Below are 252,573 nucleotides of genomic sequence, written 5' to 3'. Positions count from 1 at the left end.
GATAGACCTTAAAAGAGCAGTGCGTGACAGACAGCCCAGAAATCTCAAAGAACTGGAAGACTTTTGTAAGGAAGAATGGGCAAAGATACCTCAAACAAGAATTGAAAGACTCTTGGCTGGCTACAAAAAGCGTTTACAAGCTGTGATACTTGCCAAAGGGGGCAGTACAAGATATTAACTCTGCAGGGTGCCCAAACTTTTGCAGACGCCATTTTTTTGTTTTCTGTTATTTTGAAAGTGTAAATGATGAAAATAAAATCTAACTTTTGTTGACATATTATAAGAATGTCTAATCTGTAATTTGATGTCTTTTGGAGATTTTTCCATCTTTCCTTGGCTTCTTTATGCACATTAATACAAATTTTTAGCTGGGGTGCCCAAACTTTCGATCCCCACTGTAGGTGCTTCTACACACGTGCAGTAAATGGCATACTGGGAAATGATTTCCTGGTTGCATTCATTAAAAGCAGTGGAGAACGTAATACTACTTTAGCCTGTGATAATAGAAAAACTCTAGCAAATTCATCAGAGCCAGTCTTTTATTTTTCACACAAAACATGGAATCTGAATTGTTGACATCAGCTGTCAAAAAAAAAGAGATAGCAGACACCTTAATATATATATTCTTAGAAGTAAGAAAAGTGACCATGGAAAGATCTTTTGTATTATAAGGAAAACATTCTGAAGCAGAATAAGAAATGGAAATCTCCTCTTGACAAATTCTGCTCTGGGGTATCTAGGAAATAATTGTTCACGATAAAAACATGGGTATGCTTAAGTTCCATTACAGAACAAATCTAGTCCCCCCTTCCAGTTTTAAAGTCACCTGTCCTTTTTGATCATGATTAATATGGTAATATTTTCAAAAGTTGGTGGAAAAATAAAATACTTTCAGCCAAGTACTGAATTGTTACTGTTCAATAATCTGTTGTGTAAATATCTAAAATGTATTTGAAGACACAAATATGACAGTCCACAGCCACCCCGCTACTATATAATGAGCATGTGCAGCAATTTCATGCAATGTTTCTGTGTTTTATTCCATTATTATTTCATATACGTTGCTTTAGTATTTTGCCATATATTACCCTCTTAGATATTTAAGCAACACATATATTTGTGTATTTGTTTACAACTGGATGAGAGTTGTGCTTTGGCATATGTTGAGCTTGTGCTGTGACTTTGTACGATTCAGTATTACTGCTTTTTAATAATGCCAAACTCTGATTTGTCATTTACACCTATCTGACAACCTGTATTGTGGTAGTTTCTTTCTCAGGAACTCAGTTTATCTGTTATTTATTGATATATCAACGCCTTTAAAAAGCTTTTACTGGCACAGATTATTATGAAATAATAAAAATGTAACAAAACCTCTTGTGTGTATTCTTTTGTGCCTGCAATTAGATTTTTTTTTTAATTCTTTACTTAGACATTGTGCATGTACAAAACAAGTACCCTCACACCAATATACAATAGCACATAAGGGCACTTCTTACCAATACATTGCCAGTATCCAGTAACACTGGACTAGGTACATAATGTCTTTATCCAAGATAGGTAAAATGCCATATATACTGAAAATCAGGGATATAGAGCCTAAAGTACACAATGCCTGAGGCAAAATATTTTACTATATAAAATATCTTTGTTCCCTTAAATCATGGGAACAGAAAAATAATGTGAATAAGAATGCTCAGGGAGGAAAAAAAGGGGGGGGAATAGGTGGGGAACCCTGAGCCGTTCCTCTACAAGAACCGTTGACACAAAAAAGGGGAGGGTAGGAAGGGGGAGGTGAAAGACAGGGCCAGAAGTGGTTTCGGGGAGCAGGGAGACATGACACCTCCCTCCTTCATCTACTTCCCCAACCCCCCCAAGAACCCATTCACATCTTAGAGCCAGGAGCAGGCATTAACACCCTCAAGCCCATACCAAACTGGGCTCAAGTGGGCCCAGGGGTAGCAGTCATTAGATCCAGGTATTGCGCTGAGCGTACATTGTCCAAGGCCGCCATGTCTCCTGAAACACGTCTTCCTTATTATTAAGGGAGGCGGATAGACTTTCCATCGATCAACCTTGCAAACAAGTGACTCATATTTGGGGGGGGTTTGCTTCCATAATTTTTGGGTGCATGCACGCACTGCATTTAATAGGTGAACTGTCAAGGAATGTTTATAGCAACGTAAGGGCACAGAGTTGAGATGTAATAGGTAGGCCCCAGGTCCGCTGAGGTCAGCTGCGAGACTGGGATCCTCGCTCCCGTCCAGAACTGGGTCAGCAGAGGGCAGTGCCAAATAATGTGTAACAGTGTGCCCTGTGTTCCTTCTGGCGTCGCCAACACAACCTGGAGACTGGGGGGTAGAATTTGTTCAGAAGCATGGTAGGCCAACCATGAACTTAATGGGGGTTGTACTAGAGCGCTGATTGTTTGGAGAGATCCAACCCTCCTCCTGCCTGTTGTCAGTTCCAGGAGAAAGGTGGGGTTGGAAAGCAGAGAGATAGAAAGCAGCAGGTCTGCTTAGTAAAACATCACACAGTACAAAATAAAAACACTCCATAACACACAGTTAACCCTTTGATTGCCCAAGATTTTAACTCCTTCCTGCCCAGTGTCATTAGTACAGTCTCAGTGCTTTTTATTAGCATTGATCACTCTATTAGTGTTACTGGAAATGTCAGTGGCAGTTAGTCAGTTCCCACGCAGTGTCAGAATACTCGCCACAGTCCCGGTCACTGATAGCCGCCATTACTAGCATAAAAAAATAAATAAAAATTCCAGTACATATACTGCCATTTGTAGACGCTATAACTTTCACGTAAACCAATTATCATACACTTATTTGGATTTTTTTTTAGCAAAGACGTAGCAGAATACATTTTGGCCTAAATCTATGATGACATTTTATTTTTAAATTTTTTTTATTGAATATGTTTTATAACAAAAAGTCCAAAAAATTTTTTTTTCAAAATTATCAGTCTTTTTTTTGTTTATAGCGAAAAAAAAAAAAAAGCACAGGTGGTCAAATACCACTGAAAGAAAGCTCTATTTGTGATAAAAAAAATTACATCAATTTATGTACAGCTTTGCATGACCGTGCAATTGTCAGTTAAAGTAATGCAGCGCCATAACGCAAAAAATGGCCTGGTCAGGAAGCGGGGTAAATCTTCTGGAGGGCATGTGGTTAAGAGAACAGTAATGTTTCACCTGTAACCAGGGCAGAGCCAAAAATGCCACCTGTGCAGATTGTTGTTCAATTTGGGCCCACAACTTGGATCTCGGTGACGTGCACCATGTCACCACCCTGGAAAGGTGCAGTACGTTGTAGTGTGATGACAGGTCTGGCAGACCAACTCCGCCACTCTGCTTGGGAAGGTGAGCAAGGTGAATCTCGTCTGAGCCACTTTTCCACCCCAAACACAATTACGTTGCATAGCCCGCAGGGAAGCAAAGAATGATTGGGGAATATGTATGAGCAATGCCTGAATGAGGTACAGAATCTGGGGTAGTGTCATTTTAAAGGCATTACAGCGTCCAAACCATGTGAGAGTTAAGCCTTGCCATTTTCGAAGGTCTGACCGAATTGTGGACAACAGAAGGCTAAAATTTACCTTGTACAAAGCAGAGACATCAGAGGTGATGTTAATGCCAAGATAGCACATAGAGGACAAGGCCCATCAAAACGGGTATAAGTGCTGTAAGTGTTCCAGACTCATATTGAGAGCTGCTGATTTAGAAAAATTGATAAGAGAATTTGTAAAACTCCCCATACTGCGCGAACAGGGGGAGCAGTTCAGGTATCGAGGCCTCTGGATTGGTAAGGCTGAACAAAAGATCGTCAACATAGGCCGCAATCTTGTATTTGTTAGGGGAGAGCTTTAACCCTTTAATGGCTGGGTTCTTATTATTATACAGGATTTATATAGCGCCAACAGTTTGCTCCGCGCTTTACAATATAACTGGAGACAATACAGTTCAATACAAGAGGGATTTGAGGGCCCTGCTCCTTGGAGCATACAATCTACGGTTGGATCTCATCTTGCAGAAGAAAGGTTCAAGAGTTATGTAAATCAATGGAGAGGGCAATCCTGTCGGGTTCCATTGGTCTGTGGAAAGTAGTCCGAACAAGCATCATTCAATTTCACTGTGGCTGTGGGGTGGGAGTACAAGGCAGAGATCCACGATGCCATATGGGAGCCCAATCCTATATGATCCAGAGTGGCTCTCAAAAAGTATCAAGCCACTCGATCGAAGGCCTTCTCAGTGTCAGTGAACAACAGCATGAGAGGTTGGGCCCTTGATCGAGCGGTTTAAGTTGATGGCCTTTGTCGTGTTATCCCTCGTCTTTCTCTCTGCAAGACGAATCCCACTTGATCGGCATGAATAAGCTCAGGCATGTGGGGGAGCAGCCTATTTGCTATGATCTCTGAAAACAGTTTAAGGTCAATATTTAAAACGGCACTGGGTCTATAATTGCTACATAAGGTGTGGTCCTTGTCCTTTTTTGGAAGGACTGTGATGTGAGCCTTCAACATGTCTGCTGGGGTGGCCATCCGAAAATGAATTGTATGCCCATAGGAAATGAGGAGAGAGGGTCTCTCTCTAAATGTTTTATAATAGTTTAGGGTCAAGCCATCTGGACCAGGACCCTTGTTTGCTTTGGTCGAGGATAATGCAAGGTCCAGCTGTTCTGTAGTGATTGGACTCTCCATCTCCTCGCAGGTCTTCAAAGGGAGGGAGGGCATGCCAGAGGATTCCAAGAAGGAGACTATTTGATCCTGCTGATGAGGAAGGAGCTGTGGGGCACGGTTATTTATTTTATAAAGGTTGTGGTAAAATCTCTGAAACTCCTTGAGGATGAGTCCATAACTCAGTCCCCTGTATGAGTAGTAATCTGAGCTACCATTGATTTCAATTGAGAGTCGCGAAGGGCATTTGCTAAAACCCTGGACTCATCTCCATGCAGGAGAACAAAGTAATCTAGGCACGAATAAGTTCTATGGATAGGAGAGAAGAAGGTATAGTCTCGGTCATTTGGGTGACCTAGGCGCCATGCATCCACTAGATTCAGAAGATGTAGTTTAGTTTTTAGCCGTTTCAAATAGGAGTAAGAGAGGTGTAAGGACCCCCTAAACACATTCAATAAGGGATCATAAGCGAAGTTATAGTTGCCCCCCACTATCAACACCCCCTCGCTATGTTCCAAGATGAACAGTACCAGTCTTTTAAGGAATAGGAGATGGTCAGTGTTTGGGAGATATATATGTTAATCAGCGTTACCTTTGTTGTCCCTATTGTGCCTTTTGACTATGAGGTATCTGCCTTCATCATCAGTTAATAGCATGCACAGTTGCCAGGGAAGAAATTGGGGTATCAAAATGCTCACTCCCTTGGCCTTGGGTATAGGGGATGGGCAGTGATATGTCACTGGGTATGTATGATTAAACAACTTAGGCACCTTCTCCCCATGAAAATGAGTCTCTGTAAGAAGATTACCTGGCTACGCATCTTAGCTAGGTTACGCAGTAGTCTAGTTATTCTTTTTGGGTACGTTCAGGCCTCGGACATTATAAGAGGTAAATTTAACAGGGCACCTCCTCGGCTTCTCCTTTCCATCCACCAGTCCTGGCCCCATCTTCAAGGAGGGATGGGAAGAAGGAAAAAAAAAAAAGGGGGGGGGGGTGAAGGACTATGCTGACGTTTAACCACTTCCCATGCAGGGTCGGGTGGCTGTTTATAAACAGCCTCCCCGCAGTTTCCCTGGAAACAGTGGAACACCAACCGTCGGACGGAACCTCTGTGCGAGGTCCCGATCATGTGATCACTGATTGGCCAATCAGTGATCACATGCAGAGTAGTAAGCAAGATGTTACTTCTGACATCATTGCTTACTACTTGTGAAATCTGTGAATGATCACAGAGGTCACATGGTACATGGCTATTCACAACAGCCTTGTACCATGTGACAAGCTGTGACCAATCACAGCTCACACAGTAGTTCGCAATGGCTGCAAGAATGCAGCTAGAGAGAAAGAGAAATGAAAAAAAAAAACAAATAATATTAAAACATTTTTTAAAAATTATAATTTGTGGGTATAAACTAATTTTGGGTTATTTTTTTTTTTTTTTGCTAAAAAGATAACAGAATAAATTTTGGCCAGGATTTATGATGAAATACTATTTATTTGCAAAATTTTATAAGAAAAACACTTTTTTTCAAAATTTTTGGACTTTTTCATTTACATAGCAAAAAAAATAAAAATCCCAGTGGTGAATAAATACCACCAAAATAAAGCTTTATCTGTCTCAAAAAATGCTAAAAAATTCATATGGGTACTGTAGCAATCATGCCCACAGAGATGGACGAGGTTCAACCATTTTGGCTCTCACCTCCATCTTGGCAAAGGATCATCCATCTTTACAAACATATATCCCCTCATTCTCCCCCTCCCTCTCTGAGAGTCACAGTGACATTTGGTCGGTGTGTGTGTGTTGGAAGTGTCACAGGCCGGCCAGGGCACAGCAGCGAGCTTTGAGCTATAAACCATCTCTGAGCTGGGTGCCGGGCTGGCTGGGAAGCTGAGCAATCTGGCACCTCGTAAAAAGATAACCCAAGCCTTCCCCTGAGTTCAAAGACATTCCAGAGGAGTAAGGAACTAGATAACACTTTTAAAATCCATTTTCCCCTATGTCTCATATCTTGGAATATGAGAGACTTACATAAAAACCCGGCCCATCTTCAGATTGCTCACGATCAGACAAATCGTTTGATAGGTCACACCCCCTGACTGAAATACCTAGGAAAGCAGAAAATTACATCTCTGGAACCCTTCAAGTATGTATTTCATATTTCATATCTAACCATTCCTCGGATGCATCTGCATATTAATCTACCTGCGGGTGGAATGTTACTTGTGCCTAGGAAAAGTTATGAGCCAAAATATGAGCTATAAGAGATTTTGGTTCTAGTTTGGGTCTCCGCCCAGAGAATCCCTCCCCAAATGAGGCATTGGTCCTTGGCTTCAGAGACAACCCCTGCTGGGGAACTACAAAATAGGCTGTCAGGCCTAAGAGTGGAAGTTGAAGAATTTTCCCGTTTAACATCAGAACCAACTTGGGAGATGTGCCCTTTTGCTCTGCTTAACCCAAGGCTGATTGGCAAGTACTTTAACCTCCTTTCTGTTACCTCTTTGCTGTGCTGTTCTCTGTATATTTATATATCTATTGGTTACATCTTTTTTCTGTAAATATTTTTATTGCACCCTTTTGACCTTTTAGTAATAAATCTTTCTTTCTGAAAGTGTTGAACTGTTTCTATAGCTCGTTAATGCAACTTACGAATTCCTGCCTCTAAAAGAGCGCTATTGTGTATGTTTAACCCTCTGTATAACCTGTCTGCGGTGACCGTGCTATACAGACGATTATCTCAACCATCATAGTGTTATTGCTGATATTGCCGAGTTTCCTCTTTCTCTGTACAAAAAGGAGGTGGTGGCAGTGTGAAGGGATAGTTGCGTAATTAACCTGACCCAGTAACAATCGCATTCAGGATGCCGGTACATCGATTTGGGGTGCATTAGCTGGAAAATCGTTGTGCAGGGTGCAGCTGGGCGTGGCATTGTTACGCACGTGGCATCGCAGTTTTAGATTGGCTAGTCCTTCGGTCACGAGTTTGGTGAGAAGGGCTGGGGTCTGACGCTGCGATCGTCACAGGTACAGTGTTGCATGACCGCGCAATTGTAATTCAAAGTGTGATAGCACTGAAAGCTGAAAATTGGCCTGGACAGGAAGGAGGTAAAAGTGATCGGACTCGAAGTAGTTCAACACTAGCAGACAGATATGTCTGTTTCCTCAGTGTCTACAAGTATAAGTATACTCTCCCTGTCTAACCCAAAGGGAGCGGGAGGGTCCTATCTGGGAGGTGGCTATTAAAAGGAAAATAATATGAGAAAGAAAAGAGTAGTGTAGAGGCCGTGTCCCCCTGTAGGCCACCTGAGAGCAATAAAAAAGTTAAAAGAACACTTTACAGGACAACACACAGCAATAAACCCAGTAAATGTTAAACCTGCATCCACAGTCTCTGCAAAGAGAAACAACCACATGCGGAGCGAGGAAGAAAGGTCACTCTCAGGGTTGCCAAATTCCCCCACTTGCCCTCTGTCCTGCCACAACCCATTGCATTCTACATTCCTTCACTGTCAATCTCAACAGTGTATGATAGGAGGTAGCACTCTGGCATTGCATAACCCACTCAAAGCTGTATGAGGATTCCCAGCTGACTGGCATATTCCCACAAGTAGGACCCAGACCCCCCGACCCACCCACACTTAAGATGAGAGAGAGGGATAATGTGGAGGGGAGCAGGCACAGCTGGGCTCATGAACTCCAGCCAGTCTTACCAGGAAAGACCATGCATAATAGGGCCATGTATTGTGTAAAGATTCTCACATCATGGAGAAGACAGATGGGCAGCAGGGACCCTGAATAAACGTTAACCAAGGTCTAACATGGTGGGCCCCAGTGGACTTTTTTCTCAGACAATAGGTGCAGAAACTCAACCACGCCCCCCCTTTTCCCTGGGCAGGGGGCGGGAGAGCACTGTGGCAAATGCTGGGTGTGGCATTAAATCCCAGGAGTGTACTACACACAGAATGCAGAGTTCAGGAGTGTGCTACTTTCAGAGTGCACAGTTCAGGAATGGACTTACAGAGTATAGGATTCAGGAGTGTGCTATGTACACAGTGCAGGGTTCCACATTGTGCTACGTACACAGTGCAGGGTTCAAGAGTGCATTACATACAGAGTTCAGTAGTGTGCTATGTACAGAGCTCAGGAGTGCACTACATACAGAGTGCAAAGCTCAGGCTTGTGTTATGCACAGAGAGTAGGGTTCAGGAGTGCGCTATGTACAGCGTGCAGAATTTAGCAGTGTGTTACGTATAGAGTGCAGAATTCAGGAGTGTGCTACACACAGTATGCTGAGTTCAGGAGTGTGCTACGTACAGAGTGTAGAGTTCAGGAGTGTGCTACATATAGAGTGCAGGGTTCAGTAGTGCACTATGTACAGAGTGCAGGGTTCAGGAGTGTGGAGAGTTAAGGAGCATGCTATGTACAGGAGGCAGGTTTCAGGTCTGCATATCTCACTGGCCACTTTAAACTAAAAATTACTCCACCCTTTTCCCCCCAAATTTCCCTCCTCCCCCAGTACCGAGTTTTCCCTCCCCATCATTAAGCCTTAAAGACCCGTATTTGTAAAGTTTTTTGTCTAGTCTGTCACCTTACATGAGTGCCTAGCACAGACACGAAATGTACAGTACTGTGTAAAAGTATGGAGCAGGTGTGAATTAATGCTGTAAAGTAAGAATGCTTTCAAAAAAAATATTTTAATTCTTTTTATCAATTTGCAAAATAAAAAATGAGCAAACATTAGAAAAATCTAAATCAAATCAATATTTGGTGTGACTACCCTTTTAGTCCCATCTAGCATCAATTCTTACACTTGCACACTTTGCATACTTGTCCAAAGGCAGGGATTTTGTAGGATTAGAGTCAGGTGTATGATTAATCAATTAAACCAAGCGGGTGCTAATGATAATCAGTTTCATATGTTGGTTGAAATGCTTGAAACTGGGTGAAGAACTGCCAAGCTCTGCTACTAAGGTGAGGTTGCAGAAGACAGTTTCATGTTACAGGTTATACGCCATGACAAGACTGAGCACAGCAAGTTAGTTCTAATGCATCAAGGTATTTCAAAGCAGATTGGGGTTTCAAGATGTACTGTTCAAGCTCTTTTGAAGAAGCACAAAGAAACAGGCAACGCTGAGGGTCGTAGACGCAGTGGTCGGTTAAATTAAACTTGATGCAGTAGATTAAAGAAGCATCATGTTTACTTCCCTTCTAAATCGGAAGGTGCCCAGCAATGCCATCAGCACAGAACTGGTAGAAACCAGTGGAACCCAGGTACACCCATATACTGTCCAGAGAATTCTGGCCAGAAGTTGTCTTCGTAGGTGAATTACAACCAAAAAGCTATACCTCCAGCATGGAAACAGACTAAGCGACCCAACTATGCACAAAAACATAGGAAATGGAGTGCAGAATAATGACAGCAGGTGCTCTGGACAGATGAATCAAAATTTTTAATATTTGGTTGTAGCAGGAGGCAGGTTGTTCACTGAAGGGCTGGAAAGCAGTACAATAATGTGTATCTGCAGACAACAGTAAAGCATGGAGGTTCAAGTGTTTTTGCAATTTGAGTTGGAAATTTGGTCAGGATCAATTGTGTCATCAATGTTGAGAAATACAGGCAGATACTTATCCATTATGCCTTTCCATTAGAGAGGCATGTGATTGGCCCCAAATTTATTCTGCAGCACGACAACAACCCCAAACACACAGTCAATGCCATTAAGAACTATCTTCAGAGTAAAGAAGAACAAGGAGCCATCATTGCAGAATTCCAAAAAATGCCAGTTGACCAACTCATTCATACACAATATGAGAAATGCTGTTGTTACTTGATGTCGTTATTCAATATTCTGTCCACATTTGTGTGTATATGTCTTTAAAACAGATGTATTTTGTCTTGGTGTGATGCGTGCCTAAAGTACCACATCCCTAAATTGCCATATTAAAATCAAATCCTTTCACTGTAGTATTGAGACCTTTAATGTGACAATTAATACATAAAATCATATATAAAATTACAATTGTACTTTATTTCATAGACAAATAATAGAATTTGCAATTTATACTATATAATATACACTAATAGTTTATTTTAATCTATATTTACCAGATTACCCTTTGCCTCTAAATAACCACCTCTATGCAACGTATTCTCACAGACCATGCCCACATACTTATAAGAAGGTCAATAGTATGTCATTCATTTGCTTAGTTCATTTCACACAAGCGTACAAGAGGTAGCTGCATTCTCAACACATTTCACTATATGCTTCTTCTGGGGAATGAGGTGATTATATCCTGCAAATAGTAATTTCCAATCAGACAATCATATGGCAGCAAAGCAACGCATAAAATCATGCAGATATAGGTTACAAATGTGATCTCATTGATTTTAAGTGTGAGTTAAATGTTGGGGCCAGATGGCTGATCTGAGTACCTCTGTAACTGCTGATCTGGGATTTTGACACACAACGGACTTTAGAATTTAGAGAGGGGGTCAGCAACCCATAGATCGCCATCTACCAGTAGATCATGGCCCGGTGACTGGTAGATCACGGTCTGAGCTTGCTGACCCACCTACCCAGAGCATCATAAACTGCAATGCAGAGGGACTACTTGTAAAGTTGGAGCGGTGGTAGGAAGCAAGATTCGCATAAGCCAATGCCTCCTCTGTAGTGTTGCCCCCTGTCCCATACGGAGTGTTACCAACTGCACTCCTCTTATCCTGGCTAGAGGGCTCCAGAGTGGTGCTAGCAGCAGGAAAGAAGAGATCTTCAGGTCAGTGTGAAGCAGTACACTGAGCATAATAGGTATAAGGCTGCTTTCACACTGATGTGCTGCGGTTTACCCACATCACGGGTGCAGTGCAGTGTACCTGCAGCTTACCTGTGGGTTTGCTGTGCTTAGCCATAGACTTCTATTATATTCTGCAAGTGTGATGCACTTTCTGAAAGTGCACCTAAACTCCTGAATGCAGGATATAATAGAAGTCTATGGCAAAACGCTAGCTAACCCAGGAAAGTTGCAGGTGCTCTGCGCTACATCCATGGTGCAGGTAAAACTGCAGCACATCAGTGTGAAAGCAGTCTTATAGGGGGCTCAGAACAGTAAGGGTTAATGGTGGTAAAACCAATAGTTAGGATGTGTTTTTACCAGGGGTATACACGTTGCAGCTGCAGAAGAAAAAAAAAAGACATTCAGGAAGCGGCAGGATCACCTCCTAAACACCTGGAAGCTGCTGCTTCACTGCCCTCTAAAAAGCGATCTACTGCTGCTCATCTAAGTCAGGACTGTGGTAGAAAGGGAGCTGTTGAACATAAATATGCAGCTGACAAATCTGCACAAATTGTGTGATGTAATCATGTCAACATGGACCATATTTTCAAAGAATTCTTTGTGGAATCTGGAAGCCTTGCCACAAAGACTTGAGGCCATTGTAAAAGCAAAGTGAGGCCCTGCCTAGTAGCGGTATAGTATTCTTAATGAATTGCTCAGTGAGTGTGTATTTGTTCTGGGTTAGGAAGTATTGAAGCCAGAGGCCAGATTTAGACCTGGGGGACCTTATACACAGAGTTGGTGTACATTCTCAGTGACAGTCGCACATCTTTAAAATGCATGACACAACATCATTCTGAGGTACATGTACACACACATGCAGTCATAGTGTTCTATATGTAGTTTGCTTGAGCTGCCAAACTTCGTGTTTAAAAATGATACAATATACCAGTCCAGAGTAAAAACGTTTACAGATGATAGCTGGCAAAATATTACTTCCCACGATACATTTCTTAAAAGAAAGAAAGTAATTTTTTTATTATACATTTTATATTATTATGTATTTTTGTATTATTGTATATGATTTTTTAAATATATGTTTTATATAATTTTTTATAGAGGGCGGCTCTTCTGTCTGGGGGGCCAGGGCAGTTGTCCCTTTTTTCCCTTTACAAATCTGTCACCCCTCTGTATGACAGCCAGCTAGGCAGCCCCTGCATTTCTCTTATAATAGGCTGGCTATAGAGATCTCGTTGCTGGATTCCCAAAAAGAAAACAAAAATGTAATATCGCTGGCAGCTATCCACACATAGCTGTCCTTTTAGGAACACTGTTCTTAGGTAAAGATCCATCTATTTCAAATAATGTAACCTTACATTTTTCTTTGGCTGGCACCACTTATCTCCGAGTCCTCTGCGGCTTATAGACTTAGAGGAAAATCTCAGTACATATATTTTCTGTTTCTTTTCATCACAACACGTAATACTTGTAATGCATGCTGGATGGCTGCAGATTTACAGAAAAGAACATTTTGGCCAGCTTTATGGCTCAAAATAAACAAAACATTCCATAGTATAAATCTATATTGCCATCTAGTGGTGTTTTTAGGGTAAGGTGTACAAGTAAAATAGGTGTCAAAAATCTACTGTGTATGTACAGTTGTGCTCAAAAGTTTGCATACCCGGGGAGAAATCGTGAAATGTTCGTATTGTTATTGAAAATATGACTGATCATGCCAAAAAGCTATCTTTTATTAAAGGATAGTAATCATATGAAGCCATTTATTATCACATAGTTGTTTAGCTCTTTTTTAAAACATAATAACTTAAATCAACCAAATGGCCTTGATAAAAAAGTTTACATACCCTGGAATGTTTGGCCTTGGTACAGACACACAAGGTGACACACACGGGTTAAATTGGCTAATAAGGGTTAATTTCCCACATCTGTGGCTTTTTAAATTGCAATTAGTGTCTGTGTATAAATAGTCAATGAGTTTGTTAGTTCTCACGTAGATGCACTGAGCAGGTTAGATACTGAACCAGGGGGAGCAGAAAAGAACTGTTGAAAGACCTGCATAACAAGGTAATGGAACTTTATAAAGATGGAAAAGGATATAAAAAGATATCCAAAGCCTTGAATATGCCAGTCAGTACTGTTCAATCAGTCAATCAGTTATTACCAAGTGGAAAATTCACGGATCTCTTGATACCAAACTAAGGTCAGGTAGACCAAGAAATATCGCAGCCACAACTGCCAGAAGAATTGTTTGGGATAAAAAGAAAAACCTACAGGTAACATGAAAAATACAGGCTGCTTTCCAAAAAGACAGTGTGGTTGTTTTGAAGGAGCACAATATGACTATACTTGAACAAAAATGAACTGAATAGTTGAATTGCCATAAAGAAGACTTTACAGCTCCAAAGCCACAAAAAAAACCCGGTGAGTCATGCCAAGATGTTGTCGGACATATTGCAACTGGGCTTTTTTTGTGGCATTGGCACAGTAAAGGCTTATTTCTGGCCACCTGACCATGCAGCTAATTTTTGTTCAAGTATGGATGTATTGTACTCCTTCAAAACAACCACATGGTCTTTTTTCCAGAGCAGCCTGTATTTCTCCTGAGGTTACCTGTGGGTTTTCTTTGCATCCTGAACAATTCATCTGACGTTTGTGGCTGCAATCTTTTTTGGACTATCTGACATTGGCTTGGTCTCAGGAGATCCCCACATTTTCCACTGCTTTTTTGAAAACGTGCCTTAGCACGAAACATGTCAGAAAGCTGCCCTCAGTGACCTTTCTACCACGTAGACTTCATTTTTGGCCATCAGGCCACTTGCACTTTTACATGTGAGTTACATTCTTGTTAATACTTTGCACCTAATAAAACAGTGTTGCACTAAGATACTCCTTTTGTGCTTGGGCTCATTTCCTTTGAGCCTGTCCTCTCTAAGGGAATCGTCAGATGCATTTCAAGGCGCAGTCTTCTTCTGGTGGTCCTTTCTGAGCATACTACACTCTTTTGGATACCTGGTTAAAAGAAGGTTTGATGACATCCTGGTTGTTGGCTCCCTCTGGTGGTCTTCGATCAGAATTCGGTCATTCAGAAGCCTGGCTGACATGCTGTGATTCCTGTCACTGCTCGTCAGAAAACCCGGGTCCAGATGTCCATATCCAGATGATTTCATCATTCACATGCGCATAATATAGTGCTATCTGGTTAGTGCAACTCACTCTCACACTTACCACCAGTGTCTCGATTATTGTCTTTCGTCAGACACAGAGGGGTTTATTTACTAAAGCTGGAGAGTCCAAAATCAGACTCCCTTCTGCATAGAAACCAATCAGCTTCCAGGTTTCATTGCCAAAGCTTCATTGAACAAGCTGAGGTTAGAAGCTGATTGGTTTCTATGCAGAAGGGAGTCTGATTTTGGACTCTCCAGCTTTAGTAAATAAACCCCAGACTGTCACCGTTTATCACCAATTTATCTATGAACCATTGAATTAATGAACTACTCATTTATAAGATCTTATATACTTTATTTATTGCATTCTCATGTATTCAGGTATATTATTTTCATCTTATCGCTGCATGTTATGTTTCATAAGTGTATTTGAATGGCATAGGAGGTTTAAGGAGGGATGTCCACGATGACACAAAAGTGGGCAGCCAAAAACACATGCAAATGTGGACAGAGTGAACCCTTGTAGGCTCAAATCGAAGACTGAGTGCGCCAATGATGGCAAAAGAATTGAACATGAACAGGGAAACAGTGCAGCAGGTTCTAACATAGGATTGGAGAATGAGAAAGCTTTCCACAAAGATGGTGCCTTGAATCTTGACAGAAGATCAGAAAGAATGTCATCTTCAAATTTCATCTGTTCTTTTGAAGAATGAAAATTTGTTAAATTTTTAATTGCAGGAATTTTATTGTCACTCCTCAGATTTCACTTATTCTTTTTAGAAGTAGCAATGCTGACCCAACCTGCAATATACTGTTCTATTCATATATTACAAGAGACTGACAGAGACTGCTCTTCTGTTGCTAAAGACTGGTTACATACAACAAAGAAATGTTAGAAACTGCTCACATGTAACAAAAGATTGTTACAGGCTGCTCACAGGTAAAAAAAAAGAAAACAAAGAAACAACTTAACAACCATAACTGCCCTGCACAGCGGAATTGCTAGGATTGTAACCTGGCGTACCCTTGGGAAAATTAAAAACAAAAACGTTCTAGCACTCTAAGTAACAGCTCATTCATGTGCAGTAACCAGTGTTTTTAAGCTCTGGATTGACGAAGGTCACCACTAGGACACATAAAGATCATTTGTTTTCTATGGGCCCCGTTCACACCACAACACTGGTGCGATGAGTGGTGCACTGCAGATATGCTGCATTTTTCCACACCATAGGGTTCCTATTTTTTAATGTCGAACGATATTAACACAATGGTTTATCAAGTGCAAATTTTTAATTTTAGTGCATACAAACACAGTCCATTACCCTACTTTTTTGGTAAAATATAAAAGATGAGGTTGCACCAAGTAAATATATATTTGGCATGTCAAGCCTTAAAATTATAATAAAATAACATATAAGTGAATACAGTGCCAAAATAAATTAAAATAAAATTTAAATAATAAGCTGCCAAACCTCACCCTTTAAAAAAAGGTAACAGTATAAATCAACAAAAAGGTTGTGCTTTTATCATAATTAAATAAATCAAAACCTTATATTGTGAAATTAATAAATAATTAAAATAAAAGTGCTAAAAAAAATGTCTCTGATTTCTTTCAAATGATGTGAAAAAAGTCCATCACCAAAAAGTGTACCAATCCACCACCAGTAGATATGAGTAAACTTACCAGAGCGTATTGCTAGTAATATTATAAATGATCAATTTGCTCTGGGAGCAATGATCTGCAGACAGGTACCACAGCAACAAGACTCTCCAATATATCCAACTCTTAGCTTTGGGAGCAATGCTCTGCAGACAGGAAACCCCTGGCAATAAGACTCTCCAATATATCCAACTCCAATTAGCTTTGGGAACAATGCTCTGCAGGCATGAAACCCCTGCAACAAGACTCTCCAATAAATCCAACTCCTCTTACATAGGCTCAAAGGGGAAGCGAAAACAAAGCAGGCAATAGTGTAATACTGTATAGCAGGTTTATTTGTATTTAAAACATATCCAACTACACATGGTAGTGTCACAGCCGACACTAGCATGAACCGCATAACATTAAAATCATCTCAAAAGCCGGAGACGCCGGCTGCTTACGGAACGTAGTGACGTCAGTCCGAAGCTCCACCCTACGCATTTCGTCACTTAATGTCTTCCGCTCCTTTGCTGTGATACCTGTCTGCATATCATTGCTCCCAGAGCAAATGTGCAAATTGCTAGTTTATAATATTACTAGCAATATGCTCTGGTGAGTTTATTCATTTCTACTGGTGGTGGATTGGTACACTTTTTGGTGAAGGACTTTTTTCACATTGCTTGAAAGAAATCAGAGACATTTTTTGAGCACTTTTATTTTATTTAATTATTTGATTATTTATTAATTTCACATTATAAGGTTATTATTTATTTAATTATGATAAAAGCACAATCTTTTTGTTGATTTATACAAGCCATAAAATTGCCCAAGCCAATGAAAAGGTAAAAAATTTTGTTACCCAAAATTTTCCATAGGCAACAATTTAAGATGCCCCCACAGGTTAACGGTTTAGAGTTAAAGGGATTCTAAAGGCTTAAATGTTTAAAAAAAAATATGTCATACTTACTTGCTGTGCAGTGGTATTGCACAGAGCAACCCTGATCCTCCTCATCTCGGGTCCCCTGCCGAGTGCCCCCACAGCAAACTGCTTGCTATGGGGGCACCCAAGCATGTGCACTCCCCAGCCGCTGCTCCGTGTGTCAGCCCTGCTCCCTCTATCTTCTCATTGGCTTACTGGCTGTGATTGACAGCAGCCAATGTCTCCCGCTACTGTCTCAGCCAATGAGGAGAGGGAGTTCTGGGATAGCCGAGACTCCAGTGCACACTGCTGGATTGAGAGGGGGCTTAGGTGAGTATTATGAGGGGACTGTGGGGGATGCTGCACAGAGAAGGTTTTTTACCTTCATGCATAGAATGCATGAAGGTAAAAAACCTTGAGCTCTTTCAGCGACTTTAATTGTGAATTATGACCCTAAACTTATTGTTCTAACTGCATTGTGCACAGTAATATGTATAGCACAGATGACATTTTTGTGTGCAGGCCCACCACATGTGAGAATATTTACATACAGTATGTACATTTAAGAAGGGGTAGAGGGTGGCTTATCTTTTTTTGGTGGCTCTTTCTATCTGCTTGGATGTACCTTTACTTTTTTAATGCTATCACATAGGGGGCCAATAGCTGTCCTAAGTGATAGCATGCTCATAGAGATAGGTTCACTTTAATGAGATATCACGGGTCTAATGAAACCCTGATGTGTCACTTGCACTCCATTAAAAGTAAAGGATTGCAGATTAGTGTGCAGTGTAATTACCAAAGTTAATGTAGTTCAATTACTCTATTATCATCTTCCCCAGCCACAGAAGCCAGGGAGAGGGACAGCAGAAACCGTAAGTGACAACATTTTCATGGCTTCTGGGGTCTTACTAGCTAGGGGAGATCAGTGAATGGATGCTGGTTTCCTTCACCTCTACCTGGCAACATCTGTCATGACCCACAAGCAGTGGTGTCACTATGGGGGTGCAGAGGGGTGACACCATCAGGGCCACAAGGGGCCTAGGCACCCAGGAGTCCCGAGAGGGCCCGGCCGCCCCAAGCTGCCCGCTCCACTGTATTTTATTTCAGTAATGAGAGGAGGGGGGAACTTAGCTCAATGAACAGGTTCCTCCTGAGCCTCCCCTCCTGGGACTATAGGGAGGGGCTACATGTGTGGAAGTGGGCCTGTGCTGCCAGCCTGCCTGTGGCTGTCTGTTTGCTGGATTGGGATGTCTCTTTGCTATATGCAGCTGTCTCTTCGCTGGATTTTGCCATCTCTTTGCTGGATTGGCCATATCTCTGCTGGATTGAGATGTCTCTGCTATATGGAGCTGTCTCCTTGCTGGATTGGGGTATCTCTTTGCTGGATTGGGCTGTCTCTTTGCTGGATTTGGATGTCCCTTTGCTATATGGAGCTGTCTCTTTGCTGCACTGGACCATCTCTTTGCTAGATTGGCCTGTTTCTTTGCTGGATTGAGCTGTCTCTTTGCTGAATATATGAAGATGCCTCTTTGCTGAATTGGAATGTCTCTATGCTTAATATTTTGTGCTGTCTCTGCTGGATTCAGCTCTTTGCTTGATTGGGCCGTCTCTTTGCTGGATTGGGCTGTATCATTGCTGGACTGGGCTGTCTCTTTGATAAATATATGGGGATGTATCTTTGCTAGATTGGGCCTTCTCTTTGCTGAATATATGAAGCTGTCTCTTTGCTGGAGTGGGCTGCCTCTTTGCTGAATATATGGGGATGTCTCTTTGATTAATTGATATGTGTCTTTGCTTAATATTTTGGGTTGTCTCTTTGCTGGATCGGGCTGCCTCTTTGCTGGATCGGGCAGTCTCTTTGCTAGATTGGGTTGTTTCTTTGCTAGATTGGGCCGTCTCTTTGCTGGATTGGGGTGTCTCATTGATGAATATATGGGGATGTCTCTTTGCTAGATTGGGCCTTCTCTTCTTCTGTTTCTTTGCTGCTCTTTGGCCAAAATATAATTTAAATCTTGAAAGCACTTCACAGAATGGCATTAAAATAGTTGGGGACTACTTAGCAATCAGCAACATTTTTGTACATAAAGGTCAAATATGTTTAGATATTTTCTTCCATTCAATGACAAAGAGCTCAGTCAGTAGAGGCAAGTAACAGGCAGAGCTCCCTAGGTGGGTTAATATGTGGGCATGGAGATGCAGCAGCCTCACATCTACCCAGATCTGATGATTCTGAGTGCATAGTTGTCTGGTTAGTTGGATCACATGTTGTCCTTTGATATCTTTGCAGAAGTCAGTGGCTACCTAAGCAGACCTTAACCCTCCTATCCTTTACAGCCAAGGAAGCTGCCACCTTAAACAGGCCATAGATGAAGCGTTTTGTTTTTTCCTGCAACCACAGGAATCCTTCCCATGGAGCTATTGTGTTCTCACGGTGGGGGGCTGGGAAGTCGTCCCTGCCAGGAGAACACAATGATTACTGTTAGCGGTTACAGCTACTGGCAATAATCGCATCCTAAAAATCCGGCATGCTGGTGGTACCCAAGTCGCTCAATGGATAGACTTGGGTACAATTAGCCTGACCATACATGGATTAAATCTTGGTCAGTCCATGCTGAACCAGCTGAGATTTGAACTATCTATGGGCGGCTTTAGCCTCAGCTTGATCTGTAGCTGCCATGGTGCTGCACAAGTGATCAGTTATGACTCCAGCCATTTGATGGTTTGACATTGTGCTTAAGAGCACAAGAAACTGTAACAGTTATCATGAACAGCATGCCTTGAATTTTACTATTTTGGGAACCATTAAATTGATAAGTTTAGCTTCACTTTAACGATTTCTGGTCCTACCTAACTGCAATGGGCATTACAAATGCAAATGATGTTGTCACACATTCTCCACAATAGACATGTGAAAAAATGTTTTCATTTTGGATCAGTTTGTTGGGTTACCAAATTCATTTTGTTGCATTTGTAATGAAATTTGTTTAGTTTCTTTTTTTTTAATTCATTTTCAACCAGATTAAAATTTTTCCAATGGATTCAAAGTATTCTAAGCAAATTTGAATTGAAAATATCAAATTGATCCAAATTCATTGTGAAGAATAGCTGATTATATTTTATTTGAAAATTGGAGGTCGGAAGATGTCTATATTCTTTCTATTCTATTCTGATTGAAATTCGAATTTTGAATTTCGGAAGACGACTATATTCTATTTAATTCTATTATATTCGAAATTTTAATTTCAGAAGATGGCTATATTCTTTCTATTTTATTGTATTGTATTCTATTCAACTTTCAGAAAACGGCAATACTCATTCTATTCTATTCTATTTTTCTGTGCTATTTTTTATTCTATTCTATTATGTTCCTTTATTTTCTATTCTATTCTTTTATTTTCTATTTTTTTATATTCCATTCTGTTTTATTTTATTCTTTCTGAAATTCTAATTTTGGAAGATGGCTACATTTTAACACTAAAACACATAGTCTTTGAAGGACAGCAGCAATCATCAGCAAAATGTTTTCGAATTCAAATAATTTGATAATTTGGATGAAATCTCGTTTCGTTCTTTCGGATTCGTTTAAATTCACTACTATTGTAATTTGGAAATTCGGATACATCTGAATCTCTGAATAACAAAAATTTTGTCCAGATTTAATTTGAAACGAACCACACGTCTACTCCACATTTTAGAATTATGGTCATCATGATGAACTGGCTTCAGTACTTTAAGACTCGATGACCTGAACCAAGAATAAAATAAAAAAAATTTACTTTTTCTCTCACAACTACATGCTTGTTCCAGGTCTGCAACCAGATAAAACCAGATATAACTGGGCAACTAGAATTTTCAAGAGAAGATTAGCAGCCATAACTTTTCTCTCATTAGCTTCCCCTTAAAGCGAAATACCAGGCAAACAGCTAAATACACAGTTGAAATACACATATAGGAGCTGTTACAACTGTCAAAGGGTTTGCATTTCTGGTGAAGTCAGCCTCCTCTTCTTCTGCATTCCTTGGGCAAGTGCTAGGAGCTGGAGCCAGGCACTCACTAGCAAAGTAATTGTTTCCTTGCTAGCTATGATGTCATCACAGCTAATGTTAGAAGGCACCTAGGAAGATGAGACAAAGCACTACATGTACTTTGTCCCATCTAGAACTGAATACTGCAAAAAAAAAGTGTTACTTCTTCTTCAAGGGGGCATGATGGCAGCAACAGGCATACTATGCATTGGATTATGTATAAAGGGTTTTATTTCTCAAATATGGCAGCCAGACAAGTGGCTACCATCTCTGTGCTGCTTCACACCTCACTGACTTCCTTTTCACCTTGCCATGGAGGAGGTGACACGTATAAATCAATGTGCAGTCTGGTTCCCTTTAAAAAGCCTTCTATAATGTGGGTATGAACTGAACACAGCAAGGTCAAACAGAATGCTAAGAATGTAATGTTAAACAGACACTTTATCTCTTGCACAAGCGAAGGTTACTGTTATTAAGGAAGTCGCAAATTGTAATACGAGATGTGATTTTAAAGTGTTACTAAACCCACAACAGTAAAATCAGTTGTATATGCAGTATAGCATGCTTGTTATACTCACTGTGGAACCTAAGGGGTTAATCCTCTGCATTGTGTAAAAAGGGTTGATCCTGTTTCCTCTGCCCCTCCTCTTGTTCAAATGTCCACCTGATAAGACAAACTGAACCTATAGCCACATGCACATGCTCAGTTTAGTGTGTATTGCTAAAGAGGTTGTTTTTTTTTTTGTTTTAGGAGAGTGCATGTGATCATCACAGGGCCAGTCAGCACTGTCCAGACAGAGGGCAATGGGGTTTGCATCCTCCTAGAGCAGAAAGAAAACTCCTCCTACAAGCTTTAACCAGTGCTCTGCTGAAGTCACAAGACTGATCTAACTGCTGATGAGAAAAGGTATTTAGCAGTTTATATTTACTAAAATAACTGCACTTCCATGTCCTGTGTACTGTGGGAGACCAGATATAGTGAATGCAGGGTCCTAGGTTTACTAACACTTTAATGTGTGACACACAATTCACAATACTGAGCTGGTGCTGAAACTACAGGAGAAAATGAAAAATGTGCAAGGCGTTGCATGCCAACATAATGTGCACTGATGCACGTGCATTAATGTATCACAAAAATGTAAAAGGAGCTTAAAGGATCAGTTTACTAGGGGGTCTTTGTATAAAAACATTTGCCATAAGCATGTCATAAGCATATGCACAGACACAACACATGAACATTGTATTTTCTGCAATAGGATTATCTCCGGCAATTGTCAGCTCCATCTAGTGGCAATAATGCACTATTTTTTTTCATTGAGGTATTTCATCATGGCCATTAGGTGGAGCTGATGATCACAGGAAATAATCATATTACAAACAATACAGCAGTCATTTGTGGAGCCTATGTGAATGTTTAAGAAATCCACATGGCAATTTTTTTTATATAATGGCCCCAAATTTTTTTTGCATTAACTAGTTATGTGACTACTGCAAGTCTTTTTTTTTTGCCATGAATTGGTATTTGTGCCCCCAAGTGTTATCTTATCATCACTTTAAATTGCTCTATTTTCTGCTCTCAAAGCACACCTCATAGAAACTTAAAGTTGCGCTCCAGTCAAAATCTAAAAAAAAAAAAGTCAGCAGTTACAAAAACTGTAGCTGCCGACTTTTAAAGAACAGACACTCACCTGTCCCTCGATCGCAGCCAGTTTCACCAGCCATCCACTCTCACCGGCGCTGGCATCTTAAGTGTGGGTGCCCAGCTGTGACAGCTTGCTGCTTCACAGCCGGGTGCCCACTGCGCATGCATGAGTAGCGCTGTGAATTGTGAATGGTCCTGTAGTCTTCTGGGATCTGTCATATGTCACAGAAGTCTATGGGGAGGGAGGACAACTTCCGCTTCTGATCGCCTAGGCGATCGTAGTGTTAATCTTTAACAGGAAGCAGGGGACGAGACCTTAAAACGGAACTTCCCCTTTTGGGTGGAGCTCCGTTTTAAGCAGTCCATACATTAACCACTTGCGCACCTGAAGATTTTCCCCCCTTCATGAGCAGGCCATGTCTTGCTATATGGTTCTGCGCTACTTTAACTGACAATTGCATGGTCATGCAACACTGTACACAAATGAAATAGATATTTTTCACACATATAGAGCTTTTCTTTGGTACAAAAAAATTCCAATAAGTGTATATTATTTAGTTTACATGAAAATTATACCATCTGCAAATACCGTTACATATACTGGAATTTTTTTTTATACTAGTACTGGCGGAGATCAGTGACTTATAGCAAGATTGTGATAGTACGCCAGATAATCTGGCACTGGCTATTTGACACTGACTTTACCAGTGACACTAATACAGTGATCAGTGCTAATAAATTGCACTGTTACTGTACTAATGACACTGGGTAGGAAGGGGTTAACATTTGAGGCAATCAAAGGGTTAAAGAGGAGTCCACCCCCAAAAAAAGAAAAATTTAAAGTCAGCAGCTTCAAATACTGTAGCTGCTGACTTTAAATATTAGGGCACTTACCTGTCCAGGCACTTATCTGTCCAGGCATCCATATACTGTACATGCAGTTGTGTTCAAAATAATAGCAGTGTGTTGAAAAAAGTGAAAAAAGCTCAAAATCCTTCTAATAGCTTTTATTTCCATACACACAAATGCATTGGGAACACTACACATTCTATTCCAAATCAAAACATGAAGAAAAATATATCAAATTTGTGTTGTTCCACTAAAAAAAATGAAGAAAAGTGAATATTAGACTGTTCAAAAAAATAGCAGTGTTTGTATTCTTCTTTACAAACTCAAACATTCACTATATAAATTGAAAAATGTTTGAAGATTTTGCTTTCCTTTGAATCACTTAATTAATATTTAGTTGTATAAGCACTGTTTCTGAGAACTGCTGTACATCTGTGTTGCATGGAGTCAACCAACTGGCACCTGTGAACAGGTATTCCAGCCCAGGATGATTGGACTACATTCCACAGTTCTTCTCTATTTCTTGGTTTTGCCTCAGAAACTGCATTTTTGCTGTCACCCCACAGGTTTTCTATTGGATTAAGATCCGGGGATTAGACTGGCCACTCCATAACATCAATCTTGTTGGTCTGGAACCAAGATGTTGCACGTTTACTGATGTGTTTGGGGTCGCCATCTTGTTGGAACACCCATTTCAAGGGCATTTTCTCTTCACCATAAGGCAGCATGACCTCTTCAAGTATTCTGATGTATTCAAACTGATCCATGATCCCTGGTATGCAATAAATAGGCCCAACACCGTAGTATGAGAAACAACCCCATATCATGATGCTTGCGCAACCATGCTTCACTGTCTTCACAGTGTACTGTGGCTTGAAGTCAGTGTTTGGGGGTCGTCTGACAAACTCTCTCCGGCCACTAGACCCAAAAAGAACAATCTTACTTTCATTAGTCCACAAAATGTTGCGCCATTTCTCTTTAGGCCTCCACCATCAAACCCGCCCTGCAGGCCAGAGTACTGGGTGTCATTCTGGACTCCAACCTATCCTTCCAGCCCCAAGTCCAATCTTTAACAAACTCGTGCAGACTCCACCTCCGCAACATCGCCAAAATCCGCACGTTCCTAACCCCAGAAACCACTAAACAGCTCATCCACTCCCTCATCATATCACGACTCGACTACTGCAACTCCCTCCTCACTGGCCTGCCTCGCCGCTGGCTATCCCCGCTTCAGTCGATCCTGAATACGGCTGCCAGACTCATTCACCTTTCCAACCGCTCTATCTCCGCCACCCCCCTCTGCCAATCCCTCCACTGGCTTCCGATTGCGCAACGTATCAAATTCAAAATCCTAACGCTGACGTACAAAGCTGTCCACCATACTGCCCCGTACTACATCTCTGACCTAATATCCAAGTACCGCCCAGCACGCACACTCCGCTCCTCACAAGACCTCCTTCTCTCTAGTTCCCTGGTCTCCTCCTCCCATGCCCGCCTCCAGGACTTCTCCAGGGTGTCACCCATCCTCTGGAACTCCCTGCCCCAACCCATCAGATTATCACCTACTCTCCTCTCCTTTAGGCGCACCCTGAAAACCCATCTCTTCAGGGAAGCCTACCCCACCCCCTGCTAACTTGCCGACCTCCTCCACTCTTCCTACCACTCCATCCCCCACAGCTATCTCCTCCTGTGCCACCACCCCCTCCCTCCTAGATTGTAAGCTCGAAAGAGCAGGGCCCTTGATCCCCTCATGTTTTGCATTGTATTGGTATTGTTCTGTCACATGTTCTGTCCCCCTTTGTAATGTACAGCGCTGAGCGAACTATTGGCGCTTTATAAATACTGTATAATAATAATAATAATAGGCCAGTCAATGTGCTCTTTGGCAAATTGTAACCTCTTCAGCACATGTCTTTTTTTCAACAGTGGGACTTTGCGGGGGCCTCTTGCAGATAGCTTGGCTTCACATAGGCATCTTCTAATTGTAACAGTACTCACAGGTAACTTTAGACCTTCTTTGATCTTCCTGGAGCTGATTGTTGGCTGAGTCCTTGCCATTTTGGCTATTCTTCTATCCATTTGAATGGTAATTTTTTGCTTTCTTCCACGTCTTTCAGGTTTTGGTTGCCATTTTAAAGCATTTGCGATCATTTTAGCTGAGCAACCTATCATTTTCTGCACTTCTTTATATGTTTTCCCCTCTCCAATCAACTTTTTAATCAAGGTATGCTGTTCTTCTGAACAATGTCTGGAACGACCCATTTTCCTCAGAATTTAGGAGAGAAATGCACTGTAACCAGCATGTACAACATTTGCTGTCTTCCTTCCTTAAATAAGGGCAATAATTGCCACCTGTTTTTCAAAGAATGAATGACCTCACTAATAGAACTCCACACTGCCATTATTTTGAACATGCCCCTTTCAATTAGTGATACAATTACACAGAATCAGCAGCATGCATGTCATGACTGTTGGGTCTGTTGGATTTCTATTACTCTACTACACCTGCTAGTAAATTATTTGCCATGTAGAAATATCATTTCTACCAAAAACAGTTATTGATCAGGTTAGTGATGTCTGACTACTATTATTTTGAACACAATTGTGTATATATATATATATATACAGTGGGGCAAAAAAGTATTTAGTCAGCCACCAATTGTGCAAGTTCTCCCACTTAAAAAGATGAGAGAGGCCTGTAATTGGCATCATAGGTAGACCTCAACTATGAGAGACAAAATGAGAAAAAAAATCCAGACAATCACATTGGCTGATTGGAAAGAATTTATTTGCAAATTATGGTGGAAAATAAGTATTTGGTCAATATCAAAAGTTCATCTCAATACTTTGTTATATATCCTTTGTTGGCAATGACAGAGGTCAAACGTTTCCTGTAAGTCTTCAAAAGGTTGGCACACACTGTTGCTGGTATGTTGGCCCATTCCTCCATACAGATCTCCTCTAGAGCAGTGATGTTTTGGGGCTGTCGCTGGGCAACACGGACTTTCAACTCCCTCCAAAGGTTTTCTATGGGGTTGAGATCTGGAGACTGGCTAGGCCACTCCAGGACCTTGAAATGCTTCTTACGAAGCCACTCCTTCATTGCCCGGGTGGTATGTTTGGGATCATTGTCATGTTGAATGACCCAGCCACGTTTCATCTTCAATGCCCTTGCTGATGGAAGGAGGTTTGCACTCAAAATTTCATGATACATGGAACCATTCATTCTGTCCTGTACATGGATCAGTCGTCCTGGTCCCTTTGCGGAGAAACAACCCCAAAGCATGATGTTGCCATCCCCATGCTTCACAGTAGGTATGGTGTTCTTTGGATGCAACTCAGCATTCTCTCTCCTCCAAACACGACGAGTTGTGTTTCTACCAAACAGTTCTATTTTGGTTCCATCTGACCATATGACATTATCCCAATCTTCTGGATCATCCAAATGCTCTCTAGCAAACTTCAGACGGGCCTGGACATGTACTGGCTTAAGCAGGGGGACACGTCTGGCACTGCAGGATCTGAGTCCCTGGTGGCGTAGTGTGTTACTGATGGTCGCCTTTGTTACGTTGGTCCCAGCTCTCTGCAGGTCATTCACTAGCTCCCCCCCGTGGTCCTGGGATTTTTGCTCACTGTTCTTGTGATCATTTTGACCCCACGGGGTGAGATCTTGCGTGGAGCCCCAGATCGAGGGAGATTATCAGTGGTCTTGTATGTCTTCCATTTTCTAATTATTGCTCCCACAGTTGATTTGTTCACACCAAGTTGCTTGCCTATTGCAGATTCAGTCTTCCCGGCCTGGTGCAGGTCTACATTTTTGTTTCTGGTGTCCTTTGACAGCTGTTTGGTCTTCACCATAGTGGAGCTTGGAGTGTGACTGTTTGAGGTTGTGGACAGGTGTCTTTTATACTGATAACAAGTTCAAACAGGTGCCATTGATACAGGTAATGAGTGCAGGACAGAGGAGCCTCTTAAAGAAGAAGGTACAGGTCTGTGAGAGCCAGAAATCTTGCTTGTTTGTAGGTGACCAAATACTTATTTTCCACCATAATTTGCAAATAAATTCTTTCCAAATCAGCCAATGTGATTGTCTGGATTTTTTTTCTCATTTTGTCTCTCATAGTTGAGGTCTGCCTATGATGCCAATTACAGGCCTCTCTCATCTTTTTAAGTGGGAGACCTTGCACAATTGGTGGCTGACTAAATACTTTTTTGCCCCACTGTATACACACACAGTATACATATATAGTATAGTCTTAGGTAGGTATGAAAAAATGCTGTAAATGAATTAATGAAGAATCCTTTCAGAAATAGAAGTGATAAGTTTATTATTATCAAATAACAAAATGGAAAGTAACTGAGCAGAAGAGAAATTAAAATCAGATATTAGTTTGGTTTGACCACCCTTAGCCTTTAAAACAGCATCAATTCTTCTAGGTATACTTGCACATAGTTTTTGAAGGAACTAGGCAGGTAGGTTGTGTGACGATTGCGGCGTCAGACCCCCAGCCCTTCTCACCAGCTCGTGACCGAAGGACTAGCCAATGTAAAACCGCTCTGTCACGAGCGTAACATTACCACGCTCAGCTGCACCCTGCACAAAGATTTTCCAGCTAATGGACCACAACCTATGTGCCGCAGCCTGAAAGCAATTGTTACTGGGTCAGGTTAATTACTCAATTAACCCTTCACACTGCCACCACCACCTTTTTGTACAGAGTAGGAGGAAACTTGCCAATATTAGCAATAACTCTATGATGTTTGAATAATTGTCTGTATACCACTGTCACCGAAGGCAGAGATATATAGAGGTTTTAAAACACACAGTAGCGTTTTTCAGAGACAAGGATCCTTAGTTTGCATTAAAGAGCTTTAGAAACAGTTCAACACTTTTCAGATAATAGGATTTATTACTAAAAAGGTCAAAAGGGCGCAATAACAATATTTACCGAAAAAGATGTAGCCAATATATATATAAATACAGAGAGCAATAACACAGCAAAGAGATAACAGAAAGAGGTTTTAGAGCGGTAGAGTACTTGCCAACAGTCCTTGGTTAAGCAGATCAAGTTTCAGAGCAAAAGGGGTGTTATCTCCCAAGTTGGTTCCGATGTTAAAAGGGAGATTTCTTCAACTTCAACCTAACTGCTCCCAGCATAACAGCCTTTTTCTAGGAACTCAGCAAGGTGTCTCCTTAAAGCAGAGAACCAATTGCCTCATTTGGGGAGGGGTGTTTAGGCGGAGACCCAAGCTAGAACCAAAATCCCTCCCAGTTTATATCATGATCAATAACCTACCCTATGTGCATGTAGCAGCCTAGCCACTAGTAGATTAATAAGCAGAATCACCTGCTGAAGTCTAGATATTAAATATGACATACCTGCTTGGGATGGTTAAGGAGATATTATTTTCTGTTCTCCTGTAGATTTCAACTAGGGGGTGTAAGATATCAGATGACTTGCATTAAACTGAGCTAACCGAATATATGCTTAGTTTTTATGTAATTATTTCCCAGCTCCAGATGTAAACATAAATGGAAAAGTGGGTTTTTAAATGTGTCTAGCTGGAATGTCTTTGAAGCCCAGTGAAGGACTGGTTTATGGTTTTACGATTCTCTCAGATTGAGAAGCTAACAGACACCCGGGCACCAGCTAATTTGGGATTTATACCCATGAGCTGTCCTCATGTGCCTGATTGCCTATGCACTTCTGAACCCTAGAGCACAGGGACCATGTGTCACTCAACAGAGAGGGAGGGGGGAATTGCAGGGGGAGAGATACAAGATGGAGGATCCTTAGCAAGATGGATGACCGCGTCCATCTCTGTGTGCACAATTGCTATAGGTTGTTCCAAACATCTTGGAAAACTAACCACAGATCTTTTGCGGATGTAGGCTGCCTCAAATCCTTCTGTCTCTTCATGTAATCCCAGACAGACTTGATGATGTTACAAATAGATATGAAGAGCTGGAAACTCGGACATCCGTGTTCAGATCTTTATTAGCTACATATTAGCTACATAGCGGAGACTTGATGATGTTGAGTTTAGGGCTCTGTGGGAGTCAAACCATCACTTGCAGGACTCCTTGTTCTTCTATACACTGAAGATAATTCTTTTTTGTTTACAAACGGTTTTATTGTATATGAGTAGACTGTAAAACAACAGTACATTTTCAAGTGATACTTTCAGCAAAAACAAGGCACTTTTGAAAAGTACAATACAGAAAAGTATATTAACATAAAAAAGAGAAGAAATAGAAAAGAGTAAATTACGAGTACATGAAATTCGTAAATGATAAGGTAATCTGAGTGATAAATCTGTCAACAGTATATGTCAGTCAACTTTCACTGAGAATGTTGTTAATCATGCAATAAATGTCTACAATCTCTCCATGACTCCCATTTTTTATCATATAAGTGCATCTTATCCAGTAGGGTATAATGAATGCATTCCATGAGCATTACGGCATCAATTCTGTGTAAAACGGAGGCTAAGGGTACAGCATTGGACCTCCAATGTAAGACAATAGACCATAAAGTGGCAATACATATAGTATGTATCAATCTCAGATTGGCATCAGAGACCCCTGGGATACGGGCGCCCAATAGACAGGTCTGTATGGACAATCATACCGGGGTACCTGACAGTGAGGTAGCCACCTCAGATATCTTGCACCAAATCAAAGATATGGTCGGGCAATCCCAGAATATATGAATCAAAGTACCTGTGAGGCCACAGCTCCGGAAACATAAAGGGGACGTTTGTGGAAACAATACATGTAGTCACTGAAGATAATTCTTGATAAATGATATTGGTTGTATGTTTGGGGTTGTTGTTCTGCTACAGAATAAATTTGGGGCCAATCACACGCCTCCATGATGGTATGACATGATGGATAAGTATCTGCCTGTATATTTCAGCATTGAGGACACCATTAATCCTGACCAAATTTCCAACTCCATTTCCATAAAAGCAGCCCGAAACCTGCACGTTAGCTCCACCATGCTTCACTCTTGCCTGCAGAAACTCATTATTCTACTGCTGTCCAGCCCCTCAGTGAACAAACTAAGTTTTGCTATAGCCAAATATTTCATATTTTTAAAATGGTCTGCTGTCCTAGAAGACTCCTGGAAAAAGGAGTTACCAGGGAAATAATGTGTTTTCCCAAGTCAGCTTTCAGGACAGTATAGGAGAGGGACAAGCAAAAAAATACCTACTAGGGTGGGATGATAGCCTGTAGAAGCTTCTTGTCAAAGGCCTGTTCCTGGCTAGAGAGGAATTTGATTGGGTCTTGACAGACAATAGTTTGTAAATGCATACAGGTTGTTGCTTTGCATATTTGTTCTGCTGATGCACCAGCTTTTTTGGTCAAAAGAGGCCAAAGCCCTGGTATTAAATGCATTAACACCTTTAGAAGGGGTTAGGTGTTATGCTTTGTAGTTTTCTCTAATGGCCATTTGAATCCATCTAGTGATTGTACTTTTAGAAGCCATTCATCCCTTTTTCAAACTTGTGAATACAACAAATATGTTGTTTGATCTTCTCCAGGTATTCATGAGCTGTACATACTGGAGAATTAATTTCCTAACATCCAAGCAGTGGAATGCTGCTTCTTTGTCATTGGGAGGATTGGCACAAAAGGATGGCTGTCGCAAACGCGTGCATCTGAGATGGAAGCGGTTCAACCATTTTGGTTTCAGACTCCATCTTGCTAAGAGTATCCATTTCTCCCTCATCCTTCTCCTTCCCCCCGCCCTTCCGGAGAGGCACAATGCCAGATGTGTGTGAAATGGTTATGGGTCAATGGCAGGCCAAAACATCCCCAGTTTGGTGCCGAGCGGTCTGTGGAAGTTGTAGCCTTTCTCACCTAAGCCAAGATAAGGGCAGCTTTTCCCAGAGAGCCAGAGTCTCTCTGTCCAAGAACCTGTGTAATTTCACACCTCGTAAGGAGCTAAGGCAGCTCTCCCAGGAATTGAAAGAATTGTAACCTCATAAAACCTAGCTCAGCGTAGGTGACAGGATCAGATAACTTCTGGTAAAATCAGTTTTTCCCCTATGTCTCATATCTTGGAATATGGAAGACTTACATAAAAACCGGGCACCTCGTCAGATGGCCAGTGAGCAGATGAACATTTTGATGGGTCACTTGTCCACCTCAGACCATCAGGGGAGCCAAAACATAGAACTCGTACACCGTGTAACGTACAATTTCATAATTCATATCTATATGATCCTCAAGCTTATCTCCATAATAAAATACCCGCGGGTGGACTGTAGCTTGTGCAGATAGGAAATTATGGAACAGAATATGAATTTTGAAAAGATGCTGGCTCCAGTTTAGGGTCCCGCCTGGCGACCCCTCCACAGTGGATTGGTTTGTTACTTCAGAACCACCCCCTGCCGGGAAACTTTAAAACAGGCTGTCAGCCAAAGTAAGGAGAATTAAAGACATCTCCCATTTTTTCCATCGTAACAGCGGGAGATCAAAGCACCATTCTGCTCTAAAAAACTTGGATCTGCTTACATCAAAGGCTTAAATGGCAAGTAACTTAACCCTTTAACTTCTCCGTTATCTCTTTGCTGTGCTGTTTTCTATGTATATATATATCTTAGATACACCTTCTCTGTAAATATTTTTATTGCACCTGTTTGACCCTTTTAGTAATAAATCTTCCTTTCTGAAAGTGTTGAACTGTTTCTATAGCCCTTAATTGCAATTTACGAATTCCTGCCTTTTGAAGAGACGCTACTGTTGGTTTAAACCTCTGTATAACCGGCCTGCGGACCGTTTTATACAGATGATTATTTCAATCATTATAGCGTTATTGTCAGGGCTCCAGGGTGTGACCAGAGGTATGTGACTGACGCAGGGAAACGCAGGCTTCAGATATGTTATAAATATAATTTATTAACACTAACAATACATAAACGCAGTGCAATACTAAAACATAACACAGTGCAAACGAACCTAACCAAACCACCCACAGAAACAGTACATACAATGCAAGCGTCGTCGGGCAGGCCGGGATTATCAACAGGAGGTCAGAACGTATGGGGTTAAGCAGGAGAATGGTCAGACAAAGACAGGGATCAGGAGCAGGAGAATGGTCAGACAAAGCCAGGGATCAGGAGCAGGAGAATGGTCAGACAAAGCCAGGGATCAGGAGCAGGAGAATGGTCAGACAAAGCCAGGGATCAGAGCAGGGTCAGCAACGAATCAGACAGGAACAGGAACAGGGAGCAGGAACAGGATACAGGGCCCAGGAGAAACACACACCAAGGCAGAGTCTGCAGGTCTGGCCATCCCTTAAATACACCAGCATAAGCAGTTTCAGGTGTTTGGCTGGCTGCAAGGTTGAGTCTCTGATTGCTGGGAGCACCCGCTGGCCAGCCCTGGTACTGCAGCCCATAAGGCAGGTGAGTCCCACCATTGCTGGCCAGTCCATTCCTGACAGTACCCCCCCCTCAAGGAGCGGCCTCAGGACGCTCCAAACAGTCCTAGCTGGGCAAAATGTTCCACCGCCCGGGTCTGGTAACTGGCGGGATATCAGAGACTGGCAAACCGGGCAGGACTCCGGGCAGCGGCACACTGGGCAGGACTCCGGGCAGAGGCCCATCGGGCAGCGGCACACCGGGCAGAGGCACATCGGGCTGGACTCCGGGCAGAGGCACATCGGGCTGGACTCCGGGCAGAGGCACATCGGGCTGGACTCCGGGCAGAGGCACATCGGGCTGGACTCCGGGCAGAGGCACATCGGGCTGGACTCCGGGCAGAAGCACATCGGGCTGGACTCCGGGCAGAGGCACATCGGGCTGGACTCCGGGCAGAGGCACATCGGATCACCAGGCGAAGCAGCAGGCACCGGGCCACCAGGCGGAGCAGCAGGCAGCGGGCCACAGGCGGAGCAGCAGGCAGCGGGCCACCAGGCGGAGCAGCAGGCACCGGGCCACCAGGCGGAGCAGCAGGCACCGGGCCCCTAGGCGGGGCGACAGGCACCGGGCCCCCAGACGGGGCGACAGGCATCGGGCCCCCAGGCGGGGCGACAGGCATCAGGCCCCCAGGCGGAGCGGCGGGCGCTGGGCCCCCAGGAGGAGCGACAGGCATCGGGCCCCCAGGCGGAGAGGCGGGCGCCGGGCCCCCAGGCAGAGCGGCGGGTGCCGGGCCCCCAGGAGGGGCGACAGGCATCGGGCCCCCAGGCGGAGCGGCGGGCGCCGGACCCCCAGGCGGAGCGACGGGTCTTGGGCCCCCAGGCGGAGCGGCGGGCGCCGAACCCCCAGGCGGAGCGACGGGTCTCGGGCCCCGAGGCGGAGCGGCGGGCGCTGGACCCCCAGGCGGAGCGACGGGTCTTGGGCCCCCAGGCAGAGCGGCGGGCGCCGGACCCCCAGGCGGAGCGACGGGTCTCGGACCCCCAGGCGGAGCGGTGGGCGCCGGACCCCCAGGCGGAGCGACCGGTCTCGGGCCCCCAGGCGGAGCGGCGGGCGCCGGACCCCCAGGCGGAGCGACAGGCACCAAGTCACCAGGCACAACAGTGGGCTCCGAGTCAACTGGCATGACCGCTGGCACTGGGTCAGACATTGGATCGTCTGGCTGGACAGCGGGCATCGGGTCACCAGGCATCAGGTCATTTGGCTCGACAGCGGGCACCGCGTCATCTGGCAAGGCAGTGGGCTCCGAGTCAACTGGCATGACTGCGGGCACTGAGTCAGACATTGGATCGTCTGGCTGGACAGCGGGCATCGGGTTACCAGGCATCAGGTCATTTGGCTCGACAGCGAGCACCGCGTCATCTGGCAAGGCAGTGGGCTCCGAGTCAACTGGCATGACCGTGGGCACTGGGTCAGACATTGGATCGTCTGGCTGGACAGCGGGCATCGGGTCACCAGGCATCAGGTCATTTGGCTCGACAGCGGGCACCGCGTCATCTGGCAAGGCAGTGGGCTCCGAGTCAACTGGCATGACTGCGGGCACTGGGTCAGACCTTGGATCGTCTGGCTGGACAGCGGGCATCGGGTCACCATGCATCAGGTCATTTGGCTCGACAGCGAGCACCGCGTCATCTGGCAAGGCAGTGGGCTCCGAGTCAACTGGCATGACCGCGGGCACTGGGTCAGACATTGGATCGTCTGGCTGGACAGCGGGCATCGGGTCACCAGGCATCAGGTAATTTGGCTCGACAGCGGGCACTGCGTCATCTGGCAAGGCAGTGGGCACCACGTCACCAGGCACGACAGTGGGCTCTGAGTCAATTGGCACGACAGCGGGCACCGGGTCATCAGGTACCGGATTGTCTGGCTCGACAGCGGGTATCGGGTCACCAGGTATGACAGCGGGCACTGGGTCACCAGGCATCAGGTCATTTGGCTCGCCAGCGGGCAACGCGTCATCTGGCAAGGCAGTGGGCACCGAGTCACCAGGCACGACAGCGGGCTCAGAGTCAATTGGCATGACAACGGGCACCGGATCAGGTACCGGATCATCTGGATCAACAGCGGGCATCGAGTCAACTGGCCTAATAGGATCATCAGGCTGGATCAGTTCATCATGCTGGGTAGAGGCATCAGGCTGAGTAGAGGCATCAGGCTGACGAGAGGCATCAGGCTGACGAGAGGCATCAGGCTGAAGAGAGGCATCAGGCTGGGTACAGGCATCAGGCTGGGTACAGGCATCAGGCTGGGTACAGACCTCAGGCTGAAGTGCGGGTGCCGAGGCACCAGGCTGAACCACGGAAGGCAGGTTCTCAGACGGCAGGCTCACCGGTTTGGATACTGGCAGGATGGTATTGGTTGGAAAGAATTTTCACTTTTTTCTGGTTTTAACCACTGGAGCACTGCAAGTAAACGCAGGTCTGCAAACGAATGGAGCAGCTGGAGACAGAGAAGAGCTGGAGGACGGAACAGAGGAGGGAGCAGTTGCTACAGAGGGCTTTTTTACAGGGTTAAAGGCAGGATAGGTGCAGCGAGTGGGAACAGGGTACTGACATGCGGTAGATAGCAGGGCAGGAGGAGCTGTTGGGAATGCAGGAATAGAGCTTTGAGGAAATAGATTAGAAGCAGGACTGGGTTTTTGTAGGCTGACTGAGGCTGGGTGCAACAAATCTGTCCACGTCTGCAGTATGGGTTGAACAAAGCTGAGCTTACACAAAGCCTGTCTGACCAAAGACTGCACTGCGTTTATACAATCTCTTAGTATCTGTGGTGAACATGCAGCATAATGCTCCAAGAAGCAATCCACATCATCCTCTAATAACCATACCAGGGACTCTACCTGGTCGGCACTAAATGGCGGCAAACATTCATCCCTGCATTCGGGGGTACCAGATGAAACCAACTCCGCACAAATCTGAATCAATGGCTGCACCTCAGAGAATTCTGTGCCCTGATCTACTAGAACATGAGAGAGCCGTATACATTCTAGCAGTTCATCCCGGGGATACTCCTTCAGAGTTTGATAAGCATACTCTCTGTCATCAAACACTAGCAGATATAAATACACAACCTCATCAAGATCCATCCTTCCCATCAACAAACCAAGATGGCTTCCCTGTGCAGCCACTTCTGGTCAGGATTGGCCTTGGTGTAATGTCAGGGCTCCAGGGTGTGACCAGAGGTATGTGACTGACGCAGGGAAACGCTGGCTTCAGATATGTTATAAATATAATTTATTAACACTAACAATACATAAACGCAGTGCAATACTAAAACATAACACAGTGCAAACTAACCTAACCACCCACAGATAACAGTACATACAATGCAAGCGTCGTCGGGCAGGCCGGGATTATCAACAGGAGGTCAGAACGTATGGGGTTAAGCAGGAGAATGGTCAGACAAAGACAGGGATCAGGAGCAGGAGAATGGTCAGACAAAGCCAGGGATCAGGAGCAGGAGAATGGTCAGACAAAGCCAGGGATCAGGAGCAGGAGAATGGTCAGACAAAGCCAGGGATCAGGAGCAGGAGAATGGTCAGACAAAGCCAGGGATCAGAGCAGGGTCAGCAACGAATCAGACAGGAACAGGGAGCAGGAACAGGATACAGGGCCCAGGAGAAACACACACCAAGGCAGAGTCTGCAGGTCTGGCCATCCCTTAAATACACCAGTATAAGCAGTTTCAGGTGTTTGGCTGGCTGCAAGGTTGAGTCTCTGATTGCTGGGAGCACCCGCTGGCCAGCCCTGGTACTGCAGCCCATAAGGCAGGTGAGTCCCACCATTGCTGGCCAGTCCATTCCTGACAGTTATAACTGATAATGCAAGTTTCCTCTTTCTCTGTACAAAAAGGAGGTGGTGGCAGTGTAAAAGGGGTTAATTGCGTAATTAGCCTGACCCAGTAACAACCGCTCAGGTCGCAGGTACATAGATTGTAGTCCATTAGCTGGAAAATCTTTGTGCATGGTGCAGCTGGGCGTGGTATTGTTACGCACATCACATCGCGGTTTGGATCGGCCAGTCCTTCGGTCACGAGCTTGGTAAGAAGGTCTGGGGTCTGACGTCGCGATCGTGACAATGGAATCCTCAAATCCTGAGTCCTATAGAAAGAAGTTACAACCTTTAGTAAGAAGGCTGGATCAAGATTTAAAATCAATTTATCCTACAAAACGACACAGTATGAGCCTATAATGGAAAGTGTATGAACTGTACTGACCATCTTCCATGTGACTAAGGCTACCATAAGGACTGTCTTAAGCGATAAGGTCTTTTCAGAACATTGGCCAATGGGTTCGAAAGTGGCACGGATGACCCCTTGTGATACTGTAGTAAAGTCCCAAGTAGGAAACTTTTTGTGTGCTAAGAGACTGGTTCCTGATTATGGATTTGAAGACTCACTTCCTTTTTCCCGAAGGGGTCGGAATGACTTTATCTGACAGCTTTCTTTTTTTAAATCTTAGGTTTAGATACATTGCAGTGAGCGAAAGCTTTTGGATCTGAGAGAGCTCCACTGTCCCTTGATGAAAAAGATCGCTATTAAGGGGTAGTGCAGACAAATTGTGGAAAAGGACAAACCACATCCTTCTTAGACTGCAAAGAGCTATTAGAATGACCTTGGCCTTTTCTGATATGATCTTCTGAAGTACCCTGGGAATAAGGTGCAAGGGGGGGAGCACATGCCAGGGTGTGAGGTCTCACATTGGTCATCCAATTCTTGACTGACTTAATTTTTCTCCAGTAAAAAGAACCTCTGGAAATTCCTTTTGTGTTTTGAAGTAAAGTAAATCAGTCTGGAGCCCCCCATTTGGCTTCCATGAGATTGAAGGTCTCTTGGTTGAGGGACCATTTTGACTGTTTGAGCTCCTGTATGCTCAAAAAACATCTGCCAAACAGTTCAGCTTATCTTTGAGCAGAATTCCTTCTGCTAGTACCATCGACCTGTCTGACCTTGTGTCCCCTTGGTGGTTGATTTATGATTCTGCTGTGACATTGTCCAACAATATTAAAACATGATGATCTTTGAGTTGGGGCTTAAAGTATTAGTCAGATCCCTCTAATGCTTATCTATCTTTTGTGCCTAAAGAAGTTTTGGCCAAAGAAGGGGGCCATGTCCCCTGTGCCACCAGCTGATGCAGTTGGGCTCCCCAGCTAAAGGTGCTGGCATCTGTTGTTGCCACAGTAAACCCTGGTTGAGGCTCTCTCTTCTCAACCACCCGATTAACAATCATTTTACTGTTTGCAACAGTTTGGTGGCCATATCCAACAATCTCTGATCTCCATCCCAGCGAGGTAGAAGAAAATTCTGGAGGGATCTTGTGTGAAATTGTGCAAAAAACACTGCTGGAATTGAAGTCATAATCCCTAGAACCCTTATAATTTCCCTTAAGGTTGTGTCTTGAGGCAGCTAGAGGGCGAGAATCTCTCAACTTATTTTCTGGATCTTCTGTTCCACAAGGAGAATTCAGCATGCCACTGAATCTATATGGTATCCCAAGAATGTCACTCTCTGGGACGGATGTAGATGTGACTTCTCTTGAATGATAAACCAACCAAAACTCTTGATTTCGGTCATGTCCATTTGGAGGTTGCCTTGAAGCACAGCTGCTGAATATGCTAAAAATAGTATGTCATCCAAATATGAATTTACTCTAATTACCAAGGCCCCACCACCAATCCCCTGTGCTGTTCTGGAATATTACTTGGGAAAAAAAAACTGATTCCATGCAATTAAAAAGCATTTATACCCACCTGTCCACCAGCCTCTTTTTCCTCATTTCCCTATGCTTCATAAGTAAGAGTACCACCAATTGTATCACTCTATTTCGACACCTAAACTCCTTGCTTCAAACCTGAACTCTTCATCACCTCTCCTGGTTTGGGATCATATCCTCAGTCAAAATGACAGACTATAATATTTTAAACCCGATTCAAGAGTGATTCCCTCAAACCTTACAATCTGTTCAAAGAAAAAGCTTACAATTACTTGGTTAAACACCAAGATTCCCTAAAGAGATGCTTTATAGTTTCATTGAAGGTATAGGCATACCAAATATAAATATTATCATGCATCACAACTCCTGCCATTGATAAACTTAGAGTTATAACTGAAGATGTAGACATTACTAAAAATCCCAAATTGCCATCCAGAGACTGTAGAATTTCTCGCAGCCTCAAACATAGCCCTTGATCCTAATCTCTGTGGGTTGGTGCCTGATGCGTAGGGGTGGTGGTTTGTATCATTACACAAGGCACAGTTTACCTTTCTTTAAAGCTGAACTCCATGTATGGATTTTATTGCATAGTTACACAGACCCAGCTTAAACTAATGTTCCATATCTGAGGAACCCCTGTGGAAGTGGGAAAGCACTGTAGCCACTACTAGTGCAGCGATCACTATGGTCCTGTGCTGAGTGGCTGCCATTCTGCATAGTGAACACAGGGGGTTCCTGCTCGACATGGGTGCTGTACTTGTATTTTTCATAATGAATGCAAGTCTTTCTCTGATTGTACAAGGTGGAGATCATGATATCACTGCCCCGCCTCTCTACCTCATCCAATCAGATATATCTTGCAGCGGTTGAGAATAAAACAAAGTGTTCTGTGATTGTTGCCTGTGCCAAGCGAGCAGCCCCGTGTTCATTATGCAGTAGGACTGCTGCTTGGCACGGGACCCAGAAGACCTCGGGAATCACGGTAGTAAAGGTGACTGCTATGGTGATTCTCTACTTCCACGGCTTCTTGTCCCTTTGTTAAGTGTATTATGTGTTCTTTGCAGTTTTCAGAAACAGAATGCCAATTCCTATTCCCAGTTGGGGGCACCGGTTAGACATTCCTGATGTATTAATGTGGGTGCAGTGGGAGGATTCTTTTCCTTCCAGCTTGGTCCTAGCCTGGTTTACCAGACCTGTCCTTGGTTGAAGGTAGAGCTCTTCCTATGTAATAATGCCTCTGTGGTCAGAATGGAGCTACAATTGTCCGGCCAGGGTCTAGGTTGAGAAGAGCCTGAGGTGCTTGTGCTCCTGGAGTAACAGTTAAGGTGGTGGCAGAATATCTCACTTTGGGGCCACACAATGTTTTTAGTCCGGCTTCGTGGTCACAGCACTTCAGCATGCACTTCACCTGCCTCCTGAGCTGGGCTTTTTGGCTGGGACTGAACAAAACTTTATACCAGCTGGAAGGCCTGTCATGGGCATGTTGGAACCCTTAGCATTTCATGATCTCTTTTTGCACAGCACTTTCCACACTCCCAATTAGTAGGGTATATGTCCTTGGACTTGCCCTAAAAGTCTTGGAGGGGAGGCATGTGGCCTTATGGTCAGGGTCTTCACCTCCCATGTGGTCTCCCTACCTAGCACTAAGAGTGTAGACATGTGCATGCTGGAAATTTTTGTTTAATTTCGGATGCATTCTTTCATAAAAGAATTTAGTTTCATCATATTTGTCATGTTGAACTGATATGTTTTCAGAATTTGTTTTGCATATTTGTTGATATAGGTAGATTCAAAAATGTTGCCGTTATTCAGGGAGATTGATATCTATTCGATATATTTTTGAATTGGAAAGATTCAAATCAGAGAGATTTGACATTTTCGGATGCTAGTCCAACCCACCATGAAAAATGGCATGGACAAGATTGTCTGTGCATTCGTTATCTGAATTATGGAACATATTTGAAAATTTAATTAATTTTTCCATTGGCCCCAAACTACTAATGCATGTAATGTCATTGGAATGAAACAAATGCATGAGTTAATTTCATTATAACTTTTTGTGTGCATTGTATGGATTCAAAGACTCGGATACATCCAAATCTACGAAAATTACATTTTTGTCTGGAAAACGAATCAAAACAAAATTAATTGCACGTCTACATGGGTGGCCTTGCCTTGTCAGGTCCCTTGAAGAATGGGGTCTGCCTAGCTTCAGCCAGGTGGACCAGGAATACCCCAGTCCCATTCAGGGAGTCTTGTGGCCCAGAGGAGAAGGGTTAGTTTCCGTTCTCTTTAGAGGACCATCTGTACACCCTCAGCAAATTTTGTGTGCTTACTTTTTGGTGTTTAAATTCAAGTGTGCACACTGCACCGTGGAGCTTAGAAAATAATATGTACACCAACATTAGTCTAAACTGGGTCAGTGTCTCTATACTGGTGGCTGATACAACAGGGTGAGAGAATGTCACCAGCACACCGAGGATCACCAATATGGGTCCAAAAGTTTTAATAAACGATCCCATAGTTACAGCAAGGCAATGTTTCGGAGTCTCACAGGACCCCTTCATCAGGAATGTCACATGCCTAACGAACAGGTCCTGCGAGACTCCAAAACGTTGCCTTGCTGTAACCATGTGATCGATTGTTAAAACTTTTGAACCTATATTGGTGATCCTCAGTGTGCTGGTGACATCCTGCCTTGCCGATTCTGTTTGATTCCAGCCAACGGTCGCTGCAGCACCCACCTATACACAGCCATTTTTAATGCAAATGTGTGCGTTTGGATTGTACACTTGCATTGTGATAGGACAGGGTGTCGCAGTGAGGTGTACGCTCAGAATATTTAGGTAGCATAGTGCTGTAGTGTGAACTGAACCTGGTGCACACAGCATCTATTACAACTCCGCATAGTGACCAATCAGGTTCCAGATTTTATCGTCAAAGCTGAACAGTACAAGTGGAAGTTAGAAGCTGATTGGCTACTGTGCACAGCTGCACCAGGTTCTGGGTGCTCCAGTTTTAGTAAATCTCCCCCATATATGTCCTTGTGTTGACAACTGAAAGTAATGAGCCTGGACTGACTGTGCTCCTGAGATGATACATCCGGGTACAATGTCCCCTCATATTTCCTTGGCTGGTCACTGCCGGGCTTTACTCATCCCCCCTGCACACAACATGTCCTCCTCCCCGGTGACACTTTCCAGTGTCGTGTCAGGTGTGTGATCCCGGCGGTCCCCCTCCTCATCGCGGGGCCAGCTACTCCCCTCCACCAAACTTCTGCCGACTCGAAGTCCGGCTCCCTCCCCTCCCCCAGGACCGCCATTGGCTCGGCTCCCCGCTTTATCCCACACTGCACCGCGTGGCGCGTCATTGAACAGAGCCCATGATGGCGGCGCTGGGTGCGAGTGAAGTGATCGCCCAGCTGGAGAGCGCTGCCAAAGTTTTAATGGTGAGTGAGGGGAAGGAAGAGGGGCTGGGGGGAGCCCGCCATGACTGAGAGCTCACCTGCCCTGGGCTCTTCTCTGTGCCACCATCCGGGATTCAGCACATCGCCACAACACCCGGCACACTCTGCCATCAACCCACCACGGTGCACACCGTTCCACCACTTCACACCACCACCGTGCCACCGCCTCACCCCTCCGTCCTGCACACCGTGCCACCACTTCACACCACCACCATGCACACCGTTCCACCACTTCACACCACCACTGTGCCACCGCCTCACCCCTCCGTCCTGCACACCGTGCCACCACTTCACACCACCACCGTGCACACCGTGCCACCACTTCACCCCACCGCCCTGCACACCGTGCCACCACTTCACCCCACCGCCTTGCACACCGTGCCACCACTTCACCCCACCACCGTGCACACCGTTCCACCACTTCACCCCACCGCCCTGCACACCGTGCCACCACTTCACCCCACCGCCCTGCACACCGTGCCACCACTTCACCCCACCGCCCTGCACACCGTGCCACCGCCCTGCACACCGTGCCACCGCTTCACCCCACCGCCCTGCACACCGTGCCACCGCCTCACCCCACCGTTTCACCCCACCGTGCCACCGCCTCACCCCTTCACCCCACCGTGCCACCGCCTCACCCCTTCACCCCACCGTGCCACCGCCTCACCCCTTCACCCCACCGTGCCACCGCCTCACCCCTTCACCCCACCGTGCCACCGCCTCACCCCACCGCCATACACACCATACCACCGCCTCACCCCACCGCCCTGCACACCGTGCCACCACTTCACCCCACCGCCCTGCACACCGTGCCACCACTTCACCACACTGTGCCACCGCCTCACCCCACCGCCCTGCACACCGTACCACCACCTCACCCCACCGCCCTGCACACCGTACCACCATCTCACCGTCTCACCCCACCGCCCTGCACACCGTACCACCGCCTCACCCCACCGCCCTGTACACCGTACCACCAGCTCACCCCACCACACTGCACCACCACTTCTCCCCATCCTGTACACTGTACCACCACCTACCACATCGTACCACCACACTGTACATCTACCCAGCAGACTTTGCCATCACCCAGCACAACATATAATCTCTGACCGCTCTGCAAATCCTGTGATCATCCAGCACACTGCTCAACCACAGCGTATTGCTCAGTTGCCCCACACACCGTACTGGTATGTTGACCGTAAATCCGCCATGCTGCCCAATTATCCAGCAGCCCACCAGACGACTACCCAGCACATCAAGCCATCACCTTGCTCATCATAGCGTTTTCGTACAGATCATACAATCACCCAGCACATCATGGTGTCACCATTCACAAGGTACCATCACCCAGAACATCAACCGATCACCCAACACACCATAGCATCACCCCCCAGCAATGTTCCGTCACCCAGTACACTGTAGCGTCATCCAGCACAACATACTGTCACCCGGCACATCCCCAATCACGAAGCACATCATAGCATCACCTAGTACATTGCATGATCACCCAGGATGTTGTAGCGTCACCTGGCACATTGATCACCCAGAACGTTGTAGCATCGTTTGGCGCATTGCCTGATCACCCATGATGTAGCATCACCTGGCATGTTGTCTGATCACACAGAATGTTGTAGCGTCACCTGGCACATTGTCTGAACACCCATGATGATGTAGCGTCACCTGACACGTCTGATCACCCAGAATGTTGTAGCGTCACCTGGCACATTGTCTGATCACACAGAATGTTGTAGCGTCACCTGGCACATTGTCTGATCACACAGAATGTTGTAGCGTCACCTGGCACGTCTGATCACCCAGGAGGTTGTAGTGTCACCTGACACATTGCCTGATCACCCACAATATTGTAGCATCGCTTGGCACATTGTCTGATCACCCAGAATATTGTAGCATCACCAGGCACATTGCCTGATCACCCAGAAAGTTGGCGTGTCACCTGACACATTGCCTGATCACCCAGGACATTGAAATGTTACCTGGTACATTTCCTGATTACCCAGAACGTTGTACCGTCACCTTGAACATTGGCTGATCACCCAGCACATCATAGTGTCACCACTTGCAACGTACTGTCACCTAGCACATTGAAGCATCAGCCATCAAAATATACCATTACCCATCAAATAGCAACACGGGGTACATTTCCTGATCACCCAGCATGTTGTAGTATCACCCCTCACAACATACTGTCACCCAGCACATTGTTTTGCCATTTGGCACATTGCCTGATCATCCAGAATGCCATAGCATTATCTAGCACATTGCCTGATCGCCCAGTACTTTGTACTGTCACCTGGCACATTGCCCAATCACCCAGAACGTTTCAGCGTCACCTGGCACATTGACCACCCAGAGTGTTGTAGCGTCACCTGGCACATTGCCTGATGACCCAGAATGTTGTGGAATCACCTGGCACATTGCTTGATCACCCAGTACATCATAGTGTCACCACTCACAACTTACGGTCACCTAGCACATGGAAGCATTATCCATCAAAATATTTCATTACCCATCACATGATAGCATCACTCGGTACATTTTCTGATCACTCGGCACGTTATAGCGTCACTCCACACAACATACTGTCACCCAGCATATTGTTGCATCATCCAGAACAACATACGATCATCCAGCATATCATAGTGTCACCCAGTACATCACCTAATAATCCAGCACATAGTGACCACAACTAGTGCATCACAATGTCAGCTTGCGCATTGTAGCATCATTCAGCATAGCATATCGTCCACTCAGCATATCTTATCAGCTGGCACTTTGGCAGATTCCCCAGAACATTGTAGCGTCACAAATTACCATCACATAGAACATGGGAACACCACCCAGCCCAACATAGTGTCATCTAGCACAATGTACTGTCACCCAGAACATCATACCTGCACATTGCCCAATCACCCAGCAGGACATACAGTCACCCAGCACACCCTGTGGTCAGCCAGCACCAAGGTTGGCTCTGGCAGGGGTCTAGTGCTACCCTGACAGATGGCACAGGGGACTCTAATGGCATATAAAGATGGTGCTCATGTGGGGCTTTGGAAAGGTCCAGGGTACATGGGCAAATCTAGTCCCTCAGCTTTGTGATTTTTAAAAGAACACACTCACATAATTGCTTATGTATGGTGAGAAAGGATTCCAACCGAGCAAACTATGTGGTAAAAATCTGATAGCATACGTGTTTGGCATGGCATTATCATCCCAGGTTGATTGGAGACGGCAAATGCTAGATTGCACTATAGAGATCCGGATCTATGACCATTTCACCCACTGCACACGCTCTGCAGTTTTCCAGTCATTTTGGGCAGCTTTTGATGTAAAACAAAATGACAGCTGTACACTGCTGTATAGATGTCCCTGCTGTATAGATGTATGTGCTATTTTATGGAATGGTGGTAGCATTGTAATGGTGGTGGTAGGTTGCATTGTTCCATTGGATTTTTTTCTGATCAAGACATAATTAAAGTTATGTACATTATATGGCCAAAGTTAGAGATCTCTTACAGGAGCGACAAACATCGTCCATGCAGCACAGCCTTTCTCAGCCGCCTTAACTATTGAATAACTTTCCAGTCTCGGGGAACCCCTGCTAATAATTTCTGTATTTACAGTTCATTAGTGTGATGGTCAGTGGGAAGAATGTTGCTTACATTTATTGTCATTGGGAGGAATCCTCTCCTTACAGAGATCTACAGAGATCTAAAGAGATCAATGGTGTCAGTGGTTACTTCTCTGCGAGTCAGTAATTGTTCATTGCCTAAGGAACCCCTAGTAGCCCTTGGAAGAACCCTGGTTGTGAGGCTGATGTAGCATATAGCAAAATGGAACACGAGTGATCCATTCCAGTGACAGGATTGCTGTACAGGGCAGAGGGATACTAGCCAGCTTTCACCATGTCACTCCCTTGGTGACAGAAACATTGCTGAACCACGTATTCAAAGAGCATGGGAGTGACACCATGGATGCTGATCAGTATTTCTCTGCACTGTATAGCGAGCCTGAAGCTGCAGATTGCATTTATTGTATGGTACATTTTTTTTATGTGCTTTACTTGCAGTAATATTCATTAATATTAATGCTTTTGCTAGCAACTGCACTAAAAATGCTTCATGTAGTGTTTTTATTAAATTTTGTTTTGTGCAAAATAATGTTCAGCGCTAAAGCGAATAAATAAGTAAAACCGCCTTATGTGATGGTGATTATACACCAAAAATGAATAAATATTCACCAAAATTAACACATTCCAAAGGAAGTCAAAAAGCATACATAAACATTTATAACATAAATAAATGATATAAAATTCCGAGTGATTAAAGCGGTTCTAAAGGCTTAAGGTTTTATTTACCTTGCGCTCTATGATGTTCCTCAACGTTTTGGTGAAATTGTAGAATAACCTAAAGCTACATGTTGGATAATACTTGCATTAGAGCAGTGGTGGTCAACTTTCTTTAAATGGGAGCTGCAAGTGTGGTCCCCGACATCACCACAGAGCCACACATAAAAGTAAGTGAATATTGAACTCGTAGTTGACAGAATAGAGTCAGAGATCACTTCTATAACCAGGGCAATAGGGAAACAGATTATTGTCTTCAGAGACCACAAGTCCAGGTGTGTGGACATTCTTAAAAAAACTACTTGTCCAAGGGACTGAATTGGGGGCCCAATCTACTTGTCCATCATGACTTGTACTGATGAAAAAAAGGACATTTTTATCAAAATCATATTTGAATTTCATGTGCTTTTAGGAATGTGTGGGGCTTTTAACCACCTGCCTATCGGACACTTATACCCCCTTCCTGCCCAGGCCAATTTTCAGCTTTCTGTGCTGTCACACTTTGAATGACAATTGCGCGGTCATGCAACACTGTACCCATATGGCATTTTTATAATTTTTTTCACACAAATAGAGCTTTTTTTTTGGTAGTATTTTCTCGCCGATGGGTGTTTTATTTTTTGCGCTATAAACTAAAAAAGAGCAAAAAATTTGAAAAAAAAGTTTTTCTTTGTTTCTATTCTAAAATTTTGCAAACATGTCATTTTTTCTCCTTCACTGATGGGAGGCACTGCTGGGCACTGATGATCAGTGCCTATCCGTCCTCTGACAATTGCCGGTTATCGGCAGTACTTTCCTCACGTTGTGACAGCACGAGAAAAGTGCAGCCGATAACCGGCAGCTGCATTTACTGGTGATCTTTTGTGTCATTGGACACAGCTGATCACGTGGTAAAAGGCCGCTGTGATTGGCCTTTTACCACATCACGTGATCAGCTGTGTCCGTAGGACATGGAGATCGCCGGGGGTGTGTTCTGGGAGGATGTCATATGACGCCTGCCCAGGACAGGACAACCGCGCTGGAGCCGTCATTCGCGTGGTTGGCAAGTGGTTAAAGATGAAAGGGGCTTTATGAGAACTTAAGTATTACTAAACCCAGGAGCCTGCATTTACTCTATACGGTCTCCAACAGTACACAGAACATGGAATTGCAATTATTTTAGTAAATATAGACTGCTAAATACCTTTTCTCATCAGCAATTAGAGGGGTCTTGTGATTTCTATCAGTGTTCAGCAGAGCACTGGTTAAAGTTTGTAGGAGGAGTTTTTTTTTTTTTTTTTTTGCTCTAGGATGATGCAAAACCCCTGACCTCTGTCTGGACAGTGCTGATTGGCCCTGTGCTGATCACATGCACTCTCCCAAGAAAAAAAAAAACCTCTCCAGCAATGCACACTAAACTGAGCATGTGCAGAATGGCTATGGTTCAGTCTCTTATCAGGACATAAGACGTGCACATGTGAACAAGAGGGGGATCAGAGAAGACGGGATCAAACGGCCTTTTTACAGAATGCAGAGGATTAACCCCTCTATGTTCCACAGTGAGTACAATAAGCTTTACTGTGTATACAGACTGATTTTACTGTTGTGGGTTTAGTAACACTTTAATGTTTTTAATGTTGAGTTGTTTATCTCCTACTCACTTCCCTTCCTTCTCTTCAGCACCGCATCCGGGACTATCAGGGAGGGGAAAGACCTTGCAGTGTAATGAGCTCTGATTGGGTGATCGTCAAGAAAGGAGAGTGTCGGGCTCTTTTAACTTTCAGCAGTAACTCATCTGCTAGGCGAGTAAATAAGGCACCCTTAGCAATGAGCAATGAGAGAAAAAAACTTCCTTCAGGTTACCCTCTCACATAGAAGCACTTGGGTGCTCGGTACTAGCTACTAGCTTTTGCTGAGCAGCCAAATCAAGCCTCGGTGTCCGCACTGTTAGGTATCGCTGCAATTTTGCCATCAGTCTGAAAACTCAATACAACAGCTAAACACAGGTTCAGGTATCATTATTTACAGTAGCACCTAAAACGCGGTGCTGTTTTGTTCTGGTTGTTGTGATTTATTGTTCAACAATCTCAGCAAATCGCATTGCATGAAGCTTGTCGCCTAAAAAGGGCGACAAGCTTCACACGATGCGCTTTGTCACGCGGTAAACTCTACCACGGTTTAGGTGCCATTGAAAATAATAAAATCGCATCAATTCTGCCACGATCCCAAAATGCCCTGGTATGACTGGAACCCCCCTGGTTCACAAACATGCAATTCTGGATGTATTTTTAAACTCACAGATTCGCATGACAGGCTAGATATTATGTGTTCCTATTAAGGTGATTCAGATGGAAGTGATCCACACGCATTGTGTTTTGAGTGTCCTTATGGAAAAAAGGGGACTGTGCGAGTTTGTAGCGGTGCATTCCAGACTTGCAAGTGATAGTCAATGGGAGGCGTTTTTGCATTGAAGTCACAAATCCCATTGACTACAATACAAAATTGCGTCCCATTGACTACAATGCAAAATTGCTTCCCATTGACTTCAATGCCAAATTTCCATCCCATTGACTGCAATGCCAAATTGCGTCCCATTGACTGCAATGCCAAATTGCGTCCCATTGACTGCAATGCCAAATTGCATCCCATTGACTGCAATGCCAAATTGCGTCCCATTGACTGCAATGCCAAATTGCGTCCCATTGACTGCAATGCCAAATTGCGTCCCATTGACTGCAATGCCAAATTGCGTCCCATTGACTGCAATGCCAAATTGCGTCCCATTGACTGCAATGCAAAATTGCGTCCCATTGACCTCAATGAGGCTGCTTGTCCGCAGCAGGGCTGATGTAAATAAAAAAAAAAACTTGTCCGGCTCCTGGAACTGCCTGTCCTGGGCGTCGTTCAATATACATCATGCATCCCTTACAAGGGCCTCATAAAAAGTGCCGTAAGGCCACAAACTGGGCACCAGGGTATTCGAGACTATCTAAGTCCTTAAGCAGACTTTTTATTTGATGTCTGTTCTCTTGATTTCACTAAAACTGAAATTGCTATTGCAGAAGATGTCTAAAATTTGACTTGCATCTTAGTGCAGATTTCTGGGAAAATCAGTGGGTACCAATCACACAAGCAGAAAATGACAATCCTAGGGAAGTTCAATATATCAACTGTGTAGAACGCGTCCAGGTTGTCCTATGGCTTTGAATTTTACAGAATATCATAGCGAATGTAGACTGAAAAGGAAAGGTCATTTTTAGTCCTCATGCACACTGGACGTTTTTACAGCGGCTGTTTTGGGCATTTGGCATTTTTTTCTACAGCCAGTAAACTCCCCAGCATGTTATCCTATGTGTCCATGCACACACAGACTAACGTTTTTTGGCTGGAAAAAAAACCCAGGACTAGTGGGTTTCTGGAGGATTTTTTCAGCTGTAAAAACGCGGTAAAATGCTGCAAACCAGCATTTTTGTACTTTTTTTGTAAAGAAATAAAAGCGCTGCTAAACTCTAAAGCAAAAACGGTAAAAAAAAAGCTGAAAAACATGTTTTTAACGTGACTTTACACAGCTAACGTTACCAGCGTTATCAAAACGCTCCGTGTGCATGGAGCCTTAGTAACATTAATTTACAATGTTGCATGTGTATCAATTGTTCTTGCTATATCATCTTTTTTTTGGTTATTTTTTCTTATATTTAAGTTTAAATTGAATCTGTGTGTTCCCTATGCAGTTTCTCACTGCTTATACATGATGGAACCAAAATGTTGTAGACCCCCGAGCATTACATCTAGATGAGCTTGTCCCATATCCCATTCCAAGACCATGGGCATAAGGCCGCATGCACACAGGGTGTCTGTTCTGCCCATCTGAATGCCTTTTCGCCTGGAAGGAGAAAAGCTGTTTAACCACTTGCCGTCTGGCCGCTGTATATAAACGGCGGGACGGTGGCAGTCAAGCGGCGGGTTGCCATTCATAAACGGCGCCCGCCATTATGGACTGGGAGCGCGCAGCACCGCAATTTGGTGCCTGCTGTATCCTCCGATCGTCATACAGGACCTCTGTGCGAGGTCCTGATTATGTGATCACTGATTGGCCAATCCGTGATCATATGCAGAGTAGTAAGCAAGATGTCACTTCTGACATCATTGTTTACTATGTGTGAAATCTGTGAATGATTACAGAGATCACATGGTACAAGGCTATTCACAACAGCCTTGTACCATGTGACAAGTTGTGACCAATCACAGCTCACACAGTAGTTCTCAATGGCTGCAAGAATGCAGCCAGAGAGAAGGAGAAATGATTGCTTTTACAGCCTTTATGGCTGTAAAAGCAAACAGTGTAAAAAAAAATCACCCCCCACAAGTAGTACAGTGTCACCATGGTGACACTGTACTACTAGGGTGACAGTATGTAGAAAAAAAACTAATATAAAAAAAATAAATTTTTTAAAAAAAAATTATAATTTTTGGTTATAAATTAATTTAGGTTTTTTGTTTTTTTGTTTTTGTTTTTTACTAAAAAGATAACTGAATAAATTGTGGCCAAGATTTATGATGAAATACTATTTATTTGCAAAATTTTATAAGAAACACTTTTTTTCAAAATTTTTGGACTTTTTCATTTATATAGCAAAAAAATAAAATTCCCAGTGGTGAATAAATACCACCAAAATAAAGCTTTATCTGTCTCAAAAAATGCTAACAGATTCATATAGGTACAGTGTTTCATGACCGCACAATTGTCATTCAAAGTTTGATAGCGCTGAAAATTGGCCTGGACAGAAAGGGGGTAAAAGTGTCCGGACTTGAAGTGGTTAAAAAAATGCACCTATAGTCAGGTATTGCACATGCCTCATATAGAATTACAAATACTATGGCGGGTAAGACGGTGCACACATATTGGATATGTTACAAGGAAAGCTGCTGTATATATACTTTTTTTGTGCATACACAGTATAACAGTGGGCATATTAAAGCAGGAGTACTTACCTCTGCTCTCAGAGTGATGCCTGTGAGGTCTCTTGCCGGTGCAGGCATCTTCTCCCCACTTTCTCCGGGGTCCTGAAAATGTAAATCAGCAGAGGATTGTGAACAGGAAGGTAAGTTTATATTTATTGCAGAAGAGACATTGCACTTCTCTCCTGCGGTAGTCTTACTTTTTGTAAGCCTTTTTTCTTTTGCCTTTAGTTATGCTTTAATAGGGCAGCACAGTGGCTAAATGGTTAGCACTTCCGCCAGGCAGTACTAGGATCGCTGGTTCAAATGCCTACCACGGCACCACCTGCCTGGAGTTTGCATGTTCTCCCTGTGCCTACGTGGGTTTCCTCCGGGTACTCCGGTTTCCTCCCACACTCCAAAGACATGCTGGTAGGTTAATTGGCTCCTGTCTAAATTGTCCCTAGTATGTGTATGTATGGATGTGAGTTAGGGACCTTAGATTGTACACCCCTTGAGGGTTAGGAACTGATGTTATTGTACAATATATATGTAAAGCGCTGCGTAAATTGACGGCGCTATATAAGTACCTGAAATAAATAAATAGGGTTATAGTTTATAAATCAAATTTTCTTTGCTTTGGTTGTGGATTTCATGATCTGAGTTTCCTGAATGATGGTTGGACTAGGGCTAGGTTCACATCATTTAATGGGCTTCTGTATCTACGAAACAGGCAGGGAAAAGGTCCCTCCACCTTTTTCTGAAATTACAGCTGCAGGGAAACCTCACAGTGCTGTTTTTGTGCGTGTTGGAGGTGTCATTAAAGTGTACATTTACAGCGGGCGAGCAGCGCGTGTAGGCTGGATGATGTAAACTGTGATAAAAATTATTTAATTTCTTCATTTTAAAAAAAAAGTGGAAAAAAATTACAACCTCAAAAAACTCGCCTTGCCTCTTACTAAATACGTTAGACTGTGTACTGTCCTGGCATTTTAAGGGCCTCAAGAAATCAGTTTTCAAATATACTGTATGTACCATAGTTTGAAGACTCTAACTTTCACACAGACCAATCAATATACATTTATTGCAATTTTTATTTACCAAAGACATGTACCAGAATACATTTTGGTCTAAATTTATAAAGAAATTATATATATATATATATATATATATATATATATATATATATTTTTTTTTTTTTTAATAGGATATGTCTTATAACAGAAAGTGGAAAATATTTTTTCTCCGCTTCCAGGATGGCACACCTGAGAGATGACTACCTCCACCTGACAGGAAACACAATAAAAAAATTGACAGAGTTTAAATTCACCACCCTTTCCTCCCCTCCTCAGTTTTTTGTGTTTCCCTGCAGCAAAATGTTTTTTTTTGTTTTTTTTGCATATCTAAGGTCTGGGGCTGGAAGGTCCCCCCTGGGGGGGGGGGGGGGGGGTTTAACAGCCGAGCTGAAGAGGGCAGGCTGTAACCGGGGTCACTTACCCACTCCAGGGGTCCAAGTGCAATGGAGCTTACCAGGCACCCAGGAGGTGTGCCCTGGCATTCCAGGGACGAGCGTCCTTCCTCCTTCTTCCAGGGCAGTGGGGAAGCATATCTAGGAAAAGCGGGTATGAGACCACTGGCCGGCATGTGAATCGTGGGGCCGCCCCTGTAGGGTGAGCGGGGAGGCCGCGGTGGAGTCTGCTGCTAGTCCTACCAGAAGGCAGGTAGAGAGCACAGGGTCCGTGGGCGCAGGATCAGAAGTGGGAATGAGGCTGTGGACCAAGCCTCGCGCTTAGTAGACTTCCGATGAGGGTTGGACTTCCGCCCTAAAGATGGCGGCACTGGTCGGCATTTCTTTCCTCATGAGGCTGGGGAGGAGCCTCCAGGAATTACCCCTGGGAGCGTGGACCCAGGAGCCAAGCGAAGGCAACGAAGTCACAAAGGGCCCTGCTACGGATGAAAGAAAAGGCAGTGGCTGTAGCCAGTGAGAAGGCCACGGGTGGTGAATCTGACTCAGGTAATGGTGGAGAGAAGGGGGAGGTACAGGTGTGCCTAGAGGGGGAGGAATACCATTTTAATATGGGCCCCTTGTTTATCTTTCCCTAGAGCTGTGTGGAATTGCCCAGTATTCGCTATGTTTACGGAACAGGGAGTCAGTCATTGAGCAGTTCTGAGAATCTTCACCAAAGTCCTGGCCAAGGTAATGGCATATTTACACCTCCAGGGGATTTCACTCATCCCTTACCTAGACAACCTGTTGATCTACAGGTTCTCACAGCAACAAGTCCTGAGAGACCTGGAAAAAGTGATCCTCCCCTTGGAATTTTTGGGGTGAATCGTCAATCGGGAAAAGTACTAATTGACTCTCTCCCAGACCAAGGAGGTACATAGTGGAGTCCAGAGGCTTTTCTTACCCAAATAAAAGACCGCCAAGGTAGTGGGGGCTGCTTCTGGGTTTATAATGGCTCCAGGTTGCTCCCAGAGGCACGTCATGAGAATCCTAGGACTCATGACAGCCTTTGTACTGGCCGTGGAGTGGGCACAGCTACATTCCAGGGAGCTTCAGTTCTTCCTTCTATCCTGGACAGGGACAGGAAAACAGAATCTCTGGACGAGAGGGTGTCACTGCCGGAGAATGTAAAAGACCCGCTAAGATGGCGGATCAGGCCCCAGAATCTGGGCGTAAGAAGACCGTGGGCGCAGTGGGACTCAGTGCGGGTAGCCACGGACGCAGACAAGGGCTGGGGCGCTCATCTAGAGGACAGACAAGCCCAGGGCCCGTGGGAGCCACACCTACGAGGGACCTCCTCCAATTACTGGGAGTTGTTGGCAGTAGGTCAGGCCTTGAAGTCCTTCGAAGACCACGTTGGGGGGAAAAGAAGTCCAAATTCTGTCGGACAATATGTCGACAGTGGCATACCTGAATCATCAGGGGGCACCAGATCCCGGAAACTCCTGGACCTACCTCAAAATATTCTAGGATGGGTGGAGAGCGGGGTCCTTGCGGTGTCTGCTGCCCACATAAAAGGCTCAGCAAACACGAAAGCAAACTTTCTCAGCCGACAGTTAATCCACAAAGGAGAGTGGGAATTTATTTCTGAGGTCTTTTTGCAGCTAAGTGTGGTTTTTTGTAGCCCAGAAATATATCTTTTGGCCAGCAGGAAAAACAGGAAAGTGAGGTATTATTTCTCCAAGGCCTAAGAACTGGGGTCTGAGGGTCTGGACGCATTAGCACAGGAATGGGACTTTGAGCTGGCATATGCATTGATCCCGCGAGTGCTACAGAAGTTGAGCCGGTCAAGTTGCAGACTGATCCTGTTGCTCTGTGGTGGCCAAGAAGAGCCTGGTTTGCCACTTTGAAGAGGTGGTCCATGGTTTCCCCACAGCATCTCTAAGTCAGGAAGGATCTTCTCTTGCAGGGACCAACTCTGCACCCCAATCTGGATTTTTTCTGGTTAACGGCTTGGTTAACGGTCCTTGTGATCTTAGACTTTCTTCAGGCAGGGATGGATAAAGGTATAGAGGTAAACACCCTAAAGGTGCAAGTGGAGGCCTTATCGGTCAATTTGGACCAGAGACTTTCATCAGAGCCCCTAGTTAAGAAGTTTTTAGAGGCCAGGGAAAGAGTGACCCCCATTAAGATATAGTTTTCTGGCTTGGGATCAAACCTTGGTGTTAGAGGCATTAACCAAGCCCCCATTTGAGCCAGTAGCACAGATTTTGGTTAGGATGTTTTCTTTTAAGTTCGCCTTCCTGTTAGCCATCACAATGCCAAGGAGGATAGGTGACCTTCAGAGCCTGTTGATTGAGGAACCCTTTCTGGTGGTACAAGAGGACAGGGTAGTGCTTAGACAAGATCCTCTTTATTTGCCCAAAGTGACATCACAATTTCATAGGAGATAAGAGATTGTTTTACCATCCTTTTGTCAAAATCCTGAGAATGAGAGGGAAGAGAGTTTTCATTCTTTAGATGTCAGATGGTGTTTGTGGACATATTTGGATAGAGTAAGTCTCTTCAGGAAGTTGAGTCACCTTTTTGAATTTGCTTGCGGCCCTAGGAAGGGACATCAAGCATCTAAACTGACAATAGCTAGATGGATCAGACAAGCCATCTAATTAGATTATGAGCAGTCAGGGGTTTCAGTTCCTATACACCGGAGGACGGAGCATTGATTGAACAGATTTGCCAAGCAGTCACATGGAAAACCCAGGACACCTTCGTGAGACATTACAAGGTAGAGCTCTTCTCACCACAGGACCTGGCGTTCGGCAGGAAAGTATTACAGGCAGTTGTTCCACCCTAAGGTAGACCTGAGTTCCTTGCTTCTCGTCTCAGGTGTGCCGTCCTGGAAGATGACTAGAGAAAAGTACCAATTACATGTAATGGTGTTTCTGGGAAATCTTCCAGGAAGGCAGGCCTACTTCCCACCTGTGTCTGGTGTTGATTAATTTGAGGCAGAATACCTTTTGTGCACCAGGATGCAGGAATACTTTTGCATAAACTGAGGAGGGGAAGAAAGGGCAGGGAATTTAAACTGTCAATTTTTTATTGTGTTTCCTGTCAGGCAGAGCTAGTCATCTCTCAGGTGTGCTGTCCTGGAAGATTTCCTAGAAACACTGTTACCGGTAAGTGTAACTGGTACTTTGTCAAGATTTGTCTTTTTTTTTTTTTTTATGTAATAAAAATAAAAAACCTAGTAAAATTCCACCAAAAGAAAGCTTTATTATTAAAAAAATTACATAAATTTCATTTGTTTACTTGGTGCATGGCCGTGTAATTGCTGGTTAAAGTAGTGCAGTGTTGAATGGCAAAAAATGGCCTGGTCAGGAAGGGGGTACAGCTATCTGGAGGTCAAGTGATTAATGCATTCTATGTATTAGGTTAATAATCCTTCTACTAGCTGTTCTTCCTCCCCAAACACTTACCTGAGTCCTCTATCCATCCAGAGCTGTGCTCGTCTGCAGCTCTTCTCTTCCTCTGCTTATAAGCCTCACTGAAAGAAATGGAAGCAATTGGCTCCTGCTGCTGTCAGTCAAATCCAGTGAAGAGGGAGCAGAGCCGAGCCACACCGTGTGTCTGTCTCTACACACCTACAACTTGGCTCGGGAGTACACAGCTTGCTATGGTGGCACACAGAGAAGAGGTTCGGGGCTGCTCTGTGTAATACCATTGCACAGAGGAGGTAAGCATAAATCTACTTTTTTATTTTAATGAGAACTTTTGACTTAACCGCTTTAAGTTTAATGCCACCCCTGTACCTCTGCTACCAGCAGTGCGTTTTCGATGCGGATGTGGGAAAGTGTGAGATTACACATAGTCCTGCGTTGGCACATCGTGTGAAAGCTATAGATGGTTAGAATCTTGGACGATTTAGCAGGGATCAGCTGAGATTTGAACAATCTATGGACAGGCTGATTGCACCCAATTTGATTGTTGTGTGAATTGGGTACAACTAGCTTGTTGGATTTCTCATGCGATTATTGCCAGGGGCTATAGCCGCTAGCCTGGCAGGGAGAACACAATGGCTCTGTGGGAATACTTCCACCAGCAAGGTCTATGACTGGCTTTAGGCTGGCTACATGTGTTAAAATGTAATTAACCACTTCATCTCCAGGAGATTTTACACCTTCATGACCAGGCCATTTTTTGTTGTACCACTGGTAATTGCACGATCATGCAACACTGTACCCAAACTAAATTTATCTAATTATTTTCAAACAAATAGAACTTTCTTTTGATGGTATTTGATCACCACTTATTTGAGTTTTTGGGTTTTTTTTTCTTTTTTTGCAATATAAAGACTGAACATTTTGAAAAATAGAAATATTTTCTACTATAAAACCTATCCAATAAAGAAAAAAACAAAACAAAAAAACCCCACTAAATTCTTCATGAATTTAAGCCAAAATGTGTTCTGCTAGATGTCTTAAAAAAAAAAAAAAACCCTAATTAGCGTATATTAATTGGTTTGCATGAAAGTTATAGCACCTGCAAACTATGGGATATATACTGGCATTTAAAAAACTGTTTTGATACTACTAATGGCATCATGGGGCTGCAGCAGTGTGGTGGGCAATCGGATACTAACTGCCACTGATATCACCAGTGACATTACTACAATGACCAGTGCTAATACTGTACACTGTCACTGTGCTAATGACTGCCTGGGAACGATTAACATTTACGTTGATCAAGAGGTTAAATTTAAACCTAACTATGTTTAAAGTGTGCTGCTTTTTATGAAGAGATCTGTCAGAGTGTGCGCTGAAAATCCTGAAGTAGGCCGAGATGTACCTGTATGTTGCTTTTTCTATAGCGGCCACCCATCCGCAGTACAAGACAGGTGGCCATAAAGTGGCTAAACAATCTCCTTTACATTTACCAACAGCAATGTAATGTCAGGGCCTACCTACCTTATTACCCACTTGCCCTCCTGATGATTTCCCCCCCCTTCCTGACCAGGCCATTTTTTTGCAATACGGCACTGCGTTACTTTAGCTGACAATTGCGCGGTCATGCAACTCTGCACCCAAATGAAATTTACATCCTTTTTTTTTTCCCCACGAATTGAGCTTTCTGTTGGTGGTATTTGATCGCCTGTGTGTTTGTTTTTTACTTTTTGCGCTATAAAAAAAAAAAAAGACCGACAATTTTGAGAACAATATTTTTGACTTTTTGCTATTAAACATGTCCAGTTAAAAAATCAAATTTCATCATAAAGTTAGGCCAAAATGTATTCTGCTACATGACTTTGCTAAAAAATAATCCAAATACATGGAAATTAATTGGTTTACGTGAAAGTTATAGCGTTTAAAAATGGCGGTATAGATACTGTAATTTTTTTTACATTGTTACTAGTAATGGCAGAGATCAGCGACTTATAACGGGACTGCAGCGGGCATTTTGACACTGGGGGGAACTGACTGGATGTCTCTGACATCCCCAGTGACACCAATACAGTGATCTGTGCTATAAAAAAAAAAAAAAAAAGCACTGACGCTGTACTAATGGCACTGGGCAGAAAGGGGTTAACATGAGGGGCGATCAAAGGGTTAACTCTGTGCTGTTTCACTGTAAGCGGTGTCCATGTGCTTCACTGTAATCGCACTGCTTTGCGTGGCTGTGCCGTGCACAGCCATCCACAGCAGTGTGCACCAGCTGACAGGGAGAACTGTTTCCACAGACAACTTGGCTCCCTCATCACAGGATTTGACTGGCAGTCAATGGGTCCCACTGCCTCTGCAAAGCCTGTGAGTGCAGGGAGAACTGTGACAGACAGGCAAAGTGCTGCATCGAGTGAGGGCTCAGGTAAATAAAAAAGGAAGGGGGAGTGAGGAGTTATACTGCTACCTAATAATTTTTTATCTCGATGCAAGGAATTGGGTAAAAAAAAATTAAGGTAAAATATGCTTAGGCTTTGGAACCACTTTAAAGTGTTACTAAACCCACAACAGTAAAATCAGTCTGTATATGCAGTAAAGCATGCTTGTTATACTCACTGTGGAACCTAAGGGGTTAATGCATTGTTTAAAAAGGCTGTTTGATCCTTTCTTCACTGCCCCCCCTCTTGTTCAAATGTCTACGTTTTATCTCCTGATAAGACAGACTGAACCCATAGCCCTTCTGCACATGCTCAGTTTAATGTGTATTGCTAGAGAGGTTTTTTTTTTCTTGGGGGAGTGCATGTGATCAGCACAGGGCCAATCAACCCTGCCCAGATAGAGGTCAGGGGTTTTGCATCCTCTTAGAGCAGAAAGAAAACTCCTACAAGCTTTAACCAGTGCTCTGCTGAAGTCACAAGACTGCTCTAACTGCTGATGAGAAAAGATTTTTAGCAGTTTATATTTACTAAAATAATTGCATTTCCATGTTGTGTGTACTGTGGGAGACCAGATATAGTGAATGCAGGGTCCTGGGGTTAGTAACACTTTAAGGCCAGGTGCTCTGTACATCCTCCCATTGAGCTCAATGGCTGCATGTGGCTATACACCATTTCTTGAGTACAGATGTGTGCCCGCAAGTTTATGTAAGTACCAATGTATGCCCGCATACACAATAAAGATGATGATTTTTCATGGATTTTATTGGTACCTCATGGAGATATTTATTTTAGTTTAAAATCATATACATTTTGGCTCACTGGCTGTGAATTACAGCAGCGGGAGCCAATGGCTCCTCCTGCTGTCTCAGCCAATGGGGAGTGGGAGCCCCTGGAGAGCTGAGCGTCTTGTTTACATTTCTGGATTACTATGGGGCTCATGTAAGTACTGGGGGGGGGCTGGGAGGATGCACACGTTTTATTACTCTCATCCATAGAATGCATGAAGGTAAAAACATTAAACCTTTACAACTACTTTAAGGTTAACTATACTTTAAAGAGAAGTTCTAAAAAAAAAGAAAAATACATAAAAGTAGCTACAAATACTGTAGCTGCTCACTTTATTATTAGGCAACTAACCTATCCAGGCTTCCAGCGGTGTCCTCACCTGAGCCAATTCTTCAATCGGCTGTCGGGTGCTGGTGCCTCCATCTTGACTAAGGGAAACCGACAGTGAAGCCTTGCGTCTTCACAGCCAGTTTCCTACTACGCAAAGCGTTCTGTGCTTTGTGAATGGGCCACAGTCTTCTGGGACCAGTGACGTGTCCCAGAAGGCTGCGGGGGAAGGGGCAGAACTTCTAGATCAGTTTGCTGTGGCTGAATTGTGATTGGGCCCAGTTAGGCGGGGTGGAGGATCTGCTGCCCACAGGAGGTTTTTTACCTGCATGCATAGAATGCATGCAGGTAAAAAACCTTGAGCCTTTACAACCACTTTAAGCTTTGATACAGCATTGAAGCATCATTTAATATCTTCCCTTTTTAGATGTGTTTCACAGACTTGGTCCGCTTCCTCAGGACAGAATGGTATCTCACTAAACATAATGCAACAAAAAAATAATACAAAAAAAACAGAATAGATACATAGAATGTTAATAAAATACATATAAATCTTCAAGAGTAATAGGTGTCTCAGCAATGTAAGTATGTTCATACATGTCATATACTGTCCTTGTGTGCAAAAGCCTTACACTGCCTCATTTTATTTTACTTTAACCTCTTCCTGACGTGCTATAGTCAAAAGACGGCTACAACATGGTTGTCCAGTTCTGAGAGGGCATCTATAGATGTCCTCTGAGAACCAGAACTCCCGTATGCCCCCTGGGCATGCACCTGGCGCGCTCTGTGATCGCTGTGTCCATTAGACACAGCTGATCACAGATTGCAATAAAGGGCCAATCACGACGACCCTTTACCTTGTGTTACCTGTTGTGTACAATCATAGCTGATTACATTGTAAACAGACTTGCCGGTTATCGACAAGAGACACTTACACTAAAAATCAGGGCACTGATCATCAGTGCAGCCCATTAGTGCCCACGAGGGCAGCTTTGTCATCAGTGAAGGAGAAAAAAATACCTTTTTACATGTTATAACAGAAACTAAGAAAAAACTTTTTTTTTTTTGTGGAAATTTTCTAATCTTTTTTTTTTTTTTTTTTTTTTTTTTTAAGCAAAAAATAAAAACGCAGTGGTGATTAAATACCTTCAAAATAAAGCACTCTTGTAAAAAAAAAAAAAAAATTTTAATTTAGTGTGAGTACAGTGTTGCGTGACGGCTCAATTGTCATGCAAAGTGTGACAGCACTGAAAGTTGAAACTTGGGCTGGGCAGGAAGGGGTTGAAAGTGCTGATACTGAAGTGGTTAACTGGTGAAAGAGCAAATATAGGGGCACCTAGGACTAGAGTAAGCATTACATGTTCTACTTTCAGAAAACCCTATAATAATCTAAAATGCCTCTTTTTTTCCTATTTGTGTGCAGAGAACTCCCAATTTTTTATTACATTCATTTGCACTTAAGACCTGTACTAGAGAAATATTTGTGTGTAATTTTTTTATTCTGATTGTTGCTTTATGGATTTCTGCAGAGATTCAAGACTAGCCCGAGGACACATGTAGAGCACATGCAATGTTGACAAAGCTTAAGGAGTCGAATGTTTAACAGCAACATTATTATTTATAGATGGTTTAATTAGGTTTTTAGAGTAATGTGTTTGTATTTTTTGCCCTTGAAATGCCTTGTTGTACTCTTTATATCTGCAGTTATTGTAGCGTTTGAATTCTTAAACTGTAAATATGTTTGGCTGGCCTTGTTTTATAAACTGAATAAGCCAATTGCAATCCATTTTGTTACATTTCAGTAAAATGATTTTTGTTAGGTTACTGGATAGTGTACTTTACCTTTTTTCTACTAGCGCTGCTCAGTAAACAGACCTCTATAAACCATGTACTGTAGATATCTGTACAGTTGTGAGTTTATGTAGCACTTTGGATGGAGTGATATGTGTGGAAGCCTTATGACCTCTGGTCAGTTTTTCAGTACCTTAGGCTACGTTCACACCTGTGTGTCTACATTTTCATGTATTTTATGTGTTTTTCATTCTCTCCCTTTTGAAGCTTATGGGGCCATAAATGTTGCATGGCGTCACATTGCTCTGGTGTGAATAGACCCCATAGATAATAATGGGATTGCTCTTACTGGACATTTTTTGGGTGACAGCCGAAGTAATTGTAGAGGTGTGGCAATGTTTTGAAAATAATACACTTGTTCAGGGACTAAATCGGGGCCCCAATCTACTTGTCCTCATGACAATCTACTTGTCCAGATCATTTTTTTTTATTACCAAAACCGTATTTAAATCGGAGGTGATTTTAGGAATGTCTGGGGCTTTTAAAAACAAGAGGCTTTATTGCGACTTAAACATTTAATATTTTTAACATTGCGCTGTTTATCCCCTCCTGAACTCCCTGCCTGTCTCCAGCACTGCCCCCGGGGACTAGCAGGGAGGGGAGAGACCTTGCAGTGTGATAAACAATGATTGGCTGCTCGTCAGGCAAGGGTGGGTCAGGGCTTATACTTTATCCCTTTTTGCTGCCAGAGCTTTTTTTGAGGTTTCGCTGCCAGAGCCGTTTTTGTGTTTGTTTTTTTTGCACACGTTTTAAAAATCATTTTAGGCCTGAAGATTACACAACACTCCCAAACATTATATATTTACTGAAAACAGAGACCCTAGAGAATAAAATAGTGGTAGTTCCAATTTTTTATCTTACATTATTTTACCACATAATTTTACTAAATACAAGTAAGTTAATTTTAGGGCACAAAAAAGCAATACATTTCCCTATTTTTTTGTAAAATATAAAAGATGAGCTTGCAGCGAGTAAATAGATATCCAACTTGTCAAACCTTAAATTTGTGTGCGCTTGTGAAATGGTGATGCACTTCAGTACCCTATATTTTCTATAGGTCAACATTTTAAAGCTCCTCACCTGTTTAGCGTTACGGAGGAGGTCTGGTGCTAGAATTATTGCTCTCATTCTGGCGTGCGTGGTGATATGTGACATTTGTATGTGCGTATATATGTGTGGGTGGGGGCCTCTATATTTTTTTTGGGGGGGGATGGTATGTGCTTGAGTGTAACTTTCATTTTATACATTAAAAAAAAAGTTTTTTTTTTTACTTTTTTCATCACATATGGAACAAAGTCTCCTATGTGATGATTTTTGGTGACAGGTTCTCTTTGAGACATCTAGTGTCTAAAAGACCCTGCATGTCTCCCCTCTGCTCTACTGAATGTAATGCAGTGCACATCGCACCGCATTACAGACTTTCCCGGGGATTGCATTACAATCTTTCAACGGGGACCGGAAGTGACGTTACATCACGTCCGGGTCAGCACAAGGAGATGGGCCCGGGAAACCTCACGAGGTGGGAGGGGAGACAGGGGGCGGATAGGCTGGCACTGTGTGGAATTAATCGGCCACCGAATGCTTCCACCTGACAGGTGAACCTGCTGCTTGCCCACAGCAGGGCTACAGGTAGAGAAAAACTACCTGCCCGACGCCTGGAACTACATGTCCCAGGCGTCGGGTGATAGGAATCCCAACATCCCTGAATTGCACCAATGGCACAGGTTTGAATGGGGACTTGTTGGAGTTGATTTACTAATTGGAAAGTACAAAATCTAGTGCAGCTGTGCATGGTAGCTAATCCGCTTCTAACGTCAGTTTTTTTCAGTTAAGATTTGACAAAACCTGGAAGCTGATTGGTTTCTATGCAGAGCTGCACCAGATTTTACTCATTCCAGTTTTAGTAAATCAACTGTGTAATCCACAGTTTGTGAGTATTATTCACAAAAATACATATTAGTTGTGTTTCTAGACTTGTGTTAATAAGATGCTTTTTCTTCAGTGAGATGGTCAACAACTTTGCTTATACATTCACTAACGATTGTGCTCATTCTTGGATCTGATTGCCTTGGTTATGTTGTAAAATCTGTTTTATCCATTCTTGGTCTGATTTAAAGGGGGTTGTTTAAATATGGGGGGAAGCAAACTGCTTGTGTTGCCAGTAACAACCAATAGAATTGTTTTCAGTGCTGAGATGTGAAATTGGTGTAGTGGTACTGACCCATCTAGAGGAAAAAGCTTCAGCTCAGCTTCTGTAGTCGCCCTACCCTGCAGATATAAACACATTGAAGAGTGAGTTCATCTCTTTAAAGTCGAATGAAGTTCCAGTAGGTGGGTGCTTTTCATGATGTCCAAGTTGGCACAGCATACTTTACGTTTTCATTACGGCATACTTACCTCATAGTATGCCCATTTTCAGTGATAAAACCTCAAGACATAATAAAAGCCAATAGGAGCTGCGTTGCCCACCGTTCATCGTAAATATATTTCTAAAGGTGCTATTGACATGATGTTTTTACTACATGTCAGTAACAACCCATGCAATCCATACATACAAAGAAACCAAAACAAATAAGTTCAGAAATTGGTATGTGCAATAAAATGGAATGACACAGGGAAAAAGTATTGAACACATAAAAAAAGGAAGGTGCAAAAAGGCATGGAAATCCAAGACACCAGCTGAAATCTATTAGTAATTAGAAAGCAATCCTGCCCCTTGTCAGTGCATATTATTATGAGCTGGTTCAGTCTCAACTGATGGTCTATAAAAAAAAAATGTCTCATTACCAAGGTGTCACACAAGAAGCATCTCATGATGGGTAAAGGCAAAGAACTCTCTCAAGACCCTCGCAGCCTTATTGTTACAAAACATACCAATGGCATTGGTTACAGAAAGATTTCTAAACTACTGAAGCTCCAGTGTTGGGACCGTAATCCAGAAGTGGAAAGAACATAATTTCACCATAAACTGGCCACTACCAGGTGCTCTTCGCAAGATTTCTGACAGAGGAGTAAAAAAGAATTATCAGAAGAGTTGTCCAAGAGCCAAGGACCACTTGTGGAGAGCTTCAGAAAGACCCGGCATTCTCAGGTACAATTGTTTCAAAGAAAACAAGTAATACACTCAGCTGCCATGGCCTGTATGCACGCACACCATGCAAGACACATTGCTGAATAAAAAGCATGTTAGAGCTCATTGAGTAAAGTTTGCTGCACAACATTTAGACAAGCCTGTGAAATACTGGGAGAATATAGTCTGGTCAGATGAGACCACAATTGAACTCTTTTGATGCCATAATACACACCATGTTTGGAGGTCAAATGGCACTGCACATCACCCCAAAAACACCGTACCAACAGTGAAGTTTGGAGGTGGGAACATCATGGTGTGGGCTGTTTTTCAGCATATGGTACTGGCAAACTTCATGTCATTGAAGGAACGATGAATGGAAAAATGTACCAAGACATTCTTGATAAAAATCTGCTGCCATCTACCAGGATGATGAAGATGAAATGAGGATGGACATTTCAGCAAGACAATGATCCCAGACACACAGCCAAGGAAACTCTCAATTGGTTTCAGAGAGAAAATAAAGCTGCTTGCATGGCCCAGCCAATCACCTGAATTGAATCCAATAGAAAATATATGGAAAGAACTAAAGGTCAGAGTTCATAGAAGAGGCCCATGGAACCTTCAAGAATGGACCAAAATCACACCTGACCAATGCATGCGACTAGTTTCTCCATACAAGAGGCATCTTGAAGCTGTCATTACCAACAAATGATTTTGTATGAGGTATTAAATACATTTCAGTTACCATGTTCAATACTTTTTACCTGTGTCATTCCGTTTTATTACACATAACTTATTTTCTAAACCTATTTTGTTTTGGTATCTTTGTATGTATGGCTTGCATGGGTTGTTACCGATGTGGTGAAAATTTCATGTCAATAGCACCTTTTAGAAATCTATTTTCTGAGAAACATGGTGACGTGTTCAATACTTATTTTACCCGCTGTGTATTGATGCAGAGTGCTGATGACTTTTTTTTATCAGGTTGAGGCATACGTTGCATATGCTTGTCTCTTCTGCCAAAAAGCTGTTAACTCATTGTTTACTGCTGTTCAGGTCATTCTACAGTTTGAGAGTGCTTGACAATGGCTATGAATTGTGTGACGTCACCCATAGGCTCCCATGACCCAGTTGTTGTCCTCTCCCTATGCGAACTCCTGGACAGAAGTTATATTTCCCTACTATTTGGGTTGCAATTCTTTTTCTGGGGACTGTGAGGATAATCTGCTTTATAGAGGGGGGCGGGTAAGTATATTAGACTCCTTCGGAAATAAAGAAGCATCTGGAGAATTTGCTGTAACTGCACTACTAGAGCAGCCAGCTTTGGGCTCCATGCACATGGGGCGTTTTATTAACGCTGGTAACGTTAGCTGTGTAAAGTCACGTTAAAAACACGAGTTTTTAAGTCTTTTTGCATTAGTGTTTAGCTGCGTTTTGCCGCGTTTGCGGTTTTTACTGTTTTTTTTTTTTTTTAGAAAAAATGTTTTTTTGCTCAAAAATCTCCAAAAACGCTGATTTGCCACATTTTACCACATTTTGCTGCGTTTGTCAGTGTTAGAGCGTTTTTACAGCTAAAAAGCTCCTCTAGAAACCCACTAGTTCTGGGGTTTTTTTTCCAGCCAACAAATGCCCCTGCTAAAAAAACGTTGATTACAGTCTGTGTGCATGGACACATAGGATAACATGCTGGGGAGTTTACTGGCTGCAGAAAAAAACGCCAAAAACAGCAGCTATAAAAACGTCCAGTGTGCATGAGGACTTAAACAAGGATGGCTCTTGCTCTGTAACTGAGGGCACAGCTGAAATTTGTAGTTTTAATTAAGAGTTATGAAGATTTTAATTATACAGACTGAGATTTCAATTGGCCTGTCATGTATCTTTGAATCAATACAAGATGCCCACATTCGATTAAAAAGCCAACGTTCACACTAGCCTTGTTTGCAAGCGGCAGACAGGCGTTTGGGAAGCGTTTTTACCGTTTTCCAAACACCTTGGAAAATTCTTCACATTGCAGCACATGGTGCTGTTCAAACGGGAGCGTTAGCGTCGTGTCGCAGCAAAACGGATGCCTCTGGTTGAGTCAGGAGGAGTTGAAGCCTCCTATTCAAGCCTATGGTGCCGCTCCACAAACGCCCGGTTGGCGTTTGCGGTGCGGTAACACCATTCAAACTTCATTATAGGTGTTTGTGGGTCGTTTTTAACGCTTGGCAAATGCCTAGCAGCCCCCGCTAAACCGCGCATGTGGCGTTTGCGGAGCGTTAAAAACGCTCCGCAAACGCCGGACCAACGCTTGTCAAACGGGCATTTCACAAGAGTTGGAAAAACAAGTGTGAACGAGCCCTAAGGGTAAGTTCAACTTTTGTAACCTGTTATATGTTACACCCATATCCAGGGTGTAACATGTTACTAAATGAGCAGCCCCCGTTGTGACAGTGGGCCAGGATGTTTAAAAAAAAAAAAAAAAAAAAGCAGCTGTGCAGGGCTCCGCCCACCCAGCTACTTGATTTATTCAGAGTTCTGTGAATAGGAGAACTACAACTACTGTTGAGCCATTGTGACTGCAGGCTTGTAGTTCACAATGAACTACCAGGAAGCTGATGAGCGCTTTAGGTAGTTCATTGATTCTTCCGGTCATTCAGTAACTACCTGCTCATACGGGGAGACAACTACACTGACAGTCTGCAGGAGCCTGAGACTGCACCAAGATCTACTGATTGTAGGTGCAATGCTATACGGATTCTAATTAAAAAAAAAAAAAAACAAACATTTTTTTTACCTGCAAAAAAAGTGCATTCATTTTTACAAAAAGGTGAACTTTTAAGCCAGGCCATAATCGGTCGAACTTTGTTCTGTGGGTGGCCCTAATGGCACCACCTCACTCAGTGCCTGCATCCAGTCAGAGACAGGCACTGTTTGAGAAGTCTGACCAGCTTTAACTTATTAAGGGGCCCAGGACTAGACTTGACCACAAGGTCAGTTGACAAATTAACCACTTCAGTACTGGGCACTTTTATCTCCTTCCTGCCCAGGCCAATTTTCAGCTTTCAGCGCACTCATACTTTGAATGACAATTGCGTGGTCATGGAACGCTGTACCTAAACTAAATTTGTATCATTTTGTTCACACAACTAGAGCTTTCTTTTGGAGGTATTTAATTATCACTGGATTGTTTTTTTGCTAAATAACGAAAAAAGACAAAACATTTTTGAAGAAAAAAAAAAAGTTTTTCTTAGTTTGTTATAAAATTTTGCAAATAAATAATTGTTCATAAATTAAGGCCAAGATGTATTCTGCTACATGTCTTTGGTGAAATTAACCTAAATCGGTATTTATTAATTTAGTCTGTAGGAAAATTATAGTCCACAAACTGTGGTATATATCTGAAAATATACTGATGGCCAGTCTAATTTCTTGAGGCTCAAAAATGACAGTACAAAAAAAATATAATTTTTTTTTCTATTTCCTTTTTTTTTTTTTTTATTCCTTTTTTTTTTTTTTAATGATTTTTTCCCCTAACACACTGTGACCAGAGTAATATATTGTTACCATAGTAACATTGTACTACTCTGGGGAAGTGATCAGTAAATGTTTTATTTTTTTTTTTTATTACACGATTTCTTATAGCAAAGAATTTCTTTGTTAAAAGCAAGCATTTAACTGAATGAATGAAATCGATTCATTCAGGTTATTTTGTTGTGATTAACTGTGATTGGCGACAGCTAAGCACATGACACAGATGGGCTGTGATTGGCCCAGTCTGTACATGCCATCCATTGTTTACAATTGTCATGTCATGTGCTGTGATTGCTCACAGTGGTCACATGGTACTGGCAATGGGCCAGTTCACAGATCTGTCATCGGCTGTGTCTGAGGTACACAGCTGATAACAGATCTCGACACAGTGCCGTCCTGCAGGCACTCGCGAGGAAGAATCCAGAAGTTTTGTCTTTTTCCCATTATACTATACTATTTTACTAAGCTATACCTGCAAAAGGGGCCAGCCTGAAGTGGTCTAGCAGGACTTCATTGATTCAATTATCAGGCTAGTCTATGTTTCCACATGGCTTCCAATATTTCCAAGGTATTGACCTGGGAAAAGTATGCAGTTCTGACTTTCCTAACCTGCAGCGCTTGTTCCAGGTTAATCACTTAGAAATACTAAAGCCATAGACAGCTGATTTTAAATGATGGACATATCAACCAAAAATCCCAAAAAAACAGGATACAAATGTTATAAATTGAGTTGCAGTTCTGTGGGTAAAATAAATATTTGATCCCCAAGCAAAACATGACTTAGTACTTGGTGGAGAAACCCTTGTTGGCAAGCACAGAGGAAAGATGTTTCTTGTAGTTGGTTACCAGGTTTGTACACATCTCAGGAGGGATTTTGGTCCACTCTTCTTTACAGATCTTTCTAAATCCTTAAGGTTTCTTGGCTGTTGCTTGGGAACTTGAAGTTTCAGCTCCCTCCATAAATTTTCTATAGGATTAAGATCTGGAGACTGGCTAGGCCATAATCGCTCCAACTGTTGTCTCCTTCTCACCAAGCTTTTGCTGATGGTCTTGTAGCCCATTCCAGCCTTGTGCAGGTTTATCATCGTGTCCTTGACGTTCTTTGACAGCTCTTTGGTCTTGCACATGATGGTGAGGAAGAATGAGATTCTGTGGACAGTTGTCTTTTACACACATAACAAGTTGTCGTTAGGAGCACTTTATTAAATTGACAGGACTAATCTGTGCACCACATGAGCGCATAGCCAGTCTGTGGGAGCCTGTGTTTCCATATTCAACATCACCATTTACACCAACCAGCTGTAATATTATGACCATCCACCATAACCCATTGAGGCATGGACTCTGTTGGACCTTTGAAGGTATTTTGTGGTGTCTGACTCTAAGCTTTCAGTATCGGATCTTTTAAGTCCTGTAAGTTGCAGAGTGGGGCCTCCAAGGATTGGACTTGGTTTCCCAGCATCATGAATTCATCACACCAGGCCACCTTCTTCCATTGCTCTGTGGTCCAGTTCTGATGCTCCCATGCTGACTTGTAGGCTTTTTTTGGCTGTGGACATGAGTCACCATGGGCACCCTGACTGGTCTGTGGCTATGCAGCCCCATATGTGACAAACTGTGATGCACTGTATGTTTTGACACCTTTCTATCAGGACCAGTATTAAAAGATAAGTTCTCCTTTTAGACAAATGCATTTATTATTTACAGGTAAAAAAAAAAATTTGCTTTTATTATTGTCTACAGGAGCCTGGAAAGCATTTTACCAATGATCAGTAGATCACTGATGCCATGCAGGTCTCCTGCAGACCTGTCAGAATATCTGCTTGGTCGTATGGGATGTATGAGCAAACAGATATACTGACAGGATGAATCAATGAACTACCACAGCGCTCCATAGTGCTGTGGTAGTTCATTGAAAACCACAAGCTGACAACTGCTAAGGCTGTTGGGACTTGCAGTCCATTCATTCACGGAAGTCCGTGAATGAATGACTCAGCCGTGTGGACAGAGCCCTGCACTGGTTTCAAATCTGACATAGTACGGGGGAACTTCTCCCTGTTGTATCTGTCAGAGAGAGGGGGTACAGCAGCTGCAGTTATGGGAAAATGTTCCATCCTAAAAATGGGTGGTACATGTAACATGTTCCCAAAGGTGAACTAATCCTTTAACGTTTTCAGCAATTTGAGCTAAAGTAGCTCTTCTGTTGGATCGGACTACACAGGCCAGCCTTTACTATCCAAGTGCATCAATGAGCCTTGGCCGCCCACGACCCTTTTGCCATTTTCCTTCCTTGGACCACTTTTGGTAGGTCCTGACCTCTTCACACCAGGAACATCCTACAAGAGCTGCAGCTTTGACCCAGATGTCTAGTCATTACAATTTTGGATCTTGTCAGAGTTGCTCAAATCCTTACGCTTGTCCATTTTTTTTTTTTTTGCTTTTAACATATCATTGTAAGGGACGACATGTTCACTTGCTGCCTAATATATCCCACCCACTTTCAGATGCCATTCTAACCACTTGCCCTCCAGAAGATTTACCACCCTTCCTGATCATGCCATTTTATGCTATTTGGCGCTGTGCTATTTTAACTGGTAATTGCGTGATAATGCTGTACCCAAACTAAATTTATGTCCTTTTTTCACACAAATAGAGCTTTCTTTTGGTAGTATTTGATCACCTCTGGGTTTTTAATTGTTTGCGCTATACACAAAAAAAAAAAGACAAACTATTTTGTGAAAAAAACTGTATTTTCTAATTTCTGTTATAAAAAAAATCCAATAAACTAAAATTTCGTACAAAAATTTGGTACAAGTCTTTTGATAAAAAGAAATCCCAGTAAGTGTATATTAATTGGTTTGTATGAAAGTTATAGGGTTTACAAAATATGGTATAGATACAATTTACGAAATTTTTTGCTATTCGGCACTGCGCTAGTTTATGGCAATTGCGTTGTCATAAAATGCTGTAAATAAATGAAATTTATGTCATTTTTTTCCCCACAAATAGAGCTTTCTTTTGGTAGTATTTGATCGCCTCGGGTTTTCTATTTTTTGCATTATAAACATAAAAGACTAAACATTTTGAAAAAAAAAAACCCCCAATTAACTATAATGTCATCATTATTTTAGGCCAAAATGTATTTTGCTACATGTCTTTTGAAAAAAAAATCACAAGTGTCATTGGTTTGTGTGAAAGTTAGTGTCTACAAACTACGGTATAGACACTGGAATTTACAGTTTTTACTTTCTGACTGCCTATCACAGTACAAACACCCCTAAATGACCCCCTTTTGGAAAGTAGACATCCTAAGTTATTTTCTGAGAGGCATGTTGAGTCCATGGAAGAATTATTTTTTTCCACAAGTTTTTGGAAAATGACCCAAAACATTTTTTTATTTTTTATTTTTTTTTTACACAAAGTTGTCATTTAAATGGTATATTTCTTACACATGCCATTAGGTATTTTTGGAATTACACCACAAAATATATTCTGCTACTTCTGAGTATGGGGATATCACATGTTTGAGACTTTTTGGGAGCCTAGCCACTTACAGGAGCCGAAATCCAATGACCTCTTTTGAAAGCCTGATGGTGCATAAATCCTTCATTTCACTTCCTATCACAGTTTCAGAGGCCCTGAAATTCCAGGATAGCACCAAACCACCCCAAATGACCCCTTTTTGGAAAGTAGACATCCCAAGGAATTTAATAAGGGGCATGGTGAGTATTTTGCAGATCTCATTTTTTTTCCTCACAAGGTTTTGAAAGAAAAGAAAAAAGTTTTCGTTTTCTTTCTTCCATTTTCCAAAAACTTGTTGTGAAATGACTTGTGCAAGATTGTACGTCGGCTTTGAGTTACAGAGTGGTGTCCTCGTACCCCTTTCTCTGTCTACGCACATTTCGAAGGGTTGTTATAGCATGTCAGGACAACGTCATGTTGTGATCTGCAGAATTTATAACACAAAACACTCCAGTGTGTGAGAGAACTTCCAAATTATCACTGATTTACAGTGTCATTATTAAATTCTGTGCTCCATTTTAATGCTAGCTTCTGTATTCAAACCATGTGGCTTTGACTGTCTCTTAATAAATTAGAAATTGGGACACAGTCAAGCCCAATTTATATTGCATCAAATCTAGCATTTTAATATATTATGCTGCTTGATGAATCAGAATTTGGCTGCTTCTGTGGGAACTGATTAAATTGTGATCAGTGTATGGTCGCCTCTGCTTGACAAAAGTCCAATGTTTGATCATCATTTGTTGAAGTGACAAACTGGAAGACTTTTCTTGATCGGTGGCTGCAGCTGCTGATCATTGTATTCTGACAGCTGCAGGTGCCTCTGTCAGAATAAAATGTCACCGCTGGGGAAATTCCTCTATCCACTTTGTATGAATGGAGGAATCTGTGAGATTTTTTTTCCCCCTGCTATGGCCAGCTTTAGATGAGATGTAAATCCCATTAATTTCTTTTATTTGTATCCAGTGAACAGTGGATTGTGTTTATTGCCTGGGATATCCCCTTTCATGGCGTATAAAAGGGGAATGTAGGATACTTGCAGAATTGCCACAACTAAGGTTTTATGCATATTTATCTCAAGATAATGTGGTCATTACATCAGTTTTATTTGGTGGCACAGTAAACAGACGTGTGCACCGTGTTCATGGAGCGATACGAGAGGTATAACATGCAGAACTAAACATGTTATGTGCAATTAAACCATGGCAACATCTAATGTTTGTGTAGTATTATGTTCAGCAGACTGTGTTCTTCTATTGTTGTGACTTAGATGACGTTCAGAGTACATTTTATGCCCAATTCATGCAAAACTCCACGTAATCCCAAGGGATTCACATACTTTTTCTTGCAACTGTATATATCAATCAAACTTTTTATCAAAGATGCAGCCAACTTCCCTCTCCTGCAGAATCACCAAGCCCATTGTAGAGTGTAGCCAATGAAAGAAGTTGCCAGCTGAGGTTAGTAGTGTGCTGATATATTTGGGATGAGGTGGGGTTAGTTGCCGTCAACTTGATTGAAAGATTTATTTTTTTTTAAAAACTATTCATAAAGTTTTCAAAGTGTACCTGTATCTTTTCTGATATAGACTTTCTCTAGTTTTCGGTGTAGCACTGCTCAGCCTGGAAGAGGGAGGTGCAGCCCTATTGCTTTGCAGTGTTGTGTACAAAAACTGGGGACTTCTGAGAGGAGGAGACATCAGAGTGATGATCTTAGCAATGTGCTTGGTACTCATTCTTTGTCTAATTACAGGCCACTGCAAAGCATATCTAAGGTAAAATATCAAATCATATATTTATTTCCACATTGTATTTGTTATTTCTAGTCTGCACCTCTTGAAGTTTGGAAACTTTGTGAAGAATCCCATGCATTTATTATTTTGAATTCTGTGACACATACCGTATTTTTCGCCGTGTAAGACGCACTTTTTCTTCCCCAAAACTGGGGGGGAAATGTCAGTGCGTCTTATGGAGCGGCCGGTCCAGTATTTCCACCGCGGCCGTGTCAGAATACCGGGCCGGCCGCTCAGCTCTGCAGCGGGACCTTACCTGTTCCTCTATCCAGCGGCGTGCTGTCTTCCCGGCTTCTGTAGTGTGGGCACTGGGCATGATAGCCGGGTGCCAAGTGCGCATGCGCAAGAAGCGGTGCTTTTTGTGAATGGTAAGGCGGTACCTGGGACACATGACAGATCCCAGAAGCCGCCGGACCAATCACAAAGCGCAAGTGCTTCTCGCTCATGCGCACTGGGCACCTGGCTGTCATGCCGAGCGCCATTACAGAAGACGGGAAGACAGCGCGCGGCTGGATCGAGGAACAGGTAAGATCAAACAAAAACTCTGCGGAAATAAGAGCGGGTACCTGTCAAATTCAGATACCCGCTCCCCACCTCCCCAAAGGTCAGCAGTCATCTGTACTGTCCGCAGTCTCTGGTCATCCCTGTGCTGTCCGCAGTCTCTGGTCATCCCTGTGCTGTCCGCAGTCTCTGGTCATCCCTGTGCTGTCCGCAGTCTCTGGTCATCCCTGTGCTGTCCGCAGTCTCTGGTCATCCCTGTGCTGTCCGCAGTCTCTGGTCATCCCTGTGCTGTCCGCAGTCTCTGGTCATCCCTGTGCTGTCCGCAGTCTCTGGTCATCCCTGTGCTGTCCGCAGTCTCTGGTCATCCCTGTGCTGTCCGCAGTCTCTGGTCATTCCTGTGCTGTCCGCAGTCTCTGGTCATTCCTGTGCTGTCCGCAGTCTCTGGTCATCCCTGTGCTGTCCGCAGTCTCTGGTCATCCCTGTGCTGTCCGCAGTCTCTGGTCATCCCTGTGCTGTCCGCAGTCTCTGGTCATCCCTGTGCTGTCCGCAGTCTCTGGTCATCCCTGTGCTGTCCGCAGTCTCTGGTCATCCCTGTGCTGTCCGCAGTCTCTGGTCATCCCTGTGCTGTCCGCAGTCTCTGGTCATCCCTGTGCTGTCCGCAGTCTCTGGTCATCCCTGTGCTGTCCGCAGTCTCTGGTCATCCCTGTGCTGTCCGCAGTCTCTGGTCATCCCTGTGCTGTCCGCAGTCTCTGGTCATCCCTGTGCTGTCCGCAGTCTCTGGTCATCCCTGTGCTGTCCGCAGTCTCTGGTCATCCCTGTGCTGTCCGCAGTCTCTGGTCATCCCTGTGCTGTCCGCAGTCTCTGGTCATCCCTGTGCTGTCCGCAGTCTCTGGTCATCCCTGTGCTGTCCGCAGTCTCTGGTCATCCCTGTGCTGTCCGCAGTCTCTGGTCATCCCTGTGCTGTCCGCAGTCTCTGGTCATCCCTGTGCTGTCTGCAGTCCATTAGTTCAGAATTTTTTTTTTCCTGTTTTCTGCCTCTAAAACCTAGGTGCGTCTTATGGTCAGGTGCGTCTTATACGGCGAAAAATACGGTACTCACTATGCCCTGTGAGTAGGCACTGCTGTGCCACATAGATCACAGAGCCTGCCTTCTAAACTACAGAGGAGCTGAGAGGAGGAGTTTCAGGAGGCAGAGTCAACAGGAATCACTGTTTGTAGACAGCAAAGTACCATTGTCAGAAATAACTATTTGTATGACTATTACAGTGCTGATGAAAACCTACTTTAAAATCTGCTATGCTCTTACTTTTGAGGGTGGCTACACTTAGTCTACATGGTTCCACCGTATGTGGGAATGTAGCCTCCCTCAGCGGCTCACTCCCCATATGGACTACAGTGTTCTCTGCTTAAAGTGTTACTAAACCCACAACAGTAAAATCAGTCTGTATTTGCAGTAAAGCATGCTTGTTATACTCAACTGTGGAACCTAAGGGTTAATCCTCTGCATTGTGTAAAAAGGCTGTTTGATCCTGATGTCTCTGCCCCTCCTCTTGTTCAAATGCCCACACTCATAAGAAAGACTGAACCCATAACCCTTCTGCACATGCTCAGTTTAGTGTGTGTTGCTAGAGAGGTTTTTTTTTCTTGGCAGAGTGCATGTGATCAGCACAGGGCCAATCGGCACTCTCCAGACAGAGGTCAGGGGTTCTACATCCTCCTATAGCAGAAAGAACTCCGCCTACAAGCTTTAACCAGTGCTCAGCTGAAGTCACACGACTGCTCTAACTGCTGAGGGGAAAAGGTATTTAGCAGTTTATATTTACTAAAATAATTGCACTTTCATATTCTGTGTGCTGTGGGAGACCAAATATAGTGAATGCAGAGTCCTGGGTTTGGTATCACTTTAAGCAACCAGTGCCAGCAAGTAATAGAACAGGCAACATCCCCAATCATTCAATTCCAGCTCATGGGCTTCTACCAGCAGTAATTATTTACTATTATTATTATTATTTAATAAGTTCTCCTACTCAAAAAGTGAAAAAACTGCAGTGCGGAGTGTGCAGACATAACCAATGGCATTACAAAAAAATGGTATTTTAAATGAACTCTTTATTTTCAATCAAAGGCTGTGCATTATAACTCTGTGCAGCATAGGGAGGATATTTTCCTTATTTGGTGACATTTTGTAATGCAATGCTGGACTAAAACACCAAGAACAAGTTAAGTTCACCAGCATTTACACCATTATTCTAAGCATGTGAGAGACCCTCTACCAAATGAACACCTGCCCTGGCACATCATAGCATTCACTTGGCACGCCAAGAAATAACAGAATCCAACTGCAGTATTCTTTCACTGTCAAAACCTCCACTTTTATTATCACACGACACACAGGAGGATATATCTTATAGTCCTCGCAATCTGCATAATAACACACACCAGTAATAATGTGAGCATTACAGCATGAAATACACATCTTTTTTTCTAAAATATTAGCGCAGTGCTAAAAATGCATGTCATAAATTCCATAAACGCATGTGACTTAAACGCATATGTGAGTAAAGTGCTGAAAGTGCAATATTAATATAACTAGTTCAAGATGACATAAAATGCAATCAAATAAGTTCATCAGAGCATTTGTGAATTTAAAACATCTCATGTGCAAAGATATCAGCTGACGAAATGCCTATGATTGGCACGTGAAGTTATCAGTGAAGAGTAACTGTGCAAAAACTTGTAAAAGAAAATCCACCCTTGGTACGGATGTACACTCACCAAACCATAAATTATAATGCGCATTGATTATAATACATCGCACATCTGGGGGTGCAGCGTTATGCTGACAGCTACAAGGTCATCCGTCCATCGTTCAGGGTGGGTGCCTGGTGGTCCTGCTCAGCAGGGCGGTCATCCCGGCATCCGATAACATCACACATGTGCCCTACCCCTTGCAGCTCAGTGTTGCTCCTTCTCCCTGCCTGTCCACAAGCGCGTACCCCACCCCCTTTTGCAAGGATCCTGGCAAGCTCCTGCCTCCCACACCTGTCTGCCTTCAAGGTAGGGTGTGTTCTTTCTGGGGGACCTTGATGGGCACATTTATATTAAGGGGCACTCTGATGGGCACATTTAATGTTAGAGTAATGCTGATGAGCACATTTAATGTTAAGGGGCACTCTGATGGGCACAACATAGAATGTGCCCCTTTAACATAAAATGTGTCCATCAGCATGCTGCTTATTTTATGTTAAGGGGCACTCTGATGGGCAAATATGATGGAAAGGGGTACTTTGAGTGTAAGGGGGCACTCTGACACAGGTTGGATTTAATTTAAATTAATGAAAGGGCTCGTTTTAAATCTTAATTTTTGAAGAACTGGAAAAGGGAATATTTGCATATCTCAACTCATTTCTTTTTTGGCAACTGTATAAAAATGCAGTACCATGCAGTAACAATAGCAGACATATACATTTAGGTCCATATATATTTGGATACAGGCAAAATGTTTGTTTTTTTCAGGTATTCACAAAAACATATTCAAGCTATAGTTATCCAATGGATATGGACTGTAAGTTCACACTCAGTTTTAATTTGAGGGTATGTACATCCAAATTGGAGGACAGGTTTAGAAATTACAGCTCTTCAGAGTAGCCATCCCCCCTTTTTCAAGGGACCAAAAGTAATTGGACAATTTAATCAAAAGCTGTTTCATGGCCGGATGTGGGCTAATCCTTTCATTATTTTTTCAGCAGTTAAGCAGGTAAAAGGCCTGGAGTTGTTTCCAAGTATGGTATTTGCATTTGGAATCTATTGCTGTGAGCCTACATTATGCATCCAAAGGAACTGTCCATGCAAGTGAAACAGGCCATTGTAAGGCTTCAAAAGTTAAACAAATCCATCAGAGAGATAGCAGCAACATTAGGAGTGGCCAAATCAACAGTTTGGTACATTCTGAGGAAAGAAGAACGCACTGGTGAGCTCAGCAACATAAAAAGGCATGGACGTCCAAAGAAAGACAACAGTGGTGGATGATCGCAGGATCCTCTCTATGGTAAAGAAAAACCCATTCACAACATCCAGACAAGTGAAGGACACTCTCCAGGAGGTGGGCTTATCATTGTCAAAGTCTACAATCAAGAGAAGACTTCACGAGAGCAAATACAGAGGGTTCACCACAAGGTGCAAACCATTCATAAGCCTGAAGAATAGAAAAGCCAGATTAGACTTTGCCAAAAAACATCCATAAAAGCCAGACCCGTTCTTGAAAAGCATTCTTTGGACGGATGAAACTAAGATTAATCTGTACCAGAATGACAAGAAGAAAAAAGTGTGGAGAAGGCTTGGAACAGCTCATGATCCAAAGCACACAACGTCATCTGTAATACATGGTGAAGGCAGTGTGATGACATGGCCTTGCATGGCTTCCAGTGACACTGAGTCAATGGTGTTTATTGATGATGTGACAGAAGCAGCCAGATAAATTCTGCAGTTTTAGAGATATACTGTCAGCCCAGATTCAGCCAAATGCAGCAAAGTTGATTGGACAGCGCTTCACAGTACAGATGGACAATGATCCAAAACACACTGCAAAAGCAACCCAGGTGCTTTTGAAGGAAAAGAAGAGGAATTTTCTGCAATGGCCGAGTCAATCACCTGATCTCAACCCAATTGAGCATGCATTTCACTTGCTGAAGGCAAAATTAAAGGCAGAAAGACCCACAAACAAAGAACAACTAAAAACAGCTGCAGTTAGAGCCTGGCAAAGCATCATAAAGGAGGAAACCTAGTCTTTGGTAATGTCCATGGGTTCCAGACTTCAGGCAGTCATTGCCAATAAAGAATTCTCAACAAAATATTGAAAATTAACATTTTATTTATGATTATATTCATTTGTCCAATTACATTTGAGCCCCTGAAAATGGAGGGACTGTGTATAAAAATGGTTGTAGTTCCTAAAATTTGTACTAGATATTTATGTTCAACCCTTTGAATTAAAGCTGCAAGTCTGCATTTCAAATTCATTTGGATTGTTTAGTTTTAATTTATTCTGGTGGCTTACAGAGCTAAAAGTGTGAAAATTGTGCCTGTGTCCAAATATATATATAGACATAACTGTATTATTGCTTTAGGATAACAAAACCTCATGGCAGTCTAAAAAATGTGGTGAAATAAAAACAGTTTACCAACTTGAAGGTCCTGCCTCTCAAACATGGTCCTTTCATCAAAGCACTTCTCATGATTTTATTTCATTCTGGCCACCAGGCCTTGCATCTCTTTGTTGCTTTGCTTGCATTTTGCACGCATACCTGCTTTACTCATAGATACAGGAACTTCATTAAAATATTCCTAAACTGGGTCTCTTTTACAGCCTGCTCCTGCTGCCATTTTGCTCCTCAAGGGAAGAATAATGCACTTCAAGTTATGGTGTACGTTTATGACACAGAGAATAGCTGCGATTCCGAGGATCGCAGCTACTCTCTGGTCATTTACAGTTTGACACTCAGGAGATCAGTGAGGAGCGATGTCAGCCCTTCACTGTGGAGATCTGTGTTCTCCCTCCAGATTCTCCAGCCTAGAGCTGGAGAATCGGAGGAACCACAAACTAAGCAGTGATAATTTACCTCTGCTTAGTAAACTGATCTCTTACTGTAATCTCGCGAGAATATAGTAAAAGCAGCCGTTTTCCAGCGTTTGTAGATCGTTCTCCCTTCGTTCGGAGAACTGATCTACACCACTTCATAAAAGGCATTCGCAGGAGAACTGTGTTCTTCGAGAATACCGGAGAACTGAACAGCGATCCTTTACCGATGGTTCATAAACGGACACCTATGTGCATAAAGATCACAAGGTTTATAAGCTGCTTAGGTTTGTTTTACTGCTTGCCCTTCTTCACACTTAGAGCCTGCAACAGATGCATTTCTCTTCAAAAAATCAATCATACAGTTTGTAGTTTACATAATTTGCAAAATAATGGGATAAAGGAATATTCCTGAACTTTGTTTTATCTCATGGTTACTGTGAAATTGTGTGAATGCATCAATGCAGTGCATGTTATCTCAGCTTGCAGAGCTTGGATTCATTGAATGAGTTCACCAAAAATGTAAATATTGCAGAATATACAGCCTCGTGCTACATAACTAAGCTCCATTTCATGCTGAATAAATAAATTACTAATGTAACTTAAATAGAAAACTATCCTTAGATTTTTATACCAAAAGCATTTTATTAAAACTTAATAAAAATGAAAAAAATTAGATTTAAATTAAAAAAAGGAAATCTGTTTAAAAAATTTTTTTTTGGATTTTTATCAACCCTGCTCAGATAAGCACACCTGATGTGATGGGGATACATGATGTAAAGTTGCACTTTGATGGCGACACCTAATGTAGGGGGGGGCACACTGATGGGCACACCCTATGTAAGGTGTCACCGTAATGGGGGAACCTTATATAATGGGGCACTCTTATGGGGACAACTAATGTAAGGGTCACACTGATGGTAGACACCAAATGTAAGGGGGCCTTCTGATGCAGAAGCCTGATGTAAGGGGGAACTCTAATGGGAATGCCTGATGTAAGGGGGCACTCTGATGGGAATGCCTGATGTAAGGGGGCACTCTGATGGGAATGCCTGATGTAAGGGGGCACTCTGATGGGAATGCCTGATGTAAGGGGGCACTCTGATGGGAATGCCTGATGTAAGGGGGCACTCTGATGGGAATGCCTGATGTAAGGGGGCACTCTGATGGGAATGCCTGATGTAAGGGGGCACTCTGATGGGAATGCCTGATGTAAGGGGGCACTCTGATGGGAACGCCTGATATGGGGGGGAGGGGGGGGGTACTGTGACGGTGGCAACTGATTTATGGGGGAAGTCTGATGGTGGCAACCAATGTAATAAATTATCCTGGAGGGGAAACCTGATATAAGGGGGAACACTAATGGGTACTTTTATTTTTTTACCTCGACCAGAATAATGTTTTAGTGATCGGACCTCCTTGAGTTTTAATTCCACACCCCTGGTATATACTGTGTCTTTGAGCCTTATATTCTGTCAGCCTATCTCATTTATTGAGGCCCTAAAATGCTAGTGCAATGCAATTTACCCCTTTTTGGAAAGCCGACAAGAGTTATTTAGTAAGAGGCATAGTGAGTTTTTTGAAGTTGTAATTTTTTGTCACAATTTTTTTGAAAATTAAGACCATATTTAAAAATAATTTTTATTCAATTTTTTTAAACTTTTTTTTTTTTTTTTAATATACATACTTTCATTGCAGTATTTCAGTGTCTTCATGAATTCATTCACAAACAGCTTTGTTGCCATTGTGATCGCATAGCGATCACATGATCACTAGGCCCCTGAGTACCAGAATACGAATTCATGGTTGGACAGGAGGGCACTGCGTACTCCGTAGCCCAAGCAGGTACAGTGACGTACACGTATGTGATTTTTGCATGTAGGTGCCGATCTGCCGCAGTATATACAGTATAATGTGGCTACTCGGCAAACAAATATAATACAAAGACAAGTGTTAGCATTAAATTATAACCTCTAAAATGTTTGGCAACTGATTTTATTACTACCACACTAAAATGTTTTTGTTCCTTTTATTTCAGTTGTCTCCAAACTGCAACCTGGGGGCCAGATGAGGCCCTTTGCTTGCCTCTATCTTGCCCTTGGGGCAGTATTCCCTCCCACTGCCACCAATAATGGGGCGCTATTCCTCCTACTGATACCAACAATGGGGCAATGTTCATCTCCCAAACACCAATGATGGGACATGATTTTCTTCCTCTGATGTTGGGGCATGAGCTACTCCCACTGGCCAAAGTCCCCCCCAGAGTCTGAAGACCTTAAAGACCCTGCTTTATTTTATCAATATGTTATCGCTGAAATGTTCTGAATAGGAAGCAAGAATTTCTCTACTACTACTTTGACCTGTACAAGCTGTCCAGTGAAACATGAATTAAGGGGAAGAGGGACACAGATACGTCACTGTACTGCGTCTCACCTGCATAAATGTCGCAGGTAAAGTAGGTGAAATGCTTTTGGGGTTTTGTGCACAGATATTCATCCAGTCCACTCTTAAATGTCTTAAAAATGTAACCACAAATGAAATCAGATCCTTTCCTACTATCATTCTGCATTGGTAAATTCAAGTGTTGCAAAAAAAATGTGTACTCCTGTGGTTACACCTCCTTCATGTGTTGCATTAATGCCTAATGCGATTCAGTTAAAGTATAACTAAAGGTAAACCTATTTTTTTTTCTTCGTTTTGGATAGAGGAGAGAGGGATTAGAACACCTATAAGGTTTTTATAGCTGTCTGTGCCCCCATTAGGGAGATTCACTCTCTCTCTGTGTGCTGTTTACCATTATCATTGAAAGTAAAGAAAACATGTTTTGGGTTGTTCCCAGAAAAGTAATAGAGGGGCAATCTTCCAATGGGGACACAAGTTCTGTGACCTGGGAGTACCCAAGGAATTTTCTTACTTTGCATTTCCTGTTTTGACTGTGGGGCAAGAAGTGAAGGTATATCTCCCAAATAGGACACAAATGGCAAAAAAAACCATCCAAAATTTTTAAAAAGGTTTTGCCTATAGCTCAACTTTAAAAAAAGAAGAAAGGGGGGGCTGGGAGTGTGCGTGTGTGTGCGCGCGTATGTGTGTGTATATAGATATCTTCCAATTCAAAAGTTTCATCAGTAACTGAATATTCCAGAAACCATTGTACACCATTATATTGGAGACCTAGTTTAGACCATATTTCAGCAGCTCATGTCTAGGGACAATTGTCCCTAACTGAATCTTATTGCGCCCTGTGTGATTACTCCTGGACACATGTGGACAGCTGCGGCCACTGTCAGCCTATGTGATTACTTTGTATGTGCTCAGCATCCACAACAACCTGCAAATATTGGGGCTTCTGGTCACAGTTTCCAAGGCCTGTTTGGTGTGAATGAGGCCTTAATTGTCCCAGCAATTTAAATGTATGTAGAAGGGTAATATAGGCCCATCTCTTTTCTAAACTCTAAGTTCAATACATTTTCTTTTTTTCGGTCGGTGTGATGAAAATGTAAGCAGGCTGTAAAGCTGTCTTGGTTTCTCCCGTCATTGGTTGAGCTCGGGATGTAGATGTGTGCAGTGTCAGCGGATTGCAGTGGAACATTCCTGAGTCCTATGTGCTTACTGTACTCTATGAAGACATACAGCCCTGTCTGAGGAATGAATGAAATCTCTATTTCTAATTTTTGCTTTTGCTGGGACTGTGGAAAGTGATGTTGTGTGTTACTTCCTAACCCTTTCTGATAAGTCTGCAATTACTGAGCCTCCAAACAGCCTCCAAATAACATTGATGTCTCCTGGTGGGATGTATACAGATCTTTCTTGCTGTAGAGGGGTTTCTGACATAATTACATAATCATAGAAGTTTTAATGTAAATACAGAGCAAATGTTTAAAGATGCTTTCTAGTCAGACATCAAATAATGGTGTGCATACTTTGTGGACTGTCTATTGAGCGGCTCTGATTTTCTGGGTATTCTTCAAGTGTGGATAATTGTCCTGCTTGGTAGTTGCTGTTCTTAACTTCTCTTAAATGGAGCCTATCAAGATGAAAATAATGAAGCTGCCATTGCTAACAATCTCTTTGACTGCTGACAGGAAGTGAAGGAAAATCCTGCAACAGGGTCACAGACAGATACAAATCTTCCCCCCTACTCCACTAAAGAAAAAAATATTTTTATTAAAGGCTGTGTGGTGATTGGAGAGTTTCCTTCATTTCCTGTATGGTACACTATCAGAAGGATAGAAAGTTAGGGGGGAATCTCACTTTCCGTCGTCCCTATAGCAGCTTTACTGCTACAGTGCAGCCGTTGTATGCAGAATCACAAATATATACATGAATTCTGCATTTCTGGGTAGGGAGGGTGCGTTTACTTGTGCCATCATTGGCTGCTGTATATGTCAGGCATCGGGTCCCGGGCAGTGATTCATGGCTGGGACCTGATGATCGGCAGAGCAACTGGCAGGACAGAGATCTTTGAATGTAAACAACACAGATATTTCTCCTGTCAGTGAAGATGCACCAATTTTTGCCTTTCTGCACAGCAGGAGGGTAAAAACCAACACAGCACAGTACACACAGTAGAAGCAATTCTTGACACATTTAACCCTTTGATCACTCCAGATGTTAACCCCTACCTGCTCATTGTGTTTAGTACAATGACAGTGCTTTCTATTAGCACTGATCACTGTTTTGGTGTCACGGGAGATGTCAGTGGCACTTAGTTCCCTCCTAGTGTAAGAATGCCCACCGTACTATCACAGTCCTGCTATAAGTTGATGATTTCCGCCGTTACTAGTATAAAAAAAAAAAAATTCCAGTCTATACCATTGTTTGTAGGCGCTATATTTTTCCAATTAATATACACTTATTGTTTTTTTTTTTGTTTGTTTTGGGTTTTTTTTTACCAAAGACATGAATACATTTTGGCCTGAATTTATTTTATTTATTTTGTGTTTTATTTTTTTTATTGAATGTTTTCTAGCAAAAAGTAAAAAATAAAAAAAAAATTTACTTTTTTACTTTTCGGTCTTTTTCGTTTATAGCTCAAAAAATAAAAAACCCCAGCGGTGATCAAATACCACCAAAAAAACCCTCTATTTGTGTGAAAAAAAAATTATATAAATTTCATTTGTGTACAGTGTTGCATGACTGCACAATTGTCAAAGTAGCACAGTGCCGTATAGTAACAAAATGGCCCGGTCATGAAGGAGGGTAAATCTTACGGAGGGCAAGTGCTTAACAGAGCTCCAGCTTGCATTACGTATATGACAGGGGTTCTTAATCTTCCCCATTCTATTCAAAACGAAGAAAAAAGTTTTGGCTGGACTTTACAAGAAATCCCTGAAGTGCAAAAAGACATCACCCATTAAAATCTGTGTTTTCACTTGACCTGCGATTTTACATGTTGCTAGAAAACTAGGGCTAGGGCTCAATGCATAATAAAGTTACCAGTTAACCTATAGTATGGGATATTTTAGCCAGCCATAAATTTGTAAATTGATAGGTGCTCATGAGGTTTAGGCATCTGTGTTTCATGTCCAGTGAAATAGGAGAGACATAAACGTGAAGATGTGCACCCAGGAGATTTGTTCTCTTTATTATACTGCAGTACTGTGTGGATATCAGTCTGGGAGTTGGTGGCTGAGTAGAAGGGACAGTGGTGCTGCATGGTCGGGTGTGTGTGCATGATCTGCCTGGATGAGGACTCTTGGCCCGGCTTCTGCTCTGATCTGGAACACAATAGTCACATAGCATACCTAATATAATCTATTGTAGTTTACCATTCCTTACATATGATTGCTGCTTTCATTGACCTTTTTAGGCTTTTGTTTCCTTTATTTTCAGCTGATAATTCTGCCAGTAACACATTTCCTGTCCCTTCATGGCTACACATTTTTCCATTCAAAGGAGCTGTAGTTGTCACTCAGGCTGGTCTTCAAACATGTCTGCATTTGTTCAATGTCTATTGCATGGATTGATCAGATACTTTACCCAATAAAGACAAGGCTCTTTCTTTTAAGCTCACAGGAAGTGACAATGACACTGCATTTCTGGCAGGATCATCATTGGTTTTCTGTACTTCATGAAAATGTTCTTGGCCTAAAAAGTGAAACTGAATGCAGCCAACACATCTAAAGACTGGTATGCTGCCATATATCACATTGGGGGGATGGTGTTCAGAGTCCCTGACCTGGTTTATCTCAGGAGAACGGATGGTGATAAGGCAAGTCCTTCAGAAATGAATAGATCTACTAGGAGCATTTGGGTGCAGGGTGCATTCACAGTAGTAGACCTTGTCACTTTATATGAACAATGCTGGAAATGAGTCTTCAAGGATTGCAATGTTTGTTAATGAAGGCTGCTGGGTAAGTTTTTTTCCTTTTAACAGAGAAAACTACGCTTTTAGAAAAGTGTTTTTTTAATACTAATGTTTACTTCTGGAAGGCCAACTACAAACATTTTTTTTTTTTCTAATTTTGAATAGAATTACTTTTCACTTTCTGTCTTTGTATCCAAGAGAAAATCATCCCAACATGGTTTGAGACAGCAGTAAAAACATTTTCTCTAGCCACTTCAATACCGGGCACTTTTACCCCCTTTGTCCACAGGTCAATTTTCAACTTTCAGCGCTGTCGCACTTTTAATGGCAATTGTGCGGTCATGCAACATTGTACCCATGTGAGAGTTGTAGAATTTTTTTCACACAAATAGAGCTTTCTTTTTTGTGGTATTTAATCACTGCGAGTTTTTTTGCTAAATAAAACAAAAAAACCTGAAACTGGAAAAAAAATGCATTTTTCTTTGTTTCTATTATAAAATTTTGCATAAATAACATTTCTTCATTAATTTAGGTCAAAATGTATTCTGCTACATTTCCTTGGTGACAAAACCCCAAATTTAGTGTATATTATTTAGTCTGTAGGAAAGTTAGAGTCCACAAACCAAGGTATATATATCTGACAATTGATCAGTCCTGATGTGCTGACGGCCCATCTCATTTCCTGAGGCCCGAAAACGCCAGGATAGTACAAATGCCCCCCAAATTACAGTTTTTTGGAAAATAGACAGTTCAAGGTATTTTAGTAAGAGGCATGGTGAGTTTTTTTGGAGGTTGTAATTTGTTACAATTTTTGAAAAATGTAGGAATTAAAAAAGAAAAAAAAATCATAATTTTTTTTTTAATATTGTCACCAGTCCAGTACAGCGTTATTATGTAACTGGTGCCACACCGACACGGAGAACAGAGACACTGACTGGTGACAGTATGTAAAAATAATTTAATTTGTATTTTTGTTTTTAAATTTTTCTATTTTTTTTAATTACATTATTGGTTTTTTTTTTACTATTTTTTTTTTTTTCAACACACTATGACCAAAGCAATACAATGTTACCATAGTAACATTGAACTATGTGCAAGTGATCAGGAGTTTTTTTTTTTCTTTTTAACACATTGATTGCTAATATCAATGTATTTCATTGATATTTGCAATCATTGTTACTGAATGAAACTGATTCATTCAGTCTTTTGTTATGATTAGCTGTGATTGGGCAAAGCTCATCACATGATACAGATGGGCTGTGATTGGCCCTGTCTGTTTCATGAGACTGCTTTGACCAGTCACAGCTAAAAACATAATTGTATACAATGGATTGCATGACAGCAAGCCATCCATTGTATACAATTGACATGTAATCTGCTGTGATTGGTCACAGCGGTCACATGACACTGGTAACGGGCTGGTGTAGTGATGACACAGCCGGTGACAGATCATGGCCCCGCGGCCGCGTGAGAGGGGTGATTCTTTTCTATACCCACTGTATACCATAGTTCGTGGATTCTATAAGTTTAGCACAAACTAAACCCGAATTTGGGTTATTTTTACCAAAGAAATGTAGCCGAATAAATTTTGGCCTAAAAAGTATTTGTTTGCAGTGTTTTATAACAAACTAAATGAACGTGGTTTTTTTTTGTTTGTTTTGTTTTTTTGTTTTATATAGCAAGAAATGAAAAAAAAATGGTGATCGAATACCACAAAAGGAAAGCTCACTTTGTGTGAACAAAATGATATAAATTTCATTTGGGTACAGTGTTACATGAACAAGTGGTCGCCAGTTAGAGTAGCACAGTGCTGAATAGCAAAACAATGCCCTGGCCATGAAGAATGTAAAAGCTTTTGAAGGTCAAATGGTTAATACTCATTCTGCTAGCATTAGCCCTGGTTCATATGGCAACTTAATGCACAGATGTCAATGAAAGGCGCACTTGAAATCGCAGAAAATGGTGCAGGAACTGTTTTCAAAATTGGTGCGACTCTGACGGAACTTGGATTCCACATTTGTGTGCAATGGTTCCATCGCTGACAGTAGGGTGTGACTTGTCATGTGATTTGGAATGGTCAGGTCGCATGACACACCAGTGTGAACCAAGGATTAGTAAGTGGATAGAAAAGTATTTATATTTACATGTTTATAACTTTTTTTTTTTTTTTTACATTTCCTCAGTTGCTTCCTGGTTTCTATCCCAGGAGCATTTTTTTTTCTTTCATCTGGAGAAGGAGCTCTCTTTTCTAAGCATACCATCCTGCCTGCATGCCTGAGCTAAGGGCAGATGGATTTCAGGAAGTACATGCTACATGAATAATCTGCCCTTACTCAAAATGGTCATGGCTAGAAATGCTTGGGGAAGGTCAAATTGATTTCTCAACAAAATAAAGCTTAGAGAGATGGATGGGTGAGTTTGCTTTGAATAGTGGAAATGAATTAAATAGTATTTTTAGTTTGAGGGGCTCAAATACAGTCAAAGCGGAACTTCACCCACAAGGGGATGTTCTGCTTTTCCTCCTCCTCCCCCTTCCCTTCCCATAGTTGGAAATTTTTTTTTAATGGGGGGGGGGGGGGGGCGGCACCTCAGAAGTTTCATGAGGCCGTGAGACCATTCACAGGGCGCAGCGTGTCTTGCACATTGCTCAGTGGGCAGCGGGCTGCTAAGCTGCAAGGAGTCATGGTCAGCTGCCCACAGTTAAGATGCTGGCGCCTGGAACCAAAGACCAGCAAAGAGCCTTGTCAGGCAAGGACAGTGCTGGATTCTGGGACAGGTAAGTGTGTGTGTTTTTGTTTTTTTTTAAGTCAGCAGCTACAGTATTTGTAGTTGCTGACTTTTACATTTTTGTTTACAGGGTGAAGATCCTCTACATTCTGTTTTTAAAAAATAAAAGGTAACATAATTTAGGCTGGAAATTAATGCTTATAGGCTGCTGCTTCTATAATTCACGTCATTCTGTAAATGGCCATGGGAGATTTTGTCATTCATCCATCCCCTCTTTATTTACAGAACACCTTACATTCTGGCAAAAGGCGTTCTCTGGTTGGATGAGGTGGCAATCATGACATCACTGCCCTTCTCCCACTTGTCCTATTCATTGAAAGGAAATCCTATGGGTTATTTTTACCAAAGTAATGTAGCGAAAAAAATTTTGGACTAAAAATTAGTTGTTTGCAATGTTTTATAACTGAAACTAAGTGAACGTGCTTTTTTTTTTTTTTTTTTTTTTGTTCTGTTTTATATAGCAAGAAATAAAAAAAATTGGTGATCAAATACCACAAAAGGAAAGTTCTATTTGAACAAAATGATATGAATTTCATTTGGGTACAGTGTTGCATGAACAAGCAGTTGCCAGTGTGCAGTGATACCTCTTGCACAGGGCTTCGAAGATTGCAGCTGTAGTAGTAGTGCCAACTAATGCAGCGATTTCTGGCTTCCCCAGCGGCCTCTCTGGTATAAAATATGCATACTTTCATTGGTCCAGGGTTATACCTGAAGTTCAGCTTTAATTAACCCTTGCAGCAGAGAACTTGGATTCCTCATCTGTGCATTCCTAGTTCTCATGCCTAGTGTTGAGTAAAAAAATGATTCCTAGATTTGTCATGTTAAATAATGCTGCTGAACTTGGTGTGTGCATTGTAGGCATCGAAAAACACCTGGTTAGGGTTAGGTGTTTGTTCTGAAGCAAACATAACTGTGTCTGAAGCCTCCAACTACAACACAACCATCTGACTTCTCCAGGTCACATGCTAGTTTTACGCCAACGCAGGGCCGGAACAAGGGGTGGGCAGGAGGGGCGGCTGCCCTGGGCACTGTATCATGTAAGGTAGGGGGCACCACAAGGAGATTGGGAGGAGGGGATTTTCATTGAGAAGGGTAATTTGGGGGTTAGCGGGAGGTTAGAGTTGTTCTAGGAGGGGAAATTTGGGGAGGCATGACAGGAGTGGTGATTTGGAGAATGAGGAACGATTATTTGTACTGGGGGGGGGGTTGTGCTGTAAAAGTAATATGGGGGGGTTGTGGTGTAATATGGGGATTTGTGCTATGAGAATTTTTTTTCTGGCGGGAGGGGGTTGCAGAATTTGTGCTAATAAGGATGATTTGGGGTTATGTGTGCTAGGATGGAAAATGTGTTGGCATTTCAGCAAGGGGGTGGAATTGTACTGTGAAGAGGGGGAATTTATGCTTAGGGGGTAATCATGCAGATTAGTGCTCAGTTTTGTTTTTTTTTTTTTGGGGGGGGGGGGGGTTTAGCTGACACATTGTGCTCATACATCTTGAGGGAGTACAATTTAGCATGTTCGCTGGGCTCTAAATGACCATGTCCCGGCACTGCGGCAACGCGTCTCTTGCTGGAACTGAATAGGCTGTACTTCCATTTAGTTCTGTTTTTAGATGTTCACTTGTCTGATTATCTAAGATGACTACTTATTCCAACTTTCCATCCTTTTTACAGAAAGCAGGTTGCAAATGTTAGATTGTCAGCGGACAAGTGACCTGTCATTTTCTACTTATTTCAGATTGGCAAGAAAGCTGTTGGAGGTGCATTCTTTCAGGGTACTTTGCTGCCTTCCAGATGTCTTCACTTTCTGGCTAATAATAGTAAAAGCTACTCCAGTAAATTGTTGCAAAGGGAGGAAGAGGCAAAGTAAGCTGCTCTATTATTCCTTCTGACATTTTTAGGCCAAAATGAGCTGCATTAGTGGGAGTGAGTGTAGATCATGTATCACAGTCAGCAAGTATTGTTCTGAAGTCGAACATGAGCTTCTTCTATGAAGTTTTTTCTTTGTGCACTGTGATCGATTGTATATAGAAAATTACAGGTATCTAAACCAGAATGTGGGACTGGGGTGTTTATGGGGAAGAATGCTCACATACTGGAACACCAGGCATATAAGGCTTATGACGAAACCATCAGTTTGAGAGGCTCATCAGCTCATTCAGAACTCATTAACAGATGCAGTTGACCACCTCCTGACCTGCTTAAAGTGTGTTTTTCATCCCCACAGACCTTTGGGTAGCAAAAACCGCTTGCAGTGAACAAAAACCAGTGACAGAAGCCCCTACAGAAACTGAAGCTTTGCATTTGGCACAGTTATGGTGGAACACTGTAATTTACTTACTAGGGAGATCTGCCATAGTCTGTTTGGCCTATTACTAAGTGACATACTGTATCAAGCAGGCTAAAGGAGAATTTCTTTTAATGGCCACAGCAGACATGCAGATATGGGTACAGCTTTCAGCATTGGAGTCCCCTAGAGAAACCGTTATGTGATTTAAAGCAGATTCAGTATGATTTAAAGTATAATTAAAGGCTCCTTGCGCAACAGTCTATACAGGTCCCACATCCAGATACTATGCACAAACCTAATAAAGTATTCTGTTTATACTAGGTATTTATGTAGTAAGTACACTTTATGTACTGTACATTCACATCAGTCCCTGCCATTTAGGAGCTTGAAATTTGAGGTGCCTATCTCACATGCATTACACACACACTAGGGCCAATTTAGATTATTAACCTACTAGCATGTTTCTGGAGTGTGGGAAGAACCCAGAGTACCTGGAGGAAACCCACGTAAGCACAGGGAGAACATGTGGATAGTCTTCTGGCTGGGATTTGAACAGAGGAACGTAGGGCTGCAAGGCAGAAGAAAAAAATATCCCTCTCTTCTCTTAGTGAGCTAAATTCGCCTTCATTTGCATCTTCCATGCTCTCCCTCCCAGGCACTGCAGCTCACAGTAGGGGCGTTTCAGAGGTTGTTCTGTCTCTACCAAAACCAGTAAGCATGGCTATATCTGGACAGGTACTAATTAACAAGCTGTGTCGCACTCCACTATTAGTACAATTGAATATACATATAAATACAGTCAGGTCCATAAATATTGGGACAGCGACACAATTCTAACATTTTGGCTCTATACACCACCACAATGGATTTGAAATGAAACAAACAAGATGTGCTTTAATTGCAGACTGTCAGCTTTAATTTGAGGGTATTTACATCCAAATCAGGTGAACGGTGTAGGAATTACAACAGTGCATATGTGCCTCCCACTTGTTAAGGGACCAAAGGTAATGGGACAGAATAATAATCATAAATCAAACTTTCACTTTTTAATACTTGGTTGCAAATCCTTTGCAGTCAATTACAGCCTAAAGTCTGGAACGCATAGACATCACCAGACGCTGGGTTTCATCCCTGGTGATGCTCTGCCAGGCCTCTACTGCAACTGTCTTCAGTTCCTGCTTGTTCTTGGGGCATTTTCCCTTCAGTTTTGTCTTCAGCAAGTGAAATGCATGCTCAATCAGATTCAGGTCAAGTGATTGACTTGGCCATTGCATAACATTCCACTTCTTTCCCTTAAAAAACTCTTTGGTTGCTTTTGCAGTATGCTTTGGGTCATTGTCTATCTGCACTGTGAAGCGGCGTCCAATGAGTTCTGAAGCATTTGGCTGAATATGAGCAGATAATATTGCCGAAACACTTCAGAATTCATCCGGCTGCTTTTGTCAGCAGTCACATCATCAATAAATACAAGAGAAGCAGTTCCATTGGCAGCCATACATGCCCACGCCATGACACTACCACCACCATGCTTCACTGATGAGGTGGTATGCTTAGGATCATGAACAGTTCCTTTCCTTCTCCATACTCTTCTCTTCCCATCACTCTGGTACAAGTTGATCTTGGTCTCATCTGTCCATAGGATGTTGTTCCAGAACTGTGAAGGCTTTTTTACATGTCGTTTGGCAAACTCTAATCTGGCCTGTTTTTGAGGCTCACCAATGGTTTATATCTTGTGGTGAACCCCCGGTATTCACTCTGGTGAAGTCTTCTCTTGATTGTTGACTTTGACACACATACACCTACCTCCTGGAGAGTGTTCTTGATCTGGCCAACTGTTGTGAAGGGTGTTTTCTTCACCAGGGAAAGAATTCTTCGGTCATCCACCACAGTTGTTTTCCGTGGTCTTCCGGGTCTTTTGGTGTTGCTGAGCTCACCGGAGCGTTCCTTCTTTTTCAGAATGTTCCAAACAGTTGTTTTGGCCACGCCTCATGTTTTTGCTATCTCTCTGATGGGTTTGTTTTGTTTTTTTCAGCCTAATGATGGCTTGCTTCACTGATAGTGACAGCTCTTTGTAATTGGGATAATGAGGGAATAACACACACCTGGCCATGGAACAGCTGAGAAGCCAATTGTCCTATTACTTTTGGTCCCTTAACAAGTGGGACGCACATATGCAAACTGTTGTAATTCCTACACCGTTCACCTGATTTGGATGTAAATACCCTCAAATTAAAGCTGACAGTCTGCAGTTAAAGCACATCTTGTTCGTTTCATTTCAAATCTATTTTGGTGGTGTATAGAGCCAAAAATGTTAGAATTGTGTCGATGTCCCAATATTTATAGACCTGACTGTATATGAAAAATATCAGATGAATAAATTGCAACAAATTATATCAACTGACTGAGTCCTGATATATTTCCACAGCTTGATATAACAATCACGCTAGTGCTGCATGCATATATTTGAAAAAGTCTGTGATCCTATGGTGTCTTCTAATGGTGTATTACAAAACAAATATAGTTCACCAGTTCACATATAATGTGCTTCTTCGCCAGTTGTGCTTTCACCTGACATATATGACCAAACCGTTAAGTGAGGTCATACAAGCTTGTGTCCCTTTATTGGGCTCAGAGGTGGACAAATGGATAAATCCCAGATGGATGGATGAATGGAATTTTTCGTAAAGATAAAAACTGCTTTTTGTACAATTTAGCATGGTGGGAGGGGCTATGACATCACGACGCTTAAAGGAAACCACACAGCAAGTATATGGGAGTGTGGCAAACATAAAGGATCATGCAAAATTGTACAAAATCGTTTTTTATCTTTATACTACGTGAGTGCACTACATTTATTTAATAAATTTTTTAAAAAGAAGATAAGGCACTATATTCTCTTTTTAATTACATGGTATAAATATACTTGGAGGAAAACGTTTGAAAGGAATCGAGACCCCCTAGTGGGAAGAAGGATAACTCCATCCATCCACCTCCCGGAAAAAGATCTCTAGGAAAACGGTGAGACCCCTTGCTGGGAAAAAGTAAAAACTCCATTCATCCATCCGTCTGGGATACACGGATTTATCCATTTGTCCACCTCTTAGCCCAATTAAAGTACACAAGCTTGTATGACCTCACTTAACGGTTTGGTCATATATGTCAGGTGAGAGTACAGCTGGCGAAGAAGCACAATATATGTGAATTGGTGAACTAGATTTGTTTTGTAATACACCATAGGATCACGGACTTTTTCAAATATATGCATGCAGCACTAGCGTGATTGTTATATCAAGCTGTGGAACTATATCGGGACTTAGTCACTTGATATAATTTGTTGCAATTTATTCATCTTAAATTATTCATATATTTATATGTATATTCAATTGTACTGATAGTGGAGAGCAACACCACCGGTTTTGATTAGCTGGTAAGTGTGCTTGGATTTTTTTTTGTGATGTCTTTTGCTCTTTCATTTGCACCTTACTGCAAAGGCTAGTTATACATTGGGATGGTTGTCATCTTTTTCTATAGCTTGTTTTCTGATTTGGTATGGGGTCACATTTGATGTCTTCAGCTGCCATTGTGCACTTGCTGGATGTCCAGTGTGTCCCGGTGTCTTTCAGGAGGAGTGGGCCCTCTCCAGGCACATCTGCCCTTAGTCTGTCCACTGCTATGTATTCTCCAACTTTGTGGCTCTCAGAACTATAGTTAGGACTGTCTTATACAGAGGAACCTTGACGTGGGTACTGCAGCATCCACATATATGTGCAAACGAAACCCTCCGTTTTAATGTGAACTGTTAGACAAGGTCAATTTGGTTTGTTTGCAGGCTGGCTGCTACGTGAGACGTCACAAACAAAAAATCCCCAGCATACTTACCAGCTAGCCTACAAACAAACCACACTGACCCTGTTTAAAAATTGTTTGGTTTGTTTGCAGGCTGGCTGGTAAGTGTGCTGGGAAATGTTTGTTTGTGATGTGTGTTGCCCTTCCATGTGCACCTTACTGCAAAGGCTACTAAAATCTTTTTAGGTATAGGTTTTTGTGCGACTTTGCACAGGGACTCAGGAGAAAACTGACCATTTATAATGCTGCGACACTTCGCGTCCAGTTAAAAGAAGTATGGCCAAAGCTTTTTTGGCCATACTGCTGTTGTATTCTGTCTGTATTTACTTGTGCTGTACTAAGACCCAGAATCCTTCAACAGCACGGTAAAGTCTGATGTCTGCTGACATCACAGAGCCGCTCCAGGCTCTGGAAGGATCCCGATCATATTGTCAGGATTCAGTCAAACTGGTCGATCAGTGGTCATGTGACCACTCTTCGGCTTAGAGCTAGTGGCGGACAGCTGCAGCATGGAAGTGAGTATGCATGTATTTTTTGGGTTTTAATTTTTTTTTAACAAGCCCAAACAACTTTAAATTCTGGTTGTCGTTTTCATAGCACAGCTCAGAGAATGAAAGCTATGATTAACTGTTATGAGCAGCACCTATATGTTCTATTTGACAAACGACAATTTGGATTGATGGAAGAGTATTACAGCGTCTAGCTATCTAAGCATCTCGGCATGCTGTAATACAATGGCTAAATTATTCTTGGCTCAGTAGTGCTGCACTACTGCTCTGCTCAGAAGTAGCACAAAGCTCATTTCTTCTGCCTTGTTACTCAGCTTTTGTTCATTTCCCTTTGAAGCCCATAAAAAATGTCTGTGTCTGTATAAGCATTGTGACTAGGCAAGTAAAGCTAGGGAAAGAAGGCTGGAATGGATGATGACACTTAAAGTGGTACTCCAGGCAAAACACTATCCAGTATTAAAGATGTAGCGTGACTAGGGCTTTATCTGTGTCCTGTTTTTATCGTTTCCATGATTAAAGGTAAATATGGTACAATATCAACGCCTCTACTTTACCTTTTGTTTCTTTGAAAAAAACAAATTGTCATCTCACACATTGCAGTTGTTCCATCTTTGAATTCTGTATTTCCTCCTCAAGTGCACCAGAACAGACATTATGTAAGTCTGCTGGTCTTCTGACACACCTGAGAATCTTAAGACGATTGATTTTAGTCAATTTCAGTGTTCCCATTGAGACATCCAACTATTTATGCATCTGACTTTTTAAAATGTCATTTTTTTTTTTTAAAGTTCTTTTTTACATCTCCACTAGATGGCACTGCTTGACTGAGGTTCTTCAGTTGGTTTGACAACTATCTGCTAGAGGGGACTCTACTGGGTGCTAAAGAACTAAAGATTTGTTTACATATTGATTGACAGGAAGATTTGATCAGGTTAATCAGGCTTATCAACCTGCTTTGAGAAACCTGTATCTGTGTACATGGGAGGGGAGAAAGGGGGGGGGGGGGCAGCCTTTCTGGACCACTTAGTCTTACAGCATATTGCTGCTTATTGGAATAATGCGCTCTGCAGTTATGATTGGCAGCCAGAACAATGTGATATTTTTTTATTTATGGTAATAGAGGTTAAAAAGTAAGTGGGCTTAGTGAATGAGACACAGAGTAAGATGCAAAGTACAGTTAACTATACAGCTCTAGAAGTATTTTTCACCGAATTGGTTTGGGTATACTGAATATTGTTGCCATAGGTTACTGCACTTTGCCCATCACTATTCTGGCTTACGTTTCTGAATTGGCTGCACATGACCACTCCTGAATGGTCATGTCTGGTTCATGTCCGCTCAGCAGCCGATTTATAATTTGATATCCTCCATTGATTGTGGGTGAGAACAATGCTAAAACCTATAGCAGAAATCATATGTTGCTTTGATGGTTGCTGCCTTTTGTACTCTGGATTACCTTTTATGGTATGCCCATAAATGTTTCATAAAAGGGATTTTTGCTTTTCATCCAGACACTTTGCTGAACTTTATGTGTTGAAAATGTTTTTGTTTTATTTTTCAGGCTCCGCCATCCATGGTAAATAATGAACAACGGCAGCATGCAGAGCATATCTTCCTCTCCTTTAGAAAGTCTAAGTCACCTTTTGCTGTATGCAAACACATTCTAGGTATGTACATGTTACACCTGCCATGCAAGTGCATTAATTTATAGCAGGGTTGCCCTACCTTTTGAAGAGCAAGGGCCTCTAAAGTGATTTGGTAACTGGTCGCAGGCCACAGTGAAAGGAAATGGTTCAGAATTTCAAATCTTTTATTTTGAATAGCATAATCAACATTTTTCTCCTGTAGCTGCCAAATGTTGGTGGGAGGGAGAGGAGGAGAAGCCAGCTTTCAGCAGTTTCAGGAGGAAAACCGGATCAGTTCCTTTATATGCCACCCCTCCTATTCAAGTGGGCACGGGCCCCCTGGATCTTGGGGCAGGGTCGCCATTGACGCTACACCAGTGGTTGGAGGGGAAGAGGGGTGGTGGTAAAAACATGTCTTAAAGTGTTACTAAACCCAGGAGCCTGCATTCGGTATATCTTGTCTCCCACACAACACAGAACATGGAAATGTAGCTATTTTAATATAAAATGCTAAATACCTTTTCGTATCAGCAGTATATAGCAGTCTTGTGACTTCTATCCGTGTCCAGCAGAGCACTGGTTAAAGCTCGTAGAGGAGGTTTCCTTCTCCTCTGATTGTCTTATGAGGCTGCAGGACCCCCTGATCCTCTGTCAGGACAGTGCTGATTTAATCCTGTGCTGATCACATGTACTCTCCCAAGAAAGAACAAAATCTGTAGTACACACCAAACTGAGCATGTGCAGTTTGCCCCCGAGGCTCTGTTCTATCAGCAGATGGATTGTGGACAGTAGAAGGGGCTGATCAGAGAAGACAGGATCAAAAATTATTTTTACAGAATGCAGAGGATTAACCCCTTAGGTTCCACAGTGAGTATAACAAGCATGCTTTACTGCATATACAGACTGATTTTACTGTTGTGGGTTTAGTAACACTTTAAATTCGGCACCTGATCCCTCCGTGGTCGTTTTTGCTTCTTCCTCTGCCGATGCTGGCTCTATGCTTTCTGATGATCTGGGATGGCTGATTGGTAACCCGTGATCTGGGTTCGCTGACCTGCCTTCCCAGAGTATGAGGTCACGGGCCACATCAGAGGGCTACGGGTTGAGCACACCTGATTTATAAGAGTAATAAAGTCGCAAAGAAGCTCAGTTTGTTATACAGTTTCCATGCTGTGTTTTGTGATGCATTACTGGTTTAACATTTATGTTTTAATATTTTTACAGAAACTAGTAAAGTGGACTATGTACTGTTTCAAGCTGCCACAGCTATAATGGAAGCCGTTGTGCGAGAATGGATCCTCCTGGAAAAAAGTAGCATTGAATCACTCCGAACATTCCTATTAACTTATGTCTTACAGAGGCCTAAGTGAGTAAATATCTGTTGACGAAACTTTGTTGTTTGACAAAATCACAAATAAGAAATAGTCCAGCAAGGGAGGGGGGGTGTTAATAATTGTGTGCAGGATGATGCTCTATTTCTGTCTTTTTCCAGTGACTATACTAGCATGAGAATAGGTGGGAACATTTTTTCTTGCTACCACTAGAGGGTGCTACATGAGAAAAAGTCCCACATTGTTTCATGATTAGAATATCCTGAGAAGCTTCAGGGACACACAGGTGGATGAACGTCACATTTTGCTCCATTGATTTTAATTTATAGTAGGGTCCTAGTTAATGTAGAATTCAGGAGTCAGGTCAATTCTTACATTAAAGTTCAAGTTCACCTTTTCACAAAAAATGAAAAGATGGGACACCATTCCCACCTTCTGGTGAAGCAGCCCAGGGATTTGAAAGCCTCAGCTTTCCTTAGGGCTTTTGGGACAAATCAAAGGGGTCATACGCCAGCACATGACCAACCAGAAATCGCTCTGAGCCATCCCAAAAGCTGTAAGAAAAGAAGTGGAAGAGGAGCAGGACTTTTAGTCGTTGGATCGCTGCGCCGGCTGTCTTGGCAGCTAATCACCCACAGAGGTAAGTGCAGCAGGGTCCAAAGAACAAAGGTATACCGCTCAGGCAAACAATCCAGATCAATCCACAACAGGTGCAGGCTCTGGCTTGCCACTACACACAATGCAATAGGAAGAAGGGTCAGCCGCACATCGGAGAATAGATTAATATAGTGTGTATTTATTAATCCATAGGACACACAAAAAAGTGCAGCAGGGACCAGGAGAGTGTAGTGTTCTTTACCGTTTCATAAAAAATGACTTGCTTTAACAGATCATCAAAGTTACTTTTACACTTCCCAGCATTTTTTGCCTTCTTGCTTATATAAGGACTTTCACTGTTCAGGACCTTGCAGTTTTGAATAAGCTGGTTGCACATGTATTTGTGATTGTACCAACTTTTTCAGATCTGCTAATGGTTACATCGCAGGAGTACCTACTTCATTTGATACGTATTGAATATATTATTTAGGTTGGCCTTTCAGTCAGATCATAATATGTGGCCAGCTCTGGTCATATCGGTAAGCTGTAGAAATTGAGAACTGAGGGGCACTGCATTTAATGAATGGGGTCATGAGGCACTCTTATCAAAATAAAACTCATCCCAAAATTACAGGCAAACCAATGACATGCTTTTTAGCTCTACAACCTTTTATGTTCTCAAAAGAAATATGAAGGCACTTAAATATGGTGTTTTTGATGACAGGTTGACTTTAAATGAGTCTGCTGGCTCATGATTTTAACTGACTGGGCCTTGAGTTATTTAAAGAAAAATAGTAATGGTTTTAAAACTTTGCAAGGTTATAATCTAATTTTTATACTTTTCATTTCTATAAAAACTTTGTTTTATAACATTAAAGATGAACAATGAACATCTCTTATTCGCTCCCTTTTGATCTGTTAAATATAACTTTGTAAAAATGTCCTATCTGTTTTGATTTGTGCAAAAAGTACAGATCATGTCAGAAATTCAGAGCTTTGGTGTGTCCTGTGCACTCTTCCTATGTTATATCAAGAAGTCTAAGTACCCCTCCTAGTTCATATCTTGGACTTCAGAATAATTAGAGTCTGCATTGTAGACATGAGGAGAGTGTAAGGATTTGATTAGTCTAACAAAAGACAACTGGACAGGGCTGTCACCACTCCATGCACAACAATGCTGCATTGTCATCCCACAACAGTGTATTTCTGGCACATCAAAGAATATGTTTTACCAGTAGCAGGTTTTAATTTTTTTTTTTTTTTAGGCTAAAAGCATTTTCAGCAAGTACAGAAAGTACCTGTTGATCTTGCAAGAAATGCAGTGCCTTTGTCACTTTCTGTAAGATGAAGTCTAGCCTGTGTGACTTTGTATCTATGGGTGCCCTAACCATTTGCCTACCGGCACTTTTACCCTCTTTGTGCCCAGGCCAATGTTCAGCTTTCAGCGCTCACACTTTGAATGACAATTGCGCAGTCATGCAACACTACCGGTATGAACTTTTTATCTTTTTTTTTTACGCAAATATAGCTTTCTTTTGGTGGTATTTAATCGCCACTGGGTGTTTTATTTTTTGCACTATAAACAAAAAAAGATCAAAAATTTGGAAAAAAAAGTTTTTCTTTCTATTATAAAATTTTGTAAACAGGTATTTTTTCTCCTTCACTGATGTGTGTTGATGAGGCCGCACCGATAGGCAGCACTGATGGGCATTGATAGGCAGCACTGATGGGGTGCACTGATGAGGTGGCATTGATGAGGAGGCACTGCTGGGCACTGATCATCAGTGCAGATGTCCTCGGTGACATTTGCTGGTTATCAGCAGTACTTTCCGCATGCTGTGACAGCATGAGGAAAATGCTGCTGATAACCTGCAACTGTATTTAATTGGTGATCTGCTGTGTCATTAGACACAGCTGATCACATGGTGAAAGGTCACTGTGATTGGCCTTTTACCTCATCATGTGATCCGTAGGACACAGAGCTCACAGACAGCGCTGGGTGCACGGCGCTGTAACGATTGTGAGCAATAGAGACATGGAACCTGTACATAACAGCCATTTTTGTTTTTTCATGAGCAGTGATCTTCCTCCCCTCCCTCCTCCTGAAAACTGGAATTTGTAGCTGTAAGTTTTAACAAACTTCAAAAGAGCCTCTTATCTTAATTAAAACACAGTAGACACCAGAGCCTAGGCCTGGATGGCAGCTGTAAATGGCTAATTAGTCTTGGTAGGATGTCTGTTTTGATGAACCATGGAAAACACTTTCCTCTGCCCTGTCGTAAAACAATAACTCAGTCAAGCAGTCACACATGACCTGTAAGGCCATTAAGGCTCTAGGAATGCAGAGCATGCCATAAAACATCTATTCCACATGTAACCATTCCACATACAATTCATAGAATTCAGCAGGAACAGGGCACATTAATATTAGGTATATATTTGAATAGGGAATATCATACCAAACAAATCATGGTCACACAGGACTATGTTGGCACATAGGAAAGGGGAGAAAGCAGTATCTTCCCTCCTGGGTGACAAAGGTACGCTGTGATTGGTATCCCTGGGTTCAGAATATAATTCTGAATAATAATCTGCCAGTTGCTAGAATACCACCTGTACGCATTGAAAGTTTTTAATATTAGCATGAAACTGTAGTTGGTCATAAATTTGGTGACCTCTTAGCACCCATCCCCTAAGCCAGATGATTGGTCTGTTCTCTGTCCACATCCCCTTGATATCATAGAAAAGGGACTGACAGGACTTGCTAAAATTGAGCCCTCGTTTATCATCAACCAAGGAACATCTTAACGGACTTGAGAGCCAAGGCAACGTTTTTGCTTGGACAATTGGACTCTGCTAAAAACCAAGGACTTTGCATGTATTCTGCCTTCTCAACTCCTTTCTTTTATTTCTCTGTTGCATTATTGCTCTCTTTATGTCTTTGTAACATCCCTTTCTGTAAATATATTGCGCAATTTGACCATGTTATTAATAAAACCTATTTTGAAAAGTGTTAAAATTATCTCTAAGGCTTTTAATGCAAACTAACGAATCCCTGTCTCTTGAAGAGTGTGACTGTATATAATAATCTTCTGAATATACATGTCTGTGGTGACAGTGTGTGTTACAGACATTTATTCACATTTGTTCTTGCTAACATTGTGAAGGGTTGATAGTCCCAAAGCTATCTGGTGGCAGTTTGGAGTTTGAAGGTTTAATTTCATAATTAATTAACCCAATGACGTTCGCTCTTAGGCTTCTGGCACATAGATTGTGGTCCTGCGAGCTGGAAAATCTCTGCAGGGTGCAGCTGAGAGTGTCATTGTTACACAAGTGAGATTGCTGTGTAAGATTGGCTGTCACGAGTTTGTGAGAAGGGCAGGGGTCAGGCACCGCGTTCGTCACAGGCGCATTCTGGGAGGACATCATATGACGCCCTCCCAGAACTGAACAACCGAGCTGTAGCCATCTTTCGGCTATAGCACGGTTGTGAAGTGGTTAAAGTGATTCTAAAGGTTCATTTTTTTAAATAAACTGTGTTATTTTACCTGTGTAATGGTTTTGCAAGGAGCAGCCCCGATCCTCCATTTCTCAGGTCCCCCGTCGGCTCTCATGCACATAACTGGCTTGGTTTCAGGTGAGTATAAGGAAGGGGCTGGAGGGGAAGCTGCACTCAGAAGGTGTTTTACCTTCATGTGTAGAATGCATGAAGGTAAAAAAAAACAAAAAATCTTCTGCCTTTACAATTACTTTAATAGATACAAGAGAGGGAATAAAGGGACAGGGAAGTGTGTTATTGTCAAGATAACCAGGTGAAAATAAAGAGGGAAAAGCCTGAAAAAGAAAACTATTGCAGCTGCTACATACAAGGACTGCTAATCTGCAATAAATTAGATTTTGCATTTTGGGATTAAATACCCTTTTAGGGGTTAAAGTACTACTTGGTTATCCTAAGAAATGACAATGTTATTGATGAATAAACAGGCCCATAGGAAAAATATAAAAATTGCTAAAGTCCATATTGTATAGTATACATATGTAAGAGCTGAAGTGTTTAAATGCTAACCGAACCCTTGACACCATCAGCAATGTATATTGAGCCTCTAATAAAATAAAGCCTGTTATTGGCATCATGATTGTTAGTAGTATAATAAACCAAGGCAAACCGTCTAATCTCTGCCAGGAGGAGGTAGAGATCTTCTCCTGTGAATCCTTCTACAGTCTGTACATCAGAAAGCTGATGTGCTGCTAGGAGCTCACTGCTTGTAGGCTGGGAAAGGTAAATAATCAAATGCAACATTTTAATATATACCAGATTAAAAGTACAGTATATATTCGTGTTTTTGTCCTGAGTTTATAGTTATCAGTATCTGGAAGTAGAACTTTAGTCAGAAAATAAAGTCCTGCAAGATCACTTCAGGCTGGCCCTTCTGCAGGTATAGCTATGTAAAACATTAAGTGCCTATACTGTTTAACCACTTGCCCTCCAGAAGATTTACCCCCCGTCCTGACTGCCGCTGCGTTACTTTATCTGACAATTGCACGGTCATGCAGTGCTGCACCCAAATTAAATTTGTGTTTTTTTCCCCCCCACAAATAGAGCTTTCGTTTGGTGGTATTTGATCAACTGTGTTTTTTACTTTTTGCGCTATAAACAAAAATAAATAAATACATTTTTTGAAAAAAATCATTTTTTATTTTATGCTATTCAACCTATCCAATAAAATATTTTTTAAAAATCTAATTTCTTCATAGATTTAGACCAAAATGTATTTTTGATAAAATGTATATTGATTATTTTGCGCAAAAGTTTTGCCATCTACAAACTATAGAACATATACTGGAATTTTTTTTTTATTTTTTTAGGCTCATAATGGGGACAATCAGCGACACATAGTGAGACTACGATCTTGCAGCGGACATTTTTACACTAACTGACACGTGTGAACCAGTGACACTAATACAGTGATCACTGCTAAAAATGTCCACTGACACTGTACTAATGATACTGGCTGGGAAGGGGTTAACATCTAGGGTGATCAAAGGGTTAAGTGTGTGCCTAGCTATGTGCTTGGTGTACACTAAGTGGTGCTTTCACTATGGGAAGTGATCAATCGCGTTCTCCTCTACAGAGAGAAACAATTCATGACTTTTCACTGTTACAACAGTGCTATAGCCAAAGCTCTGTTCTTCATTGACAGACATTCTGCCGGGGCTTACAGATTGTTTTGCCTGTTCACAGCTGAAGATTTCCTTCAGAGGTGTGTGCCCCGTGTGACGGAAGTGAAAAATTACATTTATATATGTGATTTTGCACAGGAATGCCGCTCTGTAGCAGTAAAACTGCTGTAGGGCAGAGGGCAAATGGTTAAAATACAAATAATTCTAATGCACAGTTAATCCTGCTCTGCACATGCTCAGTTGCTCTTTATTTTTCGGCACTGTGCCAAAAATGTAGAGGCTGATCTGCTGACAGCCTAAAGACATACTGCTGCTCAGGGGCTCTGGGTTTCAGCAAAATGGCAGCCTCCAGCAAGAAGAAACAGGAACAATGCTGGAGGCAATTTACAGCACACACAAATATTGGTAGCTAAATTATTGTGGAATGTATGTTTCTTGCTAAAGGACATTATTTTCTATCAGGTTGTTGTGAGTAAAGTTCTGCTTTAATTTGTCCACCCCTGGTCTTGCAGATGTGTCCTCTAAATACATTTTATATAGAACATCATTCATGACACATCGAGAGTATGAATACAGAAGTATACTGCATAATATTCAGTATTCAACATGATTTATCAATGTGCATTTTTTTCTTATCCTTTGAGTTATACCACTGCCTACAGGATGATTGGAATCTGGCAAACAAAAACTGTAGGCCTGCCCAGGATAACCCTTCTAGTACCAGCATGTCCATGTTTTTTGGTAGTATCTGAAAATGGACTTCTTTCTTTTTCTTTTTTTTTTTTTTTTAATCTCTGCTAAAGAACAGATGCTACCAGTGGCAAGATCACCTATCTTCCTCCGAAGAAGCCTAAACAAACTGTAAAGTCTTCTCCTTTTATGACTGTTAAGAAATGTCCTTTTTGTTTCTCCAGTTCCTCGACCCTGATGTCTAGACCCCCATGCTTGGCTCCCCATCCACCCATAAGGTCTGTCAGGTTGCCAGATACTCAGACAAGCAATCCTCGGCGTAATGGTGTGCCCCACTTTCCAGAGTGAGGAGATGTATGTTAACCTTTGTGACCGCTTGGACTGCTTGCATATCTGCCACTTGGTTGTTAACAATGGTATCCCAGGGCTACAAACTGGAGTCTTGCTCCCTAACACCACCTCAGTTCCTGTTGCTGAATCTTGGGGTTTTAGTCCAATCTTATTACAGTTCCCAAACTCAGTGGGCATTCTGGATCTCAAAACTGTCTTCATTTAAGTCCAAAATTTCTGCATGGAATCATCTGTCATTGCATCCTTTCACTGGGAACACCTGGCTTTTATGGATATCAAATATGCTCACCTACATGTCTCCATCTCTCCAGCAATTACTACACCTTGCTTTCGGGCCCCTGCACTACCAGTTCATGGCCTCGCCATTCAGCTTCTCATAATTTGACTGTCTCTGCAGCATTGAGCATCCTATTGGAGGGTAATCTCACACGCCTGAGGCATGTTTATTTGTTTTTTTTTGTGCACGCGAGTGGACTTTGTTTTATCACTGATGAATGTTGAGCACTGTGGTTCATATTTATTCGATATTAATTCATTTGATATAGTAGATTGTTGCACAATATCTGGGATTTTTTTTTACTGTATATCTGTTGAATATATATTTTAAAGAGACAGCGCAACAAGTTTTTGCTGAATGGTGCATATCATTAGGGAGGAACTAGAAGTCTCACTGTGGCAAGAGAGGTAGGTTGGATCATGTTCTTTTCAAAACTTTATTTTCCAACCTTGTCTGCTGTGTAGGCAATACCTGGAACAGTCCCAGGTGGTGTTAAGGACCTGCTGTTGGTGGGGATGCCACATCTGGATCTTCAGGTTTCAACAAAGAAGATCAGTACATGCTAATGTATTCTTTTCCTCCTCTGAAACTTCTACTCGTCTGCTTTGCAAAATTGAGTGCATTCCTGTGATTTGCATTGCTCTGGACTAGTCCAGGTGAAGGTGACATGCTGACCTGGTAAGACTCCTGGCAGACATCCGAAGGCTATGCCAGGCCATCAGATTACTCCCTTCCAAGGTCTTGATTTTGCCATCCTTCTTCACAGTTGCTGGCTTTTACAGCATGGCTGTGAAAAAGCAAGTTCTGAGGCATAGATTCCTGTGTTTTCCAAGACGTTAAAGCTAGATCTACTTTTTGCAAGATTTATCATTGAACATAGAAGGCCTACTTTTTCATGTTATCCACCCCAGGAGATTTTGCGTCTCCATTTTTCTCCTGGTTTTGCATAGGGACAAAACCATCTGGATGTGGTTTGGGCTGTGCCAGTTGTCTCCCAGCCACTGATCCTTTCAGGAAGACAATTACTTTTTTCATCACAGGTGGACCCTGTAAGGATGCACAAGCTTCTTCTTAGAACATCTATAGGTGACTCTGGCAGATAGTCATTGATGTTTTATGGCCTCAATATTCTGGATTCACCCTTTTCTGTCAAGACGTACCTTACTAATTCTGTGAATACTTCTTGAGCTTTTTCGTCATTAATCAACTGTTTCCCAGATTTGCAAGGATGCCTCCTGGTCTTCTGGTAACATATTCTATAACTTCTAAATTCTAAAAAGTGGGAATTTCAGCCTCTTCTTATAGCATCTTTGGGTATTTTAAGATTTAGGCAGCTCTTTGTTTGCTGCATTGCCCACCCCTAAGGTGGACTGCTTTGGAATATCCTGCAGGTTAAAAGTTTCCTGTATGCCTCAATGGATGAAAAAAAGTTAATTTTTTTGCTTGCTGTAAAATCTTTCTTGGAGTCCATTGAAGGGCACAGGTCCCTCTATTCTGTGTTTGATTATCATGCACCCGGTACTGCTTTACCACAAAACTGAGGCATCCTGTAGTAGGATTAACTGGCCTACAGTTTTGTTTGTCAGAGTCAAATCCTACACTAGATGACCTAGAGATTAAAGCTTTGCTGTGTCCTTCAGAAAATAATTTTACTATGTGTACAAAAATCCAAATATTAGACTACTATGAAATATTGTATGAATATATATTTTTCCAGTCTGCAGGTAGAAGCAGGAGTCTCATTTTTACACATTTACTGGGTAACTTTAGCTGCGTTGTTGTTAAGTCTATAAACTCAATATTGATCAACCTCAAATTTACACCCCAGTCCATCAGAGTGGCTCATCTCATTCTACTCCCCTACCCTGCTTGCTTTGTTCATAAGGGTGTGCTAAGTTACAGAAAAGAGAGGATTACAAATATATGTTAAAAGCTGAATTGTTGGTATGGATTTTTTTTTTTTTTTTTTAGCAGTAGCTACATCATGGATTCTCTGATTCTGCAGGTATCTGCCAAGCATGGAACACCATACTTAGGTTGGCCCAAACCTATTAACTCAAAATTAAAAACAATAGCATGATCATTTTACGTCCCTCCATCATCCTGTTGTCTTTTAGTGTGAATGTATCTAACCTCCCCCTCCCCGGTCATTCCTGTAGTCTGTAGTGCTCCTCCCTTCCACTTTGGCAAAGGGAATCTCAGCCCCTCCAACCGTTCTCACTTAGAATAGGAAGGATAGCAGAGGCCACGTGAGACCACATGACTGCACAGCAGCACTGTGCAAAAAGGTACTTAGATATGTAATTTTAAAGAAAAACACACACTGCAAAAATGTATAGGTTAAAAGGATTGATGTGATTTTGCAACCACTTCAAGATTGTACAATTTAGAGACTGATTTTAAGAATTATGCAGTGTATTGTTTGTATAGATATGTAAAGTTGCACATTCAGCAATACACATTTTAGTTACTTACCTTGTTTTACATTTGCAGCCTCCAGAAGTATGTACGAGAACAGATCCTCTTGGCAGTAGCAGTCATAGTGAAGAGAGGATCATTAGACAAATCAATTGACTGCAAGAGCATTTTCCATGAAGTCAATCAGTTAATCAGCAGTGGTAACCCTACAGTTGTAAGTAGTAAGAATAATTGCTTGCTCATACTTCTGAACTTCCTTTGTATTTCTTTTCAAACTGTCATGTCACTCCCTATTGAAGTAGTTAGTAGGACAGATCTGCAAAAGAATAACTAACGTATTTGATGTTACCAGTGTCTACCTGGCTTAAATTTATTTTAGCATATAAGGAAAGGTGAGTGTGTGCTACTGCGGATAATGGAGTAAAACAAACCTTTTACTTAAATCAACATGGACAAAACCATAGGTTTGCTGCAAAGTTGAGGGGATGCTGAGTGTTCCCTACTGCGTAAGGGTGATAGCTTGAATCATGTTGCTAATGAATAGTAATAATACCGCAAGAGAGATCTTCCATCCTTACAGATTTCATGAGGTCCTCTTTCCCCATAACCTAGTTTGAGATCCCTGGGGAATAAAAACAAAAACTGTTTAGTTTGGGCTATGGGCATCAGTTGGCTTGCATTGCATGCTGTGTTACTCCTGGACAAAGAATAGTAACACTTTGCACACTGTAATCATAAATCTTATGTTACTGATGTTTTAAAGTCAACCATTCCATTAATAAAATAATTAGGGATTCTTTAGATCCTGTCTCAAATAAGGATTCGGAGACAGCTCTTGCAGTTAACTTTACCTGGCATCAGTTTTGTAGAAGAGGTTAACCTAAAACAATAGGTGTGTATTGTTCTACAGATTGCTCATATTTTCGTTATAAATTTAATTTGCGTAGTTACGTTTAGCAATGAAAACATTTGAGAGGTTTAAAAAAAATTAGCAAGTTTAATATTAATGCAAAATAAAACATGTTGGTGAAAACAGAAAGTGAACTACCAGCACACCTACATGTGATCAACATATTTACACTGGAGAAGCATCTGGAAGTAACTCTTTGCAGCCACTAAAGGGCCTCTTTTATCAAACATCATTTTTTTTGACATGATCAGTAAAGTTGCTCTGAAAGTATTGGGTATGTTTGTGACAGGCTATTTAAAGTGACTGGGTCTTAATGATGCCATCCATCTTTGTCACTGCAGCACCCCAATATTGTTGGTTATACAACTGTTTGGAGTGTACCAAGACTGCTATGGCAAGTGCAGGTCTGTTTTGGACCCCAGACACTTTCACAATACCCTGGGAAGTGTCTAGCTGATGTGAAAGTGATTATACTGCTGACTGGCGTAGCTTGATATTCTTCTGGATTGTAGCACATTTTGTTAACCAATTTGATGTAAAACTTAAGATACAAGATTTATCTGTATCTTGTAAGGCTAACTGTGTTTTACCTTAAAGCATTTTCCTGCATGAGGGTAAAAAACACCCCACTAAGTGTGTTCCCCACACAAATTTACTTAAGTCCTCTTGTGAACCAGTGCTTTCCTGGCAGCAGTGGCGCTGCTCTCTTCCTAGGTTCACAGGAGAGCAATGGGGAGCAATATTGTTACACAGAGCAGGTAAGTGTAACCATTTCTTTTTTTTTTTTTTTTTTTTTCTTGCCAATAGATAAATTCTCTTTAAGTCTGCTCAAATAAATGTATCTGCATATAATAATTTGTGGTTTTCATTTCCATCCACTTGAATGTTTCCACCACCATTGAGTGTTGGTGGCTTTACAGAATCCAAGGTATCCAGAGATAATGCCTTGTAGCACACAGCAGTGACTCTTAAGCCAGATAGCAGCTTGCTGTTTAAGGTCAGGCGTCATTGCAGAGAGGTCAGTGAATTGGATCCAAGCTGTGTGGAATGTAAACTGATAACAGCAGATTTAACCCGTGCATTTCTTTACAGTTTTCCATTTCTTTAAAAAAAAATTATTACAGAATTAACAGAAAACCAGTAATCAATATTGTTTTTCAAAAAGCTTTGGGACTGTGCTCCATCTGTATACATACAGCCAGCCATTACGCACTCTTTAATCCATGGTTCCAAAAAAGAAAATTTGTTGCCTTATTGGGACCCAAGAAGAGAATTATTATCAAGCTGTAAGCAAAGCTATACATAAGACCAAATGACAATGGCCTAATACTTAACACCCCCCCTCCGAAACACATTCAGATATAGTTCTTATATGTTGTTCTCATTTGTAAAGCAATAAAGTGACTATGCCCATCCCATTCAGGCTTGAACTTGAGGCAAACTGCTAATCACATGAAATGGGTAGACTGAGCAGTCTTACCTGCAAAATTCTTTGTATTACTGTCTATTTAGTTAAGAGAATTGCACCGAGGCAATTCCAAAAAGCACAGCTAACACAGTGGTCTCGCCAGAAGCTAATAAATCCTGTTGAATCCCATGTACAACCTTGTGCACATAACACTTGTCATTAAAATCTGTGATGTGGTTCTTAAACAGCATTGTTAGATTGTTAGCTTTTCCTCCCACCTACCGCTGTCTCACAAAGCTGGACAAAAGAGACTTCTGACTGACTGCACAGACGAGAGGGGACAGTACAGACATAGAGCACACAAAGCTTGCACAGCTCCCGCCGCTGAACAGTGCAGAGAGAACATATGCAGCTCTCTCTTTGCATCCCTCTCTTCTGCTCCATTTGTCTAAATAAAAGGCTGATCCCTCAACTTCCCTACGCACCCTCTCCATTCTGTCTATTTTTCACCTGTCTCCCCTGCTCCTGTTAAGTGAGCCGGCACTCACCCGCAGCTGCCAGCTAGTTCATAGATTACTACAGTAGTAGCTGGAGGTATAAAATCACAGTATGAATAAAATGAATGTGAGCGCAGCACTTGGCAAATAGAGAAAGCAGCTAGCATATAAAGGTAAACCTCAACACCTTCAAAGTAACAGATATAAATATGAGATAGGTAGGTGTGTGTGTGTGTGTGTGTGTGTGTGTGTGTGTGTGTGTGTGTGTGTGTGTGTAAATTTACAGCATCTGGGGAGGAATGCCTGTCATTCACGAAAACAAAGATAGACAACAGCACGCGTTGGCAGCTATGATGTCCGAGATAGAATGGTGTAATAGCTGCTGGTGTGGGCTGTTGCTGACTTGTGTTTGAAAGGCCGGCATTACTCCCCAATCGCTGTCATTCACACAACACAGGCCAACAGTTACTACTGTAGTAATAGTTTCTGAAATGGCTGGTGGCTGTTGGATATTGCATGCTCGGTCTATTAACAGTAGCAGAAAAGGCTCAGTTGCAGAATGGAGAGAGACCTAAGGTAGATTACGGGCTCAGTCTTTTATTTGTACCGAAAGAGCAGAGGACACACAGGGCTGGCAATGGCAAGGAAGGCTGCACTATTTAGGGGGACAGTGGCTTCACAAACATAGGAACTCCCATTATGTGGGCTTCTGCCTGGGGTGGAGATGCAGTCAGCACTGACAATAAGTCCCTATTTTTTTCCCCTACCACTGCTTCGATTTTCATGGGGGCAAGTGCACAGGGAGATTTACCAAGCTATTCTAACTTCAGGTAAGAGTTCTTTAAGAAACACAGCTAGGTCTTCCTGCCCCCAGCCTGTCATTGGACAGTGAATGACCAACAACAGAATGATGAGGTCATGTTTGCATTCCCCTTTTGCCAGCATGTTCCTTGTAAACTCATGTACATGCAACACAGCTCATTGGCTACCCCTTTCCCTTCCAGTCTGAATGGTGGTGTACAAAGCATTACAAGAGCCTGAAATCAAGTCGGTATTCATTCTTTAGTTGAATTTAAAATAAGATTAACGTATTTTAATAGTATATAAATCCACTCATTGGTGTGGGGGGGGAGGGTGTTCTGAATTTAAATCTTTGGATAATGTAAGCAAAGGTTAGTAATCCTGTTGGTTTTTTATTAGTGTTGTCTTCCCACTTGGGGAAATTTTTATCCTTTTCTGCTCTGACACATGTTAATTCCATAGAAAGGGCAAATCCCATCATTGTCACCAGAACAGGAAGTGAAGAAAATCTCCCAACAGCTCCTCCATTCTATCAAAGTTGCTAAAACTCAGCTTGTTTTTAATTTTAGTATGTTGGTGGACTTGCCCTTTAAGCAGCAATGATCTAACTCGGAACATCAGTAATACGTTTCATCTCTTGTTCTGCCTTCTGGATGCTTGAAGGTCTGCTTTGTTTCTGATGTGTGTATGTCTTTCATTACTCGCATACTTATTTGAAGATGAGGGGTTTGGAAAGATGGAGTGGTGTGATTTAAAGACCTAGTAACACATGTATTTACAAGGAATGATTCCCCAATATGTTACCTCAATCTTCTAGCATCTCATAGCATGCCTGCCTTTGTCACATGTACATTCTAAACATCCGTGGTTTACTGGGGGCGGTCATCTTTATCTGGTGTGTGTTACAGCCTGCAGTGCACACACATTGAAAGCTTTTATTGGTATAAGGTTCATATTTTAGGAACGGTCATATGACCCCAGCATGCAATCTGCATTCTTTCCGGTTGACTGGCAAATACTATTCAGATAGTCTTAGAACAGGTTGAGAAACCAGACTGCTTGTTCAGATCTAAAGGGCTCATGGTCAAAGGACTCTGCAAGACGTGCAGCAGCAGCTGGAAACATCTGCATACATTGTGCCTTTCATTCTGCGCTACCAGCTTTTGCCAAGAAGGTGCTCTATGAAACTCGTTCCTTTTATTTATATTACACTTAAGGAGATTTCCTGATCTCCAGTTATCATGTGATGCTCTAAAGCTAAAAAGTCGATTAGGCTATAATCCCATACAGTGGTTTGTTCTTTTTTTAATGTATAGCACTTTTTCTTTGCTATTATTAAAGTGTATGTAAAGACAAGCATTTAGTCTATTTCTAGCTTTAATTTTTAAAATGGGGAGAAGGGTTACATCCTCTTCATTTTTTACTGTTGTCTGTAGCCTGGGGAGATCTACTCCAGTATTTTTCCTGGTGACCATTGTCTCTGGTACAGAATGTGAGAGGAAATACCAAACTTTAGAGTTGTCACCAGACCAAGCGATGAGGGTAAGTCTTCCACTAGGGTAGTCTGTTCTAGTGACAACTATATAGGAGAGGAATTCTGTTCATGTTGAGAATTTTTTCTCTCACTTCTTGTTGTGTCTCTGGAACACGCTGTAAAGGGGAATTTCCCCAGTGGAAAAGAGCAAAAATTAAACCTCTGTAGGGATTTTTTTTTTTACCAGTTCTTACTTTTATACAAAACTGAAAGAAATAATGTTTTTGACATTTATTAACTCTGACCTCTGGTGTAGACTGATGTTTTCACAATGTCAGGTTGCAGAGATGAAATGCAATCAATGATATTGACCCTGCACTTAAAACCGCATGGCACATATTTCAGCATTACTAAATGAGTTAAAGGAGAAGTTCAATTGAAAAAAGAAATACAGTAAATGCACACATTTATCACTTTTTTTTTTTTGAGCAGCAGATCATGGATGCAGTGTCGGGCTCCTGCAAGACTGTGTAGCTGTCTGCCTGTACCTCTGATGTGGGCAGGCAGTTACTGAATGATAGGAAGATCATGGAGTACTAACAAAGAACACTCATCAGCACCCTGGTAGTGCATTGAGAACTACAAACCATCAGCCAAAATGGCTGACAGTATTTGTAGTTCTGTGAATGAATGATGCGACTTTTTCAGAGCCCTGCACGTGACACGTGAATTGTGACAGCGGGTGTGGGAAGACTATCCCCAGCCTGCTGCCACAGCTGGGGATCAGAGGGAGAGTAGGCAGATGCTGAACATGTAACACTCTAAAAATGCATGAAAACATGTTCACAAAGTTGAACTTGTCCTTTAAAGCCTAACTCCTTGTTTTAGTGAAATGTAAATAAATTGGACCAAAAACCCGCAGCAGCTGTCACTGCTGTATTAACTATTTTGTAGTCTTAACCACACAGTACACAGCACTGTGTTCTGGCAGCAGGATGGGGGTTTCCCATCCTCCGGGAAGAAAATTGAGCTGGCTGAGCTGCTCAGCCATTCAGAGGAAAACTTGTATTCTCTAAATAAATGCAAAGCTTCCTGTGATGGTGGTTGAGGCAGAGATTGTGCCGTCATCCAGCTGCTTCTCCACCTCACCAAATCCAAGGAAGTCTTGTATTCATTTAGAAAATACAAAGCTTCCTGTGAGAGAACAGGATAGCTTCATTCAGGTTGTCTGTTGGATTGCTTAGGTTCACCAGAGGCTAAATAGTAAGAACTAGTAAACTGGTTCAGCTTTTTGATCATTGTAAAATTTCCCAGGAAAAGTTTTTAGAGTTGGATCTTTCCATCTTTCCAAACCCTTCACCTGTAATTTACAGGTAGAGATTGTGGTGTTGATTTCTTAAAGGCACATAGGCTGTTCACTTTGCAAGGAAAGTTGTACTTTTTAAGGGAATATGCCCCAAAACTTAGTGAGGCAAAGCTCTGTTGACTTTGATCATCCAATCATATGCAAGCAAAAATTCTGTTTTTCTTTTTTCCCGCCTTGGATATTTTTTGCAATGTGAAACGTCACAATGTACACAAAGCTCTGGGGCAAATTCCATTGCAGAGTTCAATTTCTTTGCCTTATTGCCAACCAACGTCTTGTTTTTACAAAATTATCTTAACAGTCTGTTCAAAAATCTGAGCTGAACTCAAGGAAAAAAAATTGTAAAACCCCTGACAGTAAAACATATCTATCAGGAACATAGTCACATATTCAAGGTAGTGACAGTACCTCAAACTCAAAAGGGACATTCTCTGGCACAGTGGCCTCCTCTTGTTCTCAAAACAGATTGTTTTCTATAATCTCTTGGCACAAGCCCAGGGGCTTTATTCCCCAAAATAAACCAGACAAAAGGTTAGCACTAACAAAGGCAGTCAGCTGCTTCTTTATTGGAACGGATCAGAACAAGAGGCGCAGAAGGTAAACCTATCAGTCACTAGATGCTAGAGACTAAATTCTAAAGTGATGAACCACATATCAGGTTCACACAAACGCTCCATACATCACTACAACCAAAACTGCTCTCCTCTTGATACCTTTGTTTTTGTACTAAGGTGTGAAAATTGATTCCGCTCAAAAAAAAAAGTAGCAATCCTACTAACAATATTAAACATTTCACTGTCTATACTGGGAACTCAGATGATTGAACTCCTTAAACTTGTGTACTGCACCATTTCTTCACTCTATAGCCTTTTAGCTACATTATGCATTTTAGATCATATGGTCTGTTATGTGCATTATCCTATTGTATTGTGTAACAGTGTGTATTCCTACATATATATATATATATATATATATATATACACATAATTTTTTTTCTTTTCTTTTCTTGAACCTGCTCCCAACAGCTAATCTCCCTCTGTCATAGACCTTAATACCTCTTTAATGAGGATTTGACAATACATTACATCTGCTGCTCCACCATTCTTGAAAGTAAATTATTCCCTTGACCTTTCACCCCATAACCCTAATACTGTTCTTGTTTCACTTGCACTGCTGCCTTCCAGGCTGTGACCTCTTGGCACGGCACACATCCACAAGTACAGAGAGTCAGCTGCTACTTGCCTATCTGTCCATGTACTGCTCATTTTAAATGAGTCTCTTTTAAGAGGTACATGCATTTGTGTGAAGTGACTTGTATAGATAATGAATGATGATTGTTGATGAAAGATTGCTCCAAGCGTCTTGATGAAACAGATGCAGACTCTTAGCAGAAGGAAAGGAGTGGAAAGTAAAGTTTATAGCATTGCCTTAAATAAAAAGTTTGTTCTGGTTAATTGATTAGTATGATGCAGAAATGTTCCGCAATTTCAGGCCATGGGTAAAATTACCATGTCATTAAACCGTTAATACTATGTATCATTTAAGTTTCAGTTGTCTTTTAACAAAAAGAAAAATTACTTATAGGAGAATATTCCATCATAGTATCAAGGGTGGAATTTAAGACTTCAGTAAGCTTTATCAACTGTTCTGAGGGGATCACCCCAAAATTAGGTACAAACAAATATAGAAAAATTTGAACTTTAAATATTGTTCTCAGGAAACCTTAACACCAAATACACTGGCTCATAAAAATACAAATGTTTATGTGACGGAGGTTAGGCAGGACAGAACACACAGAGCAGGTGGCAAACGCAAACCGCTTTATTGAGACAAAAAATGATAGTCACTCAATGGGGAAATTGCAGGGAGGGTGACCTCGCTAGTAGGGGGACAGCAAGGAGGGGCTAAAACACTTGTAGTCCAGTACCAAGAGCGCGGGAAACGTCTCTGTAGCAGATTGTAATCCAACAGGGGGGATAGGGGGTCATCTCAGGAACAGTTCAGGTAAAACAAGGGAAAGCATATGCTCACGGATCCGATAGGGTGCCTGGTCTCCCAGGGATAGAAAGTAAGACACAGGTACCTGTTGGGGTCTGGAATAGGTGCGTGGTCTCTCCCCTTTCAGCTGGGGGTCCCAGGCAGGCTGGCTTGTGCGGTCTCCCCCCTTTGAGCTGGGGTCTCAGGCAGCTGGCAGGCAATCTCCCCCCTAGACCAGGGTCTCGGGCAGCTGGCAGGCAATCTTCCTCCTATGCTGGGGTCTCAGGCAGCTGGCAGGCAATCTCCCTCAGGCTGGGGTCTCAGGCAGGGCTTAAGTGTGGCCCCCCCTCCCCCTTGGCTGGGGGTCTTGGCAGAGTCTAGCCATGAGAGTCCCGCCGCAGCTGGGCTCCCTCGATGGCTGCGCAGCGGAGAAGATGACCGGAATGCCCGGCATCAGCTGCTTAAGCTGATGCAGGACACTCTCCAGTCGTCTTGGCAACCGGGGCGGTACGGAACTGGTGTGCCTCGTCGCCTGGCAACGAGGCACGCCCCCTGGACACGGGCCGCGCTTCTCGTGAGCGCGACCTTTGTCCAGGGACATCCACAAGCGCGGGAACTTCCCGTGCCCACACTGCGGATGACAGGGCTGGGGTGGCGTCAGCCTGACGCCACAGCCCGGAACATCCCCGCAGGAGGTTCGCACCTCTCCGCGGAGAGGTGTGAACCTCGCTAGTGACGGGTGGTGAAAGCCGTACCTCTCGTCCTGCGAGGCAGGATGAGAGGAGAGAGGGGGGTCACTTGACAGTGGGGAGAGAACTAGGCTGGAGACGGGGGATAACAGCGAGGCTGACAATGGCTTTTGGGGACATCAAGAGGACCTGGTGGAGGAAATAGTTTAATGGAATTTGGGGACATTTAGCAAGGTGACAGGGAGGGGGAAACTACGTTAATTGAATTTGGGCTATTTGGCAGGATGACACGGAGGACATACAGCAATTAAATCTGGGGACGTTTGGCACAAGGAATTAGAGGATTAAGCAGAATTAATCATTGGCAGGGCCCCTATACCGTGACACTTTATTACACCAATTTAAAAAGAAACTTGAAAAACACACAATACAAACAAAATAAATTAACATACAGTAAACAAATGTTTGTTTTATGTATTTTTGCAATTGACATAAAAGATAGTTGTTCTGTCTACACTTTTCACTGCGTCATCTTTACATAGGAACTTTCTTCATCAATTTTGTATTATAAATCTAGAGATAAAATAAATCATCATAGAAATGTAACTAGATGTAAAAAAAAATGCATCGAAACAGAATCAAAGAATCGAGTGAGAACACAAATTCCATGTGGATAACATACAAAGTCAAAGCATATACTGTTTATAACACTCAACAAAAAATACAAAACAAAAACTGACTCACCTGACACACCAAAAACAAATCAATACGTGGTTTTCAATAGTATTCTGCCCATTTCTTATTAATGGATTAACCAATGCTAAAATTTAGTGTTCAATGTTTGAAATCTGTTTAGTATCCAACCCTGATTCTTGCTTCTCTAAAACTTCTGGATTGTGGTAAACGTCATTTTGTGACATCTGAATAGAACTGGCTGCAGGAGATGCATGACAAAAAAAAAGCAAAAATATATGCAACTGAGAATTTATTTATTTTTAAATAAATTTGCACACTCTGCAGAATTTATTTTGCTGTTTTGACCTTATTAACTATTTTGTTTTAGACCAGTGGCTATAAACCCCATGTCAGAAATGCTGCAACACTACAAAACTTAGAAAAGTATTAATTGGGTTGGTGAAAACTCATGCAAAATGCTGCATGCATGTCTGGCTCCTGTACCTTGCTATTGGTCAGTGAAGCTATTCATCACATTGAGGGACCATTACTGAAGTACAGAAGATAGAATTGGGAGCAAAAGGCTCCACCCTCAGAGCTGCAAGCAGATTGTGTCCTTATTTTTTTGGGTTGCTAAACCTATATACTAGTACTAGTAGTTTACCCATGTTGCAATAATCACAGGTTCACTTAAACCACTAGCCTACAGCGCACGTATATCCTCTTCCTGCCCAGGCCAATTTCCAGCCTTCAGCGCTGTTGCACTTTGAATGACAATTGTGCGGCCATGCAACACTGTACCCATATGAAATTTTTATCATTTATTTTGTGACAGAGCTTTATTTTGGTGGTATTTAATCACCTCTGGGTTTTTTATTTTTTCTTAAACCAAAAACCACAGAAAATTTTGAAAAAAAGTTTTTACTTAGTTTTTGTTATAAAATTTTGTAAATAAGTGATTTTTCTCCTTCACTGATGTGCGCTAATGATTCTGCAGTGATGGGCACTGATAGGCTGTACTGATGGACACTGGTAGGTGGCAGTGATGGGCACTGGTAGGTGGCACTGATGGGCATTGACAGGCATCACTGATGGGCACTGAAAGGCGGCACTGACTGGAAGTGATAGGCGGCACTGACTGGAAGTGATAGGCGGCACTGTTAGGCAGCACTGATGGGCGGCACTGACTGGCACTGATGGGTGACACAGGCAGTTCAGATGGGCACTGGCAGGTGGCATGGATGAGCACTGAGAGCTGGCACTGATGGACACTGACAGGTGGCGCTGCACAGATCATCAGGGCACACTGATCATCGGTGCTCTGATGATCTGTGTACATGTCCCCTCCAAGGAATGCCGATTAATGGCTCTCCTCACAAGCTGTCAGCGTGACAGCTCGTGGGGAGAGAAATGCTGATAACTGGCATTTCCCTGTTTACTTGTGATCAGCTGTGATTGGACACAGCTGATCACATGACCGAGCCGACATCTTTGGCTCTTTCCATGGATCGGTGATCTGCTGTGTCGGAGGGAAACAGCACACCACCGATCGCCGCGCTCTGGGATCCGTGCATGCGGGGTTAGAATGGGAGGACGTCATATGACATCCTCCCAGAACGAGAGAACCACCTTGCGTCCGTCATATTACTATATGGCGGGCTGGATGTGGTTAAACAGAATTATTGGCCCCTGATTTTTATTTTTATTTTTTTTAACAAATGTGTTTAGCAGGTGGTTATGCATCTAGTGAGTAAGTTGTCTACATTAGTTTTACCAGTGGCAATCAAGGAGATGACGTACATGAACTTTAACTTGTCAGTTTTAAAAAGGATTTTGGTTTGGGTAATTAATGCAGTCGTGTGTTTCAGACATAACTGAGAATTCCTCTATTCTGTTTCACCCCATGGACACCCGCTGGTGTTTACAATTTACATTAACCTCTCAAAAGGTTGAAATAGCTGCCATTGTTGTGGAATGGTACTGTCACTTTAGCTGAACTGAGCCCAGGGAGAAAGGCGGTGACATAGGAAGGCTATTCAAGCTTGATCTGTTTAGGTATAGGGCAGCAAGAGGGGATTAAGTTTGGCGCGTGCTAGCTAAGATAACAAGCGCCTCTAAGGTCAAGGTATTGACATGAGAGGCATTTTATGTGCAAAGATGCTGCAGTTGGTGGCAGCAGGGCTTGACTGTCAGCTGTTGTGTGAGCCTGCATAAATAGTATCATTGCCACTTTAATCTTCTGCAGCACAGAGGTATTGGACATAGTTCAGTCTAAACCTCAGACGTTTGCCTGTGTGTGATACTGTCCCCAGGGGCATAGGCTTGCTTCTTTATGGATCTCAACATTTTACTCCTTTAAAGCTTTTTTTGTTTTGTCTGTTTCTGAATTTGCTGATGTGGAGGGAATTTTGCATCTTTTCATATATGTATTTGTGTCTGTACACCACACATTTGTGATGTAGTATGGGGAAAGCTTGGCTTCTTTCCTGTACTAAAATTTCTTACTCTGAACACTGCACACTGTGAACTTCTCAGTGTGTTTTAAAAGCTGCAGCAGGTTGGTAGAGCCCACCTCATTTCTTGGCTGTAGGGCACCCAGCATCATTTAGACCTTTGCTTCCCCGCCTAACTCTCAGGTCTGCCCCTTTCATTCATCACTGTTCTGTTAATCATGAAGGCTCAGCATCACAAGTGAGTGTTCTTTACGACAGTCTGCATTGAAATAAAGCCTGCATTGCTCATGCTAACCTGGATTCTAACGACAGATCCCATATTTTCAAGGATGTGACTTGCAGGGTGATGTAATCCATATATGGAGGTCCTGTCCAAATGTAATAGCGTTATGGTCCAGAGTTCTCAGACTCCTGCAGACTTCTTCACCTCACTGTTCCCATACTCATCCGCCTGACTCTTCTTGATTTGCCGATCCTGGGCCTCTATCTGCGGCAGCAGAAACTGGCTGGGTACCTGTTTCTCGCAGTGAAAACTATCACTAGAGTATAGGAAAAACCTACATTCCCTTTTCAAGTAGAGAAGGACTGTGTGAACCGAGTGTTAACAAAAAGATGTCTAGCATCCTCAATGACCCCCAGTCCAAATTCTTGAAAATCTGGGAACCATGGTTCAGTGAGAGTAGTAGTGAGGCAGGGTGCTGTGATGTTTTCAGGAACCTGTAAACACCATGCTGCCTTCTTCCTGTAGTCATGATCTGTCTGCATTGCCTAGAGAAACAGACTCAGTGATGATATCACTATTTAAACATGCCAATAGCATATTGATAAGGAGGGGGGGGGGGGAACCAAGAAAGGCAAAATACAAGTAGATTAGACTTCAACTTTAACTATTTACTGCTGTTTTCCTCTCAGGGATACTTCATGGGGTTTTATATCATGAACATTTTTGGCCATTGATTTTTGTTTTCTCATTTATTGCCTTTTTTGGGTTTAAAAATACATGTCCATGTTGTCTTGTGAAAACTCATTCGTAAAAAATGATTACAGATATCTTACAATTAGTATGTCACGATCAGGGGTTTAGGCTTGAAGGCCAGTGACAGCAGGAAGGCTCACCCAGTAATAAGCAAGATAAATATACTAGCAGATTCCCCTGGCAGGTGATGCAGGTTATGCGGCCTCACCAGAGGTATGGGGTCTAAGCACTAACAAGTCTTCATCAGTACTCCCGATGGAGATGGGTTTCGATGCATGCTAGTTCCAGGTTGCATCCTCAGGATCACCGCACCAGGAGGTAAGCAAGCTGGAGTAAGGTAGTGGGTAGGGATCACGCAGACTTGTAGTTGGTAAATAGGCCAAATATCTATAACATGTATTTGCAGATTTAGATCAAATGGAAGCATAGGCAAAGAACAAGCTAAAGAACGAGTGAAAATGAAGATTCAGAGGGCAGCAGGAGCATAAGAAGCAAGATATTAGCTAGAGAAGAGCACAATAATCTGGAAAACAGGATGTGCAAAGGCATGTACAAAATAGGAAGTTCATGGGAGGAGCAAGGAGTTCAAGGTTCACCAGAAACAAGTTTAAAATATGGGTATCACAGGGATCATGCAGGGACATGTCCAGCATCTCCGTGGGCTCAGCAAGAAGAGCTACTGCCAGATGCAGTGGAGGTCCTGGGTTCAGATGAGAATCCTGACAGTACTCCCTTCCTTCAAGGGCCCGGAGGAAACCTGTGTTGGAATTCTCTTGTTAATCTAGGGGTATATTTATGTCAACTATCTTCTGGTCCATATCCTTCCCATTGAACCAGACAGATATTGTAATTTTGTTCCAACGAGTGGAGGGCATGGGAGGATTCTCCAAAATATTTTTTTTCAAACACTTTGAGCAAGGATAAAAAGTAGATGATACCCAGTGTTTAGGAAAAAAAGACTGAGAAGTGGAGCTGTTTAGAATTGTTATAAGTGAATTCTGCCATAGGAGGATAGTCCACCCAGTCATCCTGAGGAATACTGACAAAATATTGAAGATATTGCTCTAGAGTTTGTTTGGTACTCTTGGTCTGATGACTAGACTTTGGATGAAAAGCAGAGGACAAATTAATTGTAACACCTAAAGCTCATCAAAAGCTTTTCCATAATTTCGAGGTAAACTACACTCCTTTGTCCGGCACTACATCATCAGGGATTTCATGTAATTTAAAGACTTCCTGAACCATTAGTCCTGCAGATTGTTCAGCAGTGGGTAGCCCTCTAAACTGGTATAAAATGCGCCATCTTGGTGAGATAGTTGGCTACCAAAATAGTGATCATTTCTTTTGAGAGAGGAAGATCAGCCACAAAATCCATAGAAACTGACCTCCATAGTCTTGATGGAACAGGGAGCTGCTGAAGCAACCCCAAAGGAGAAGATTGTGATGTTTTAATGTGTGCACAGGTCAGGCACAAGGCCACATAACTTTTGCCATTTTTCTTGTAACCAGACCACGAAAAGGAATATGATAAACATTCTGCCTTAGAAACCCCAAAATGCCCAGCAAGTTTGGGGTCATGAACCAACCCCAGGCATCAACCCAAGCAGATTCAGGTACATATAAGAATGGCCTTTGGACCCAAGGGCATTGTCTCTAAGTGAAGTTAATATCCTTAGGAGGATGATTGAGAAGTGGATCATTATTACTATAGAACTTGTGGACCCTAGGAAGTTCTTTTGAGGCAGAAGGTGTTTTCCTGCAGAGGTCTAGACATCTGTGAAAAGTCATCAGTCTTCCCGATCCTTGACCCAGGTCGCTTCTAGATTTTTATGATCTGTGAGAACAGTTACATGATAATTATCACCTTCCAACAGATGTCTCCATTCCTTAACTGCGAGCAACTCATTTCCATTGTCCTAATTATTTTCAGCGGAATACCTTAACAAAGAGAAATGAGCACAAGAATGAAGCATCTTTTCTCCTCTTCGCTAAGAAAGGATAGCTCCCACAGCACAATCTGAAACATCCACTTCCATGATAAGATAGTTCAGGATCAGGATGTACCAATACTGGTGCAGAAGTGAAGAGTCTAGCTTTCAAAAGGCATCGTGTGCCTCTGTGACCATACAAAATGCAGCCCTTTCCTTGTCATCTGCGTCATTGGTGCTATTACCTTAGAGAAGTTCCTTATGAATTTTCTGTAGAAGTTGGCAAATCCAATAAATTGTATTTCCTTAATGTTTCTAGGAGCAGACCAATCCACTGCTGCTTTGATCTTATCGGGATCCATGCTCACTCCTTCCGGAGACATGACAATACCCCAAGAACTGGATCTGGGTTTGTTCAAATTTGCATTTCTACAATTTGGTCTTAATTGTTCAAAGACAGTGCAGTCATGCTTTTGATTCTCCTCTTAGATTATTAGAAAAAGTGAAGGATAACATCCAAGTATGAGATAAACTGCTTCAACGGATCCCGCAGGATATCATTGATGAAATGTTAAACAGTTACAGGAACATTGCAAAGCCAAAGGCATGACCAAAGACTCAGAATGCCCATATCTGGTTCTAAAAGCAGTCTTCTATTTGTCTCCTTGACAAATGTGGATGAGGTTATATGCCCCCCTGTATATCTAGTTTGGTAAATACTTGGCAGAACGGAGTCTTTCCAACAGTTCAGAATTTAAGGGGACTGGGTAATGAAATTTATAGTAATTCAAATCCCTGTTATTGATACAGGGACACAAGATGTCTTTTGTTTTTTTGTTTGTTTTTTTTCCCCAACAAAGAACAGGACTGTCCTTGCAGGAGACTGAGTGTCTGATAAAGCCCATCTGTAAATTCTCATCAAGCCACTTACAGAGCACCTTTAATTCAGGTTTTCACAGACTAAAAATGCGATCAAACTGTATTTCTGCCCCTGGGACCTGGTCAATGGGACAATTATACGGGTGATGAGATAACAGATCTCCATTCTTTTTTTTAATTACAGACATCCTGGAGGAAGCTTGTCATACAAATGTGTGCCATACCATATAAACTTGTGATTTCTTGATCAATAGAGAATGTGTTTGACAAGGTTCTCTGCAGTGGTCCTTGCAATGGGGGGGAGGGGGACATAAAATGTGTTGTCTTCGCCCCCCCAGTTTATGCAGGGATTATGGGTGGAAAGCCAAGAAATGTCCAGGATGACAGGAAATTTAGGTGATGTAATCAGCTGAAAGTTGTTATAAATTGTGTTGCAGTTCAGTGAGTAAAATAAGTATTTGATAACCTACCAACTAACAATAATTCTGGCTCCCACAGACTGGCTATGTGCTCATGTGATACACAGATTAGTCCTGTTGATTTAAGAAGGTTTCATAATGACAACTCGTTTTATGTATAAAAGACACCTGCCTACATATTCTTTCTTCCATTCAAACCTCACCATCATGGACAAAAAGCTGTCAAAGGACATCAGGGACAAGAATGTAGACCAGCACAAGGCTGGAATGGGCTACAAGACCATCAGCAAGAAGCTTGGTGAGAAGGAGACAACTGTCAGAGCGATTAGTCTCAAATGGAAAAAATAGAAAATAACCATCAATTGCCCTTGGTCTGGAGCTCCATGCAAGATTTCACTTTATGGGGTAGGAATGATCATGAGAAAAGTGAGGGATAAGTCCAGAACTATACGGGAGTCGCTTGTGAATAATCGCAAGGCAATTGAAACCACAGTCACCAAACAAACCATTGGGAACACAATACACCACCATGAATTAAAATCCTGCAGTGCCTGCAAGGTCCCCCTCCTCAGGCACATGTACAGGCCCATCAGAAGTTTGCCAGTGAACATCTAAATGATTCAGAGAAGGATTGGGAGATAGTGCTGTGGCCAGATGAGACCAAAATTTAGCTCTTTGGCATTAACTCGACTCGCAGTTTTTGAAAAATGCTGACTATGACTCTAAGAACAACATCCCTACAGTCAAGCATGGAGGTGGAAAAATTATGCTTTGGGGCTGTTTCTCTGCTAAAGGTACAGGCCAACTTTGCCACATTGAGTGGCCAATGGATGGGGCCATGTATTGTAAAATCTTGGATGAGAACCTTCTTCCCTCAGCCAGAACATTGAAGAAGGGCCGTGGATGGGTCTTCCAGCGTGACAATGACCCAAAACATACCGCCAAGACAACAAAGGAGTGGCTCAAGAAGAAGCACATTAGGGTCTTGGAGTGCTTTAGCCAGTCTACTAACCTTAATACTATAGAAGAATTATGGAGTGAGCTGAAACTTCGAGTTGCCAAGCGACAACCAAGAAACCTTAAGGATTTAAAGAAGATCTGTAAAGAGTGGACCAAAATACCTCTTGAGATGTGTGCAAACCTGCTAATCAACTACAAGAAACCTCTTACCTCTGCTTGCCAACAAGGGTTTCTCCACCAACTAAGTCATGTTTTGCTTGAGGATCAAATACTTATTTTACTCACTAAAGTGCAACTCAGTTTATAACACATGTTTTTTCTGGGGTTTTGGATGATATTCTGTCTCTATCATTTAAAATACACCAATAATAAAAAATTATAGATCCTTCATTTCTTTGTAAGTGTGCAAACTTTCAAAATCTGCAAGGGATCAAATAATTATTTTCCCCACTGTATCTCCATATCAAGGAGCTGGTTTAGATCTTGTTTTGAATTTTTGTGCTTCGGGCGAATTCCATGTCCATAAAGTTCCCCCCAGTCCTGGAGTCCAGCAGAGCAAGGAATTTCAAATCCTCCAAGTGATGAATTTTTAAAAGGGATGATAAAATGAGGTGGAGAATTTAATTTTATTCACTGCATGAATGAATGGGGAGACAGACTGTCAGCCTTTCTCAACCGGGGTGCCGCCAGAGGTCTTCAGGGGTGCCATGGGGAGAATGGCTGTCAACAAAGTGAAAGGGGACTGTCTTCTGTGCTCTCTGCCTCCCCCTAGAGTGCAGTAACCGGCTGTGTGATGGAAGCTGAGGTAGTGTAAATTTTTATAAGGCTGTATACATGTGCCTGTGTGTACTATATATGTGTACGTACATGTGTGGGTGTACACATATGTGTGTATTTTTGGTTTTTATATGTGTGTATATATATTTTACTTTTAATCTTGACCCCCCTGATCCTGTCCTTTCAGAGCTGCTTTTTTAGGACTTGTTCATAATAGCAGCAATCCATGCTCAGATCGCTTTTAGAGGCATTGGATAGGTGAAAAAGAGGCAATATGTTGCCTCCTCACCACCTGTTTAACCCCCGTAAAAAGCAACATCAGTCATCACACCACAACTGCGTGCAATGCGCACACAGTTGCGGGGTGGTTGTAGTTCAACCCCATTCACCTGGAAGTATACTTCCAGCTGTGGCAACAGCAGCCAAAAGGGAAGCAGTTGGGGGTGGTAAAAGCAGCTCAATTGCGTGGTTTTACCCCCCTCCAACCTCACAGGTGAACAGGCTTTCTCGATTGGAAAAAGGTTGAGAAACACTGGACCAAGTAATTGCTTTTATTCGTTCAGGCACTATAACATCGGTCACAGAAATTTTTTTTATTTTACAGGTAACTGTGGAGAATTAACAGCATAATGCCCAGGGTCCTCACAATATAGACATAAGTTCTCTGAACATCTTCTCTTTCCCCTGAGTAGAAATTGATCTTTAATAGCACAAACCTGAATAGATTTGAGAGTGTTAGAATCCGTAGAAGCTTTTGTTTCCTTCTGAACAAACTGACTAGCAGGGAACACACATGCCACGATTACTTCCAAACTTTCACAGTCTCTCCTTCCTCCTCTCTCTAAGTCTATGATCAATTTGAATACATAATTGGATGAAAGCCTTGATCATGGGAGTTCTCTGGCAAGCTCGTATTTTCTCTTTAGTGAGCCCTTGGCTTAACTGGCTTTTTTGCGATGCTGGGTTCCAAGTGATATTTGAGATCAAATATTGGAGTTCAGCTGTGTACTCCGCAACTGAGCCATAGACTATGCAACTTTGCTTTGGCAGTAGCGCAGCAGTTAGGATCATCAAAAACTTGACTGATTGCGGTCATGAGACTCGGAATTATTCAGAATTCCCCTGTCCTATTGAATATAACGAGAGACCCAAGCTAGAGCTTCCTCAGTTAGATGGCTGATAAACATAACAGAAGAAAATGCAGCAGGTTGCATCTCTAAATCTATACAATATTGGTTAAGGAAAACTCTGTAATAATGGCGGTCTAAAATAAAGTTTTAGTGGTAGAGGCATATATGCTTTGGAATCATCTCAGGAACGCAAGTCCGACAATTAGATCTGCAGAGCATGGATTTCTTCAGTTGCCCTTTCAACACACATTCCAGTTTGGAAAAATTATCTTTCCATGTTTGCTCCAGATTATTCTGTCATGGTCGGGTTTGACTCAGGAGCCAGTGGCTATAGCAGTGGGAAGGCTCACACAGAAACCAACAGGATAAATACACTAACAGTTTCCCCTGGCGAGTGAAGTGGACTCACCCGAGGCACAGAGTTTAGGCGCTAACTGGTCTTCATCAGAGCTCTTGATGGTGGAAATGGGTTACGCTGTGTACTAGTGCCAGGCCGTGGTCCTCTGGATCGTCCCACCAGGAGGTTAGCAAGCCAGGGTGAGGTAGCAGGTGGGGATCAAGCAGAAGTGTAGTCACTAAAAAGGCCAAAGGTCAGTGACAAGTGGTTGCAGGTTGGGATCAAGCGTAAGCGTAGTCGAGTAACAAGCCAGAGGATGTCAACACATGGATTGGATGGCAGCAGGAGTGTAAGGATCAAGATATTGGCTGGAGAAGAGCAAAAAAAATCTGACAAACAAAAAAGGCACAAACTTGGCTTAAATAGGAAGTTCAAGAAGTGGAAGAGCAAGGAGTTAAAGTTTTACCAGAAATAAGATATGCAGTAAAGTGGTCGAAGGGATCAAGCAGGGACATGCAAGGCTGCACTAGATTCTGTGTACCCAAGTTTTAGTAAATCCACCATTGTGTGAGGAGACTGCTCTTAATTCCTCGATGGCCTGATTGTTGCATCCGTTGCATTTCAGGCTGCGTAAGTGCAATATTGTACATGCAAGCCAAATTTCAGGGGAAAAGTACAACGCATGAAAGGCTGATTTGCATAATGTTGAGTTTTTCTTCTGTGACCGTATAATTATTCCTTGGCATCTGTAGTTGGAAAGCGTGAATCTATTCTTCATGCCTGTTAAAAAAATGCTTGTGAGAACATAGTTTTCATATGATCTCTCCTAATTAATGAGCTAAGTTAACAGTTTTGAATCCAAACTTAACAGCTGTTCCTCTGTATTGTTGGTTATTACACTAACAGAAACATAATAATACAATACTAAGTTAACAGTGCTTTGTTTTTTTATTTTCTCTCCACAGCAAACATTGGCTTGTTCCATATTAACTGCACTACTTATAGAGTTTTCAAGTTCCAGTAAAACGAGTAATATTGGCCTCAGTATGGAATTTCATGGGAACTGCAAAAGAATATTCCAGGTGAGATTTTCTGAAGTTTGGGGATGTAAATGTACGAAGATTTTGTACAATGAAACATAAATTGTAGATTGCACATGTATACTGTAATGTCATGGAACCACTATCTAAATGTGACAAGCAGAGATAGACTATCAATGCATTTTGAACTGTGTAAGATAATTATGAGAAATTTTACTAGTGTAGCATTGGAATGGACAAGATTTCTTTCATTGGGGAAAACTAGACATAGTTATATATGAAATTAGTTTTACATACAAAAGTAGTAAAGCTGGTCTTCTGTTTGTTGAAGCAGTTGCAGACACTCCACCCTTGACCTCCAGCTAATGCGTTTCACCCACCACACTTACTCCCTTTAGTGGAGTGGGCACTGTGTAGGTGGTTTTGAACTTAAAATCTGTGAGTACCACTTTGCAAAGGAGGAAAGATATAGCGCAGAGGATAAAGGTAGTTTGACCTAGGTATGGTTGCTGCCTACCATCTCAAGTCATTTTTCTTTTGCCTGTAGGGGTATCCAGGAAGGGAATTGTCTCCCCTGTTAGTCTTAGAAACCTAGAGGGGTGACAGTAGAAAAAAGACCAATCGGTTCTTCGTCTGCCCGATTTTATTTTATTTTTTTTATTCATTTTTTTTTTTTTTTAATCCTTTTTTTTTTTTTTTTTTTGGGTAACTTTTTTGTCTGAGTATAGATCTGTTTGTCCCAAGCATCCACTTACTGTTGACTAACTCACTACCTCTGCTGGAAGAGTAAGTGCCAACTACTCTTTCGGTAAAATACTTTGAGATTGAAAATACTGCCCTCCTGAATCTTTTTCACCCCCTTGATGTGTTCAAAGGTTTCAGTCATGTTCCCCCTTTCCCTTCTTTCCTCTAGACCAGGGGTCTCCAAAGTCTGGCCTGTGGGCCACATCAGGGCCCGCTGGTATGTTTTCTCCAGCCCGTAGCTCGCCATGACTGACCTCAGATTGAGTGCACTGCCAGTCAAGGCTTGCTTTTGCTAACACACCAGCTGCTAGCAGTATTCAGAGCAAGTTCCTGCCAAGTCGCAGACTTTTTAGGAGTGATTCCATTAACTTGAACACAACAGATGTTAAACTCATTGGCCTGTAATTTCCAGCTTCTATCTTGCCTACCCATCTTGTGGATAGGTACAAGACAGTATTCGGGGTGGTGGCGGCATCCTCCTGTGTTACAACATTCCTTTTGCTTAAGTAAAAAAGAGTTTTCTCCTCCAATGTCCTCCCTTAGAAATGGCTACCTTTAAAAAAGATCATCCAAGGCGGCTGGGAGGGCGTACCGCAACAGGATTCATCCACTGACTCGAATAATTCCTCTTTTGAAAACGCCATTATGATGTAAGTTCACAGATGTGTCAAACTGGACTCTGCTGCCCCTACAGGGCCCTAAGATGACCAGTATGGGGTGTAGGAGCCAGAAGAAGCACCATACTATGTTCCCTGTATGTGCCTTAGTTAAGGATGTTTTTTATGAGGGCTGTAATCGCAGACGTATGTTACTGACAAAGACTTCTGTAAGAAATAGGTTGTTCTGGAGGTTGATCAAGCTATTTTGTGCCTCATTAAGCAACTCTCAGTTGTGGTTGAAGACGTTTTCAACTTTGAGGGACCCAACAGATAACCATTTTGTAACCTTGCTCTAGGCTTTCTTCACCCTATTTGGCCTAACTGCTCAGCATGTTGTGGTAGTGATGGCAGTATGTCAGTGGTGGTATTGCTGCCAGTTCCTCAGCTAGAAGTCAGCTGAGCAGGTGCAAAGAATTCTTTAGAGCAACAAAGGAAGTGCTGCACCCCCAACATCCCATAAGGATACATTGCTACCATTCCTGAACCGGTGGTTCGCCAGCCTCTTCAGGACTCCAGCTACCAGCTCTTCAAGCAACGCCTGCTGGCAGTCTTGTTCCCCTGGTCCCTCGGCACCCTCTGTTCCACTTCCAGTGGTGTCAGGGCTAGTGACACAAGTGAGGCTGACCTCGTCAATTCATTCTCCTATCAGGTACGTGACAAGGGGACATTAAACAGGAAAAAAAGTCCACTGTTAACTTTGTGGATGCAGCAGCCATGTAGTTTCCTGATCACATTCACAAAGCTGTACTGGGGACTGTGACGGAGGTGTGGGTGGGACAGAACACACACGGAGAGCAGTGGGCACACAAGGTTTTTGAGTGATTTGGGGCACTTGACCAGTATAGCAAGGGTTAAGTCCGGGGCACACAGAAGGGGGCAGTTCAGGCAGACAATGGGTAAGTCCAAACACCCAGCCGAGGGGCAGTTCAGGCGGACAATGGGTAAGTCCAGGCACACAGCAGAGGGGCAGTTCAGGCGGGCAACGGGTAAGTCCAGGCACACAGCAGAGGGACAGTTCAGGCGGGCAACGAGTTAGTCCAGGCACACAGCAGAGGGGCAGTTCAGGCGGACAATGGGTAAGTCCAGGCACACAGCAAAGGGGCAGTTTAGGAGGACAATGGGTAAGTCCAGGCACACAGCAGAGGGACAGTTCAGGCGGGCAATGAGTTAGTCCAGGCACAGAGCAGAAGGGTAGTTCAGGCGGGCACTCAGCAGAGGGGCACAGCAGAAGGCAGGATGTCCGGGCACTCAGCAGAGGGGCACAACAGAAGGCAGGATGTCCGGGCACTCGGCAAAGGCCCCAGCAGAAGGCAGGAGGTCCGGGTACTCAGCAGAGGGGCACTTAGCAGAGGGCAGGAGGTCCGGGCACTTAGCAGAGGCAGGAGGTCCGGGCACTTAGCAGAGGGGCACAGCAGAAGGCAGGAGGTCCAGGCACTCAGCATAGGGCAACTCTGGCAGGCAGGAGGTCTGGGCACTCAGCAGAGGGCAGTTCACATGGTAGCAATCCAGGGACTCACCAGCCAGCAGTAGCCTCAGCAGAGGAAGTCTAGGCAGATAGGCACCAACTCCTCACGGGTCTTCAGAGGGCTATGTGTCTTGGCCGCAGGTTCAAGTCTACACAGGCAATATAGGACCACAAGTTCCAGCAGTGCCCAAAGCAAACCACAGTTCAATGCATCTCCTAGTTAGGTCTCAGCCATGAGTGGCTCTGTCCATCCTGACTCAAGCTCTCCCATTCTAAGAGTCCTTCTCCCCACAAGGTCCTTTCCATTTCCCCCAAGCCTCAAGTCCCTGGTGCCGACACGTCTGGCTTTTCACAGCCCCAGGAAACCATGCTATCTGCGCTCCCTGCTGGGACAACTCTCACCTCCCACCCTGTGAGGGGCACAGGAACTTCAAATTATAAACAAAGCATACAAGCTGACTGTTGGCCACACCTGTTAACAAAACAACAACAAAAAAGAAAATATTTCTGCTGTCCATCACAGGGAGTGACACAAGCACCGGATTAAACCAGCAGCTTTTTATCTGCTGATTACATTAATTTAGTAAAATGCAGAGGGTGGGGTTCTATGTGAAAAAATATTTAGGTTTCCTGAAGCTATCAAGCACAAAATAACAAATAAAGGAGCTTTCCCAACCCTGTGGAAGTCAATAAAGCCATAAGCCCAGGAACAGTTAAAATCGAAATTCACTTTAATGTTAGGTTAAAAAGCATGAAACGTAGGAGTGCGCAAACACGCCATCTTGGTGATCCTGGCGGCTGCCATCCACATACAGTTGCAAGAAAAAGTATGTGAACCCCTTGGGATTACGTGGAGTTTTGAATGAATTGGGCATAAAATGTGCTCTGAACATCATCTAAGTCACAACAATAGAAGAACACAGTCTGCTGAACATAATACTACACAAACATTAGATGTTGCCATAGTTTAATTGCACATAACGCGTAAAAATTCACAGTGCAGGGAGGAAAAGTATGTGAGGCCTTAGCTTAATGACTTCTCCCAGAGCTAATTGGAGCTAGGAGTAAGCCAACCTTGACTCCAATCAGTGTGATTATATTGGACGTGTTGCTGACAGCTGTCCTGCCTTAAACACAAACCTGTTTTGGGTTTACTGGTTTCAAGAAGCACTGTCTGATGTGAACCATGCTTCGCAGAAAAGAGCTCTCAGAAGACCTACGATCAAGAATTGTTGACTTGCATGAAGCTGGAAAGGGTTACAAAAGTATCTCCAAAAGCCTTGATGTTCATGTGTCCACGGTAAGACAGACTGTCTACAAATGGAGAAAGTTTAGCACTGTTGCTACTCTCCCTAGGCGTGGTCTTCCTGTAAAAATGACTGCAAGAGCACAGCGCAGAATGCTGCATGAGGTAAAGAAGAATCCCACAGTGTCAGCTAAAGACCTACAGAAATCTCTGGCACATGCTAACATTTTTGTTGACACATCTACAATAAGGAAAACATTAAACAAGAATGGAGTACATGGGAGGACACCACGGAGGAAGCCATTGCTGTCCAAAAAGAATATTGCAGCACGTTTGAAGTTTGCAAAAGAGCACCTGGATGTTCCACAGCACTACTGGCAAAATATACTGTGGACAGATGAAACCAAGATTGAGCTGTTTGGGAAGAACACACAACACTATGTGTGGAGAAAAAAAGGCACAGCACACCGACATCAAAACCTCATCCCCACTGTAAAACATGGTGGAGGGAGCATCATGGTTTGGGGCTGCTTTGCTGCCTCAGGGCCTGGACGGATTGTTGTCATTGATGGGAAAATGAATTCCAGAGTTTATCAAGACATTTTGCAGGAAAACGTACGACCATCTGTCCGCCAACTGAAGCTCCGCAGAGGATGGGTGATGCAACAGGACAATGACCCAAAGCATACAAGTAATTCAAGTCCTGACTTCAACCCGATTGAAATGCTGTGGCATGACCTTAAGAGTGATTCACACCAGACATCCCAAGAATATTGCTACACTGAAACAGTTTTGTGAAGAGGAGTGGTCCAAAATTACTCCAGATCGTTGTGCAGGTCTGATCTGCAACTACAGGAAACGTTTGGTTGAGGTTATTGCTGCCAAAGGAGGGTCAACCAGTTAAGTCCAAAGGTTCACATACTTTTTCCTCCCTGCACTGTGAATGTTTACATGTTATGTGCAATTAAACCATGGCAACATCTAATGTTTGTGTAGTATTATGTTCAGCAGACTGTGTTCTTCTATTGTTGTGACTTAGATGATGTTCAGAGCACATTTTATGCCCAATTCATGCAAAACTCCACGTAATCCCAAGGGGTTCACATACTTTTTCTTGAAACTGTACCCTTCCCACTGTCCAGAGGCTCCTGGGGTGAGCAACCTACTGTTGAGTCCAGGATCATGTGTCATCTTGCAGCTTCTGGGAATATGTGTTTCTCCTCTCCACTGGCTTGGTGATGTATTAATCTGGGCATTCCTACTTCTCATGCTTTTTAACCAAACATTAAAGTGAATTTTGATTTTACCTGTTCCTGGACTTGTGACTCTATTGACCTCCACAGGGTTGGGAGCTCTTCTTTATTTGTTTTGTGCTCCTTTCTCATTGCTGGTCAGATGAGTTGTTGGAGTTGCCAATACTGTGGTTATCTACATATTACCTAGAACCTCACTACGCTTGGTATTAGCACTTTTTTTTTTTTTTTGAAGTGATCAAGTGTTTACATGCTTGGAAAATGCAGTTGGAATAAGGGTTACAAATCTGGCCTGCTACAAGAAGTTCTCTTCCACTGTTTCCCTTAGGACTGGTTCACCCCAGAACACACGTTTTTACGCGTTCTGTTTTGACACCCCATTAATTTTTCTAATGGGCTGCCAAATGCATGGAATGTGCAAAAGTGTGGAGTACCATGTGGTTTGATGGCTGCAAATGCACTGCATTTGTTAGATGCATTTGGGGGTGCCATTAACTATAATGGTACCTGTGTGTGTCTACCAAATGTAGGGTGCTCCTAGGTGGTTTGGGAAATGCATGTTTCCCACTTTTCCTTCTGGTGTGATCAGACTGTTAGTGGCAGTGAAAGGTTAAAATTGGTGAATTACATTTGGGTAAAGGTGATAATAATTTGCATTCACCCTTTTCTAAGATATCTAAACTGATTAGGAAATTAGTTCACATAAATTTATAATTTTGTAGCAAGGAAATCTAAATATCTAAATTGAAAAACAAAAGGTTGCTTTAGCTTTGTACAAAGAAGTGGAAGTTTAAAATAAAAATAAATCGCACAATTTGATGTCACTCTTTATGTAATGTTCATTGCTTAGTCCTATATGTTACTTTTCTATTGTGACAGCTAGACCATTGGCACAAGAGATGAAAGGTACAGTAGTTGGATCTTTTGTTTTCAAGGAATGACTTCTGAGAAATGTATCTGTCTGCCCAGTATTTCTGTTTCTTTTCCGCGACACCCGATCCTGGTGTTGTCAGGCTGCTATTTTCACTGGTGTGGCACTACTTTGCTGCACACAGAGAGCCAACACATTCTGCCTAACAATGACTGCCTTAAAATAACGTTGGCCACTAGCCAAAACTATCGCTTCAACTATTTTTCCGGTTGCAGATGGCCAGCTTGTCTTGGATGCATTGTTCTGCTCTTGAGAAGTGCTTGACACCATAAAACTGTCCTTGGAGAACAAGGGAGCTTTATGTCTGGAGGAGCGTCAAGAATACCACACTTATTAAAGGGTTAGAGGACAGTGTACCTAGAGGCAGGGGGTTAGGCCATAGCCAATTACTTATCTGAAGAAAGACAATACAGACATGGCATATTTGTTCTTAGGGGGCTGGTATCCAGAATATTTAAGAAACAAGAGAATACGGTATCCCCTGCTGGTTAAGACATGTTCTATGCTCATGTTCTAGTCGTGTTAATTATAATAATTCAGTACAGCAGGTGCATGGACGGTGGGAGAATGTATGTACATGTGTAGATTTATTTTATAAGGCATTGTAAAAGATCATTAATAGTCTGTCATCCAAGGCAAGCAGAGCTTATTTGGGTATAACTTGTCTAGTAAAATATTAAAGATGATGTATATCCAAAATATCCAAAAACTCTCAATTTTTGGATAGAGAAGGGAATAGTTGAACCTTGCAGGGGGTGTTTATTGCTGTCTTTATACCATTGGGGAAATTTCCTTTCACTTCTATTCCAGAGATGCAACAGGAATTTAGAGGAAATCTCCCAAAGTATGAACTGGGAAAGGACTTGCCTATAAAAAGTTTATGGGAATACAAACCCTGCTTGAAGCAGGTCAAATCGGGGTCGGCTGCAAGTCAGATGCACCTGCTATTGAGTTCAGATGATCTCAGAAGTGTGTCAAACTGATACCTTTGACACAAGCCCAAAGGCCATTAATAGAAGCTCTTCACACCTGCTTTGGCGGAACTCTCAACCTCCAAACATTTATTGTAATCCACTTATTTTTGCCATATTTTTCCCACTTTTCCTTGTTAGATTGTTTAACTACTTGCCTACCGGGCACTCTTACCCCCTTCCTGCCCAGTCCAATTTTCAGCTTTCAGCGTTGTCGCACTTTGAATTACAATTGAACGGTCATGCAACACTGTACCCAAACAAAATTTTTTTTTTTTTGAGACAGAGCTTTCTTTTGGTGGTATTTAATTACCACTGGAGTTTTTATTTTTTGCTAAAAAAGACTAAAAATTTTGGGGAAAAAAAATTTCTTAGTTTCTGTTATAAAATTTTGTAAATGACTAATTTCTTTTGTTCAATGAAGTGCACTAATGAGGGTGCAGTGATGGGCACTGATAGGTGACACTTGTGGGCATTGACAGGCATCACTGATGGGCACTGAGGGGCAGCACTCACATATGAGCGACGTGGACGGGTGGCAGTGGTAGGCACTGATGTGGCATTGATGGGCACTGACAGGTGACACTGATCATCAGGGCAATGCACGGCCATGCTGTTTTCAAATTTGACAGATCGTATGGGGAGACTTCTCATATTATCTGTCAGAGGGGGTGGGGGGTGGCGGGCAGTGGCTATGGAAACATGATACATGTTACACCCTAACAACGGGTGGAACATGTGACATGTTCCCAAAGGTGAACTTATCCTTTAACCACCTTCCACCTGCCATATAGTACAATGACGGGAGCAAGGTGGTTCTCTCGTTCTGATAGGACGTCATATGACGTCCTTCCATTCTCACCGCGCCTCCCATAGTGTAAAAACACTTTATTGGATAAACAAAAAAAGTTCTAAAATTGCACTTACACCATGTCACAAAATACACAGCATACACAGTAATATGGACCAAGAAGCTCTGCTGGCTCTTCAACGTGCATGTCAGCTAACTGGAAGTGATGTAATGGAAGTCCCGCCCTGGGGACCAAACAAAGGTGAAAAGGAGCCGGCTGTACTGGTGCTTGAGACATCTTTGAGGATACCATTCCTGGCTGCAAGGAGTTCTGGGCTTTTCAGTTTGGGCCCAAGTGATGATTACAGCCACAAGCATTTTTTTACTTTTTTTGGTAAGCAAGGGGTCAAAATCCTTCTGGTGAACGTGGTCAAATTGGTCTGGTAACTGAATTATTTTGATGTGGCACAATGGAATTGGAGCACCATTTGTTACTTATTTTACGAAGACGTGGGTGAAAGCACATGGATCATCAAGCATATTAGTGGGACTTTATTTGGACACTTTTTTTTATATATTTGACTCACATTTGAAATAATTGCAAACATTGTTTAGTGGTATTTTCATGTTTAATAATGCTGTTGGTGTTTGATTAACAGCAGCTGCACATATCTAGTTCATGTACCTTTTAATCCTTTTCACTTTTTGGAACGGGTGTTTAATTTTATGAAGAAAGACTGCAAAATTGTATAACCGAAACGAAGAAAAATGTGTGTGTGTGGGGTGTCCTGAATTTTCAGTATTTTTGTTTATATAGCACAAAATAAAAAAAAACCCACTTGTGATTAAATACCACCAAAAGATGGCTATAGTTGTGTGAAAAGAAATTATATACATTTCATTTGGGTACAGTGTTATATGACCCAGCAATTGTCAGTTAAACACACACAATGCAGATTAACAAAAAATGCTCTGGTCATGAAGGGGGTAAAACCTTCTGGAGGTCAAGTGGTTAATAAAGTATTCATGTTTTACTACACCATTGGTGCTGCACTGTCTTCTCCCTGCCCCTCTTGTGTTTGACAGGTAGAGTCCCGCTTCCACATTAGACAGCAGTGCATTCATTAGTGCTAGAACATCCTTGTATAGTTTATAGGCTACCCGCTCTGTTTGTTCATGATTTGTGTTTCATGTATGTTTTCTTACTTCGGATTTTGTGAGGCATTCAAGATTCACCTTTTATATGTTGTAGTGTTTAGTTGGGGTGCTTACATGTCATTATCCCATCGCTATGTACCTTAGGGTGCAGGGCTGCTTGTTTTGTTTTGAGAAAATATAGAAAATTGTGAGATTTATTTCTTCTGATATTGACTTTTTTTTTTATTATCTCAGTTTGTCTTTCAGTTTTTGATGGTATTATTTATTGCAGTGTGACACTTGATCCATTTTTTTGGCTTAAAAGCCTCAGAGGATAATGGCAAGAGTATGACATCGGGAGAGCTGACAGTTTATAACAATTCGATGGTTTCTAATACAGTAATGAGCTTTCCTCTTTTGCAGGAAGAGGATCTCCGCAGGATCTTCATGTTAACGATAGAAGTTTTACAAGAATTCAGCCGGCGGGAAAACCTCAGTGCACAGATGTCCTCTGTATTCCAGCGCTACCTTGCACTAGCCAATCAAGTTTTAAGCTGGAATTTTCTGCCTCCAAATTATATCCTTTTACTTTGTATTTTTTTAGGGCTCTCACTACTAGTGTGAGAAATGTCTTTATTGCCTGTAAGTGAAATTATGACATGTTAGACATTGTATATATTTCTGAATGGTGTCTGCATTGAATTGAAAAGAACAACTATAGTATATGGTGTAACTATTTTTTTCACAAGCGAAAACTGCATTAATCAGCAGTTTTTAAAGTACAATGACTTATTGAGAATCATGCTCTGTTAATAGTCCTAAGTATCACTGTCAGTGACTATGAAAGTGAGGGTAAATACAACATTTTTAGCTGTCTACAAAACAGGAATATAGGGCAAATCTTCCACTGAGGATACTTCTTTTTATCTTTTTATTACAAATGTCTTGGGAATTGCCCTAATGAGAAACATATTTAAAAAAAAAAAAGTGGATTAGTCCTACTGTATCCAAAAGAATATTTACAGTATACATTGAGATATATAGGTAGAGACTATATGGAATATATATATATATATATATATATATATATATATATATATATAGTGTGTGCTTTTTATTGTACTTTGTGGTTTTGTGTAGGTGGGTCAGTATAATATTATACAGTATTTATATAGCGCCAACAGTTTGCACAGAACTTTACAATATAAAGGGGGACAGTACAATTATAATACAGTTGAACACAGAATATTAGGTCCGTGCTTTTGCAGCATAGTCATTTTATTTAGAAAACCTTTACTTTCAAGTTACAAGTATCCAAAACAGGGTACTAATTTGCACAAATCATTGTTACGAGTATGTTTAGGAACAAAATCGGGTCTTTGTCAATTACTGGAGCTGGGAATTACGCATTCGACTGGTATTTGAGAAATGGTAGTATTCTGAATTAAAAAAAATATTCTGCATTACATAATGGATAACATTTTTTTTGTCTAGTATTATGGAACCTAAACAATTTTTTTTTTGTCCAAAATATTTATATTTCTGGTCACATGTACATCGATGTTCTTGTGTTAGTCTTTTTCTACCTTTAAACATAAGTAAAGTAAATTTTATAGAGGATTTTGGGAAAGTAGTTTAGTATAACTTCTGTATGTTTATATACATCGCTGTATGTTATGTTCTGTAATAGTAGTTTTGAAGCTGCTTGGTCCTGTGCATTAATGGTGTTTTTTGCCCATGGTTGCTAGTGACTACGTAAAATGGCAGCATTTGAATGATATCTGTTCTGAGAATTTTCATTTTATTAAAAAAAATAAAGTCAAATTGCTTCTAAATATTCCTCATTGTGGTGAAAGTATTCATTATGGACTTAACAGTCCTCTGGTAACTATAAAATTGAACCTTGCAATGACCAAAGCCCCCTCCCATCAGTGCAAAGGTAAATGCCTGTTTTGTCTAGGGAGTAAAAAGGTGATATGCTTACCTTATTCTTCACTCCTGAAGGCTTCCTTCTGTTCCTCTATCCGGTCCTGCAGAGTCCCTTCTTTTTGCTGTTCGACTGGTTGCAGCTCTTCCAAGTTATCAATTACAGTGCAGGACCAATGGTCCTGCTTTGTAGGTGAGGGCACAAAGAACCCACCCGAATCCTGGGAGCGTCTGAGAATGGAGAAGAGCATTGGCTGCTGGGTAACTAGGAATACGTATTGTGCCATTTCTGTCTGCCTAAACTAAATGAACATTTAACCCTTGCAGTGCAGGGGATGCTGCTAAAGTGTTACATTTTACAGTAAACCAGAGTTCAGCTTTGCTTGGTAACACTACTGTAAAACAAAAAGCTAATGTAGAAAGCTTGCAAAGTAGTTGATTCAGTCCTTTTGTGTTTCCACGTTCTTTTTCATCTATCAGTATTATTTGGGGAGCAATAACAGAGGTGAAGATTTGATGTCCGAGGACACAAGATAAATGTACAGGCTGATGAAAGTGTATGAGAAATGCCTTCAACATTTAGTGATATACTGAGGCAATTGTGGAGGGTTATGTGAATACCCAGTTTGAGTGGAGTGCAGTGTTCCATATGACCTGCATTATTGTTCTAGTATTGTCATTACAGGATGCCTTTGCTTGGCCCCCTCCTGTGTCACATGTTTATAAGATGTGACTTTCATACCTCTAGTATAAATAAATCTGGGTATTGTATTACTTTTGTCTCTGCAAAGCCCTTTTGATATTATTGTGTTTCAAGCATCCTTTGGAGTCCTTTTGGCAGACCTCATTGTAGTTGAGCAAAGGACAATGCACTATAGGAATGTTTCAGCCAACAGAACGCTCCTTTTAAAGTGAAGATTGGGCAGCCTACATTAGCAGGGCTGTGTTATAGAAATTGTGTACATCATTAGCACAGGCGATCTCGTCCACCCCTTCTCTTCCACCAACATTCACCCCACCAGTAGTCATAGGGGTATCCGAAGATGATAGATCTTTGTTACTTCATGCAGAAAATAGTGAGCTTAATTCCTGGAATAATTATATATTTAAAAATTGGTTATTTTCGAAGTTCTAAATCTCTGTTAGTTTCCATTTACACTGAAGCTTAAATTTCTAATGATGTTTTCTTGTTCCATTCTTCTGTAAAGGAGTACTTCAGTACTATTTAATGGATAAGTTCACCTTTGGGAGCATTTTTCCACTGTTTTTAGGGTGGAACATGTTCCTGATCCTGCAGCTGCTGCCCCTCTCCCTGTGACAGAAGTACGGGGGGGGGAGAACTCCATGCTAGCTGTCAGTTTTCAAAAACAGCACGGCCGTGTGGGGTTCCACCCACATGGCCGCAGCATTCATCATTCACAGTGTACTATTAATTAATGGACTACAAGTCCCAACGGCATTAGCGGCTGTTGGCTTATAGTCCTCAATTAACTACCATGGTGCTGTGAGTGCTATGGTAGTTCATTAATTCTTCCTGTCAAAAAGTATCGTCTTGCCCGTACGGGATGTACGTGCAGGCAGATACACTGACCGTGTGCAGGTGACCTGCATGGCATCAGCTATATGCTGATCACTGGTGCAATTCTTTACAGGCTCCTAACACAAAAAATAATAAATGCACATTTTTGTAATGTATATTTTTTGTGGAAATGTGAACTTATCCTTTAAGTTGTCCCACCTATACAACCATTTTGTAACAGAGCAAATTTTACATTTCTGCTACGGGCTGGTTTATTCAATAAATTTGTCATTAATAATTTGTCTACAATAGTAAAGTAATACTCATTTTTTCAGGAAAACAAGACTTTCTTCTGGTTGTGTTGCCTTGCAAGAAATTATCATCTGTTCTATGTTCTCCATAGACTGAAAAATGTAGCAAAACTTTAAAAAAAAAAAAAAAAAAAAAAAAGCCCTTATTTTTTAAAGATCTATTTTTGGATTTTACCTTTTTTTTTGTTTTTTTTTTGTTTTTTACACAAAACCAAAAGAGAACAAAATCAATCAACTGTGCAGTGTCTCTCAATTCTCAGAAAATTGCATGAACTACATCAGGAATGTATAGATGGTCTGGGCACTACAGTACAAAACTTTACATTAGTCCACTATGTGGAAACAATGTAATCAACAATAAAATACTAATTTTAGTATCCTGGATTTAGAGAGCTCAATGCGAGGAGGTTAGAAATCCACTTACCCCAAATCTTATCAAATAGGTTTGTTTTAATTCCTAAGTTGGAAGGTAAGTCAATACAAAGGAAGGTAGCCGTTAGTTTCTAGGTAAGACTGCCCCTTTCCAGGATTATAAAAATAGTTTCTTTTCTTTTAGCAAAAAGTATAGGATTTTTCACAACCTTAGCATGTTTATAAACTCTCAAGTCCCCAACTGTTCCCAGGAGAAAGTGTTTTTTTTTTTTTTTTTTTTTTTTTTTTTTTTTTTTTTAGGATGCAGAATATTGGGTGGACAGAAAGTGTAAAAGATGAAGGAACCTAAACCTTTTTTGTTTTTTTTGTTTAATTTTACTTAAAGATTTAGGTTGATCAAGCATTTTGACATGCTATGCTTCTCTTAAAGCATATTCAAACACAAGAACCAACATTTATTACATTATAGTTTGCTTTTTTTCAGGCTTTTCTCCTTTATTTTCACTTGTGAGTAACATACTTCATGTCCTATAATGGTAATGCTTCCTTTTCCTGCTGTGGTTGCTGCTGAGGCTGAATTTCAAACATGGCTTTCTTTGTGCATCTCTATTACATGGGGTGGGGGGATAGGTTTAGTAGTTTACACAAATGAGGCATCTTCTGTACATGGTAAAAATGTTCTTGGAAAAATAAACGAATTTGGCCTCTGCAGGACCTGTAAGGACCAGTAAGCTTCAGCACATGGCATCTTTCTTTGTAAGTTTAGATATACTTTAAAAAATTATAAGTATAATTCCAGGCAAAACCTAGCTACATTTGAAAATGCTCCCTCCCTCTTCCTACCTTTATTTCAACTAACCTGTGTAAGAATTGTCACATTTTAGCTGACTAAAACGTTCAGGCAGCAGACAGAGGGAGCCTCTGTCTGTCTCAGCCAATACAGCTTGCCGATAGTCGGGGCTGGGGTTTTAACAAATAGCTGGAGCTCCAAGAAAATCTGAAGTTCAGGTGAGTAAATGTCCCTCCCTCACATTTTTGCTCCGTTTGACCCAAACCGATACTTTGCAGTGCGATTTGCGTCAGTACAAAATGTATGGACACAATATGCACTGCAAAGAATAGCATGCGATTTCCCCACTGCTCCTGTGTGAACCCAGGCTTGTCAAACAGGAGTGGGGCAGGAAACCTTTCTGCACCGATACCATGCTGAGCAAGTGAGCGGAGGGTGGGAGAGAATGGCGTGTGGGGGAGAATGGCGTGAGGATGTATACACTGGTATTGCCTATCAGGCAGAGGATGGAGGCAAATGCTCCAGATTCTCAGCTGTAGGAGTTGAGAGAGAGCTACGGGGATTTGAAATCCCCGTGGCTTTCTATAATCTTGCAGGGATGACAGCATGGGATATATGGCTTTTGATTGGTCAGCACTGTGACCAGCTGAGAATCTGGAGGATTGCGGCTGCTTTCTCTTCTTTCCTAAAACTGAGAAATCCGGAGCATCTGCCTCTATCATCCAATGGCTGACACCAAGGTATACACCCCCACAACGTCCTACTCTCCACTCAGTGTGGGATTGGTGCAGGGAGGTTTCCAGCAGCGCTCCTGTGTGAATTTAAGCTATGACAGGTCTGGGTTCACACAGTAGCAGTGGGGAAACCGCATAAGATTTAGACAGGAATCACATTCCTGTTCAAATTGCATGTTATTCTTTGTGGTGCAATTTTGCATCCATACATTTTGTATGGATGCAAATTGCACTGCAAAGTACGGTGCTGTTTCGCCAAGTACTTGACCAAAAGTATTGGTACTCGCCTCTCAAAAAATGGTATTGGTGCATCCCTAATTTTGGCATAGATTTTGTCAATTGACTTCATTCTAATTTTATTTTTGTTTAGTTTTCGTCCCTGAAAACATGCAGCTGATGAAAACTAAGATGAAAATATTTTGTATACTTGCCTCTTTTAGGCTGCTGCAGTCTGGTCATATGATCTGGCTCCTCTGTATCAGTCAGCAGGGGGCTGCAGAGGAAAGGAGGGAGTGCCAAGATAAGAGAGGGCCATAGGAGCCAATGAGTGACATCACTGCTCCCAGGCATTACCAATCATTGTTGAGCACTCTCTCTTCCTCCTTTTTAGGAGCAGGGAAGGAGCATTATAAAGAGTAGTTAGTTTGCCTGGAATTCTACTTTTAAGAATTCTAGATTCTGTGTAATGAACTTTGTACTTAATGCTCTTGATATAGAGATAGTCAATATGAAAATTGCAGCGAAACCTTGACCACCTGTAACCATCCAAAATTGGTTATCAGCCCTACAGGACCATTGGCTGCCTTAGTGGTTGTAAACCTCAGACATGAAATATGAAGAAAGCATATCCCCCTATAGTGTGTACTTTCAATTCTGTCAGTTAGGAGCACTAAATGTAATTTCTGTCTCTTATCTGCATAAATCACTTCTGACAAGTTTTCCTGGCACCAAAAGAAAAAAAGTTGACAGAGGAGGGACCTCCAGCAGATTGACAGCTTCAGGTCTGTTCCTGTGAGCTATGTGAAGGGGGGTGCCTCTTCCCCCCCAGTCAGCTCTCCTCAGTCTGCAGTGTGTAATTTCAGCTCTCCACCCCCTTTTCACTGAACTCTCATACAAGCTTTATAAATGCAGCACTTTGAACAGATGTAGAGATGAGAATGCTGCTAGTAAACAGGTACAACTTAAGTTGGAGGATTTGTTTAATCTGTGTTTCACTTGAGGACAGTCACTTCACTAGGTATATATGTAAAGGTTTACAACCACTTTAACTGTAAAGTGGAGTGCAGGGGAATAAACTGTGTTGGCACTGCAGCTTTCAGTCAGGACAAGAGCTCTGTGGATCAAAAAGAATTGTAGCCATCTACTTCACCCTGATGCATAGATTTAAAAATATAGAACTGCGCAATATCACAGTCCTGCTTTAAGTCACTGTAGGCCGCCATTACTAGTATAAGAAAAAAAAGTTTATATATATAAAATCTATCTCTATACAAACATGCACCGTAGTTTGTAGACGCTATATCTTTAGCACAAACCAATCATAAAACGCTTATTGGGATTATTTTTACCAAAAATTTGTACCAGAATACATTTTGGCTTGAATTTATGAAGACTTTTTTTTGTAATTTATACCTTTTTTCATTTATAACGCAAAAATTAAAAAAAAAAAAAAAGCAGGTGAACAAATACCACCCACAAAGAGCTCTACATGTGGGGAAAAAAATGATATAAATTTAATTTAAGTACAGCGTTGCATGAGCTTGCAATTGTCAGTCAAAGTAACGCAGTGTCGTATAGCTTGGCCTGGTTACGAAGGGGGGTAAATCTTCCGGAGCTAAATTGGTTAAAGTAGTGTCAACACTAAAGTCTCACGACTGATCTTGTCATTACTTGTGTAGGCTACAGAGATTACCTTGTATAGGGTTTTTAGGAGCTCAAGCACTTGAATTTTACATTCATTGGTATGCCTTGGCTGTCATTCCCTTGTTACCAGCACATCTATAAATACACAAATATTACTTCCTTTCTTATCCTCTCTTCACCAACCATTTAAAAGTTGAGCAAATAATACTAACTTTCTTCTGAAACCCACACCACTCTGTATGTGCTGTCCCCTTTGCTTTTCTAAGTGGAGATTAATGGTAAACTATAAAAAAAAGTTGCCTAAGTTGCAGCACCTGTTCTCTGTGGCTGCTGTTCCCCTCTTACTCCTGTCACATTAGCCCTCTGCTTATCAAAGTGATGGTGCAGCCGAGGCATGCTACATTGTAACGATCAAACTGTTATCTAGCATTCCATGAACATTCTTCTTTTTCAGGGTCTAATAACGTTTATTCCTTGGCCTCATGTGTGAATTATGTGGTGTATGTGAAGAGGCTTAAACTTTGTTTCCAGTATTCTTTGATGGATGCTGAGGCTCCTGAACTTTTTCTCTCTCTTCCCCCTTCTTTAAAGGCTTGCAGGAATGTTATTGTTGACCTTGACACCAGATAACTGGGCAGACATTATATAGCTATGTTTGAATCCTCCCAAAATGTGATGCTGAAGCCAACAGAGTCCTGGCGTGAAACCCTTCTTGACAGTAGAGTCATGGAGCTGTTCTTCACAGTAAGTCCTAGATTTCTTTGCCTGTTGCATGTTTGTGTGAACATTTATGCTAAGTGAGAGTGCCATTTTGCCTAGCTGACATGTCTTTTAGTACCCGAAGTATGAATTGAATTCCGCTTTTTTTTTTTTTTTAAATACGTTAAAATGTATTTTTATTACAGTAGGCATGAGTACGCAGAGACATTATTTCAATATTTGGTAGTCTTTGTAGAGTTTTGGAATAGCTTTTTAAACACAGCTTGTATTTTGATTTTTTTTTTCTTTATATTTTGTGGTTTTTTTTTTTGGTTTATTTTAACTTTTTCACCGGTTATTATGTCTTCAAAAAGCATATATATATATATATATATATATATATATATATATATATATACACACACACACACACACACTCACTCTGTATATGCTAAAAAGCGCTAAATCAAGCTATGTTTAAAAAAAAAAAAAGCAACACAATGAGAGAAATGCAAGATAAAACACTGTGGTATAATTTCCTGTCTTAAAGAAAAAAAAAAAAAGTCTGTAGTAATTGCTCACTTTAGACCATACTCTTAAGCGTTTATACAAAAGTTAAATGTATGTTTTTCTGTGTGCTTGGAGGTACTATCCCTTAGTCAATCAGACAGAAATAAATGTACAGTGCTGTTTAAGTACACATGGGCCTTTCTATCACTAAAAGGAATAGAAGTAACACTTGTCAAAAAAAATAGCAATAGACTACACATGACTATACAGACTACATGAAATAGATGTAGAAGAAAACACTACAGTTGAAAAGAATACAAGTTATAGCAGAATACTAATATCTTAAAAATGAATATTCTTTTCTCTTTTAAAAAGAACTGAGTTGTTTGAGTTTTTGTAATGTTTCGTATAAACCTGTCTTAAGTTTTTTATAATATTTCTTTTTTGGCCTAGCTTACCTGAGCATTTTTTTGTTCATGAATATAAGGCACTGTTCACATATGTTTTCATCCGTAATATATTTTTTAATTAAGTAATTGTACGGTGGTTTAAAGGTAAATTATATACAGTGGTTCTTTTGAATAAATATAACATTATCAAGACTTTTGGTAAATTGTTTAGAACTGTTTACATTGGCTACATTGTGACCATTGGAGGAGTCTTTGAAGATTGTTAAACATAATTTTTTGATTGTACATTTTCACCCAAAAAATAGCAAAAAGATTAGTATAGAAATTTCCACCAAAAACAAATATTCATTATACACAGTACTCACTGTGGTTTTTATGTACTCATTGTCTTCTGGCCAGGGTGTTGTAGGTACGATGCCAGTGGTCTGGCCCCTCTTTTTGCCTTCTTAAAGGAGGCTGACAAATGTCCAGGGGTGGGGTTTTAAAAAAAATTAATTTTTAGTACATGGTGTTGCTAATCTCTGGAAAACACTTGCAAAAATAATTTAAAACTTTGTGTAAAATATGCTTGCATTTTGAAGGAGAAATTATATAGAAACTTTTGGAAATTAATCTTCAACAGTGACTTGCCTTACACCAATTGAGTTCTTAATTTGGCTATATACTGACTTGCAGGATTTTTTTCATCGTTCATCTTTTACTTTGTTAGGATTTGCCTCACTTTCATGCATTTGAATTTATTTAGTTTGGTTTTTGCTCTAAAAATTGGCTGGAATATAATTTATTGTAATTTCAGTCAAGTAACTTAGAATTTCTTTGGTAAATTCTGTAAAATGTTTTCCACATAATTATTTAACCATGTGAAATCTGTGACAAATATACCTTCTATGATAAGAGAACATACGACTGTATGTTGAGGTTGACTTTCCTGGCTTAGCCAGAAAGAAAATTGTATATTACATTTTATGCCTACCCTTGGTGCATTTTTAAATTAAAAATCTAGTTACAGTCTACCATGGGCAGTTTATTCATTATAAAAATTCAAGAGAGTTTTTCGGTATCAAGTGTTTTTTATTGGTAATTATAAAAGTGTAAATTATGTATGTGTATTTATGCAGATATAACTACTTAACTTTGTATGTATCATAACATTTTTCTCTACTTTCCAGAATTGGTGGTATAAAAAAAAAATCTAAGACCTAATCCATTTGAGTTTTAACCTAGCACAATAATTTCAGGTGTCACTTGGTGAAGTTAATTAACACGCAGACTTACTCGGCAGCAACCATTATAATGAATTTTCATACTGTAAATATCAAATCTTGGCTTAAAAGAAATTTGGACAAAACACATTTTTCTAGACAATGGAAAACAAAAAACTGTTTGTTATATTACCCATTTGACTTTTTAACATCTCGAAGATGTGCTGAATATCTCTATTCCTGGGTTCCCCAGTCTACCTCCTGCCAGGCTGCTGTTCATCTATTCACATTTAGTCTATTTCACAGCTCTAGTGGCCTGCCTATACAGCCCCACATTTATATATCCAAACTCCGCTGCAACTCTTAAATGGCTTAACATAGTTACCTGTATGCTGAAATGTAAAATGTTGTTGAAAACCTTCTATTAGCAGTTCTCCTTTAACCAGATAGCATCAGCAATTGGCTATTCTATTTCTCAGACATGATGTCGTATGTCATCAAAACTAGAAACTCACACCATACTCGGGGTCTCCCCTCTTAATTGTGGACCAATTGGTGTGGTTCCTGATTGTTCGCATGACAGCCAGTCAAGTTGGAGGTTTAGTTAGAAGATAAAGCCTTTTTAGCCTGTAGATTCCACCACAGTCTGAAGATGGTAGTAGTATGTCTTTGTTTAATACTGATATTGCTAGATGCAATTACAGTATTTAATAAAATTACCAAATGTTTTCTAGATTGTTGTCCATATGCCAGCCTATAATAAGACATATGAGCAGAATATTTATTAAAACAGTATATGGAATAAAAGGCGTTATTTAGGTAGGCATATTGGTCATAGGGTTATCCAGCACGTTAACATGCTAGCACTGCCACATTTGAGCTTTAAGACCTCATGGAAGCAGGGGTATTCAGCAAATCCTGCCATGGGAACAAGACCTGGTAGTATTTTGGCTGTCTCAGCCATCTCAGGCAACTGTTCTTGGCACATCGGAAATTTAGCATCAAAACCCACCGCTTTTTTACAATACTGATGTTCTGCTGCCAAACACTACATTACTACAGTATGTCCTGGCATGTAAGCAGAAGATCTGGAGCTTATTTAACCTTTCTGCAGGAACTAATGCTTTAAAACGCTTTAGTGGGTAAAATTGGTGGATTTATGTTTCTAAGCATTAATGCAATGCATGTTTCAGTTTAACCTAATCTTCATAGGACACACAGTGCAGGCTAGATTTCTGATTTATCACACAAACTACCTTGCTCACTTGTCTCCTGCCCTCTTGTCTGTGAGACAGGTTTAAAAAATAAATGATTTTAATTTTTCACTAATAAATTCCATTTGCCTTACATATTTAGTGCACATTTGACCAATTGAGTCAGATTTGCTGCGGAACGGAACATCTGGATTTCTTTCTTTAATTTGTCATCCAGGTCTCACTTGCAAACACCAGCACCAGTCACTGTGAAACATGCTGTGGCAGATCATGGATTTTATACATGACAAATTTTGCTATGAGGTGATGTTGGTCTTGGAAAACTTTCAGACTGAGGTATATATTTGTTGCTTGCTATATCTGTATTTTTGCTTGCACTGCTCTTGTTTTCAAAAGGAAAATCCCAAACCAATGATATTCTGGGGCAATAAGTAGGTAATGGAATATCCCATAACATCTCAAAAATTACTTAAATCACTACAGACCAATTATGATGCATTTTTGAAGTACAAATATTATACTTTACCAGATTTAAAATATTAATATTTTAATGTAAAATTATATTAAAATATTAACTCCTTTTGAGTAGAACAACATAATTTCTGCCTCATACATTCTCTCAACATTATAAATATATGAATATATAGTAATCCCTGTAGAAATAATTCCATATATATGTATATATATATAATGTATTACATCAAATCCATCAAGCACATATCTTTTTTTTCATTGATCCAGTCATATAGGCTTGCTTGTCGAAAAGGAGAGTAGCTTTTGTTTGTCATGTTCATTAACATCTTGTAATGACATTTCATAACAATTGTGTAATACTTTTTACCTTTTTTTTAAATAGCATTAACCACTTGCCCTCTAGAGGATTTACCCCCCTTCCTGACCAGGCCATTTTTTGCGTTACAGTGCTACGTTACTTTAACTGACAATTGCACCCAAATTACATTTACGTACTTTTTTTCCACAGAGATTTCTTTCGGTGGTGATTGACTGCCTGTGTGTGTATGTGTTTTTTTGTTTCGTTTTTTTGTTAATGTTTTGCGCTGTAAACAAAAAACGTCTGACAATTTTGAGAAAAAAAACAATACATTTGACTTTTTGCTATTAAACATGTTCAATAAAAATATTTTCCAAATCAAATTTCTTCATAAATGTAGGCCAAAATGCATTCTGCTACATTTCTTTGCTAAAAAAAAAAATCCCAATATGTGTAAATTAATTGGTTTGCGTGAAAGTTATAGCGTTTACAAATGGCGGTACATATACTGGAAATTTTTTTTTTTAATTTTTGCTAATAATAGCGGCGATCAGCTACTTATAGCGGGACTGCGGCGGGCATTCTAAAACTAGGAGGAACTGACTTGGTGTCACTGACATCCCCAGTGACACCAATACAATGATCAGTGCTAATAAAAATCACTGATGCTGTACTTTATGGTACTGAGGAGGAAGGGGTTAACATATGGGGCGATCAAGGGGTTAACTGTGTGTGTTCTTTCAGCTGTAAGCACACTGTTTTGTATGGCTATACAGAGCCATACAGAGCAGTGTGCAGGAGCTGACGGGAGAGAATTGTGTCGTTTACATACAGTTCTCTCCCCTGTCGGTAATACTTGTCGATCACCGGGTCCAGTTCTCTCCCCTGTCGGTAATACTCGTCGAGTAATCACCGGCTGGGACCTGGTGATTGACAGCCAAGGCCGCGATTGGTGGCGTGGGTAAGCTGTGTATATATACGTTATTTTGTGCACCGGTGCCACCCTGTAGCAGTATTTCTGCTATAGGGCGGACGGGAAGTGGTTAATGTTCTTCCAAATAAAAGTACCAGGAATCCATGGTCAGATTAATGCCTCCAGTGAGGACTAGTAGGGCCACCAGGGATACCTAAGCCTGTAGACAGCAAGCATGCATGCACAGTGAATGTCTAAAATAATTACACTTTACTTTAGTTGAGGCTTTAGAGGCGGAACCCTTAAAGATGGAAAGACAATCCCCACATTTTTTGAAATTTGGCGGACAATACAAGCATTATTTGGATACATACAATTTACAGATTATGCTTCAATATGGGGAAATAAAACTCTACCGGGGCTCGAAAAAGTAGAGAATTTTGAAAATAGAAGGGAATTGTGTATTTAGCACAGCTATATACGTCTAGGGGAATTAAAACTTTTGAGGAATTGAGAGAGGAATTTGGGCTTTCAAATAAGTGTTTCTATCAATACCTACAGTTGAGACACTCCCTGAGAGCTCAGTTTAAGGTAAAGGAACCAGAGTGGAGTGATGCCCCTTTATTAAAGACCTTAATAAACACTCCATCTACTAAATGGGTAATAACAAAGAATTGCCATGTAGTGTTAATTGGGAAGAAGATGTGGGTACATTAACGGATGAGCAATGAATTATGTCTTAAAATCTGTGGCATTAATATCACTATTCCCCAGCACAAAAACGGACACAGATTTGTATTATCCATAGAACATACCACACACCAAGGAATTTGTTTGGGAAGCAACCAGATGCATGTTGCCCTAGGTGTGGACATCAGTCGGGAAGTTTTTTCCACATGATCTGGAGGTGTCCCAAACTATATACATATTGGGGAAAAAGTGATAGACACAATAGGATTGGTGTTTGGTATAACGTTCAGGATGGAGCCCAAGTTGTGCATATTGGGGATTATGGGAAACCATGAAATGTCTTATTTTATACATCTAGCAGTACAGAGATGTCTATATCTGGCCAGAAAACAGATTGCCCAGAGATGGCTATCCTCTGTGCCTCCTAGCTATGAAGATTGATTAAAAATTGTGGACAGAAAAATAAGGGAAAAATCAATATATGAAAAGAGGGGGTGTGTTGGAAAGTTTGAAGAGATAAGGAGACCATAGAATGTATCCCCTAGAATGGCATTAAGCCTTATGGATAAATAAGGTAGAGGTATAATAATGTCTTCTATATGTTGGTATCTGTGAGAGTGGAACTGGGTGAGGTCGAATTGCAGGGAATTTTTTTGTTTTTTGGGAGGGAAGGGGTTGAGAAAAGAAAATGTATTCAATGTTTGGGACACTGTATAACTTTTAAATGAAAGAAATGAATAAAAATTTGAAACAAAAAAAAAAAATTACTGTTGGAAATTGTAATAGGGTTCCTTCCCTTACAAATACAATGTTAATGTAATAAATGTGGATAGTCCTCTATATTAATGTAAATAACATTTCTAATTTATTAGCTATCTGTCTGACAACTTGGACAGGTCATCTTGACCCTGAAAGCAAATTTATGTGTAAATGATTAAAATTTTACCTCATCTGTGCTTATAATCACTATATACTTCATTTTATATGTAAATATATACAGCTCCTAGATGCCTGTAATCCAGATGAAATTGGATTCGGATGCATTTTAGTGTATGTGTGTATATATATATATATATATATATATATATATATATATATATATAAACTGCATTGGGTATAGGTGGATCAGAAGTTCCCTGCCAGTCTATATCTGTATTAAAAACAAATCTCTTTTCAGTCATCTATTTGTGAATATATATGTGAGCAAAACAAATCTGCCACACTTAGTTACCAACCTTCATAAAACTAATATCAAAATGCCATAGTAAAGAAATCTCACAAAATGTGAATCAAAAGAAAAAAATCAAATTAACATATGTTCATGTAACTGTAATGTGTAATAATCCTCAAATCAATGTATGTGTTCATAAGAAAAAGTGAATTCCTGTGCCAGTCCACATCACAAAAACGTGAAGAGTTCTTCAATCTGAATCAAGAGGACCACTCACCTTATTATAAATTGTAAAATGTCTGTTCAGTGGTGGAGATCTAGTCTCACTTGCATTTGGGACATATAGCAGTTTATTTATTAAAACTGGAGAGTGCAAAATCTTCTGCAGCTCTGCATAGAAACTAGTCAGATTCCAGGTTATTTTGTCAAAGCTTAATTGAACAAGCTGAAGCTAGACGCTGATTGGCTACCATGCACAGCTGCACCAGATTTTTCGCACTCCAGTTTTAGTAAATCAAATCAATTTTGTATCAAATTGAAGATTTTTTTCACATTTTCGTGATGTGGATGGGCTAATTAGAACTATATAATTACAGGATTTTACTTTCTCTTATTTCAGGTACTTTTAAATAGCACCGTCAATTACGCAGCGCTTTAAACACACACACACACACACACACACCTCTAATCCTCAAGGAGCGTGCATTCTAAGGTTCCTAACTCACATTCATACATACATATACTAGGGTCAATGCAGACAGGAGCCAATTTGGCATGTCTTTGGAGTGTGGTAGGAAACTGGAGTACCCGGAAGAAACCCACTCAGGCACAGGAAGAACATGCATACTTGAACCAACGACCCTAGTGCTGTCAAGACGGAAGTGCTATCCATTTAGCCACTGTGCTGCCCACTTATGAACACATTCATTGATTACTTGAGAATTATTACACATTACAAATATATGAACATATGTTAATTTGTCTTTTTTTTCTTTTGATTCACATTTTGTGAGATTTCTTTAGCATGGAATTTTGATATTGTTAGTCTACATCTATTGGCTCAGAATGGTGGTCAGCAACAGTTTAGTCGCACAAGTACTATAAAAAAAAAACACATACAATTCCCAATTCATTATGTTTTCAAAGTCATATATCTGGGCAGATTGAATTCTTCTGCAATAACCCCATCTATTTACATGCCTTTGGGATGGAAAATAACCATCTGACTCCCAAATGAATTGAATGGCTGTTAAATCCATATACCAGTGGGGAATTGATCCTCTGTTGCAATCATACAACGTCTAGTGCCATCTGTGTACACTGATGGTTCCCCTGTGCATGCGCCATGTTTCGGAAAAGCAACCACTAACCTCACATACACAAAAAATACCTGAGCCCATGACTGCCCATCCAGCAAGGGAGGGTGCTAGAACTGTCAAAACAAGCTGTGAGCACTGCCCCCTTCACCATACGGCATTGGCAACCAGGAGGATTGGATGCATGTATTGCATTTGTAAGGGAGAGGGCGCACAGGCTGTCCACAAATCTAAGTCCCTCCAATGTACTGGAAGTTTGTGCTCTGCTATGGAGGGACCTGATCCAATAATTTGGTCTTGTTCACAGATGATCGTCTGTTTAACAGTTTCTATTTATAAAAGCACAACATAATAAACAGTATTAAGAAAGCACAATATAAATAGAACAATGCAACATTGATACAATATCTAAAATTGGCAATAAATCCTCTACATATTTGCAGTATGTGGTTTTTACTGGGAGCATGTACCTTTATGTATATTTTATCTTACAATATAAGCTATCCTTGGATCCTATATATATTTAATCACTTCAAGTATGGGTTAACAGAAAAATAATTCACAATGGATGTCGAAGGGCGTCTGGTGTGTAGCTGTGTAGCAGTTGTGGCAGTGCCCACTTGATCTCATGTTAGTAGCTGCTTACCTGCAGTACATGTACCATGGTAAACTACTGAACCAGGTTAAAGCATTTAAAGACATAATGAACTCTGCAAGCTGTGGCTATCAAAAGGCAGCCAGATGGCAAAGGCCTAGTTACTAGTATTGCCTGTGGTCACACTTCACCTATCTTTTTCCCATTACTGGCCAGCCATGTCTTGGAACCCTTGAATACAATGAAGTGTATTGCTGTTTTTCGGGTGTAATCCAAGTTGTTTCTAGGTGTTCCCTATATCATTGCAAATCTTCGCTTTTTTAGTTCAGTTTCACTTTAAGAATGCTTTAGTAATGCCTTATGAATGGAGATGTCATTACCCAATTAAGGGCCATCATTTCATTGTATGCCCAGCCCATGATTCCTGTGTACAACAGCCTGAGCCAGAGGAGCAGCATGTTGTGTCTATGATTTGCACAGCTTGGCTACTGAGACAACACTGAGTCTGTATTTCTTGCTTGTGATGAGGTGTAAAAGTCATCCCTAAGCAGTGACAGGCACACACACAACAGCTGTCTACTAGACTTCTAAACAGCTGCTGTTGTCAGCTGTGACCACCTCCTGCAAATATCCTCCGTCTCAGTCAGTTAACCCTTTATCTTCTCAATTCCATGGTCCAGCTATTGGGTCTCCATGGTGAATGAGTCAGAGTATAAACACCTCGTAACCATGCACCATATATTATCTATCTACTAAGAGATTTGCTGTCGGAGGGAGAAGCGTGTTCTTTTTATTGCCAGCCGGACTGACTTTTCTTAATCCATCTTCTTGTTTTATGGGACATCTTTGATCATGGTTTAGATGAGACATGGTGTAATTATTGCGTTGTTTATGTAGGGCCCATCTATTTTATATCCTGGCAGTATTGTATTACTAAAAATAACATTCTGTAGCCTACAGCAATATTGGATTTCTACATATGTCCAGCTGTTTGTTCCCAAACTAGACCTGTCCCCGTACCTAGTAAAGCGGCAGTGTTGATGGAACTTATATTGAATTCAGCTCCCACCACTTTAATTTTCACCTTTGACTTTTATTGCCACACCTCTCTAACTTTACCAAAGCCTTGTACACACAATGAGAATATTGGATGAATGCTCATCTGTTTTTTTCTCATAAGACAGAATTACAACTTCCCGCCTTGATGTAATGTATTCTTTCATTTCCGAGCATGCATGGTCTTGGTCACTTTTTTTTTTTTTTTTTTACAGGCGAATATTGTACGGATTAAACAAAAATCTTTGTTCTGTTAACTTTATAGATTTTCTTGCTCGTCCCTTCGGATAATTTTGCATGAATTGTCATGATCGGCTCTCGAAAGTTGTGTACTAATAATCAGATTATTGGACGATCACTCCAAAAGCAGTATTTTTTTTGTCTGGTTTTCTCATCTTGAGTACTAGGCATAACATTTAAAAGAACCTTGGTCAGCAATTTTAAGAGATTTGTAGGCAGAGTGTCAGCATGGTTGACAGGCTACAATGAGTATGATAAAAGCATATCTAAAGCCCAAAACAAAATTTTAATATTTTGCAGATTACCAATCTTTAGATGTTTAGCTATATTATTTTCAGGCTTGTTTCCCTTTTCACCTGGTAATCCTGCAAATAACATACTTTCTGTCCTTTTATGCCTACGCTAATTTCATCATTGTAGTACTCTTGTTTGTCACATATACTTGGAACATGTCTGCCTTCGTTACTTCCATTACTTGGTGGAGTAAACTCACAAGAAATGACAAGGACTCAGATCTGACAAGATTAATAGGTATTTTCTGTATTTGCTGAAAATATTTGTTGCCTGAAAAGTGAAAACAAATACAATCACCACATTTACAGACTAAAAAATGGAGAGAACACAGCTGGTGAGGAGGCATTGCATTGCTTCCTTACCAGCTTCTGGAGCACAATCTAAACATGGATCAGAGGAAAAGGAAATTAGACACGTGTAAATCTACTCTTAGGTTTCCACTCTGACATTATGGATAATTTGTTGTGACAAAAAAAAATCCAAATTAAATTCCTTTTAATTACAGGTTGTAACACTACAAAAATGTTGGAAAATGCAGGGGGATGAACACTTTTGAAGGCACTATACAGCGGATAAAATAAGTATTGAACACGTCACCATTTTTCTCAGTAAATATATTTCTAAAGTTGCTATTGAGATTAACTTTTCACCACGTTGGTAACAACCCTTGCAATCCATACATACAAAGAAACAAAAAGTTCAGTAATTAAGTTGTGTAAAAAAAAAAAATGGAATGACACAGGGAAAAAGTATTGAACACATGAAGAAAGGGAGGTGCAAAAAGGAATGGAAAGCAAACACACCAGCGGAAATCTTATCAATAATTAGAAAGCAATCTTGCCACTTGTTAGTGCAAATTAATATCATCTGGTTCAGTTTCAAGTTATGGTCTATAAAAAGGTGCCTCATTACCAAGGTGTCATACAAGAAAAATCTCATGATGGGTAAAAGCAAAGAGCTCTCTCAAAATCTACTCAACCTTATTGTTGCAAAACATACTAATGGCATTGGTTACAGAAGGATTTCTAAACTTCTGAAATGTTCCAGTGGGCACTGTTGGGGCCATAATCCATAAGTGTTAAGAACATCATTCACTATAAACCGACCACGACCAGGTGCTCCTTGCAAGATTTCTGACAGAGAAGTTAAAAGAATTCTCAGAAGAGTTATCCTAGAGCCAAGGATCACTTGTGGAGAGCTTCAGAATGACCTGGAATTAGCAGGTACAGTTATTTCAAAGAAAACAATAAGTAATTCAGCCGCCATGGCCTGCATGCACGCTCACCACTCAAGACTCCATTGCTGAAGAAAAAGCATTTTGAAACTCGTTTATAGTTTGCTGCACAACATTTAGACAAGCCTGTCAATACTTTTTCCCTGTGTCATTCCATTTTTTTTATACATAACTTAATTTCTGAACTTATTCGTTTTGGTTGCTTTGTATGTATGGATTCCATGAATTGTTACCAACATGGTGAAAATTTCATGTCAGTAGCACCTTTAGAAATAAATTTACAGAGAAAAATAGTGACATGTTCAATACTTATTTTACCAGCTGTATTTACTTAAATTGCTCTTAAAAAGATATCTAAACCCTAATATCTTCAAATACTGCAATTTTGCCAACAATGTGCGGCAACCGTGTGCATTGCACGTGTTTGTGGGGCACTTGCTGTGCTTCCTCATTTGCTTGACTGTTTAGTGCCAGCCCACAGATTGCTACATGTCAGGTGAACTTTACATGCCTGCGTGTGATGCTTTGCACCCGCAGCAAACACCCCTGTTTGATTGGCAGGCAGCAAAAACGTGGCTCAACTGCAGATTTTTGCTGTTTTGCTGCCACCCCAACCGCAAGTCCAAATAAAGCCTTACGCTTTCATATTATTTACAAATAAGCGGAAATGTTTTGATGGAACAATGTATTTATTCCAATGCTCTAAAGCCCTATAAATGGGTTGTGGTGTAGCTGATTGCTTCAAGAATGCAAGTAAAGAAATGAACTGATGAGTTAATTTGGATTGGTGCAATGAAAGCTTAAAATATGCTAAAAATGTAAAGTTTCAGATTGTTTTAGAGAACATATTAAAAAATTAACTTCTGCTTTGTGCATGCAAGGCAATGCAGCAGGTAAATAGGCAAATAGTTCTGCTGGCAGGACCAACGGGTACCGTATTTTTCGCTCCATAAGACGCACCTGACCATAAGACGCGCCTAGGTTTTAGAGGAGAAAAACAAGAAAAAAAATATTCTGAACCAATGGACTGCAGACACAGTACAGGAGATGACCAGAGATTGCGGACACAGTACAGGAGATGACCAGAGACTGCGGACACAGTACAGGAGATGACCAGAGACTGCAGACACAGTACAGGAGAGGACCAGAGACTGCGGATACAGTACAGGAGATGACCAGAGACTGCGGACATAGTACAGGAGATGACCAGAGACTGCGGATACAGTACAGGGATATGACCAGAGACTGCGGACACAGTACAGGGGATGACCAGAGACTGCGGACACAGTACAGGAGATGACCAGAGACTGCGCACGCAGTACAGGGGATGACCAGAGACTGCGCACGCAGTACAGGGAATGACCAGAGACTGCGCACGCAGTACAGGGAATGACCAGAGACTGCGCACGCAGTAGAGGGAATGACCAGAGACTGCGGACGCAGTAGAGGGAATGACCAGAGACTGCGGACACAGTACAGGGAATGACCAGAGACTGCGGACACAGTACAGGGAATGACCAGAGACTGCGGACACAGTACAGGGAATGACCAGAGACTGCGGACACAGTACAGGGAATGACCAGAGACTGCGGACACAGTACAGGGAATGACCAGAGACTGCGGACACAGTACAGGGAATGACCAGAGACTGCGGACACAGTACAGGGAATGACCAGAGACTGCGGACACAGTACAGGGAATGACCAGAGACTGCGGACAGTACAGGGGATGACCAGAGACTGCGGACAGTACAGGGGATGACCAGACACTGCGGACAGTACAGGGGATGACCAGACACTGCGGACAGTACAGGGGATGACCAGACACTGCGGACAGTACAGGGGATGACCAGACACTGCGGACAGTACAGGGGATGACCAGACACTGCGGACAGTACAGGGGATGACCAGACACTGCGGACAGTACAGGGGATGACCAGAGACTGCGGACCTTTGGGGAGGGAGGGGGAGCGGGTATCTGAATTTGACAGGTACCCGCTCCCACTTCCGCGGAGTTGTCCTTCCTTCTTCCCGCGCCGGCTTCTGTGACAGCCGGGTGCCCACTACGCATTCGCAAGAAGTGCTGCGCTTTGTGAATGGCCCGGAGCCTTCTGGGACCTGTCATGTGTCCCAGAAGACGCCGGACCATTCACAAAGCGCTGAGCTTCTCGTGCATGCGCAGTGGGCACCCGGCTGTCACAGAAGCCGCCGCGGGAAGACTGCAGCGCTGGAGCGAGGAACAGGTAAGGTCCTGCAGGAGAGAAGAGCTGAGCAGCCGGCCCGATATTCTGACATGGTGGCGGCAGAAATACCGGACCGACCGCTTTACATTCGCTCCTTAAGACGCACTGACATTTCCTCCCCTTTTTTGGGGGGAAAAAAGCGCGTCTTATGGAGCGAAAAACTTTGAACCAACAAGCTGGAGCAGGCACGCAGATACTAAAATGAGAAAACCCATATACTTTAAACGGAACCTTTCACCAGACCATTAATTTCAACAACAATCTTCCTATTGAATGTACTTTAGGCCTTATTTGTACCTTTTAAAAGCTTCCTGTGTGTAGACAGTAAGAGCCAATAGACTGCTACTTGAAGCTGCCATTTTTGAAGTGATGTGATTAACCCCAGCAGACCTTGAGTTGTCGTTTTCAGTGTATATATGGTCAAATTGTAGAAATCATATATTCATTTCTACATTGTATTTCAATTATTTCTAGCCTACTCCAATTAATCTGAGCAATCTTGATGTTTGTAAACTTATCTTTTGAAGATCCCCATGCATTTACATATGCAACACGTCTTCATGATGTCTTGTGAGTAGGCACTGCTGTGGCATACATTTCAGAGAGCCTGCCTTCTGAACTACAGAGGTGCTGAGAGGAGTTTCAGGAGGAGGAATCGGTACAGTAACTACTGCTTGCAGGCAGCAATGTACCATGGGATATATAGTCCTTAGAAATGCAAAGTAAACAGAGAAACTGCAAAGCATGAAGGGAATCCAGGAAGCTATGGAAAAAGACCAACAGACAGGCAGCACACACAATATAAAAGTAAGCTTATACTGGAATGTCAAAAATAACCATTGTTTGTATTGTTAAAATTCTGATGTTATAAAATGAAAGTATACAGTATGCTGTGACACTCTATATTCACTCCTTCCTAGCAGCTACAAAAAATATTTTTCAAGCAAGGGAAGAAGAGCTGGGCCAACACTGGCAGTAATAAAATGCCCTAAAGAGGAGAGGGCTATGACATGGAAGGAAGGGTCTGTGTTAGAAAATATACTCCTCCCAGAGTAGTCAATTTTGCAAGGATGTTCAGCAGAACACTGCAAATTAATAAACAATTGTTAATGGAAAAGAAAAATGCAAGTAAACATGCAAAATACTTGATTTTCTGTGCTCTTACTTGCAATTTTTTAATTGGTGAAAGGTCTGGTGACTGATGGCTGATGATGGCATTGATCTTTTTAATGGACTTGAACAGTGATGGTAAGTTTATGTAGGCTTTATACAGTAAAGAAGTAGGGCAGCTTGGTGAAATACAGGATAAAGGAAAACAAAAGAATAATCAATCTAAAGCCTATAGTTTTGTGCAGTGAAGAACAGGAATTTTCATGGCAAATTTATATATTAAATACCATAAAAGAGTTGGTTTATCAGCAATCTACATCATTTTGCGTTAAGAGGTTCACAAAAGACATGTCACAAACAACTGATTACCCATTGTAGATATGTCATGTTTGCTAAGGTAGGTTGTGTTAGATGGGTAATATTCTGAGAAATTAGATAACACAAAGGGTTAAACAATTAATGAGAAGGTGGTTCATAAATTCCCATTAACCACCTGCTTGTAACCGTCTGCAAGAGAAGTAGTATAGGATTGTAAAATAATCTGCTACAGCCCCAGGGGAACAGGCCACAGGTGTCCCCTAGGGGGCTGAATGAGGTAATGGGTTGGGGGGACTGGGGAACGAGGATAAAAGAAAGGCAGAAGGAGAATGGGGGACAGTGTGGGGTAGTAGGAATGAAATTAAGAGAAAAGGAAGGTGGGTGGGAGGAAGCACCAGGAGAAACTCACCATAAGATCCAACACTGGGTTGTCAGAAGGGCTGGCAAGCTGTCATAGGCCTCTTGTGAAATTTACTTCAGGGATTTTCCAGTTAAAATTTGTATTTTGACTGAGAGTGTCAAAAAGTATTTATTATTATTATTATTACTACGAGTTTATATAGCGCCAAAGGGTTTGCTCAGCGCTGTACAATAGGGGGGACAATACATGGCACAGTATAACAACAACAAACAACGTACGAGGGGTAAGAGGGCCCTACTCTTACGAGCTTACAATCTAGGAGAAAAAGTATGTGTATACACAAATTTGGGGCACCACATCCTGAATTTGAATTGGTAAAAATTACAATAGAAATTGATTTTTATGGTGCCCAGACAAAACAAAGTTAAAAAGGTATAGGTTTGAGGACACATCCTGGGATCTTGAGGATTGGCACAAATTAGCAGAAAACTCATATAGCACATACATTTAATACCGCACTTATAGAAGCGAGCTGCAAAGTGTTACTTCGATGGTATATGATCCTAACAAGATTGGCCTCTCACGTCACGGGAGTCTATTCATGCTTCTTTAGAGACTGTTCCCAAGATTGTTCATTCCTCCATATTTGTTTGAAAGTCCGTAGATTCGGGATTTGTCTACAATTTCCTTTACTCATGAACAGGCACGAATCTTAAATTAATCCCACAACAGGCCTTATTGGGACACCTAATTAGAGGCTCAACAGTACATGAGCAGGTTGATCTATTTCCTCTTTTTAGCAGCCCGCATTGCGATATCTAAATCGAAGAAATCCCCCATGATATCGTTTGACCTGATTAAGGCAATCTTTCTTGGATAATGATAAATGAGAAACACTCAGCCATCCTTAAAGATAAAACTCCACAGTTTGAAATGATTTGGGAGCTCTGGATCAACTAGCTTGTAATAAATGCTTAGCGTCTGAAAGCGCTCCTTGAGTTCTGGTTTAAAGCATTGTCATCACACTGAATACCCTACCTACTAGTTTTCTTTTCCTCTTTTTCTTATTTTGACTGCAAAGTTTAGCACCCCCAAGCTAAATATTTGGAAAGTGGTCTTTTGAGTCTAGGAATTCCTATAATTAAGTGTGTGTGTGTGTGGGGGGGGGGGGGGGGGGGTAGATGTAAAGTCTCTTTCACAGGTCTTTTACTGTTTTGTGTGTCATCATTGCTGGATTAAGTCTGATAACGACTTATAACGGGTAATTATTAACAGTTGTAAATGTTTGATATGTATTATCTGAAATCTGCCAATAAAATTATTGGAAATAAAAAGGTATGTTTATTCCAAAAATATTACAGGATTAAAACCAGAAGCAATTAAAATGAGTTTCCTGTCTATTGCAGGTGTGATAGAGAATCCTCCCAATCAGAGAGCGCCATATTGACTTACATACAGACACAGGCACATATCATTTGTGTCTGTATCAAGTTGATGTGGGTCTCTCTCGAGTTTAAGAAATATAACACAAAGTTAAAGAGAGTATAATGTTTACAGAAGGATTAAGACAGACCAAAAGAGGACACACAATGGCATATCCACATAAAGCATCAAGACTTACAGACATTTGTCAGGCAATGTCTCAGTCAGGCATAGTAAAATAAAACCGTATAATGAATCCAACAGGAGGCCAAAATAAAATATGGTTTGCAGAGATGTCTCAGCAACCATTTTAGCAACAGCGGCTGCATTTGGCCTGTCTGCCTGACCATTGCCAACACAGAAAGAGGAAGGATAAGAAAATATAGGCAAGAAAAGTATCCAGGGTCAAAGGGGAGAGGGGGGGGGGGACATAAAGGTAAGTGAACGCCTACTGTGCCCTATTACCTTTTTGGCAGTGCTCTTTCCTTCCCATAGACAGTGCAAACGTTATGTTTTGGGGGAGAACCCCCATCAGAAAAGTTTGTGGCTGCAGGTAACATAGGTATCACTTAGCAGTAACTTGGAGTACTCAGAAGTGGTTTTATATAAAATCCAACTGGCCCATATCATGTGGTATTGTGCAACTTGGTCCTGAGAGATATGGATCTGTTCCTCCAATGCCAACCTATCAATACAAGCAAGCCATTTCCCTATCCTGGGGATTTATTATTTTAATTCTCTGGTTTTTATCTAGGAATATTTTTGGAATAAATTTGTACCTTTTTAACTTTCTGTTTTGTCTGTGCACCTTAAAATGCATTTCTATTGATTTATGTTTTAACCGATGGGCTGTGATATATGTGAAAACAATTAGTGTAAACAAGGTTCAGTCCAGGGGTTCTTTGTGTTTTTGTATTTTATCAGGGTCTTTTCTTATTGCAGCATGTTTTTCAAAGAGCATTACATAGGATACTTTTGATCCAGTAAATAAACAGAAGGCGTCGCTATCTAAGTGTATCAATTTAATTAAAAACAAGTAAAGGAAAGGGTTAAAATACACTCACAAGGATGAGAGTAAATGGGCATATCTGTCCTTATTCACTGTGCACAGAGATACCCAATACCCTGTTAGAAGAGCTGCAGCCATTATAGAAGTGGATTAACATACCTGGATCTACCATACAGAGACTACGGTTTCTTGCTTAGGTCCTAATTGCTCTTTCTCCACTTGCGCTATAAAGTTTTGTTTTATGTTTGTTTTTGTACTTTTGATCCAGTGAAAGGGATAGCTTTTGGATACAGTAAGCCAAATTTCACTGCATTCATCTTCTGTTATAGGACATTTTAACTCCTGTTCCCATTTCTGCACGTATGTGAATTCAATATTCTGTGTTGCATCATGTAACGACATGTTAAGAGAGACCTGGGCTTTGTGGGTTATTAGTGATTTAATCTTTCAAGCTGTGTAAGTGAGGTCAGTTTTTATATGTTACATTAAATAGTAAAGCCAGCTGGATTTCCTCTGTATCCTGATAAAAAGTGCTGTAGGGTTTGAGCAGGGCTTTTACATCAGTTCCTGTCAATCTAAAGGGCTGTAGGCAGAGAGAGGCGTGACTCTTCACTGATAAGGCTGTCAATGGTACCAACATCTAAGTCGTTGGCACATAGTATTATTATTCTACAGGATTTATATAGCGCCAACAGTTTGCTCAGTGCTTTACATTATGGTGGGAGTACACGAGACAGTACAGTAACAATACAATTTAATACAAGAGTGGTTCGAGGGCCCTGCTCCTTTGGAGCTTACAATCTAGGAGGGAGGGGATAGTGGTACAAGAGGTAAGAACTGTGGGGGATGGAGTGGTTGGAAGAGTAGAGGATTTCAGTATTGGCTGAGGGCGGGGTAGGCTTCCCTGAAGAGAGAGGTTTTCAAAGTGAGCAGAGTGGGCGATAGTCTGATGGATTGGGGTAGGGAGTTCCAGAGGACGGGGGAAGCCCTGGAGAAGTCCTGGAGACGAGCATGGGAGGAGGAGACAAGGGAGCTAGAGAGTACGGTTTGGGTGATATTTGGAGACAAGATCGGTCATGTAATTTGGGGCAGTGTTATGAATGGCTTTATACGTCAGTGTTAGCGTTTTGAATTTTATCCGTTGGGCAATTGGAAGCCAGTGGAGGAATTGGCAGAGAGGGGTGGCAGATACGGAACGGTTAGTAAGGTGGATGAGTCTGGCCGCAGCATTCATGATAGACTGTAGTGGGGATAGCCTGCGGTAAGGTAGGCCAATGAGGAGAGAGTTACAGTAGTCGAGGCGTGATATAATAAGGGAGTGAATGAGTTGCTTAGTGGTTTCCAAGGTTAGGAACGGTTGTATCTTGGAGATGTTGCGGAGGTGAAGTGTACATAAGTTTGTCAGTGATTGGACCTGGGGCTGGAAGGACAGATTGGAGTCTAGGATTACACCTAGTACCCTGGCATGAGGGGTGGGACTGATGATAGTGTTGTTGTCTTGATGGAGAATTGGGGAGGGGGGGTGTGCGCTCTGGGGGGAATACTAGGAGCTCAGTTTTGGAAAGATTGAATTTGTGTATTGACATGAAACACTCAGCATGACAGCCAAGATAGGTCTGCAATGAAAGCCTTTATAATTCTCTCGTGGTAGGTGTACTTTGAGACAGAATAGAGGCAGAATACATTTCTCCCAATCTGGCTCGATACAGTCAGCACAGGAAACAATTCTATGCCTGCCCCATACCTGGTCAAACATTTCCTGGCCAAAGCTATCTTGGCAGATAAAGAGACTGACTCATTCGAATTTTTCTGGCCACTCACTGTGGTTTTACCCTAAAATAAATAATCTATGTACCTTTGGCTGGTTTTGAATGTACAGGTTCACGGTTTGATCTTATGAGAAAAAGAGAAAAGGCAGATGATGTGATTGTGTTCAGATTTGTGGTTGTTGTTTTTTACATTGCGCTGCCCATCTTTTTCATCTTGTATGGAACAAAACCCTAGACCTGTGTCTGATCAGTCACTGATCATGCTACATTTACTTCATTACAGGGGTCAACTTTATTTTGTATTTACTGCATTGTGTGTATGTAAATGTCGTCATGTGGGCTGTTGTAGAAGGAGTTGTGAGTGTAGAGCATGCTCACTCAAGTATTTGCTCGCTGGCTACATACCACAAAACCATTTTTTACTATTTAATTGCATTAGGTTTTTTTTACATTACCACTATAAAATGGCACTTTTGGGATTTCTGCCATAACCAGTGTCATAAATTTAATATTTTCAATGTATTTTTCTTACCCTTGACCTGCATAAACAGTAAGTAAATTTTAACAGTATGATCACATTCTGTGAACGTCGAGTATGCCCAGCTGCATTCCAATAGACATAATATACATTGTGTGGAGCGATCAGGTTTCTGTAGTATTTTGATTAGGTGAAAATGTTTGGTAGATCATTCTCATATGAAATAGAGAGTCTGAGCAATTCCAACAATGCTGAATGATGTAAAAAAAAATTTATGTATAACGACAACTTGGCTTTGCTTTTTTTAAAGCCCATAGAAAAGGGACAATTTAATGAAACCAGATATTGCTTATTTTTCAGGACATTATCGAGGAAAAAGGTACAAAACCTGAATTTAATGCATGAGCTTAATCGGTCTTGAGAGAAATAAGAAGGCTTCCATTGTAGACTTTCCTTTAAATATACTAGTCTGTCATGGTAATCCTCAGGATACTTTATTTGCTAATTCACTAATCCAGGGCAAGAATCAGGAGTTGTACTTTCACACTGATCTTATTTTCTGCATACATATTGTGCTTCAATAGGTCAGCAATTGCAGCTTGTGTAATTCTCTCGTGTTTCCTTTAGTTTGAGTTCTCTGGAATATGCTGTAGCCAGACTCCAGAGAGATCTTCACATTAAGTGTAGGGGTGTCTGATACCTGGGAGCTCTTCTGTATAGCTTGCTCTCTCTGCTTTGTACTGATACCTGGATACATGAGGGTACTGTGTCTGTATTATCCTGTTTTTTTATTTTGCATTGGGCAGATTTGTTGACATGCGCTGCCATTTCAATGCATATCAGTACATCAAAAAGCAAACATAACATTTTCAATCAATGCACCACAAGGATGTGAACTAGCATCATTAAAAACAATGGTTATCCAGCAATTGGCCTTTTAACATGCATGAACATCTCAAAAAGCAAATCAGAAGACAAAAGGTGGAAGAGCCGCACGCCAGAACCCAGCCTCTGTATAGAAAGGTTGAAGATACGGCTTCAGCCTAAGCTCCTCCTGACTACACCTCTCTGACATGTTTCGCCCCGCCCATGGGGCGTAATCATAAAGATCTTCTCCTTTCTGTATAGTGGCTGGGTTCTGATATGCGTCACTTTAACATTCTGTCCTTCGATTTGCTTCTGAGCTTGTTTGAACACAAACACTCGATCTGTGCTTTGGACTGCAGGGGGAGGCAGTGCCTTGAGTGGCACTCCCAAGTTCTTTGTATATGGATCACATCAAAAAGTAGACACATTTTGTGCCCAACACACCACACAGATGTAAACTAGCACCATTAAAAACAGTGGCACACCTGGACATATACTTTAAAGTGCACCTGTCACTATGAGGGTCGAATCAAGAAATATTGATACTTGCAAAAAGAATTGTCCCTACACTTGTTTTTCCATTAGCCTTTGTCTTTAATACACCTTCTCAATGCTGCTCTCCTGCTGCTGCAAGTATTTGACTGGCCAGATGAGTCATTTACAGTGGATATAAAAAGTCTACACACCCCTGTTTAAAATATCAGGTTTGTGTGATGTAAAAAAAAATGACAAACATAAATAATTTCAGAACTTTTTTCACCTTTAATGTAACCTATAAACTGTAAAAGTCAGATGAACAACAAACTGGAATCTTTTAGGTGGAGGAAAGTAAAAATAAAAAACTGAAATAATATGGTTGCATAAGTGTGCACACCCCTAAACTAATACTTTGTTGAAGCACCTTTTGATTTTATTCCAGCACTCAGTCTTTTTGGGTATGAGTCTATCAGCATGGCACATCATGACTTGGCAATATTTGTCCACTCTTCCTTGCAAAAACACTCCAAATGTGTCAGATCGTGAGGGAATCTCCTGTGCACAGCCCTCTTCAGATCACTCCACAGATTTTCAAAGAGATTCAGGTCTGGGCTCTGGCTGGGTCATTCCAAAACTTTAATCTTCTTCTGGTGAAGCCATTCCTTTGTTGATTTGGATGTATGCTTTGGGTCGTTGTCATGCTGAAAGATGACATTGCTCTTCATGTTCAGCTTTCTAGCAGAAGCCTAAAGGTTTTGTGCCAATATTGACTGATATTTGGAACTGTTCATAATTCCCTCTACCTTGACTAAGGCCCCAGTTCCAGCTGAAGAAAAACAGCCCCAAAGCATGATGCTGCCACCACCATGCTTCACTGTGGGTATGGTGTTCTTTTGGTGATGTGCAGTGTTGTTTTTGCGCCAAACATATCTTTTGGAATTTTATGGCCAAAAAGTTCAACCTTGATTTCATTAGACCATAACACATTTTCCCACATGCTTTTGGGAGACTTCAGGTGTGTTTTTGCAAAATTTAGCTGGGCTTGGATGTTTTTCTTTGTAAAAAAAAAGGCTTCCGTCTTGCCACACTACCCCATAGCCCAGACATATGAAGAATACAGGACATTGTTGTCATATGTACCACACAGACCGTACTTGCCAGATATTCCTGCAGCTTCTTTAATGTTGCTGTAGGCCTCTTGGCAGCCTCCCAGACCAGTTTTCTTCTAGTCTTTTCATCAATTTTGGAGGGATGTCCAGTTCTTGATAATGTCACTTTTGTGCCATATTTTCTCCACTTGATGATGACTGTTTTCACTGTGTTCCATGGTATATCTAATGCCTTGGAAATTCTTTTGTACCCTTCTCCTGACTGATACCTTTTAACAATGAGATCTCTCTGATGCTTTGGAAGCTCTCTGCAGACCATGGATCTTGCTGTAGAATGCGACTAAGAAAATGTCAGGAAAGACCTACTAGAACGGCTGAACTTTTATTTGGGGTTAACCAGGGGCACCTTAAATGATGGCAGGTGTGTACTGACTCCTATTGATGATTTTGAATGTGCTTGCTTAATTCTGAACACCGCTACATCCCCAGTTATAAGAGGGTGTGCACACTTAGGCAACCACATTATCTTAGTTTTTTATGTTTACTTCCCCCCCCCCCACCCCCCATAAAAGATTTCAGTTTGTTTTTCAATTGATTTGTACAGTTTATAAGTCACATTAAAGGTGGAAAAAGTTCTGAAATCATTTATTTTTGTAATTTGTTTATTTTTTTTACATCACAGAAACCTGACGTTTTAACAGTGGTGTGTAGACTTTTTATATCCACTGTACCTGTTTCCTAAAGTGCACACTGTGGTCCCACCCTCCTAGGAACCACTGCATGTTGTGGAGGTAGCAGTAATTCATTAACCCAAAAGAACTGTTTGTCTCCAAAAATGAAGGACCCAAGCCACCTTAGTTTTTTTTTTTTTCTGAGGACATAGAGTCAGATGTAAACAAATGTAAATGAATGTACACTGATTTACATCCATGTGTCAGGTTTGCAAATGGATCCAAACTGAACCACAATGCACGTCTATGGACAAACGAATCCAGCTTGTATGTAAGGATCCTTGCTCGTGTTCTTGTTTCCTTGTACAACTTATATGTTGTATTCTGGATCAGTGCACACAAACGTTTTTCCATTTTGTAATGGTCTGATTTCTTTACTGTATTTCTTCTCCTACCTTTGAGATAGTGTTAGTAATTTTTATTGCTCCCACTTGGGGGCAATGTGCTTCCTTGTATTTTGTCTGTGGGCCAAATGTTAACCAGTTCCTAGCAGCAGGCTTGGGAGAGTGCCGCTTGACTGTAATAGGGAACATTCTGGCAGCATAGTGACTTATTGCCTTTCATATAAAGTGCTGTGAATGAATGATTGAATGCGGTGCGGTTGAAAGGCATGGCCACAGCACAGACCCTGATTAACTCCCTGCGGTGTTTACCTCCATCAAAGCTGCATCCATATACACTTGATTTGAAACTGTCATCTAAGTTTAGCCAGACGCAGTAGCCTAGGCATAGCTGGCATAATCCAGATAACTGTCATGACTGCTGTTTTTAGACAGAGCAGTGAGTGGCGGGCTGGCATCTGTTTTAGCTCGGCCTTCAGGATGAAGGTATCACCCAGGAACATTTTGGCTATTTTAAATGATGAGCCCGAGACTGCCGGAAAAGTGGGCTGCTGCCGAACCCCGTGTGGATTAGAGGCCTGCTCATCCAGACGGGATAAAAAAGTCTGCTTCTTTGCCAGGGGTATATGTGTGATCTTTGCAACAACTGGTGACCCTGCTGTGCTCACTACAGGTTCACCGGAAGATCAGAGAGGATTCAGATATGGCCCAGGACTCTTTACAGTGCTTGGCACAGCTGGCGTCCCTCCATGGTCCTATCTTTCCTGATGAGAGGTCACAAGTAGATTACTTGGCACATTTCATTGAAGGATTACTGAATACAATTAATGGGTATGTATAAATTATTGTTGTTGGATGTTTGTTTTACCTGTATAGATAGCACTGGTGTATATGTGTAACACTTTGTCCTGTCACTCAACACTTTGTCCTGTCATATTGCCTTGGATCATGAAGTGCTATTTGGTATTTCTCTAGAATGCAATATGTAGATGTATTTACCATAGTCTGTGGCTGTCTACTCTATGCAGATGCCAATATTCATTGATATTGCTTTCTGAACTCTGGATGTATCACAGGTATAAGGCTTGTTTAACAGGGGTGTTAGCTGTGAGCAGTGTGTTAGTATTGACATATACATCAGATGAGAACTATAGTGGATGGCCTGTGTCTGGGAACACCAAATGCAGAACACTCAGCCATAGATGTATCCTAATAGGCTTTTGGATTTCAGTCATTAAGGGCAGATTAATGCTTAATTACAATTTAGTGTAAGTACATACAGTGTTACCAATCTGTAATTTTGAGGGTATGTGGGTTTATTGGAGATTTGTTTGTAAGTTCATTGTATTTTAAAGTGTTTCTAAACCCAAAAGTACAAAATGAATGTATTACTGCTTACTGATGATGGCTGCTTTCTGAAACCTCTTAAAGGGCTGGGAGGCTTTAAACAAGAACATTGTGCATGCACAAAGTGGCTAATCATCAGTCACCTCTTGCACATCAGGAGGATGGTTTTTAAAGCAGATTCTAACTGTGTCTGCTGATCAATCAGTGTATGTATGCATTATTGCCTTGTGGACAGTGGGAGATCATTCCACTGGCACAAAATATAAATGCATGTCAGATGAAAATGGGAATTGTGGGGGTCTGATCCTTATGTACGTATGGCTATCTTGATTGTTTTTTTTAGGATAGAAATTGAAGATTCTGAAGCAGTTGGGATTTCCAGCATTATCAGCAATTTAATAACTGTGTTTCCACGCAATATTCTGACCGCCATTCCGAACGACCTTTTCTCCTCTTTTGTGAACTGTCTCACACACCTCACATGTTCCTTTGGAAGAAGTGCTGCTCTGGAGGAAGTAGTAAGTATTGTCACTATGATTTGATTACAGGAGGATTGGTTTTGTCATGTTTTCACAGCTTGGGGTCCTTTTACATAGATGTTATCAGTTAAGTCATGTTTGATGCTAAGAAAAAAAATTATGAATACTGATTCAGGTTACATCAGTTTGCACATCTGTCTTCAGTTCATTTCAGTTTACATACATTTTTGCATCTGTTTTTTTTGTGTTGAAGGAGCTAATCATAGATGACAAAAGTATAAAAAAAAAATGTTTCTTGCCTAAAAACAGACATCAATTAAACAGATATAAATGAACAGTATCAATTTACACCCATTCAAATCAGTCTACAGTCAGGTCCATAAATACTGGGACATCGACACAAGTCTAAAATTTTTGGCTCTATACACCATCACAATGGATTTGAAATGAAACGAACAAGATGTGCTTTAACTGCAGACTGTCAGCTTTAATTTGAGGGTATTTACATCCAAATTAGGTGAACGGTGTAGGAATTACAACAGTTTGCATATGTGCCTCCCACTTAAGGGACCAAAAGTAATGGGACAGAATAATCATAAATCAAACTTTCACTTTTTAATACTTGGTTGCAAATCCTTTGCAGTCAATTACAGCCTGAAGTCTGGAACGCATAGACATCACCAGACGCTGGGTTTCATCCCTGGTGATGCTCTGCCAGGCCTCTACTGTAACTGTCTTCAGTTCCTGCTTGTTCTTGGGGCATTTTCCCTTTAGTTTTATCTTCAGCAAGTGAAATGCATGCTCAATCAGATTCAGGTCAGGTGATTGACTTGGCCATTGCATAACATTCCACTTCTTTCGCTGAAAATACTCTTTGGTTGCTTTTGCAGTATGCTTTGGGTCATTGTCCATCTGCACTGTGAAGCAGCGTCCAATGAGTTGTGAAGCATTTGGCTGAATATGAGCAGATAATATTGCCCGAAACACTTCAGAAATCATCCTGCTGCTTTTGTCAGCAGTCACATCATCAATAAATACAAGAGAACCAGTTCCATTGGCAGCCATTCATGCCCACGCCATGACACTACCACCACCATGCTTCCCTGATGAGGTGGTATGCTTAGGATCATGAGCAGTTCCTTTCCTTCTCCATACTCTTCTCTTCCCATCACTCTGGTACAAGTTGATCTTGGTCTCATCTGTCCATAGGATGTTGTTCCAGAACTGTGAAGGCTGTTTTAGATGTCGTTTGGCAAACTCTAATCTGGCCTTCCTGCTTTTGAGGCTCACCAATGGTTTACATCTTGTGGGGAACCCTCTGTATTCACTCTGGTGAAGTCTTCAAATCCATTGTGGTGGTGTATAGAGCCAAAAATGTTAGAATGGTGTCGATGTCCCAATATTTATGGACCTGACTGTAAATTGAAAAGGATGCAGCCTTTATCCATTTTAAAAAAACTGACCTGAACTAACACGAATTTAGGTGGATGTAAACAAACGATCATCGTTTTACACCTGCAAGCCCATTGGAATGAATTACTGTCTTTCCAAAAACTAACAACTGAAAAACAGAATACCCGCGTGGAAAGGTCCTTGGAGAAACTTCCCTTAATTTTCTGTCACGGCAACAGTGTTTTCACTGGACAGGAAGTAGAAGAAAATCCACCACAGCTGTTGGAGAAGACTAGACACCTTGTCCGCTTTGATGCTGTGTCCTTGTTGCAGATTTCTTGCAGCTTTAGAATACCACCTTAAAATTGACTCTGTGATAATAGCAGGCTGCCACAAAAAGCTAGACACCTAGCTGTGCCTAACTCCAATATGTTTCAGTCATAGACCCAGAACGAGCATAATGTAAATCAGGGCTTAAAATTTTGAGTCTAGACCTACTAGCCAGGCACAAACCTTACTCTCCACCAGTTGCCCCACCCAACCTTGCCCAGGTCCACCTCCAACCCCACCCCCAGCTTGTCCCCCAGCCCTGCTCCCAACCACACCCCCTTAAAGCTTATGAAATTACATTTTTCTTTAGAATAAAGAGTCCAAAATATAAAAAACTGCAATTATAACATAGCTTTATTATGTCAATTTAAACATAACAGCAATAGCTCAATAGCAATACAGTGCAATCAAAATATCAAGTTTTACAGCTTTAAACCTGTAGTGAACATTTTTTGTTTTTTTTTTTGTTTATCGTCTGCATCTTTAAAAAGAGACTTTAGTAACTAAAGTCTCTTTTAAAAGATGTAAGTTTAGTTTACAGAAGTATAGCATAAGACCTGGACAGTGGACCATACACCAAGCATAAGGACTCACCTAAGCACCTGCGCCAAGATGGAGAGCCGGAAACACAGCAGGACTACCTCCAAGGGTGCCTTATACAAGCACCTAAGGCCCCGGACCATGTGGTCCACCATTTTCACAGACAGTGGATATTAGTCTGACATCTAGACCTATGTGAACAGTAGGGACTTCTCAAAGGGAGGACGGCTTCATACTAGAGCCCTTAAGGTATCCCCAGATTTTAACATTCCCCACACCAAGGTGAAAGGTACAGTTACCAGCGCCTGTGTACGCAGCAATGTAGGAGGGAGTCTCATCCCCGCTCTCAGGGGAATCGGATGTTAACCAGCATCCTGACACTACAGTTCTACAGAGGGGAACAACCCAGTACCTACTGAAGCAACACTGAACAGGATCAGTAAGGGGCCAGCAGGGATGCCTTGGTAGAAACTCAAGGGGTCATAGACTGGGTGATGAGCCTAAAACGGAACCCAAATTGCCCATCATCAGTGGTAATGCAATTATTCTCCTCCCAGTGGCTGCACACCCTAGCAGCCGTTAGGCAGCAACATGACCTAGACCAGCACCAGCAACTGAAGCAATACAATGCCAGTATATCCGTGGATCCAGTACAATGTAGTATTGTGGATTCCCAGCCCTAGGATACAGGGTATGACAGAAGGTGAACATTCAGGGAGGAGCTCAGCGGTAGCTGTCAGTGTATACAGGGAGCCCATGGAAATCATTGGCTCTCAGCTGGATTTGGTCCCAGCCCCCCTCAGACAGCATAGTGGAGACGAAGCACTCCTTGAAAACAGGGGTCCTTGAGTCCCCCGCGGCGGTGGAGAGCAGGTGTCTCCTCTCAGCGGAGGAGAGCGGACCTCTCCTGCACCTGTTCCCTCAGCGGTGCTGCCAGTGTAATGGCGGTGCCGAAGAAGAAGTCGGAAACCGGAACTCGGCTTCACAAAGAGGCTTGGAGCGCAGGTGGAGCCGCTCCATCATTTGTGCTCGCCTCTCACCACACAAGGATTTCCCCTCGCATTTGACGAGGGGGTGAGCAGCTTTTTCAAGCCCTGCTGTAAAAGACACAGAGCCACTTATCACTATACTTGTTTCATGCTACTGCAGTGCGGTTGTCCTACACCACGGGTGCGGCGCAGCTTCGCTTTCCCTTAGTGTCTTTTAGGGACACAGTATAACTATGGGAAAGCACAGTTAACCCACTCTAAACATGCGGGTAACCTGCGCTGCACCCGCAGTGTGGGAAAACCGCACCAAAGTAGAGTGAAAATGACAGTTCAGCATCAGAATCACAGGTGAACTAGGAGAGTTGAGCAATTAATATTCCATGCTGTTTGGGTTCCAATACTATTGTTTCATGCTTATGGCTGCTATTTAAGCCCTTAACATCAGAAAGAGTCGAGGCTTCTGCAAAGAAGAATTCATGTGCAGAGTGGTCAAAGAACCCAAAATCTAAGGTCCTTAACTCACATACATACACCCTGTGGGTTCAGGGTTGAATAATACAGCCACCACACCTAGGAACTGGTACTCTGCAGTGTTTTACGTTTGGTTTAAATTTGCCCTAAATGGAATTGTCAGTGTGTATAGATCTATTTATTGTCGGTGTGTAAAGATAGATATATGTTAGAACAGCACAGTGTCTTAATTGTTAGCACTTTTGCACTAGGGTAGTTGGTTCAAAACACAATCATGGCCCTACCTGCCTAGAGTTTGCATGTCCTCCCTGTGCCTGCATGGGTTTCCTTTGCATGCTCCGGTTTCCTCCCACACTCTAAAGACATGCTGGCAGGATAATTGGCTCCTGTCTAAATTTGCCCTAGTATGTGTATGTATGAATCTGAGTTGGGGACCTTAGATTGTAAGCGTCTTGAGGACAGGGACTGATGTGAATGTAAAAAGTATTGAGACGCCTGCCTTTTCATGCACATGAACTTTAATGGCATCCCAGTCTTAGTCCGTAGGGTTCAATACTGAGTTGGCCCACCTTTTCCAGCTATAACAACTTCAAATCTTCTGAGAAGGCTGTCCACATTGTTTAGGAGTGTGCCTATGGGAATGTTTGACCATTCTTCCAGAAGCGCATTTGTGAGGTCAGGCACTGATATCTGACGAGAAGGCCTGGCTCACAGTCTCCGCTCTAATTCATCCCAAATGTGTTTTATCGGGTTGAAGTCAGGACTCTCTGCAGGCCAGTCAGATTCCTCCCACCTCCCAAGCTCGCACATCCATGTCTTTATGGACCTTGCTTTGTGCACTTGTGCGCAATCATGTTGGAACAGGAAGGGGCTATCCCCAAACTGTTCCCACAAAGTTGGTAGCATGAAATTGTCCAAAATGTCTTGGCATGCTGACGCCTTAAGCGTTCCCTTCACTGCAACTTAGGGGCCAAGCCCAACCCCTGAAAACAACTCCACACTATAATACCCCTCCACCAAACTTTACACTTGGCACAGTGCAGTCAGGCAAATACCATCCTCCTGGCAACTGCCAAACGCAGATATGTCCATCGGATTGCCAGACAGAGAAGCGTGATTCGTCACTCCAGAGAACATGTCTCCGCTGTTCTAGAGTCCAGTGGCAGCATGCTTTACACCACTGCTTCCGACGCTTTGCATTGCACTTGGTGATGTAAGGCTTGGATACAGTTGCTTGGCCATGAAAACCCATTCCATGAAACTCTTTACGCACTATTGTTGTGCTAATCTGAAGGCCTCACAAAGATTGAAGAAGGTCTTTAGCTGTTAACTCTGCAGACAGATGGTGGGGTTGCTCTTGTTACACCCCTCACATTTTTGTAAATATTTTATTATATTTTTTCATGTGACAGCACTGAAGAAATGACACTTTGCTACAATGTAAAGTAGTGAGTGTACAGCTTGTATAACAGTGTAAATTTGCTGTCCCCTCAAAATAACTCAACACACAGCCATTAATGTCTAAACCGCTGGCAACAAATGTGAGTACACCCCTAAGTGAAAATGTCCAAATTGGGCCCAAAGTGTCAATATTTTGCGTGACCACTATTATTTTCCAGCACTGCCTTAATCCTCTTGGACATGGAGTTCGCCAGAGCTTCACAGGTTGCAACTGGAGTCCTCTTCCACTCCTCCATGATGACATCACGGAGCTGGTGGATGTTAGAGACCTTGCGCTCCTCCACCCTCGGTTTGAGGATGCCCCACAGATGTTCAATAGGGTTTAGGTCTGGAGACATGCTTGGCCAGTCTATCACCTTTACCCTCAGCTTCTTTAACAAGGCAGTGGTCGTCTTGGAGGTGTGTTTGGGGTCGTTATCATGTTGGAATACTGCCCTGCGGCCCAGTCTCCGAAGGGAGGGGATCATGCTCTGCTTCAGTATGTCACAGTACATGTTGGCATTCATGGTTCCTTCAATGAACTGTAGCTCTCCAGTGCCAGCAGCACTCATGCCGCCCCATACCACGATACTCCCACCACCATGCTTGACTGTAGGCAAGACACACTTGCCTTTGTACTCCTCACCTAGTTGCAGCCACACACACTTGACGCCATTTGAACCAAATAAGTTTATCTTGGTCTCATCAGACCACAGGACATGGTTCCAGTAATCCATGTCCTTAGTCTGCTTGTCTTCAGCAAACTGTTTGCGGGCTTCCTTGTGCATCAACTTTAGAAGAGGCTTCCTTCTGGAATGACAGCTGTGCAGACCAATTTGATGCAGTGTGCAGCATATGGTCTGAGTACTGACAGGCTGACCCCCCCACCCCTTCAACCTCTGCAGCAATGCTGGCAGCACTCATACGTCTATTTCCCAAAGACAACCTCTGGATATGACGCTGAGCACGTGCGCTCAACTTTTTTGGTCTACCATGGCGAGGCCTGTTCTGAGTGGAACCTGTCCTGTTAAACCACTGTATGGTCTTGGTCACCATGCTGCAGCTCAGTTTTAGGGTCTTGGCAATCTTCTTATAGCCTAGGTCATCTTTATGTAGAGTGTCATTTTTTCACTGTTGTCACGTGAAAAGATATAAGAAAATATTTACAAAAATGTGAGGGGTGTACTCACTTCTGGGAGATACTGTATGTATATATGTGTGTGTGTGTGTATATGTATATATATATATATATATATATGTGTGTGTGTGTGTGTATATATATATATATATATATATATATATATATATATATATATGTATATGTGTATGTGTGTATATGTATATATCTCATATGTATATGAGCATGGATTCAGACGTAGAGTTTGCTGATCCACTTGAGATAATGCACTGGCTATTTGATATCTTATATTTTCTTTTCTTTAGAATAGAAGAAATATAGTTATGTACAGACCTCTGAATGTGAGAGACTGGCCATATAAAATGTCAGAACTCAAAATGTGTTTTGAAAATACTTTTATACTTTCTCTTTACATGGGCTGTACACAGGAGCGTATTTGCCACGAGGCCAACAAGGCATTTGCCTAGGGCGGTAGGAGTGACACATAGGAGCCATTATCTAGGCTTCCAAGTCTCCGCTTCCTACATGGGAATGGATCCAATCCGTGAGAGGCTGCTAGAGGATGGGTGGAGAAGGTGTAGTGTCCTACTCCCCGGGCTGAATCACTGTGTGGGCTGCTTAGCCCAGCTAGACCCGCTCAGCCCGTTTGACATTAGTCTTAACCAACCCTCCTCTCTTTTATCCGGCCACGCCCCTAGGAATAGAGATCACTGAGCGGCCGTATCAGAAGGGCACACATGAGCCGTAAGAGAGGAGGAGCCTCCGCTGATCTGTTAGTGCTGCCTGGAAGCGGATCTTACTCAGCTCTGCCCATTGTCTGTGCGGGGACTCGGGGAGAACAGAGGGATGGGTGCTGTCTGTGGGGGGGAGGGAGCCCATCCTGGGGGAGCGAGATGATGCTGGCTGTGGTGTGCCGAGTGCTGCTGGGGATTTGCAGGATGGAAATGGAGGGACACAGAAATGAGCAACTGAGCAAATGCAGTCAGCCACCTTTCCCTCTCACCGAATGTTGAGCTGTGAGAGAGAGTAGACTGTATGTGCTGGGTAGAGAATGAAGCCAAGTGCAATTTTTTTTTTTTTTTTTTTTTTTTCCTTCCCTCTTTTTTGAAGGGCCAGGCATCCAAAAATTGGTACTTGTTGAGCATTCTTACTTCTCTAGCAGGAGTGGGCACTCATGTTATTCATGTGCTGTGCTGAAAGTGTCATTTGGTACGAGGAAACACTTAAATGAGGAGTGTGGGTTGCTTCCCTTTCCATCCATGTTTCGGCCTGATGTGCCTACACACCTGTAGTTGAGGTGTATTCTAAGTTCAGATTGACAATGAGCATTAGAATTTAGTTGTTTTCTATAGATATCCCCTGTAGTTACTACTAAAGACCAGACTTGTTCTTCTTTAACTGCTCCTCCCTGCTCTTCTCAGTAAACTTTATTTTAATGTAACACTGCTATAAAAGAATATGTTGCGATTCCCATCTCCAGGATAAAATCCACTTTTGGTGAAAAGTTATGTTGCCGTACAACTTACTATATCTATAAAAAGAGTGTGCCAAGGAGATATAAAAACAGGTTGTTTTATTAAGTGTTTGTGGCTGTGTCGGTCCTGCCCAGCTGCTGGCTCTTCAGCAGTCCTGCTATATGATCTGTTGACCGAGTCACAGCAGCTTTGAACTAAGGAGTCTAGACCATAAAGATTATAGGGGAGAGCACAGAGGATTTAGAGGCTATGAAACGACACCCATATGTTTATATACACACAGCAATCTATGAGGTGGCTGAAGCTTAAAGTGTATTCTTACACATTTTTCCTGTACAGTCCTGTTTAATTTGAAAGGGTTTGATGTAGTGAGGTGAGGGAACAGATCAGACTGGGTGACACTTGTCCTGTAACCTATAGACATGACATGATTGTCATCTGATCTCACTGATTAGCCATGGTGTCTTGCTTCTCTTATTGCAAAAAGTCCCATTTCTGCTACAGCCTTAGTCTTGTAACTTGTAAATAATAAATATGCTTTTGGTAACCCCCCCCATTTTTTCCCCCATAATGTCCCCATGTACTGCAGTACATAGGGGACACTGCGGAGGAGGGGGTTTTTATGACTGGCAACAGCAAGACTGTAATGAAATACAATACAGCAGATTGTCTGATCTCACCAGAAGCAGTTCACTGAGATAAAGTTGTACCTATATACATAAACGTAATATAATGTTTGGTATGTCCACGTTACTCCATTTTTGGTGACACTGTAGAGCTGCTTTCACACTGATCTGAAAAAACGCAGTAAAACCATATGCGTTTTTGATGCAATTTCTCAACTCCTGACTCCAATCATGCATCTATGAGACTCAGAAACTGCACCAAAAACACAACGCGTGTGTGCTTTTGATGCGCACTAGATGCATTTCCTTTAGTATTCAATAGAATTACATTTTTGGTACTCTTTTGAAAAGTACACTAAAGATACAACATGCAGAACTTTTACAAATCCACAGTACCCGCAGCTCACTGCTGTGAAGCGTTCCATAGGAATTAACCACTTCAAGTCTTGACACTTTTACCCCCTTCCTGTCCAGGCCAATTTTCAGCTTTCAGTGCTATCACACTTTGAATGACAATTACACGGTCATGCAACACTGTACCCATATTTTGGTGGTAGTTATTCACCACTGGGATTTTTTCTTTTTGCTATATAAATGAAAAAGTCCAAATATTTTGGAAAAAAAGTGTTTTTCGTATAACATTTTGCGAATAAATAATCTTTCTTCATACATCTTGGCCAAAATGTATTTGGTTATCTTTTTAGTAAAAAAAAAAAAAAAAACCCCAAATTCGTTTAACCAAAAATTTATAATTTTTCAAAAACATTTTTTAAATATATATATATATATATATATATATATATATATATATATATATGGGTTTTTTTTTAAACATGCTGTCACCCTAGCAGTACAGTGTCACCATAGTGACACTGTGCTACTTGTGGGGGGTGATGAAGATTTTTTGGGGTTTTTTTACACTCATTGCTTTCACATCCATAAAGGCTGTAAAAGCAATCATTTCTCCTTCTCTATGACTGCATTCTTGCAGCCATTGAGAGATACTGTGAGAGCTGTGATTGGTCACAGCTTGTCACATGGTACAAGGCTGTTTAATAGCCTTGTACCATGTGACCTCTGTGATCATTCACAGATTTCACAAGTAGCAAGCAATGATGTCAGATGTGACATCTTGCTTACTACTATTCTTGTGATCACTGATTGATCAATCAGTGATCACATGATCCGGACCTCACACAGAGGGAGCGCACACAGCCTGAAAATGCGAGCTCTGTTTATGAATGTACATGGGCCGGATGGGAAGTGGTTAAAGGAATTTTTTCATGCATTTTTCTTCTGTTTTATTTATTTTATTTTTTTTTGCTTTTTTAATCCCAAAAATGGATCAGTGTGAAAGGGCCCTAAAGTTACATGTTGGACATTGACTGTAGTCAAGGCTGACATTTTATTTAATGCTTGTTCTCTTGATTTCAGCTTGACAAAGATGATATGGTGTACATGGAAGCTTACGATAAGTTGCTTGAATCTTGGCTCACATTGGTGCAAGATGATAAACATTTCCATAAAGGTTTCTTTACCCAACATGCCGTCCAGGTGTTTAACTCTTACATCCAGTGCCATCTAGCAGCTCCTGATGGCACGCGGAACTTGGTAAGTATGATCAAATTATCTCATGCCTTGCTGTATGAAAATTTTCTGTGGTGGTCTGAAGGTTTTCAAACATAATCTCATCCTTACTGAAGTAATTCCTGCTGATTAGCACTTTAAACCAATACGTTGTGAAAAGTTACTAAATTATACTATGAGTTCGTTTTATGCTAACTGCTTGCCTTCCGCCCTATAGGAGAAATTCTGCTACAGGGCGACAAGGCTGTGAAAAATCAGGTGTATATATACGTGATTCTGCGTTTCCTGGTAGGGGTGCGCGCGCCCTACCTGCTCCGCCATTGGTGGTTTCAGCTATCGATCACCAGGTCCAGGCCGGTGATTCTCCACTGGCACCCAGCAATCACCGAGTATCAGTGATGGGGGAGAGGTTTGTATGTAAACAATACAGATTTCTCCCCTGTAAGCTCAAGCACACTGCTTTGTATTGCTCTGCATAGCAGAGCAATACAAAGCAATACAAAGCAATGTGCTTACACAGTAAATCACACACAAGCCTTTGATCTCTCCAGATGTTAACCCCTTCCTGCCCAGTGTCATTAGTACAGTGTCAGTGCGTTTTATTGTAATTAGTGTCATTGGGGATGTCAGTGACAGTTTCCCCCCCTTAGTGTCAGAATGCCCGCCACAGTCCTGCTATAAGTCACTGATCACCGCCATTACTAGTATTTAAAAAAAAAAATTGGGGATTTTTTAAATTTTTTTTTTTAGTAAAAACAGGTAGCAGAATACATTTTGGCCTAAATTTAAGACTAAATTTAATTTTTTTATTTTTAAATGTTACTTTAATAGCAAAAAGTAAAAAATAAAGGTTGTTTTTTTTTCTCAAAATTGTCGGTCTTATTTCGTTTATAGAGCAAAAAATAAAAACCGCAGAGGCGGTCAAGTACCCCCGAAAGAAAGTTCCATTTGTGGGGGGAAAAAAGGACATAAAGTTCATTTGGGTGCAGTGTTGCATGACCTCGCAATTGTCAGTTAAAGAAACGCAGCGCCGTATCGCAATAAATGGCCTGGTCAGGAGGGGGGGGGGGGAATCCTCTGGAGGGCAAGTGGTTAAAGTGTATAAAAGCAAATCTTTTTTTTTTTTTTTTTGTCACCAAAACATGAGTTGAGGGGAAGTTTTGCAAGGAGATACCTGTTCAAATGCCTAACAGAAATATCCTAACTTAGGGACGACTGCCCTCCACTTCCTGTTTTGCCTCTGGGACAGTAAGTAAAGGTTAATCGCTATAACAGAATCCAGGTGGCTAAAAAAAAAAAAAACACGGGCAGTTAACGCTTCCTACTCTGTCCAAAAAGAAAAAACACTTTAGCTATAGTTGCGCTTTAGTTTCGCATCATCTCTCAGGTGGCTGAAACCACTCTGAAATAGGTTCCAGTGGCTGTCAATGGAGAAAAAGAGACAACTGAATCAAGTCTTATATCTGCAGTCTGTGAGGTTCTATCCTCTGTTAAAGAAGAACTCCGGGATAGGCAACAAAAAAAAAATCATCCAAAAGTACACCTCTCCCCCCCCACATGAAACAATAAACAGTTAATACATTTGTGAAATTCCTTACCATTGAACAGTCTTAATTGCATTTTCATGACCTCATCTCTGTGATTCAAAAAATAACAGCATCTGCTCTGCCAAGGAGGAGGTGTAACATCAGGGATTACATCATATCCTCTCCTCTCAGGATACTACACTTCCCATCAACCCCTGGGAATTGTAGTAAGTGTGGGTGGGTACACTAGGCCTGTACATGTTGAATGTGTACTTGCCCATGTCAACAGAAAACACGCCCACACATTCCCCAGCTGCCACTGCTATCCTCGCATGTAATCACTCACCCTCCAGTTAAAACAGAATAGGAACAAATTTCTCTGACAACATGTTTTTAATCCCAGATGAAATATGGCCACATGCCCAGAATTAGATTGTTTATCCACTGTTGTCTGCTGTAATTAAAGCAGATCTCCAGGCAAAAGCTTTTTTCATGTTTTTTAGTGTATCGGCTGAAAATTGTGTTATCAGCATTTTGCCGATAGGAAAAAAGGTGCCAATAATGGCCACCGAAAACACGATTTTACCTAGGATTTTGCTGCGATTTAAAGGGGAATTTGATCGCGATTATACCCAGAATTTGATCGTGATTTTACCTGTGATTTTGCCTCAATTTAACCGGGATTTTGCCAGGATTTTACCTGGGATTTTGCCGTGATTTTACACGTGATTTTTTTACACGTTTTACGATTTCTGAATTTTTTTTTTTTCTTTGGCCAACTTGTTGCTGGGCAGATTAAAAACGGATAAAAAACACAACACGTTTTCAATGTATTTCAGACCTGGTTTGTGTTTTGTCCATTTTTGCTCTTCTTTCAGTTCATTTTGCATATTTGCGCACACATTTTTGACACTTTTTTATGCTTTTGAGCTGCTGCTGCTTGTATGCTTCCATGTGATCACATTCCCGACCACAACAGAATCGAAACAAAGCACTGGGACATTAGCAGCAATAGATGCTCCCTTTAGCAGCAAACTGTAGGTACTCCCTTTAGCAGCAAACTGTAGTTACTCCCTCCAAACTGTAGGCGCTCCCATTAGCAACTATAGATACATCCCACTCCTAGTAAACACTACAGTGATTTTTAATTATGTCAGCAACAAACGCATCAAAAAAGCACATGCAAAAGCACAATGCACTGCAATATGGACAAAGTGCAAACTGCACTGGTTTTTGTGTTTTTCTGAACCAGGCCTGAAATGCATTGAAAACGCAGCAAAAATGCACACTTTGTTTTTGATGAGATTTGCATTTTTAATCTGTCCAGCAACAAGCCAAAAAAAAGGACAACATTCAAAAAGCGCACACCGCATCAAAAAACACGACACAAACGTGCATGCAAAAATATACTGTAAAATGGACAAAAGGCAAAATGCATTGGTGTGAACCAGGACTAAAATGCATTGAAAACATAGCAAAAACACACAAATGTTGCGTTTTTATGTGTTTTTAATCTGCCAAGCAACATGTTCGCCAAAAAAAAAACAAAAACAAAACATTAAAAAAAAATGCATCAAAAATTGTGAGTAAAATTGTAGCAGAATTGCAGGCAAAATCGCAACAAAATCCTGCATTAAAATCGCGGCAGAATCCCAGATAAAATCGTGGCAAAATTGTGGCAAAGTCGCATTTTCAGTGGCCGTTTTTGGCACCTTTTCTCCTATCGGCAAAATGCAGATAGCACTGTTTTCAGCCTCCGACATATGGGTGCATCCTTGGTATGTATTGTATATACACTGTTCCTAGTGGAGGAGGGAGGTGCAGAGACTCCCTGCTGAAGCTATGGGAGGTGGGACATACCCAGAGTGTCTTGAGCTGTCATTCTCAGAACACTGCCTGGGTGGGAGGTACAGACCAGGGGTCTGACTCCTCCCACTACAGTGAGCAGGGAGGAAATGTATTACAGCTTCCTGGAGGAAGAACTACAGAAGGGCTGGGCCAAGACCAGTGGCTGGGGGAATAGGAGTAGCAGCAGCCACTGGTCTTATAAACAGAGCAACTACTGAGTAAACAAGAAGATAGATGACATATTCAATGTGCAGGTAGGAGATCGGCATAAGGACATGGAAAAACTTTTTTCCCTGGAGTTTGGCTTGAAAGCAGAGTCCTGTTTTATACCAAAGTATTAGGTGGGAAGGTCTTTATAACATAGGTTGCCCTGACAGCAAGAATGGCTGCACAGAAAGAAAACTCTCTCCTACTCCTTGGTGTCACTCCCTCTCTGGCTGTTTCATTTGAAGAATTTTGACCAGTGTGGGAGCGACTCTGTACAAACAGGTCCACACCCTTTAACAATCCTGTAGCTGCCTAGTTGCCACCAGTCTTAGGATTGCTTGTGTGATGTGGTCCATATGCTGGGAGATGCCTGAAATCCTCCTGCTCTTTGAAAGCTGGCCTAAGAAGTCCACTGCTTTCCATTAGGTCACCATCACCAGGCAGGATCACGCTGAAGAAAACTGTAAAGCTTTCCCTACCCTGCTGATCTCCTCTATGATCTTTCCAGTGTTGCCTGCACATCGTAACCTTGGAACCACTTCCTTATGGTGATAACGGTGGACCATGTGTGTTTTGACATGACCACTTGTGACCTGTAATGTTGTAACATAACAGGGTGACAATGCAGGAGACACTTGTCACACCACAGTAGGAAGTGCTTGATTAAAGATAATGTAAACTGAACATTTCATATTCCTGGTATGTGCCTGCGTTACCATGCACTTGCATGAAAAAGTATCCTGGTCTCTTTGTATTGCTTGCTTTGTGTGAAATCCCTGGTGTTCCTGCCAGTCTCTTTGCTTTCCTAATAAAAAGTGACCACACTAAGCAGAACACACTGTGGTCAGTTCTCTAGCTGTGCTAGGTACTCAGCCTGCTCTCCTCCATTGATCAGACGTATTCTGACACCTCCCCCTGCACAGCCTTTTACTGGGAAGATCAGTGTTCTGCTGTTTCTCCTTGCCCAAGTCTTATGCAGCAGAGAACAGTGGGAATGGGATCTCTTATAAAAAAAGGAAAACTAGTTTTTATATTGTTATACAGGATTTATATAGCGTCAACAGTTTGCTCAGCGCTTTACAATATAACGGGAGACAATACAGTAACAGTACAGTTCAATACAAGAGGGTTAGGAGGGCCCTGCTCCTTGGAGCTTACAATCTAAGAGGAAGGGGCTTGTGGTACAAAAGGTAGTAACTGTGGGGGATGGACTGGTTAGAAGAGTAGAAGATTCCATTATTAGCTGAGGGCAGGATAGGCTTCCCTGAAGAGGTAGGTTTTCAGAGATCGCCTAAAAGTGAGCAGAGTAGGCGATAGTCTGATAACATGTTTTTTATATCTATACACAAATGTTATACCTTTCATTTCATTTATAAACTGAATAGGTTGTTTTACTTGAAATGTTTGAATGTTTTCAAATGTTTGGAAACCACCTTTGAAATTACATTAACCATAAAACGAATGAGAATGCAGTGAATAGACTTAACTACGTGCTCTAAATGATTAAATAAAATCTCATTTGTTACTGTGATTTAGCATTTAGTTTTCAGTGATATTTTGTACATTATATTAAGTGTTTGCTATGTATCTACGATGGCTATTCCCTGTTTGTTTTAGTAGTAGATGGAATGTTTCCTTCGCTACAGTTTTGGTTTAGGCGATCTACTATCCTGGTTGCTGTTTTCCTCTGTACACAGCTTGATGAGCATGTTGTGGGTTTATGTCACCCTAGGACAGGGCCAGAGATAGACAGTCCTATCTGGTGTTACAGCAAGGGTGGCCATTTTTTCAGAATTGTAATTGCACTTTGATACTCGGGGTATAAAGATGAAACACTGCAACTGTATATCACAGCCAGTCTGTAGTCATTGAGTGACACATAATTCATTCTAAATCTGGAAGTAAGTCCGACAATCCCTGGCATACTGCAGGCTCCCATCAAAGACTTACAAATTTGTTAATTCATATACATAAGATGCGGAGGGCACTATGCTAATGCAGTCGGAACAGCACGTGTTGGGTATATGAAGGGGGAGCCCGTCTCTATCAAATAAGTTATTTAGCTCAAAGTAACAAATTAAAGCACAGCTGACATTCCGCAACGCGACTGGGTTTCAAAGCGGTAGTCAGGGCTTACGAATAGATGTGAAGCTCTCTGTGGTTGGCAGCTGCAGCTTTGAAGTCACCAAAAGAGATGTGTTTGCTGGTTTAGATTAAGGAGAGACAGGAATCCATGAACTGTGTGCAAAGAAGTGTCGGAGTGTGTAGAAGATTTCCTGCACTGCGCTCGCTTAATTCTCCTTATGCATTTTAATTATGAAGCGTCCATCAGGCTACACAAATTGATAAATTATGTGACTGTCTGCAATTTACATCCATTGTCGCCTTGTATAGAGGGCATTAAAATTTCAGATTAACGTATAACTCAAGACAAAAATTTTTTTCCACCTAGCTTAGAAAGCGTTAAAACATCTTTCACACTTTACTGCTCTCTGTGTCCTCATAGAGGGGATTGTCATCAATAGAACGAGAGAGAATGCAGAATTTTACAGCTATCACTGGAGTGAAGGGTATATCTTCCAATGGGAACATTTGTTTTGATGGCAACTGTCAGAAAAAGGATTTCTCCACATTTTCGGTAGATTTCCACATCCCATTGCTTCCTGGACAGGAAGTGCTGGTGGGGACATAAACAGCAACAGGCACAAGTTCTTGCTCTATTCAAAGCTTTAAAGAAAAAAATAGAAAAGTTTGTACTGAAATAGCACCAAGATCTTATGGAGACAGCCCTATATTTATAAATAGTAATCCTTTTGTACTTTTTATACTCCTCTCAGTTACAAATGCTTCTTGGTGTATGTGTATATATATATATATATATATATATATATATATATATATATATATATATATATATATATATATATATATATATATTGTTTAATAACCACAGTGCATCTATTGTTTGTGTGTGTTACTAGTGAATGTAGGTGAGCTGTTTACCAATGGTAAGATCTCTCCACTGAAGTACTGTCCAACTCCTCCCCAACTTCCATGTGTAGTACAGGAAGAGGTATATATTGCACCTGTTGCTATACAATCTCCATATCTAATAAAAGAAGTAAAAAAAAAACCATTGGGGGACTAAAACCCTGCATTTGCCGCAGTGGGTGGAGCTGGGATATTTAAATGAATCTTTACTAATGAATGTTTAGGCGTTTAAGCTTATTTGTTTAAGTTTTGGGTTTTGTTTTTTTTTACATTTTCCCCAAGTGGTTTTTCACTTTCTGTGTTACTCCTCTCAGACTGCTAATGGTGTTGCCACCCGAGAGGAGGAAGAAATCAATGAAATTCAAGAAGATGACCGTGACTTGTTCTCCGATCAGCTGGCCAGTGTAGGCATGCTGGGAAGGATAGCAGCAGACCACTGCATACCTCTGCTGACAAGGTATGACTACTGCCTCTGGAACTCTCTTTAGGCTCATTTCACAAAGCTATGTTTTTTTTTTTTGTTTGTTTGTTTTATTTTTATCAATGACAGCCAACAAGCTCTGAGAATAGCAATTGGTATAGAAAAATACCATTCATCATACCTTAATTTACAGAGCCCAGTGTATCTGAATCCAGCTGTCTGCATGGAAGAATCTGACTGATGTTTGTGAGCAATTGAGGCTTTATGTGTATAGGCTCTTACACTGCTTCTTAGGGTATTTCTTTAACCATGCGACTTTAGATTTGTAATATATACTTTCAAATGTATCTAAACCAAAAAAAGTAATATGTTGTACAACCTTTGACAAAAGCTATGGAATCACTACTCTTGAAAAATGTTCATCCAATTGTTTAATTGTGTAGAGAAAAAAAAACAATCAGACATGCCTCAAAACTATTTTCATTTAACATTCCAAACTTATGGCTTTAAGAAACACTTAAAAAAATTAAAAAAGAAAACTGTAGTCAATTGCAACTGTTTTTGCAGATCAAGCAAAGGGAAAAAAAATGTGGAGTCACTCAAATCTAAGGAAAATATTATGGAATCACCATGTACTTTGCAGTTCTAAAACAAAGCTCTGCATCAGATTACATCTTTTAATTAGTCTGCAGTTAAAGAGTGAATGTACACCTTGGTGAGCTGTTGCACCAAGCTGATTGACATGAATCATAGCTCCAACACGGAATGTTGCAAAAGTTGTTGGTTGTTCCCAGTCAGCTGTGTCTAAAATCTGGACCAAGTACAAATCAATTCGAAGGTTGTAAAAGGGAGGTATACTGGTAGACCATGGAAGACATCAAAGCTTCAAGATAGAAAACTTAAAGCAATATGCTTTGAAAACAGAAATTGCACAACAATAATAAATGAGGAACAAATGGACAGAAACTGGAATCAATGTCTGTATGACATTGCCTAAAGTAAATCGGATTTGCATACAGGAAAACCATCATTAACACCTAAACAGAAAAAAAACTAGGTTATATTGGGCTAAAGAAAAGCAATCATGGACTGTGGATGACTGGATGAAAGTGATATTTAGTGATGAATCACTGATTATGCTGAAACTTTTGTTTGGTGCCATTCCAATGAAATGTATAAAGACTGCCTGAAGAAAATGTGCAAATTTCCACAATCATTCATGATGTGGGGTTGCATGTCAGGGAAGGGTACGGGGGAGATAATGGTCATTAAATCTTCAATAAACACACACGTTTGTATTGAGATTTTGGACACTTTTCTTATTCCATCAATTGAAAGGATGTTTGGTGATGATGACATCATTTTTCAGGATGATAATGCATCTTGCCATAGAGCAAAAAAACTTTCCTTCAAGAAAGACATATAGGGGTTTATTTACTAAAGCTGGAGAGTCCAAAATCAGACTCCCTTCTGCATAGAAACCAATCAGCTTCCAGGTTTCATTGCCAAAGCTTCATTGAACGAGCTGAGGTTAGAAGCTGATTGGTTTCTATGCAGAAGGGAGTCTGATTTTGGACTCTCCAGCTTTAGTAAATAAACCCCATAATGTCAATGGCATGGCCTGCAAATGGTCCAGACCTCAATACAATTGAAAATCTATGGTGGAAATTAAAGAAAATGGTCCATGACAAGGCTCCAACCTGGAAAGCTGATCTTGCAACTGCAATAAGAGAAAGTTGGAGCTGGATTGATGAAGAATACTGTTTGTCAATAGTTAAATCCATGCCATGAATTCAACAAATTACTAGTGGTGTACTGTAGTGTGTTTTTCATCATTCCATATTTTTTTGATCTGCAAAAACAGCTGCAACTGACTACAGTTTTCCTTGTTTTTTATTTGTGTTTCCTAAAGCCAGAAGATTGGAATGTTAAATGAAAATAGTTTTGAGGCATGTCTGTGATTAGTTTTATTTCTACACAATTAAACAATTGAATGAACATTTTCCAAGAGTGGTGATTCCATACATTTTGCCAGGGGATGTAGCTCACCAGTGCTTAGCTGTTGTAGCTGCATTACATTTTATTTATTTTTTAGTTCTCTTGTTCCTGCACTGACACTGCTCAAGCCCCCTAAATTGGTCTCCCTCACAGTCAAGCCACATGCAGCAGACTAAAGCGGAAATCTCTTCCAAAAGCTATCACCACTTCTGAAATCATTTAGTATGGACACCAGTGAATGCTCATATGCCCCCTGACTATCTTCAGATGTTCCAACCTGAACTGCCTAGTGCACTTCCATTTGCAAATGCAAGGAGGAGTTTTTAATGGAGGCTATGGAAGATTTTGCACTGCCAGAATTGTGTAGTTACTGCTTCAGCTTCTTTCCTCATACCTGGCTACTGTGGTTTAGCAGTACAGTCTAGTCTCTGAATAGATACACTTAGTGCTGCTCAATCCCCCACATGTTTTTCCAAGCATGAAAGAGGCGGCTATTCCTAGAAAACATTTCTTTGACCAAGCTGATTGGCCTTTCATAATGATTGACCCAACTCATAGAGGATATTCTCTCTTCCTGATAATTTTGATGCCTTGTACATTATAGAAGGGGAGTTTAGGCAGAATTGGACTGTTCCTACTGTGGACCCAGCCATTCTTGCACCAAATAATCAATCTACTCATTCTGTTGAAGTCATTCCCTCCTTTGAGGATTCAGTTGGTATGCATTTGGAGACACTTTTGAAGTTCTCTTTTGTCCTGCAACCAGCTATTGCCACCTTGTCAGTTATCCAGACCATGGCAAACTTGACCAGAGAAATTAACAGTGAGCTTTATTCAAATATAGATGAACCTAATCTTGCTACAAGGTTACAACTCCTGCCCTTGGCACTGCTGTTCTGTGTAGACGCCATGGAGAACATGATTGGTCAAATCTCCAGAATGTTCTTTGCGTATGCACAAAATCTTATGGCTTAAAGCTTGGTTAGGGGACCATCATAATGGAAGGTGCCTTTGCGCATTCCCTCCGAAAGCGAGCTCCTTTTAGAAATTTTCCTTTAGGAATACATTGAGGAGGCTAATGAAGGAAAGGGGTTCTTACCCCACTATCCTTAATCACACTTCTCTTTTGAATGGCCCTCCCCTATAGTATGGATGCCATCTGTTCGCTCCTTCAGGGCATCTACATCTACTGCAAGCCCTTCACCTTGTTGCAGACCCTCCAGCTCTAAGCCCATCAGACTTGCTGAAAAGCCACCTTCTCATTAAAGCTCCCCCACCCCTATTGACAATTACTCCACCTAAGAGCAAAGATGTTCAAGCCCTTTATTTCATTCTGCTCTTTGGAAAGGTACACAGAGAGTCTCCATTGCTGTTTGCTCTCATTACATCTCTGTAATCCATCATATGAGGTAGTTTTCACCTAAGTGAACCCCATCCTAGAAATTGTTTCTATTCCTCATCCTGCAACGTCTTCCATTTGCAATCACAAAACCCCTTGGTACCCAGGATGTCTTAGTCTGGCGTTCTGTATCTTCTTCTTGACACTTTGGCTTTTGCACTCTTGTGTACTCTTTTTGCAAGAAGTTGCTCTTCTTTGTTGCTGTTGCAAATTTGTGTCCATCTGGTGTTTCTTTGCTTCTCTTACCCACACAAAACAATATATACCTCAATTTTTTTGTAAAATATGAAAGCGGATGCTACGGCGAGTAAATAGATACCCAACATGTCATGCTTTAAAATTGCGCATGCTCGTGAAATGGCGTGAAACTGCAGTACTTAAAAATCTCCATGGGTGATGATGAAAAAATTTCTACAGGTTAGCAGTGTAAAGTTAGAGGAAGTCTTAGTGTGAGAATTATTGCTCTTGCTCTGACGTTCGTGGCAATATCTCACGTGTGGTTTGAACATCGTTTACATATGTGGGCATGGCCTACGTATGTGTTCACCACTACGTGGGAGCACAGGGGGATGGGGGCACATTAAACTTTTTTTATTATTTGTTTTTTTAAATTTTTTTTTTTTTTTGCACTGTCCTTTTAAACAAAATTGTAATCACTTTTATTCTTATCACAAGGAATGCATGCACCCCTTGTGATAGAAATAATTAGTGACAGGTCCTCTTTATGGAGAGATATGGGGTCAATAAGACCCCATATCTCTCCTCTGCAATGTAAAGCATTGGTTCAAAAAAAGCATTGATCTAGCGCTTGGGGAAAAAATAGCTGGAACGGGAAGTGCCATCGCTCCGGTCCTCCAAGGGCAGAGAGATGAGTGGCGGCCATCTTTACTTCACTCATCTCTATGCCCAGCGCCGGGATCAATGGTTTCTCAGGTAAGACTGAGAACTACCGAGCGGCGGGCGCCGCCGAGGATGGGGGTTTTTTCAGCACCTGTATTTGTGTGTTTTGGCCACGGAAATTTCGGTGCATCTCTAGTAATAATTAGGATATATCTGTAATATCTAAATCTTGGAGTACAGTATAGGACACTCAGTTCCCTTCCCTCTTCCCATGATCTCCTTACTGCTTGCTAAAGAAACAAAAATGCTGGTACCTCAGTTGGTGGGGTTATATGGGTACACAGAAGAGGGGGGAGCTGTTCCCCGCAAAGTTTTTGCCAGTGTCTAGTCACATTAAGGTAGCAGCACCCATAATTCATATGCTGTAGTCCAAGATATGTCCTCAGGCTGGCTTTTGGAATGCCTCATCCAGACTTTGCTCTACTGGACATTATGGGGTTTGCCTGCAAGTAATCTTTGGCGAAACTGTTCCAAACAAGGGGCTTTCCAGACTCTGTTCGGGTGAGAAATTAGATGTGAAGCACTTTCTAAGTTTAGAGTCTCTGGCATTGCCTCAGCACTTGCCTTGTCTCTCAGGATCCACTCCATCATTACATTTACACTCTTTCCCGCCACACATTATGGAGAAAGCATCTCCCTGCTGATGCTTCTGCTTGCAAAGAGCCACATGGAACTCAGATCTTCAGTTTATTCCGGCTTGCCCACCTACAATAAATTTGGTCTTCTTTTGCCATTCAATCCTCACCTGCTACTAGCTGTTTTGTTTTAGTAGGTATGTGAGTTTTGCCTCTTACCTCCTGTCTTAAGTTGCCTTACCATTATTCCCAGGTGCTCACAGAGTCTGTTCTGTCATCTGGATCCTCTTTTGCTCCATCCGGTGTGATTTCCACTACAGTCATGCAGGTTTTATGGCTCATATATTTGCCGTCTCTGACTGATACATGCTCCAATGCATTTCCCTGCAGATTTTGTATCCAATTTACTCTCCGATCTCATATTTGGAGAGACTGTTTCCAGTCTCTCCAGTCCAGAGAGTATAAAGTGTCACACCCCATAGTTCGTTACACCCATGACCTGGCGGAACAGCATCCATCTGAAATGGAATTAAGGGCATGAGAAATGGAAATAGTACCCATCAAGCTGGAGCGGGGAATGTTTAATCCACAATTAACTCAATGACTGCAACATCTTTGAGTTAAATAATACAGATTAGTATATCATGATATTAACAAATCCATCATTCATAAAATAGTTATTCAAAACATTTAATTACAGTTAAAATGGACAAAATGATAAAAAAATAATAAAAATGAAAATAAAAAAATGAAAAATAAAATTAAAAGTAAAAATAAAATTAGAATTATAAAAAGAAAAATAAAGATCCAAAAATTGTAAATATTGTTATATATTCACATAAAATGAAGCTGCTAAGCTTCAAACAATATAAAAACACCAAAACGGACCATTACACTATATTACTCTAAAAATAAGAATGAGAGTAAGAAGATGCCTTTTATCTACACCCAATACTTATTCATGAGTAGCGTGCATTCCCATATAATTACAGGTTCACAGGTGACTAATGAAACCGTTTAAGTCTAGTTCTATATTAAGACCTCCAGGGGTTAAAGATTTCAATAGATAAATCCATTTTGTTTCTCTCTTAAAGAGATCTCTCACTTTGTTAGACCACCTCCATGATGGTGAAACCCAATTAACCCCCCAAAATTTGATCTTGGAGGGATCTTTATCATAACGGGCAAAGTGTTCTGACGCACTGTGATGAACATAACCCTTCCTAATGTTTTTAATATGTTCAGCTATTCTCACTTTTAAAGGACGCTTAGTCTGACCAATATACATTAGTCCACAAGGACATACCATAGCATACACCACGTGTGTGGTGTCACACGTGATATATTCTGAAATGATGAATTCACGCCCCACCATATTAGAGGTAAAATTGTGTCTTATAGTTAAATTATCAGTGACCGTACGCAGGCTTTGCAATTCCAACAATTGAAGAAGGTGTTTGTGTCCCATAAATAAACTTTAGTTTATGTGACACTACTCTGAAGGAGCCTGTCCAAATACTCTCCCAATCTGGCCATCACAGATCCTATGCCATTTACAATGGGGCGGCCAGGTGGGCACTCTGCATTTTTATGGATTTTTGGCAGTGTGTAAATGACAGGTATCCTGCATACACCAGGGATAAGATACATTTTCTCCTTTTTAGTTAGGGTATGAGCCTTATAACCAAAGTTGATCAGCCTTTTTAATTCTTCCTTATATTCGTGAGTTGGGTCTCTTCTCAATTTACAATAGGTTTTTGTCATCTGATAGCATAAGATCTAATTGCTTAGTGTAAATTCTTTATCCATGATGACAATACCACCTCCCTTATCTGCTGGTCTTACAATAATGTCCTGCCTTTTACCTATTACCAACCAACCCATGGAATGTCATCTGTGTATCCTATTGGTGTATGGGAGATGGTGATTGTCGTCTTTAAGCGATTTAGCCAACCATGAGAATGGGGGGCATATTTATCTGGTAAGTGCACACCCGAAAGGGTGGACACTTTATTTTGCGTGGTGAACTTTCTTGGAGAATTTGAAGAGTTTGTGGGTTCATTAAGGAATTTTTCACATCAAAAGTCAAATTTTGATATTCACTTTATTTTGCACTACTGAATCACTTTAATGTTTTTTTGGGTCACATTGATTTATTAGACGTGGTAGCAAAGATATGAGTACTATTTGCATATATATTTGGCATGTAATTTTAAGTGCAGTTTTTTTAAATTATAGAATAGAATGTGTAGTTTTTAATTTAACACTTAAAGTGGCATTAAACCCAAAAGCAAACATTTATCATATTGCAGCTTACCAGTTTTTAGATGTGATGACTTTTCAGGCTTGCTTTCTTATATTTTCATCCAGTGGTCTGGCCAGTAGCTCTGATGTTTTTCAAAAGAGCAGATTGTATCAGTTGTAGTGATGAGACCAACCATTCAACACTGACAGGGCTGCTTACAATGATCAGCTTTCATTTCTTTATGTAAAACCTTTATCCCAAAAGGAAAAAAAACTGCTTGAATTGCTTATAAAGTGTTAACTGGAGTTAGGCTTCAATTTGTTAGTGTATGTAAGTCTGCTAGTACATTTAATCTCCTCTCCCCTGAATGGCAATGCTGCTGTCCGAAGGTGCCCCCTGTGCTTAATTATCCAGATTGGGGGCACTCTAATACAGGAGGTACGTTACTAGCCAGATCACCAGGTGATAACAATGGGCAGAAAAAGCCAAAGAAAATTAAACTAATGCAGCCACTACATCTAATGTAAAATGCAAGTTACATTTTTGGTTTTGGGTTTAATATCACTTTATTTTTCATTTAAATGGACCGTGATCACAGTAGAAAGAAAAAAAAAATTCAGCCATGAAACAGATTGTTGGTATCCTTGCTGCCCACTGATCCGAAACTTCATTGTTCCTGAAAAGTGATGAAGTTGAAAGCAGTTGTATATCTGCTTGCCATTTTCTGAAAACAGGACTGGTGGAATAAAAAATTGGCACTACTAGAGAATACTATAGAATACTACTACTACCAAAATCAGTGGCCGAAACCTGTGGACAAACTTGTGCTGTGTCCAATCACAGCACAGGTTGCAGGGCACGCGCGCACATGCTCCCGGAAGCAGGTGGCAATGTACATTGCCGAACCTGCAGCTGACACGCTCACAGTAGATGTACTGTGAGCAGGCGGCCAGTGGTTAATATATTCTGTTGAATCAAAGATCAGAAGTAAAGTCTAATTTTCATTAAGTATAGAATAAACAATAATGAATACCAATTACTTTTGTCAGTTTCAAGTTATTTCAGAGAAAATTGTGGGTTATTTTTTTTTTTTTTTTTTTTTTTTTGTAGAAGGCTACCAACAAATTTGTCCACATCTGTGTGTATTACTTTATTTGCAATAATCGCTCATAGCAGAAATGTAACATACTGGTCCATGGTTTGGTGTACAGATGTGAAGGTTGAAGTAAAGCAGACCCAGAGTCAAGAACTGACTTTAGGTCAAATGGTACACTCCGCATCTGCCATTTTATAAAACTGACACCCAAAAACATACCTATCTGCTGCAGGTGAGTCCCTGCAGTGGTAGCTGCCTCACTTTGACTTCCCGGGCTAGAATCTGTGTGAGGCTTAAGTTCTGACTGGCTGCTTTGGGTGACTGTCATCCCAAGTCTGATACCAGTACAGGCTGGCAGAAAATGAAGGGGCCTAAAGCAGTTAATTTAGTTTAGGTTGTCATACTGAGCTGTGGGAATCAAAGGAAATACCCAGGACTTTTGGCTATGGAGATGTATGCGACTTATTCATTGTGACAGCACTTGGTCAATAATCCCTGTCGCAAAGGGAGCCCCTAACCCTGTGTAGGCTACAACTTTCCTTTGCTTTGTTTGGGTGAAGGGAGTGGCAGGGGAGCAAAAGAAAGTTAAGTATATGCTGCTTGGGAGGACTGCATTAAGATTAACCTGTTCTTTTGCCCTGTATAGGCAAAGCATAGGTTCACTTTAGGAAGTTGTTGATTTTGTCTCTAGATGAGCCTAAGATGGCCACCCCCAGCAATATAAAAAATATAAGTATGAATTCTTTCTATTAAGAAGATACTTATTTTTAAAGGTGGATAAAAGAAAAAGTGACAGCCGTGTCACATAGATGACATCCCTTATTTAGACTGTGCAAACCTTGCCCTTTCAGCTTGCTGGAGGACAGAGTGACGAGACTTCATGGGCAGCTACAAAGGCACCAGCAGCAGTTACTGGCTTCGCCAGGTTCAGGCTCGGCAGATAATAAAGTTCTGGATGACCTGTATGAGGACATTCATTGGCTTATTTTAGTTACAGGTAAGTGATATATCTTCCTTCTGTCTTGCAGTGCATGTTCTGGAGCTTGTGGGCTGTTTAGAGCCTTGACCATGTAACCCATTACATTTATTTCATTGTACTCCTGCATCAAGTGTTCGATATTTAATGTATTCATAGCTTACTATGTGAAAGTGTTCTGTTTTTTTTTTTTTTTCTTCCTTCCTTCCTTTGTTGACACATCAACTACAGACCTCTGAGGTTGTCCTCAAATAGTCTGTCTCACTGGAGTCACTTAGCTAGGTGACCTCTGAGGTTGTCTCTAGACAGTCTGAGATCCTCTAGGAAGAGTTCACAGCTGAGGTCAAGTTAGTTTACAACAGCTCAGTCACTTTGTATCATGTTTCAGACTGTGTCAGAACAGTCTTGAGAAAGTGCCACAGCCTGCAGTTTTGTATTTATCATAACACAAGTCATCCCTCTGCTGCCAACTCATTTCCTAAGCCTTTGTTATGCCAAGCTGTATTTCTTTATTTATCTCTTTGTGCAGGCTACCTCTTAGCTGATGATGCTCAGGGTGAGACTCCATTAATACCTCCAGAAATCATGGAATACTCAATTAAGCAATCGAATGACGTTGACATCAACACAACACTTCAGGTCCTGGGATCTCCTGGAGAAAAAGCTTCATCTATTCCGGGTTGTAATAGGACGGACTCTGTGATCAGGTCAGTCTGAGTGGACTTTATGTGTTGAATTACAAACCCCTGGAGGGCTAATGACCGGTTCACTTGCCTCCAGCTCTCTATTATAACAAAGTGCAATTTTTTTTAATAAATTTAGTAAATAGGTGGAACTGAGCTGTGTTGCTTAATAGTTGTAAAGACAAAACTTTATATTTGAATAGAGCAAGGAAGGGTACGTTTTTATTTCTGTCTGTACCCTTGCTGGAAAAATTCACCCTCTCTATTTGCCCTTTTGACCATTGCCACAGGGGTAAATCATTTATTTAAAAATTGTCAACAGAACAAGAGGTGAGGGTAATTTTTTGCATGGAAATTTGTGTTTTGGTGAGAACTAAGAGGAGAGCACAACTGACTTTTTGTAGAGCTGTCCTCTTGCTTTCTGTGCATTTGTTGGGCAGGAGGTAAAGGGAAAACTTCTTAATGGTTCACAGGCAGCAAAGAATAGACAACTTTAACCCTTTCTTACTTTATGTAAAGTGTAAAACCCAGATTACCACATTGCAGGAGTTTAAAGTTTAGGGGTAGAGGAATAAAGTGTAATACTTATTATATCCCTTGCTTGGCAGACTTTTACAGTGTGCAACCGCTTCCCGAAAGCCTCTTTTAAAATGCTCCAGCTGATGGTCAGACTGATGTCATCGCATATAATGCATGTCCAATAATCTGGCATTGTATGTGAGGCTGGTGAGGGCTTGTCCACAACCCGCAGAATCACTGAGAAGAGGAGAGCTCTGGAATGCTGCCTGAGTGAAGAATCGGCAAAGTATTACACCTTTTTCCTTTCTCCACTAGACTTAATGAATGCCCCCACTACCAAAACAAAAAGGCTTTGGATTTACATGAACGTTAAAAGTGGTATTAAGTAAAACATTAGTACGAAAGCAGTATAAAATAAATCTGCCCTGAATCAGGAAATTGGCAGCTTCTTCTGTGGGATCTGAGCAGCCATAGCACACACAATGACGTCCATATCTTGGGTATAGTGGTGCACCGAAATGAAAATTCTGGTGTCGAAACCGATAATTCAGAATTTATGTGGCTGAAAACCGAAACCAAAATGTCTGCGTATGTGGGAGTGGGGAGGCTCCAATTTTTTTTGTATTTTTTTTCTACTTTCGTGTATATTTTTATTTTTTAATTTATGATTTTATTGCTATCACATAGGGGGGACCAATAGTTCCTTATGTGATAGCATATGAGTGACAGGTCCTCTTTGGAGGGGGTGGGGAGAGGAGCAGTGGAGGAGCAGTGTATACAGTGAGGTAGCAGTGTATATTATTTTATTATTATTATACAGGATTTTTATAGCGCCAACAGTATACAATATAACGGGAGACAATACAGCAACAATACAGTTCAATACAAGAGGGAAAGGCGAGAGCTTACAATCTAGGAGGGAGGGGCTAGTGGTACAAAAGGTAGTAACTGTGGGGGATGGACTGGTTGGAAGAGTAGAAGATTCCATTATTAACTGAGGGCAGGATAGGCTTCCCTGAAGAGAGAGGTTTTCAGAGATCGCCTAAAAGTGAGCAGAGTAGGCGATAGTCTGATAAATTGGGGTAGAGAGTTCCAGAGGTCTTGCAAGGAGCGGAGAGTACGGTTTGGGTGTATACAGAGAGGCTTCCTCACTGGCTGTCACTATATGTCGGTGCCGGTTTTTAAATGCTATTGCCGGCTTTTTTTTTTTTTTCTTCACTATAGCTTACAGAATTAGCTGTCACTTTCTCCAGAGTTAAAGGAAACATTGTTTCCCCTGTATCGGCTAAATTTTTCCTATCAGCATAATGCCGATAGGGCTCTTTTCAGCCGATCTGTTTCAGTGGCTGAAATTTCTACTTAGTTGTGGTGGTTTTTCAGGTTTTTCTCCTTTTATTTTAAATAATGTTGGGCACTTCCTGTCCTATGGTAACAATGCAAACTTTAGACCAACTTTATGGCTTGCTTTCAAAAAGCTTGGAAGAGATATGTATAAAGTAATATTGGATAGCTGCACCCACAAATGAAAAAGCACCAAGTGTGCATAACCTGATGACCGCTTTGTCTGTTTTTTTTATTTATATATATATATATATATATATATTATTATTATACAGGATTTATATAGCAGCAACAGTTTGCTCAGCGCTTTACATTATATATATATATATATATATATATATATATATATATATATATATATTTCCAGCGGTATGCGTTCATTCTTTGTCAGCAATTGTATCTTCCGCCACATTGACTAATCATGGATTTGCACATTTTTACAATACAGGTTACTGTCTGCTGTCTTAAGAGCATCAGAAGTAGAATCCAGGGCCACGAGGGCAAATTTAACGCATCTCTTAAGCCCTCAAATGGGGAAAGACATTGTCTGGTTCCTGAAGCGATGGGCAAAGACATATCTTCTTGTAGATGAAAAATTGTATGACCAGGTAGGAGGCATACAAATATATCTTAGTGTATAGTACCTGTGGCAGTGACTTACTAAAGCATTGCCCACTTTGTCTTGCAGATCAGCTTACCATTGAATACAGCGTTTGGAGCTGACACAGAAGGTTCCCAGTGGATCATTGGTTATCTTTTGGAGAAAGTGATCAGTAATTTGTCAGTGTGGAGCTCTGAGCAAGAGCTGGCCAATGACACTGTCCAGTTACTGGTAGCTTTGGTAGAAAGAAGAGAACGGTGAGTAATGTAGAAGTAATGCCATGATCTTACCTGTGGCAATTATTGGTTCAGTTGCCTTTTAGACCGAGTGAGGTTATTATCCTTCCTCAGTCGATTCCCTGTTATTTCCTCTGCAGAATCTAGCAGTCTCACAATTATTTCCTTATTCAGCCCAAGGCACCATTCACATGAGTGTATTTTTGATTCAGATAAATGAATGTGAAACTGCACACACAGTGCTTCTTATGTGATTTTAGTCAATATATCTGTTTGCATGTCTGCTTTTTCTTCATGTGATTCCAGTGCTATTAACAGTAATGGCACATATGTCATAATTCAATGCATGCAGTTTCACATCCATTTAAAGTGCATCTCTAATGAAATATCCTGGAAACACACCAGGAAATGAGAGTAAATACACTTAAAGGCTAAGTTAGCCTTTTGTTAAAAATAAATAAATGCACATCTTTATGGAGGTAAGAAAATGTGTATTTATAAATTTTTTACATTGCAGCCTGTAAAGCATTGCACTTGCAATCAATAGGCTACAGGTGCAAAGCCTGGATCCTGCAAACCCTGTCAGCTGTCTGCCTGTACCTCCTGTACAAGCAGGCAGTTACTGAACTGCAGGAAGAATCAATGAAGTACAAGAGTGCTCACCAGCACCCTTGCAGTTCATTAAGAACTACAAGCTATTTGCCACAATGGCAGGTGGTACTTGTAGTCTGTTCATTCACAGGAAACTGTGAATAAATGACGCAGGGAGAAGATCCCCCACCCTCTGTCATGGAGAGGAATGCTGGCGGCTGAAGGTGGGAGCATAGGAGTTATACCTTAAATATGCGTGTACCATGTAACATGCTCCATAAACGTATCCCTTAGGGTGAGGAGAAATTTCCTCTTTGACAAGTGTCCCTTGAATGATTGTTCCTATTGGAAAATTCCCTGCCCCTCCTGTTCCAGTGACATCTTTAAAATGTAGATTTCACTGTCTGTCTCGTTAACAATGGTTACCAGAACAAATGGTGTAAATCTCTTCGACAGGCACATAGACTGCAATAGAACCTGGTATAGGTTTTAACTCTTCCTTACTATAGCCAAAAATTTAAAAAAAAAATAATAAATAAATCTGGCTATAGCGATGGCCTCCTTGCACATATGTCCCTATTGCACATACACTATTTACAGGTACATACTCTAAAAGTGTCAGCCGAGGCTTCTGACATTCACCCTTGACCTAAAATGGCTTTTCGGTTTCTTTAGTCAGTTGTGGATGCAGGGTGTGCAAAGTGTAACTGATAGCCAGAGGCTGCTGCGTAAATACAGCAGCTATAGAAGCTGCTGGTGTAAGACTGTCTGACACTGTTTATAAACCACGATTACCTTATTTATTTCTGTTTAGCTTTTCATCTGCAGATCAAAGAAATTAGCTTCAATCTGCTTACTTTATATAAACAATAGTGCAGCGCTCAAAACTAATGCAAATGACAAAAAAACACATACAGCTGATAAATACTAGTGCCAACCCTTATTCAAAAATACGAAATTTAAGTGCCACTTATATATAAAATAGTGCAGCGCTCAAAACTAATGCAAATGCCAAGGGAAAAAAAAGGTACGCGAGTCCGTAGTTCCGGTGCGTGGTGACGCATTTCCGGCGTGAGACGCCATCTTGCTACACCCGAGAGGTCCCATTCGCATGCAGTACACCCACACATCAGTGAGGAGGGAGAATGTCTGCAATGTGAGTGTAACCCCTTTTTTTACTCTTTGGAAATAAACACAAGTAATTTAATACTACACTTAGAGAGTTTCTTTTTGGCTCACCGGTTTGGTGAGCTACTACTCCCCAGGACTGCCCTGACTGACTGGGGGCTCTGTGGAATCCTGCTGAGGAGATCCAAGAAAGAAAGGAAGCTGCTGGCCTTTACAATTTAAGGATCCAGGTGATCCTGCATGCCTGTTGGCCCTTCGGGGTCAGTAGGAGGAGGTGAGGAGGCATTTTAGCCATACACGGAAGGATTTTTGGACACAGTCACAGTTTTATCCATCATCACAGATGCACATCGCATGAATATAAATATTTTTTTTTCACTAATAGGACATTGTTCTTGATCTTAACACTTATGTGGTTTTATTTGTGTGGCACTGTGTGAGCACTGTTAGAGTTTTTTTTTTCCTTATTGGACATTTTCTTGAAGCAATACTTATTAATTTATGCACAATGTATTTATGGTCATGGTTTGGCACTCCAATTTCTTATTTTTTGATTAAGGGTTGGCACTAATATTTATCACTGTTGTATGTTTTTGTTTTTTTTTCCCTTGGCATTTGCATTAGTTTTGAGCGCTGCACTATTTTATATATAAGTGGCACTTAAATTTCGTATTTTTGAATAAGGGTTGGCACTAGTATTTATCAGCTGTATGTGTTTTTTTGTCATTTGCATTAGTTTTGAGCGCTGCACTATTGTTTATATAATTTATTCACACTGAATTTGGTATCAGTTTTGAGTGCCAGCAGCTAGCGATAAATTTTAGTAGGTCCATTTGTATAGCGCAGGAGGATTTCAGATCAATCTGCTTACTTTACTATCATCAATCCTACTTAATTCCTCTTTCCTTTTCCCTCTTAAATAATGGAGATATGGGTGCTGGCAAACAAACAGTAAGCAGCCTGGTATGACCCCTCCTACTCCCAGAAAGCTTCAGTTTGTTAGTGTTCTGCTGAATGGATGTCTCATCTGAGCTTCATTTTTCCTTTAACCAAGCTGATTTTTTTCTTTAGTCAGGATTCCTCTACAACCTGCTTAGCTGGTCTCTATATGCAGCTATTCAGATTGTCAGCTCGTTAGCACCAGCTGTGGAGGCTATAGCCAGACTCCGCTAAACTGGTCATTTGCAGGGCTAGCCTAGAATATGACATTGAGGAATTGGGCTCTACACTGTGGCACTTCCATTCCAGAGTGTACTGTGATAGCCATACAGTGCATTCCAGGTCCAGGGCTGTGGCACAGCCCCAGGTATGACCCTGTCTATGAAGACACACTTTGTGAATAGGCCATGTGGGTGAGCATCAGAACCACTGAAGGGTCCGATACGAACAGCCTAGAATTTTGCTCTCTGTTTGATTTTGCGCCATCTTTCAAATCTTCCTTTGCTGCATTGGGCATAGCATCCACCTCTTCTCTATCCTGATAGGATTTCATGGCAACATTTCTTTTGGACCAAGTTTCAGCTTTCATTGCTGACTCTGACTGTAGAAACCACAGGCATGCTTCCACACCTTAAGCAGCAGAATCTATACCAGATCTGAATTAGTGGCATCTGAATGACCTCCTGCTGAGGCATCAGTTTTCTTGGAATAACTTGGTCTCGTTCTAGACGTAACTCAAGCCAGAGTCTTTCTTCCTCAGGAGAAACTTCAAATTCTCTGCTGCCAGTCCGACCCATTAGTCCAGGAGTCACCTGACTCCATTTCTGCATGAGAGCTCTCCGACTGATGGTATCCATGGACTGAGGCAGTCTCATGTGAAAATTTCCTTTCTAGACCTGTAGAGTCATTCTGTCATTGTGGGACTGTTCAGTCTTTGGACAGATTTATTTGACACTGTCCTTTGCCTGGTGGCTCAGGAATTCAGCTCTAGAGTTGGGGAATTCCATGCCAGTCTGTCAAGTCCTTAATACTTGTATGTGCTGCACGTGGACAGTTTGTGAGCTCTGTTTTGTCGTTTGCCAGTGTTCAAATCCTTCTAGGGCGGCAGCATAAACCAAAAGTCTCATAATTCTTGTGTCCTTCAATTCCAAAACTGTATTTTATTATAAGAACAAAAATTTCATTTTAATTTTTGTTGGTTTTCTAATTTGTCTTTTTAGTTTTGAATTGGAAAAAGTTTTCATTGAGAACTACAAAAGTCGGCCTCAATGGCTGACGGTGCATGTAGTCTATTCATTCACAGGAAACTGTGAATAAAGGACGTGGCCATGTAAGTCGAGCCCTGCACAGCCACCTTGTATTTATATTGTGACAGCAGGTACGGGGAGAAGAAGAGAGTGCTGGCAACGAGAGTTGGGTTCACAGGAGCATTATACATTTTACACAGTAAATATGAATGTAACATGCTCCGAAAGGTGAACTTATCCTTTAAACCTTTTTAAGGGATAGATGTTGTAAAGGAAGCTAAGCTGCTAGTTCCATCCACCTCTCATGAACATTATGAACAGGTGTTGCTATTCCTGTTGTGTTCTTCATTTATAGAGAATGTAGTAGGAGTGTTGAGATATCTCATGTAAAAAATGAGACTTCCACCTTGAGACAGACCAGGAACTCTAGTCAGGGCATCTCATTGCACACGTTTACTGTATTATCTTAACTGTCCTGCTTGGGATTATCCCATAGCTGTCGCTTGTTTTTGATTCTGGAATTCTACTTTGCAGGGCTAATTTGGTAATACAGTGTGAAAATTGGTGGAATTTGGCCAAGCAGTTTGCACAGAGAAGTCCGCCTCTTCACTTCCTGTCCAGCTCTGTGCAAAGGACGCTCATGAAAGCTCTGGTACTGGGTGGATTTGCCCACATGGACTCAGAAACAAAACAGCAGTACTGGACTGAGGTGAGAGGACATAGCGTGGAGTGTGGAAGACTCGGGGCCTGTTTGCATCTGTGCATTTTTCTGTGATCGAGTACATATTACAGCAGGAAAATACAAGACAAATACCAAGTTATGCTATTTAAATCTTTGCATTGTAGCAGACAAAGCAAATTCCCAAACCATTTCAATAACCATCCCCCTGTTACCACAATCTGGCCACATTATTTCTATGCACATGGTGCCCATGGAGGGGGGTTCAGAAGGTTCTGTTGGTGTGGTTTGAAAGTGCAGTACATGTTGCCGAATCGCATGGCAATGTACAGTAGCGTAGCACTTTGTGCTGCTGTACATTGCCATGAATGAAGTGTGTGCTTTTGTACACTTCAAATAAAGTTTTTACAAAATAAAGGGAAGTCTTGTGACGTGCTGAGTTGCGCACTACACTGCCCCCTAGTGCAGCCGAGAACAGATTCTCTCTTTTGATGTGCTGTAAAGGGTTAGTTCACCTTTTTAGAAAAAGTGAAATAAAACCACAAAAGGGAGATAAGCAGGGTTTTCAAATCCCCCGACAGCTGGACCGGTTGTGTGGGCATTCACGAGGGTAAGTTAATTTTTTCTGAAAAGGTGAACTCACTCTTTAAAGTGATATTAAAGCATTTTTTTAAATAAACAACAAGCGTATTATACTTTCCTTCTCTGTGCAGTGGATTTGTTCAGAGCAGCCAGGATTCTCCTCTTCTTGGGTCCCCCGCCGGTGCTCCTAGACTCTCCCTCCTGCCGAGTGCCCTCAAAGCAAGCAGCTTGCTATGGGGGCACCCAAACAGACTTGATCCCAAGCCGCTGTTCAGTATGTACTTTTACACACACAGCCACGGCTCAGCTCCTCTCCTCATTGGCCCACTGGCTGCTGTCTCAGCCAATAAGGAAGGAGTGTCCCTGGAGAGCCGAGGCGCTTTCGTGCACATCGCTAGATCGTGATGGGACTTGGGTAAATATTTAGAGAGGCTGGACTTCTCCAGGGTGTCACCCATCCTCTGGAACTCCCTGCCCCAACCAATCAGATTATCACCTACTCTCCTCTCCTTTAGGCGCACCCTGAAAACCCATCTCTTCAGGGAAGCCTACCCCACCCCCTGCTAACTTGCCGACCTCCTCCACTCTTCCTACCACTCCATCCCCCACAGCTATCTCCTCCTGTGCCACCACCCCTCCCTCCTAGATTGTAAGCTCGAAAGAGCAGGGCCCTCAATCCCCTCATGTTTTGCATTGTATTGTTATTGTTCTGTCACATGTTCTGTCCCCCTTTGTAATGTACAGCGCTGAGCAAACTATCGGCGCTTTATAAATACTGTATAATAATAATAATCAAAACATGATATTGTAAAGAAGTTCTGCCTATAAGCCAGTTAAACTGAACCCCATATTGTTCGTCTGGCAGGTGCTACAACCTCTTCAGCAGAGGTTTTTGAATGTGATAAATCAAGAAAACTTCCAGCAGATTTGCCAAGAAGAGGAGGTGAAGCAGGAAATTACAGCCACGCTGGAGGCGCTGTGTGGCATTGCAGAGGCCACTCAGATCGACAATGTTGCAATCCTCTTCAATTTCCTTATGGACTTTTTAACTAACTGTATTGGGTTAATGGAAGTATACAAGAATACCCCAGAGACTGTGAACCTAATTATAGAAGTTTTTGTAGAAGTTGCACATAAACAGATTTGTTACCTTGGAGAGGTAAGTGAAATTACAGCACAGGTGGGTGAGGTGGTACTGGTCACCCTAGGGCATACCCAGATCTTATGCTTGTTCTATTTGCCTCAATGCCCTTGTGTATTGAGACTGCACACCTAGAGAAAAGGACTGTTTGTTCAGAAAGAACCCAATTCGATGGCCTGCCTGCTGATTAAAGAAGCTTCAACACACTGATGAGGTAGCAACACTGAGTTTTCTTCCTGTCACTCAGCATCTTGTGTTGGACTGATTGCAATGTGCTATTCAGTAGAAAGAAACTGGCTCATATTGCTGCTAGTCCGAGTCCAGTTCTGCAGGACATTTCAGAAAATCTATGCAAATAATGATGTGGCGCTAATACCATGTGAAACCCATAAGCGTGAATACAAAATAATATATATAAAAATAAAATATAACAAATATGAATAAACAAATGGTGCAAGGTGATAATAATGACAAGTGTCACTCACACAAACGTGTATACAAATACAAAAAATGAAAGTGCCAAGAAAAAGTCCAAATGGGACCAATAAATCAATAGTGCCCAACAAGATCCTAATTGGATCTAAAGGTGATGTGAAAATAATACCGTAGCCCTGATGAAGTCACGTGATTAACGTGACGCAATGCATCGGCACGTGGTGACGCACTTCCGGTCTGGATGCCATATTGAGACACCCATGCAACTACATCTGACATGAGGTTTGAAAAAATCAATGCTGTAAGAAAGATGTAGCAAAATGAGTGCATATTTCAGAAGTTTGTTGTTATATTTCTTTAATAAATGGTATTACACTATGGAAGTGTTTACTTATGTTTCATGATGGAATGATTGGCCACTTATTGCATATCTGCCGGGAGAGGAGATCTACTGTCATTGAGCCTATACTTGAGGGGAGACTATTGCGGGGAGAGCGACGAGTGTTTGGAGGAGTGCTATACATGGAGGATCCTTTGTAGAGATCCTAAAGGTGTTTTGGCCCTTTGTGGGTCAAGACAAGGAGGTGAGCGGGCATTGCAGCCATTTTATGGATACCTACCTGGCACCTGATATTACCTATTATTCACTGTCACAAAGGGTTTATTATTATACAGATTTAAGGTGTTGTTCACCACACTGGACTTTTCATTTGTATTTTGTGTTTATTATACGCATTTAGTGGTATGCGTTTTTTTCTGTGTTTTGATGCACATTATGTTTATGCGATTATTTGTTGTTTGTTATCACGCATGCACTAATTACTTGCGTTATGTTAGTTTTGTGTGTCACGTTGTTTTTATTTGAGAATTTATGCCAGAGTGCATTTTTTGGGGGGTTTTCTCAGCACTTTTATGTGCAGTGCTAGTTTGGACTCCTTGTCAATACGGTATTATTTTCACATCACCTTTAGATCCAATTAGGATCTTGTTGGGCACTATTGATTTATTGGTCCTATTTGGACTTTTTCTTGGCACTTTAATTTTTTGTATTTGTATACACGTTTGTGTGAGTGACACTTGTCATTATCACCTTGCACCATTTATTCATATTTGTTATATTTTATTTTTCATATATCATGTATTATTTTGTATTCACGCTTATGGGTTTCAAATGGTATTCGTGCCACATCATTATTTGGATTATTTACATATTGATCATTAGGTACATGATTGGATGTTGGCAGCTGTACCTCTTACATTAATTTATTTTATTGGGACGTAGGAGCGCAGGAGGTTCTTCATTCTTTTTAGCAATTTCAGAAAACTAATAAGAGATTCAGCTGTAAATTTACTTTAAATTGTTTGTAAATGAAAAGAATTCTATTATAATAAACATTGGATTTAATGGTGATATTTTAATGTCTTCCTGGAGTTCAGCTATAAATGTGGCATGCCACTACAGATTATATTTGATCAGCCATGATCATAGGCCATTGATGCCTAGACCATATTAAACCGTGTAACATTTTTTAGGTATGCAAATTTAGTTTGAGATATTTGGGAGCACATTTAAGACTTTGATTTGGTACATAGTTTAATCAGAACATTGCTTTGTCATTTTAATATATGCTGAAACAGAAATGTTAAAGAAAAAATGCTTAATACTTTACATTTTCAGTCAAGTATTAAGCATTTACTGAAGCTGGAGAGTGCAAAAATCAGGGTCACTTCTGCATAGAAACTTAAGCTTGTTCAAGTAGCTTTGGCAATAAAACCTGGAAGCTGCTTGGTTTCTGTTCAGAAGTAAACATGATTTTGCACTCTCCAGCTTTAGTAAATAAACCCCTGTGTGAGAAACTTCAGATGGAAACAGACATTAGGACCACTTGTGCAAAGGTGTACTTTTTGCTTAGTACCCTGATCTACCAATACTTCACACGGGCACACTGGTGCCCCCTCCCCGCATCTCCAATAGCGCTGTGCTTTAGTGAGAGTTTGGTTTGGCAGGGTCAAGCACGGATACAGGGTAAGTGTGCTTTGACATGTTGCTAATATCACTGTTCAGGAAAGCTTTGTAAGCTGTAGTAGTGGTTTAAGGGACTGTACCCCCCCCCGTTCCATCCTACTGGATGTCATATTAATATGTGAAGCTGGTAACTCAGGTGCAGGGGTCTTGCACCTTGTTGGAGGCTTCAGAAAGTTTACAAAAAAATATGCTAGCATCTGTTCAAAGCATCAATATCAGATTATGTTGTGCACCCTCTACCATGTTGTCTAATAGATGTAGCTTCAAACCAGCATTGTGAAACTTTAACTGCATTTAGCGTCAGGATAAATTTCTTTATCGTACATCACAAGACACAAAGCAGGCTATTCATGTCTGTGGTTTATATGTGCCACCTATAGGCGAATGGACACTGGCCGACCAAATAGAGGGGAAGTCCTCTCCTATATAATCCCTCCTACACAGGAAGTACTTCAGTTTTTCAGTCAGTGTTTGTAAGGTGGATGGGCACTGAAAGTGTTGCTTGTGCTCCTGGAGCATACCTAATCTGATCCATTCAGAAATCTGTGAGCAAAAATGGATGGTACCCGAGCCTAGCTGGATAAGAAGAATCCTCGGGGGTTTGCCTGTAATGCAGCCCTACGGCACTGGACCATCTACCCAATGTAGATGGAACCCTGTGAAGTTTTAAATCTGACCAAGGCGCTTTCCAGTGGGGTTGCAATACAGGTCCAAGGCAGTGGCCCTACATTATGGGGACCGAGTCCTTGAAGGTCTGTATGACAATACCCACTGTGATGGGTGAAGGTTGGTGACCTGTGGAACTGGTAAGCTACCTATTTTTTTTTCTCTCAGATTTGGAGGGAAAAAGGAGAGGTATTGTGTTTTGGTGCAATTGGCAAATTTGCTCACAGCATTAAGCCCGGAACAATCTATGCTTGCCTATTTTTTCTGTTTGGGGCCACTAGAGGTAGCATTTTTTTATCTGTAGGAGTGCAGCCGAACATTGGTGGTCATTTAGCGAGCATGCACAAGAATCGCATGCGCAGTTGTGGCGGTAAACCGTAGTCGACTATGTTTATGTATAAGGTAGCCTGGGCACACATAGGCTGCTGCTGCTACTGCTGGTGGATTCCTGTGACCCAGAACACAGAACAGGCTGTGTTCGGTGGGGCACATGAGTACTCCTCTTTGAGGAAGGAGCATTGGCCAGTCAGTTAAGAGGCTCCTTCTGGCAACCCGAGTTCAGCAGATTGCATTGAGTGTTTTTTTAGCCCACTACTTGCATAGCTGTATCTTGTTTTCTGTGTGTACTAGTGGACGGTGCATTGACCTCCAGGTCTTCCAGAAAGCAGAGTTGGGGCATCACAGCAGGAGGGGGCACCAATGTACTGCCGCCGGGTCCCGAGGAACCTTGTCAGCGTTCTGCTGTAGTATCCTTTCCTGAGTGACCAGAAGTGAGTGGACAATCTGAGCCATTGCATTTACCTGGCATTCTGGCAGCTACTGGGGCGTCCGCTTCGGCATATGTAACCAAAGATGATCTTGCTTCAGCCTTACCAGGATTAGAGGATAAGATCGCAGGGATGATTGCGTCTGTTTCTCAGGGGACTAAGAAGTGGGAGAGATCCCTGTCACTAGAGCCACCAATCCTGGAGCAGGAATGGGTAGAACCTGAGGATGAAGAGGTTTTTTATATATATATATATATATATATATATATATATATATATCCCATGGAAGAGAAGTTTAAGAAATGGAGTATGCCTGTAGTGGATGCGGCTGTTTCATCCCTGAATAAGCCATTAACATGTCCCGTGGATAATTTCCAGGTCTTCAAGGATCCAGCAGATAAGAAGCTGGAATCTCTCCTTAAGGCCTCCTTCTCCTTGGCAGGTTCTCCCACAAAGCCAGTAGTGGCAGCTATTGGTATTTGCCAGAGTCTTTCTGATAGTGTTAAACGATTGCTTGGAAGACCATCGGTGCTGGGGGGAGTATTCAGCCAAGGATTTGGAGTATATTCCACATGCTTTGTTTTGCGGTTGATGCTCTTAGGCACTCAGTCTAGCAAATTTCTCACATGGCCCTCTTGTCAATAAACATGCACAGGGTTTCGTGGCTAAAGAGTTGGTGAGCAGAACTGCCTTGCAAAAAGTTGTGGGCAGGTTTCCCTTTTCATGAGGAGCGACTGGAGAAGATTTGGACAAATATATCCAAAAGATTTCAGGGGGAAAGAGTTCTCTTCTGTCCTTTAAAAATAAATCCAAGTGCTCTTCCTTAAAGGGGTCAGGGGCTGCGGTTGCTGGCCCTCATCTACCAGACAGCCATTTCACCGCGCACAGGCCCCAGCCTTTAGGGGTAGGACCCAGGGAGGCACTGTGTGCAAAAGTCAGCCAAAGCAGATACAAAGTCCTCCTCCTTATGAAGGGGCACCCCCACTCGTTTGGGTGGGGAGAAGGCTTTTGAATTTTGTAACTGCCTGGAGGGTTCTAATCCTAAACAAGTGGGTAATTTCCATGGTTTCTCTGGGGTACAGACTAGAAACTGCGGGGAGGGGGGGTACCAATGAATCCAGACAAAAGAAGAGTTGTCCCTCTAATTTCTTTTATCTCATCAGCCAAGATTATTCCCTCCCTATGGACAGATTATTCTTTGGTCCAAATCACACTTTCAGACCTCTGGATAAAACCTAGACCCTCTTCCTGGCGTCTCAGTTGCCTAACTTCTTAATGACCCACTTATTTTCAAAGAAGTGGAAACTGCCATACGCCAATATTTTGCTGAAAATCTTTCATCAGACACCTCTCCGGTCATTAATTGGGTGGCCCATAAGACCCCCATTCGAGGCAAACTAATTCAGTTAGCATCTAAGACAAAGCGAACCTGGGAACAAACAATTCAGCTGCAAGATGAGGAGCTCCAGAAACTTATGTTAGAGCAGTGGGCTAATCCACACTTAGATTTGAGACATAAAATTGATGCAGCTAGAACAGCCTTGAATCTAATGACCAAAGCTGAAAAATATATTCGCTGGACCAGGCATCGCTACTATACTATGGGGAATAAGCCCAACACTTTATTGGCTAGAAAACCTGTCCCAGGACCGTACTCTCCGGCCCTGCCTAAATTACATATGCAGAATGGTCTACTGACCCTAAACCTACAGTTAATATTGAGAGAATTTTTTAAATTTTACCCAAACTTTACGCCTCTCCCCGAACCACGCTCAAGAGCCCAAACGGAAAACTTCTTCCGAGACATCCCACTCCCTTAGCTAGCATGTGACCATATAGAATTAATGGAAGGGATGTTCACAGAGGAGATTCTAATGGCGATACAAAGTCTAAATCCAGCTAAAGCTCAGATGGTTTCTCGGGACACTACTACCGTAAATATGTGGAACTTTTGAACCCCCATTTATGCTCCTTTTTTAAGCACTTATTATTTATTACAGGCACTTATATAGCGCCGTCAATTTACGCAACACTTTACATATATATTATACATTCACATCAGTCCCTTACCCTCAAGGAGCGTACAAATTAAGGTACTTGCCCTCCAGAGGATTTAACCCCCCCCCCCCCTCCTTGCCAAGCCATTTTTTTGCGATATGGCGCTGCATTACTTTAACTGATAAGTGTGTGGTAATGCAATGCTGTACATAAATGAAATTTGTCATTCTTTTCCCCACAAATAGAGCTTTCTTTTGGTGGTATTTGATCATCTCTGTGGTTTTTATTTCTTGCACTACAAACAAAGACCGACAATTATGTAAAGAAAAAAATATTTTTTACTTTTTGCTATAAAACATATCATATAAAAATTTAAAAATAACATTTCTTCATAAATTTAGGCTAAAATGTATTCTGCTACCTGTCTGCTAAAAAAAAGATCCCAATAAGTGTATGTTAATTGGTTTATGTGAAAGTTATAGCGTCTAAAAATGGCGGTATATATATTGGAATTTTTATTTGTATTTTTTTTTATACTAGTAATGGCAGCGATCAGTGACTTATAGCAGGAATGCGGCGGCCATTCTGACACTGGGTGGGAACTAACTGCCACTGACAACCCAGTGAAACAAATAGTGATCAGTTCTAATAAAAAGCACTGACACTGTACTAATGACACTGGGCAGGACGGGGTTAACATCTGGTGTGATCAAAGGGTTAACTGTGTGATTTGTGTGTTTTACATTGTGTGCTATGTTGTGTTTTACTAGGGAGACATGCTGCTTTGTATTTCTCCTCTGTGCAATGAAATGCAAAGCAGCATGTCTATGCTGACAGGAGAGAGACCTGTATCGGGTTTAAAGTATTTAAAAAGTGTGCTATTTGAGTATAGCGATACAATTCTGAGTTGGGGAGCTGGAATTTTTCCTGAAGCTTTGCCTTGACAAGACACCCGTGATCACAAAAGTCAGCAATCTGTAATAAACCCTTATTAGTCCACCAGGCAAAATCCTGGGGGTGGAGACCCGGGTTGAAATTGGGATTCCCATGTATAGGGGCCAGAGGTGTATGGCGAGATTTAAATCTATATGTTGCCATTAATCTGTCCCAGAGACTCAAAGACAATGAGAGGGTTGGGGCCAATGTCACCGGTCTGTTTTTCACTCGCAACCACATTAAATGGTTAATTGCCTTAGAGGGGTAGACAGGAAATTCTATAAACATCCAAAGTGGAATACGCTGCCATATGTGAAAATGGAACAGCTACGCTAACTGTGCTGCTTGACAGTACTTGATCAGGTTTGGCACTCCCAGCCCCCCCCGCACAATTTGGGCATATGCAGCGTTTGCCTGTTCACCCTGGGTATCCCCATATAAATATAAAACCTCCGACTTAACATCCTCTACCGCAATGGAACATTTATGCAGAACCTTCGACAAGCAACACCGGTCATATATCAAAAATGTTTTCTAATTATAACCTCAGCTTCCACCAAGTTGTTTTATATGGATAAATGGAAATATGATGTAGGAGAGGACTTAGCAGTGGACGAATGGTATAAGTTGTCATATGCATCTAAAACATTTATCAACACTTCCTTGATAGAACCAAATTTTAAAGTCCTTTTAAGATGGTATGTGGTTCCGGTGAGAATAGCATCGTGTCCCAGGAACCTCCCCACTGTGCTCTCGTAGCTGTGGCCAAGATGGCTCAATGTACCATACCTAGTGGACTTGTTCCAAAGTCAGAAGATTTTGGATTCACACCTACAATTTTATTTACTCCCTCACAGGGATCTTCCTAAATCACCATTACAAGCCTTATTTTGATGCCCAATGGAGGGGGTACGGGACACACAAGGAGGCTCATTACATTCATATTTGCAACAGCTAGGAATCTCCATTGCTAGATCCTGGAAATCGCCTGTGATTTCTTTTTATCTATTCAAATCCAAGTTGTCTTGGATCATGGTTAATGAACGCCTCTTGAAAATCTTGAAAGACAAACTGGATTTCTGTGAAAAGATTTGGAACCCCTGGATCAAGTATCTCTCAGATACCTAACACGATACAATTGTGTCTGTAACTTCTCTCTGGATTGGGTGCACTTCTTTCTTTTTCTTCTCTCTTTACAACTCTTTCCTCTTCTTATTTCCTTTTCTATTAAGGTTCTGATATGGCCCTTAGGCCACATGTTTTGAGGTATAATCAAGTCAGATTCCACTTTAGACCCCTCTGTTTTTAGGGGGTTTTCTTGGTGATGGGGGGGCTGTACCTGGGTGTGAGTTCGTATATCCTCACAGTATAAGGATTAAGATTTTTGGACTGTGTTTACAGAGAATAATTATTGTTGATAATCTGTTATCTTTGTTTGGCTAATTTGTTGCTGTATACTTCCAAACACCATACGTGCAGGCTATTTTCTGTAAGTGTAATTTTCAAATTCTATTGTTACATTCCTATTGAAAATCTAATATAAATATTGTAAAAGAAAAAAAGATGAGCTCTGTTGCAGGCGCTTAATCATGGAAGTTACAGTGGATGAAAGGTTTCAGGGGTTTTATTCTAACCTGTTCACAGTCCCAAAGCCAAATGGGGATGTAAGGCCCATTTTGGAACTCAAGAGTCTGAATCTGCTTCTAAATGTCCGGTCCTTTTGTATGGAATCTGGCCAGTAGTAGCCTCTTTGCAAGAAGGAGCTTTTCTAGCGTCCATAGACATCAGGGACGCATACCTACATGTGCCAATATTCATTCCTCACCAAAAATTTCTGCGGGTTGCAGTAGGGGCCCGGCATTTCCAGGTCATAGCACTACCATTTGGGCTGGCCATGGCTCCTCGAGTTTTCATAAAAGTTTTTGCTCCAGTGTTGGGGCTGCTCAGAACTCGGGGGGGGGGGGGGGGGTGTGATGCGGAGAGGGAATCGGTCATAGGTTATCTAGACTATCTGTTGCTCAAAGGTCGGTCGGAGTCAGGTCCGAAGCAGGATGTGGCCCTTACGTTGCAGATCCCAGAACAACTGGCCTGGGTGTCCGACTTCGAGAAGTCAGCCCTGGAGCCACTACAGAACTTGGGTTATTTAGGGATGGTCCTAGACACCGTTCAGGCAAAGGTATTTGTCTACAGGGAAATATTTTACCCTGAGATACAAGGTCTGCACATTAAGGGCCAAGAGGTATCCTTCAGTTCGCCTCTGTGTGAGGTTGCTGGGGAAGATGGTACCCAATTTCACTCCAGACTGCTGCAAAGGAACATTCTGATTGTTTGGAACAAGAAAGTTCCAGCCCTGGTTTAAGATGTCTCTGTCTTCCGAGGTAAAGCGATGCCTGAATTGGTTGATAACTCAGAATCTGGAGAGAGGGAGATCCTTTTAGCTGGTGGTATGGAAGTTGATAACCACTGATGCCAGCCTCTCAGGTTGGGGGCTGTCCTGGAGGAGGCCACAGTTTAGGGAACATGGCTTCAAGGGGAAAGGGTTCTACCCATCAGTGTCCTGGAACTTTGGACAGTGTGGCTCGCTCTGAGGTATTGGACATCCAGGCTTCAGGGTTGGCCAGTAAGGATTCACTCCGACAATGCCACAGCAGTATACATCAACCACCAGGGTGGTATTGGAAGCCGAAGGGCTCAGGAGGAGGTGAATTACATTCTGGGCTGGGCAGAAAGATATGTTCCAAGTTTGTCAGTGGTGTTCATTCCGGGGGTAGAGAATTGGCAGGCAGATTATCTCAGACACCGACAGTTGATTCCAGGGGAGTGGGCTTTGCATCTCAAGGTTTTCACAGCAATCTGCCAAAGATGGGGTTGCCTGGACATAGATCTATTGGCATCCAGGTTCAACAAGGTCTACCTTTTTGTGTCCAGGGTACGGGACCCTGGTGCGGCGAGGTAGATGCTTTAGTGATTATTTGGAGCCAGTTTTCCCTAATTTTTGCTTTTCCTCCGAATCAACCGCTTCCACGTCTCTTACGCAGAATTCGGGGGGAGTTTGTTCCAGTGATACTGGTTGCCTTGGCCTGGCCCAGGAGGGTCTGGTACGTGGACATAGTGAAGCTGGCAGTAGACGGGCATTGGTCCCTGCCATATCGGCCAGTCTCAAGGGCCTATATTGCACACAGATTTACAGTTGCTAAATTTGATGGCAAGGCTATTGAAACCCAAATCCTGCAGGATAGGGGGGTATTGGATTCTGTTATTCCCATTATGTTGAGCGCTAGAAAGGTAGTTTGTAGGAACATTTATTACAGAACTTGGAAGGCTTACATTTTCTGGTGTGAGGTCCATGGATGGCATCCACGGAAATATGTGATTGGTAGGACCCTGTCATTTCTTCAATCAGGTCTGGAAAAGAAATTGGCTGTTGGTTGGTACTATTAAAGGCCAGGTTTCAGCATTGGCTCTTTTGTTTTTCAAATACCCTTTGCATCTCATTTTCTAGTTTGTAGCTGTTTACAAGGAGTATTGCGTGTAGCTCCACCTGTCAGGCTACCTTTATGTTTGTGAGACCTGAATTTGGTCTTGGAGGTGTTGTAGAAACCACCATTTGAACCTATTAGAGAGATTCCACTAGTCCTTGGAAGGTTTGTTTCTAGTGGCAATCACTTCTGCAAGAAGGGTGTCAGAGCTGGCAGCTCTTTCTTGTAAAGAACCTTTTGTGGTTTTGCATCAGGATAAGGTGGTGTTGCGCCCTCAACTGTCTTTTTTTCTTTTTTTTTTTTACCAAAGTTGGTTTCTAGTTTTTATCTCAATTAGGACATTATTCTGCCTTCATTCTTTCTTTAGGCCTCAGTCAGCAAGAAAGAGATCTGTGCACATTCTGGATGTGGTACGCACTATAAGGGTCTTCCTGAAATTGTCAGCAGAAGTCAGAGGCTCTTTTTCTGCTACCTGACGGGCCCAGGAAGCGGCATCCAAGGCGACACTTTTAACATTGGATCCGCCAGCTGATTATTCAAGCCTGTAATTTGAAGGGTAAGGTTCCACCCTTTCAGGTGAGAGCACACTCTACCAGGAGTGTGGGGACATCTTGGGCAATCAGGCGTCAGTTGCTCAGATTTGCAAGGCTGCCAAAAGGGCTTTGGTTCATATATTCACAAGGTTCTACCAGGTAGATGTGCAAGCCGCAGAGGACTCTGCCTTTGGCCACAGCATTTTGCGAATGGCTGAGTAGGTCTTGTGGGACTGTTGGCTCTGGCTATCATGTTGTCACCCTCCTCTCAAAATTTCTTTATTGCTTTAGGACATCTCATAGTCATGAATAGCCTGCTCTGTGTCTCGTGATGTCTGATAAAGGAAATTGTATTTTTTCTACTTACCTGTAAAATCCATTTCTTGGATTACCTCACAGGACACAGAGGTCCCTGCCCTCTTTCTGGAATTTAATTACTTGCTACAAGAACTGAAATACTTCCTGTGTAGAAGGGGTTATATAGGGGAGGGCTTCCTCTCTGATCAGCCAGTGTCTATTCACCTTTAGGTGGCATATAACCCACATATTTATAAATAGCCTGCTCTATGTCCTGTGATTTACTCCACGAAAGAAAGATTTTATAGGTAAGTATGTAGAGAAAATCCAATTATTGCAGTTTGATGTATTATCTTGTCTGGTTATTTGTCCCTGAGAAATATTTTCTACTCTTCCTTCAGTCCAAAGCCATGAATCTGTATGAAGCATGTCTGACTCTGCTTCAAGTGTATTCCAAGAACAATCTGGGTAGGAAACGCATTGACGTGACGGCGGAGGAGGATCAGTACCAAGATCTCCTGCTCATTATGGAACTTCTTACCAATTTGTTGTCAAAGGAGTTTATAGACTTTAGTGATACAGGTATGTTGTGCAGGATTTTGCTGCCCTCCCCCCAACACACAGCTATATGAGGATATATTTTGTATATTAATATACCCTGGGGTAACCTAGTAAAAAATTTAAATCGAGTTTTGATTGCAATTTTTCTTGTGTCTAAGTCTGCTCACTTCACTAACAAGTCTCTGCGATAAACTCAAGCAGCAGATTACCAGATGTGGCCAGTTTCAAAATTGGTCTTTGTTCTGGGCCAAGCAGGAGGTTCAGCTGTATTTTTGTCATCTCTGTAGGTATATTGGGTTTTTCGTTACACTGCACACTCCAAAATGTCACGAGGCATGCCTAGAGTATTTTAAAGTAAAGGCAAATCGCTTTAAGTGCCCTTTTTACATTACTGGTCATTATTGAAGTGCCCCTGTTATATTGGTCAGTACTAAATTGTACCAATTACAATTATTGGTTGATTCCATCGCCCTCATTACATTGCTAGTCAACTACGAATTGCCTCCGTTAACGTTGGTCAGTGGTGAAGTGACCATCACCAAGAGAGAGCACCAACCTCTCCTATGATGTGGCTTGGTTGCTGCTCCCATACTTAAAACTGAGTTTCTATAGTCTTTTTTTTTTCCCATAAAGAATGACAAAGGGCTTGCCTAGCACGCAACATGTCAGGATAGAAGTTGTTCCTCCTGGCTTTTTTTTTTTTTAATAAAGGAAGAATTCAATCTCTATGTGCTGTTTTCTTCTTGTTGGTACAACTGAATGTGATTGAATTGTTCAAAAATAAACATGATGGCCTGATTTGTAAAGTGGCCATACTATATTATATATAGAGATGAGCGAATCGAACCAGGCGAACCGGAATTCGAGTCGAATTTCAGGAAATATTCGATTTGCGTCGAATCCGAAATTTTGCCTACTTCGGGTGCTCGAATCGAATATTTCCCGATCAGCCGGCAAAAGTGTCCCTGCAGTGAGCTCCGCTATTTCTGACAGTTCTCTGACAGAAGGAACACATGTTTAGCGGTTGAAACATTGTATCTATTAGTTTCCATTTAGGATACAGATGTTTCAACCGCTGTACATGTGAAGAAGCTGTCAGAGAACTGTCAGAAATAGAAGAACTCTGCACATACACTTTTTGCCGGCTTGGAATTATTCTTATTTTCATCCTTCTTCTTCTTCTTCTTCATCCTCATCCTCTTCTTCTGAGGATGAGGATGAAGAAGAAGAAGAAGTAGGATGAAAATAAGAATAATTCCAAGCCGGCAAAAAGTGTATGTGCAGAGTTCCTCTATTCTGCAGATACACTTAGAGGAGCTCTGCACATACACTTTTTGCCGGCTTGGAATTAATATTATTTTCATCCTACTTCTTCTTCTTCTTCATCCTCATCCTCAGAAGAAGAGGATGAGGATGAAGAAGAAGTAGGATGAAAATAAGAATAATTCCAAGCCGGCAAAAAGTGTATGTGCAGAGTTCCTCTATTCTGCACATACACTTAGAGGAGCTCTGCACATACACTTAGAGGAGCTCTGCACATACACTTAGAGGAGCTCTGCACATACACTTAGAGGAGCTCTGCACATACACTTTTTGCCGGCTTGGAATTAATATTATTTTCGTCCTACTTCTTCTTCTTCATCCTCATCCTCAGAAGAAGAAGAAGAGGATGAGGATGAAGAAGAAGAAGAAGTAGGATGAAAATAAGAATAATTCCAAGCCGGCAAAAAGTGTATGTGCAGAGTTCCTCTATTCTGCAGATACACTTAGAGGAGCTCTGCACATACACTTTTTGCCGGCTTGGAATTAATCTTATTTTCATCCTTCTTCTTCTTCTTCTTCTTCATCCTCATCCTCAGAAGAAGAAGAAGATGAGGATGAAGAAGAAGAAGAAGAAGAAGTAGTAGGATGAAAATAAGAATAATTCCAAGCCGGCAAAAAGTGTATGTGCAGAGCTCCTCTAAGTGTATCTGCAGAGCTCCTCTAAGTGTATCTGCAGAATAGAGGAACTCTGCACATTCACTCCATACAGCGGTTTCCGGCAAAAAGTGTATGTGCAGAGTTCCTCTATTCTGCAGATACACTTAGAGGAGCTCTGCAGATACACTTAGAGGAGCTCTGCACATACACTTTTTGCCGGCTTGGAATTATTCTTATTTTCATCCTACTACTTCTTCTTCTTCTTCATCCTCATCTTCTTCTGAGGATGAGGATGAAGAAGAAGAAGAAGAAGAAGGATGAAAATAAGATTAATTCCAAGCCGGCAAAAAGTGTATGTGCAGAGCTCCTCTAAGTGTATCTGCAGAGCTCCTCTAAGTGTATCTGCAGAATAGAGGAACTCTGCACATACACTTTTTGCCGGAAACCGCTGTATGGAGTGAATGTCCCAGAACTGTCAGAAATAGACTATTTCTGACAGTTCTGGGACATTCCTTCCATACAGCGGTTGAAACATTGTATCTATTTGTTTCCATTTGTTTTCATCTCCAAGGGCATTTAAATTAAAGGTACAGTGTTCTGCACTAATTTAAAGGCTCTCTGAAGCCTAGAAACCCTTTTAATAAGTTAAATTCGTAGCAAATTAATTCGCATCGAATCGAATTTCATACTGGAATTCGCCGAATCAGCCGAATCGAATTTTTGAGAAATTCGCTCATCTCTAATTATATACTATGTTGCCTGAACTTACCTGTGGTAGTACTGAAATTTTAAAGTAACTCTGTCACTCTTTTAAAACCCAGACCAACGGCATGGGTGTAATAAAGAAGGGTTAAAAACGTACCTCTCACCATTAAACCTTCCTATCTTCATGGAGTGGCACTAGCTGAAACCTAATCTGCATCTGATATATGCTATGGTGTTGGATGCCTGCTCCCCCATATACTACTATGTCCTGTAATGGTGTGGAATCAGATGAAGTAAACATGGCATTCAGAGAGGGATCAGCGGCTCCACGCACTCAGAAGGGTCAGATGCTGAAGATTTTTTTGGCCAGCTTAGCTTGTGAAGGCTGAAATGTATGACGTGGGAGGGGTATATATAAATCCTTTTTGTATGCATCTCTTTTAGTTTTCGGTTTTAACAAAGTGACGTTCACAAGTTGTGTTTTAACCTACCAGTTTTATGAGTTTGTGTTTTTTTTTTTATATAAATTATTCTTTTCTTCATTGGTGATGCTTCTTCTGGAAACCATCTTTACAAGGAACTTGATTATGCACAAGAATTAACTGTTTAAGAATGATTATAGAAGAGAAGATAAGACTGTATTAAGAAGGCAGAGCTAGGACCTTTCCACATAAAATGCTTGGATTAAAATGTCTTATATCTTACTCTTTGGCTGATTTAGATGAAGTTTTTCGACCACACGAGCAGGGACAAGCAACTAACCGACCAGTTTCAGCGGCAGATGTAGTTTTATATGGTGTCAACATTGTGCTGCCATTAATGTCACAAGATCTGCTAAAGGTTGGTCTGTCAATCATAACGCATCATAGATGTGGGTTCTTTGATGATTTTGTTTTATATTTCAACACTCCTTACTTTTCACTTGTGATTGTGTAAATGGTTTAAAGATTATTATTATTTGTTTCCTTCTAGTTCCCGTCACTTTGCAATCAGTACTACAAGCTAATTACATTTATATGTGAGATTTTTCCTGAGAAGATTCCACAACTTCCAGAAGACTTATTCAAGAGCCTAATGTATTCTCTAGAGCTAGGGATGACTTCGTATCCTTTCCATTTGAACCACAACCAACTGTAGTGGCTCCTATTGATGAAATGCACATGTCAAGATGATATTGGGTAATATTTGGCCTTTACATGATTGACTGCCCAGGTAAAATAATTTAGAGCAGATGGATGTAGCTCCATCAACAAAGTGTTACTAAACCCAGGACCCTGTATTCCCTATATTCAGTCTCCCACAGTACACAGAACATGGAAATGCAATTATTTGAGTAAATATAAACTGCTAAATACCTTTTCTCATAAGCAGTTAGAGCAGTCTTGTGACTTCTATCAGTGTCCAGCCAAGCACTGGTTATAGCTTGTAGGAGGAGTTTTAATTTTACTCTAAGAGGATGCAGAACCCCTGGCCTCTGATTGGACAGTGCTGATTGGCCCTGTGTTGATCACATGCACTCTCCCAAGAAAAAAAACCCTCTAGCAATACACACCAAACTGAGCATGTGCAAAGTGAGTCCAGTTTTTTCAGGGGATAAAGGGAGCACTGGAAGAAGGGGATTATCAGAAAAGTCAGGATCAAATGGGGTTTTTACACAATGCAGAGGATTATCCCCTTAGGTTTCACAGTGAGTATTACAAGCGTGTTTTATTGTATATACAGACTGATTTTTTTGTTGTGGGTTTAGTAACACATTAATGTTGGTGAGACAACTAAGTTCCTATGTTTTAATTGAAACATGAAAAAAAATTAAGGGGAAGGCAGATTCTCTTCCTTACTGATAATGCCTGTTGAACTAGGTACATTTAGTGTGAATGTTCTGCACAAACTCTTCTGTTAAAACCAGGTAAGTTATATTACTGAGAACTAAAGTGCACTAAGATGAGCAGCTGATGCCTTCCTGCCTGTGTCCTGCAGATTAATATTACACTACATAATACAACCTGCTGAGAGTAGGTTAATTTATACCCTTTCCATGAAAGCGAATAGCTCTGTGTGGCTGCTAGCTGGCAGACTGGACTGTCATTGACAGTCTGTATCCAGTCAGAGTGGTTACTAAAATGTGGTCAACATGACAATGATCACATGACTGGTAGAAGATTAATTCATAGAATACAAATAACCCACAGGTGGTACTGAGGTCATGAGGGGGGGTGGAGCCTAAACATGGCGGCGTCGGAGAGGACGATGTGAGTGCTCTTCGATAATCTCAAACCTGCCCATCCCGAGACCCTCACGGAGTGAAGCCCCACCGGATTGTGGAGGGCCCTGGAAGAGAGAGGCGGGTGTGGAGATGAGAGAGCGGAGCTTGCACGGACCTCCGGGAGGTGAACTTGCTGGGGAGATCCCAGGACAGCTGCCGGGTTGCCGGGGAAACTAGGTTGGGCGGTGTGAGCACGCTGCTCGCCGCAAAGGATGACTGGGTAGTAGAGACGCCGGCCGGTTCCCTCGCAGAGAGACAGTAACAGGTCGGCTCCCCTGGCACCACATGAATGGGAACCTGTGCGGATAGAGGAGGAGAGATGCTGCAGGAGTAAGGGGCCAGCTACGGAGGACCCTTGAGGGAAAGTGGATGCTGGCTGGCGCCCTGATGTGACAGGGTGCTTCTGGCGTATAGCTGCCTGTACCCCCTGGCCGGCTGTTTGATCCTGGGTCAGAGAGACCCATAAATATCAGAAGAGCTACTCTCCTTCCCTGAGTCGACTTCTAAGGACCAAGAAAGGAAAGTAAAAGGAGGAGGAAAGAAAGAAATATAGTATCGGAAGCCCTGAGGAATCCCCCCCCAGGACTGAGCAGCAGTGAAGACCCCCCACACAAGTATGGAGTCACCGTCCTGAGAAAGGAGGGGTGAGTGAAAAATGTTGGGAGCTTATTGTGTGGTGAACCCCTGAGTGTCATGGGCTACTAGGGGGTGAAGGAGGGGGAGGATTCCCAGGGGCTAGAAGATAAGAAGAGAGGAGGCCCAGGTGTCCTAGGAGAGTAAAGGATATAGGAAAAATTGCAAGTCTACCAAGATATTTAGAGGACATGAAGAATAAAGGTCCCAAGGGAGCAGGGCCCAAAGGGTCCCAAACAGGAACAATAAAGAAATATACATCATATGGAAATACTACGCCAGAAAGGGCCCAAGGAGCAAAGGGGGAAATGGACACTAGTTCAGGAAGTAGTCCTAGATTATCAATGGGCTTGAATAGCAGCAGTAGCCAACAAATAGTGGATGGCCTGGGAAGGAAAGGATCTGAAGGTGAACTACAGGTACCAAATAAGAAGGAGATGACTGAAATGTTTCAAAATCTGGAAAAAACGATAAAACATGAAACGACAGCTATTCAAAACGATTTAGGACATCTGCTAGCAAGAATGGAAGAAACGGAGGAGAAAGTTAAAACCCAGGCCCAGAACATAGATAATCTAAGGAAAAAAATAAGCCAATTAGAAAACAACCAGAAAAAAATGATCTATAGGATGGAAGTTCAAGAGAATAAAGAAAGAAGGTGTAATCTTAGAATATGAGGAATCCCAGAGACTGCTAAAGGGGAAATATTATACGAACTAGTCAAAAAAATCCTAAACTTCATAAGAGATAGACCTGAAACAGACGGGATCAAGTTAGACGGAGTATTTAGAATAGGAAAGTTCAATCAGGCTACTGAGAAGGAAAGACCGAGGGACATAATTGTCCAGTTCCAAAAATTTGGGGCCAAAGAGGAGATTTGGAAGAAGACCAAGGGAAGATCATTAATTAAGTTTGGAGACTTGATTATCCAAATTTATGCGGACTTAACAGTAGAGACCCTAAGGAGAAGGAGATCCCTGAAACCCCTGTTGGAGCAAATGAGAAAACAGAATGTGCAGTATAGATGGGGTTCCTCAGCATTTCTCATTGGCTGGAAAAATGGGGTTACAGCGTATTTGCGATTTCCGGAAGATTTAAGAGATTTTTGTTATAGACTGGACTTGCATAGAATGGAGATAGCTGGGTGGGAAGAAGAAAAAGAAAACAAAGGAAATATAACTAATGCAAGAAAAGAGGACTGGCAGCACGTCGGGGGGAGGGGGGAGGGAGAATTAAGTAGAGAATGAGGTTTTTTGTTTTTTTTTTTTCTCACTTCACTCTCTCGCCACTGGTCTTCCTCCTCCGGAGGTCGAGATCCGCTTAGAGGATACGGTTAAGGGTGGGAGGTAAAGAGTAAAGACTCTCGCTGAGTCTAGACTATAGAGAGAGGGAATCGGGCGGGTCGGAGATGAGGTGAGCCGTACATAGGTGGAGCTTACGCCCTAAATTTTAATCAATGGTGGAAATGGATCCACAAATGATTTGTAGGCAGTTTATACGCCTAAAAATGGGTAGGGGAAAAAAAAGAGGGTGGGAGGGGTGGTAGGAGGGGGGAAGGAGGGGGGTGGGGCTAATATTCTGCAAGTCATTTGGGCCTAATAGGAGGAGACGAATTAGAAGAGAGATAAACAAAATCAAGAAGGATGGAAGAAATACAGTTTATAACATATAATGTGAATGGGTTGAATTGCCCTGGGAAAAGATTCAAGTTGTTTAAAGAGCTACATCATAGGGCAACGTCAGTGGTATTTTTGCAGGAGACACATTTTGAGATAGAATCTAATGTGAAACTAAAATCCAAATATTATCCTACATGGTATTACGCTGACTCTCCAATTAAAAGAGCAAAGGGGGTGGCAATAGGATTTGCAAAAAATATGAGGTTTGAGTTGGAAGATAGAAGGACTGACCCGGAAGGGAGATTCCTGTTTTTGAAAGGTAAACTACAGGGAATTGAATGCACACTAGCCAATATATATTGCCCCAACAAGAAACCTGAGATCTTTCTGAAGGGTCTGCTAAAAAAATTGATAGATTTTAAAAAAGGGCGTTTGATAATAGCAGGAGATTTAAACCTCTGTATGGACCCACAGATAGATGCAACCTCCCTTGTGCAGAGAAGGGGGTAGGTCCCTGAGAGCTTTGAGGAAGGTGATCCACGAGTACCAACTGGTGGACACCTGGAGAATAATGCATATGAAGGACAGAGACTATACTTTCTTCTCTAATGCACACGAGATATACTCGAGACTGGATTACATTTTAATAGATCATCAACTCATTGAAATGCTGGTTAAAATAGAAATAGAGACAAGAACTTTTTTGGACCATGCCCCAGTTGTAATGAAAATGGGATGGGGAAAAATGTGGACGGGAGGTTTAGGATGGAGGTTAAATGAGGCTCTTCTCTTTGATGAGGATATTGTGCAGAGGATCAGTGAAGAGATTAAGGTATATTTCCAGGAGAATGAAACAGAGGAAGTATCGACAGCTACAGTATGGGAAAGTCATAAGGTATATATAAGAGGAATCCTGATTGCGATGGGAGCAAGGAAGAAAGAAGAGAGAGGGTTAGCGGACTCTTAAAGGAAATCCTGGAATTGGAGTGGATACATAAGAAAAAAATAACAATAGAAACAAGACAGAAGTTAAGGGATAAAAAAGACGAATTAGAGAGATTGATGGATGAGGAGAGGAGAAGAGTATATAATAAAGTATTAAATGAAAGATATAGATGGGGTGATAGACCAGGAAAATACTTAATGAGAGCCCTGAATAAGAAGAAAAACAGGAATTATATAGAAAAGATAAAAAGCCCTAAGGGGGAGATGGTCCACTCAACTAAAGAAATCATTAAAGTATTCACGGAGTATTATAGAAAGTTGTATAACATCAGCCTCCAAGGAACATCAAAAGAAACTAGAGAAGGTATTAATGAAAAAAGGAGGATATATTTAAAAAATGCGGGATTGCCAAAGCTTAGTGAAACACAACTGAACTCCCTGGAGGCAGAAATCTCTCAGGAAGAAATAGAAGTAGCATTAAGAAGTACAGGAGGAGGGAAAAGCCCCGGCCCGGATGGTTATACTGTTAAGTACTATAAAAAATTTAGTGAAGTACTGTTACCAAAGTTAAAGAAATATATGAATGACTTGGGAGACGGGATGGAGGTGAGGAGGGAATCCCTTCAGGCCCATGTAGTTCTCATCCACAAGGAGGGAAAAGATCCCTCTCAGTGCTCTAGCTACAGACCAATTTCACTATTAAATACAGATACTAAGTTGTACGCAAAGGTCCTAGCAAACAGGCTGAAAGATCTAATGCCCGAATGGATCCATGGAGACCAGGTGGGCTTTGTCCAGGGGAGAGAGGGTAGAGATAATGGCTTGAGAACTCTGATGCTTATCCAGAAAAGTAGAAAAGGGAAAGCCCCGGTGGTGCTCTTGTCAATTGATGCCGAAAAGGCGTTTGATAGAGTGGACTGGGGCTTTATGATAGACAACTTGGAAGGGTTGGGGATTGGAGAGAGAATGCGAGAATGGATAGGTAAACTATATAAGGAGCCCACCGCAATCATCACGGTAAATGGGGGGATGGTCGGAATCCATTGGGATGTCCAATGGAACAAGGCAAGGATGTCCATTGTCCCCCTTGCTGTATGTATTGACATTGGAACCCCTGCTATCAATAATAAGGAATAGTGGAGCGGTAAAGGGAATCCAGATAGAAAATATAGAACATAAAGTAGCGGCCTTTGCGGACGACCTACTGTTTTATGTAGGCAACCCCCGAATAACATTACCAAATATAATGAAGATTCTGAAGGAATATGGGGAACTATCTAATCTAAAAATTAATCCAACAAAAACTGAGATTTTGAACATTAATATACCAAAGAGCGAAAAAGAAAGGCTACAAAAAGAATTCCCCTTTATTTGGAGAGAAAAAGATATAAAATACCTAGGCATAAAACTCGCTACCTCATATAAACAACTGTATAGATTAAACTATATTTCTCTGATAAATGAGATTAAGGACGAACTAAAAAGATTAGAAGGAGGAAATCCATCATGGTTAGGACGTATGAACCTAATTAAAATGGTAATTATACCTAAAATACTCTATAGATTTCAAATGATCCCGATCAAACTCCCAGAGGTGTTTTTTAAGATAATGAGAAAAATGTTAACAAGATATATATGGAGGAATAAAAAACCAAGAGTATCATATGAAACACTAAGTAGGACTAAAGAGAAAGGGGGGATGGGACTACCTGATGTCAAGAGATACTACAAAGCAGTAATGTTAGCAAGAATTTATGATTGGACTTTTAATCATAAGGGGAAAAGTTGGGTAAAAATAGAGAATGATCTGAGTGGAATTAATTTGAGCAAGATGATATGGGTTCCAGCACATTATAGAAGAACCAAAGAGGGCACAAGCACCTACACTTTAATTGTCTTAAGGATATGGGACAACTTACATAAACACATGAAATGGGAATTCAACTCTATATTAATGCCTCTTGCAAACACGGAATTCTTCCCTCCGGGAAAAGATGAGATATCAGGGAGATGGATTAAAAAGGAAGATATCCAATTGAGAGACGTATTGGTAGAGGGGGAATTGAGAACATTTAAAGAATTAAAAGAGATGGGAGGAGATATGTTTACTAAAATAGATGAGTGGAAATATCATCAATTAAAATGTTTTATAGGAACTCTCCCAAAACCCTTGAGATTAAAAAAGGAATGGAACATGTTTGAAAGGCTATTAGAAACACGTAGAGATGGGAAACACGGAGTTACAAAAATGTATAGAATACTCACAGAACTAGACACAGACACAAAGTTAATTTTTATAGTAAATTGGGAAAGAGATATGGAGGTGGTGATAGATGAAGATCAACAGAATAAGATATTTAGACTAGTTCACGAGAATGTTAGTATGAGAGACGTTGAGATTAACTATAAATGTTTGACACGATGGCATATTACACCGAGCACTGAGCACAGGATGAGGGGGGAGAATTCAAACATGTGTTGGAGAGGATGCGGGGAAGAGGGCACGGTGTTTCACATATGGTGGCAATGTCCAAAAATTCAGGTTTACTGGAAGACAATAGTCAAATTAATAGAAAAAATAACTGGAAATGACATAGGATTAGACCCAACCATTTGTCTCCTACATAGTGTTGAGACAACAGTAAATAAATATAAGGAATCAGGTGTATGGTACTACTTAAGTGCTGCAAAAGGGTTGATCCCCAAGTATTGGCGGAAGGTAGAGATACCAATGGAGGAGGATTGGATCAATAGGGTAAACCAGATTAGCAGAATGGAAAAATCTTATCATATTCAGGAAGATAGGATGAAAATATACTATTCACGATGGGAAAAATGGGAAAAATCGGGATTGAAAGAGAAATATAGAAAACTCTAATCTAGGAAGTTATTCGAAGTTATTGGGCCTAGAGAGATTGGAGATCTTGCAGAGGGGAGGGGGGGGGGGAAGGGGGGAAATGGTGGGTTGGGAGGAAAGGGAATAGAAAAGAGGTAAATAGAAGGGACAGAGTAGAAATGTATGGATATTTATATGTATTTGTGTCTCTTTTTATGGATTTTTGTAATAATATGAAAAACTAATAAATATTTAAATTAAAAAAAAAAACCTCTGTTGAAAATTATAATTAAATATACACACACCAGTATGAAAATTAGTCTGCATTGCAGTTGGGTTAACCGTTGCAAGCTACTGCCGCTACATTTTGCCTGGGATTTTTCTTTTTATTAAATTCTGGTCACAAAGGTTTAAAGGGCTTGCCAGCCATGATCGCAAACCACCTACAAACTTGTTTTCCTGGTTTTCAATTCATTTGTCAAACAAGCAGTAAGGGTTAATGCTTCATAGAAGTTCTGAAGCATTGTCCCCTGGAACAGAAAATGTGTTAGTACTAGGGATACGCGTACTTGTGAAAATGCTCCCGATACCTGAAATCGTTATGTTGTGGTGTGATTTGCATCCATACAGTATGTAAGAATAGCATGCAATTTGAACAGGAGTGCGGTGTGATTCACTTCCAAATCGCATGTGAACCCAGGCTTGTTATAGCTTAAGTGCACACAGGAACCGTGTGGGGAAACTTCCCTGTTGTCACATGAAGAAAAGCCGTTTCACAGGTCAGCTTTCTCTCCTCTCCTTGCAGGGATGACAGTACAGGCTAGATGGCTTTTAATTGGTCAGCACAGTCACGGTGCTGACCAATTAGAATCCGTCTAGCACGTACTGTCATCCCTGCAGGGAGAGGAGAGAAAGCCGCAGGGATTTCAAATCCCCAGACCTGTGAAGCAGCTTTTCCTTGTGCGACAGCATGGGATCAGTGCATGGAGGCTCCCTGCACTGCTCCTGCGTGAACTCAAGCTATGTCAAGCCTGGGTTCACACAGGAGAAGTGGGGAAACTGCATGCAATTTAGACATGAATCACATCACATTCCTGTGCAAATTGCATGCTAATCTTTGCGGTGCAATTTGCGTCCATACATTTTGTATGGAATAAAATTGCACTGCAAAGTATCAGTACTAATACTCTGCGATTAAAAAAAATAGGTGCATCCCTAGTTAGAATTAAAGAACAACTCCTCTCCTTATCTCAGTATCCTTATCTCATGTGTGAAGTGTTCTGTAGTTTTCAGAGTGCCTGGTCAACTTATTACTGAAAGTTGGGCACTATTTTCTGACATGATCATGATGTCGTGGCTGCATTTGTTTTTCTTTGTTCTTTTGTAATTTTTCCTTTATTATCATCTGGTAATCTGGCCAGTAAGTCAATTCTCAACTTTCTTTAATAGGCTAAAAAATGGCCTAATTATTAGACTAACAGCAATTGTGGCAGTTAGAGGACTGAGACACCATTTAACACTGACAGGTGTGCTTAAAATGACCAGTATTTATTTATGTGAAACGTCCCAAAAAGATTACAGAGCAGAGACACCCATGACAGGAATTGTTGCTGGCTGGATCACCAGGTGAAAAAAAAGGAGGTGGGGGAGGGGAATAATGCAGCCACCAAATTTAAAGATTAGTAAGCTGCAAGGATCAGAGGTGGATCGGATTCTCATTGCTGTTACAGAGGTGGATTTGATCCTGTCTTGGGCAGAACTTCACGTTCATGTCTTGTCTGCCACGTATATACCAGGTGTGGACAGTTGGCAGATGTACTTTCTAAGCTAGCAGCTCCTGGACCCAGGGGAGTGGTCCCTACACCCAAAGGTGTTTCATGATCTATGTCACAGAAGGTGAACAGCGGAGTGTGGAGCTCCGGGTTCAACCACAACCAGATCGATTTTTTTGTAGGTACAGAGATTCTCTAGCAGAAGCAGTATATGCTCTGGTGGCTCCATGTGATCAGTACACCCTATTGTATGCCTTTTCCTGCCTGAAACTTCTTCCTATTCTGGAACATGTTGGGAGGACAATTCAGTGATCCTCATTGCTCCGGACAGGCCCAGGCAGATATGGTGTGATGACCTAGTACAACCCCAAAGTTGGGACACTGTAAAAAAAGAAACACATAATCCAATGATTTGCAAACCACATAAACCCATATTTTATTCACAATAGAAAGCTGAAAACAGATCAAATGTTTAAACTGATAAAATGTACCGTTTTAAGAAAAAAGATCACTTTGAAATTGATGGCATCAAGAAGTCTCAAAAACAAAAAGGTTGGGGCAGGGCCATGTTTACTATGGTGTAGCATCACCTCTTCTTTTAACAATACTCTGTAAACATCTGGGGACTGAGGAGACCAGTTGCTGGAATGGTGGGAGAGGAATGTTGTCCCATTCTTGCCTGAAATAGAATTCTAACTGCTTAACAGTCCTGGGTTGTCTTTGTCATACTTTTTGTTTTAAGATGCACCAAATATTTTCAGTTGGTGAAAGGTCTGGACCTGCAGGCAAGCCAGTTAATCACCCGGACTCTTCTACTACAAAGCCATGCTGTTGTCATAGACATTGTCTGGATGGGAGCATTTTCTGCTCTAAAACCTGGAAATATATTTTAGAATTAATGGTGCATTTCCAGTTGCACCCCCATACCATCAGAGATGCATGCTTTTGAACTGAGTTCTGATAACAGCCAGAAGGTCGCTTTCCTGTTTAGCCCAAAGGACGCGGAACCCATTGTTGCCAAGAAAAAATTAAAATTTTGATTCGCCTGACCACAAAACTGTTTTACACTTTAAAACAGACCATTTTAAATGAGCTTTGGCTCAGAGAAGATGGCAGCATTTCTGGATTGTGTTCAGATATGGCTCAGGGGTGTGGAAATTTTTGAAAAAAAGACTTGTCCAGGGACTAAATCGGTGTCCCAATCTACTTGTCCCTCATGACAATCTTCTTGTCCTGATAAAAAAACATAAATTTTAACCAAAACTCTATTTAAATCTGCTTTAAGTAATGTTCAGGGCTTTGCTTAAATCATTGCATTCTGTTTATGTTCTTCTAGCTCTTCCTTGTTAGTACCACTTTGCTAGCTATTTGTTGCCCTGTTTGAATGCTTTTCAGTTGTGTTGCTGCCATCAATTTCAAAATTACTTTTTTCTTAAAAATGGCTTAGTTTAAACAGTTTTAACATTTGATATATTTACTATTGTGAATAAAACATTTTTTGCTTAATTCATTGCATTCTGTTTGTCACATGATATTATCACAAAGGTCTAGGAAACACAAAATTTCAGTAAGAAAATACACTTAAGTTAATTTTTGGGCACAACAAGCAATAAATTGTCCAATTTGTTTGTAAAATATAAGAGACGAGGTTGCATCAAGTAAATAGATATCCAATGTTTAAACAGTTTTAACATTTTAAAACTGGTTCAGGTGTAAATTCCAATTTCCTACACATTAACAACTCGCATTGGAATCGCACCTGACCCACTGAAGAAAGTTGCTCCGGAAGAACATTACTATGAAATTTTAGATGCAGCTTTTCACAGATTGTTGAACCTCTGTCCATCTTTACTTCTGACACAGTCTTGACTCTCTAAGATGCTATTTTTATTTGCAATCATGTTACTGACCTGTTGCCAGATAACCTAATTAGTTGCAAAATGTTCTTCTAGCTCTTCCTTGTTAGTACCACTTTGCTATCTTTTTGTTGCCCTGTTTGAATGCTTTCCAGATGTGTTGCTGCTATCAATTTCAAAATTACTTTTTTTTTTTTTAAATGGCTTAGTTTTAACATTTGACATATTTACTATTGTGAATAAAACATTTTTTGCAAATCACTGCATTCTGGTTTTCTCACATGATATTATCATGTCTAGGAAACACAAAATTTCAGTAAAAAATACACTTAAGTTAATTTTAGGGAACAAGCAATAAATTGTCCAATTTTTTTGTAAAATATAAAGGACGTGGTTGCATCAAGTAAATAGATATCTAACATGTCAAACCTTAAATCTGCGCGTGTTCGTGAAAATATGCTAATTTGGATTCATTTTCATACGCTTGGGTGAAACTTCCTACAAGAAGCCATTTCTAGTTTGGCATAGGGACAGGTGGTGTTGGGTCTCAGATCTTTCTTATTGCTTTTCTTTTCAACCAGAACATTCCTCAGTCTGTCAGGCTCCAGTTCACCTAATGGACATTTCCATCCATTATTTGGATATGGTTAGGCCTCTGAGAGCCTTGGGAAAGGCTTCTTTGAGAAAGATTCCTTTTTGCTATCCCAGATGGTCACCGTAAGGATACCCCTCCTTTAGGTGTTAGTATAACCCAGTGTTTAGAGATTTTGCATCCCTCAATGGACTCCAAGGAAAAAAGATTTTAAGGTGAGTACGAAAATAAAATTTTTTCTATTTATCAAATGGCTATGACAAGACTCTTTAAAAGTTATATTTAACAGACCAAGAGGAAGCGAATAAGAGAGGTTGAAAGTTGGGGTTTACATTTACTTTAATGTATATTTTCTGGTGTGAGCCCTTAGAGTTTAGCTTTTCCTTTAACCAATATGCTGTATATGAATATAAGAGTTTGTAATTTCTGTCTTCGTAATTGCTTGTATACATATTGCATAGGACTCTCTTATGTTAATGTGTTAACTTTAGTTTGCACTGTGGCACTTTAACAATACTCGCAGTAGTAGCGGGAATTAAGATTAAGGATCTGAGTTTGATATCACAAGAGGGTGTTTTTTCATACCCTAATTTGGGTGTCTATAAATAGTTCAAATTTGAGGTATATTACTTTAAATTTATTTTAATAAAATGTTGTCTTGGCTGTTTGAAGGAATTAACAATCTGGTCTGTGTTGTGGAATAATTGTTGTGAATAGTTATCTGTATTTGTTACTTTATTTTTAATTGATTCTGTTGGTAGAAATATTGATGCCTAGTTACTCGGCTGTCAGTCTATTTAGTTGCACTAGCTGTCGTTTTTCAATTAAGAAAAGAATACTTAACTCTAAGAAAATCAGGATGAGTTCAGAAGTGTCGCAACTTTGTTTGGAAGCATTAACCCCATTGGCTGAGCAATGTGCGAAGGCTCAGGACACAGACTCTCCACTGCTGGCAGCAACACGGCACTTTCTCAAGGTGAAAGCTTATGATTTGTTTGTAATATGGTGTTATGATTTGTTTGTAATGGGGGGGGGGGGGGGGGGCAGAAAAAGAGACACATGCTAACCTGTTACCTCTTATTTCAGCTGGTCTTTGACATGCTTGTTTTACAAAAACACAATACGGAAATGACTACAGCAGCAGGTGAAGCATTTTACACATTGGTCTGCTTGAACCAGGTATGTATATCTGCACACCATTTGATACCTTGTCCTGTGGAATATATTACAACAGGCCTTATCCATGTTTATATTTGTAAATATCACTTTTTGTCACATAGGAAACCTGTTTCTTGAAACTGTTTGTACACCTTTGTGTATGATGCGTGGCTTTGTGCCTTGAAATATTGTCATGCTTGCCCCTATAGTTACCCCCTAACGTATGGCCTATAGTTTTAGTTTGGTGTGTGAGGCTAAAGCACCAGGAAGAAACCCTTACAAACTTTTAGAGAATATGGAGTCATTTTGATATGGTCCCTACTGGGTTGTAATTAGTGGTGCACCAAAATGAAAATTGTGAACCGAAAATTCAGGATGCAGCTGGGCGGAAACCGAAATTGAAATGAACAGTTTTTTTAAAAAATATATATATATATTTGTATATATATATATTTGTATTTGACTTTTCAACCGCCTCCCACCCGCCATATAAGGAAATGAGGGGTGCAAGGCGGTTATCTCATATGATGTCCTCCCACTCTAACTGCGTGTGCGCGCCGATCAGTGGTGCGCTGTGTTCCTGGGACACAACGGATCACCGATCAGCAGAAAGACGATGAGTTTGGCTCTGTCATGTGATCAGCTGTGTCCAATCACAGCTGATCGCATGTAAATAAGGAAATGCTGGTTATCAGTATTTCTCTCCTGATGAGCTGTCGCGCTGACAGCTCGTGAGGAGAGCCGGTATTCGCCATTCCTCAGAGGGGACATCTACACTGATCATCAGGGCACTGATGATCAGTGTAGCCCCATCAGCGCCACCTGTCATTGCCCATCAGTGCCACCTGTCAGTGTACATCAGTGCCACATATTAGTGCCTACCAGTGCACATCAGTGCCACATATCAGTGCCCATCTGAGCTGCCAGTCAGTGCCGCCTATAAGTGCTGCCAGTCAGGGCCAACTATCAGTACTATAAATGAGTACTGCCTTTCAGTGCCCATCAGTGATATCTGTGAATGCCTAACTGTGATGCCTGTCAATTCCCATTAGAGCCACCTACCAGTGCCATCTATCAGTGCCCATCAGTGCAGCCTATCAGTGCCCATCACTACAGCCTCATTAGCACACATCAGTGAAGGAGAAAAGTTACTAATTTACAAAATTTTAAAATAAACTAAGAAAAAAAAAATTTATTTTCAAAATTTTCAGTTGTTTTTGGTTTATCAAAAAATAAAAAAAACTCAGATGTGATTAAATACCACTAAAAGAAAGCTCTGTCTCAAAAAAATTGTAAAAATTTCATATGGGTACAGTGTTGCGCAATTGTCATTCAAAGTGCGACAGCGCTGAAAGCTGAAAATTGACCTGGGCAGGAAGGGGTTGAAAGTGCCCGGTAGGCAAGTGGTTAAATATGTTTTTTTTTATTTATATTTTTTTTAATCTGGTAATTTTTATTAACCAGTTTTTTTTCCAAATACAAAAAATAAAATTTACAAAGAACTATGTAACCTATATAGAAAAAGACAGTACACTTCAGATAGCATTAAGTCGAGCACATAAAGAGATATGCATTACAATCACAAAGCTCTGTTTTGTTCCACATTGTGCAATACATTAGACAATTATGAGTCAATAAAGCAAAGAAATGAACGGTAAGGAGCAATCATTAAAGAAGTATGGGATAGTACAAATAGATAGCATTAACTACCCTTAACATAGAACAGCTTTTCTTTCTTTCCTATGTTGCTCTATTTGTGCTGTATCCCCATTGCAAGCCCTGATTAGGGCTGAATAACAGTCCTCTTCAGGTTTGAAAGTTTGGAGTGGATGGTTACATCTGGAGTGAACCGTCCCCCTCATCCTCTCCTCCTTCAGCTCTCAGCTGTGTCTGGGCACTTTCCTCACAGAGACACAAGCTGGAACGTGCCTGCCTGTCATGTGCCTCTGTTTCCATGATTTCACACTGCCAGCAGGAAACAGAGGCACATAACAGTATGCTGTGGAATTTGCAACTCCAGGAGACTGTACTGTATGAGAAAAGAATGAATAAATGTTCTTCAGCTTCTTCTCTCCTTCACTCTGCAGAGAAAGAACTGGTAAAGTTTGGCAGTGAGAGTTCAGCCTGGATGGGAGGGGGAAGGAAGGAGGAGGGAGAAAGCAGCTGCATGTCTGTAAGTGAAACTCGGACTTGATGGGAGGGGGAGGGAGAAGCTGCCTGTGTGTGAAGATACTCAACAGCCTGGATAGGCAAGGTGAGGAGGGGGGTAGTGTAAGAAGAGCTGAAGCTCTGTTGACATATCGGGAGCGTGCAGACTGTCAGGAACTGATGTCAGTCATAAGAGAGGGGTGGATACCGACTTCAGTGTCGGGATGACGCTGCATGAGAGACGTCAGCCCCTCCCACAGGTATTTTCTTTGATTTCAGAAGAAAGGGTTTACATTTCAGATGGAAGAAAATCGTTTTTCATAGAAGCAGCTCACCAAGATTCAGATTATGCAAAAGAAAAAAAAATGTAACCCATACTTCTCTTTTAAATCAATATCATTGTTATTAGAATGTACTTAATAACTTTATCTCCTGTTCCAAGTTTAAGCTGACCAACTCCAGAGCTGAAACCTTTTGGCTCTACCTTCACTTCTATCCGTCCACCTCCTCGCCCTGACATCAAGAGATGTGGGAAGGATTATTGGATTCCAACCATCAGGACTAGATTTTTATTTTTTCAGGCATCCCCTCATAAGTAAGATCCTTTCTGAGCAGTGTGAGAGCAAGGGCCTCACATCATTGAGTGAATGTGGGGGGTGGGGGGGTGTAGGTGAGACCCATTTCTGCAATATGAGTTTACAGGCTAAATAGAGAGACATTGTCCACATTAATTGCATCTCATCAGGAAGTACCCCCTCTGGAATAATTCCAGTATCATGAATTTAGATAATGCAATCCAGTAACGTAAAATAACTTTTATTCAAAGTAACTCACAAAAATTGGACAGAAAATAAAATGAAATATATATAGTATTAAAAAACTTAAGCTATTTTTGCATTGAAGTCAGTGGATGCGATTTTGCAATGAAGTCTATGAACACGATTTTGCATTGAAGTCAACTATCATTATTGGCACCTTTTTTTTTTATCAGTAAAACCCCGATAACTCGATTTTCCGCTGATAATATTCAGCAGCCGATATATTGGTGCATCACTAGTTGTAACACGGAACACCGATGTTAGGGTGGTTACTTATGGTCTGCAGTCCCTGTGCATAATGCGTTTTAGAGTTAAGCTTTAGTTTGTCTTTCATGTAAAATCAAAATATGTTAACTCAAGATAGCGCTTTTTAAGCAGCTACAGCAACAAGGGTTTTTATTTTTGTTGTATTTCCAAACCCTGTAATTACCACTTTTGCTGGAAAGCTTAACCTTCTTTTACAGTGAAGAGATTAATGTATCTACTGACAAGATCAATGGGTAATCAGACTGTTACAGGGAGGGACAGGGAATCAAAAACTGCTTCGTTGTTTAACCTCTGCTATATTAACCACTTGCTCTCCAGAGCATTTACTCTCCTTGCTAACCAGGCCATTTTTTGCGCTACGGTGCTGCGCTAGTTCAATTGGGTTTTTTCTTGTTTACGCTATAAACAAAAAAAGACCGAAAATTTTGATTAAAAAAAAAAGATTTTTTACTTTTGGTTCTAAAAAAAATATATAATAAACTCAAAGTTAGTCATAAATTTAGGCCAAAATGTATTCTGCTACATGTCTTTGGTAGAAAAAAAAAATTTCCAAGGCATCATCCTAGTATAACCACACAAAGTCCAGTGATGTACTAGTAGGTCACTGGTCCTTGTTGGGTATATATGCTGTGTTTTGGTTTTTTTTGTTATGCAGCCTGTGGACTTGAATGAAAAAGAGAGAATAAATCTCTGTCGGAAAAAGTGTGTGGTATGTCCACCATTAGAATATACCGCCCTGCATCCACCCACTACGAATGGTGGGCACATATGAAATGTTCTAACAGATTCCTTTATTCACATTGATCGATGTGGATGAAGAAATCTCTGCCCCAAAATATTTTTAAAGATATATGCCAAAGCATAGGGGCCATCCACCCAGGCCTCCTGCTTGGGAATATATGCTCTTTTTTAACTGCAGATGAAAAATCTCATCCAACAGCGCTGCACACACTTCTGTTTATTCTGTCAGCAACAGGGTCTTGCTCTCAGAATATACATAACGGTGCTGCAGCTGAATGGCATTCCTGCAAAGAAAACGGCAATGGTTAACAATAAACAGTAACAACAAAACCGTAACAGTAAAACAGTAACTTGACAACAATAAAAGGACAACTATTTTTGGTTTAATTTGTTTTGTACTTTTTATTTTTTGGGGGTTTTTTCACTTTTTAATTTATTTAACTTTTTTAAACTCCTAGATGTTAGGGTCTCTCAAAATGCGATAGCCTGTTTCCTGGCTACCTAACATCCTTCAAGACCCTGTGTAAATGTGTACTCTAGACTGCTGTGCTGTACCCTATACTAATAGTCCACTAGCGTATGGTAGCGACGAAAGCAGTCCTTGAGGCAGAGACCAGGTTGGCCAGGACAGGAGGGACAAAAAAAAGGTGTTGCGCCTAATTCTGTGTCTGCTGCAAACACGACATCTTTTTTGGGGTGTCCTTTGGGTTGAGGTACCAGGAATGGCATCAGGAAAATGCCTCTCATGCAGCCAGCTAAATGCATCTGGGTTGGTGGTTTGGGCCACAGCACCTTCTGGATACAAAAGGGCCGTGATGATCTCTTCCTGGAATTTTAGGAAGTATCCACTACGTCCAGTTGCTTTATAAAGTACAAAAGCGTTCTATAGAGCCAATTGAAATAGATTTTTTTGTGTCTGGTTTTACGGGAAACTAAGTATGGCTTCATCATTTGGTCGTTGAAGTCCACCCCTCCCATGTTAAGGTTATAGTCGTGGACACAGAGGGGCTTCTCAACACCAGCTGTCGTGGAAATTTGGATGGTTGTGTCTGCGTAAATGGAAGACACAATGAAAACATTTTGTTTGTCATTCCACTTCACTGCGAGAAATTCATCATTTCTCAAGCAGGCTTTTTGCCCCTTCCTAAGATGGGTATTTACAAGCCGTAGGGGGAAGCCCTGGCGATTAGGTCACACGGTGCCTCATGCGCCAATTCCAAGATTGTACAAATATCTAAATAGTGGCACGCTTGAATAAAAATTGTCCACGTATAAGTGGTACCCCATATGGAAAAAGGATGCCAGAAAGTCCCAAACTATCTTGCCACTGCGCCCCATGTAGTCTGGGCATCCAGGGGGCTCCACGTGACTATCTTTTCATCAGGATTTGGAAGGACACTATGGGCTCCACGGGCCTGTGTTTGAATTCTTGGTGACTGCGGGACACTACTTGTGCTAGCCACCGCACCAGCTTGTACTGCACTTATGGGACTCGCCACATCACCAAGTGATACTGCAGTGCTGGTATATATAAAACCAGGATGTACTAGGCCGCTGGTGCTCGCCAGTTCACCAAAAAGGTAGAGCAGCATTAGTACTGGCACTCTTCTGCATATGAGAATCATCATGCAATTCTAACATCTCAGCCACCTGGGAACTAGGTCGAGTACGCCTGACCTTAGTATGGACCTCTACTCCATCGTCTGAACTATCTGTCAGGGTGCCGCTGCTGTCTACAGGTTCGTATTCTGAGGCAGATTTTGTCAGTGAGGATTCCCCTTCACTCTCATCTGACATGGTCAGAATCCTGTAGTACCTTTCGTTGGACATTTTTTCCACTAAATCTATTGGTACCTAGTGCGACTCACAGGGAAAAAAAAGCACCTTGCTGTCAGGGACTGCTTGAACTGCTACAAAACAAATTTACTTGCAAGGGCTAGCAGACATCAGGCCTGATTCTGCTATGTATCAAGTATTGTGTGCAATGTATCAAGTGACAGTGATCTACTGACACTGTACTTGCCGGGACAGAAGGGGGGGGGGGTTTAGCGTAGGGGCTAAACGCAGGTGTTAGCAGATGCCAGGGCTGATCTCGCTAATGCTGCATTTTTGGGGACATCATACTATTGTGAACACTGGTATAGTGCTGATCTGATCAAAGATATTGATCCGTTCAGATGCTATACTAGAAATGGAGGATTATTGTGTATGTGAGTGTGTTCCTGGCAAATTAAGGGGTTAAATGTGATGACTGATGTAGTGGCGGGCAATCTCACTCTCTGGGAGGGATGCTGACATATAACGCTATCTGAAGTCGCTGGTGACACTTAATACAGTGATCAGTAATGATAAACCTGTACACTGTACTTATGACACTGGTGACAGGACAGTGAAGGGGTTAACTGGGGAGCGATCAGGGGGTTAAATGTGACCTGTGATTTTAGTGTGTGCGCGTGCGCTGTTTTTACTCACATGGATCTGCTTTCTTCTCTCTCTGGGATGGAATGTGCCCAGGGAGAGAAGATTGCATCATTTCCTGTATCTGTGTAAATGTAAATACAGGTACAAGATGATGTCTGATAGGGCAGGGATCAATCAGCAGATCCAGGCTGAACATCAGTGGCCTGAATCTGTTGATTGCTATCTCGGGCACCGAATCACGGCACCACCAGGTTGGCGGTTGCATGCGTGCACTCCCAGTGGGAGCGTGAATCACATGTATATATATATATGTGTGATTTTGCACAGAGCGTATGCCCTGTAGCTGTTAAGGAACTGTTCAGGTCCTGGCCAGTGTCTGCAGGGCTGTCAGGAAAACAAAGCTCACCCACCTCCTCGGAGTTCTGGGCTGAGCCATGATCGGTTTCTGTAGTAAGGCCTCCCATAGACTATGGGCCAAGGATATGTTCAGTACAGATCTAATTATGTGGTATACTTGGGTCCAGGAACAGATTGCCGTGGGGCAAGTCCACCAGATGTGGAATAAAGAACCCCATTCTCGACAGCCCCAGAAGCATAATTGGGGACACGCTGGGGGCAAAGCGAGATATGCAACTGGGGGTCGTGTACCAATGACACAGCAGTCTAAACATATTTTCTTGGGCAAGGTCATTCTGGGAGCACTTATCGAGAGTCAGCCACATAATATTCCAAGCCACCTGCTCCGGAGTCTTGCCTAGATCTGCTTCCCATTTCATCACATATAATAGTTTGCCACAGCTTGAGGTTGATATAAGGAGGAATAGGGATCAGAAATGAGCCCCTTCAAGTGTGGGTCTTTCTAACAGCAATTGATTAAATGAAAGTTTAATGCTTTAAAAAAAACAACCCTGTTTCCAAGCTTATGAACACTATTTTTTATTGGTAAACCAAAATAACAGTTTAAAAGATACTTAAAAAAAAAAAAATCAGTAAATGCCCATTTTTTTGCAGGTAAAAAATGTGCATTTCATTTTTTTTAACCTGGAAAGCATTGTACCCAGCGATCATCAGATCGCTGGTGCAGTGCAGGACTCCTGAAAACCGTCAGTGTGTCTGTGTTGCCCATACATCCCATACGGGCAAGCAGATACAGTCTGACAGAAAGACGCAAAGGCTGTCAGGACTTTTAGTTCTTTTACAGAAAAAAAAAAAGTGACAGCTAGTATGGGGAACTTCTCCCCACACTGCTGTCACGGGTAGGGGGGGGGGGTAATCGGGCAGCGGCTGCAGCAATGGGAACATGTTACGTGTTCCACCCTAAAAACAGGTGGAACATGTAACATGTTCCCAAAGGTGAACTTATCCTTTAACAAATATAATCTTGTTTTTTCCTTTACTGTGGCCATGAATTCCACTTTTCTTTGCTGTTTTGTAAGTTCCCCACCAATAAATTTCTTCTGTAAATTTACATGAATGTTTTCAGTTCTATCCTGAAAGGGTTAGCTTCTATTTTGGCTCCTTGGCCCTTTAAACTTCATGGCGTTTGTGGCTTATGAAAGTTGGAAGATTTTTCCACTTGTGATCATACGGCTTGAATAGTCTGCATAGCTTTGTGCTGATGGAAAAGTGAGCAGGCAGTGATAGTGTTCATCATCTAAATCAGACCACTAAACCCAGCTAAAGATATGTTTCTATATTTGCTTAGTAGCATTTAACCCAATAACCCGCTGCCCATTTGTCATATCCAGTTTTCCAAAAAGGTGAAGCTTCCCAATGAGGAACTCCAACCAACCAAAAGAAATCTCTGAACTTTCTGCGATTTAGGAAACTTGGCAATGTTCTAACTTTAGGAAGTTGTCCGTTAACTTCATTTAAAACTATAATCATGTTGGTACAATTTGTTTTTATTTTGTAAACTGACCTTTTTTTTTCCTTTTTTGATTTTTTTTTTTAATATTTAGTGCAGTGTGTGTGTGTGTGTACACGAAACAGTGCTAGTTACTTACTAAGCACTATGTCAAAGAATTCATACATCAAATCACAAAAGCATACAGTAGGCATACATGATATTACAGCACCCCCAAAACAGCTGCTTTAAATAGAGGAGCAACATTTAATATGTGTCTCTGCTTTTACAGAGGTCCACACTATTGAGAATTGTTGGAGGTGTTTGTATGGCAAATTACAGAAGAAGTGTTCTGATGATTTTATGCTTTGCTGTATACATTCTTTGATGTATTGCTTAGTAGGCAATTGGCACTGTTCATATACTCTGACAGAGGTTTAAACAGCTCTATGTGGAGACTTGTATTTTGAGTTGCATGCTTTTTCTTGATCTGTGTGGTGATACAGAGCCCTACCAAAACTTCCAATTCTGTCCATCTGCCTACTTGGCTGAATAATACCTTGGAGGGGCTAATCGGTTCTGTCATCCACCACATATGTGGAACTGTGTTCCTGTTCCTGTTGGACCACTAGTATTTTCCACACCACACAGTATTTCCTAATTTTTTTCTTCTTTAGTCCACCTAAAATTAATTTAAAGCTTTATGACAGCTATTCTCAACAAAGGTTCCTCCAGAGGTTACTAAGGCTTGCTTCAGCTGTGGCTGTTTGATCTCCCATTGGATGGCATCTGCATAGATCTGGAGCAAAAGCCACTTAATGTGGAACTACGCCGCATCTGAGCACTACAAAATGAAAACACTATTTAATTCATTTTTAATATTCAAAGCAAATGCCTCAATCCATCCATCCTTGTCACCATGCTTTGTTTTGCTGAGAAATCACTTCGAAGAACACCCCCCTGGCATTTCTGACCATGGCCATCTTGAGTAAGCACAGATGATTCATGTAGCATTTAATTTCTGGAATCCACCTGTCCTTGGCTCAGACATGCCTTGATTAAAATTACCATTTCAGTCTGTGCAGATGACACCAAGCTGTGCAGTGGAATAATGTCCTTACAGGATGTCTTCAACTTACAAGGTGACCTCAATGTACTGTTTAATTGGGCAGCTATATAGCAAATGAGGTTTAATGTTGATAAATGTAAGGTTATGCACTTGGGGGTTAAGAATGTGCACACATCATACATACTAGGGGGAGTACAACTGGAGGAATCAATGGTGGAGAAGGATCTGGGAGTTCTGATAGATCACAAGCTTAATAATGACATGCAATGCAAAGCTGCGGTTTCTAAAGCGAGCAAAATCCTCTCTTGTATTAAAAGAGGTATAGACTCCAGAGAGAGAGAGATCATTTTATCCCTGTACAAATCATTAGTAAGACCTCATCTGGAATATGCAGTTCAGTTTTGGACACCAATTCACAAAAAGAACATTGGGGAACTGGAGAAAGTACAGAGAAGGGCAACCAAACTGATACGAGGCATGGAGGAGCTCAGCTATGAGGAAAGATTAGAGGAACTGAATTTATTCTCTCTTGAGAAGAGGGGGGATACGATCAACATCAGTGGTTCATATAGTGAACTCGGTGTAGAGCTGTTCACCCTGAGGTCATCACAGAGGACAAGGGAGCACTCTTTATGTCTGGAGGAAAAGAAATTTAATCTCCAAACACGGAAAGGTTTCTTCACAGTGAGAGCTGTGAAAATGCGGAATACACTCCCTCAAGAGTTGGTTCTGGCCAGCTCAGTGGATTGCTTTAAAAAAGGGCTGGATTCTTTCTTGGATAAACAGAATATAACTGGATTCTAACATTTATAGGTAAAGTTGATCCAGGAAATATCCGATTGCCTCTCGGGAGATCAGGAAGGCATTTTTTCCCTGCAGGAGCAAATTGGATCATGCTTTGCTGGTTTTTTTGCCTTCCTCTGGATCAACTGTGGGTATAGAATTATAACTTTTTTTTTTTTTTTAATTTAATGGTTGAACTGGATGGATTTTTGTCTTTTTTTCAGCCAGACTAACTATGTAACATGCAGGGAGGAGGGTGTGCTTAGCTGAGAAAACCCCTCCTGGAATGTATGACATAATTTGCCTGGGCATGGAAACAAGGAAATAACTGAAGAAATGTAAAACAAATAGTTTTAAGCAAGTAATTATAAAATACTTTGATGTATATCGTCACTTTTGGTTTGTTATACTAGAGAGATGACCGGTGATGTTCTGGTCCTCAGTCATCTCTTTGGTAAGCCGGTAGACTAGGCTACCCAGGGGAACAGGCGAGCACAGAAAGGTGGTGGGAGGAGAGGGACTCCTACTGCTACATGTAAAAACATAGCAACTAGAATCGCTTTTACATGAAACCGCATCACCGGGCAAAAAATTTGATACTGGGACGATGCCTGCAGCTGCAGCCATGGCCCGGTATAACCACTGAAAGCTTAGGACGTCATATGACGTCCTGTGGGCGGGACGTGGTTAAAGATGGGAATGTCATCCTCTGGGTGTGTCAAATTCTTGTTAAGATAAGAAATAGCCCCATCCACTGAGGGCCAGTGAATGATGAAAGGATTACCTTGAGGAAAATGGTAGAGAAGAAGTGCCAAATTTTTGTTAAGAAATAGCCCCATTTAAGAGGGTGGTGTTCTCCATTTCTAAACAAACCTTCCTTTCTCTCGCTTCCTCTTACTTCACCCTTACCCCTCTTTCCCTACCTTTCACCCCTCCCCCTAATCCCTCCTCTCCCTCCTCCTAGTCCCTCCTCTCTCTCTCTCTTTCCATATCTCATCTTCTTTCTTTTTTTTTGCTTCGGCCCTCATCTTCCCTGCTCTTCATTATTTAGCCTCCTCTCTCTTCTGGTCTTCCTCCAGCCTCTCCTCCTCTTCTCTTTAGCTATCTTCGGCTACAAAGTTCTCCTTTTTGTTCTTTCCTTTACTTTTTTTTATCCCTCATCGTCTCCCCGTTTTCTGCATTTACCCTCCTCTCTCCTCTGGTCTTCCTCCAGTCTCTCCTCTTTCACTTTAGCCATTTTCGGCCATCCTTGACTAAAAAATTTTCTATCATTTTTTCGTTCCTCTTTTTTTCCCTTCCCTTTTTTTCCTTCCCTCATCTTCTCTGCTCTACTTCATTTAGTCTCCTATCTTTTCCTGTCCCCCAACCGCTTCACCTCTTCAGCTGTATCACCTCTGTATCCATCAATTCTTTTCAGCCTTTCTTTGTCTCTTCCCTCTCCTTTTGTCGTCTGCACTCTTGGGCATTTTTTGCTTTTCCATATTAGCGCTAACCTATAAATGAAAAGGAGGTGGTCAGTGGAAGTTACAATTTAAAATGAGTTCCACTTTATCCGCCTCCCGCCCGCCATATAGCAAAATGACGGACGCAAGGTGGTTCTCTCATTCTGGGAGGACGTCATATGAAGTCCTCCCATTCTCCGGGAGCGCGGCGATCGGCGGTGTGCTGTGTCCCTCGGACACAGCGAATCACCGATCAATTTAAAGAGCCGAAGATGTCGGCTTGGTCATGTGATCAGCTGTGTCCAATCACATGTAAACCGGGAAATGCCGGTTATCGACATTTCTCTCTTCACATTTTTTCATAATTTTCAGTTGTTTTTGGTTTGTTTAAGAAAAAATAAAAAACCCAGAGGTGATTAAATACCACCAAAATAAAGCTCTGTCACAAAAAAAATGATAAAAATTTCATATGGGTACAGTGTTGCATGACCACGCAATTGTCATTCAAAGTGCAACAGCGCTGAAAGCTGTAAATTGGCCTGGGCAGGAAGAGGATATACGTGCCCTGTCGGCTAGTGGTTAAAGTTGGCAACATGACACCAATTATCTTTTTAGCTGTCTGTTAGGGTAGCATTCTGACCACCACTGTAAGAGACATTTTTCCCATTGATCCCCTGATGAATTGGTTATAGTAGGGTTTCCTGACACCTGAAATTTATCTTAGGGGTTCCTCCGAGGTAAAAAAAATAATCGAGAGGGGCTGTTTTTTTTTTTTTTTATCCTGATAACACAGAGCAGACATTTCAGAATGGCTGCACATTGGGTCAACGTTCTAATTTTTTTCACCTGAATGTAATAATTCCCATTTGCTATTCAAATACCAACCCAGATTCTATAGTGAAAGGTCCGACCTTACCTTCTATGCTCTACTGTCCAATAGTAATGGTCAGGACAGGGTGGTGTTAGGCTCTCAACCAAGAAGGTATGGTAAGTATTTGCATAACCAGAGCATTCTGGGGCTCAGAACACCAGGGCAAAAAATGTGAACACTGTGTTGACCTGCAGGTTAAAGGGAACCTTAAGTAGAGTTAAGTATATGCCCAGCCAAAATTTTTTTTGTGGAGAAGGTGGAGGATTATAACCTCTGTTGAGTTTTATTTGCCAACTCCTTTAGATCTATTTCAGCTTATAATGGTTTCACTAGGCAGGAAGTAAGGGAAAATCTGCAGCAGAGACACAGACCGCAAAAGCAGATTGGAGTTCTATCTTTCTCGTAGTCTGCTAAAACAAGCATTTTTATCTCTGTCTGTGACCCTGATGAAAATTACCTGTCACTTCCTGCCTAGTGAAACCACTGTCAGCATGACTGTAAATGGTGGGAAATCTCTTTAAAGGAGCAGTGAAAATGCAACAAGGGTTCCAACCTTTTTTCACTTCCAAAATTAAGCTTTTGGTTCGACGTACACGTTTACTTACACCTTCACCATTGTTCGTCTTTAGTTCTTCTTGGACTTGGTATAATGTAGTACTTAAAGTTCTAGAAAAATGCAGAAAGCTTCACACTTTCTTCATCTGTTATACATGTCAAAGATATGGAATTGGCTCTTCTCATTCCTGTTTTTTTTTTTTTTCCCTGTAGGCAGAGTATGCCGAGTTAGTAGAAACACTATTATCTAGTCAACAGGATCCTGTCATCTACCAGCGATTAGCTGATGCCTTTAACAAGCTTACGGCAAGCAGCACTCCTCCCACTCTGGACCGAAAACAGAAGATGTCCTTCCTGAAGAGCTTGGAAGAGTTCATGGCCAACGTGGGGGGGCTTCTCTGTGTTAAATGAGAAGCAGAACTCAAATTGCTCTTTACAAATGCACTGAACCTGCACCTGCTGATGGCAGTCTGACTCCCTCCTAACCTGTCCCCAGGCCTTCATATGCATCTCTGGGTGGTTTTAAAAACATTATTTAAGTTATATATGGGGGGCTTAAAGATGCATCAGCTACATGACTATACACGCAGCACAGTATTGTGCATAAACGGATGAATGGGTAGACTTATTTTTCTAAAAGGAATTTCCATATGCCTGCAAACAAATAATGGGCACAATTATTCTTTGCAGTGCCTTTCCTCTCCCAACATCTTTGGTCGGAAGCGTGCATTGCCTGATGAATGATTTTTTTAACTTTTTTTTTTTTTTTTTTTTCTTTTTCAAACAAAGTTAGATTGAATGTGCAATAGACACACATAAATTCACAAATATGAATTGGTGTCTAAACGCAATTTTTCCTTCCCTAGCTTTCCTGTATTCCCCTACCCCCTCTCTCCCTGCTCTCCTCCCAAATTATGGATACACCAAATGGCATTTTTAAAGAAAACACACATAAAATATATTAAAAACATTGTGGGAATATTTTTGTGTACCTGAACCAAGAGTCGCATGTTTTTATGTGTTTTTCCTCCTCCTACCCTGATGTTTGGCCGAAAGTCCAGGAAGAAGAAACAGAGAAAAATATATATTTTTTTTGTTCTAGTATGAATTAAATTGTCACCATTTCATTGCCTTACAAAATGAAAAAAAAAAAAAGATAATTTCTATGTGTGTGTGTATATATAATATGTATAAGGTTTTGGTAACCCACCCAAAGCGAGTTTAACAATCCAGTGTCTTGGATTATGGCCTTGAGCACCTGCGTAGGACATACAACCCCACACACGTTTTCCGGATGAATGATCTTTATACAAGTGTACGTTGGAGATGTTTTGCACACCCAGGCACAGCTTTTTTGTTTTGTTGTAATTTTTTTTTTTTAAATATAATTTTTATGAAAATCTCCGTTGGACTGTTAGCTTCAGCAATACAGATGAAAAGGGGTGTAAGTTGCAGATTTCTACATGCTATTTTTTAAGTTGGGGCATTAGGTGATGCAATCTCTGCAAACAGTATGGTCAAATGTTTCCATTGTGTGTCTTCTTGTTTCTTTTCTTTTTTTAAAAAAAATTTGTATAAAATGTATAGTATAAACAATTTAGACTCTGTTGTGTGTTTCTTTTCTACCCCTAGAAGATTCTAGTAAAATGAGAGATAGTTGTAATCATGGTGTAAACAGATTATCGCCCTTGACATGGCAAAAGCTTAGTCTTAGATACCAACCTTTAAGCAGATGGCACTAATCTTGTAACTTATCCAATAAGGAAGCCACATACAGGTTCAACCACTTCCTTGTCAATGAAAAGAGCGAAAGGGACCGTTTTTTTTCAATTTTTGAACATTGTGACAATGAATGAAGCTAACATTGTAGGTTGCCATTATTGACTCTTCATAGTATCCCTAAGTGCTGGTTCACATATATGCAGATTGGATACGGTTTGAACCACATCCAATCTACATGGCATGAAATATCTTTGCTTCCCATGGTGCCTGTTTACATATGTCGGGTGCACTGGCGGATTGAGAAAGAGTCCTGTCTGATTTATGAGCAGTGCAGGTGCAGATTACAGGCTAAGGGAAGTGCTTTACATGTCATCAGTTGTGAACAGGCTTTAGGCTTTCAGTTCAGGGTCAGGTTTCAGCACAATTTGCTCTCCTCCTCCCTCCTCTCCACCTCAGAAAAGCAAAAAAGCCTTGCAAATCCACCGCCTAACTGGCCCTGAACCTGTGTACAGTACAATCCGCAGCTCTGTCACAAAAAATTGTCCTGAACCTCTGAAAAAGTAGATTGCAATCTACACTGAAACCAGACCTTGAAATCCAGAACATACATGTGTGAATCGGCACTAAATGGATTCATTCTCAACTTAGCCTTGTTTTGGACCATTGGTTTAGGCCAGTGGTGGGCAACTTTTTTTTTCAACTGAGCCAAATCTCGCCAAAACCACGATTGAAATTTATTTTGAGAGCCACATTTTTAAAACTGAAAATACATCTCCCATATAGTAATTCATCCCCCATATAGTAATTCATCCCCCATATAGTAATTCATCCCCCATATAGTAATTCATCCCCCATATAGCAATTCATCCCCCATATAGCAATTCATCCCCCATATAGTAATTCATCCCCCATATAGTAATTCATCCCCCATATAGCAATTCATCCCCCATAGCAATTCATCCCCCATAGCAATTCATCCCCCATTTAGTAATTCATCCCCCCATAGTAATTCATCCCCCCATATAGTAATTCATCCCCCATATAGTAATTCATCCCCCATATAGTAATTCATCTCCCATATAGTAATTCATCCCCCATATAGTAAGTCCCCCCCATATAGTAAGTCCCCCCCCATATAGTAATTCATCCCCAATATAGTAAGTCCCCCCCCATATAGTAAGTCCCCCCCCATATAGTAAGTCCCCCCCATATAGTAAGTCCCCCATATAGTAAGTCCCCCCTGTGTCAATTCACTTACCTTTGCTCCGCGCGTTCCTCTCGTCGTGCTTCCCGCGCCGTTCTGGTCTTCAGGGCGGACTGTGAGAGGAGAGGAGTTCGTCACGCTGCCCCGCCTACATCCTGGCTGCCCCGCCTACATCCTGACAGCTGCAGAGTCCTGACTTTTGGGGCGGCCGCCCGAGAGGAGGGAGGGGAGCGGGCGGCCGTCCGAGAGGAGGGAGGGGAGGTGAGGGGGCGGCCGCCCGGCACACGCCCGTCCGAGAGGAGGGAGGGAGAGGAGGGAGGGGAGCGGGCGCCTGGCACACAGAAGAGCCGCATTTAAGCTTGTAAAGAGCCGCATGTGGCTCGCGAGCCGCGGCTTGCCGACCACTGGTTTAGGCCATGTATTGCTATGTTTATAGTGATCATATAGAGACGGATTCTATGATCCAAAAGTTTGACCTGGGGGACCGGCACATAACAGGTTTTTCTTTATCGTACATCACGAGACACAGAGCAGGCTATTCATGACTGTAGGTTTTATGCCACCTATAGATGAATAGACATCGGCTGAACAGAGAGGAAGTCCTCCCCTATATAACCCCTCCTACACAGGAAGTACTTCAGTTTTTTTCTCCAGTGTCTGTAAGGTGGAAGGTTACTGAACATGTGCTCTGTGAGCATACTTGGAGGTCTGGAATGGTTCTGCTGAGAATCAAGGACTTTAATCGGATCCATTCGAAAAGCGTTTAGCCAAAATGGATGGTACCTGAGCCTCACTGGATAAGAGAAGAATCTTCAAGGTTCAGCCATATGACGCTGGACCCTGCATAATGGAACCCTGTGCAGTGTGTGTTCTGACCAAGATGCTTTACAGGAGGGTGCTGTACGGGTCCAAAGCAGTGGCCCCACATTATGGGGACCGATTCCTTGAAAGTCAACATGACAGCGCCCACCT

The 252,573-nt window shown here is 41.5% G+C and overlaps 1 protein-coding gene and 1 long non-coding RNA gene across 2 annotated transcripts; one reads left to right on the top strand and one right to left on the bottom strand.

The window, feature by feature from the left end:
* The first annotated feature begins 42,167 nt into the window (after nt 1-42,167).
* On the top strand, nt 42,168-250,271 carry XPO4 (exportin 4). Its single transcript, XM_089685788.1, has 23 exons — nt 42,168-42,307; nt 97,169-97,274; nt 98,457-98,598; nt 108,153-108,291; nt 128,699-128,815; nt 138,393-138,546; nt 146,116-146,228; nt 170,708-170,865; nt 171,725-171,899; nt 181,696-181,872; nt 188,735-188,877; nt 197,906-198,051; nt 198,560-198,737; nt 201,022-201,181; nt 201,262-201,431; nt 205,850-206,024; nt 207,442-207,735; nt 219,256-219,436; nt 222,762-222,880; nt 223,013-223,143; nt 235,415-235,532; nt 235,643-235,735; nt 248,889-250,271. The coding sequence occupies exons 1-23, from the start codon at nt 42,242-42,244 to the stop codon at nt 249,084-249,086; spliced, it is 3,453 nt and encodes a 1,150-aa protein (XP_089541914.1). The 5' UTR covers nt 42,168-42,241; the 3' UTR covers nt 249,087-250,271.
* On the bottom strand, nt 126,804-147,562 carry LOC149455829 (uncharacterized). Its single transcript, XR_016314025.1, has 2 exons — nt 147,469-147,562; nt 126,804-128,513 (listed from the first exon to the last, which is right to left on the bottom strand). It is a non-coding gene; the product is annotated as an uncharacterized LOC149455829 (long non-coding RNA).
* Nucleotides 250,272-252,573: the final 2,302 nt, after the last annotated feature.

The sequence above is a fragment of the Staurois parvus genome, unplaced genomic scaffold (genome assembly GCF_062004578.1).
Source record: "Staurois parvus isolate SC_StPar_1 unplaced genomic scaffold, SC_StPar_1.0 ptg000387l, whole genome shotgun sequence".
NCBI classification, from domain to species: Eukaryota; Metazoa; Chordata; class Amphibia; order Anura; family Ranidae; genus Staurois; species Staurois parvus.
The sequence above is the reverse complement of the archived record's forward strand: the minus strand, read 5'-3'. Positions and strand labels throughout refer to the sequence as shown.

Excerpts from the sequence above, each read along its gene's own strand:
- XPO4 (XM_089685788.1), top strand. The coding sequence starts at position 42,242 with ATGATGGCGGCGCTGGGTGCGAGTGAAGTGATCGCCCAGCTGGAGAGC. Across the intron at positions 170,866-171,724 it reads TTACTGAATACAATTAATGG|GATAGAAATTGAAGATTCTG; the intron begins GTATGTATAAAT and ends TGTTTTTTTTAG. Across the intron at positions 207,736-219,255 it reads AGATTTGTTACCTTGGAGAG|TCCAAAGCCATGAATCTGTA; the intron begins GTAAGTGAAATT and ends CTCTTCCTTCAG.